The sequence below is a fragment of the Pleuronectes platessa genome, chromosome 6 (assembly GCF_947347685.1).
Source record: "Pleuronectes platessa chromosome 6, fPlePla1.1, whole genome shotgun sequence".
Taxonomy (NCBI): domain Eukaryota; kingdom Metazoa; phylum Chordata; class Actinopteri; order Pleuronectiformes; family Pleuronectidae; genus Pleuronectes; species Pleuronectes platessa.
Window position 1 is genome coordinate 8,793,645 of NC_070631.1, and position 236,611 is coordinate 9,030,255.

The 236,611-nt window shown below is 41.4% G+C and overlaps 20 protein-coding genes and 1 long non-coding RNA gene across 37 annotated transcripts; 11 read left to right on the forward strand and 10 right to left on the reverse strand.

Annotated features, from left to right (window-relative positions):
* Positions 1-6,810: 6,810 nt before the first annotated feature.
* Positions 6,811-11,867, forward strand: ren (renin). The gene is made up of 9 exons (XM_053425783.1): positions 6,811-7,105; positions 7,491-7,641; positions 8,094-8,217; positions 8,978-9,096; positions 9,206-9,402; positions 9,646-9,768; positions 9,870-10,011; positions 10,096-10,194; positions 10,755-11,867. The coding sequence occupies exons 1-9, from the start codon at positions 7,032-7,034 to the stop codon at positions 10,914-10,916; spliced, it is 1,191 nt and encodes a 396-aa protein (XP_053281758.1). The 5' UTR covers positions 6,811-7,031; the 3' UTR covers positions 10,917-11,867.
* Positions 11,868-16,894: 5,027 nt separating this feature from the next.
* Positions 16,895-25,700, forward strand: csf1b (colony stimulating factor 1b (macrophage)). 6 transcript variants are annotated; one of them, XM_053425789.1, is made up of 9 exons: positions 16,895-17,144; positions 20,976-21,095; positions 21,182-21,244; positions 21,346-21,516; positions 21,696-21,894; positions 21,986-22,122; positions 25,014-25,054; positions 25,146-25,183; positions 25,315-25,700. In XM_053425789.1, the coding sequence occupies exons 2-8, from the start codon at positions 21,003-21,005 to the stop codon at positions 25,180-25,182; spliced, it is 741 nt and encodes a 246-aa protein (XP_053281764.1). In that variant the 5' UTR covers positions 16,895-17,144; positions 20,976-21,002; the 3' UTR covers position 25,183; positions 25,315-25,700. The 6 variants fall into 6 exon arrangements, with proteins under 6 accessions (XP_053281764.1, XP_053281761.1, XP_053281762.1 ...); XM_053425786.1 differs by having other exon boundaries at positions 16,899-17,140; XM_053425787.1 differs by having other exon boundaries at positions 16,899-17,140; positions 25,149-25,183.
* A 1,528-nt stretch (positions 25,701-27,228) lies between these two features.
* On the reverse strand, positions 27,229-30,180 carry LOC128443069 (fibromodulin). Its single transcript, XM_053425785.1, has 2 exons — positions 29,292-30,180; positions 27,229-27,960 (listed from the first exon to the last, which is right to left on the reverse strand). The coding sequence occupies exons 1-2, from the start codon at positions 30,178-30,180 to the stop codon at positions 27,809-27,811; spliced, it is 1,041 nt and encodes a 346-aa protein (XP_053281760.1). The 3' UTR covers positions 27,229-27,808.
* A 5,755-nt stretch (positions 30,181-35,935) lies between these two features.
* eif2d (eukaryotic translation initiation factor 2D) lies at positions 35,936-46,778 on the forward strand. The gene is made up of 15 exons (XM_053425482.1): positions 35,936-36,171; positions 37,440-37,630; positions 37,719-37,802; positions 37,897-37,987; positions 38,067-38,174; positions 39,332-39,609; positions 39,909-40,026; positions 40,380-40,425; positions 40,517-40,623; positions 40,727-40,885; positions 42,399-42,488; positions 43,979-44,074; positions 45,068-45,188; positions 46,351-46,525; positions 46,612-46,778. Exons 1-15 carry the CDS (start codon positions 36,116-36,118, stop codon positions 46,680-46,682), a joined length of 1,791 nt encoding a protein of 596 aa, XP_053281457.1. The 5' UTR covers positions 35,936-36,115; the 3' UTR covers positions 46,683-46,778.
* Positions 46,779-60,124: 13,346 nt separating this feature from the next.
* slc12a5b (solute carrier family 12 member 5b) lies at positions 60,125-90,341 on the forward strand. Its single transcript, XM_053425614.1, has 26 exons — positions 60,125-60,179; positions 77,243-77,346; positions 77,446-77,586; positions 78,860-79,006; positions 80,347-80,401; positions 80,581-80,711; positions 81,034-81,281; positions 81,460-81,671; positions 81,755-81,922; positions 82,273-82,371; positions 82,489-82,546; positions 82,879-83,053; positions 83,552-83,670; positions 83,803-83,901; positions 84,325-84,444; positions 84,621-84,725; positions 85,090-85,258; positions 85,379-85,574; positions 86,310-86,479; positions 86,627-86,758; positions 86,932-87,039; positions 87,227-87,343; positions 88,190-88,401; positions 88,630-88,644; positions 88,728-88,861; positions 89,644-90,341. Exons 1-26 carry the CDS (start codon positions 60,125-60,127, stop codon positions 89,733-89,735), a joined length of 3,381 nt encoding a protein of 1,126 aa, XP_053281589.1. The 3' UTR covers positions 89,736-90,341.
* A 2,281-nt stretch (positions 90,342-92,622) lies between these two features.
* On the forward strand, positions 92,623-94,731 carry rh50 (Rh50-like protein). The gene has a single exon (XM_053425613.1). It carries the CDS (start codon positions 92,811-92,813, stop codon positions 94,233-94,235), a length of 1,425 nt encoding a protein of 474 aa, XP_053281588.1. The 5' UTR covers positions 92,623-92,810; the 3' UTR covers positions 94,236-94,731.
* A 213-nt stretch (positions 94,732-94,944) lies between these two features.
* Positions 94,945-104,575, forward strand: rbm39b (RNA binding motif protein 39b). 9 transcript variants are annotated; one of them, XM_053424162.1, is made up of 17 exons: positions 94,964-95,184; positions 95,828-95,895; positions 96,510-96,567; positions 98,101-98,150; positions 98,243-98,434; positions 99,272-99,325; positions 101,205-101,270; positions 101,368-101,485; positions 101,574-101,726; positions 102,077-102,214; positions 102,304-102,369; positions 102,451-102,655; positions 102,969-103,055; positions 103,127-103,223; positions 103,617-103,722; positions 103,876-103,954; positions 104,050-104,575. In XM_053424162.1, exons 3-17 carry the CDS (start codon positions 96,517-96,519, stop codon positions 104,148-104,150), a joined length of 1,563 nt encoding a protein of 520 aa, XP_053280137.1. In that variant the 5' UTR covers positions 94,964-95,184; positions 95,828-95,895; positions 96,510-96,516; the 3' UTR covers positions 104,151-104,575. The 9 variants fall into 9 exon arrangements, with proteins under 9 accessions (XP_053280135.1, XP_053280140.1, XP_053280141.1 ...); XM_053424163.1 differs by having other exon boundaries at positions 94,973-95,045; XM_053424164.1 differs by having other exon boundaries at positions 94,996-95,045; positions 95,828-95,868.
* A 956-nt stretch (positions 104,576-105,531) lies between these two features.
* Positions 105,532-113,664, reverse strand: LOC128442642 (embryonic polyadenylate-binding protein). Of its 2 annotated transcripts, none has more exons than XM_053425200.1 (14): positions 113,472-113,664; positions 111,644-111,837; positions 111,218-111,333; positions 110,513-110,652; positions 110,333-110,427; positions 109,667-109,804; positions 109,082-109,177; positions 108,327-108,587; positions 107,752-107,839; positions 107,541-107,660; positions 107,315-107,451; positions 106,538-106,646; positions 106,309-106,439; positions 105,532-106,059 (listed from the first exon to the last, which is right to left on the reverse strand). In XM_053425200.1, exons 1-14 carry the CDS (start codon positions 113,662-113,664, stop codon positions 105,997-105,999), a joined length of 1,881 nt encoding a protein of 626 aa, XP_053281175.1. In that variant the 3' UTR covers positions 105,532-105,996. The 2 variants fall into 2 exon arrangements, with proteins under 2 accessions (XP_053281175.1, XP_053281176.1); XM_053425201.1 differs by having other exon boundaries at positions 106,538-106,630; positions 107,308-107,451; positions 107,752-107,831; positions 108,325-108,587.
* A 1,643-nt stretch (positions 113,665-115,307) lies between these two features.
* Positions 115,308-119,638, reverse strand: LOC128442118 (14-3-3 protein beta/alpha-1). Its single transcript, XM_053424366.1, has 6 exons — positions 119,470-119,638; positions 118,059-118,360; positions 117,811-117,934; positions 117,465-117,628; positions 117,218-117,313; positions 115,308-117,125 (listed from the first exon to the last, which is right to left on the reverse strand). Exons 2-6 carry the CDS (start codon positions 118,350-118,352, stop codon positions 117,069-117,071), a joined length of 735 nt encoding a protein of 244 aa, XP_053280341.1. The 5' UTR covers positions 118,353-118,360; positions 119,470-119,638; the 3' UTR covers positions 115,308-117,068.
* Positions 119,639-121,455: 1,817 nt separating this feature from the next.
* On the forward strand, positions 121,456-123,687 carry ognb (osteoglycin, paralog b). Its single transcript, XM_053424367.1, has 6 exons — positions 121,456-121,725; positions 121,813-121,888; positions 122,164-122,328; positions 122,418-122,620; positions 122,727-122,819; positions 122,918-123,687. The coding sequence occupies exons 1-6, from the start codon at positions 121,627-121,629 to the stop codon at positions 123,083-123,085; spliced, it is 804 nt and encodes a 267-aa protein (XP_053280342.1). The 5' UTR covers positions 121,456-121,626; the 3' UTR covers positions 123,086-123,687.
* On the reverse strand, positions 123,192-126,341 carry LOC128442120 (small integral membrane protein 4). The gene is made up of 2 exons (XM_053424368.1): positions 126,036-126,341; positions 123,192-123,817 (listed from the first exon to the last, which is right to left on the reverse strand). The coding sequence occupies exons 1-2, from the start codon at positions 126,187-126,189 to the stop codon at positions 123,726-123,728; spliced, it is 246 nt and encodes an 81-aa protein (XP_053280343.1). The 5' UTR covers positions 126,190-126,341; the 3' UTR covers positions 123,192-123,725.
* An 850-nt stretch (positions 126,342-127,191) lies between these two features.
* kctd6b (potassium channel tetramerization domain containing 6b) lies at positions 127,192-130,828 on the reverse strand. 3 transcript variants are annotated; one of them, XM_053424672.1, is made up of 3 exons: positions 130,715-130,828; positions 129,305-129,406; positions 127,192-128,635 (listed from the first exon to the last, which is right to left on the reverse strand). In XM_053424672.1, exons 2-3 carry the CDS (start codon positions 129,329-129,331, stop codon positions 127,949-127,951), a joined length of 714 nt encoding a protein of 237 aa, XP_053280647.1. In that variant the 5' UTR covers positions 129,332-129,406; positions 130,715-130,828; the 3' UTR covers positions 127,192-127,948. The 3 variants fall into 3 exon arrangements, with proteins under 3 accessions (XP_053280647.1, XP_053280646.1, XP_053280645.1); XM_053424671.1 differs by having other exon boundaries at positions 130,730-130,816; XM_053424670.1 differs by lacking the exon at positions 130,715-130,828 and adding an exon at positions 130,594-130,706.
* A 125-nt stretch (positions 130,829-130,953) lies between these two features.
* Positions 130,954-136,552, reverse strand: abhd6b (abhydrolase domain containing 6, acylglycerol lipase b). Its single transcript, XM_053425171.1, has 9 exons — positions 136,340-136,552; positions 135,934-136,060; positions 135,417-135,573; positions 134,754-134,867; positions 134,513-134,645; positions 132,853-133,010; positions 132,641-132,695; positions 132,445-132,545; positions 130,954-131,327 (listed from the first exon to the last, which is right to left on the reverse strand). The coding sequence occupies exons 2-9, from the start codon at positions 136,056-136,058 to the stop codon at positions 131,148-131,150; spliced, it is 1,023 nt and encodes a 340-aa protein (XP_053281146.1). The 5' UTR covers positions 136,059-136,060; positions 136,340-136,552; the 3' UTR covers positions 130,954-131,147.
* Positions 136,553-139,063: 2,511 nt separating this feature from the next.
* On the reverse strand, positions 139,064-142,353 carry LOC128442940 (uncharacterized). The gene is made up of 3 exons (XR_008338921.1): positions 141,996-142,353; positions 140,464-140,596; positions 139,064-139,575 (listed from the first exon to the last, which is right to left on the reverse strand). It is a non-coding gene; the product is annotated as an uncharacterized LOC128442940 (long non-coding RNA).
* A 3,458-nt stretch (positions 142,354-145,811) lies between these two features.
* Positions 145,812-155,145, forward strand: LOC128442764 (ceramide synthase 5). The gene is made up of 10 exons (XM_053425339.1): positions 145,812-146,287; positions 148,484-148,586; positions 148,805-148,935; positions 149,068-149,125; positions 150,570-150,620; positions 150,778-150,870; positions 151,383-151,511; positions 152,361-152,467; positions 152,934-153,090; positions 153,640-155,145. Exons 1-10 carry the CDS (start codon positions 146,112-146,114, stop codon positions 153,781-153,783), a joined length of 1,149 nt encoding a protein of 382 aa, XP_053281314.1. The 5' UTR covers positions 145,812-146,111; the 3' UTR covers positions 153,784-155,145.
* On the reverse strand, positions 154,001-159,693 carry si:ch73-233m11.2 (NACHT, LRR and PYD domains-containing protein 12). The gene is made up of 9 exons (XM_053425336.1): positions 159,442-159,693; positions 157,156-158,739; positions 156,909-157,070; positions 156,638-156,811; positions 156,351-156,524; positions 155,753-155,926; positions 155,474-155,647; positions 155,222-155,389; positions 154,001-154,769 (listed from the first exon to the last, which is right to left on the reverse strand). The coding sequence occupies exons 2-9, from the start codon at positions 158,730-158,732 to the stop codon at positions 154,700-154,702; spliced, it is 2,673 nt and encodes an 890-aa protein (XP_053281311.1). The 5' UTR covers positions 158,733-158,739; positions 159,442-159,693; the 3' UTR covers positions 154,001-154,699.
* A 486-nt stretch (positions 159,694-160,179) lies between these two features.
* si:dkey-222n6.2 (keratin, type II cytoskeletal 8) lies at positions 160,180-163,979 on the reverse strand. The gene is given in 10 exon segments (XM_053425338.1): positions 160,180-160,425; positions 160,520-160,566; positions 161,384-161,604; positions 162,284-162,409; positions 162,610-162,774; positions 162,903-162,998; positions 163,169-163,229; positions 163,314-163,522; positions 163,633-163,902; positions 163,905-163,979. Coding segments are annotated over 10 exon segments (1,359 nt in total). The 5' UTR covers positions 163,965-163,979; the 3' UTR covers positions 160,180-160,321.
* A 1,395-nt stretch (positions 163,980-165,374) lies between these two features.
* LOC128442765 (deoxyribonuclease-1-like 2) lies at positions 165,375-169,368 on the forward strand. Its single transcript, XM_053425340.1, has 10 exons — positions 165,375-165,525; positions 165,618-165,699; positions 165,977-166,065; positions 166,165-166,251; positions 166,334-166,446; positions 166,691-166,803; positions 167,374-167,531; positions 167,670-167,766; positions 167,862-167,988; positions 169,174-169,368. The coding sequence occupies exons 2-10, from the start codon at positions 165,619-165,621 to the stop codon at positions 169,293-169,295; spliced, it is 987 nt and encodes a 328-aa protein (XP_053281315.1). The 5' UTR covers positions 165,375-165,525; position 165,618; the 3' UTR covers positions 169,296-169,368.
* A 1,305-nt stretch (positions 169,369-170,673) lies between these two features.
* On the forward strand, positions 170,674-177,297 carry abtb1 (ankyrin repeat and BTB (POZ) domain containing 1). Its single transcript, XM_053425337.1, has 12 exons — positions 170,674-171,314; positions 172,486-172,548; positions 172,633-172,688; positions 172,798-172,942; positions 173,124-173,283; positions 173,407-173,452; positions 173,895-174,011; positions 174,180-174,292; positions 174,378-174,476; positions 174,564-174,731; positions 175,335-175,535; positions 175,951-177,297. The coding sequence occupies exons 1-12, from the start codon at positions 171,259-171,261 to the stop codon at positions 176,155-176,157; spliced, it is 1,431 nt and encodes a 476-aa protein (XP_053281312.1). The 5' UTR covers positions 170,674-171,258; the 3' UTR covers positions 176,158-177,297.
* Positions 177,298-187,266: 9,969 nt separating this feature from the next.
* Positions 187,267-203,454, forward strand: slc6a6b (solute carrier family 6 member 6b). The gene is made up of 14 exons (XM_053424392.1): positions 187,267-187,498; positions 189,676-189,905; positions 190,010-190,144; positions 192,249-192,483; positions 193,047-193,179; positions 193,839-193,973; positions 194,886-194,989; positions 195,130-195,254; positions 196,752-196,864; positions 197,827-197,964; positions 198,410-198,512; positions 200,153-200,253; positions 200,387-200,557; positions 201,709-203,454. Exons 1-14 carry the CDS (start codon positions 187,488-187,490, stop codon positions 201,859-201,861), a joined length of 1,887 nt encoding a protein of 628 aa, XP_053280367.1. The 5' UTR covers positions 187,267-187,487; the 3' UTR covers positions 201,862-203,454.
* Positions 203,455-205,892: 2,438 nt separating this feature from the next.
* On the reverse strand, positions 205,893-232,690 carry LOC128442850 (glutamate receptor-interacting protein 2). The gene is made up of 24 exons (XM_053425451.1): positions 232,651-232,690; positions 229,040-229,120; positions 228,181-228,316; positions 225,679-225,824; positions 224,028-224,111; positions 223,854-223,929; positions 222,723-222,868; positions 221,640-221,787; positions 221,396-221,565; positions 217,922-218,050; positions 217,561-217,722; positions 216,671-216,857; positions 214,604-214,749; positions 214,423-214,503; positions 214,004-214,067; positions 213,456-213,601; positions 212,647-212,791; positions 212,252-212,391; positions 211,546-211,728; positions 211,294-211,453; positions 209,042-209,156; positions 208,501-208,728; positions 207,519-207,665; positions 205,893-206,411 (listed from the first exon to the last, which is right to left on the reverse strand). The coding sequence occupies exons 1-24, from the start codon at positions 232,688-232,690 to the stop codon at positions 206,214-206,216; spliced, it is 3,258 nt and encodes a 1,085-aa protein (XP_053281426.1). The 3' UTR covers positions 205,893-206,213.
* Between the last annotated feature and the right edge of the window lie 3,921 nt (positions 232,691-236,611).

Below are 236,611 nucleotides of genomic sequence, written 5' to 3' on the forward strand. Positions count from 1 at the left end.
GAGTGAACAGACTCAGTCCAAAAGACTTTGGATTTCCTCACACTTTCCTCACACATGATGTTTGTGTTGAACAGCTTATAACGGAACAACTGCCTTCAATAAAATCCAGGATCCAACTTGTCAACTATTATTGTTTATGTCAGACAGCCATAAAGTAAAAGTAGTAGTGTTACAAACAAACAAAACTCTATGTGATTAGAAATGCATATAGGAAAATAATCTCTTGTTGACGGTGCAGAGAAATTTTGCAGCCAGGCGACTGTGGGTGCAAGGCAGTCAGACTGGCCATCGGGTAAACTGTGACAAATCTCAGCGGACACCATGTCAAATAAGAAAACCCCTCAAGTCTTTCTGGCAAAAAGATTTAAATTTCTCTCTGTAAGTTTCTCCAATTTTATTATAATGAACATTTCCTATGCAGATTTAAGCTGTTATAATCAGCATAAGCACTCCATCTGCGCTCCAGCTAGGAACAAAACCAGTATGGAGGTAAAAACAGGCTACTTGGGACAAATTATGTGATTTTTATTTCTAAAAACATTCATTCATTTAGGAGAGGGAGAAAGAGAATCTGAAAAATACCAATAAAAAGCTGAATTGCATCAACAGAAGTCCGAGAAGAGAAAAAAATTATAATAATAATCAGCAAACCTGGTTGAAAGCAAAGTTACAGTCTTTGAGCTAAAAGTAGACCAAACATTTTATAGGATGAAAAGCTCTCAAAAGATGTGAGGAGCAGAACTGATATGAATCATTTCTTTTCAACTGATCTTGAGGGTTTGCTCTCAGCTAATGTGAGAGTCTTCTTCATAATGCTGTAATCATGTCTGTATTCATACAAGAGCTTACACAACATACAGAACTTATTCCACCTTTATATTGTCCCCCATAACAAACAATGTTTGTTATTGACGAGGAAATATTCAAATTAGCTTTGTTGAGTTGGATAAGGTAAAATGAATTGTGTATAATGTATTTATTTATCTGTCTGTTTATTTATAGGCTACATGTTAGACCGACTCAGAATTATCTTTTTATTTATCTTTATCATTTTCCAATCTCTTTTAATTGTATCTTTATCGCTTCATCTTTCTTTCTCCACCAGCCATCCTGGTCCATCACAAATTAACACTTGAACAAACAAGCCATCTAAAATATCAGAAACCATCTTTGAGAAAAATGTATATGACTTGCTTTTTTACTTTTTAGATTTGGTCTATTTCCAATCCATTAACATGGAGGAGGGCTCATTTATGACCTATACAGCATCCAGACACCAGGTGGCAGGCTTTGGCATCACTGTTTATTTATTTATATTTTCCCCTGACTTAGGATCTAAATCTAACAAAGTTATGTTTGTATTTCATTCATCCAGCAGTTATTTTTTTGAATGTTATGAACAAAAAAATCCTCACAGAGATGCTGTTGTTGCTTCAGGCCTTTCAGAACATGCTTGGTTGAGGCTTTGGGAAAGACAATGGGTAATGCAATACAGAGCACAAGTGCTTATTAAAAAACAAAGCAAACAAAGAATAACACGACAAAAGAGATCACAACAATACAAGTTGAAGTATAAATCTCCATTGTTTTCCTTCAGAGATCAATCAGCCAATAATTGTGTTCACCACAAAGAGGATGTTTGGTGGGTGTGTGTTATCCAGGAAGTCACAAAACTCGGCAATTAGAGGAGGATGCATTTTTTTAATGAGGATATCCTGTGCGCACAATCCTGTCATGTGATCGAGGTTGACACAACAAGTTTGAGGACTCTTTAAATGGAGTCGAGATTTCTGATTTGAAAGAATAAGATTAGAAAACGGAAAGAAACCGAAGCTTCCTGCAAACTGTGTCCAATTTGTTCCTTAAATTTCAACTGGGAATGTTATCTTCAGACTCACACACACCTCTCAATAACAATCCATGGTATGGAAGGAGTTAAAATACCCCCACCCGCTTGAATCAAACCCATCAGAGCTAGTTAATAGTAGATGACCCACACGTTCATTAACGAGTGACTGCGAGGCTTTCGCTGTTAAATATGCATGGGTCCAGGTGATGGATTGGCACACGTTACTGTGTGGCAGACGCTGAGCAGAAAAACAAGTGCAGTGGCCATGGTTTCTCGTGTGTTCGCCAGATGTTTTTTGTCTGAAAACAGGGAACTCCCTGAGAATCAAAGTGCATCTTCACAGGACTCTAACCACAGACTTTCACATTGTTATCTCTCCCAGATAAGACACAGGCCGCAGATACACTCACCATGAAACGGAACTGGAAAACATATGGCTGAGTCAGGTTTTTGACACATTCACAAGTTGACCTTAATTCGTTGCACATAGAGTGTTCACGTGTTTTCTTTCGATTTGTTCTGACCTCCTGACCCAACCTGAGCAAGCCCCCCCCTTCAGGCCGGTCCCCGCAGTGAAGTCCAGGGCTGAATTACACCACACAAATTTGTACCTCCACACTTCCTTGATTTGTTCTTACTGTGCCCAATTACCTGTTTGAAAATATGTCAGTATTAAACAGGCCCTTTTGACAGAAGACATTTGAACACACAACAGAAAAGTCTTAGTCTCAGGATCCTGGTCATGTGCATAAAGGTTCAGTTTAATGTTATTACCCTGAGCTTTAATATAGCAACAGAAAGGTTCTGCAGTGCAAAACACCTATTTATTCATTAAATCTTGAGTCTTAATGTACTTTTTTTTTTATTGATCTAATTCTAATTATGGGCTTAATGCTGACAGTAAAATGACTCAGGAAAACCTTTTATGCTTCTACATATTTGATTTCACATTCTATCCCTGAGCAGTGAATTAGGTCCACTTTACTAATAGTGAGTTTGCTCTCATTACAGCCTCAATTCCTCGTGGCATGAATCCCAAGAGGTGTTGGAGCCTGGTGCATTTTAACATGAATACATATATGTCAGTTTTACATTTATGCTGTGATACTCCTATTGTAACCATTCTTACAGAAAAGCATAGGCAACAGTTTTTTATTGAACATTTAATGGACACTTATGATACTGGAAATGTGCATAAGATGGTCTGTTACTTTTAATATCTCCCAGGCTTAATATTTCAACTAAGCAGGATTTATTTCTGTGCCACTTTCTATTCTGACTCTTCAGATAGATATGACGTCCTCTCTCTTTCTCTCTCTCTCTCTCTCTCTCTCTCTCTCTCTCTCTCTCTCTCTCTCACACACACACAGACTCTCATACAGACACTCACACAGACTGACCGACCGACCGACACACAAACACACACGTTTGTAATTCTATCTTAGTGAGGACACTCATTGGCATAATGCATCACCTGGCCCCTTACCCTAATTTTAACCATCCAAACTAAATGCCGAATGCTAACTCTTACCCCTACCCCAACCCTAATCTAAAATTAATCCTAATCCTAACCCTAAAACCAAGTCTTAACCCCAGCCCATTGAAAAGGTGAGGATATGCCCTCACTTTCCTAAAATGTCCTCACTTTGTAAGCGCTGTGCTTTGAACGGTCCTCACAAAGTGATGAGTACAGGAAACAAAAAAACACACACACACATTGTGTTTTTTAGTCCAATGCTGCAACCTGCTGGCCATAAGTTATACAGCATGTTTACTCCCCAACAGGGAACCAGAGGCGAAACAAAGAGGAAAATAAGGAAAAGGGAAAAACTAAATAAATGATAATAATAAAACCAAACATTCCTATTGAAACAATTACAATACTGTTTAAATCAAACATATTTCACTGCCTTGTTTGGTCTCAAATTCCTGGTTTTACCTCTTGAGAAGACTGTCCCACGTTTTTGCATACATATTGCCTGCAGATGGAATCACAGTCCCGTGCTTCCTAATTGGAAGCTCATTGGCTTCACATTCTTAAACATGACTGAGCATAAAATTAGTGAAAACAAATAACTGTTCTCTGCTTTTCAAGCATTTCATTGTAAGAAGCAACTGTCTGGAGAATGAAAGTAAGCGAACAGAAAGCCAAACATTTCAGGCTCATCTCAGGTCAGGTTTTAAAGAGTTGAGTTGAGTTTTTGGAGTCACACTTGATTGTTTGCCTGAGTGATGACTTCCCTTGTCTCTCATTTCCTGCAAACATCCACTGCTCTGCCAGATATCTTTCTTATCATGATAGATAGCTGACAAGATCCTCTTACTTGAATTCTGCCTCTGATATGTGTCTGTCAGCAGAACATCTGTTACATCTTTTACAACAACCTCATCGTTCATAAATACATGTTTCTTGGCTGTAATTTGTTTTCTGCTTAAGAAAGTTTCATAGTGGCCGATGACCATTAACTTGACGAGTGGGCCTTCAAGGCAATATGAATGACACTGAAAAACATTAAAGTTCAAACAAATCATCTTCCAGGGGACCGTTTAACATTTCCCAGGCCAGCCATTGGAATGGACAAGCAGAAGAGGTGGGAGGCCAGTCAGGAGTGACGCATGTGTCTCACAAGACAGTGTGGGAAAGAGACTTGTGGGTATCCATTAAGCCAAGCAGGTCAAGGGTCAGATGTCTGTGAGATTGTCCCTTAAAGGTCTTGTCAAAAGAGAAGAGCTAATTGAAGAACAGATAAGACAGGTATAAACGCCTCATAATCATCAGATTGCAAAATGACTCATCATGAATCAAATAACTGTGTAATGGGAGTCGCGCTTACTGATTAATCCTCATATGAAAATGTATTTCTAAGGGCTGTTGAGCAACCTTCAGGCAGCTCACTGTTTGATTTGCTTGTCTCGTCTCATTTCCAGCAGCAGCAGGACGCTGCTTTGAGTGAAAACACACTAACCTGTCCACAACCTGCAGAACCAGTTAGAAAAATGATTTAATAGTGGCACCAATGAGAGCGCATACCCCCACTAAGGTCATACTGCCCCTATATGAAACCACGTGTAAATTCCCTGGAATCCGTATTTTTATTTATTTTTTATGTCTCCTAAACCTGCCAGATTTTTTTTCATCAAGATCTGAAAAATCTATTAAAATATTTTTAAAAGCCGAATCTCGGTGTTAAAGAAATAAAAATTCCTTGGTACATATCCGTGTCAAAGATTGATGTATTTTTCCTTAGCCCATGACCCATCCTTCTACTAAGTTTAATAGAGATCCGTTCTGCTGTTCTTTTGTAATCTTGATCAAACAGACGGGGGTGTCCTTCTGCTGTTTGGAGACGTGCTCGAGTGGATAGTTTGTTGACAACAGCTAGAGCTTGTGACTTTAAGAGGATTAGAGGAACCAGAACAATAACATTGTTGTTTAATGAGCTGTAACTTGCTTTTACGGTTCATCACTATGAGCGATGCCTTTTCATATAATCAAACTGTCATTTGATACACTCTTTAAATACTGATTAACTCCACATTAAAGGAAAGTGTAGTTAAAAAACAATTAGAAGAAGCTAGTCAATGTGAAAAGTTCCACACAATAAAAAAAACATAACTACCACATCTAAATCATAAAGACCTTAAATTACCTGTCTTACTTGCTGCAACACAGTATTGTTGTAAGTCATCACTGCCTTTATAAGCTGTGTGGAACCACGCTATTATTTTTTTGGAACCCCTGCCCACAGGGGGTATCTCAGTGTTTGACCTCTGACCTCTGCCATGGTTGTCTGAGGTTGTGCCTGATGTAGACCCCCACATATTTCCTGGCTCGACTGGGTGGTCGGTACAGTTATGACGCAATTAAGTACGATCCCAGTCTGACAGGTCAGATACTGGGGCAATACTCCCTGCAGTTTGAAAAGCGGTGAGAACTAACCGAGGACGATTGGATGTTCGGCCTCGTCGATTCGGAGCGTTGCAGCGAGAGATAGAATGTGGAAATACAAACGGCCAATCTCCTGTGTCCAGGGCCCCCGTCTCCCTCCAAAGATCTCCAAGACCTTGAACTGAGCCTACAGATGTGTATTTTTCTTCCCTCTATGCCTGTTTATATGAAAATGAATCCTAAAGTGATGCAGGAGCTGCTGTGAATTTCACATGAGGAGTCTTCAGACAAAGTAGAGTAAACAGAGAGTTGTAAAAACCTGTATGTTCTACAGGAAAAGTAAAGGGACGCTCACAGGGTGCACATACCTCGCAGAGAGACCTAAAACAAACATTTTCTGATCCTTGTTTTTATCCGCATCTGCTGCAAAATTTTATGGGTTCCTTCTTGGGTCACACCCCACATCTTCCTGGAAAGATGGAAAGCGATTCAGTAGACAGACAGACAGACAGACAGACAGACAGACAGACAGAGAGACAGACAGACAGAAAAAAAGGAAGGAGGCAAGTAAGGCAAACAGACAGACAGCAATGAAAACATAACCTCCTTGATGGGAAGGTAATTATTGACTGTGGGAAAAAGAGATAAGAAACGATAAACTGAATGTTATCAACAGTAAAATCGGTAAAAAATCGGTAACAACCGTCAACATTTGAAAATGTTTTTCATTTTATGTATAAAAAGAAATGAAGTCTTAAAGTACATGTTTGTGAGGCAGGACCCGCACCAGCAGCCGGGCTCTGAAATGACGTGTAACTGAGTTCAGTAAACATCCAGCTAATCTTCCCAGACAGCTCAGAGCATCTTTCATTCCCCAGCTCCAAAGGTTCTCACAGCACCGTGGACAAGGTGTCCCGCCTACCAACGTCAGCAATCTCAGGAGCCCTGCACCCCTGCTTTCTGTCACCTCGGTGTTCCAGGGGTCAAAGTTCAGACCTCTCACTGGGCTCTGTTTATCACAGTAGGGGTTGTGTGACCAAGGCAGAGGGTTAGAGGGGTGGGTGGGTGGCGGGGAGCCGAGGTTGTTTTCAAGTGATCACCTCCAGGCTTGCTCCCAGCCAGAGTCAGTGGCCCATGGGGACAGCATGGTGAAGAGGACATGATATAAAAAAGGGTGGAGGGGCCAGGCAGCACAGACAGAAAGTAGCAGCTTTCATTAACTACCATTAAATAATCAACGGAGCATATACAGCGTTTATCTCTGAGCTGTAATCTTGAGCCTACACCGATACCATGGCACTGCTGAATTACTGGATGTGTTTGGTTGCTGTATCATTGACCGTGACCACAAGCCGAGCTTTAAGAAGGTAAGAAATGCTTTTACCTTTACCTTAAAGACAGAACACATATATACCTGGAAGGATTTACTGTTTAATTGCATTTGCTCAGGAGAAAACATGCTACAGCAATGTAGTAAAAGCAAACAGCAAAACAATTGTGGACTGGAAAGTGTGTTTTATTGGTTCATTATAAAGCTAATGTTTTCAGTGTTGGCAAAACATGTGTCTTGGTTTATTTTTCCGTCCAGGCACTGACAGAAAAGCACTATGTGCTTTATTAAATGCTTTACTGAGACGATGACCAGACATACTGTATAAATCCGACTTAGCATTTCTTCAGTAATCAGCTCCTCCTTGGGATGGAATTTGTTAAAGTTGCCTGAGATGTGTTCTGCTGCTCACCCGTCTCCAGAGTCACCCTGAAGAAGCTGCCGTCCATCAGAGAGACTCTGTGGGAGATGGGTATCTCTGCAGAGCAGGTGTTGACTGAGCTGACCCAGAAGAGCGCAGTAGACAGCGACAACAACGGGACTGTTCCCACACCTCTAACCAACTACTTGGACGTGAGACACTTTTGGGTGTTTTAAATCGTGCTGCATGTCTTATTTAAAACTTATTGTGAATGTTTTTGAACTTAGAAGATTCTGAGGCTCGCAGATAATAGGAAATCTAGTTGTGCCTAGTCAAAAACAGCTGGATTTGAGGTTTTACTCTTGAAGACAAAAACAGACTTTGTTTTTGAAGGTTGAAGTGGCGACTCATCCAAGAGGATTCATCAGCTCTCTTGGATTGGACTCAAAACTTCTCAAAGAGTAAAGCAGCAGAACCGGCTGCCTTTGAATTAGTGCTTCAAACTATTCAGTTACTCCCTCAGTGACTTATTACACACCCTCAAGCTACACATGTGCATTATCGCAGAGTGAAAAGAGGTTTTGAAGAAACAGCATTAAGAGTTCATTGGTTTAGGAAAGTCAGAAATGATATCATACTATTTTTTTCTGTTTATTCCCAACAGACACAATACTTTGGGGAAATCAGTATCGGCTCACCGGCCCAGCTGTTCAACGTAGTATTTGACACAGGCTCAGCCAACCTGTGGGTGCCATCGCACAGCTGCTCGCCTTTCTCCACTGCCTGTTGTAAGTGTCTATTTGAACACACAAGCAGGAAAAATCACCTGAAGTTGGAATATATATATAAATATAAATATTTTGTTGTTGTTTTGTTATCATAATGTTGATGTTACTCTCACGGGTTCCTGTCTCTGCTGCTCACTGCTGCTCACAGATTAAGTTTCAGCCACAGCAGGCAGCTGTTTTCAGCTCAAAACCCACTGGACACTGATGTTTCCCTCAGGATTTAGTAGAGAACAAAAACAGCAACAAAAAAAAAAGAGGGAAAATTTGACTTATATTTGTTAACGAGCCAAAGACATGACTCCAGCTGAATGATTGTGCTTCTTCCAAAATGCTGGTGTATCAATACATCTACTTCTGGTCCTCTATAATCAAGATATTATAGCACAGGCCCCCAAACTCTGGAATAACTTATCAGTCAATAAATTGTAATCATAATTACTTTTACTTTGTTTTGATTTTTGATTTGTGTTTTATCCTTCGGTAAAGCACTTTGTAATTTTGTTAAAACATATCTTTACAAATAAATCCTATTATTATTATAATCAATATGCAAGTTAGGTTACTAGTGTTAAGTTACAGCATTGTTGTGTTCACAATTTGTTTCTGCTGCCCTCAAGTGGTCAATGCATCTGTTAATGCAGGTATAAAAAAGTAAACAAGATTTTATTTTCATGTAAATGTGATGTTGAAGAAGACATTGGTCAATAAAGTTTCCATATATATGGTGGTTTTATGACTAAAATGAATTTTGAACTATTAGTTACTCACAACCAGTACGATGCCTCCAAGTCCTGGACCTATGTTGAGAATGGAACCGGATTTTCCATCCAGTATGCCGCAGGAAATATCAGGGGATTCCTGAGCGAGGACGTGGTTGTGGTGAGTTTGAAATCGATGACTTGTGAAACAGAGGCGGGTCCTCTTCAGATATGATTGAACTTTTCTTGATCGTTAAACTTTTGAACCCCAGCTGCTTTCTCTCCTGTAGGTCGGAGGGATTCCTGTGGTGCAGGTGTTTGCTGAGGCCACCTCTCTGTCTGCCATGCCCTTCATCTTCGCCAAGTTCGACGGAGTCCTGGGGATGGGTTACCCCAACACGGCCATCGATGGCATCACGCCCGTGTTTGATCGCATCATGTCTCAGCATGTCCTCAAGGAGGAGGTCTTCTCTGTCTACTACAGCAGGTGGGCTGAACTGAGGCAACTCTGCTCCTCTAGTTTCTGTTTTGTATGGAATCCCAGATGAGAGAAGAGGGTTTTCGTTTAAGAAATAATAGACATAAAAAGTTATTGGTGAGAAAACATAGACTTTAGGGGGAGTAGGGGAGTTGTCTGAGCCTTTGTTTGAAAGTCACAGCTTTAGAATCAACAGTGAGCATGAGCAAAAGTAAAAGTGGGCTTGAAGGGTGATTTATTGAATGTTTTCAGGGACCCAAAACACTCCCCCGGTGGAGAGCTTGTCCTCGGCGGCACAGACCCAGACTACTACACAGGAAACTTCAACTACATGCACACTAGGGAGATGGGCAAATGGGAAATCACCATGAAAGGGTAAGATCTTCACTTAGTGTGTGTGTGTGTGTGTGTGCGTGAGTTTGTCGGAAATGCCTGTTTTATTGTTTTACTTTCGACATCTCCTCTCATCCTGTCAGTGTGTCTGTGGGGACGGAGATGATGTTTTGTGCAGAGGGCTGCACAGCTGTAATCGACACTGGCTCCTCCTACATCACGGGCCCGGCCTCCTCTGTGTCTGTGCTGATGAAAACCATCGGAGCACAGCTGGATGAAAGTGGGGTAAGTTTTTACACATGCAACATGGTTCCCAGCAAAAGCAAAATCAGTACCCGTCATTTTCAATTGCTCTGTGTTGTTCATCAGTACAAAATCGACTGTGACATTGTCAAGACGCTGCCCAGTGTCACTTTCCATCTGGGAGGTCAGGAGTACTCACTCACTCAGGAGGATTACATCTTGTGGGTAAGCATGACCAATACTGAATCATTTTTATTGAACGATGCAGTGGTGAAATGTTACAAAACTCTGTAGCATTTTCACGTTCTTCACATTAGATATTGCCACTTTATTTTTTCTTGACACTCTTCTACATTCAATACGGACAAATTTACCTTTTACTGCATATTCATAGGATAGCTACAATTGATGGGTTCTTTAAAAAAAAAACAAAAAAAAACATATGATCACCTTAAAAGAATATGAGCCTTAGATGCTCTGCACCTCGCACAGATGTTTTCAGTTATGTGGCTCATTAGACCTGGTGAATGGCGCAAGATAAAAATCTAATATAAGTATCCTGGGCTCCACAATTAAACTCAGTGAAAGGGGACATGTGTACTTAGCAAGTATTTTCATTTTTAATATTTTCAGCACATTTTCCTGATAAATCGTCTGTACCTGCTCAAGCCCAATGTTTGCTGTGAAAGTGTTTTGTTATCGCAGTTTTTATTTACCTGGATATTTCTTTCAGGTCTGTGAATGTTAATCCTGTTTTTGCTAATCATATTATAATTGTTCACCAGCAATCACAGATAGAGGGGGACGTCTGCACCGTCACATTCAGGGGCTTGGATGTGCCGCCCCCTACAGGTCCCATCTGGATCCTGGGGGCCAACTTCATTGCCCGCTACTACACTGAGTTTGACCGTCACAACAATCGGATAGGCTTTGCTACCGCAGTCTGACAGGAAGTTAAACATCAGTAGTGCCTGTTTTTCTTCTCCCCAATTTTTTCTGCTATCTCCCGATGTTTTATTGATACTTCCAGTTTTCTCTTCCTCTGCATTGCCATAATCAAAATAAATCTGTTTTATGAAAATGGAAAAGCGTGCACACAAAGGAAATCATTATCCTCACTTTTCTTGCAAGCCCTGCTCTCCTTCTACACAGTCATTTGTTGCACTGAACACCTTCTGTCTTTATTTATAAGCGTTTAACCAGCAAATGTGTGTGAATCTGCTGATTATCAACACACAGCGAAGGTAGAAATGCATATCTGTATTGTACTGACGTGACAAGACTAAACTTGTTTATTTGGATCTCAAATCAATTCACATCTGACTCCATTAAAGACTGCATTGTTTCCTTCCAAGTCTGTCGAATGCAATTGTGACCATGTGAAAGTCCAGGCTGAAGTTGAAAGCAGATTGCTCCAGCAGGATTAAGCTGCCGCACCAGAGCATTCATATAAACATTTGTCATTGTTGGTGAATGACGGTGCATAAACATTTATACTTTCAGTTAAAAAGGTAAAACAATTGGAAAAAACCTTTGCACAGAGTCGGAGTCACGTGTGTTGCACAGTGTAACGTGAAACCTCACCTTTCTACAACCAAAGCTACTTCTACCCAGCGTAGCTTTATCGTCAGGAACCAACAGTAACATCGGGAGCGAGTGGCTGATAAAATGCCACAATTACATTTCCCTGATTAAATCACCCCTTTTCATGTTTTATGTGCAGCTTGTGATCTCTGACACATGATATTTTCAGTTTCCGTGACAGAAAGAGTTATTTCTAGTGAATCTCGACGGAAAAGTCTCTGAACACCGAACCTCGTCAGGAGTAAACAACAAAGATGTGATCTGCTTACTAAGCTGGAAACAGAGATAACAAAACAATAAAAGCATATTCATCAGACGTTATTGTCAGATCCTTTTTGTCTCTTCTTCACAGGAAAGCCATCTCGTGCTGCAGTGAAATGATGGTGGGGATTTCATGGTTCCTCGCTCGCACTTCCATGAATTGTCTGCTTTGGATTTTATCTATCTTGCTGGTCGTTAATACACTGACCTGATGCAGATGTCTCATAAGATATATTACTTATGTTTTCTGACAAGCAGAATTCGTATTTTGACTCTGGAACAGTCGCACCCGGTTGCTTAACAAAACCACAAACTAAAACTGGCAGTTGTTTTAACATACCGCTACAAAAAAGGGCTTTTATGTTTATATCGTTGATGTACTTATTTATCATTTCAAGCTTGGGGACTCTGTGTAGTTTACTATATTCTTTATTAAAGAAATCAGTCAGTAAAGAAAATGAGAGCTTTTCCTCTTCGGTACTTCTACAAGGCTACAGTTTCAAAATGTCAGCAGAGGAGAGGTTGGGATCTCGAAAGACTGAAAGACTTATCTTTCACCCGGTAATTCCGGCATTTTTATCTTAAAGTATTTGCCCTAAAATTAATATAAGATATGAGTCACCCTGTGGTAGCAAAATGTTTAATTAATCAAGATCCATGAATTATTCCTTTGGTGAAATATTATGCTTCCATCAAGTTTTGTGAAAATCCCTTCGGTAGTTTTTGTGCCATCCTGCTGACAAACAACAAACAGCGGTGACGTTGATGAATCAGTCATATGCTGGATTGCATGTCCCCAATTCAGATTTGAACAGTTACCAACACTGCACGGTCTCTTAGCTTCTGCTTCATTTGTGCATGCGCCTGTGTCAGGGGCTCATTTTCAGCTGTGATACATTTGAACAAAAACAAAGTGTGTTGACTCCGTGTCTGTTCTGTTTTATCTCCTACCCTCCTCCTCCTCACCTCTCCAGAAGCACTTATCTATATGTATTGCGCTTTAGTTTATCCTGGAATCAGTCAGCTATGGATATTTAGACACAGCAGCTATAATCATATTTATGTTGCCATCTAATATTTCTCTTGTAGTGGGCTTTGTATGCTCTCATAATACGACAAGATAGGGGTCCCGGTTCTCTCAAAGCTCTGTATGGAACCTTTCAGAGTTTATCTAATCCATCTGCTATAATCATATTTGAAGGTTTACATTGGTAATCTTTAAAAGTAGCTTTGATGAGTATCTTGTGACAAAAATGTCCCAGAGCCACTGAGTCAGACAAACTGGCTGAAGATGCTTCTTCTTCAATGGTTTACTCTCCTGACTCATCTAAAACAACAGGAGATGACTCTTCCCCCTTTTCCTGCGCCTCATTAACTTCATCTTTTATTATTTAACAAAAAAGCTTAAATTCATGGTTTCAGGTGTTGCCTCAGTGAATTAGCTGGCTAGCTACCACCATGCCTAAAATTACAAAACTCACGTTCTCTTTCATGCTGACATAAAATGCCCCCATGTGCCAAGTATCGTGATGCAGAGCAGACTCAAAACATACTTGCACTTTTGATCAATGGTCGATTATATTCACAGGCTTTAAATGCAAGATCAGAGTGAGAGATGAATACACCCAGAGCTTTTTTATGTACATTCAAGTGCTGTAGCCTCAGATGCCCAGGCCTAGTGATGACACTACCAATCATACAGTGCATATTACATATTTCATTTTCATACATTTGTGCATTTTGGGAAATACCCTACTGTATATTTATTCACTTTCTTGTCCTGAGTTCGATGAGAACATCAATGCCACCCTTTGTCCGAATCAAAATGAATCTGGAACTAGCAGATTGTTAAAGCGTCTCACTCATGTCCAAAACTACAGAGATCAGCCAAACAGTATCTCCATTATGAACATCTTACATCCGACACAGGCTCCCTCCCAATTTATCACAATAGGTCACGTAGGTCCAGACCATAGATAGTTTATAAAGACAGACCACGCGTCTCCTCTTCCTCCGGTTTTACAAAAATGAAAGCAAAACATCCTGGCTACAGACGCCACCATTCTGAGTCTCCGAAGTAGTTATTGTGGTGTGGAGCTGCGGTATCAAGGTATCATCATTACAAGCAACCAATCACAAGTGAGTCTCAGGTGTCAATCTTGATGTTTCACCCAGTGACTACTTAAAACCAATCACTGGACATACATGTACTACCTAGTACCTAAAACCATCCTTCAGAAAGAAATCATTCAATCACATACTCGCATGTCCCATATAATAACATGGTGGAGCAGAATTCATGACCTATACTGCAGCCAGCCACAAGGGGGTGATAAAGGATGATTCGGCTTCCCTTTTGGGAAGCTGTAATGTCCTTCATTTTTATCTTCAGTCTTTGATCAACAGGCTTTAATTTGCATTTTCACGGGTTGGATTCCCCTTAAGCATCATTTAGTAACATTTTTAATAAAAAATGAAGCGTTAGTTTTATTAGTGGCCACAGAGTCACAGTGGTTAATGGAGGGCATAGAAAGTGCACAAGAGGCTGGGGTTTGCATCACAAGTCCTGTCTGCAGTTCAAACTGCACCTAAGGCGGCTGCAGTGTGTGAACCTTTATTTATCATTCTTCACATTGTTTTATAATCCGGAAACCTGTTTGCGCTTTTATAGGATGTGTGCATGTATTACAAGTTTTGGTCAGGTTCAGGCGACAGAAAGATTGCGGTGTGATTTAATACAGGAACTTTCACTGCAGCTTCAAGACCATCATGAGGTCATGCCCCATATACATCAACAGGCACTAAGCGGCACTTTGCTTTACTCGTGTATGATGCTAAAGGGCTATCTATAGGTATGATCAAATGGAATATCTGGTTTGTTTAGTTTGTTCAATATTGTAGAGTGTAGAATTACATGTAAGGGTTTTACGAGCAGGTATGTGCAGGATTGTGCTGTTTCTTTATGCTACACTTAACCAATCTGGCTGCAGCTTTTTCATCTGAATCCCTCTGAGAAAGCAAATTAGATCTTTTCCAAATATTATTGCAATTGGAATTCAGTGTACAGATGCACTGAGATTTAGAGTTACTACACAAGCATTTTATTGCAGTGTTAATTATCTGCAGTATCTTGGGAGTTCCAGGGATAATTCCAGAAATGTCAGCAATGATACAAGTAGCAGGGGTAGAAATACTATAACAGCTAATGTGAAACAGATGGACAGTGACTGTTGAAATGTTCCAGTACAGATTTCTACTGTACTACTGGCTTTTGTCATTTTCAGCCATGAGCTGAAATACTCTGCTCCCACACCTTTTGGCAAAGGCAGTAAATGGAGCCACAGAAGAAAATCAACAGACCTTTTTAACTGAAAAATGGAGCCACACAAAATGTTGGATATACTTCCCTCGAATTGATTATTAATAATTAATGAATGAAAAGCAGCTGTCAATAAGTATCATAAATGTGATGATTTTCTGATTTTCTGATTTACCTCTGTTTGTGGAATATTACCCCACTTGAATATTTCAGAATAAAACGATACATATGTATATATATGTGGAGATCTATATATATCTGCAAATGTTTATTTCTCAATGGCCCAGATTATGTCCTAAAAGCAACTCTGCAATAATTGTGCATTGGTATAGGACTATTTTTTTTGCAGAGGATTAATACACATTTTATGCTCTAATGAGTAGCAGGTGGTGAACAACGTGATATATCAGACTCTGGGCAGACAACGCTTGTAAGCGGGATGTATTCATTATTGTCTTTGTATTCATTAAAGACTCATCCTGATTATAGCAGTACCACAGTGCAAAAAAAACTCCCTCATTCTAGGACAGATGTGGCAAAAGTATTATCAGCAAAATATATTTATAAAAAAGACATGATAGTATATTAGTGTAACATTTCAGTTAATGGCAACTTCAGGTCTTTTTACAGTTTGTGCCTCTTTTATTCCAGCTTTTAAATTGGTAAAAGTGTATCTATAGATACGTGAATGCATTTCTGCAAATATCAAATCATTTCTAATAAATACATTTTGTAAAGTGTAAATAAATAATATATAAATAGAATAAATATATTATATATAGTTATCGTTGAGGTTGTAACATGTGAGCAGCATTGGAGTGTTTCTGCAAATTGAGATTGAGCTCATTGTTTGTTGCCCTTAATGTTATTTGATGAACTAATTTCCAGCAACGCATTACATATTATTAGATCATCAATATGTTTTGAGGATCGGGTCAGTACTGTACTTGAATGCATGTGCCCAGTTTCAATTTCCTACCACTGATTCAATTCCAAAGTGAAAAAAACCTACATTCCACAGTATGACACCAATTAATGATTACGATTCATGAGTTAGTGATGTCAAGAGTAGGAATGTGTTCAGAATACAAAGGGTAAGAAGTCGCTTCCTGTCTTAATTGATGCCAGGCCTGATGGGAGTCCGCACATCTATTACGAGAAGAATTCCCCATCAAAAATAACTCACAAAGACATTTATATGACTGTTTGTGTCTATCCCCTTTTATGTTGGGTTAGGTCAGTTCTTAGAAATACTAGTGCACGACCCCTGTCCCAATAGACCCAGCTTTCAGGGAATAAATCGAGGAGCATGCGTCCGACAAAACATCGTATCCTTGAGGGTTCCGTGCATCTTATTTTTCTTGCTCGCCTTGACTCAAGTCGATCCAGTCAATCACAGCAGTTATTATTCAGAATAAAGGGAAAGTGCATGGCCCCTAATCACAATAGTTTTTCTGAGAGCTCATGTGAGGAATCGCATTTCAAAAGGACGTGGCTTCAAGTCATAGAGATTCAAGAATAACAACAGATGTTACCACCACTATATTCAAGCTCTAATAAATCATTTTATTCAAATGTCCTTTTTTCGAAAAAAAAAAAGAACTCTTTGTTGTGTCTCTTGCCCGACATGTTAAACAAAAAATGTATTATCCCGTTAATCTTTTGCCTAAACAACTTTTTGTTATAACACATTTGCAGAGACCAGGACAGCGTATCTTGTCAAACAGAGGACAGAAGGGAGGTCTTTAAAAAGGGCTGTCCGTCAGCTGAGACAGTTAGTCTTGGTTTGAACTCACTCTGTGCTGGAGGAGCACATCAGGCAATGCTTTGAAGAACGGAGCCACATGACGAAGTGTCAAATTTACTTCTTTCTGTGGAGCGGAATTGAATATATGACAAGGATCTCTTTGCTTCAATGTGTGTGACAGAGGAGTCTGGTGTTTTCCATTGTCAAACACGTACCAGATGACCATCTTTGTGTCAACCCTGATTCAGAGCAAAGCGAAGGTAGGTGAGACATTTTTTAAACTAATGCGGTAAAAAGTCAAAGTTCGCTGCCTGACAAGTAAAGGTCATGCAAGTGTTGGTCGGAGTTTGAAGTTTGATGCACGATCCTGCAGATGGCTGACCTACATAGATATCATAGCAGCATAGAGAAAGCAACTCATGTGATAGGTGACATTTGCATCATGTGCTCCTGCATTTGCCACATACCAGTCACATCAATAGTTTTATTAGGTTACATTAACTTGATTATGTGTCATCTTTAGTCATTAAATAAAACTTGTGGCTGGCATGATAGTCTTTCAGTTCACCCATATAGCATCTTTTTTTATTTTGAAATCTCGTTTTATTTTTATAATGTTGTTTTCTATTTGCTTGAATAGTGAGTTAAAACACATAATGGCACAAGATGTTTTTCCTCTCCTTCGGATCTTGGCAATCAGCCTGCATGCACAGACTGAACAACTTAGATTCATGGTAAATCCTGACACACAAACTACGGGGAACGTAGAGTAAAGACAAAATATGAAAATAGTTCTTCTCGTCTCTAGTGGCTTTGAACTGTCCTTTTTGTCTTTATATATCGCCAAGGTCGACCAGGCAGCAGATAAATCTTTTTTGAACGCTTCAACTTAGTGTTTCACTGGCATCTGTCTGGGCTGTTAGCTGTAAAAGCTGCCTCGAACTCAGGTTAAGTGATTCAAGGAGTTAATTATGAAGGAATAACATCCAGTGCAGACATATTGCCCGCAGTGTGAGGAACATGTGCTTGTCACCATGTTTTAAATCCTGAGTAGAAGGATTAGGTTTCATCAGGAGCCATTTTACTGTTACAGATGCCAAAAGGTGCTTGGTAGCAGGCATCGTTGGCTACAGGAGGAGTCTATGAATGTTGCTCTCTCTGGCCGAATTTCCATGGTAGAGGGCACTATTTGACCATAAGTGGAATTGATCTAATACCAGGCTGGGTTCCACTGAGGTCAGGCACATTTAAACATCTGTCACTGGTAAAAAGGCGCTGTACACGTTAGACTAAATCTGAAATCCGATACTTTGTAAGGACCCGGGGTTGAGAAACAGAAATGTTATGCACATTTGATGTGCAGGGGTGGAGAGAGAGCATTGTTTCTATCTTTTCCCATGACATGGACCATTAGAATCTTGGACGGAAATGCACAAATTGCTCAAATGCCTTCTGTTACGGAGCGAAACAAGAGGAAACTCTACTCCGGTTTACTTTGAACTTGTTTTTCCTTTTAAAATAACTTATAAGAGGAAAGAAAGGAAGAAAGCTCTCCTACAAAGGGAATATATCACAGTTTGGAAGGGATTGCTGAATCCGAGCGACACTGCTATGTGGATTACTTTCATGTTGACATGGTTGAGGTCAGGATGCCAATATCGTCTCTAAACATTGCCTTGGTTGAATTGATGCTTGAGACTATCTTTGTCTATTTTGTGTGTCACAATCTTCCCTTTGAGTGACTTCATGGCTGGATTCTGTTTTTATTTCCCCTTTTATTTTGAAATTACTTTCCTTGCACATCTGTTGTTATTTACTTCCTGTCTTTGTTATTTTTACCCGCCTCTGTGATGATCTGCCCCGCCCTAATTAGTTTCACCTGTGTCCTATTGTCTTCCCCTAGGGTATTTAAAGCTCTGGATTCCCCTCACTCCCTGTCAGTTTGTCTCTTTGGTTTCCTGCATTTGTTCCTGTCTTCTTCCCCATGTGTTTTGCGAACTGAGTTTTTGATAGCCAGAGATTGGACGTCCTGACTTTTTGCATGCCTGCTTGTTCTTCTGTTGTTTTCATAGTCACGTGAACCACTTTTCTCATATTAATAGTATTGTCACTGCATGTTGTCTGCCATCACGTGTGTGGGGACTGCACTTGGGTCAAGACCTCAAATCTTCACACTAGCAGGCGCTTTGTTTTATAGAGCTTAAAGATTTGTGTTACACTCTACAAACCACATCATGGTGAAGGGAGGAGGGGGCTGAGTAAGGAGGACAGTGAAATAGCACTGACATTGGCATGCAACGTGTCCAGAAAGCTGTGAATTCATTGTCTGAATGGCTTAAGGAACATCCCTGAGTCTCAGCTGTCTTGATTTCAGCATGCCAGTCTCGTGTTTGCCAGCCGCGCCTCGTTCTTCCACCTGACAAGCCACCAGCCTGCTTCCAATCATGTATCCTACAGCTAGACTTCCGTCTGTTAGTCGTTAGCCTGTTCCATTGTCTGCTGACCTGCTAACAGCTTTTGAGCCATCTAACGTGCAGCCTGGATCCTATCGGCTAGTCCCAGGCCCCCAAGACTCAATCCTATTTCCAAACCTGGATATAACTCAGTAAGATGCTAGTATCCACTTTTCATTCCAGTTGGCTAGCCACAGGTCTGCTTGCCTTCAGGATGATAACCAACAGCATGCCGGCCTTATGTCTTCACCTCAACCTGCTAGCCTTCATCCTGTTAGCCATCAGCATACTGGCCTTCCATTCAACTAGCCTCCAATCTTTACAGAAGTTGGCTAGCATATGACCTAGTTCTTCTTCTGGGCAAGTTATCCACCTGTCTGTCCCTGCTACCAAGATGTCCAACTTCCTGACCCTGAAGATCTTCTTCCCAAGACATCTGGGGATCAGAGCTCCTAAAAAGTACGATCCTGTATAAGCGAAAACTAAGCTTGATCCTGATCCCAGTTGACAACAACTCCCGATCACCAGTTGATGGTATGGTTTACACCAGCCTCTGGTTTCCAGTTAATGGTTCTTACTTAACCTAATCCTTGTTCCCGAAAGTAGCCGAGTCAACACCTGCGCCAGATCTTCAGCTACCAGCTCCTGATCTCAAGTGGACAGTCCCTGCTGACAAGCAGCCAGACATCTGGGCATCAGATGCATATCCATTTAACCCCACCAAGCTCTGCAATCCAGCCTGCACCAACCTGGGGATGAATCCTCTAGTGCCAGCTGCCTTTCCGGACCACCAGTCTCATTGGTGTTCACACTGTTCTTTAGTGAGGCAGAACTAGACTCCTGCTGGTCCTTGATGGAGTATCTTTGTTACCTGTCAGCCTCATGTTTAACCTTCAGGGAGGTCCTGCCTTCATCGGTCTGAGAAGTTCATCCTGTTTTCCTGGCCTCTGGGCCATCCACTGACGGCCCTCTGCTCTGTACCCTCATCTTGCAACCTGAGGTCTCTTATTCCATCCCTGCCCTCTGTGGGGCGTCAACGAAAGGTTCCCCACTTTGCCCTTGCACAGTCCTCCCGCTCTTCCACTGAATTCCCCGACATATTTCTTTTTTCTCCCTGTTCACTGGCCCCTGTTTATTATTTCCAGCTTTATTTAAACTTTTCTGTCCTTGTGTGGCTTCTGTGCCCCCCCCCCCCCCGCTCTATGATTGTCTGCCTGCCCAACTCCTTGTCACCTAAATCCTATTATCTTCCCATTACTAGAGAATAGAGGCCCCTGAGTTCCCTTTCACTCTTTGTCTGTTTTTTTTTTAAGTTTCCTGCATTTGTTCATGAAATATTGACATGTCTTCTTATATTGTAGCAGCAAGAATTCAAACTATCAGTTGTTTGCCCACCTGCTTGTTCTTCTATGTGTTCTAGCCACCTTCACGAAGAACTGGTTTTATTTTATTAAAAGCACCTGCCTTCCTTCACATGTGTCTGCACTTGGATCTTAAAATCATTGACTCTTGACATTATGATTCATTATCTACTTGATTGATGTCTGAGTACTTCTAATGGGATATTTGGTATTGAATGTACACATTTTTGTCAAACCCCCCTTGGACAGTTCAATGTAAAGATAATGTATGATTGTTTCAGTTGCAGGTAAAGTGTCTGTGTGTGCTTATGTTCCTGAGCTTCCCTCTGAATATGGCTGAGGTCCCTGGTCCATGCAGACACTCCATCACTAGGGAGCACCTGCTTACAGTCAGGAACCTGGTATGTGTTGAAACAACATCAGAAACAGCTGTTGAAACAAAAGCAGAAACGTCAATCCCACTATAAAATCTTTGTTGTTTCTGCAGATGGATAACCAGTTGAGAAGTGGTTGTTCGATAACCTATACATTCATAGAAAGGAGAAGTTTGGTAAGGTAACATTTGTTTATTATGGTTTCCCTACAATTTAAACTTTCCAATAATTGCTGTGTGGTTTTATGTTAATTACCTTGTGGTGTGATTTTATACAGAGCAAATGTTGCTTTGTAAAAGCTGCTTTACCATGGATCCTGGAGCTTCTCACCACCCACTTCAAATATAACCGGGGGTCAGTCAATGATGGCTACGTTCAGTCCCTGAGAGCGCTCATCCTCAACATCTATTCTCAGAAATGTGTGCCACAGATTAATGAAGAGGTCGAAGTGAGTATATGTTTTTTTTGTTGTACTTGTAGCCCATTTCATTTGGGCGAAGGAATACATTTTCATAAATATAAAACATTAAAAACAAATATGTGATAAGAGAAACTACCCAGCATGAGATGATAAATCTGCAATACTTGTGAAAATATTTTAGGTATGTTTCTTGGAATTTACCACAGGATAAGCCAGAGAGTTTTGAGACGCTGTACAGAGGGTCTCCTTCAGAGGCACTGCAGAGGGCTTCGGAGGTGCTGTCTGTTTACTGGGAGCTGATCACAACCAGCAACGCACCAGTGGACTGGAGATGCCAGCACGAATACACAGAAACCTTTGGCTCTACCACAGAGCTATTCACAGAGTCACCCGCACATTTTACAGGTGGGAATCTCAATCTACTGGAAAGTCCTGTGATGAATTATGCAGATGTCTGGAGCTATTGAGATCACAGATTTCCTGTTCTTTTCTACAGACAGTTATGGTAGGAAGTCAGTGAAGGCCTCTCAGAGAAGACCGATCAAAGACCTGTACAAGCTTTGCTTCATCATTGCCTCCATTTGCGGAGGACTGCTATTCATACTCACGCTCTATTGTCTCATCTCACAAAAGGTACTGGTGATTCTGATTTGTTAATTCTCCACATCACATGTGCCCTAATAAAGTTAAGCATTCCAGTCATACTGCGAAAAAGTAGGTCTTGGCAGCCATGTACCAGCTCCCCCTATTTGTCTTTATTTATAAACCCATAGTAATGACTTCAACCTTATTGGAGATTAAACAACTGTAATTTATTTCATAAATGACTGATGCTGCAACCAGTGCTTTTATATTGCATTAAAACAAGAAAACAGACAAAAAGGTGTAATAACAGCTAAACTACCCCATAAAATGAAGGCAATGAAACAGTTGTAGATGCAGTAATCCTGGTAAAAACATAGCATATCTGGAGAGCAATAGCAGGTCTGCCAAAGCAAATGTGTTTCGAAGGGGGAGCAAAAGCAGACAACAAAAATTTCTTTAATTACAACCAAGCCTTGGTTATGGCAAGCTCCCTTTACATTTTATCTGAGGGACTTATCAAATGTGGCCACATAGGAAAGAGCTCCGTCTTCATGGCTAATGAAAGTTGTAAAGAAATGTGAATGATTTAGTTTTTTGGAGGAGAAATCTAAGAGTCTGGTGTGATAGTAAACAATGTTGTTCTGTGGCTTTACTGTTCAATGAGCTGCATTTGATCCTTTAATCCTCGTTTGGAAATCATGTTCTGCATCTGACCTAGATATATATTGAGCATTGATATGTCGCAGAAAAAGGCTCGCAGACTGAGTAAATCTGAGGTCACCGCTTTGATGGAGCAAAGTATTGCTAATGCCTAATATTCACGTCATGCATGTGTTAACTCCGGTACGTAACTATGGTACCGTCGAGAATGTACACAGAGCTCGCAGTAACAGCTCCTGCAGTTTGGGGCTGAGTGAGTCAGAATGTTGCAATGTTTGTTCTTTCGCAAATGTGCATTATCTTGAATGGCAGGATGATTTTGATCACATGGGAGCCAGGGTTCTCATTTATCACATTACTCTAGAACTGAAAGAGCATCAGCATGTAATCACATTAGAGCCTCACACAAGTGGTGGGTTAATTTCAAACAAATTCTTCTGTCTGAGTGGCTCTTTTAAGTCAGTATTGGATGATTTCTCACAGTGAAGTTACTGTTTAGGGGTTTGTTTTTCGTCCTAATCCACTGCAGGATCACAGGGAATGGGGATGTAGTGCCGCTAAATGCATGAATCCATAGTCAATCTGGAGCTGGCTTCTTAAAGACTTTTAGTTTTGATTGAATCAGACTTCAGACAGACATTTACATTTTTTGGCAGACGAACCGATTTTGGCAAAACCTAACGAAGGTAATCAGTGACAAACGAGAAATGTTCAGATGAAAAAGAAATTTGTTGGACTAACTTGCTGCACCAAAGGTTGTTTAAGGTTATATTACAAATAATCTAATCAATATTTCAACATTGGTAAACAGTTATACAGGGTAAACATTTTAGACAGGAACATTGGAAATCAATGATTTTTGGGGCTATTGATGCCAAATCTTGCATTTGATTTATGTAAATGACATTGGAGAAATGCGTTGCTCCCTGCCATAAATTGATCCTGTCTTGTTCAGAGTTGACTGAGCAGCTTGTGAGTGCAGCTGGAACTGGCCTCTCCTTTGGGAGGTCTTGGTTCCTTGTATTCCTGTTTAACTGATTCCATTCGGTGACACAACAGAGCAAAGCTTTAGTCTACCTCCTGCCTCTCCCGCGTTTTGCCACAGCGTGCGTGTGGCTTAACGTTGCCCCTCGAAGCCACGGCACTAAACCTTTTCTGACTTTAATGAACATCTGTGTGCGCAGTGAGAATGTGTGACTAAAGAGAGGTGCATGGGCTTCAAATGCGGTGTGAGGGAACAGACTTCATTAGAAATTACATGTTGGTTACTTGCATCAGAGCCATGTCTGTGAATAATCTCAGAGCCTACAAAATCTGTGTTTGTGTCGACTGTTGTATTTGCTCTGGGACCATGAGGCCTACGTTAGCAAAAAATAATTAATGTCCATGCAGGTCTATTACAGTTTCTGACATGAAAGAAGGAGTTGGGCTTAGGCAAACTAATTAGGCAAAGGCAGATGTTCAAACAGTGACATAACATATAGGTTGGCTGCACTGACAGTGTTGGTAAAATAACTTCTGTAAATTCTCCGTCATATGTAAGCTCCTTCAATCTGCGGATCTTTTGGACAGTATACCAGTGTTGATATCTTGAATAACCTTTACTGATGAACGTTGACGGACGCGAGGCTGTAACTTCATGAAGGTCAAAACAGGGTTAAATTTACAGCTCTTTCTTAATCTCCAGAGCCAAACAATCCGTTTCTTTCTGCTCAGTTTGCCTCCAGCAAAAAGCTGTGAGTCAGAATCCTTAAGTGCAACCCTGTAAATGTCTAGCTCTGCTTTTTCTATACAGGGCTGGGGCAAAGTAACGTGAACATCACAATGCCAAGCGCTTACATTTTTTTTAAAATAATCTATCCTTTGGCTGCGAAATGCTTAACTGTCTTTAATTTGAAAGGTGGCTGTAAAAAGTTGTGGTTTACTCAGTCAAGTATAAAACAGGCTGTGGAGCAGCCTGGACTCGATGGATTCCAGAAGTCATTATAAAAAAAGTTGTAATGGTAGAGGAAAAAAAACATTGAATTAGCCCACTGCAACCTTTCTACTTTGTGCAGCAGTACTGTGCACTGCCCTGTCCAGTTATGTGCTCAATATCTTCAAACTCAATTATGATTAAAATAGATCTTTTTGTCTCAATCTTTGCACACAACCCTCTGTCAGTCGCATTCCTCCAGAACTGCAAATGATTCCGTCTGTTAGTTCAAATTTCAATTTCTTTTGTTACTCACCCTATGTGTCCATTGCTTTCATTGGATTTGATTTTCTTTCCAAAACAGAGAACCCACAACCCTCACAGATCAAGATACACAAACCAAAGGTAGGAGCACCGGGCTCATTACAATTAAAAATGACTGGTCTGCCCATGTTTATTATCGTCCTAATGCATGTGTTTGTCATCTGGGTTCAAGCAGAGACCTGCAGGACATAGAGATGGAGCCACAATAATGTGAGTATCCTTCTCACCCACATCAAAATGCTCTGGTCAGTTAAACAGCCGGAGTTGGCACAGCACACATCATCTGTCTTCGCCTCGACGTGGAGCATTCACTCTATTTCAATGTTTTTCTCCCTCCTCAGGTGACACACGGCACATCACTGCAGCGGCAGACGGAAAACTTGTGAAGCTGTACATTTTATCCATCACAAACAAGTTGTCATATCAGTATTGTGTGTAATATATCACGCTCACCTATTTAATCTGAGGCTTCGCTTTGACTGAAAGCAAAGATGGACCTTATTTGGATTAATATGCTATGTATATTATGTTTATGCGTTATCTTTTGCAGTTCACAAAAAAGTTTTTATTTTTACACTAGTCATGAATGTTGAATAATGTCTCAATTTGCTGCCACTTAACCAACTGTTTGTAATGTTATTTGCCAAACATTTCCACAAGTTATTTATTAGTTTGACTCTATTCCATGACCATATTGATAATAAAAACTTACCATCCAGATCCTAAATGCATTGCCGGCCAGCTACCAGTGTATTCATTATCCATGACTTTGAAACCAGTTAAAGTGTATGGTTGATTGGTGGCTGACCTGAGGACACAAACACAGGGAACTCACATGTAAGGCGCAGGTAATGGCTTCCTTCACGGTTTCATTTAATAGCCTACACCCTGTTCGTCTTAATACTTTATGAGGTGTCATAAATGCTTTATCATCCCTTTCTCGCCGCTTCGGAAAGCACGACAGTTCCCCCTTGTTGTCAGCCCACCCTGTTAGTCATCACCAAGTCGCCAAGTAGTAAATGTTAAGGCTAAAGATTTGTAAATCCTGTGTTATTATAACACAATCCGAGTAGTTTCAAAACAAGAATATTGTGTTATTAGTAAAACACACTGAGCTGTTGTTACTGGCAGAGAGGTAGAGAAACGATTTGATAGCTACACACCAGTGCACACTGGGGATGATGTGACTTGGTGGGAATAACATGCTACCACAGTTTTACCCATATGCATGCATTACATGTATTCGTTGCCACATGGAAGTGGTAAATAACAAGATAACACAGACAGAGAGAAGGAGATGTAGTATGCATATTCCGTAATGCTGTCGTGTCTTCCACTCATGTTTATTCAACGATGATCCATCCTTAATGTTTTATAATAATAAATTGCATAATGTCTGACTTTGAAGAAAATTGGACAAATTCCCACAGAACGAAACATTTGTACTTGTCTCAGAATGGGCCACATCAGTAAATCCTGTCAAAATATTCCCACATGTAATCAAGTACATATGTGCTGGCCCCTATTTTGTTTTTGAAGAATCCGCGTAAAGCAGAAGAGAAAAAACAAGCGGACAGCCCTGCCCCCCCAACCTCTGCAGAACCATGTGCAGCCTGCAATATAACATGATCTACAGTATAACACACTTAATTTCACAGGCTACTGCTTATCAGCATGCAAAAAAACAGTGTTTCACTGGCAGCAATCCATTATTCATGCCAAGTCAGGGCTCCATTACAAAACAAGGAAAGTATTTCTATAATTCAATTTAGTGCCTTTCTGCAGAGGATTAAAGGCAGCTGATGAAGATGAAAAGGCAAGTTGTCCTCAACAATAAATATGTGGGAACTGCCCAAGACCAGTTAGGACTGTCAAGAGGGCTGCTCCCTCTCTCCCGCTCTCTCTCTCTCCCACCTCTCTGCCTCTTTTATCTTTAAATCAGAGGAAAAACATGTCTTAAATTCTAAAAACGTGTGGTGTCAAACGTTACGGTAACAGATGGAAACTTTTTTCCCCTCAGATTAAAGAATCGCATTACACACCGAACTTTTTAATAATTCATGGCTTTGTCAGTGGATATACACTGAATCATGTCAGTTAGAAGGTTATAATTGTATATTTACTGGCTTCAACTCAGATTCTGAAAACCTTAGATACACAACTTTAGATAACAATCTATCTAGTGATCTAACATCTTGAACAGATTAGTTTGGAACCCATGAGAAGCAGTTAAAGACACACGTCATATGGAAAATGTTATCGAACAGTAGAATCATTAAGTGTACACTTATTGTAAATTAAAGAATATGACCTTGCCCAATAAAATACTGTTTTATCACCTCGTGCCACATGGTGGAGGCAAAGATCAAAACTGAATCTCACGCTTAATGCTGTTGACGTTTAATTTTATACAAGTTACTCTTTACTCGATATGACGCAAGCATAATTAGTCCTCAGCTACAACTTATTTATACTAATTTATATATACTGTAATATTTAGCCAGAATACTGGTTGCGATAATATGATTAGTTTGTTGAAAGGATGTTAGTCATCTCTCTCTCTCTCTCTCTCTCTCTCTCTCTCTCTCTCTCTCATCCATATGCCTGTCATCTGGATACATGATTATACAACTGTGGTATTTCCTGTTGACTAATACTTGAACTATTTAATCATTTCGAATATTAACAGAATCTCTCATAACAATTTCACAACGCGTTATTCCAAGAATGTTTTGACGTAGGTGGAGAGTGGGTAACCATGGTGGCAGGTGACAGGACGTCAGAGTGTGACGGGAGGACCAACACCCCTGACCAAGGGAAAGACATCGGGAAGCTCTACACGTCAATAGAGGCGACGCGCCGCAAACAGTAGGCCGCTTCAGCAGGAATGTCTCTGGCACTGATCTCATTGGCATCAAGGCGCAGCACTCTCAGCCTGGAGAAGGTTGTCATGTCGATTGCACTGCAGAAGCTGCGAAGGGAGAACTCTGGAAGACACACAAAGGAGAGAAATAAAAAAGGGAGGCTACGTGCTGTCTCACAGTGTGTCATTCCGTGAATCACGTCGAGAGGGTTATCAAAGCGAGCCAACTTTAACAAAGATGAGCAGCCCATTGAATTCCTCCTGGGACTTCTGAGTATGTCTGGGCCAAAAGGCAAGCCGCGACTCTCACACTGCTTTATTACAACTTTTCTAGAGGACGTGGAGCAGCACTAATAAAAAAACTCTCTTGTTGTACTTTGATTTATGATCTGCATTATTTATTGTCCCTCATTTTGTTTTACTGTGAACATTTGGTTTTTGAGTTTGCATTGTGTATGAGAAGAAAAGTGTGTGTCGAGAAGTTCTAGTTCAGAGTAAAGGGCGACAAGATTTATGTTTTCTCAAAATCCTGCTGTCGTTGTCGCCTAACTTTTTCCACTTCGCTGCATGTTCAGCCAAGACCCCGGAAGTAATGTGCGGTGTTACATCACCGTCGGGGCGTGGCCCTTGCTGCACCAAATCCAACTTTTCAAAAAAAGGAGAGGACAGAAAACACATGAAGTTTTAGGAAGTTGAAAACGACCAGATAGGGTTTGAAGCTGGAGGACATTACAAACGCAATTAAATGGTGCTGTTGAACCGAGGCAGAACGAAACAATGTGGGTAAACTGCCTGACCGTGTGTTTCAGTTCAAAATCAGACGAGCAACTGGAGTGCATTAAACCAGTGGAGGGTGGGCATGTTGGGCTAACTTAGGTTTGACGATCTGTCAGAGAGGCAGAGGAGGAAACGACTGCAGCTCCTGCTAAATCAAACACTAACTCTCCCACTAACTACGTTTTGGTGACAGTGGCGGATTTAGGATTTTTCAGGGGCCATTAAGGGGCCCCAATTTAAACAGAGGGGCTATTTATATGGCCGGCATTCATGTACATTTCCTCATTCAGCACGGTGCACATTTAAGCTATTCAGTGTTTTTGATACTATTTTGTTCATTGTTAAAGCACATTTTTATACTAAAAAATTCCTAAAAAATGTGGACCAATCAGATTACAGCTTTTTCCAGCCCCTCCTGCCCCCACCCCTGGATCTGCCGCTGATTTGTATATGAATCAAAATTTCTCTTACTTTTTGTGTCAACATGCTGCAACGCATTAAAGCTACAGTACAACACATTTTAACCCTGACACCGCAATAAAAATAAAAAAGAATTCATTTAGATTTTTAAAAAGCAGTAGTAAAAACACTGCAGTTATCACATCTAAAAGTGTATTTCCCATATACTGTTACATGTCAAATATGTGAACATACTGTGTGACTGAGATGTGTCCATACCTTTGATTTTATTGGCTTGCAGATAAAGGTTCTCTAGGTTCCTGCTGACAACAGGGATCTTCTCCAGTTTATTGAAGGACAGGTCGAGCTCAGTCAGCCTGCTGATGTTGAAGACATTGGATGGAAGTCCTTTATCGGTCAGCTTGTTATGAGCCAACCGGACATACTGCAGTGCGGGACACAGGGTCAAGAAGCCTTCAGGCACACTCTCTATGCTGTTAAACTCCAGGTAGAGCTGTTGCAGCCTCTCAGGGAGATTGTCAGGGATTTTCCTCAGTTTGTTTTTCCTCATGTCCAGCAAAGTCAGTGACTTCAGCCCCTTGAACACACCTCGAACGTCCTCTATGACATTTGCTTGCAGCTGAAGGGAGGTGAGGTTGGCCATCCCCTCAAACGATTTGGGAAGGATTTTTGAGATCTTGTTATGACCGAGCCGCAGGTCTGTGATGGACTTGGGCAAGTTGGGTGGCACATGGGTGAGCTCATTGTGATCCAGGAGCAACCGGTCCAGGTTCTTGAGCTTGCTGAAGACGTTGTTGCCAATCTTGTCTGAGTTGAGCTGGTTGTTAAACAGCACGACCCAGACCAAGTTGGTAGCGTTGTCAAACACCCCATCCTGGATGCCAGTGATCCGGTTGTGCTGCAGGTAGACATATTTTATGCGTGAGGGTACGTAGGGAACATGCTGTAGGTTACGGTTGTGACAGTACATAGCAGTGAAATAGGTTGTGGGGCAGTCGCACTCCAGGGGGCAGTCCACCTGGTCGGCCTGCCAGCTGGCGTGCCGACGCCGCCCTCGCAGATGAGACAGCCAGTGGAACTGGCTGTTATGCTGGCACATGGTCAGATCCACGATTCCGATCAGGAGGAGGAGCACCACTCTCTGCATGATCACTAATGGATACAATAGACAAAAATTGAATGTATAGTATTGAATGTAGGTATTTCCTGAGTACCCATTCCCTTATCTGTAACCGCTGATAAATACTGATAAATATTTTTTGCAACTAAGGCTGCAGTACACTACATGAATAAGCGAACCCTTCAAAGGTAAAGTCGCCACAGCATACCTACCGTGTGGATGATCAGAGACGATGCTTCCTTCCTTGCTCACGTCCGTCTCAGACTGAACAGAATATGTTGTAAATATTCCCTCCTCCCCCCACAGTAGCAGTCCCCGAAACCCTGTCTCATTAGGGCACATACATTTTTCCCTTGCATGTCGAATGTACACAACAACGTATCACCTCCAGCCATGGCAATATCAGTCCCATCTGTGAGCTAGTACAGACATCTGCTTTTTAACGACCTTGGTTTCCCCTCCCTATGTCGGGCCTTATCATTAACACAGCCACTCGGAGTCTGGCATGCTGTTTGTTGTGGTGGTGAGGATGTTATGCTGCAGGTGGGGATTATGATATAGAAAATTTAACAAACCAGGTAAGACATTGTAATTAGCGCTGTGTTGGCGCTTGGTTTTAATGGGAAATTTAGCGCTTATGTTGCAGCATGATTTTGGACAACAACCAACAGTATCAAGCGCTGTATGTTTCGACATGTAAAAGTATGTCAAACCCTGTTATTTGTTCACAGTCATTCGTCTTACACATGCCATGTTTTTCTCTGCTCTCTCTGTTCCTGCTCACTCCAGGTAGTCACTTCTTTTGTCAATTACAGTGTTCAAGCTGTGGAGAAAGTTAACATGTGTTTGTGCTGGCGCCTGTAGACAGACGAGAGCCATTATCGTTCTGCGGATTGACCTCAACGGGGCCTTGACATTTATGACCGCCAGCATAGCAGCAAAATTGGAGGGAGAGCTACAGGGATTATGATCGTTCTTACCAAGTCGACTCCCTGACTTTGTGGAGGCACAAGTCAGTGGATAATGCACCTTAATCATAGATACACCAAACATTACTCATTTGAGAGGAGGAACCTGAGCATAGACAGACGCGACTCCTTGCTTCCTTGGTTCATGGCTGGAATTTGTTTCATCCCTCCGACATCCAAGTTTCCCCATCCTCACAGTGCAACTGATACTAACTAATACAATCCAAAACTCCCCAGAGCCTTTCAAACAAGATCTTGGGAAGGAAGTCAACACACTCTATAACTTTTGAAGACTGCACTATTTGCCAACACACCACTCAGTCACAATGAGAGGCCATTTCCTCTCTTAGTAATACAAATCTTTGCTGGGGACAATGTGGGAACAAGGTGATTCCCTCCTGTGGATCTCCACCCTCTCATCTGACCTATGGATGCAGCGTCTGAGATGTGGGTAGAGAAAAATAACAGCAACAGAAAGCATGATGGGATTTCAATTCCAAATGAGGCAGTTAAAGCCGCTCGATATAAACTTATGTTTGTCTTAATTGAGATAAATGTTAATGTATTACATAGTGGTTTCTCTAGTCTAAACACTCTCAGTGCTTTACACTGCAACTCCCATTCACACGCACAGTTACACACCACAGTGTATAGAGTACACACTTAGCAGTTGTTAAAAAAATTTAATGAACCCAACTGGGACTATTAAAGTATTTTGAATTCCTTCACCTCTTACACCTGTGACCCCACAGAACCTAATGCTAACTTCCACATTAATATTAACAATCATTTGACTTTAGTCTTTGTGTAAATTTGCTTCTTACAACTTAAATAATTTGACAATAATATTCCTTCACATAAATCTTAAAAAGGACGTTCAGGGGGAAGATGACATCTGGTTTACAGATAAATCTTAACGTCATTACATGAAGTATTTTTTTCACTATTCCGCTTTGCACTAATCTTTTGCCATGACCGCACACTATGTTGTAGAATGAACTATGTTTTCAGTAATTATAATGTTGCATATATAGGGTTTGTCTACCTTTATGTTTGCATTGAGGATCAGAGACAAACAGTATTTCAATCCCGTCTATGTTTGTTAGATATTTGTGTCTTTTTTTACTGATTTCCCAATAATGCATGGATCTTGATGAAAGCATATTCAGCAAACAGATATCTGTGATTGTGAGAAATTTGGTGAGGCTTGTTTGAAGTTAAAGGGATGGTTGGGCCTTGGGGGAGGTGCTCACTCCTCTGATTGCCATTCTAGTAGCTTTGTTTGTTTTCAGCAAGATTATGCAAAAACTTTTTCACAAAGTACAGTGATGGGATGTGTTTTGTTTGTTGTGTTGAGGTTAACATTGTTATCCCAGGCATTCAATCATGGATCTTGATGGGCATATGTAAGGAACTTATATCTGAGTGCGTGCAGTTTATTCTGGCTTTATTGAATTTATCAGGACTGTTGTGCCTGGGAAGCAGTTTGTACTCTACTTTTATTATGAATGTATTTCCCAGTTGCTATATCATCTGTGAGATAAGGCAGGAAGGGGTTTTATGGATAGAGTCATGCCAGACAGTGGTCCAGAGCAATTTACAGTCGACACTTTCACTGGAAACACGTGAACAATGCTGGAAAATGTATAGTTTACAAAGCCTGGAGCAGAAATCTAACCTCTGCTGCGTATGAATGTGACTTCATCCTCAGCACATGTCCCCTTCTCTGAACTCTGGAAGTTCTCAGCTCTGACTGGGATGAGCGGCCTTCACTCCAGATGCACGGAGCAGAACAGTTGCTTCGGATACACATCAAAGACGCTTTAGGAGTGACTGATCAATTCCAGAGGAATGCAGCGGAGTGATACAGTATATTTATTTATTTTTAACTACTGGCTGAAACTCAGAATAAGAGGAAGACGCAGACTGTCCAGAGACGAGAAAGAGAAACCAGAGTCTATGACAAGCAGATTTTCTAAATTTAAAGATAAGAGACAGCCATCTGTTAACCTTCAGCTCAGCTTGATGCATTCTGAGCTTTTTCACTGATTTCTTTGTCAGCCTTTGAGAATGTGACAAAAAGCAGACAAGCTTACTGCACAAAGGTTTTAATCAGCAGCAGACAGACTGAAATCCTGTTTACTGCACAATATCTTGAAAACCGAGGTTTCAAAGGCTTTAAGGAAAATCTTTTTCATATTACCAACATGTACATGGAGTGAGGGGAACAGTTCACCCAGAAAAATCTACACACAGACAGAGAAACTATGATGTGCCAAGATTTGGTCAATCAAATTATTATTTTATCATTTTAAGCAAAAATACCAAACATTGAGGTGTCAGACAAAGAAACTTAAAATTATTCTAAGCTACTTGTTTTGAGTTTCAATCATGGCGAAACTAAAAGTTAACAGCTGAACATGCAACCGTGTGTCCCAGAGCAGACTGTGAACTCTGACAGAATTTGGAAAGACACAGTGACAGCTGAGCTCCCGGTGCTGTCAGTGCAGGATGTTAATAATCCGGAGAGGACAACATAAAACTTTTACAATGTTCATAGACTTTAAGAAGTTTTTGATTGTAATGAATTTGGCTTCATATGTAAAAAATTCAGCCACATATAGGAGCGTACAGTCTTAGGCTGAGAAGTTTCAGGAAAGTTTCTGACTTAGTGAAAAGACATACCGTAAGTGGAAACCATGATAGCTAGAAGGAGAATGTATCACATAACAATGGAAAAGTTCTTCCATACTTCTTGTCCCATTTAGCATGAAATCCACTGGCCAATCATTTACAAGAGATGACGCCATCCCACACTGCATGTGGCAGCAACATTTAAATCAATGCAGCAGTGTGAGTTTAACCAATGTCGATGCAACAAATGTAAAAATTGAAACAAAGAAGCTGAGCGGCTGTTTTATGCTCATGACATGAGCCACTACTGGAAAATCTGACATGATTGGTTGAGTTCCGAATCCATAAAATACCGAATTATTCTCTTTCAAATCTTTCCAATTAGGAATATTGTTGAAGAAAACACACTGGACTCATTATGCTTTACACTTTGCTCAATTTAAACAAGAACATCAAATGCACACATGCCAGGAACATTTATATAGGCTTCTTACTCTGGCCTCTCGCTGAATTCCTAATTTGTAACCTTCTTGCTTTCATTTAAACCTGCATATATACATTAAATCTTGGTGTAAAAAAAAGGTGTCTGCTTTTACTTAAATGCTGAGAGGTTGACCCTCTAGAAACTGTAAAGCAACGTTTGGAAATCCAACCCTGTTCTTGGTGCAGTTTTAAAATGTTTGGTGTTTGAGCAGCGATTGAGGCACTATTCTGGTACTGTACTCAAATACAACTACGATTGTTGCACTGTATAAATTCTCACAAAGTGCCCCTGTGAATATTTTACCCTGAAGTATCATGAAATCTATCATTTAAATGTCAATTTTGTAGTGCTTCTACTGGTTAATTTGGGTATCTGGCATGTCTACCATCCCAAAAACTCTGGAAAAAAACAACTCCCGCGATTTGTTGTGGTTCCTCTATGTCAGAAACAATACGCTAGAGTGCGTCGAATGGGATTACGACCGAAATAAACGTCATATGCCCATGTAGGGAGTCTCGCTACGTGGAGCTCGCAAGCTAACGCTAGCCGGGCTCCTACAGACCGGTAGCTCGCGAGCTAACGCTAGCCGGGCTCCACCGGCCCTAGGGGCTCCCCCCGGCTTGCGTTAGCTCGCTGCTGCTACCCGTCAGACATTTTAGTGGCCACATAAACAAGGGACCCCCGGGACATATCTAAACGTTGACTCAACAGTGTGGAAGGATGCTGCTGCTGCGCCAGCTCAGGCTCCCACTGCTCCCACTGCTGGGCTGCGCTGGGGAGCTGGGGCTCTCGCAGCCAGGATCACCGGGGCTGAGGGGGGCGGGACAATCAAAACAGGTCAATCTGAGGAGGTCTGTTTTAGACAGGGTAAAAACGGTGCTGTTTTAAATTATCCTTGTGATATTTTGACCAAAATATGTTACAGACATTTCATTAAGACCCCACGGAACCATATCAACTGTGGTAAAATGGGCATAATGTGTCCCCTTTAAGACAAATAGAGTCTTCACTTTCTTTGTCTTGATAATAGTCCAAGACAAGGAAACGCAGCAAAACCTCATATTTTTTCAAGCTGGAATAATTCAATTTTTTTCTTTTAGTAAGACTGAAATGATGATCAGAAAAGTTTTTATTAGTTTAACATGAATAAAAATAATTAATTGATAAATCACTTCAGTGTAGATCGATTTGTATCCGGGCATCATCTTTTTTATAAGCTCTGATTGTGATTTGCAAGTAAATGTCTTAAGTCAACTATCAATTAAATGGAGTAGAGTAACAAGCACATTATTGCCCAGTGTAGTGGAGTGTAGTGGAGTATTGTATGAGACAAAGTTCTCAAGTGTAGTTTAACTGGTGAGAAATTTGTACTGAAAAACTGAGTAAATGTTACTGTGGCCCTGAGGTACAAATCACAACCCACAATACAACTCCCTACAGCAACTTAGAAAACACAACGACAGATAAGCAAACACAATGACGAATAAACATAACAACGACGAATGATAAACACAAGAGCAGTTAGGAAAATGCAACAGCAAAATCACAAATCTTTTCCCTCTAGTTTAAAAAAACGTTCAGTGCATTTGTGCCGGTGTCAATACGTAGAAATAAACGATCACAGTTATCTGTGTGCTTCAATTGTCCCGCGGAACTGACGTTGCGTCTTGCTGCCGTGGTGCAGTTTCACATCGGACATAAATACGCGTCGGACCGTCTCCCTCAGCGAGGAGCCGCTGATTAGTAAACAGTCAGAATTATAAATTTGCCAGTAGGTGTTTCTTGACTAGAGACGTCGTATCAGGTCACGTGTTCTGGTGCGTTGACAACAGATCACAGGTCATCAGAGAGGCGGACATGTGTAATTCATGAGAGGATGTTTTCCAAACCGCTCCGAGTCAAGTCCAACACCGTCATTAAAGGATCGGACAGGTGAAAGAGACTCCAGAACAAACACACGTTCACTTCCCACTCTCACCCATTCACTCCCTCGTGTTGTTGTTTGTGGCCGTTTCATTAAAAACTGCCTTAAATCAAAATGCTGCTGGAATATATGAAGTGACGTTTCCAGAGACCTGCTTATGTTAGACCTTATGTTGGTCCTATGTGATTTCAGCTCTGTGTGTGTCTTGTTGGCTGGTTGACTGCTTTGAATTACCTGTTAGTTTCAGCATCTGGAATGAAAGAATTGATCCTGGTCAGTGTCTTCAGCTCAGGACTGTTTATCTTTGTAGTTTGGGGATTCAGGTCATGCTTTAATGAAATACAGTGATTTTACTCTTCTACATCAAAACCACAAAGTCACCATCGGTCAATAGCTTCTCACAGAAGGATCTTCCGTTGCGGCAAATTCTTGTATTTTATTATTAATAAATCTGTTGAATATATTTACAATTATTTGTCCGAGAGCAGCATGTTCTGACTTTAAATATGTTATTTATGACTTCAAACTAATCACTTTAATATTGTGTAACAAAGGTCTGGGTAATAAAACACTATTAATGATGTTCATTTATAGTTTTATAAGTCCAATATATGTTGATATAATGCTAATGCATGGTGGGAGCAAAGTGAGGAGATAATGTGCACCACTGATCGACTAATCAAGACGATTTTAAAATCAAAAACATCAGTCTTTAATCTTAAAATAAATAATAATGTGACATTTATCATAATAATGATTGATCTCAACTGATTGAAAATATAAATCTTGATGCAATTGACGATTGAGAACCTGGAGCCATTAAATAATTGGGTTTCTCTGCTTGAAAACAAATATTCAAACTATCATTTGATCATCATTTTATTTGATAATGAGGTAATTGATTAGTTACTTGTTTTTGTTGCAGGATGAAAAACAGGTTTTGGCTAAAATATCACTCTTGTTGACTGTAGTTACATGATGGATTTGTCTCAGCGAAGTTGGGCAGCTGCTTCACAAACTCTTCAAGATTTATAGAAGGCAGGAGAAGATAACTCAAAAAATTTCACAGGCTCATACATAATATATTATAAGAAATATGCAATTGTGAGCTTTACATTGTAATTAACGCAAACCTCAGCACATGCACTCTAATAAAAATTAGAGTGTAACATAAAACATAACATAAAAATATGTATAATATGCTTAATAATATTTGGAGCAGTAGACATTACTAATGTGACTGAATGAGATTTGTTTTTATTGTCTCTGTCTTTAGGCGGAAGCTGAAAGCCGACATATCTGCATCCTTCCCTTCACTCTCTGCTGATGAGCTGTCAGAGCTGGTCCCCAACAAAGAGGAATTAAATGTAGTGAAAGTTTATGCACATAAAGGAGATGCTGTGACACTTTATGTTCTTCACAAAAATCCACTGTTCTTTGAAGTGGAGAAACGACTTTATCCTACAGGTGCCAAAGCTATTTAGTTACACTGACCTGACTGAGTTCCTACAAAGTGACTTACATTGATAACCATATTGTAACTAATATTTTTCAGTGTATGTTCTCTGGCGCTACCCTGCTCTCCTGCCAACGTTCAAGACATGGTCTCCTGTAATTCAGAAGTTGATTGGAGGGGCAGGTACGCTTCTTTTTCTGAGATCAAGAGCTCAACATATGTTTGAAGCTGCACAGTTTGATTCACCTAAGTAACAAATACTTTGTTTCCCCAAAAGATCTCATGCTGCCAGGCGTAGTGGTGCCTTCAAGTGGACTCCCAAATGTCAAACGGGGTGACTGCTGTGCTGTCGCATCAGTGAACAATATGTAAGTGATAGTAAAAGATTCATAAACACTTGTGCCTCAAAGAAGTTAAGTGTGACCCTGTTCTCCCGGCTGATTGTAGAGCTCCTGTTGCAGTCGGCACAGCTGCATTGTCCAGTGCAGATATGCACGGCTCAGGTATGAAGGGAAGAGGAGTGTGTGTTATCCACACATACATGGATAATCTCTGGTGAGTAGCTTCTATCTGCCAAACTGAACGTTTCCAGAATCATTTGACATTTTGGGAAATATTCTTATTTTATTTTATTTAGTTTTCTATGTGAGATATGCATGTCTATGTCAATACATCATGTAGATTTCTTTCATATCATTGGTCTTTGGTTTGTATTTCTTTTATATGCTCCCCTCATTTTGTAACTGATTTGTTTATGTGACTACATCCATGACAGTGTGTGAGCTGCTAGAAGAAATATCAGACAACGATGATATCTTAGCCAGATGTATTTATTGATGCTACTCTACTGAGGAGAAGAGATTAGCAATAGTAGCAGGAAGGAATCCTTCCTGGTGCATTTAACCCAAATCCCTGTCATACCTTATACATGTCAAAATTACAGCTGTTGCTCATGGTAACGCACCTTGTCCGTGCATGTGTGAAGATTCGGTTAGGCCTGTAATCCTCAACACAAACTCAGGTTCCCCTAACTCGTGTTGTAGATCCCATGTACCTCTCTCCCAGTAAGAGAGACCATGAGATACAGAAACATAGGATATTTGTTATGGTCGTCATTCTTATCAGTATCTTCACAGCTATCTCAGACAGAGACAGTGAACTGTCTGTTTGTAGTGAAGGACTTGTGTGACCTGTGAACAGACATTCCCTGAATAACTGAATACAGTCTAAACTAAATCGGCACTCAGTGGAGCCATATCACCACCAACGGTCAGAAGTCCCTTTTGAAAGATTTAGCAAGCTCCTTGAATTATTCCCTGGGAAAACTGTGAAAGTGTAAAAAAAAATCTCCCACTCGTAAAGAAAAAAAATCCTGGATCTGACCCCTTTGTCCGGATCTGCGCCAAAATAAATGAGATAAAAAATCTAATATCCCTCCAGTGAGTTAATATTCCTTCCCCAGATTATATTCCCCAACAGTATATCATCGCTCATAAAAAAAATTCCCAGAGAGTTGGAATATTGCTTTTATATTAATACCAAAAGAGTTTGACATCAATATTAAGAATCATTTTTCATTTTGTCAGTCTTTCTCTAAATTGATATGATCTTAAATGTAAAATAAAAAATCATGATCACATTACCAGGATTGATTGTGCAGCCCTACATTGGAGTAAACTTTGCACATGATGTCGGTTGAAATCCTTTTCTAGGGCTTTTGGAGACAAGTCAGGTCCACCTTCTTTACCGGATACCGAGAGCAAAGGACATGGGCAGAATGGAGAAGAATGTACGTCGGAGGACGAAGAGGAGGAGGAAGAGGAGGAGGGTGAGAAATGTGTGGAGGAGGAAGAGAATCCTGGCGAATCAATCAAAGTTCAAATCTGCTCTGCTACCGAGGAGCTGAGCCTGGCTGAGCAGGAGGAAGAAAAGGGTGAAAGGGGTAATGAAGAAGAGGAGGAGAATCACGATGACCAGAGAACGCCACAAGGTACAAGATTCAGCCACATCTCCCATCACATGAATTATCATGCCATTTAAAAGTGTTTCACGGTTTGGTTTTTGGTTTCTAAGCACTTGACACATCTAAAGTCCCGTTATCCCAGATTCAAATCAAAGTTTCACACATTCACCACTAGGTGGTTGCAGGGCAGGCTTGAGGGCTCCAAATGTGACCATATGGTTTTGATTTGTTGATTCAACTGGAGAATAGGATTTTCTGATGTGGAAAAATTGGATCTTGTTGATAGAGAAGAAGGATTTGACCCAGATCATACACTGATTTCACAGAGATAATGGACGCAATGCTGGTGCAGTGTTTTCTGCATGCACTGAAGAGCAAGGTGAAGAAGTCAGACCTCCCTTTGCTGACCAGTACATTTCTCCGCAACCACATGTTCTCCTGCTGGTAAAGTACAGACAGGCCATGGGCTTGAAAGCACCTCCCAACAAACCTGTGGATTTATAGGCTCTGGATATGCAGAATATCAAACCTAAATATTTAGGATGGCATTCCCTACTGATTCCTCATGAATAGAGGTGCCCTAAAAAAACACCACGTCAAGAGGCTCCCAAAATGTCCAGTGTTAACGTTCAGATTCTGCACATCCAGACCCCTTTAAACAGCATAATGTTGTTGACATGGGGGAAACATGGTAGCCCAATCTATCCAATGTTATGCTAAAGAGTGACATAATATCTTCAATAACAAGTGTTCAGGAGGAATACAATTTAGTACTAAAATATCTTGTATTATTTCAGCCCAAGAGGAAAACAACTTGATATCAAGAAATCCAGCTATAAAAAGGTATACTCATATGTCTAGAATCTGACATTTATATATATAGATTCATTTATCCCTTCTTCAGAAATTAGCTTTTCATTGTTTCTTCCCACAGTTGTCCAAGTTTCTTCAGGCCATGCAGCAGCAGCACAAACTTGTGCGAGTGAAAGAACTGTCTAAGGGCGTGGAGAGCATTGTCGAGGTGGACTGGAAAAATCCAGAGTGAGTCGAGTCTTGCCTCAGCTTTGACATTTTTGGTTCAGATTCAAACTCACCACCTCTCAAATTCAGATTGAGCAGGCCTGAGCTTTGCCTTTTGTGTTAGGCTGCGTTTCTTCAGGGTCCCCGTGGAGACAGATGAGGGTGAAGCGGCTCCAGCGCAGCATGAAGGGGAAGGAGAAACTCCATACCATCCTCCTGAGATTACAACCCTGTACTCTGTGTCTGCCCGGCTGGAGCCTCTCTTTCTGGATGTAAACAAGAGGTGTGTGTCTGTCTGTGCGGGTGTGTAAGGTATATAGCAGTGTCAAGTTTTATTGCACAAGACACTACATTCTAAAAGCTCGAGGAGGCTGTAGCTGACCTCGACCTCTGACCTTCCTGTGAGGAGGTTAATTACGCACATCCTGAACTTTGTCCAAAATCTGGTCATGGTTCACATATTAGTCATTTCATATTTAGCTCCCCCATGGAGTTTGTGTTTTGACTTCATCTGTCTGCCAGTCAGTGTTTGTTTATATGTCTGCCTGTCAGCAGGATAACGAAAAAACTACACAACCGATTTCCATGATTTTTTGTGGAGGGGTGGGGCATGACCTAGGGAAGAACCCATCACATTTTGGAGTGGATCCAAATAAATGGGCGGATCCACGTTGTTTTTTTTCTTCACTTTCTGTTGACATGGTGAGAAAGGGCGTTAGCCTTGGCGGAGGTTTGCAGTCTCAGAGCTCCTGGAAGGCATTTTACAGCACGACTGACAGCTGCAGTGTCATGAGACTAAATTCTTCATATATGGAGCGACGCCTGCGAGCTCGTTCAGGCAGCCAGCTCGAGCTGCGCTGCTCCAATAATGTGACGCACATCATGTGACATACCTAACTCTCCACAATCATCTATAATACACACCCACCTTATTAGGCCGTCTATTTAAGCAGAGGACATTTCCCATCCAACCCTTTGCTTGCTGCGTCAAGCTAACACAATACAAACCTAAAAGCTCATCAAAACTAATCATAACCATCCTGTTTACCAAGCTGGTAACATATGTTTTGAGAGAGAGAGAGTCCATTTACATTTTTTGTGTTGGTTGTGTGTTATCAATTATGCTTTATTTATATATTTTAATATTTTTAATTCTAATTGAAAAGTCAAACTTAATATCCTTAAGAATTTCATTGAAAGTTCCTTGCTCTTTGAAAGGGTGTACTTCCATGATCATGCTGTAATATCACTTTATCAGTGGTAATAATAATAAATTATAACAATAATATTATTTATATCAATAAGTTCTGGGACAATATGTCATGCAATGGAAATTTGTTATTGTATCAGGCTTACCTTAGTATTTTTAATTATGCATCAAGTTTGAGTTTTCCTAGCACAGTTTACACCTTTATTCATCTGATAATTGATTTCATATCCATGCAGAACTGGTATTGTTCTGTTGGTGGTGTCCTTAAAAATATTATTGTTTTTTGAACATAATATCTCAAGTCTGCCTGAAGAGGATTTCTTCGAATTTTGACGAGTTGTCATTTGAACTCAAAGATGAACTGATCAGATGGCAGTCAAAGCTCAAAGGTCACGGTGACCTCATGCAAGAAAATGTATGTTAAGTGAAACTGGGCACTGATAAATAAATAAATAAAGGTATCTTTTCTAATTAAACCTTTATTTTTCAGGTGGTGTAGAATTCAGTTGCTTTACAAACATACTTAAAAACTTGAAAATATCTTCATAGATTCCTCATATTTATTCTTTTTACCAATTCCCAATAGGAAAGGAACAATCCTGCAGCCTGCTGAAGTGAGAGGTTTTATCACAGAGTACGTGAAGAAGAATGAACTGGTGGATGAAGTTAATCAAAAGTGAGTACATTCTTTTGTTTGAAAAACAGTATGACAGTTTGGTAGAGCTCATGCTTTAGTTGTATCTCTTATTTGCCCATAAGGGTGTTTTTTAACAATGATTTAATGGTTTGCCATCTCTTAATCAACCTCTTTGTGTCTATCAGCTGACAGACTCTATTTTCAGCGTAATCGAACAACACTCTAAATATATCCACCCTGACAGTTTTTCCATGACTGGATGCAGTGGTAGAAGGGCAGAGATGACCCTGGGCCATGTGATGTTGTTATAACTGGCTTAAATGCTTACATGTGACTCTGAGATGGGGCAGACAACAAGTTTTTCTAAATAATGCAGACAGCCGTGGGAAAAACTGATTAAAGGCACCCAGTATCCAGACGAAACAATAGGAATTTATTCCTCAACTGTGCAGGACAACGCATATCAGCTGTAGGTCTTTATCAGGATCACATGATTATATTAACACAGATTTTGTCTGTCAGACTGCAATGAAGCCACAAAGCTGATAAGAAACAATTAAATCTAAAGTCACTCATTATCTAACTGTTCAGGAATTTTTGACCATCCTAAATATAACTGTATAGGCCACTTGATATTATCTCTCCAAGTTATACCCAAGGTCAGGTTATAGATACATGGCAAACCAATAGTACAGTGTAGTGTACTGTCTACGCTTAGGGGCTTTCATATCTAATTCAGATGCCCCAGACAGAGAGGCACCAATTCTAACTCTTATGCGTATTTCACCAGTGGCCAGACGCAAGGACACGATGTGATTTATTATCCATTCTTTCGGCTTAACTATCCAATAGAATGCAAACACCTACATGTAAGATATAGAGTGACAGCAATCCTAGCCTTTCATGGATGTGCTGTTGGAATGGTTGAAGTAGAGGGAGATATACTTGGATGCTGTGGGAGACATCTTCAGACTTGGGGCTGACTATTGCTCATTTTACTCTGTTGGACGTTTGTATATTATTACACCTTCTTGTCTCCATCAAGTCTTCATTAAATTCTTCTGCATAAGACATCAGCTGCTGCCTGTGTTCTCCAACATTCAACTTCGACTCAAAATTACATCATTAAAACCATGTTTTTCTCCTCCTAGTTACTGCTGCATTAAGATTAAGAAGATGAAGGAGTTATTGCATGAACTGTGCCTTTAAGAAATGTTTTGTCCTACTTTACTATTGTACTAATTCAGTAAAGAACTCCAGTCGGATGAGTCTGAAACATGCAGCGCTCCCTGCCTCCTCTTAAGCTCATGTTTCCTTTTTAGATGATAAAAGTTTATGCATCATCTAATGCGAAACGATGTGATAATAAGTGGTGGGGGAAATTAAGTAACCAATGTCATGGACCTGGCAAAGCTTAACAAGGCAGTATGTTTCCTTTTGAGTGCCATCCATCAACTTCATGCTGTGTTTTGTGTGTTTTTGTTTTTTTCCAGAACAAATAGCTTCAATACTCTTCTCCCCTCTTACAGTTACGTGACCATAAACCCGATTCTGTGTGACTGCCTGCTGGAGAAATCAGAGTACCAGGAGGTAGATTCTCTCAAGTGGGACGACCTTTTTAGCAGGTTAATACTTATTTGATTTCTTACATGATTTCTCAATAGACCATGTATAATACAATCTTTTTTTGCCAATACCATCATCCATTATACCAACTTGAGTCTTCATGCTGATAAACTTTGAAGGGGGCAGGTGGAGGCAGCTGCTGATTCTGAATGACCCAATCTGTTTAAGTGAAAACACATTATGGACCAGAACATACATGGAGACATGAGACCTGAGATTGGCTTGGCCAGGACAGATTGTTTATAACAAAGACTAGAGAGCCAATTTAGGAAAGCCTCATATTTGTATTATGTGATCTAGTAAAGCTGTTTTCAGGGAAGTCCTAGTTAGTCCAATGCTCAGTAATCATCTCAACCACAAACCATATTGCCTCACACTTTATGAATGCGGATGAAAGAAATATGAAATTCAGTTTAAATTTACATGATATGTTTCTTGGGTACCGGACACAACCCCCTCACTCATTCAAAGGCAGTGTGCATATATGGAATTTGAAACTATAGCCTAAGTAGTTGTCTATTTTTGTATAGTGTAACCGGGACCAGAACTGCTAGCAAACTTAACTTCACTAATATTTGTTGTCTAGTCGTCATGATGAAACTGCTTTTAGGGTTCGGGTCGCAGAACATCTAAGGTTTACATTTCTGTGCCCATGTTATCAGGTTAGAGCTCCTACACAGACTTGTGTTAGTGTTACATTAAACACGCTTCGTCCTAAATCTTGGCATCTCGCCTGATTTGCACGAGTGACTCATACGAACTACAGCAATGGAAAAGATCTGTTCATAGTCATATTGACAGCAACATTACGTATAACGGACCCCCGTCCTCCCCTTTCAAACAAGAGTAAACCAAAACCGTGCGGATGCTTTCTGGTTAATAGTTTGATGTTTGGTTTTAATAATGGCCATTTTCAAAGGCAAACTCAATGTGAAAAAAACGGGCCTGCCCCATTTGTTGCTGATTAAAAGAATCTAATCTCATTTTCACAGGACGATGGGAAGAATGCAGGAGTGCTATGAGGTTGTGTTCCCTGGACAAAGGCCCATTGTGAAGAAGGGCCACATTGAGCCCATAGACATCTCTGTGGCATCTCGAGGCTCCAATAAGAAGGTGACAATTTGAGATATTTATCTATCTGTAGTAATCTAACATTCTCATAGTGACCATATTGACCTGATGTTGACGTCAGATGACAAGATAAGGGATTCCCAAAGATATTACAATTGATCATTTAGGGGACATGAATTTATTTAATATCTTACATGTCTATCACACGGCTTGTTGCAAAGATATTTCAGGTCAACCTTCAGAAGTCAGGAGGTCACCAAAATCATTAGGGTTCAACCTCTGGGGACAATGAATGTCTGTTAAAGATGTCTAGTCAATCCATCCAATAGTTGTTGAGTTAAAATCTGTTTTTTTTGTGACAGACGTTGTCATCCTTACAGAAATCTTAAAAAAATATATATATATTAAATCCATTAGACATTTCCCTCGAAGGCTTTAACTTGACAGCTGAGTGGCACCACTTTACCACCAGCCACAGCCAGAATACCCGACAGCATAAAGCTGTTTCCACATACTTACTGAGGACGTAGTTGTGGATGATGATCAACTGAAATCCAGACATCTCAATGCAAAAAAACAAACAGTGGCAGCCGTTTTCACCATGTTTCCAAAACTGCATGGAATCTGGAGACGCCCCTTCTATGGCTGTTAAACACATAATATAGCAAAGCGTCAAACCATGACCTGTGATCTTGCTTAGTCGAAACACTTGATAATAAGCAGTTGTTTTTTCTTCTTTCTACCTCTACTTGTCAAAATCAGTTGGATAAAACTTTAAGAGCAGTTTGCTGAAGTCTGTAGAAGTGCTCATAGTCTTGAAGGGTTTGTTTTCAGTCTTTGTTCAGAGATTTTGTCTCAAAATAAGCTATGAATGAAAAGGATGGGATTGATTGAATTTGCTGGAAACTAACAGAAACAACTATTTACAAGAATAGGAGTTTCTTGGAAGTTCAACCTAATTCTGTGAAAAACAAGGAATTTATTGAAGCTTAGAGAACACACAGAGAATAACAAATTCTCATTTTTGGAGCGGAACTATAGGATTTGGCAAGGTACCACTAATTTAACTAATTGGGAACCTCCACATCACGAAGTAGGAGGTCCTAGGTATGTTGGGGTAAAATGACTATTACAAGCTGAGCGGTCAGTTCTCTGTGGCTTATTTATTGTTCTAGCTGTAATTGTTCTCACATGCTATCTCTAGGTGACTCTAATAAAGAACCTGGAAGTGTACCAGTTGGATCCTGCAGCTGTGGCCACTGCTTTGCAGCGCAGAGTCCAGGCCAGCTCCGTCTTACAGCCCATTCCCGGGGCCAAAGATAAAGTCCTCGTCCAGATCCAAGGCAACCAGATTCACAAAGTTGGCAGTTTGCTCTTAGGTTTGAAACTTAATTATACTTAAATATCTTTAACACTGGATTGTTTTAATTGCTTTAGTTTGTCTAATCTAATATTCCAATTCCAGATCACTATCAAATTCCTCGCAAGTACATCCAAGGACTAGACAAAGCTGTGAAAGGCGGACAGAAGAAGTAACATCTCCCCTGTCTTTAAAGCTTTTTGTATGTAACCACAATAACACCAAAATGCTAAATGTAATAAATTACCTGTTGCCTTCTTAGGGTTGGTAAACGAAGTTGTTACTGTTTCATACTTTTGATTTGGCCCCAAGAGGATTTCAGAGTAAAGTGACAGTTTAACCAAACCAGATCAATACTGTGTAAGAAGGTCCATCTCTGATGGTGAGAGGAGAAAACACTCTTAGATTTACATTTAAACTTTAAATCTGTTAAGACATCAAACACTGATATCATAGATATTATTAGATACTTATTATCAGATAACACAATTTATTAATCCCAATGTAAATCCAGTTCTTCTCAGTACAGAAAGTACTAACCACTGTAAACTACAGTGAGGTTATAACAACTAAACTCATAAAAGGTAAAAATAACAACTAATAAGAGTCATATGAGACTAAAATAAGTGATGATGACCAATAACAAGCAATGGCCAAACGAGTTAACAACAACAAGCAGATCATTGGAAAAAACGAACCAATCATAGGCAGAGGAGTGATGAAAAACAAATCACTAGGATTTAATAAATATATGGGAACTCCATGTGAAACATTCCTTCTGCTGTGCCAAACACAGTTTTGTATTTTCAATTATAAATACATATGAGAGGAGGGGTGGGACAAAATATTGATGCTGCAATATGTCGTCGTCCTGATTCATGAGATCTGGTTATCGATATGCCGGTGCAAAATATTGATATTTTATTCTACAAATATGGCGCGCTTAACAGGTTCCCCCTCTCAATTTGACCTTGACCAGCGTTACTACCTCATGGCTTCTCACAGTGGCGTTTATCACGGAAATGCAAATCCTTCACTTTACCACTCAAAGGGCATTTTGTATTCTTCAGTTAGACAAATAGCGCAAGGTATCGTTATATGATTGTCTTGCAATATGTCAATTATGTTTAGAATCATTTATAATAAGAATCGCTGTATCGTGATATTGTTATCGTGAGCTGTGATACTGTATTGTGAGTTATTTCCACCCCTATTTGAGGGGATGGTCTGAAATATAGATAAAAAAGTTTCATCAGCACAGGTAAGTTAAATAAAAAGAAAAGGAAATTCACAATATTTTATAAATTTCAAACATTTCCATAATTCCATATTCATTTATTACATTCAGAAAGTATTTTGGGGGCTTTTCAGGCCTCTTTTAAATACTTAACAGTAGAGAGAGCAAGGAAATGAACGGCATCAAAGTTGCCCTGCAGGGAAACAGAGGGTAACGGTCAGTGCATTAACCCGAGACCCAGAGTGGTGCCTCAGTTCTGCGTCAGTTTTTCCATGTTCGCAGGAGGAAGTGAAGCAGTTGAGGGTCTTAGCCCTGGTACAAGAGCTCCACTGTGTTCGTGAATAGGTCACAAGGTCGGGGAAAGTGTTCCCACCAAGCAACTTCCAGGTCATGTTCACCACCAGTCAGCGGGGAACTGACAGCCCGGTTTCATGGTTCTAAGTCAACTTATAAACCAGCACATTTAAGAATATTTAGTTTTTATGTGTGAAAAGCACGGAACTAAACACAAAGAAATGTGGATACAATAAAAGAAAAGAAACAAAGCTGGCCAGTATTCTCTGCGTTGTTCCTTAAGACTTTAAAACTCCAGTGTTCCACCACAACAAAGGCCATTTTATAATTCTCTTGTGGTAAATTCTTTCATGCTCCTCACAGAATTTGTTCTCAATCCTCACTTGATTTTGGTTGTTTTTGTCAGGTTTGTGCTCAGTTTTTTCTAAGTGATTGACTCAACTTTTAAGTAAAGCTGCAATTATACAGCCTCAGCTATGTTGTGGCGAGCGATGTAGTTTTCCATCTGCAAATTTGCTTTCAAAGTCTTTATCATGTTTGAAGTGTTTGTGAGGATGTTTCTCTGGTGGTAGAAGAGGCAATTTTTGCCAATCTGCTGTTTTCCTAAGGCAACAGAAATGTATATATAGTTCCTTCGGGACACATGGGTGGATGAATGTCCCCTCACTTCAGTTTTTGTCACTTTAATCTTTAGCCTGTGCTTTCAGTTCAAGTCAACTGTATCTGCTTTATTTGTATGGACTCAGATCTCTTCTCATGTTACCACATGAGAGAAGATCTGAATCGAAACAAATATCAATATTGGGCATGACGAAAGGAAAAAACCCTTCAAGTTTTTGTGAAGGGATCCACTATTTACATTTTTTCTTCATTTAGTTAGGGTTTGTTTGGGTTTATTCTAGTTCTCTTCTTGTATCTCTTCCAATTTTAAATTAGTTTCGGGGTAAATACCTATGGCCCTGAAGGGTTACTCAGTTATTGTCCTAAATCAATGTATTTGCAATAGGCAACTGGTTCTGACTGAAATGAAATAATTCACTCTTCTCTCCGACACCAAGAGAGTGAACCTTTAGAAAAATTCCTCAAGGAACAACACAAACTCAGGCTGCACCGCGGTTATATTAACACAATTTATCAGTTATCAGATAGTCAAGTCACTTGGCATAAAATTAGCCGACAGCTCTGCCTGTCCCACTGAGTTGGGATTAATTTATGGGGGATCCCTATGATACCTTGTGATATCACAAGACTCACAGACAGTTTATGCTGCAATGGTCCATGAGCACATGAAAGAGGCCCCTGACCCCTAAGAAACAGAGACTGCAGGGACACACATCAACCACAAACTACACATCGGTGTCATTCACATTCCTTTGTGTCTCTTGCATCTCTTACGTAGACGTTTTGCACGCCTTTGTGGCTGTTTTGCAACTTTTGAGTAGGTTTTTGCATGACTTTGTAGATGTTATGCATATTTTTTGCGGTTCTTTCTATTCCTATGAAATAATACTGACTTTTGATTATTTAACAGTTGAGGGTTTCACAGCAGAGAGTATGAGCGCGAGGCAACAGGACAAAAAAGAAAGAAAAAAGCGCTGAAAGAACAGAGAGCAAACACCTTCAGACATGTGGTCTGGTTGCCAATGTTAGACTTGATGCCCTGTTGCCATGGAAACCAGGATTCCATGATGAGCTGTCAGAAGAATTTGGCGGCTCATCTGGATTTCATGTCTGTGGCTGCACGGAGGGTCATCTTATAACTCACATTGACTGGCTCCTTCCCAGGCTGCCCACAGCGATCTGGCCCCGTCAGCTCAGCGTGCAGCGGGGGGGTTCCACTGAGGACGCATCTTAGTTTTCTGATACTCTGACAGCAACACTGCAAAGAAATATGACTGTGATTACAGAGGGGTGCAGGGGTTGCGTAAGACTGTAAGCCAGTCATTAGGAAAGATGTTTATAAACATTTCTGAAATCTGTATTTGGCACTCGCCCAGCTGTCAGTGAGGGATGTTGGTGTTTATGGCGTCATTTTGTCGTGGGAGATAATCTCTCGTTCAACTTTTCTGTTACAGTAAAGCCTGCAGTCCATTCCTGATTCACATGCGCTCTCGCACACATTATTTTGCAATCTTTTCAATTTCAATTATGTGGAAATTTGTTTAATTGGCTCACCATTTGCTTCCTGTAATTAAAAGCCACTCGCCATGTATTTAAAACCCTCAAAAAAACTAAATATCCCTTGAAATAACGAGGCTCTTATTTTGAATTGACTGTTGCATGTTAAACACGAGATTATGTTTTTATGGGCTTTTTTTACCCACTTGCATCAGTTTCAATTTAGACTTGACCCGATTGCATAACCAGCGTGTGGCAATGCTTCTTATGCTTCACTGAGGTCGTCACTGCCAGACCAGTTTACAGCTGAGAGGATGAGAAGAGCAAAATGCTTTAGATATATTTACAGAAAATATTAATCTGCCTCATCTGTGTTTTTTTTGCTAATGTCAGATAATCCACCAGCAGAACTAATGTGGTTCATAGAAATGAACACCAGTATCCTTCTTAAAATTAAAGATATGCATTAAATTATTACCTTTTGGAGATGACATTTTTGTCGCACAACTTGTCTTTGCGGGTCTTTCTAGTTTGTAATGAAACAACACAGATCTTTTATTTCTTATTTTACCAACAAACAGCTTACTAGGGTCAAACGATTCTAAAATCACATTCATCTTCCCAGACGATTGAGTGTCTAAATATAAATTCCAGCACAACAATGAAAACCTCAAGGCAGAAATTCACAGGAGGCAGATTTCAAACGGGACCAAAAAAAACAACACAAAACACTAAAACCCTGAATAGTGAACACAAAAAGACACAGAATTATAATATGTACCACATATATGCAATGTGCTGACATATAAGAAAATCTAAAGGTGCAAATAATAAGCCATCATTAGCCTGGGAAATAGTGGACACACAGTCTGTGTCACCCTCTGTTGGTCACCAGTTAGCACAGCAAGAACAAATCAAAAAAGAGAACTGGTGTAACTCCAGGGGTTACTTTCATAAGGCCTAAACAGAAATGAAACCGATGAGAACTGCAGTCAAGTTTGTTTGGAAGCCATAAAAGACAAAAAAGAGATCACAGGAGGAATATCCGAGGCCGTTGTTAACCATGAGGTCAAAGGGATCTTCTTTGAGCTTTTAGGTGAAAGAACCAAAGCCCCACAAAATCAAAAATACTCATAAATCCTGCATTGAAAATGTTACCTAAGTAATGGAATAATAAGAACAGTTACAAATGTTTTAAAAGTAAAAGTAGTAATGAAAAAAAAGAGGCTTTCAATATCATATATTACTCTACTGTTTACTAGCATATAATGTCAGGTTTTTTGTTTATAAAGTAACGAAAGCCGTCAGATAAATGTTGTGGAGTAAGAGAGTCCCTCATACATACTGTTATTATTGGTATTAAAAGACAAAAGTCAAGAGCAGGACTTTATAAAATGTATGGTTAGATATAAGTTTGTACTATAATGTATGCTTGTCTATTCTGCTGTTGAGGATAAATTAATCTAAACTAAAAAAACTAACTTTAAATGACTTGCTATGGAAAATATTTTCATTCAGCAAATGTCACTCAAAATGTTGTGAACGCAGTAAATTGAGATTGTATACAAATATAACTTAAAGGAAAAGGATAAAGGAGATTGAAATTGCATTTCCTCTTTGCTGAGAGTTAGATGAGAAGATTTATTCCATTCTGATAAAGAAGAAGCTAAAATGCAGCATGAGAGACAGGGAAGCAATTAGCCTGGCAGTATGAGTATGGTATAAGTATAAGAAAAAGTTAAGTATAACTTTAAGTAAGGCTTTAAAGCTCACTTTATATCACGTTTGTCTAATAAAGGGTAAATATGACAGGTGCTACAACCTTTGAACAGTCAGGCTAGCAGTTTCCATCTGTATCCAGTCTTTGTGCTAAGCTAATTTTATAGTTGTATCTTAATATTTACTTTTCTATAAAATCAGTGTCACCATCTAAAGGGTCGTATAAAATTGTCATCCTAAAACGTAGCTGTATAACTGAACATGTTATTTAATTAATTCACAGCGACAAATGACTCCAACGGCTAATTAATGTTATTGAACCACGGCACAAATCAGGCTGAGCCCTCTGAGTTTTAGTCGGGAGAAGCTGCTGCCAGTCGCTGATCCATCAGACAGGCCACAGCACATCATCATGCTGAGAGGATTGCGCTGCTTGAAAGGATTACACCATTTGACATTTTCCCCGACCAAAGTGCTTAACCACTTTGATTAGAGACCCAAAAATATCAAGTAAGATAAATTCATGACGAAGGCGCATCAGTGTGGGATAGTTTTAGGGCCTGATAATCTTCTCGTGGGGGCCGATGTGGCTCAATCTGGGATCAATGTAAGATTGTTTGAGGACATGTAGCACCATCCACCCACTGCGTTAGACAATGTAATACAATGTAATGTAAATATTATCTCCCGTGTTGCCCTGAAGTCCCTCTGATGTGGAGCCGTGGGCCAAACACAACAGTTCCCTCAAGGCTGCCTTGTGTTGTCTGTTTCTACTTAAACTGTAAAAACAGAGATGAAAAACTGCAGGAGTCCTTTTCACTGAAGGGAAAGAGACAAACGGAACATAAATCCTGCCATGTAACCGCAGATAGGCCATTTTTCTTTCACTGTAGACATGCCACACTTTGTTTGAGTTCAAAGGTGAAGTCGAATTTCTCTGCCACGGAAAAAATAAAGGGATGAGAAAAAAACTCTTTACACAGTTCCTTGAATACTAATTGTATCCATATTAATATCCACCAGCTAACTACCTATCTGGCGCTCTACAGCATACGAGTGGATTTATTGATTGGTTCCAGATGTGGCCTGTGTTCGGTCTTCTCTCAACAGTTGTTTCCCATCCAAGTCCTATTCAGTAAGTTAGATCTAATTCAAGATAGAGGTGCATTGGATTCCTTTATCATCCCATAATTGCTGTGCGGATAAATCTTGTATTTATATGTGGAAATCCTGTGATTGTTTTTTCTAATAGCAGTCATCCATCATATACGAAATGTAAAATATTTTCACATGCTTTTCCTGGACAGCTGGGATTACACAATGAACAGGTCTGCTATCATTTAAATGTAAACCTGCCAGAAGCCAAATCAGGTCACATACATGAATGAGAAAGAGAACAGTGCCCTCCATGTCACAGGATTCATTTACAAACTATTGGAAAGAATTATTCATTATTATTTGTCCTATCATAATTTTTTCACTTACACAAATATATTTGCCACTTTAGAGCTTCAGACTCTAATTTCATCCAATAGCTATGTCTAAATGAGGTTGAATTCATTAAACGCTGCTCTCTTACTTGTGCAGCACCTTTTCAAAAGCCCCTACTCCAATGTGAAATCCATACTGTTCAATACACTGACCTCAACCTTTACTGAGCCCATCTTCTAAAATCTTCTAGGACCTCAATGGCAAATATTTAACTGGGGTCAGTCGGACGACAACACCATAAAACCATAAAGGCTGCAGCCATGGGAGCAGAGAAGATTAAGAACACATGGAATCTGGAGGATACTCCAGACTCCATGTTGGAATGAAGACCATGTGGAAATGAAGATCTCATCCCTTGATGAGGTTGAGGGGGGACGAGGGGGGACGTATGTGCATCCTGTCCAGACAGAGGGAGTATAAAACACTATTGTCTAGGTGCAATCGGAAATGCATAGTGACTGCGTCAATGTTTTAGTTTCTTTTTCGGGTTTATTCGTGTGTTATAAGTGACACAGCGAGAATCAGCTCTGCAGTGAGAAGCAGTGTACTGAGGGTTAATCTCCATGACCAGTGAGGCAGCCAAGTTTTCATCTGATCTGAGGCAACTTGACCTTTGTCTTCTCACTAACTGTGTCTGAAACCTTCTCTGTATGCAGACATGCTTTTTCCACGACCATGACTAAACATAAAACAAGGAGGTTTCACACTGAAAATTATTTCAAAAACCCTGTTTTACTGTTGTTACCTTCATGCGCTCCTCATGCTCCAATTCGGTCCAGATGGGAAATTCCTCTGTCTTCTGCTTTTGAAATGCAATAGGAAAATATGGATGCTTGACAAAAAGACATTTCTGAAATGTTTTCACTTTGAGAATTTAAACAAGTAGATATTGAAGAAATATTGATAACTGAATAATTTTTTAACTGACCTAACTTAGGGATTTTTCTAAAAAACAACTTTTCAAAACCAATCTACATAAGTAGAAACATACCGTGAAAACACAATACAATATAATAAATTGAGTTTTGGCAATATTTATTTTTGAATGACATATTCCAACAACTCTGTTATTCGTTCACCAAAACCACTCAACTTCCCAAGTTATTCCAGTTTTGTTCTAAATCACTTAATCAAACTTTATTTATACATCACATACAAATCCAATCCAATTCAAAATGCGCTTTAAAGGTGATTGACAGGACATAGGAGATTAAACAAGACTTAAACATTTGGATTTAGAGAACAATGTTTACCAAAGCAATCAATAGTAAGGGAATACAATAATACAATAAAGTTATTATAAGAAAGGATCAATAAATACAAAAAATAAAAGGAAGCACTAAAGACAGAATAACAATATATCAGTTAATACGGAAAAATTCCAACGCCACACGAATACATCATCAATCATTAGCCCTCTGAAGAAAGCATGACCGAGCCTCTTCTGACAGCCGCTGTGCCTCAAGAGCTTTAGAGTTTGTATGGGAGGACGTATGGAGGGCCGTACACTGGTCATAACTCTCTCCCCCTGTAGTCGAATGTGGGCGACGACAGACAGATGGTTTGGCAGACAGGACCACAGATCATTTCGGCCTTTTGGGTTTCCTGGCTGAGTCCAGCTTGAGGACAAATTCCGAGCCTAATATCATCCCTCCCACCGACTGCTCCCAGAGCCCCCTATCACTCGTAAATCTTAAATCTCCCAGGACGGCGTTGCCAATAATGACGAAGTGGTCCCTGTAGATATTAAGGGAATTTTGCATTTTGCAGCCCGGGGTGACTTTGGGCTATACAGTGATGGACAAAGGCATATGGGTTTGAAAAGATGTCTTGATATAAAATAGTACTTTGTATGAGCAAATTCTTTTTGACACGAGATAAGATAAGATTATTTCCTACTTAACGTCTTGTCTATATTAGTCATCATTTACAAATACCCCCCACACACACACACACACACACTCCATTACGCAGGATAAAAGACAATATTGCAAACAAATATGAAACAAAAATAAAACCTGAGGAGGACATTTTAAAAATAAAACTGTCACAAACCAATATTCCCATCACAACTGATTACTGAACCTGATCAGTTTTTTTATTTCTTTGTGTGAAGTTGGTGTGACAGGGGTTCGACGTCAGCGTGGTGCTCAGCCGCTGCAGGACCTGAATAAAGGGCGGTGAGCAGCAGGCCCTGTGCTTGATCATGAAAAAGGAAATGTGGATTTCAGCCCATCGCTCCATGGCCTTAATCTGCAGGATTAGAGCATCAGAAAGTTCCCTGTGCCGTGTGTTTGCGTCTGGGCCCATGCAAGTGCATTCTGCGCTTTCTTAGTCGAAGGCGTAATGTACAGGTGTGTGTGTAGCATGTGATGTGGAATGCTGTCTTCACGCCAACATACTGTCGGTGTGACTGAGTTTGTTGATTCAAGTATCCAGAGCCACAAGTGCAGCAGCAGCAGGCAGACAGGCGGGGTGGAGGGAGGGAGGGAGGGAGGTGTTCGTGGGTTAAGAGCTAAAGCCGCTTGGCCCAGATGAAGATGGATCTCAGGCCCTCTGCCAATCAGAACCCAGCCAACAGCCCACTCTCACTGACAGGGCAGGGAAATGGTGAGTTAGGCCACACGCATACCACATGTTCATGCTATAGAGTATATGATGCAGACATTGTACGGTGCATAACAGAGCTTTGTAGGGACAGAGAGAAAAAGTGAGCGCCCTGCTTCAACTTTTGTCAATAGATATTTTGCTACTTGGGGGAAGCGACAACATTAACACATTACGACCTTTCCGTCACTTGTAGAAATTAGGAATTGATTATTATTTATAGTGTACCTTCTCTTTTTCAGCAACATCAACAGATATACTCACAAATGAAATGACCAGGGGTGGAATATAACAAAGACCATTTACTTTGTAACTATACTAAGCGATTAAGGCACTAGAGGCATTCTTTAATAATATAGTAACAACAAAGATGTAGTAGGCTGTGGCATTTTGGAATATACACTAGGTTACAATCCGTAAGTGCTTTTACTTTTAATACTTCAAGTACCTTTTAAAGCAAATACTTTTTACTCAAGTAGAAAGGTTCATATGGTGCTTTTACTTTTAGTTAAATACATTCTTGTCTTTTTATTTGTAATTTTATTCAAGTTAACTGGAAACAACACACTTAAACTTAAATTATAAACAACAAAGATCACTCTGAACTCAGGTGTAATTTCTAGTGTATTGTCTGGTTAAAGGTGTTATGGCTATGGAGTTACAAATAAAAACCCATGTAATGATAGTTCAGTGACATTGTTATGTTTCAAAGTAGTATTTTTATACAACTTCCTGAAGCCTGTCTTAAGAGTTGAGACTGTGAGAATTTAGGGACTTTCTCATGAGGAGCTGGGGGCATGTACAAAAACAAAATGTGAATGTGTGTATTTTCTTAATAACTATAGTTGTTGCAGGTTGGAATCCTCAGACCCTCATTCCTGGAAATGTGTCCTTTCTTTCCACACAGTTAAACCTGCTTCATACCTCCGTGAAGGATCGACACAGAACCTGAGGCATCACCTTTGCAAGGGGCCTACAACATTGTGAGCATTTATACTAATGCTCGGTTGCGTATGTGTCTGTCTATATGTTGGAGTCTGCGTTGACAGAAGTCAACCATAGATGTCGCAATGGTTGATCCAGTATTGCGGATTCTATATCGTGTGGGCTGATCATAGTGGTAATGGCGGATCCTGTGCCGTGTTGGCATCAGATACGGGCGGTGGACCAGGACCGCGACAGCGGTTCATGATGGATCCTAATAAGGGGACGTGGACAATGACTGTGGACTAAAGTGGCATCTGATCTGGATGGCGGATCATGATCCTGCTGGTTGCTGACCATAGACTATGATTGCAGCTGGACTGCTTGACATATCATATTGAAGTTATCCTTCAAAATGTTTACCCTCATCAATGCTGCTAAAAACTTAAATCTGGATGATGTTTTCCTACAAGTGGCATCTATTGCACTTCTGTCCGTCCTGAGAGAGGGATCCCTCACATGTGGCTCTCTCTGAGGTTTCTACGTATTTTTACCCTGTTAAGGGTTTTTAGTAGTTTTTCCTGACTCTTGCTGAGGGTTAAGGAGAGAGGAGGTCACACCATGTTAAAGCCCTATGAGACAAATTATGATTTGTGAATATGGGCTATACAAATAACATTTGATTGATTGATGTACAAAACATATGAAGTGACTGAGGCCGAGGGAGGGTGAGATTTGTGAGCTTGTCCGAGCACTGAAAGGAATAAACGATGCACGCGTTGTTGAAGCTTTACTTTGCGGTGACGATAATCCTGATCTTCGCCTTTATCCACCTCATGAAAATCATTTATTTCATGTTTAGCGGGCTGTTTATCTTCCTCGTGTGTCGTCTGTTGAATCTGCCTCTGTCAGTAGTATTAAATGATAGATTATAGTCTGAAATCCTCCCATGATAATAAAATAGCATCACTCCCTCTGTAACCATCTGCCAGATTCAAACTATTGACACATCTGCACAATTCTCCTTGTCTATGTTCGACTTATTTAACTTTTGGACTCTTTGTTGGGTCTTTGGACCCTTTACTGGGACTTTGGACTCTTTGTTGGGTCTTTGGACCCTTTACTGGGACTTTGGACTCTTGTTGGGACTTTGGAAACTTTCTTGGGACTTTGGACTCTCTATTAACATAAGTCTACAGCATTTAATAGAAGGGTATCTGCATCCAAATATTTCACCTACAGCCAGCACGTCCATCTTTCACAGATGTTTTTATGATTAACATGCGTTTATTTGAAATTGCTGCCTATCCCCCCTGATAATTTTTCTTCTCTCCTCATTTCATGTTAATATTGGAGAGACATGTCACGGTCTTCAAACCGTCAAAACCCATAATTTATTAACAGCATCAGTGTTTTTACCCCCCACATTCCGACTTCAAAGCACATGAACACACTGGAGTTGGAACCACTTCACATCTCAGGAAACGGGACCTTCCGAGGAGCGTGTGAACGCACGATCAGTCTCTGTGCTCCCCTTCCTCTTGGTCAGTTTCACGTGTTTGTCTCCTCAGTCTGACCTCGTGCCTCTGTTGCCCAATGTTCCAATGTTTCCAGCTCTGCTCCTCAGCCTATGAGTTTTTTTTCTGCCTGGCTTCCTGCCTACCTCATGACTGGAGAAGAATATATATCCTTCAGTGCACCTGGGTCGGGAACTCCTTAACCCTGCAACTCACTCAAACATCGTGACTACGCTCTCCTGTGAATTGGCGTAATTACAGTGGAGCTGCACTAACGACAAAGTTAAAAATATCAGCTGGGCCCGAGCATCACAATATGAGCCTCATGCAGTCTGTGGCTGGTTTCAGTCAGCGAGGATAAAGTCTCTCTTAACATCTGCCAAAACCCAGAGATCATCTAACCAGACATGGACACACAGATCACTGTGACATTCAAATACTGATGGTTTGGGGAGAAAAAAAGCCTTTTTTCCCCTTCTCTTCTTTCATCCATTAAATGCCAGTTGTTATTTGGCCATGCCATTTTATCAGTAGGCAGGTGGTGTGGATTAGTGATGCTCTCTAAACTTCAGTATGGGATTGATACACGCAACACACAAGAATGTAAGACGCATTGGCCCAATGTTTTCCTGTCTTTTAAAGCCACCTGAACGTCTCTTTATGTAACTTTTTCATGATCACCTCATCATTTCGCCTCTTCTCCCTCTACTAATTTGTCCCCTTTTCCCAATTAACCAGCTCTACCTCACTCTATTTACTCTCATTCATCTTTTTCTCTCGCAATCTATCTTTTCCATTCAGTCAACCATCCCTTCTCGAGCAAGTGACACTGTCTTCCTCAGAACCCGTGACCTCTCTGTGACCTCCCGTTGTTCAGAGATATGTCCCCTGTAGTCAGAGAGGTTAAGTCTCGGTTAAACAATGTGATGTTTAATCAGAAGTGGCACAGCTACGACAGGCTAAAACATTCACTCAAAGTGGAGGCCAAGCACTTTTCTTTCGGTCATTTCATTTGAATTAAAAGAAGAGTGTGTGTGTGCGCTTGCTTGCAAGTTATACAAGCGCAGCCTGCAGGCCTTTCACAGATAATGGGCCATGGCCATGCAGGAAAAATATAAAAGAAAAAAGCATCGCAGGGGGAAAACAACAAAAGAGGGATGAATACACTGTAATGAAATGGAATCTCATCTTCTGTCTGAAAAGAACATCAAAAGAGATGTTTATTCTCAGGAGGCAGCATTTTTTCATCTGTCTCTCAATCCCTCTCCATCCATCCCTCTCTCATTATGAGATGGATGATGAAGATGAACATGCGTGAGGGAGGGAGGGAGGGAGGGAGGAGGAGAGGGATAATACCTTCTGAATACATGATGAATATAGTCATCGGGCTTAAACTGACAGGGGGGTGAGTGGTGCACAGGGACTGAGACCGTGCATGTGAGTGTCAGCGAGCACCATCATCCGCTCTCCCCTGCAGCCGCTCTCTGTCTCTCCATCCTCCTCCCGCAGAGAGACGGAGGGAATCACACAGCAGACAAATAGAAAAGAGGATTCTGCTTTTTTTTTTGATTGGGAAAGGAAGAGGAAAGAGGCATCAGGAAGCAAAAGCAAAGTCTGTCTGGTTGCTGGCTCCAGCCCAACAGGAGCTTTTCTCTTTTTTTTCTCTGCGAAAGAGCCGTGCTCCGTGTGCACTGCCCGAGGAGGAGAGAGGATGCTGAACAACATAACAGACTGCGAGGAGGGAGAGGGGGGACCCAACAGCCAGGGTGAGTGACGATACCTGCCATGGGCTGATGAGAGAGGAGCGTGAGGACTCACTTCGCAGAGGAAGTGAAAGCATGTGAGCGCACAAGTAGGAGTATGGGAAAGTTAGGGAAACAAGATTATGTCATATTATTGATGTAGAGACAAGTGATTCATCCTTGAAAAATTGCATCTGCATTTGCAAGGCAGAGATAAGCGGAGGAAACTCTTGGATCTGAAAACTCTTTCAGGGTTAGGGTTTGGGTTACACTCAAATATGAATGCTCCTTATGTTGTGAGATTGGAAACAGGTGGATGGTCTGTTTGATCCACATCACCACTGCTTCAGCTCTCACACACTGCAGCTCCCAGATATCTGTATTTCACCCTCCAGTTCAGAGATGTCACTGCTGGTTTTGACAAAATGAGGTAGTTGTTCAAGAGATGGAGGAGTTTGGCTTTTCCAGTAGGTGCGTTGGTCTGTCAGTGGTTCATCCTGTGCCGGATGATTCATATACCCCATGTCACCAACACTTTCTGCATTCAACAAAAAGGTTAAACAGCGGAGTGAGTGCAGCCCAGACAAAGCATTCTAAAACTCATTCATGTCCCTCCCCCCATTAAAAGAAAATCTTACCCAGGGGTAAAATCTACATCTTATAATGTTTCATAATGTTCAGGGAACTTGGCTCTGAGCAGAAAAAGTAATTTTATGATTATAGTTAATAGTCCTGTAGTTTTTGACTATAAATAACAAATGGTAACATGAGTTTTTTATTCAGTTGTCAAGGAAAATGCAAAGGTTTCTGATACTTTTGAAATGTGTTTTTCTGAACAAGCACATTTTAATATGGCATAAAAATGCAAAAAGCTACAATAAATTGGACTAGAGGGTTTGTTAATGTAACTTATTATTTTTTACAAATTTTATAATGATTACATGATCTCAAAATTCAAAACCTAAAAAGAGAAAAAAAGAAAGATGGGACCTCTTGCCCAAGTTCGTGTCTTTTTTTCCGCATCAGTTTGCTCGCTTGCAACTATTTCTACCTGCACACTGAATAATCATGTGATTATACACTGACCAATGACTGGTCACCTCATTATTATGAAGTTGGATAATAGGCAGATTGCACACAAACAGAGAAAAGGTTATTATGCTCACAAAAACACACACACTTAACAAATAATTATTTAATAAAGAAAATAACCTACAGGAAAAAAAGTTGCAGTTGTGATCATTGTTGTTGTACGACTCCAGGGATTACATTGAAAGATGGTGGAAGGATGTGGTATCGGTCAGGAAAGAAACCATAACATTGTTAAATGTGGCTCTGGTAGGAGGGATAAGCAGTTTGGTGCTGAACCAAATAAAAAATTCTGGATCTAGTGAACCCATATGGATCACACACGACTGTTGGGCCTTACCGTAAGTCTGTGATCTCTGAGTGTCATTCTGGTAACAATGTAAGAATTCCATCTGTGAACACAAATGAAAATTCGGATATCCGCATAATCGTAAGTTGATTATGTGGATTTTTTTGGGGGTTACATAGCTCAGAATATGATCCATTTGGAAATCCACACATGTACAGCCAAGTCTAATGTGTAACTGCAGGACAAAACTTCTGTCGCCGGAGGACTTTCCTCTTCTCTGTTGTATTGTATTGGCATTCCTCCCTCGGCCTGTTGTTTAAAGGGATTAGGGCAGAAAATTGGATCATGAGAACAGTAACATTATAGTGAGGAGAAAATTCAGGCTGCAGCGACCCTCCCCTATTCTCCTCGAGCTGTTCGTCATTCAACCAGAGCAGTGACACATTCACATCTTCTCAGGGGGAAGTAATCAGTGATTGGGGGGAATGCAAAGGCAGAAATAATAGGGTGTGTGTACATATCAGTGCTGTGTGGTCTTAATGATGATGAGGAAGGAATGAAGCTGTGGTGTTTCCATGAGTAGGGTCCAGAAACCAATAATGTACTGATGCGCTCTGGTGGGATTGAGCAATAAAAGAAGGTAACCTGGAATAACCTGTTGGAAGAAAGCTTTTAAGAAGGATTTATCATATTTTAATGTTGATTAAATAAATAATTTTTGTATTTATCCCCCCCGTCCATCTTTCTGTTGGTTATGTTTGTTTTCTTGTAAGCAAGACTTCACAAGAAAAATTCAACGGATGTCAACCAAAAGGTTGTAGTATGGGTCTGGGGAGAACCCATTCAATTTTGGTCCATTTTCTTTTTTCACATGCTTTAACAATGTGAGAAATTTAGGGAACTGATATTTATGAGTTTGTGAAATTGGTTGAAGCTTGATTGAATTGTAGAGGCAGGTTGGGCCTTGGCATTCTAGTGTGGCTGTGGCTCTCTCCCCATTCATTTAGATTGGGGCCTGGGCTTACTTACAGGGACTTCGACATCCCCAGGTCTGACTTACCTGTAGGTGCGTGGTAAATGTGAGCTTAAAGAGCACTTTCATAAGAACACCTGTTTACCTACAGGTTAACCAATCATGGGGCAGCAGTGCATTTCAACAAATGATGCAGATACAGGTCAGTTATTGTTCATGTCAAACATCAAAATGGGGAAAAAATGTGACGTTGGATAAACGGTTGTTGGAGCCAGACAGCTGGTTTGAGAATTTCTGAAACTGTTTCACATTTTCACACGTCTCTAAGGTTTTTAACGCAGAATGGTGTGCAAACAACACGCAGGAGTTTGGGGGATGATGGAGTCCAGAGGAGGATTGTCAGACTGATTGGAGGTGACAGAGAGGTTGTGATAACTCCGAAAACCAGAAAACCATTTCAGAAACCTTGACATGCCAATACTTGAGGCAGTTGGACAACACCCCTGTCTCAGGAGAACAGAAATGTGAGGCTGCAGCTGATACAGGCTTAGGCTGGAAAAAAACACACACTTAATACTGACCAATGGGGTTAATCAGTAAAAGCTACTCCATGTTTTACAGAGTTTACATTTGAGCTGTAGCTGGTAATTGCCGATTTTTGGCTCGCAATTCTATAAAAGCACATGATCTATTAAAGAATGTATGCTAATGACACCGCATGTGAATAAAGCAGAGTCAGAGGTGAGGATGAATGAAGACAAATGTACATAAAAAAAACTAATTTTCACCACTGTTTATTTTAGAGGGTTGTTCACAGAGCAACAGATGCTTCTAATTGTAACCTGTCCTTGATTTGATCGGTTGATGCCTTGGGGTGGACGGTCTACTACAATGATACTGTTCTAACTTGCAAAATGACTTAAAGTGACACAGTAAGAGCATAACAAAAAAAAAAAGAAGCCAAATGACATATATAAACAAAAGAAAATTGACAACTGAAGCAAAATTGCCATTGTCGCATATTCCAAACATACTGAGATGCTTAAGCTTTAAATATCTTCTGCAGTTTCCCTGATAGGTTTTCTATCGTTTTGACAGTCAGACAAATACATTCAGATTCAAACATCATGAGGATGAGCGGGCCTCATCTGGCCAGCAGATTAGATCCAGCTCAGCCCGCTGCAGTTGTGTTACAAAGGGCCGGAGGGGCATCCTATATCTGACGGACTTAGAGGAATAGTTGAACATTTTAGGAAAAATGCTCACTGGGCTCTGGATGGAAAGATTGTTATATAACACACTGTCTGTTACACATGGAGCTGCAGGGGAAGGTTAGTATTATGACTCTGTCTGGAGCCTTCGCTGGTCCTCTGTTGGACTCCTTGTCAACTTTGACTATGACGTTTTCCTTGTGTTTGGTTTTTTTACATCTTTTTTTTACATCTTTGCACTTTGTGTTCATTACTTCCTACATTTTACGTTTATTTTTAAACTTGTCTCCTTGTGTGTTTCTCTTACTTTACGTCCTGTCTTTGTCCTGTTTCCCTTTGTTGATTACCTTCCTTCTTTAATAGACCTCAACAGCATCGTTGCAGATTTAAATTTTCTGATATTAAATAATAACAGTTTGAATTTATATAGCGTCTTTCAAGAGACCCAAGGAGGCTTAACCTATGTCCTGGGGGAAAAAAGAGGAAAAAAAGATATGAAAGTAATTTGCACAGAACAGGATAGATATAAACAGCACTAATAGCAGGGTGGAGCGTTGACTGAGGCCCAAGGCCTCAGTGAGCAGGTGGTGTTTGAGGAGAGTAATCCAGGCGGGAAGTGATGAAGGCATGAATGAGGGTTTCTGCCACAGAGTCGGCGAGTGTAGGCCGGAGTCTGGAAATGTTTTGAGATGAAAGAAGGCAGATTTCGTGACAGATTGGCTGTGGGATTGGAAAGGGTCGAGAATGATAGCCAGGTTGCGTACTTCTGGGGATAGAATGATGGAGCAGCTGTTGATGTCGAGGAGGTGATCTACAACCTTCTGGAGCTATAACATTTGAACCATCCGCCGTAGGTATCCCACGAGCTACGAGGCTGTACATGCTCCTGTAGAAGTTGCAAATAATATGATATGATATCAACCTGCGTTTAATAAAAATCATGTTTTATCCCTTATGTCAAGGAGAAATGCTCCCCACAATCCTGAGGTGTAAAAGCAACATCTGTGATTGGTGGAGCTTGCTATCAGGTTATGTTTATTGCAACAGTGAAAATAGTGTCGGATCCGTACGTTACTTTTACCACGGAGCAACAATGATTTCCCTTTTCTATTTCCTACCGAAGAAGATAGCTAGAAGAAGATAGTCCAAAGGGGAGGAAAATCCCTTTGAGGTCAGATTCAAGATTAAGCAGCTGGATATCATTGGAAAAGGATAATTTCCAATGGTTTATGGGACGTGTAGTTTCTTCTCTCTTGTAATAATTATGTTCACATTGTACCTTCCGTTTTCCAATATTTTTTGTCTTCTAAATCAAACGTTTAATGGTTATGAGTCATCTCTTACCTGGCTGGCCTGGTTCTATATTTCTTTACTTTTAGGTAGTTCATTTCCAAGTGATGTTTGTTAAAGTGTCCATTTTACTTAAGATTGGTTTAAATTTTTTTTTTTTTAAATGGGTGAGACAACTGAGACTGACTTGTGATTGTGTATTGGTGAGACCTTGCTATGGCCGATCCATTCCTTGATCACTACTGTGCATAGTCTAGCTCCAAATGAGCAGGTAGGCAGTTTATAACCAGGATATTGGGTCCTTCTTCCTGGTTAGTGGCAGGAAGTGTTTATCCAGTTGGTGGTTTGTCTTTTATAGGTTTGTCTGAGCTGTAGTTGACCTGAGCAGTCATATATCTGTGTATCAGGTATTATCTCATTGCAGCGCTGCATTATGCAAAGCTGCCCCTATAAAGGATTTTTGAATATTACTGCTTCCTAGTAATTTCATTGATGTATCCTCAGCTGATGCACAGCTTTAATAAACTGGCTCAGAGCAGCCAAACCATGTCAGTGATTGTCAGTAATCCTCTGACGTATTGTCCCTGGCTCTTCAATTACTGAGCATTGAAGGAAGAGTGTGTGACAACACTGACTTTAATCCATAGAGGGTGAGAAGGTCAAAGTGGGGAAGTTGGATTAGGTCTTGACATCTTGTGCACATTTTAACAGATTGATCAAATTCAATGTGGTTAATGCATGTATGTTATCGTGAAGTACAACCACCTCCCTCACATCTCTTCAGCACTTCAGATAAACTCTGTTAATAACCTGCTGGACATGATGTAACAACGAGGCCAGGAACATAAGGAAAGGACCTGAATGTAAAGACAGGATGATGTGGTTCAGGGGATTTAATGTGAAACAGGATTACAAGCAGGAACAAAAACACACTAAAGCTGCTTTCAGACATGCACTGAACTCTGGAGATCCTCTGGACATTCTCTGGAGGGGCTGTAGCTGTGTCTTTGCGGGCTGCATCCTTAGGAGGCTGCATTGGAAGACCGATTGCATCACAGCAGTGTGACAAGGCTAACCAAATTCGAAGAGTGCTCCAAATTTGTCCTTCCTCCGCTACATAAGATGATGACATACAGAGTTAGCTCAATTGTTTCAAGCATCAGTATATCAAGACCCTCCAAAAAAAACTTTCCACACATTTTTCTTGAATTTCAACATAAGCTACAACCATCTATCAGTGCATTTATTGCTTTTTGCTGACAGTGCACGTCCCTGGGAGATGTGATGATGTAAATTGGAACATTGCTATGAGAGCGGGTCACGCCTGATTTGTTCATTCTAAGAGGGATGTGAAAGATTTCCTGCCTGCTATATTTTTGTTGGTCACTAGGAAATATCCCAGTGGTCCTGACAAAAATAAATATCACACAAATCTGTAATTTCCCCTCAGCATTACTGAGCTCATATCAAGTTTCTGGTCCCTGTTTAGCTTTCTGGCTGACATACCTACTGCTTTGGTTCCCTTCGCCTGGTTGGAAATGTCTAAAGAGAACGTTGTACAGCAGCTGCTCAGTTTAAGATGACAGACAGACACAGCTGGTGAATATAGTTCGAGCATATATCAGTCAAATTATATTTCTCTCTAAAGGCCGGCGCAGGCTTCTGCGTTTTCAGAGACACGCAAGGACATGCAAGCGCAAGAGCCCCTCGCGTGCCCCTTGCGTGCGTCGCCCAATTTTTGTAACCAACGACATAGCTATGCAAGCCTCACGCAGCCCGCAAGGCTGTGATTGGTCCGCTAACTACATCCTTTCCGGAGTCACATTTACGGTTTCATGCCCCATAGTACCGGCAGAAACCAAGGAAGATTTAGAAGAACGAATATGGTCCAAATAGAAGAGCGTTTGGCAGAAGAGATCCGAAAGTATGACCACTTGTATAACACGTCATTGACGGAATACAAGGACGCGCAGATTGCCTGCAAATCCCTGGAAGGAGATCTCTCGGCTAACGTCGGTTTGTAGGTCGACCAGTGTACGAAGCCGTAGAGGAACATCAGGGACAAATTAGTCTGCCAGAAAAAGGTTATGAGGAGCAGCAGTGGCGATTCAAATAAACAGTCGACGACGACTGCCACACACAGAGAAGGCGTCTCTGAGGTCGTCTTCGACAAGATACGTTACTCCACCTAGTGTTCTGGCGGTGAATTGCTTTGCAACACGTGCAATCCTTTGAGAACCATAAATTAAAACGAGTCCGTCGACACAACTGCGTGAAAAGCTGCAGCCGTAGTTGCAGAACCATGCGCCGGCCTTAAGAGACCATGATGATTGGATTTATATTGTTTATATTGTTTAGGTTGACAGAAACCGGACTCTAAATCAATACTGCTGAACCTGTAAAAATACAAATGCTTGCGAACAAGTACACCATATTCAATAAAAGAGATTTTGTTCATAAGTTTTTTCTGCTGCCCCAAGAGACCAAAAAGTCGTAATTATGGGTTTAATTCTTAGACATGTTTATAAAGATGGGAAATGCCACCTTCTTCTTCCCACTATCCAGAAATGAACCTGCCAATTGATTTTTAAACTTGGACAACATATGATCACTAACATTGAGGAGGCAGGTTTTATGAACAGTACTGCAGCCAGCCACCAGGTTTTGATCGAGGCATTTTGGCTTCACTTTAGGGCAGCAGTCTTGCAGTGCATCTTTACATATACAATCTACGGTTCACGGGTTGTTTCTACTGACACCAGGTGGCCAAAGAATTTTATTACATATTTAAATAAACAGTTTTTACCGCCTTGGCCACACCACCCCACTATATTCTTTAGTGGGTGTGACTCTACTGCAGCATCAGGAAGTTTTTCTCCCGGCTATGGGAAACGCTGCAGTGGATCCAACAATCAGATTACAAAATAATTCTGTTTAATTAAGCCGTGGCAAAGTGACCCTCTGTGTTTACACACCACCTGCACTGAGTTTGGGCTATTTTGAGTTGGATGTTGTGTTGATTGTTTATCACATTGCACCTCCTCAACACATCCAGCCTCTGCTCGTTTACAAACATGTTAACTAACAGGAACAGAGTGGTTTCATTAGCTGCCTGGAATTTCCGGCAGTAACTGAAAGCTGTTCTCTTTGGTAATCGCGCTCGTATTTGTTGGGGCAGCAGATGTGTGAATTGATGCTTTTATTTAGTTTCGTTTAACACGGAAAAGTCTCACATCTGGAATTGCTGAGGCTGGTATGGCTTTTCTGCGGCAGCTTTTTTATACTTGAATAATCTGTTGACAAGTTTATACATAGACCCACGTTTACATACATGTGGACATTAGTCATGTGTTGTTGGTGATAATATTATATATAGCCATCACACACACACACACACACACATAATGACTTTGAGCAAATGAACGATTTTATCGTTAGTTTTATTTACTGCATGTAATCAATCATTTAAGCTTGGGATTCATCTTCTGGGGAATAAGACTGTCTTTAAAAAATGTCATTGCAACCCCACTGAATAGTTGTTGAGAAACTTTGGTCTTGACCAAAAGTGGGGCAATGACTAACAGACCGACATTCTCATCCACCGTCGGCCGGCAAATGGAGCAGATACTTTTATGTCTGGCTGCTTTAGAAAATAAAGCTTCCTGTTTTTTACAAATACTGAGGAGGCTGCAGATTGTTTTTAAATTCCTTCCACAGATTATTGTGGAAAGGGGAGAGCAGTTAGATACAACTTTCATTGCATCTATCTTTGTACTTTCTGCATAAAGATACCTGTATATCTGTGACGATTCTCAGTCGTCCAGGTCATGGTATCTTTAGGAGTTGCAGAAAGGAAAAACATGCAAGTACAGTTATCTAGATACATGTATAACCGTATGAAAATAGTTTTTTTTACATTTGAAGAATCTGTCACCATTTACTTCAATTGTGTTGGATCTGGCTGCAACGCTCCCCTGAAACTGTAAAAGTGGTTTGTGGACTCAAACGATTCACACACCCCTCCATCTTCCCAGTGGTGGGTAGAATCTATTAGATGGACTATTCAAAGTTATCTTTTTCTGTTCTATAGTTGATACATTTTAGTCTTTGGACTCAAGCAATGAGCAATGAGTGGATATGGCAGGTGATGAGCCTGAGGCGCAGGCAGACAGGAACCCGTACGTGTGTGGTCGTAACCTCACAGGAGTGCCGGCGGGGGGGCAGGTATGACAGATGTTCAAGTGACAAATGGCAAACAAGTGTTAAGGGGAAACACAGGAGCACAAGGTGAAGAAAGGGTGGAAATGCCTCTAAATTACAAAATATATCAGGGGATTCTTACGGGAGGTCCAGCTGCAGATAGAGCCGTTTTAAAAACAGGAGACATTATTTTTTAGGTTCATCTTAGTTTAAAATCTGAGCAATGAACCAAATGGGAACTAAACGTATAAAGGGTGAACACTGGTGCCAGGCACAACATCCCTACTTTAAATCAAAGCATTGAGTCAGTGTCTATGTGAATCAGCCCCACACATCTCAGCTGAGTACATGTCAGACCTATCAGCAGCCTGTGACTCCTTGACTCCCTCAGAGTCTGGCATTAGCTGTAATCAGTCTGTCAATAGCATCTTGTCAGATTAAAGCGGCGGTTCTTTCATAGATAAAGTTTATACAGATAGATACAGGTAAAGTTTACCCGCTGCCCCCCCCCCGCTCCCATCCATCCTCCTTATCTTATCACTGACAGCACGAGTGAATAGAATTAAAGCCCTGAAGTATCTGAAGGCATAGTGACCCGCTTAACCCCTGAGTTTAACCATGAAGGAGAGGGACTGGTGCGTGTTATTTCACTTATTGAGCGCAGGGCTGGGGCCGTGGTCAGGGAGGCGATGTGCTTTCTTTAAGAGACTGTTCTTTAAGAGGAACATTCATCAACTTCAAAAAAGACAAATTACACATTTTTATTGCCTATGGAAAAGCTATGGTTGGTTGTTCAGTTCCCTTCTTTTGTCCTGGCTTAACTGTTCTAACAACTATCCGCTGGATTGTCAAGTAACAATTTACAACCTCTTTCCAGGCTCTGAATGTAAAATGACCCTTGTACGCTGTCGGAGGTCATCCAATAATTCTCTGGGAAATGTGAATGTCTCCATCCAGTAGTTATTGAGATATTTTTTTCTTGGCGGATTCACAGACGGATCCACATCCCCAGAGCCGTGCAGCCAGTGGCTAGATGTGACTGCTCTGTTTCAAATTCATAACCACTCGTATTTACACACTGGATATTTATGACTTTACCGTTCCATGTGACAACATAATTCGCCATTTAATGTTTCCCCTGCTGGACAAAATACAATATCCTTCCTTAATTCATCATTCAATCATTCTCTGTCTTAACGGAAAGTTAAACATCGGAATTTTATGTATGTTTTGGCCGGAGGCGTCACATTTCACAGTCAGAGCCAGAGAGACAGAGACGCAGCCAGGCAGACTGCAGGCGGAGAGAGGAGACAGATTTAAATTAGACAAACGACTTCATGGAATTAGCTTTAATTCCTCATTTGCAGCAGGCGAGGTGAAAAATGAATGAGGTATGTGGTGGATGTAATTATGAGTTTGCTGTGCCACTGATTGGGGCAGCGCTCTCACTTGCTAGAGTTAATTTCTGCCTGTTTTTGTGGCCTCCAGCAGCTGCTGCATAATCCCCTTGAGCCCACGTTCTATTAAGCTTTTAAAAGCCGGTATAAACTGTCCATTTTGTAAAAGCCATGTCACATCAAGGGTACAAATCTGCACTGCCCTCTGCCTTTCACAGGTCTGCCTGCTGCGGCGGCATCAGTACAAACAAGATCCGATCTCCATCCTTCTGGGTCCATTGCCTCTTATAAAAGGGTCAAAACTGTCGATCAAGGCTCAAACAGTGACAGAGAGAAATATTATCTGTTGTAAAAAAATGATTTGCGTCCAGGGACCAGTGGGGGTACATTTGGAACATTTCTTCTTTCTGAGATATTTGCATGTGTTTGTTTGTTTTCTGGGTCGGACTAACGCGACACAGAGATCTCCCAAAAATATTATCAGCCAACGAGGTATGTGTATGTTTGGTTGTTTGGGGATATTTAGCAGTATTACACAAAAACTACTTGACGAATTTTCACGATACTAGGTGGTATGGATCAGGGAAGAACAAACTCAACTTGGGTGTGGCTCCCGATTTAGGTGGGGATCACAATACTATTTAACTCTTTCTTTAACATTGACATTTTTCATCATTTTTTACTGATTTACTAGGGAATAATTCATGGATTCATGCAGAATTTAGGTATATGAGGGAACTTATTTCTGTGTGTGTACAATTTGGTGCAGCGTGATTGAATTTAAGGGGACTGTTGGGTCTTGGTGAATGTATGCACTCAACTGAGAGCCATTGTGGTTTGTCTGTTAGCAGAATAACAGACAAATATTTTCATGAAATTTGGTGTGAGGATGAAACCTCGGCCAATAAAAGAACCCATTCAGTTTTGGCACTGATCTGCTTCTGATCCAGGATTTTATTAAATTATTTCACTAATCTCTCAGGAAATGATTCGTGGATCTTGATAAAGAAAACAAAAAAACAGGCACATATAGTGGCCTGATATTGATGAGTTTGTGTTATTTGGTGCAGCTTTATTGAATCAAGGGGACTGTTCGGCCTTAGCAGAGGTGTTAGCTCTACTTAGCTTGACTCTTTGCCTCAAAAATTCCAAATTGTAAGAGTGAGGCAACCGCAAGCATCATGACTCGAGGTGGAGGCGTTTTCCTTAATCGCTGATTGAACAACCTTTAACATCCCAGACACAGTTGAAGGGGTTGTAGATAATTTGTCTTCAGCATGCTTTAAATGCCATTGGTGCCTTATTTTACCTTTTAAAGGCTATAGGATTAACATTGTGTCATATGGGACTGATTACCTCTGCCACTGTTTTCATTGCCATTTATGTGTTGGTTTGTCTGTCTGTCAGCAGGATTACTCAAAAGCTACTAAACCGATTTCAATGATGGAACATGACGCAAAGAAGAAACCTTGAAATGTTTTAGCAGATCTGGGTCCAGGATCTTTATTTAACCTGGACAGAGCCATGGCGAACACTATTTAAACTCTCTTTTAACTTGTAAATATGTTTTTATAAGATGTAGAGGGCCCTGTTGTATCATTTCAACCAATTACTGGCAAATGTACAGTTGGTTTCGGTTTGTGTATTTGACATTCTGAATTTAGTTTATTTGTGTGCACTGAAATGAGCCTGTTGCTGACAGCATCTGACAGGTGTTTTTTCCAGGTGAACTTCACCTGGTGAAGGTCTGCAGACTCTACATATGTTGCTGTTTGTCTTTTTTGCCGTATGAAGGTCTGACGATCTTAGATTGCACAAATATGACAAATATTTGAATCGATTTAGTTCTATGAGGCCTCTTATCACACCAGTTTTGTGTATATTCACATTTGTCTGAAGCTTTTATACCTGAATATAAACCAATAAACCGATAACATTTGAGGCTGCCCCCTGCTGGCTGCTGGGTTCCTCTGCTGCTCTAGCTTGGTTTGTGCAGCTTGTGATTAACTAACGTTGTCCATAAAAGAAAATCTTTAATATCCTTCAAGGGCAATTTGATGTACAACCAGCAATCAGTGCACGACAAAAATAAACCAATATATAAAAACCCTATAGACTAAGTAGCAGGGGAAATTAGCTTTAATAAATGAATTGATAAGTCGACCAACAGAAAATTACCCGTCAACTATTTAGATATTCTCAAAACATTTCTACTTTTAATTTCCTGTTGTGTTTCTAATAATTATTAATGTTGGTGACATTTCCTTGATAAATGGGGGGAGGTTTTATTACCTCTGTTAAGGAGGTTATGTTTTCATCTCTGATTTGTCAGTCAACAGGTTCATGTAATAAACTACTGGACCAATAACCACACAACTTGGTAGAAGGAAGCTTCATGGATAAGAGATGAACCTATACGGCTCTGTTGAGCTCTACTGAGTGCAAGTCTAGTGAATGAATCTGGAATCTTCCCTCAAAAAACATTCCCCCCCCCCCCCCCCCCCCATAGGGTTTGTAGTTTGAAGCTAATGAGGTGTTTTATAAAGATGTGTTCGAAAACGTCAGACCAAGTGAATTCACTTTATTCAGCATGAACAGAAAAAAAAGAAGTGAGTGTCATTTCACTTCACAACAGTTCCGCATAGCAGCATGATGCATACAAAGAGATGTATAAAAACCTACTCATTTCGGCAGCATAGTAGGGACATTTGCTGATGTCACCACCCGTGGCTCCGTGGACAGGCAAGCCAGCATCTAAAACCTCCTCCTGGATGGCTCCCTGTGTGAACAGTCGGCTGCAGCTCGCACAGAATTTGCGCTTCCGCCTCAGGTGTGTCCCTGACGTACACGCTGCGGTGATAGACTGCGGTAAGAGTCAAAGATGAATCAAAAAAATATTAAATTATCAGGTGCACAATTCAGAAAGCACCGCAAAGTAGAGGAGGAGAAGAAAGAACAATATACAGCTAAGAATCACCCCGATTGTGGACATCATTAATGTTTATTTGTGTCGACATGATTGGAATACGTTGCTTGTTTGGTCTGCATATGTGTGCCATGAGTGATGGGTAATGTAGTGCGAAGTCGATATGAGCAACGACATGGTGCAAGCATTCGATTAAAACAGCGTCTCTCCTGAGGAGAAAGTATTGAAATGTCCTGAGGGTCAGTGAACAGGTAGGGGTGGGGCACGTGACAGTTCTAGGCCAATGGCTGTAGGGTTTTGTGGGATGGCAGCTGTCATTGGCTGATGAGTTGGCGTATCAAGGGTGAATGAGGAAGGGGAGTGAAGAATACAGTGGCGGATGATGATAGGAGTGTCGGAGTTACGAACAAGAAGTGTGTCGTGTTCGCTGGACTTTAATAAAGTTACACATAAAGAGAGAAGTTTCCTGTCGTCTATACGCGAGGACGCTACAATATGAAAGTGTTCACCGTTCAAATTCATTATTTGTCATTGACTTCAGTTCATCGTTCTCATAAAAGTGAACGTGTTCAATGAGCGCGTTCTTTTGCGTTCGTTCATGCACAACACTGGAGGTTGGGGAGGGTAACACCCAGGCCTGTTCTATATGTGTTAGCTTTGGAAAGTTATTAGAATATACAGTGTGATGCACAAGGTTTGGTGACTGTAATTTGTGGTCAAAACACAACATTCCCAGGAAGTTTAAGAGATGCAGCACAGCGGTGTGATTTTTGGACCTGGAATGTCCCTCAATACAATGCATACATCCCCTCAGGACAGGAGGATTTACAAAGAGAGCAGTAAAGAGCTGGTTTAATTGGATGAAAGTGACACTAGACAGTTGTTTACTTATGCACGATCACTACTGTGCAGCAAGTTGTGCGTTTCCACATGTTCTCCGCCAGAAGGCCTCTCTTCCTGGAAGAGTAATATCATCCCTTTGCATGTGGTCACTTTATGGTAGCACAAGAACCACTTAGCCTATGGCTTCTGGACAGTTGGTTGTTTGGGTGTAAAAAAAAAGATTCTTGTTTTGCAGAGAACTGAACCTCATCATGTTTCTCTGTCAATGGGAAAGCAATGGAAACCTTGTTTTCCTCACTCCTCTCCTCTGGTGAAACTTTTTTCTCCTATATTGAATTGAGTTCATTTTAATCTTGAAATGATGTGTTTTGTGTGTAGAAATGTTGTTGATTTTGACGCCTCAATCAGCAAGAGATCACCAACTGTCTGTGTCGTCCAAAAAAGTGTATCCTGGTTGTATGATGTGTCGACACTGGGGTTATTGTTTGGTTGAGGGTTAAACAGAAAAAGTTATGTTTTGGGAAACATGGTGGTTTGTGTTAAAATGAATACTTCATTGTTGTTTGCATCGTGGTTACAATAATAAACACTGTCAAGGTCAGGAAAAGATTGTTGTATCTGTAAATTCAACTGTACTTGAGTAATCATCTCTGTTATAGTCGTATGGTTTCACGTCCAGCCTCCTTTCTCTGCAGACCATGGCTTTATAACATCACCTGACTTCCAGCTTTGCTCCAGATGTTCATAATTCATGCCGTTCTTTCTTTGAACATAAGAATATGTAGGATATTTTTGACCACTTGCTGTCAACAAAGATCTCAGCTGAAACCATGGGCACAGTGGTGAAAATACTGAAATTAGACCTAATGTAATACTGACAGACTTCATACTGAGGTTAGAAAATCGTGAGGACAAAAGGGCAGCCCCGACACAGACATGCTAAAGGCCCCCACCGTTCCTACAAAGAAGCAAAAAAGCGTCATAACACACTTCAATGTGTGTAGCCGTTTTATGCTGGGGTTTTTTGTTGGTATTTTGTATCTTAACTTTAAACAACTCTGCCCTTCGTGGTTATCTTTTGAGTGAGGGCTCTGGCTGGTTCCACCTGGAGTCTACACTGAAGGCAGATGAGGGAGGTGTGGTTTCCAGGACAGAAACACACAACTGATGTTTCTTATAGTCCAGCCTGTAAATGGTTGATTACTCTGTTAACAGTACGGGGGGGGGGCGGGACGACATGATCTCATATAGGAACTCCTAATTCCGCTTAACGTGAAATGGACACCTGTAATCATCTCCAGTCTGTTGTAAATATGGTTCAGATTATGGGGGGGGGGGGGGGCGGGGGGGGGGCTTGTACGTCCCATGAGACAATATGAACTTCTTGTACAGAAAATATGTTTGACATGCAATGCCGGAAACTTGCACAGAGGGAAACACACACACACAGCTTTTAGTGTAACATGGTGAAATTGCAATTTTTTTAAAAGCTGATTTCCCTCTAAGCCAAGAGCAGAAATGAGCTTTAAATGCAGATGTTAAAACCAGGATGGATTACAGAACACTCAGGTGGTGCTTCGTCATAATCTGAATCATATCTCAGAGTAGAAATAAAAGACCTGCTGTCGGTCTCAATGTTAAAGTTGACTCATCAACAACAGGTATAAGACAGCGATGTCCATTACTGTCAGTTCTCCTGTCTGGGATTAATCTAACTGCTTAACTGATGCAATCGTACACTGCAGCTGTGAAAACTGCAACTCAACTAGGACTACTAGTGTTTTCTTTAATAAAATGAATGAACTTTGGTCTTGAAGAATTTCCAAAAGTCCAATGCAAACACAAAACGACATAAAAATGAAAGGTTTTCTAATCCAATTTGACAGGCAACGTATCTTTTGGAGGCCAGTCAGTCGTTTAAAGGATTATCTTCTGTGTGAAAGCGGTTTAGCTGCCATTTGACTCCCCACTTTGCTTTAAAGATTATTGTGTAATAGTTCTGCAGCTGGTGGGAATTGGAATCTTCAACTAAATTGTACTGCTTTGAACCAGCAGGAGCAACAGGTCGCCACCTCATGTGTCCTTTTTCCATAACAGGCTAAATGTTACTGCACTCCGAGATATTAGAGGAGACACATTTATGCATTCATTATTCTGCAGGGCTCTTGTTGTTTCTGAGGTAAAGGGATTTCTCACAGTGATGAAATAGTTCCAAAATGCTCAGAATTTTGTCAGACTTGTATTAAAGTTGAGCTGCTCACTGCCCAAAGTTGTTCCAAAGGATTGTTGGTTGTTTGGTGTTTGGTTGGTAACCCTTTGCTCAGGCTGGCAAGTGTCCTTTACGCACTTCAGTTGGCTTTTTAGAAAATCTTCTGCTGCAGCCGGAGGAAAGTCTCTCCTGGGACTCATGTGGAGAGTCCATCGTCCATCTCCGCTGTTACTAAGTGACACATTATTAATCATTACTGAGTGTGCACAGCAGGGAGCACATCCAGGGATCATTCAATTCAAAACACAGACAGGCCACAGACAGCACCTTGAGATTTCTCTTTTGAAAAATGTGATTGGGTCAAAAGATTTGGAACAAAAGCGTATTTTTTTAAGTCCCTCAATAAATCTCCTGGTTAAAGCACAAACTCAGAGTAAATCAGTCAATCGTCTGCTACCAATGAATTATTCAGCCCCAAAAAAGACCAAATGTACAACATGATATACTAACAGCTGTAAACCTATAAAGAAAGTGTTTTTTCCTCTCCACAGTCACCATAGTGTGTGCATGTGTGTGTTTGTGTGTGTTTTTTTTTGTGAATTGCTGTGAGGGAAGAAGAGTCAGCTCTAAATCTGCTGGTTGGTGTCTTTGGTGTTTCAGGTGATGGTAACCCCAAAGAGAGCAGTCCTTTCATCAACAGCAGCGCAGCCAGCGACGCGGAGAAGAGCCAGCAGTATGACGGCAAGAACATGGCTCTGTTTGAGGTGGGTGCAGTGACAAATACACAAATATGCTGGCGTACCAGTGTGACACCACCTCCTACTGTTGTCATCACTGTGTTTCTCTGCATATGTGTGTTACAGGAGGAGATGGATACCAGTCCAATGGTCTCCTCTCTGCTGAGCAGTCTGGCCAATTACTCCAATCTGCCAACAGGAAGCAAAGAGCATGAGGAGGAAGAGAATAATGAGGAGGGGGCACGGCCGTCCAAAAAACCTGTCAAGGTAAAGTATTGTGTGAAACAGTGTGACACTCAAACTGCAGTGGTTTGACCCAGAGGTTACATGTGATATTTATTAGGAGAGGAGACTGATCAGTTTTCATCAAATCAATTATCTTATTAAGACAAAAGCAGGAAGCAAAATCACGCAGAAAGATCACAAGGGGAATAGATAATGACAAATCTGCATTATTGATCAAGTTGAGGCTGTATGGAGTTGGAATGCAGACACTACTGAGGTCTGAAAGACGTTCTTCCTCCTCCTCTGCATGTTTAGGTTAAATATACACTCTATTCTAAGGAACCTCTTACTTTAATATATATTATTAATACTTAAATAGAATCAGTAAAATCATGAATTTGCTCAGAGTGAGAGTAACAAACTTAATTGGGATAAATTTAAAATCTAACTAATTGATCAATATTACATTTCAAATAATAACCAACAGATGAATCATGCATAGCATCAAGATTAGTTTTGTGTATTTGCACACAAATGAGACCTCAGTGACTGGGTTAAGACAACCTGTCAGTCAGAGGACACTTGTCTTGCAGAGTGAGGGACAGACCGAGTCACCTGACAGATTCTACAGAGTGGGCAGTCGGGGCTTCACTCACCAGTCTGTTCATCTTTCACTTCCTTCCCATCAAACACAACTCCTCATAAAGAGCAATGCCGGAATTTCAATGGCAACCCCTCAATGTGTCTGAAGGACAAACAGGGACTTGATGGTTTCTTCATGTCACCTTCACTTTTTGTTATTGATACAAACAGTTTATGACTAAATATCCTGGCTTTCACCAAGTGCAGCGATGAATGAATTATTAAAAGAGGCGTTCATCTTTTTCAAAATCAGATGCCAGGCTTTATCTTTTATTGTTGGTAGATCATTTTTTTAAAGTGCGTAATAAATTAACCGATGTGTGTAGATATTTAATACCAGAGAAAGTTTGAGTTTGCTGCTGCCAGTCACACACAAACCTTTATTAACTGATCCAGCACCTCAAAGCAAATCATTTCCATTTTAAAGCTACAGGCAAATTTACTGAGAGACACAGAGACAATTAAGGAAAGTACATACTTTTATCACAGAGATCACTCAAAGAACACTCTTTGTGTTTTAAAATGATAAAACTGTTTGTACCTAATGAAAGGCTTGAACGGAATGTCATGAATTTTAACAACAAAGTCGAAATGAACCGAGTTGACCCCTTTATTTTAATGAGCTCAATGGGAAACTCATTATTTCCCAGGTTTGACGTGTTGTGTTTTCCAGGCTCCACAGCTTGGCACTCTGATGGGGGTGTACTTGCCGTGCATCCAGAACATCTTTGGGGTGATCCTTTTCCTACGGATGACCTGGATGGTCGGGGTCGGAGGCGTCTTCGGCTCCTTCATAATCGTCTTTATGTGTTGCTCCACAGTGAGTAAAAGTGCACACTTCCCTACTGTCGTCCGTTGCTTGTGCAACTCAACCCCTGTTCGCTCCGAAAACAGATGTTAGATTTCAAATTTCTTAAACACAAATATTCCATCTGCAAGATTATTTCAATGTAAAGTGGTGCCCCAGCACATGGGGGCAGTGCTTGATTAAACCACAGGCTGTTGAACTGTACTGTTGAACAGGTGGTACACTCATAATTAGAATTGCACATGCTGAAGGTGACATAGTAAATCCCGGCATGAGGCAGATTGCCAGTAAACCCACTAACACTGCACCACTGCTTTATTTCCCATCATGGAATATGTCACATGCTGCTCAGTCCGCATCCATGTGTAAACATTTTTCAAAGGAATATCAATCGTTCATGATATATAAGATTGATGTGACCTCGTTATTCTTTTATTATGGTGCGAGATGAAAAGTCAGGGGTTTTACTTATCCCAGTTCAGCCAGACAGAAATAGTGTAATGGGTCCATCCAGCTGTCGATGGTGACTTCAGAAATGTGAGACTTGGGGCAGCTGAGGAAACTTCTGCAAAAATGTTCAATCCATCCAATAGTTTTAAAGATTTTTCAGTGGTCGACCATCTGGCAAAAATCAAACCCCTTTGAAAACTAATGTATTTGAGTATATGGAAGTACTTGAGTGCAGGTAGTAATGGGATGAACCAAATTGTGTTTACTTTGTTACTGTACTGAAGTACACTGGTCAAGTATCTGTACTGTACTTAAGTAGGTTTCTTTTCAGGTATCGCTTTTGTTACATTTGTCAGTATATATATGTACTTTCTACTCCGACACATTTTTAACACTGCCTGGTTTTACATGTTCATATTATTTCTAATAATATCAAAATAGACAAAAGGGAATTTGATCAGTGATCCAATCAGAGCTGGTAGGTGACATTAGAATGCATAATACATTAACCAAGATTTACTCAATAATAAAAGTTAATGTTGTACTTTTACTTTTCCATTTTTCTATTTATTTGTACTTTTACTTCTAGTAGTAAAATGATGGAGTACTTCCTCCTCCACTCTGTGCAGAGTACAGAAATAAGCCAGTAAAAGTAATCAGTTCCTTTTTACCTCCGGCTGCAGCAGACAGTATAACATGTAGTGACAGAATGTGTCTAACCAGCCTTACTCATCACCGTGATGAAGAGTTCGTGGTGATCAGCTGAGTCAGACTCTGGAGCGGCTGGATGTTTACTCTCCGCTCACTCCCTCAGTTCATCGAGGTCTCGCCGTCAGCCATGTTGGATTTTAGTTAACGTCCACCTGTAGCATCTTACGCTCCTTTAACCCTTGTTTTCTCAGACCATGCTCACAGCCATCTCCATGAGTGCCATCGCCACAAATGGAGTTGTACCAGGTCAGTGGACGTCTGAGTATGTGTGTGTATGTGTGTATGTGTGTGTGTGTGTGTGTGTGTGTGTGTGTGTGCGTGTGTGTGTGTGTGTGTGTGTGTGTGTGTGTGTGTGTGTGTGTGTGTGTGTGTGTGACAGAACAGTTCAGAACGGTGACTCCCGTGTGTCTGTGTGTGTCTCATAGCTGGAGGTTCATATTACATGATCTCTCGCTCACTGGGGCCTGAGTTCGGTGGAGCCGTTGGGATCTGCTTCTACTTGGGGACGACTTTCGCAGGTGCCATGTACATCCTTGGCTGCATCGAAATTCTGCTGGTAAGTCGCCCTAATCATCAAATAACACAAGTTTACTGTTCTGGGCTTGATGGGTATCTTTTTTTTTAACAGAACATTACTTACATGACCAATTCATTTCTCACTGTGACGGAATATATCAACCTACTGGACTCAAGACTCCAAACTTGACAGTTTCACTTTTGAGACCAAACATAAAACCATTCAATTGCACCAGTTTACGGTGTTTTAATATTCTATCATTATAATTTCCACTCTTTTCGACCATGCTCCACACCATCTCGTCTTTTTCCCTCTACATCTCCTCCTTCCACCTTCATCCCTCCATTTTCCATCCTCTCAGATTTATATCATTCCTCAGGCAGCCATCTTCCAGATTGAGGGTCTGGAGGGGGCGGAGGCGGAGGCGGCGCTCCTCAACAACATGCGGGTGTACGGCACCATCGTCCTGAGCTTAATGTCGCTGGTGGTGTTTGTGGGGGTGAAATATGTGAACAAGTTGGCACTGGTCTTCCTGGCCTGTGTCATCCTCTCCATCCTGTCTGTTTACGCTGGAGTCATCAAGACCGCCATCGACCCCCCGGTCTTCCCGTAAGTGACTTGATGCACTGGTCAAGATTTTTGGCTTTTCTTGGTTATGTCCATTTGCTCGATGTATGTCATCACTGACGAAGATAAAGGCGTACTAAACGCTGTACTAATGGAAACCTTCTCCATCATCTACGTAACAGCGTTATGTCAAAGATGCTTTTGTTGACCGTCTTTGCAGCGTCTGCCTGCTGGGGAATCGAACCCTTCTCTCTAAAGTATACGACGTGTGTGCAAAGGTCATTGAAATTGACAATGAAACTGTCACCACCAAACTGTGGAGGTCCTTCTGTGATTCCGAGTCCCTCAATGCCACGTGTGATGAATACTTCCTCAACAACAACGTCACCGAGATACAGGGCATCCCGGGGGTCACGAGTGGCATCCTGGCTGGTAAGAGATCAACACAAATGACAGTTAACCATGATCCTCGTCAATGTGGCAAAGGGATCAGATGTTCTCTTTCTCCCTTTCAGAAAACCTGTTTGGTAACTACCTAGAAAAAGGGGTTTTCCTGGAAAAGCGCGGACTTGTGTCAGATGTGGATCCGGACAGTCCCGCCACCACCTCCAGCCGCTACGTCCTGGCTGACATCAGCAGCTTCTTCACCCTGCTGGTGGGGATATACTTCCCATCTGTCACAGGTTAGCATCACACAGGCCCTCTGAAAGGACTATCATGTAGGATTTAGTGACATCTGCAGGTAAAGTTGAAGATTGCAGCTTCCTTTCCCCCTAAATCTAAAGTTTGACAGTTGTTAAATTCCAGAGCGGCCTCGCTCCATCATAAACGACCGACCCTCTCACCTCTGACACCTCATCGTTCTTTTTTAACTGTTGAGCAGCTGTTGCTCTGAGTCCCCAGAGCAAAGCATGAAACCGAACGTTAGGGCTCTCAACGGTGATATTAAGACTCCATCAGGGTTTATTCTTCAAAGACCAAAATAAATCAAAAGCTAAGTGCCTCCTGATGATTCATGTCCCTCCGCTCTCAGGTATCATGGCTGGCTCCAACCGCTCCGGCGACCTGCGTGATGCTCAGAAGTCGATTCCCATCGGCACCATCGCAGCCATCACCACCACTTCTACTGTGTGTATCCTTTACCGAGCCCAGGACCTTAGAAAGAAACTGTGAGCCTCAGAAAGCGCTGGTTGAGCACTTTGACTTTTTCATGTTATCACAACGTATTCCTTAACAGTTTTAATGCCAGACATATCCAGTGTGGTGCTGTTTGGTGCCTGTATAGAAGGAGTTGTCCTCAGGGATAAGTAAGTATTCAATTGTTTAACAAGTTTGTTAAATATATTGAAGTATAGTATATGCCAATACGTGACTTCTTGTACTTGAGTTTTTACATTGTACATTACTTCAGATGCACTTTACTTATATTTCACTACATTTCAGAAGTAAATATTGTACTTTTTACTCCTCTGTTTTTTATTGAGAGTTTAATTTAGCCTTTATTGTGATGAATGATTATGCGTTAAGCTACCTGGTTATGAATTTAGCCCCAGTTTTAATAGCAACATTTAAAAAATATTGTTGATGTAGATTAACAGTAAATCACTGTCAGTTCTTTACTCTTAATTTCACTTCACAGGTTTGGTGAAGGGGTCAGCGGTAACCTGGTGATTGGTACGCTGGCGTGGCCATCTCCGTGGGTCATTGTGATTGGCTCCTTCTTTTCCACATGCGGAGCTGGACTCCAGAGTCTGACAGGAGCTCCACGTCTGCTGCAGGCCATCTCCAGGGACGGCATCATCCCATTTCTCAGAGTGAGTAGAGTTCAGATTCATCTATAAAAGCAGAAATTTGTTGCCTTGAGCTGCAGAAACAAACATTAATATTAAACGGCAGAGAATAGATATGTTTATAAAGAGTAGATCATGCATGACTCAATGGACTGTAGAGTTTCATTTGATTTTTAGGGTGGATAATACATTTTGTGAATTAACAGGAATGATTTATTTTCTTAAAACTAAGCTTTTATTCAGGTTTAAGGAAGAATGGTTCGGTAACATTAAAAACATGTCTGCCTATAAAACAGAAGTATATTTCTCAATCATATGTTGCATCAGCCTTAGCTAGAAGCCAAAGATCTTTATTTGTTCACTTGAGGTTACGTTGAGCTTAGAAAAAAACAGTCTCCAGTATATTTAACAAAACAATGACATTCTGTGTTTGTCCATGTGTTCTGCCACATTATATGCATGGCCCAAATCAAAAATGTAAATAATACCAATAAATCTGAATTCGATTGGATGTTGTTGCAGGTGTTTGGCCACGGCAAAGAGAATGGAGAGCCCACCTGGGCCCTCCTGCTCACAGCCAGCATCTGTGAGATTGGCATCATCATCGCCTCCCTGGATTCAGTCGCACCCATCCTCTCCATGTAAGTTCATTACTATACAATCATTCCTGAACACACACACACACACACACACCACACACACTGTAGATCAGCCATCTGACTTTGTTACTTCTATCTTTTTTCTCGTCATCCTTTCTCCCTCTCTTCCTATAGGTTCTTCTTGATGTGCTACATGTTCGTCAACCTGGCCTGTGCGCTGCAGACGTTGCTGAGGACGCCAAACTGGAGGCCGCGCTTCAAGTTCTACCACTGGTGAGTGTGTGTCAGTGTTTAACGACACTCGATACACGCAGTGAAAACGTCGGAGGAGCTCACACATATGATGATGCATTTTCCAAATATTAACAGAGCAATTTTTTGCAGAGTTCAATTTCAGGCTTTAACTTTGCCAGAAGACAAACCACCCTGCTTGCATTTTATACAAATTTCAACAGGTTAAAATTTGCAGCATCAGTTTTTAGGAACAGCAGTAAGGTTAGATTTGCTGATGATGCTTGTGCTGCACGTGAATCACCGTCGGCAGCTGAAGGCTAGCTGGACTTTCATGAACTGCTGTTCACATCTCATAAAATCCCTGTCTACAAGCTGGTGTCATCGATGTGCTGCAGCCAGCAAAATGAAGCTGACAGAAACTCACAGTTTGACTGGACGTGTGACATACTGTCCCCCCCACAGGGCTCTGTCTTTCCTGGGTATGAGTTTGTGCCTGTCGCTGATGTTCATCTGCTCCTGGTTTTATGCCATTATTGCCATGGTCATCGCCTCCTGCATCTACAAATACATTGAGTTCCGCGGGTAAGTCATCATCACGACAGCATCGGACGTACGATTGTAAAAGATACATTTTAACCCTTTTTTTCAGTTTTTGACCTAACTACAATTTTTCTGTTGTTTTACTTTTAATAATATTAATTTATTTTTAGTTTTCATATGGTATATCACACACTAACCCTGATTGTGTTGTGTATCAGAGCTGAGAAGGAGTGGGGTGATGGGATACGTGGCATCTCGCTGAGCGCCGCTCGCTTCGCTCTCATGAGGCTGGAGGAAGGACCACCACACACCAAGAACTGGAGGTGGGTCAGCTCCATTTTCTACAATTTAACACTCACACCTTAAGTCCAACTCAATTCATCTTATCATCTTATAAACACCTGACGATCGCTTGTCTTCAGTTCTACTTTGGGGGGAAAACTCCAAGAGGGAGAATTTGTGTTCTTTATTTTTCTTGCTGTTTGGTGATGTGCCCTGTTACTTTGCATCATTTCTACTAAATTTGTTTCGGATGCAGCCTAACAAACTTTGCATGAAATGACATCACACTGAGCCAGACAGCCACTGCTGTGATTGTGGTTTCAATTCGGCTTTAAAGTCATATTTTGAGATTTTTTTTAATCTCTTGTTTCACTGACCTGCTGCTCTATTATTTTTTATTGTCAGACCTCAGATCCTGGTTCTGTTGAGTGTTGATGCCGAGCAGAACGTAGAGCAGCCTCGTCTGCTGTCTCTGGCCAATCAGCTGAAAGCGGGAAAAGGTCTGACGATCGTTGGTACCTCAGTTCATGGGACCTTCCTCGACAACTACACTGAGTCTCAGAGGGCCGACCAGGTTCGAACACCTTTCCTTCATCCTCAACACACACACACACTACCCCTTGTTCACCACACAGCACGTTTCCATAATGACCAGTGTTTTCATCACACGCTCACTCACCCTGTGTCTCTACAGTCTCTGCGTAAGCTGATGGAGACGGAGAAAGTGAAGGGTTTCTCCCAGGTGGTCATCTCCTCCAACCTGCGAGACGGGACGTCCCACCTGATCCAGGTCGGAGGACTGGGAGGCCTGAAGCACAACACAGTGATGGTCAGCTGGCCCCGCTACTGGAAGCAGCCCGAGTACCACCAGCAATTCAGGAACTTTATTGGTAAATCTGTTGGTTGTTGAGCGATTGCTCTCCTCCGGTCAATATCTGATTTTGATATTAGGAGAAGTGAATCACTAATCTGAACGATTATTGAGCATGTGCCTGACGCTCTATTGAAAATATTTGTAAGATTCTTTCAGTTTTGATCATAATATTCTTTTAACTAAACTTTCTCTTTAACCCTTGGTGAGAGTTTAAAAAACTGCAGGAGGTATTTTTCCCAGATGCGATTGTCATGGGAATTTCTCAATAGTCGAGCACAAGTCATTACAATGTCTTTCTGGAAGTTTATTCTACATCTGCAGATGGGCATCAAAGTACAAGACCATGGAATAGATTTCATACAATGAGCAATGACATACAAGAAAAGCAGCACTTTATACATCTCCAAGCCCCTCCTAGAGAGGAAACAAATTTCAACCTCTTTCATGTTAAGCAATAGGTGACCAATATCCTGTCACCTACTCTTTCCCAGACCCTTGGAATGTAACATCTGTTTTCAAGATCCCTTTACCAATGTTTACAACCACAAAATCCCCTGTGCTGTTAAGTCTTTATTAGGTGACCCTGTCAGTGAGGAAGTCATATAACAGGTTTGAGTGCAACCCTGGCTTCTCAGGGATCATTTGTTATCTTTCGAAACATCAAAGTAGTTCCTCATATCAATCATTGCCCTAATAGTAACATTTCTATCACACTATTTTTCCACAAATCAATTGTCGTGTCCTGTTTCAGAGGTGGTCAGAGAGACAACTGTAGCCAGTCTGGCCTTGTTGGTTCCTAAGAACATCTCCAGCTACCCGTCCAACGGAGAGCGCTTCACCGAGGGCCACATCGATGTGTGGTGGATCGTCCACGACGGAGGCATGCTCATGCTGCTGCCCTTCCTGCTGCGCCAACACAAGGTGGGAATCAAGACTCAAAAATCATTTTCTGTCTGAAAAGATTTCACATGACTGAGGAAACTTTTTTGCAAATTATCTACACGAGTTCAGAAAGACACAGAGGGTAAAAGAGAGCAGTGAGAACATTTTGTCCGTTTTGTGTCGAAGGTGTGGAGGAAGTGCAAGATGCGCATTTTCACAGTCGCTCAGATGGATGATAACAGTATCCAGATGAAGAAAGACCTCATAACCTTCCTGTATCACCTGCGTATCGAGGCTGAGGTGGAGGTGGTGGAGATGGTGAGACACTCGTCTGACACATTGTCTGCCATCACAAAGACAGGAGAGGATTCTACCACATTTTTGATTTAATACTTTTTAATTTATATAAAAAATCTACTTTCATCTGTAGAACCATGTTTTCTTTTTTTTCCAACACCTGATATGTTTGAACACGTTTTTCCACTTTAAAGCTTGAGGGCGACATCTCGGCCTACACCTATGAGAAGACACTGGTGATGGAGCAACGGTCACAGATCCTCAAACAAATGCATCTGACCAAGAATGAGAAGGAGAGAGAGGTAAGCAGGAATTTATCATTAGTTAACAACATGATGTTATTTTAGACACGTTCATTATCACTGTCTCTGCTCTGGAACTGGGAATCCCCTTCACAATAAGGTGGTTGTGTCTGGACTTGTTTTCCACAGGGAAATTACTAATTAAATCTCCTCCGCTTCTTTCTTCTTTTTTTTCTCACAACTTTAGATCCAGAGCATAACGGATTCATCCCGTGGCTCCATCCGACGTAAAAACCCGTCGAAGTTACGTTCCCAGCACAGCACTGAGGAGGGAACCAGTCTGGCAGAGAAACCTGAAGAGGAGGTAACGCTGCCTTCTTGTGGGATGAATATCATGTCCCAATTTAAAACCGAAAAAAGGGCTGAAACTATGTTTGAAACATTCACCGTATACAAACAGGGACAACATGACGGCTCCACAACACTGGAGCCAAATTGTCTCATCGCCTCCGGGTGGCTGGCTGTAGAATAGGTCATATGTCATATTGGTTCCACTTCCTCCATGTTAATTGTGGGAGATGAACCAAAGTCAAAGTAAATGTTAAACATATTTTCCTCAAAGGTGGCCTCTGTTATTGTATGTAGATGCTGAGACTCTTGATTAGTCGAGCGTGTGCATCAACAGAACCTCAGCCAGAGAGGAAGTGAAGATGTTACGTCCGTCTTTTTTTTTATCTCTTGTTTCCCCCCCCAAAAAAAAAGAAGGTTTTGCATGTTTTGAACTTAGTTTTGAAAGTGTTTGCAATGTTTGGAGAGGCTGAACTAGAATTTAAAATCTCTGTAAACATCATTTTTATATTTGAGAGGTTTTTTTTCATCTTGCGAAACCTTATTTATTTGATTTTAAGCTTTTAGTTTTTTCAGTTTGAAATATTACATGATATTTATCCCATTATTCATCCTTATATTAGGGCATTTAGCTGATGTTTCTCTGTGCTCCAGCTTGGGCAGAAACTTTTAAATTTTTTTGAGATGTGACATGGTTTGTCTCATCACAAAATGGCCATCACAGCAATGCTTCACTCTTCCCAGTGGCCTCTCTGTGATTTCCCACTGCCGACCGCCTTCCACACTTCCATCTTTACTGACAGGTGTCTCTTTCCTCTCTCTCACCCTGTCACGCTGTCATGTCATGGTGTCTTTGTCTCAGTCTGTGGCTGTCTCCAACTCAAAACAGGTCCAGCTGATCCACAGTAGGAACGCCTCAACGCCAACCAGCCCCACAAGCCCAACAAGCCCCACAAGCCCCATGTCACCTGCAGGGGGGGCTGCCCCTTGGACCGACAACAAGGCTGCGGACAAGGGGAGGAACCTTCCAGCAGCAAACCCAGAGTCAGGAAGGGACCTCTTCAACATGAAGCCGTAAGTCAAACTGCTGCACAGAGAGCACACAAGACACATGACCTACACACAAGGACAAGGGTCAGTGGTAAATATTTGTGCCTATCGACCCATGTTCCAAAGTTAGAGGGGATATGTTGTGTTCCTGTGCATGTGACAAACAAAACTTTGAACCTGAACCACAAACAACTGCAGCTTCCTACCCATATGTAATACTATTGTTATTCTCCACCAAACATGCTGCTTCAGGGAATGGGAGCACCTGTAAGTATTCACATTTTTTGTGACTTCAGTAGCAGACACACTGATTTATAAAACAAAGGGTGACCTGATGTTTCTTCCATCAGGAACCAGACCGATGTGAGACGCATGCACACGGCGATGCGGCTCAATGAGGTCATCACGAAGAAGTCCAAGGAGGCGAAACTCGTCCTGCTCAACATGCCCGGGCCACCGAAGAACCGTGTGGGCAACGAGAACTGTATCCTGCAACCTGCTCTCTTTCATTTACCTTTGTGTCGTCAGATCCGGAAATTTTTGATGCATAAAAAACTCACAACACGAACACAATAAAAACAACAAAAACAATATCGGTATAAGTCGGAGAAAAACTGGTATTATAAAGATGAGGACAGAACAGGTTTTTGTATATTAACATTAAAGCACTTCAGTAGCATGAGAGTCAACAAATGCAGACTTCTTCCTTTACTAACCTTGCCTGAACAAACAAGTATTTCAACAACCTCCACCTATATACTTGATAGTGTCAAAGGTTCATTTTGTGGAATTTAGTGACATCTAGTGATGAAGTTGCATGTAGCAGCTGAATATTCCTCACCCCCCCCTCCAACCATGACAGAGAACCTGTGGGATACTGTAAAAGAAACATGGCGGCCTCTGTAAAGAGGACCTGCTCCCGAAGTGAAAATGAAGTACTTGAATATAAAGGACCCGTTCCAGGGTAAAGAAATATAGTCTAGATGAAACACTAGTGAAAACATGTTTATTTCATATTCAATTTCATGCAATAAATCCCGTTCACCCAAATCTTTCAAACTCAACCGCTTAAATAAATAGCGTTGAACTTATTATCAGTTCAATTGAACCCAGTTGATCATATGATGTGTCAGGTTACTTTGGGTCATCCGACAGGACTGTGATGTACTTCAGAGTAAAAGGTTTGGGAAACACTATTGTTGAAACTCCACGTTGTAATAACATATTGTGTGCAAGTTAAAATGATTCCTTCACTATGTCTCTCAGACATGGAGTTCCTGGAGGTTCTTACTGAGGGTCTCAATCGGGTCCTCCTTGTGCGTGGAGGTGGACGTGAGGTCATCACCATCTACTCCTAGAGGGCTTTTACAAACCCCTGCTCGGACTCTGCCCGCTCCTCCGTCTCCATCGTTCCAGGAAAACTCTCCACACTCGTCCAGTCTGCTGCCACATATTGTTTTCCTCACACTTCAGTGTTTACATCTACTCATGTGGACTGAGCTGTGTTCATTTTTATCAGGATACACAGATAATAGTTTTTCCTGTTCTTGGCTCACCAGCTTGAAAACAGCAGTTAATTCTGATGCTTTTAGAATGGAAAATTCACACAGTTGAAATGTTTATTTGATTGGGATATATGGGACCAACATACATACAAGCATTTCAAATAATAATCTATTTCCTCAAATTAAAATGTTAATATGAAACAGAGTAATTTCATAAAGTAAAGCTAATGAGCAGTAGACAAATATAAGCAACTACTAAGTATTAATATAAATAAAAAACTTTAGTCTTGGAAAACAAAATGCAGAAAATTTATGGTTTATAAACATTCTGACATGTTTTAATTATTGTTCCGTCCTCTTGCTTTTGTTTCCCGGCCATTTGTAAATGAGGAATGTTTTTTCTTTGTATTTCTTTGTTGTTATTTATTATTGATGTTATTTATGTAATTGTTCATCTAACCACGTCTGTCTTTGTCCTGGTCTGTTTTTGTATTTAATTGTATTGTTCGAAGCACACAAGTAATCATAGTGTTAAAAAGGATGCTAATTCATTGCGGAAAAATGTCAGATGAGTTTTTTCATCTGTTCATGTAATATATTCACGTTAAGTAATTGTATAGGGTCCAGTGTTTAGGATTATGAGATATCTATCTGTTTATTTATTTGTCAGCATCACTCTCTTGTTGCAGAGACAGAAAAAAACAAAACGACTAGAGATTAAAATGATCCCATGTTGGACTTCTTTATGAACTGCACATTCCCTTATTTGTTGTGTATTACCTTCAGAGTTGCACAGTTGTGTAGCCATGTTTCCTAGTGTGTCCAGAGATATGCATTTAATGTCACATGAGATCAGCATTTAATCACAAAAGTCTTTAAATCCCTTATAATTCCTTATTGGGCTCAGGGGGAATAATTATCTTAATTAAGCTTTGTGATTATTTTCAAACAAAATGTGCCAATATATAATGCGACAATATTTTTGATAAAAACTTTGAAATGAAATATAAACAGATTTTAGATCAATGTTAAAGAGATCAAACTATATATAAAGACGTAATTTATTTTATGAACCTGTTGTAAGAAATCCATAGGCTTCACTGTCGCTAAAATATTATTTATTGTGTTTTACACATCTTCTATATGTCTCTAAGGGTTAAAGGTATGGATAAGATAAACTTTTATTTATTTTTATTATTAAAAAAATATTGTGAAAGAGTTCTCAAGAAAATACAACGATGTCTACTAATAGAATCTTAGAGGAATCCCTTATTGTGTGTATTTGAGTGTGATATACAATGAATGTTAAGTGTCTATCTTTAACTTTAGAACATTAATTCATGCACATGTAAGTTGACTCACTGTACTTTAGAAAATATGATATCCATTGGGAGACAAAGTGTTGACTTTTGTATGATGGAAGTTTTAATCCAAACATGCACTAATACTGTTGTGTTATATATTTTTGGATCTTCTCCTTGGCCTGTTGCTGCATTAAAGGCTCACTTTCTGGCAGAAATGTAATAATTTGCCTTCACTATGTTTTACAGCACATTTAATGTCTATGTGTTGTTTTTTTATGCTGTAGCTTATATATACAGGGCCTGACCAGGTTCACAAAAGGTACCTGAAAACCAAGAATCCCAAATTCTATTTTTGTTTCATAGGACAATGTTTAATTCTGCAGGAACATTAATCTGCAGAAGTCACCATTTTTAAACCAGCTCCAACAGGGAGTTGTGACTACATGCCCCAGATGACATGCTGTGTGTGTATGTTTGCATGTGTGTGTGTGAACCTGACTTTATGGGCACACTTGTTGAGGAGAGGACACTGTACAGCTGAATATCAAGTAAAGACGGGACCTTTGTAAATAGATGTGTGATTGTAGGTCTAGAGTTTATGTGTATTATGTGAGTCTATCTTTTATAGAGATAAAATAGGCACTTTGTCTTTGAAATTGTAAAGTTGGTTTTATGTTCCACCATGTCTTATGCAATCATGCACAAGTAATGGTTTAACAAAAAGCCATTTTATAAGTCAGCACCAAAATGCAATAAATCATTTTAATACAACAATATCGTGTGTTGTCTTTTCTTTTAGTGTCTGATTATAGATTCACTGGTAATGTTTCACAGGTCCTGTGGTTTCGAGATTTCCTGGAAGATGAATGGACATTTCCTAAACCCAAACACAAACTAAAATTTGTTCCGAAATAAAACTAGTTTAACACGCCATAAATAACTCTTTTACCTTTAAGACATAATATAATTGCTCATCAGTGTCACAGGGCTAACAACATGCAGCCCCTGATATAAGAAGCTGCTGATATTTATTAAAAGAGACCAGCTGTGGTATCCTACTTGTTTTTCAGGTTTTCAGTCAAAGTGATCGATCTGGACAAAACGTGCTGCACTGACTGAGAGAATCAAAGGTCTTTTTGCTGCTCAACAATTTTCTTGCACAATGAATTCCTCACAGGCACACAATGTCATCAGGTTTAAAACCAGTGCAGAAATTCACATGATACATAAATCCTTATAATACCTGTTTTTAATGTATGTGCATTGAACTTCGTTAGAAGACACTTGTTGTGGTGAATGCATCGTTTGGGTTATCACTATCTCAACATTATTGATTCTACAGTCTTCTGTACTTTGTGTCACATGAAACGAGTTTTATAGATGTATTGTACTTGCTGTATTGTGCTGTTACATAATCAGAAACCGCTGATGTGTCCAAACTGCTGCATGTCTTACTACAGCGGTCAAAGTCCATGCAGAAGTGGTTGTCTCTGAGAGGAAGAGTGCTTGTGTTTGTTTAAGAGAGGGAGCAGGCTTGACCGCTGCCTTTTACCTGTCTTATCTAATCAGAGAGTATCCAGACTAAGAGGGAAATTTGTGTCATTTGTTCCACAGAGCCGTCAGGATGAAGACACGGTCGACCAACCTCCGTGTGAAGCTACCTGCCTTTGTCTTTGTCATGGAGGTGGTCATTGTTGTCTTGTACGCTGCCTTTGTCACCTATGATGAACATGCAGATGCCAGGTTTCAGAACAACCAGACTAACCCCATGGACAACGCAGTGTACAAGGACTACCCTCTCTTTACGGACATCCAGGTCATGATATTCCTCGGCTTCGGGTGCCTGATGGCGTTTTTCCGCCTGTATGGCTTCGGAGGGTTGGTTTTCAACTTCCTCACGGCCACTTTTGCCATCCAGTGGGCCATCCTGGTGCAGGGGTACTTCCAGTTCAGCCACGATGGCAAGATACACCTCGGAGTGATCAACCTGATATATGCAGAGTTTGCCTGTGCCGTGGTGTTGATATCTTTCGGGGCAGTGCTGGGTAAGACCAGTCCTTTGCAGTTGCTGGTCATGGCTCTGCTGGAAGTGCCAGTGTTTGCAGCCACAGAATGGGCCGTGCTGAAGTACATCAGGATTAATGATGCGGGAGGATCTATTCTCATTCACCTCTTTGCCTGTTATTTTGGCCTGGGTGTCACCTTTGCTCTGTACAGGCCTCAACTGAACGAAGGCCATGCGAAGGAGAACACCAGCTATCAGTCTGACATCCTGTCTGTGATGGGGACCTTGTTCCTCTGGGTGTTCTGGCCCTCCTTCAACTCAGCGTTGACCCTGAAAGGAGACGACCAGCACAGAGCCATCCTCCACACCTTCATCGGCCTCAGCGCCTCCACGCTCACGGCCTTCGCTCTCTCTGCGATGCTGAACAAAAATGGTAAGATCACCATGGCTGATGTTCAGAACGTCACGCTGGCCGGAGGTGTGACAGTCGGGGCGACTGTGGATATGATGATTTCACCTGCAGCTGCATATGCTCTGGGTATACTGGGCTGCACTGCATGCATGCTGGGCTACAAGTACTTGAGCCCCTTCCTTGCACAGCGCTTCAGGATCCAGGATCAATGTGGAATACACAACTTGCACGGTCTAACAGGACTCATATCCTGTGCTGCAGGGATATGCGCTATACTGGCGGCTAATGAGGAAGTCTACGGCCCCAGTTTTTATGAAATCTTCACCCACAGAGCACCAGTGGAGGGCGACCCCAAACTGCAAGAGCTGCAGATGTTGATCCCCGGTTTGCGGCCCGGTCTGGGGAGGACTGCCCGGGAACAGGCTCTGTTCCAGGTCGCAGCTGTGTTCTCCACCATAGGACTGTCAGCACTGGGAGGCATCCTCACAGGCTTCATCTTAAAACTGCCGCTCCTCGCTCCTCCATCGGATGATCTGTGCTTCGATGATAAGCTGTTCTTTGATGTTCCTCCTGACTACGATGCGCCGCTTAGACTCAAACACAAAACCATCACTGAGGATTCTACTGCCTGAGTGTCATCAATGAATCTGTGTATTATAGTGACTATTAATCAAATGTTTACATCCATTGCATTGTACATAAGTTACACTAGTGATCATGGACAATAATGATAAAATGCAATGACACTGTTTCATACTGAAGGTGCTATTTATTGTCCTGCATGCAATTATGAAAGGAAATTGAGTGTCATAGTCGTAAATTCCCAAGTAGCTGTGTGAAATGAATGGTAGGTGTTCCCTAGTGAAAACATACTGTTTGGGTCATGTTTGACCCATGTGTGTGAAAGTGATGTAGAAATACTAAATGTATGTTGGTTTATAAAGTAAGAAAGGAAAAAGGAAAATGATTACTGCAAAGATTTTTTTCCCTAACCATGTTTCTATTGAATTTTCGAGTTTATGTCAAAACGTATACAGCAATGAACCAAAAATGTAATAATAAACTACTTCATGCACGGACCCAAAACACAGCGATTGGAGCAAAGTACAGAAAAGACACAGATACTAATCAATGGAGAATAATCAATTAAGGAATATAAAATAAAAACTTCATCATCAAAACTGAACATGACAAGAAAAGAAAATTTCAGACGGTCTTATTTCTCTCCTCAGTGTGATGGAGTAAAAGTGTGAAAACGGGTAAATATGGAAATATTCAAGTGCATTCCTTCTCAGATCCACCAGGGGGCGGTGCGGCAAGGCCAAGCACAGTAGCTGCGTCAAACCACCTCCCAGAAGAAGAAGAAGTGGACTAGGAAAGGAGGAAGCAGACGAGGAGAGAAAACGATCTGATCCCAGGCCGCGACCTGCCTCCGACAAAAGGTTACATAACTCCGAATAAATCACATTTCATCCGCGCTCTGTGCGACCTGCCGACACGGAGCCGTCGAGACGAGTCTCTTCCGCTGCGCCACACCTGCGACATTTTGACTGTGGGACCTCAGTTCGTCCATTTCAAACGGTAACGTCGATGTTTGCTAACTCAGCTAGCTCGTTGCCGCCATATTGGACAGCCTAACAAGTTCCGTTGTCCCCCAAGTGAGCGTCAAAATGTTTGACTGCGGACATGTTGGAGTGGTTCTGATCGGACACGCGTGGCCCACGTATTCACTATTATTCACATGTGTCCTTCCACCCGAGTCAAACGCGCCCGCAAAGTCACGATCAGGATCCTAAAATTGAGCTAACGCTGAAGCGAGCGATGTGGCTAGTTAGCATTTAGCTATGTGTCGACTGTAACGCATGTTTATCTTCTCGGATTCCTCCCACCACTCGCGGCTCTGTGAGATTTGTTGACACTGAAATGTTCAATTGGGACACAGAGTCGAGTTGATCCGACATCTGCTGATGTGTGTGATTAGTATTGAACAGCTTGAACCACGTCGTTTTATTTCCTGTGTTGGCTTTTTTTAATCTAATGCTGATCTTCATCTGTCCTGCGACGACACGACATGCTCTTGAACTCGATTAATCATTGATTTAAGTACCAGTTGGAGCTACATGTTGACACTGCAAGTTTCCTACATTTAAACACCGAAATGATTTCTCATGATTATTATTTGTTATATATACCTGTAAATTGAATATTTTTTTGTTTTTGGTAGACAAAATATTGTCTGCAGAGGTCAAATCTGTCTGAGAAACGGTGAGATGTGGGTATTTCTCTGACACGGTACGAACTTAACTATTCATCCACAGAATATGTTTTAGATTTATCAACTTTGAAATCAGTTATATCAGTTTCAGCCCTAAATTGTGATGAGGCCATAGAGTCTACAGTCTCCCAATCTATCAATGGAGTTATTGGTTTCAGCTCCTGGGTAACATCTGATTTGCTTTTTAAAAACAAATCTAGGAACATTTTAAATTCTAGCTTTTAAGTGCATGTTGGTTTTGGTTGGTTAAACTTATATACTAGTGTTAATTGCCAGAAGGAAAGTATTAGAGATATCAGCTGTTTAGCATATAGGGTTGCAAATTTAATCTACGTTAATCATTAGTTTTATTCCCTGAAAAGTGATATAAAAGACTGATAAAGTTTCCTGTTGTGTAAGGCAGGGTCCTCAACCCGCCTGCTTTGTTTTAACCATTGAAAAAACAACCTTCTATTACATGAGTTTAAATAAATTAAACAGTTACGATTGCAAATGAATTCTATGGTGAATTATCCAAATAGTGGCCTGTTATTCTGTTGGGAAGAAAACTTGTGACCAACTGTAACAAAACCATTTTTGCGTCAGCGTGATCACTCGTTAATAGAAGCTTTTTGTTGCTTCCCTTCCACAGGCTCATCATGGCTGATGATTTTGACGTTGAGGCCATGCTCGAGGCTCCATACAGAAAGGTGGGTACAGGACTGCAGAGATAAGGCCTGTTTCACTGTTATGTTTAATTCTAGAGTCCTTTTTATATCTGCTACTGTGACAAAGTTTACTTGACTGTTGTGTGGTGTGTGATTGAGTATTTAAAACGCAATACAGAATATAAATAAATCCACATCTATCTCTCTTTATAGACTTCCCTAATGATATCTCACCTCTACTCCCATGAATTCATCTTTGATTCCACTGTGAACTGTGAAAAAAAGGAAGGTAGTTATTGTGCATATACTGATGTACTGTGGTTCACCTTAGGACTAAAAGAGATTCAACCTAGAACATCCAATCCCTATTCGGTTTCAACAAGGTGAATGCCAATGGTTGATAAGCCCATCTTTACCTTACACGCTATGGAGGCAGTATTCAGGTTTATCTGCATTCGAACACTGGCTCTGGATGTACAGGCATTTACAGTCAGATTTAAATTATTATCCCGAAGAGGGGGGAAAAAGTCCTGCGGTGTACGGCAACAACAAGAAAAGGTAATTCAACTGTCACCAAAAAGTCTTAAACAAGAATCATAAAATGTGTTAGATCAGGTTTTATTATTACAACTTTGTTTCAAACTGTACATTTTATATTTTAATACATGTGGTTTGACAACAGTATGTTTGAAAATGAGGATATTGCTCTTTTCACTGTACAAAGTAACCATGTCATAATTACACAGCGAAGCAACATGCATCACTTCCTCTTGCTTGTAAATATGAATACTGCCTCCTTGCCTTAGTCAACTGTATTGTGAATAAGCATCTTGATTTCTTTTTTTTGCATGCTACACTACATCACAGATATTGATATATTACTAGAATGATTATTCTATTTAGCATCATTTTATTATGAACTGAGTTACTTTTACTTACTTGATAATTCCTTAAGTCACAAGGTTATGAGTATTATTTCTTAATTCAAATACATTGGTAGTGTAACACGTGGCTGAATTGATGGTTTTTAATATACTTTTTTTTTCATTAATTTATTTTCTTGGGCGTCAATATTACTAAGAAGTGTGAATCCCTGTTTGCTTCAGGGCAAGATGTGTGACAGAGGTGGCATCGAGCTCTTACAGTCCAAGAACGAAAATGGGTGAAGATCACTGGACTGACATCAACCACACAGGATCTCTTTTAGTGGCCCGTGGGCCATTTGTGGTCACTTGATTAGGCACAAATTGTGGCACTGGTACGACCTAATAGAAAGGGAATGTTGGAGATGACCTGACAACTTCCTGAACTCAACTAATATGTTGGACACCCTCCCCTTATCTCCTGCTTAGTTGCATTAAGTACTAAGCAGCCTTGTTTAGAGAAACTGGTGGGATGGGAAGCTATTGGGGTGGTGGAGGGACACTGTCTAGATATGACAGTAGGAAGTTTTTTGTATTATTATTAATTGAATATATTCTGCATTTTCTCTTGTCCCACCCCATCCCCTTTACCTTGACGACTTGAAATGTTGCATCTACGTCCTCATGATCTTCTTCTATCAACCTTGCTTAGGATGAGATCAAGTCCTCTCATGCAAATGGCCATGACGACCAGAATAAAAAGTAAGTTTTATTTCACAGAACTACACAAGCTCAGTTTGATTCATACCTGTTGTTGCACCTCAGTAGAGTGGGTTTAACGGGTCCTCTCACAGGAAACGGAGGAGCAGAAGTAAGAGCCGGAGCCCAGGCACTAAGAAAAGAAGAAGCAGAAGCAAAGACAAAAAGAAGGGTAAGAAGAGGAGCCGGAGCCGAGAAAGAAAACCAAGCCGCAGCAGAGAGCGACATCGCAGCGGCTCCCGGAGCAAGGAACGATCTGGGCGTTACAGAGCACGAAAGAGCCCCATGTATGTGATACTTTAAATATACTGATGTATACACCCATTTGCCACTTTACTGAGTACATGTGTTAAATATAACAAAAGGCCCATAATACATTTTAATTAATTTCTTCATAGTCTTAACTACATAGATTCTGAATCTGGCTGATGTGGATGTAAATTGCAAGTATTCCTGGCATGTGCAAAAGCAAGGGCACCCCTACTAAGTTAGACATAGTAAATACCCCACCCCGTCCTCCCCTGCCAGCTGTTAAGCATGTTGGTCGAATTGTTCTGCTTTGGGGTGTGTGGCTGCCAGTAGCACTGGAAACATGGAACAGGCAGAGGGAAGAATAAATACCTTTTTTAAATACCATCAATGCAGGAGGCCGATGTCAAGCAGTCAGTCAACAACAATAATCAATGAAACGGAAGAGGCTGGCTTCGACAACTAAACTGACAAGGCAGACCTCTGAATCCTCTATTAACTACTGTAACCAACACAAGAGGAAGCTTTGGAACAGTCGGTGGTCCAGATAAACATCACTGTAAATCTGTATATAGATGGAAGTGACCTGGGGGAAGGTCAGGTCCTAAGATTCTTAATTAAGACTCCAGACCTGAAAGAAAGTTTACTTACTCTGATACCAAAAGAAGATTATTAGAAGAGAACCATAACTTTTGCACAGTTCACTGCTTTGAAAATCGTGTATATTTATAAAATGGGCCAAATTAACTCCTTCAGCTGGATCAAGAAATTACCTGAATGTCAGTTTCCCAGTTAGTCTGCAGCAGTTGTCAGTTTTTGAATACTTTTGTTACAATTTGCCCACAGACTTACTTATTCTAATCTTTTTATTACAGTCGCAAACGTTCCAAAAGTCGGAGCCCGTTCAAAAAGGAAAAGAGTCCCATCAGGTAAGATGAATATTCACATTTTATATAATTATGTAGATTATTTAGGTGATACACACTTTACATAAGGATTTTTTGTAAGATTTCTGCCAATAGATCCCTTTCACTCAAGTTTTACACACTGGCTACCTACTCTCGCTAGCATAACTTCACCTTCCTTTGCCTCGTAGCCAAGCTAACAAACATCATGCAATCTGTGACTTGCGACTGTGCCTCATTTCAGAAAGCAAATAAAAAGTTTGCTGACCTTAATGAGGAAATCCTGCGGCTTTCGAATGAACTGCGGAACAGAGACTCTATCTTAAGCTGCACAAAATACTCAAGGCAAACATCCCTGACACAGTTCTCTGAGACCCTGCCACCTGTCCTCGGCTTTAATCCTGCTCTACTCCAAACCACCAGTCCTCTTAGGCTGAGGTCTCGTAGTCCGCGGGTGGGAGGGGCTCGTGTTGAGGCTACTTCACCACCTTAACTTAATCTTTCCTACAGCTTCACCGACTTGTCTGATGACTCTGGTACATCCGGCCACCTCTTCCCTCTCTAGATCATTCATTTAAAACAGCGCCTGTTGGCCCAGATCTGGATCTCCTCCCTGCCCTGAACTGGGAGAGAATCCTTCATCCAAGTCTGAGGTTGCTCCCTCGTCACATTGTCCCCTTCAGTCACCACAGTCTGTCAATGACTTCCACAAACAGCAGGGAATCAGATCAGCTCTTCTGAATACTTACATCTACTCTCTCCACTTCTGCCTAAATATGACAGGATCTGCAATATTGGTGATTATAATATTTATGTTATGCAAATTATTCTCTTGCAGGGGAATTTCTTTACCTCTTCAAATCGCTTGAATTTGTTTAACACCCCAAAACATAACCGGACCCCATTTGCGCTTGCATTATTAATTCAACAGCTGGCAAATTTGTATATGCGTTCTCCTCCCCCTCGACATACCTGACGCTGAACATCTTGGGAGCTCCTTTAAATGACCTCTGCCTGGTAGCATTGGATTCAGTTGCCCCAATCCGAACCAATTTCAGACTGATCTTAACCCCAAACCCTCCATCACCTCAAACCTTTTGGTATGGTGTCCCACAAGGTTCAATCCCAGGTCCTATTCTATTTTCCATCTATATGCGCCCCCATGGCAACATCATCAGCAAACATAAGGTCCACATTCACTGCTATGCTGATGAGACACAGCTCCACATTCCAATCAGTCCTAATGGACTCTCAAACATTGAATGAAATAAAACACTGGATAGCAAGATAGATAACAACTTTCTCTAAGTAAACCATTAAATCCAGTGCAGTTGTCTTTGGTCCCACCTCCAGCAGGGATGATAGCACGGCAAACCTTGGTGCACGAGCACTATTTACTAAGTCTGCGGCAAGAAATCTGGTTGAGGTCTTTGACTAAATCCTGAGCTTCGACCCTCACATTAAGGAGGCTGTACAATCGTGTTTTGCAGGAAGGTTGTCTTTTTTGCGACGGCCCCTTCACTTTGGAACAGTCTGCCAGAGAAGATTAGAATCAGTTACCTGTTTTATCTCTCCTCCTAAGACTAACATTAACAATCTTTTAGAGCATGTGTTTGACTTCTTAACCTTCTCTTTATAATTATTATTACAAATGATACAATTTTACAAAATACTCTGTGACTGTTACTGTTTGTTGTAAAGCACTTTTTTTTTTACTTGTACTGAAAAGTGCTATATAAATTATTATTTCACCCATTACCTCTAGATCTTTGCCCACCAAGCTGGGCTGTGACATTTGATGTCACCAAGTGTCCTGTTAAAGTGTTGTCTTAAAATATAGTTGCCATAGAAACAAGTGTAGTTAACAGTTCATGGTTGATCCTGCATCTACTTTGGTCCTCAGCAATACCACCAGCAAGTTTGATGTAGCTCAGATGCGTGATTATCAAGAAAATCAAAAGACTCACAGGTTTGTTATTTAAAAGTTGGATGGATTGAGAATATTCCTGAAGAGTTAGTCTGTTTCCTTCATGTTTTTAACAAGTTTCATGATTTTGTCCTTTCAGGCAACCAATTGACAATCTAACACCTGAGGAGCGGGATGCACGCACAGTTTTCTGTATGCAGCTCGCTGCCAGAATCAGAGCTCGGGACCTGGAAGACTTTTTCTCAGCTGTCGGAAAAGTCTGTCTATTTTCTTGTTTTTGTGAATATATCCAGAAAGTCACTCTGTAGAAATATATCTTAAACCAATCTCTGTTTCTCTCTGTAGGTCAGAGACGTGAGAATGATCTCAGACAGAAACTCCAGGAGGTCAAAGGGCATCGCGTACATCGAGTTTGTGGACACCTCTTCTGTGCCTCTGGCCATCGGACTGACTGGCCAGAGGCTTTTAGGAGTTCCCATCATCGTCCAGGCCTCTCAGGTGGGTGTCCTGACCTCACTGCAATCCCTTCATCCAGTGGGACTATCCACGGAGGGCTCTACATTAGAAAAAGACTCCCTCTGATAAATAGACCAGTTTTAATGTCAGCACACGAAAGATCTCAGGGGGACAAGAATTGTTTGTAAATTGCTAGAAATGCAGTGAAGAGCTTTTATACAAGTATTTTGTTCACCAGCCTCCATTTAATCAGACTTAAGATCGTAATTAATTCAGCTCAATTTACATTCATTTGGAATAAATTGGGTACTTCTAAATTGCAGCTCCTTTTATATATTAATACATATATTGAATTCACAGACTCATGCTTCACTTTCCATGTGTAATTACAGGCAGAGAAAAACAGAGCTGCAGCGGCTGCTAACAATTTACAGAAGGGCAGTTCAGGTCCGATGCGGCTGTACGTGGGCTCGCTGCATTTCAACATCACCGAAGAAATGCTCCGAGGGATCTTTGAGCCCTTTGGAAAGGTCAAAAACTAATTTCTTTTATAAATTAGAATCTCCAAATTTCTGTGCAGATTCCTTTGTTTCAATCTTGTGTTTTTTTGTTTTCACAGATTGAAGGAATCCAGCTCATGATGGACAGTGAGACTGGACGATCCAAAGGCTATGGCTTCATATCGGTAAACAAGGCCTCTGTGTTTTGTTTACAGTGCTGTAGAGTCTGTAGCAGATGTTTACACTCACCACTTTGTCTTCTGAAGTTTGCAGATGCAGAATGTGCAAAAAAGGCCCTGGAGCAGCTGAACGGCTTTGAACTGGCCGGGCGTCCGATGAAGGTGGGGCATGTGACGGAGCGCTCGGACTCCTCTACGGCCAGTTCCTTCCTGGACAACGACGAACTGGAGAGGACCGGCATCGACCTGGGCACCACCGGGCGTTTACAGCTAATGGCTCGACTAGCCGAAGGTTTGTTTTAAGGAGCACGAAATAAGCAATTCTTATTTAAAGTTGCAATACAAACAATTCCTTTTAACCTTAGTGAAGGGTGGGGAATTGAATTTTTTACTTGGGTGAAAAGAACAATAGTCAACTTTGTTTTCAAATTCTTTTTGGAGGGGGTCTCCAGTAAGAAAACAGCAGAGGAAATTAATATTGATTTTGTCGTCTAACTTGTGCCAGTTTCCCAAAATGCCACCGACTGTCAGTATTATGAAGCAAGTGTCTGATTTAATCTTCGAATTTACACTTATGCAAAAACAAATGTATTTTTCTCCCTCAGGAACTGGTCTAAAGATCCCCCCCGCTGCTCAGCAGGCTCTGCAGATGACTGGGTCCATACCGTTTGGAAACATGTCTTCTCAACAATGTAAGACGTTAGAGGATTGACCATTCTTAGGTATCAATAGACTTGTTTCAAATAATTGTTAATCGTTGTAGCTGTCCCAACTCCAGCTCAGAGCCAGGCCATGAACCTCCCCTCCCAGCCGCTGGCCACACACTGCCTCCAGCTGTCCAACCTGTTCAACCCACAAGCGTAAGCATTTTGTCTTGTTAGATCGGCTCATGTTTTTTGTCATGATAATCATGCGTGTCCTCCAGTGGCCTGAATGTGGGTCTTTGTGTATTAGTGCAGGCCATACCAACAACTTACAATCACACTCCTAGGGAAAAAAACTGCTTCCTTAGTATTGACCCTGTACTACAGCTTGGCTGCTTGTGGGGAAAAAGGGGGATTTCACACTTTGCTTGACACAAACAAAAAAGCCTCATTATCTTCAGGTGAACTTTAGTAATAGTTGTTACACAGAATGAGAGCTGGACCATCTTTCCTGGTCAGTATTAATAGTAGTAATGAACTCTTTCAATCGTTGACATGTCAAGATCATTTTAAGATTTGCTTGATATTAACATCTGACTTGTTTTCCAGGGAAAACGATCCCACCTGGGCCACTGAGATCCAAGACGATGTGATCGAGGAGTGCAACAAACACGGAGGAATAGTTCACATTTATGTGGATAAGAACTCGACTCAAGTAAGTTGAAGCACACAAAATGTCACATCGTCCAAATAGAAGATTTGACTCATGTCCGTACTTGGGTGTGTATATAGAGGATAGTGTTACGTCTTCGATTTCAAATCTGCTATGCAAAGGGTTGTTGTAGGAATCTATTTTCTGTTCACACAGGGTAATGTGTATGTGAAGTGTCCCTCGATACCAGCAGCGATGGCAACCGTAAATGCACTTCATGGACGCTGGTTTGCAGGTATGTCTTGAATCCTTAACTATATAGTTCACTTAACACAAAAAAATTTGATGTTTTCTTTAGATTGTAACCACTTCTTTTTCTTTCCCTTCCAGGCAAAATGATAACGGCTGCCTACGTCCCCTTACCCACCTACCACAACCTTTTCCCTGATTCTGTAACGGCGAAGCAGCTTCTAATGCCGACTCGTCGATAGTCAGAGACGTGCTTCTGAAGGGCAGTGTAAATACATTTGTTTGCATTCATGGAGCTGTCATTGAAACAGACGCATCGAAGTTAGTTGGCTGTGCGTAATAAAAGTTGCCTCAAGTTCAACATTGAAAACTAGGTTTTGTTTTTTTTAGTTGCTTTTCAAAGTTTTTGTGGGTTTGTGTTGTAACTATCACTGAGAAGTAATCTGCAGGTATCTATTGGTCTGTATGTTTTTAAATATTACCGTCTTATCTGCTTGTTTAAATCCAGTTTTAGATTTAAAATTGCAGAGTCACAAAATGTGTTGGGTTAATAGGCCTTAAATGCCAAAAGTATATTAATGTCAACAATAATCCTTTGTACCTTTTTACAGCCATAATTTCATTTTTTGTATGAAGGCTCCCAATAAACTTGGCAAATTTGACTTTTCCATTCGTCTCCTTTTTGGGAGTCAATTCCAGGATCAAATATAAATCTTTCTAAAGGACCCACTGTTTCCCTGAATTTTTTTTTTCAGCAATAAATTTAATTTACCATAAAACGTCTTGAGATTTTTGTCTAAGTTAAGAGTTCTGTTTTACACCTTTAACCGGTCAGAAACTTTTTGGGTCGTTTCAGCTCTTTGCTACTGAAGTGAGCCTTGTTCCTACCAAGCGCATGTCCTGTGATCTGAATAATAGCGATGAAAAACTTATTTCAATACAGATTCTATCAAGTCTGGATTTATGTCCTGTAGAGTTCAAACAAGACTTAGTAGGCGACCCCAAACATCAGCACAAGCCGGTAATTTAACTCCAAGTTCATGATTTACATTTTCTTTGCTGCAGGGACTTTATAAAGTTATTCGCCAAGTTGATCCAGCTCTTGTGGTTTATCAGGTGTGTATTTGCCAAACCAGTTAATCTTCATTTGGAAACAACACTTCCAACAAAGCCAAACAGTCAACCTCTGGTTTGTGCTAGACTGATTTCACTTGTGGCTGGAAAACCAAACTGGTTCTCAGTATTCATGTAACAATGGATATACTGGCCACACCCAACTAATGTCCTATTTCAATCTCATCGATGTCATGGCCTTCTGACCCCATCCTAACAGACGTGACAATTCAGCAACCGGCTTCAAGGGGGAAGTAATGAGCCCATTACCGCTTCACAGCACTACAAAACTAATATGGACAAGTGGCACAAAGTTTTGCAATAGGAAGACTCGCAAATGTACATACCTGAAGTGGACCATCAAGCTTTTGTGTTAAATAAATGACACAAGACGGGTGTAATGCATATTCTGTAAACTTTATCTTACAACAAAAGATATAGCAACAACCAAATTGCTCTTTAGTCTTATAACAATTTCTTTTTTTTTTAACAATTATACTGATTCTGTTTCCTCCTCAGAGTCGTTGAAATCTGGAAAAAATGACATGGTTAAGACTTTTCAGATAATAATGTCCAACACTAAGAGAGCGGTGCGGGATTCTCCGAACTATCAAACTGAACCATACAAGTACAGCTGAAGTCTTGGCCAGTGTTGGGAGCATTACATTTTAAAGACATTTCACCACAGATCAATGGCTGAACATTTTAATACTGCTCCCCTGAATACAAGCATAATGGATCAAGATGAAAATAAAAGCTTATCCAAGGTACAGGTGCTGCCATTTTGCAGTAGTGATCGTGGTACGGAGCCACAGAATTGAGATAATACACACGCTCAACCAACCATGAGTTGGTCTCAGCTGTCAGTCATGATGTTTAACCCTTTTTTTATTACATCAATTAAATAAACAAAACTTACTAGGAAAAAAATTAACATCTCGTGCAGCTGAAAAGTCGCTGACCTGTACGGGCTCTTCACTTCTTTGGAGAACATTCTTTAGCCTGGTGAGCCTGAAGGACTGCAATCGCCTCATCCACCTGCACGAAAGAGAGGAGAAAAAACAATGGGACATACGGTTGAGGTCCAATCATGGTCCTCCGCTCCATTTCTCTCTGGTCTGGCCACTGAGCAACTCCTGCAATTGGCATCAATTTGAGAGCCGTTTGTCGATGCTTCATGTGTAGATTGTTTAAATTACACCATTTGTTTTATCATGTTCAATGATTCACTACACTAACTGGTATAACGGGACATCAACTAGACTGCAGAAATGACCACGGTCGTACCTTGGAGTGCAAAGACTCGGGCGACTCCAGCATGTGCAGCAGCTCTGAGTTGTCGATCTCCAGTAGCATCCCTGTAATCTTCCCAGCCAAGCTGGAGTGAAGGGCATGGATCATTGGATACAATCGCTCACCTGTGTGTCACAGCAAAGAGGAGCAGCAACCTCAATGCATCAATCGCTTCAATCTACATAAAACATTTTGAAAGACGTAGAACTGAATGATGGCAGACCAAGGAGCTGTTTCTGGTCCATTGGTTGAGCTGAAGCCAGCATGGAGGCGGTGAGCGGATCATGGCCTGGAACATGCACCAGTGGCTCCATCACTGGGGCAGAAATCACCTGGAACAAACACACTTTCTGTAAATGCAGGTTCTTTGTTCCATTTAGGTCAGCATATGAGGATAATTCGTTTTTCAGTTTGAATACATACAGTGCAACAGAATTATTTAATTTGGCATTAAGTTTCAAAATTTTAGGTATGCTATTTTTGTGAGGGATAATTTAAAATCTTTATGATATGCATCATTTTCAAACAGAAATTTCCAAGTGAAGGAGATTTCAGCAGGACTTCGTACGACCTCTTTTACACTCTTAACGGGACTGATAAAAAAAAAGTTAAAATTTGGTTCAGTTGCTGTTAAAGTGGAAGAAGACTCCTGTAATTGCCCAGTGTATGGTTTTACACACACACACTGAAAATTAGGAGCATTTAAACCATCAAAGTAGTGGACACATACGAGCCCAGATGTCCTTGTTAGAACACTGCAATGAACTCCATTCATTGTAGACCTTAACCAGGACCTCACAAAAGATGTTTTTCGCCTCATGAGGACATTCGGTCCCCATCAGGTCTACTGGTCCTGAACAGGTCAGTGTTTTTACTGCAAAAGGTCCTGAAGCCGCAGCAGCAGTAACATGTAAGAAGACTGCCAACTAGCGGACATGCATGCAACCCAATGCTGAGCATGTATGTGACTAGTGACAAGAGTGTAGTTCATACTACTGACCTGAAGTCTTGTCATTGAGGCAGGTACAGTGATGACCTGCTGAGGGCTCCTCACAACAGACGAATACTTGTACTGATTGTTTCTGATCACACCGGCCGTGTCTGTGCGTCCTCCTCCAGTCTGGGTCCCAATGTTATCTTAAGAGACATTACATGGGTCACAAACCACCAGCGACATGACACATTTTAATAGAGCAGCCCTCATCATGTTTGATCCAGGTACGTACTTGTCTTCTGTGAAGAACTGACAACACGTGGAGCCTGGGTGGAAGCCTGTCTGACTGTAGCAATGGTTGGCGATCCACGCCGGGGAACCGAATTACCAACAAACTGGGTTGAGTATGGGCCTAAAAGCATGGGCAATATTTATATATACCTACCGACTTCATACACACATTTATCTATGTTATGTGAGCACAACACAAAGCGTCCACTCACCCTGTGGTCTTGGTGGTTGTCCTGTCCAGCGAGGTACCGGCCTCATGTTGCTGACGACGTTGTGGTTATAGAAGGAGCGAGTAGGAGGCTACGAGATAAGAATCAGTTTAGAATGCATGGCATCAACATCCAGCTCAATCTCCAAACCACAATGAATATTTGTGTCTTTCGACAAAACTGAACAAATTTAACTGAAAATACAACTGCATGCTAACAGAAAGAAGATGATGCCAAGTGGCTTTAAAGGAGTGTGGGCGAGTTCAAAAGGTTTTGTGAAAAAGGAAATTATACAAGAGGAGACACATTTTCTCCCTTGTGGTTACAACTCTTGCCAGTAGGGGATGCTGCAGGCCCCTCAACTCCCCTACTGTCACAGTCCTTGTTTATTTTGATTCTATTTTGTCGGCAAAAATGTAAATTGAGACATTGCATTTATCACTCTAAAGAAATATTCACATTTTTGCAGTATAAATCAACGAGATGAGATTTAGTCGACAAACATGTTCAAACACTGAATAGGAATGGCCATTTACAATAAAACTCCCTCTCCTTTGTCACTGCTGTAACAAACATACCTGTGGTACAGTCATGTAGTATCCGGTCTGGTGGTATGAGTCGATAATGGGACTTGGCATGGTCCTCAGGGTGGCGAGTCTCTGCATGTATTTGTTGGTAAGGATTGCTTTACGCTCCTCTCTCCGCTGAGCCAGAGCCACATACAGCGGCTTGGTTGAAACAATTCTCCCGTTCATTTCTGTCACAGCTTTGGTTGCTTCCTCAGGTGAAGAGAAACAGACGAAACCAAAGCCCTTGCTCTGCGAACCGTCAGTCATCACCTGCAAGAAGCAAAGAAGCTGAAGTTCAGAGATAATTGGCACTGAAGAACCGGATCTAAACCTACTTCGGATGTGTTATCATAATCATTTCTATTTTTAAAAACCCAGACGGATCTGCGGTCAAGCATTGTCATTTAATTATAATGTTGGAGTGGTTAAATGTTAGTTTGTTTTGCAATGATGATACAAAAGTGAGTTCTCATACAGAGGGCAAATAACAACTTCCAATAGTAAGGTTTTTACTTCAGGATATAATTAATTGGAGACCCTTAATTGCCCGTAGGTGTGAACACAAGTGTAAATTTGTCTCAATGCGTCAGCCCTCTGATGGACTAGTGACCTGACCAGGGGTCAGCTGGGGTTGGCTCCATCCACCCGCAACCCTCAAAGGACAAGTGGTATAGACAATTGATTGGTGGATATTTTAAGGCCCTTATTGTGCAGGCTTTTGATTGATTGATTCATGCAACACCACACCCACACTATTACAATACCTTGGCACTGGTGATGGTGCCGTAAGGGGCAAACTCCTTACGCAGTCTCTCATCATCTATGGTGTCATTCAGGTTCTTCACATACAGATTCACCCCCTGGAGACAGAAAGCATGACAAGTATAACATTTGTTCTTCCCGAAAATGTTGTTTGTCAAGCTGATTAACATTAAAAGGGCAGAGCATCAAATCCAAACTTATCGAGCATTTTTGGAAGACAAAATTGTGTTGATTAATTGATGTGATGTGTACTGGAATCTTAAGTGTTTAGCAGAGAAATCCCTGATTGCTGGTTGGATCTGTGCCTAAAGAAAGTTATGTTACAATTTGTACTCAATTTATTAGTGATTAGATGTTTTAGTAGCCACCAAATTGTTACTGTTAACAGGGCCTTGTGGTAAAAGAACATCTGTAGTCAGCTGAACTTGCCTTGTTTATATAAAACAAAGTGAGGCCTCCATTGTAAACATAACTGAAACTTTAAATTCCTTCTAATATCAAACTCATGAGTTGTAAGAACATTAACAATGAAAGTCATCAAGGAGTCATCCAATGACAATTTCAATTTTTAAAGAATTCAGCAGTACCTGGTAGCGCTGGATGCGGTCCTGCTTGATCTGGTCAAACTTGCGCTTGAGCTCTCCCTGGCGTTCCAGACGCTTCTGAGCCCGCCCCACATAGATGTTCTTTCCATTGAGCTCCTTTCCATTCATATCATCAACTGCCTGTGAGACCGAGAAGAGCATCAATGTTACATTTACCTTTGCTGCAATTTAAAGATCACACATTTTATGACAATACTTTAAACTGCATTTATTGAATTTAAAAAGAGACTTAGCTCGGCTCCCTAGTATGCATCTATGTAGTATCAGCACAAAACAAATGGCCAGGAGATAAATCAGGACAGTCAACATCAAAGGTTTTGGCAGAAGAAGTAATCAAGTCAAGATAGAATGAATCCAATCATGAGTACTGGGCCACAGAAATGGTTCAGAAAAAAACAAACAATTGGGGAGTACAACTTCACATTCAAGTGTTGAAAAACAAAATGTATTTTGTAGCATTTCATAGAGCTGTAGGAAGTGATGTTATTTTTGCACATAGTTCTTTGCCAATGCAGTGAAATAAAGCAATGAGCATATAAAGCTGTTAAATAATAAACAAATGCTGCAGGTCAAGTATAAACATCTCTATAATTGACAGGTACCGTTTGTAGGTATCTACTTCAGATGGACGCACACATGGCACACTACCTTCCGAGCATCATCGTGGTTTGCAAAGTTAACAAAACCAAATCCTCGTGAACGCCCCCTCTCGTCCTTCATCACCCTCACACTCAGAGTCCTCCCTACGAAAAAGAAATGTATGGAAATTCACTATTAGTTGATCGAGACAATGCATCTTAATAGGAAAAACTAAATAGGATTTCATACCAAATGCAGAGAAGACTCCCTTGAGTTTCTCCTCACTATAGTCTTCACCAAAGTTTTTGATGTAGACATTGGTGAACTTCATAGCTTTGGTGCCAAACTCAACCTCTCTTTCCTTACGAGACTTGAAGTGGCCAACAAACCTGTGGACCGAATCAATCCCATGAACCATGGGACAATAAATGAATAAGAAGTTAATCAGTTAAAAACCTGATTGTTCACAGTATGGAAATTTGTCTTTGCTTTAGCACACAGCATCACAATCACACTGGACAGTCAGTTATCAGCAACACAGCATCAACACAACTAAGAAATAAGTTACAAATAAATATTGTTGGCACACTAACATTTAAGGATAAAAAAGCTTTGTTTCTCTTTCAATCATGAATGAAATTATGAAGAGAATCTGTATCTATATTTCTGATGATTATGCTACGTGCAATGTTTGGCATAGATCCTACGCATTCACTGACCTAGTCAACTGACTTTTTTCTCCCAGGAAATTGACCGTTGGAATCACAAAGCCAGCTTCCAACTGAAGACTACCTTTCTTTTGACTGAGCAAAACACACAGAAAAATTCTGAGATGTGATAAGCATTCATATCAGTTCATATAGTTATATACACATGTTCTGTGCTGCTCTTTGCCTGAACTTACTTGAGAAGCCACTGAAAAACAGGTAAAATCAAAGTATTTTGTTCACTCACACTTTCCTATCATTCAGCAACATCCCATTCATGGTGTCGATGGCCCTGTGTGCAGCCTCGTGAGTTTCAAAGTGAACAAAGCCGTAGCCTTTTGATCCATTTTCATCACAAACAACCTACAAAGACAAAAAAATAGTCACAGCTTTAAAAAAAACAAATGATACTTGCGTTTGAGTTTTGGACCAATAGTTGTTTATACAACTGGGTGATAAGCCAGTGGTGTTGCTTTTATCAGAAATAAATTCAAATTGTAATGACATTGGTAAGATATTCTTTCTGAAAAAAGGCTCACTGCACATGGATTACTGATCAACATAAATGTAAATGTCCTAACAGACTAAAGCCACACAGACCCTACCCTAATATACACATTTCATTGTTACATCACTGCACACAGAAGACGGCCAAGCAACAATAGCCACTTACCTTGCAGGACAAAATATTGCCAAAGGCTGAGAAGGTGTCATACAGTGCCTTGTTGTCAATAGACTCATCCATGTTCTTGATAAAGATGTTGCCCACACCGGACTTCCTGAGTCCTGGGTCACGCTGAGACCACATTATCCGGATTGGCCGCCCCTTGATGACGTCATAGTTCATTGTATCGAGGGCACACTCCGCTAAAAAGAAAATTTGTTAAACATCTTATTACCATAGACACCTTTTAATGACAAAATATATATTATAAACATGTTTTTTTTCTTGTCGGATTGAACTCCTGCTTCAAATGAGGTAGAAGTTCATTAAGTAGTAAGTATGTGTGGAAATTGCTGGTTCGATTTAAAAACTGTCCAATGTAATGATCAGAAACCAAGCAAGTCTTTTTTTCTGGAATACTCAGATAGTTACAGGTGCACTGTCACTATTTGTGTATATGTTTTATCATGTATGAAAAATTTGGAGTTTGAACTAAACAATCAAATATTGTTATTGAATGCTGCTTAAACTTTAATGACCCCCCCATAGGGACATGCGTAGTTTCACATTGCACAGTCATAGAGGGTTTACCCAAAGCTTAATGAGAACTGAGGCCTCTTCCGTTTGCAATATCTCTGTAAAACAACATTCATGAAGTCATTCTGTTTCCTATTTACTACAGCAAACGTTTTGGAAACATGGATGAACTAGTTCATCCATGTTATTTTCCTTCATCCCACGTAAGACATGATGACATGAGGGAGATACACCCTTCTTCATCAGTCTCTCTGGTCTCAAATGGTGCTCCTGTACAACAGTAGCGAAGCTTTACGATTGTATTGAGAAAGGCGTCTGGATGAAAAGAAAGAGCACCTGCAACTGGCTGCATGTACATCAGTTTATATTCAACCAAAAAAAGAAGAAATCTTGTGATCAGCAGTTCCGTGGGCAGAAAGGCCTTGTTGACGAGGGCAGAGGAGAAAACCAGACTGGTTTGATATAAAGATAAAGTATCTCAGTGAACTACTCTTTAAAAACATCTCAGACAGCCAAACATGTTGGACCTTAAGGCGGATGGGCAGCAGAATACAGATCTGAGGCTGCAGTGGCCACAGGGTGACCAAAACTGGATGGTTAACTTGGAAAAACATACCCTGGGGTCTGATAGTTCTCGCTTTCTGCTGATGAATACTGATGATATGGGTCAAGGGAATTTGGCGTCAATGGTAAAAGTCCATGGACCCCTGCTGTGTAAACAGTCCAGGCTGGTGCTAGTGGCAACAGTGTGGGGAATGTTATCTTAGTAACAATCTATAATGTTTCAAATCCTGCAATCTATTTGAGAATTGTTGCTCCCCGTGTACATAACTTAATTATTATGATTTACCGTCTTCTAATATTAACATGATGGTGCTCCAAGTCTCAACTGTTTTTTGGAACATGAAAATTTGTTTTCGCCCCAGTCAACCCAATCTAAATCCAAAAGAAAACCTTTGGGAGGTGGTAGACCAGGAAATTGGCAGCATGGATGTGCAACTGACAAATCTATACGAATTATATGAGATTAAGTCAACATGGACCAGAATCTCAAAAGGAATGCTTCCAGCAATTGGTGGATTGAAGAATATAGGATATTTGAAAGCTAAAAGTGAGGTCCTACTTGGTAATAGTTACGTTTCAAATTAGGTGCTCATTGAGTAAATATTAGGCCAGAGAAAACACAATGACCAGTACCCAAAGAGTGTATTAGTGCAACAGTGAAGTTCCACCTTTCTAGTGATAAAATGGCATGAAGTTGAACTGATTAAAGTGGATTTGGATTAAACAGCTACTTTACCATCAGCTGGCTGCTGGAAGTTTATGTAGGAATATCCCAGAGATCTGCGGGTGATGATGTCTCGGCACACACGAATGGACATGATGGGTCCAGCCGGAGAAAATTTCTGGTAGAGCATCGCCTCTGTAACATCAGGATGCAAGTCCCCTACATACAAAGAGGCGAGGGGATACGCTGGTCCACTGCCGTTCATCTTGGGTAACAGCTAAACAATAGATAAGAAAAACAGTTATAGGCATAGTTTTTACCCTTAAGAGCACATCGTGGCTTTTACACTTTAATTTTATTTGTTGTTGACAGAACAGTTTTCCCTTCATGGTTGTTTCTGAAGCGACAGTGAAACTAAAAACGTGCTTCAGCATAGGAGCAGCAACTTAAACGTTTTAACTACAGGAAGATGGCGTAACTGTAACTCCAGACTAAAAATATGCAGATCACCTTTTGGTACCACACATTATACATATAAAATTGAGTCCCTGACGGACTTAAATTTTGTCAAAGATTTTTTTTTAATGTAGATTAGATTTAACTATTTACTCAATCAGTTCACTTAATCCAGCCCATTTATATTAATGGGCGTACATCTCTGCGTAAGAGTAATAGTTAAACAGCATCACAAGCTACATTCACCAAAATGTCCATTGAATTACATCAGCCCCTCTCTAAAAAATATTAATCTTGGTATTACAAAATTAGTTTAAGCAAGGTTAACCAAATAAACTGCACTGTGTGTATGTTTTGTTAAGGAGGATCTTCATGTAATAAAAAAACCTAATAATAGGTTAATTAAATGCCAAAATAAATTGTCCAGTTTCTGGTCCACTTACTGTTGTGAAAGAGTTTTATACATCCCTGTTTCCTTCTTTCAAATCTGTGAAACTTACTTTAGTGATAACTTAAATATACACACTTTGTTGACACTCGTATCTCGAATCCAATAATAAAGAGACTCAACACAATCTCAAAGTAGTGAAACTTTTTGCCATATAGTACACTACTGTGAAATTAAACCATATATTGTATAATATACTCATATTATACCATAACTGGCAATGTACTGATGTCGGTCTATATGCAGATACATTTATGTCTTTAGATACAATGTACAAATACTGTATACAAATCATCCTGTGATATTGCATTTCACTGAAGTACTTCCTTATTTGATTTATATGGCCTGTTTTATTCTAATATTTTGAGTCATCTGGTCAATCACATTTTGACAATCTACTGCTGAAACAAGTGAATTTCCCCATCAATAAAGTCCATCTCAAATGATGTTAACTGGTCTCATAGCTTTAACAGTTAATAATAATTCGCATCTGGCTAGTGCGAGCTAGCTCAAAACTCGAAACGGGCTAATTTGCTCGTTTCCCGCAACAGCTAACGAGCGCTAGCTGAAGTTGGTTTAAATCCCATCTCGGGTCAAGAGCTCGTGGAGAATCACGTGAAGCGGGGGAATTCCAGACCCAGTGGATCTTCAGAGTCTGAGCGTGAATGTGGAGAAACGTTACTTACGTCTTTTAAAGTAATGGAGAGAAATGTCTTTGGAGCAGTTCGAGTCTCAGAGCCGCAGCTTCACCTCCAACAGGTGCCGGACGTTTGTCAATTATGACCGTGGAACACCTGCGGCCGCGCTCCTCCGCGCATCCTCGTTTCAATTCAACTGTGACCGGGCAGAGATTCTCTCGCGAGTCAATCCGCGATGAAAACTAGTCCTTGCAGGGCCAGAACTACCACGTTATTCATGTGGCTTTCTTTGCGGGTTTAATTATCTTGTCGTCTCTTTAAATCAAATGTTCCTCGTGAATAAAAATGCAGACGTAATTTCCCCCGTTATCTTAAACGAAACTTTATTTCACTGAATGGTCTTTGACACTTTTCCTATTTCTTACATGTATAGTGAAACTAGAATGGTTTTAAAGATACATAAACACAAAGCTAGAATTACACCAACCATTGTTTATCTCCATGTCATCATTGCTTTTCAGCTAATCTAAAAATGTTCACAACCACGTGTGTGCACTGGGTAATAGACTGTTACAGAAGCAAATTTTTAGCCATAAGACTTGTCAGTAAAAACAAAGCAAGTAGATACCTGATATACAGACAGGCTTCGTTCCACATTCACTAACTGCATTTTCGTCAAGCATAATAATAAATTGACTTTTTTTTTCCCCAACAGAAGATTATTTCAATTAATTGGAGCATTGCCAGAGTAAAGAGACTGTCAGCTATAAGGTGGAATGGTGTCTTCAACTACAATATGTGGAATGTAGTGGTGATAAAATGGTATTGTGACACTGAGCTTCTTTCCAAATCGCACCATCAAAATGTGAAACCTGATTTCTGAGGTGATTGTTCACACTGACTACCTTTAACAGCAGAGTGATGCACCTGGTTTTAAAAAAAAAAATGAGGTTGACGTCAACCAGTTTAAAAGCTAGTCTAGCTCATTCTCTTTTGTGATTTCTTAAAAACATCAAGCAGATGCTGATACCTAATAAAAATAGAGGCTGCAAGAGAAAGCCAGGCACAACAATTTTTTGGGGGATAAAGCAAACGCTTTAAGAGGAATATTTTGCAAGCAGGGTTGATACAGTGTGGCAAGACATTTTCAATTAACATCAATAAAAAGGTTACTTTAGGTTTTACATACAGATGATAGTCAATCCTGCAAAATACATGGAACCACGTTTACGCACAAACATCTTTCATTGTACTGAGATCAAGCAGCACCTGAACAGTGAAACTACAATGACAATCCGTACTTAGTTAATAAAAATAAAATAAAAAAACATAAAAAGGATCACTGCCTTTTTAAAAGCCTAATTATGTGGAATGTCTTATGTCTGAACGGATCTAACAATGACAATTTAAGGGCCCTTGGAACTTTGAAACTGTGACATTTTTGAACAAGATCAAGAAGCATTACACCAAGATGTCAGTGTCACAATACAGCCTGTCTCCTTTCTGTATGAGCCCACAGCAGAATTGCAGTTATTGAATACAGGATTGTAGCTGTGTCTGGAAATTCAAACACAAAACCGTCTTTTAGGGGGTTGAGAAGCAAATGGAAACGCCTACCATCACAGTGTTTGGTGGAAATCAACTGCCAGTTCAATTACCATACAATAAAACCTGTAAATATCATAAGGAATCACCAATAAGAAAAGTAACACACAAAAAAAAAAAGGGATGAGAAATGCACAACAAACTAGTTGGGACAAAGGAATTTGGAAGGACGATTAGAATTCACAACACCCCCCTCCCCCCTAGATCATACGCACAGTCGTTCGCATCCTTTCACACTCGCTCATTCACAACATACAGACTTACACACAAAGCCGACAAAAACAACAGCAACATGGACTCACTAATCAATACGACATGTTTCCACAAAGTGACTGAATCTGCTAACAACTGAAAATTACCCTGTCACCTCACAGTGAACTGAGAGGGGTAAACTAGTTGGTCAGGAGCAATTCAGGCTGCTTGTCATACAGAAGTGGGAGGGGCTGATGGAGTGGAGGGGGGATGTATATAAGCTGTCTGTGTTTAAGATAAGAGTGTAGGTGGATTAACAGTGCAATTCCATTAGTTTTCCCCATCTCCAGTCTCTCCCTCATCTGCCTGGTTTTCTGATGTCCACAGCTAGAAAAGGAGAGAGGACAATGTTACGATTTGCTTTGAATAAACACATCAGGATAGAGAGGTTTAAAAAAAGCATGAGGTTTAAAACTCACGGTCAGGTTGTCCCTTAGTAGTTGCATGATCAGGGTACTGTCTTTGTAGGAATCCTCGTTCAAAGTGTCAAGTTCAGCGATGGCTTCATCAAATGCCTGAAATATAGAGATTCCACTTATTAATTAAACTTGTATCGTCTGGAAACATTCTTTTAACCCTGTTCGACAATACACGCTCAAAATAAGCTTCCATTGTGGCCAAGTAATGGAATTCTTTTGCAATTTGCGATGCTTTACTGCTTCATACCGTCTTAGCCAAGCTGCAGGCCTTGTCCGGGTTGTTGAGGATTTCATAGTAGAAGACTGAGAAGTTAAGGGCCAGACCAAGCCTAATAGGGTGTGTTGGCTGCATCTCCCCCTTGCTAATGTCAAAAGCTTGCTGGTAGGCCTGTTGGGAATTGTCCACTGTATCTGTGGGCAGAAAAACATCAACAAAAAAAATCAATGTCATAATTTCCAATACATTCTATATTGGTATCTTATTGTTTTCTCTGGTTTCAAAATACAAAAAAGATGCAAAGAAAAAACTGAAAGAAGAAGACGGCACACATAATTGTTAACACAAACATCAAATAGATTCTGTCTTCACTTACCCTTCTTAGCATCGCCGGATGCAACCTCAGACAGGTATCTGTAATAGTCGCCTTTCATTTTCAGGTAGAACACCTTGCTTTCAGCAGATTGGGCGTTGGCAATAAGGAAGTTGTCAAGCAGGCCCTGAAAACAACATAGACATGTTTTCTAGTTTAGTGATATTCAGGCTTAAGATCACAGGTGTACTGTCATCACAAATATAAGAATTAGACTGTTTTCGAACACCGAAGAAATCAGAAACCCTTACGAGCACATCGTGGCAGATTTCTTGCAGCTCAGCTTCAATCTTCTCCCGGTATTCGCGTGCCATCTGCTGTTTTTTGTCATTGCCCTCAGTCTTCTGCTCGATGCTGGAGATGACGCGCCAGGATGAGCGGCGTGCTCCTACCACATTCTTGTAGGCAACCGAGAGAAGGTTGCGATCCTCGTTTGACAGATCCCCACCTTGCTCCGTCACCGACTTCATGGCTGCGGCCATGTCATCATAGCGCTCAGCCTGCTCAGCAAGCTTGGCCTTCTGCACCAGGTCACTCTTATCCATCTTCTAGACTGGATAAAAGAAAACACAGCATTAGAAGTCATGTATGTATGCATGCATATAATCAACAGACAAGGATGCATGTATCACAATGTCCTTTAAATTATACATTAATTACACCTTTACAAATACTCTGAAGTGTGTTATAAACTGATTTGATTTCGGCTTTAAATCACATCTTTAAATGGAAGAAACCCTAGGATTCAATGGAAAGTGAGGTACTGCGAATGGGGCCCATTGGCAAGTGGGTCAACCATAGACATCACAAGCTAAGGTTAGCATCTAGCTAGTCATGGCTCTCAAATCCTGTCTCCTGAATATCATTATTTATCGAAATATTTGATCGTCATGTGGAAGAATCCAGTTCACCGATCACTGGTTCCACCTGTTATCCTGTATTATTGAGTGCGGGCTCTTCCAGCGCCGTCTCAGGCGACACTTGCTGCACCAGACCTAGCCTTTCCCGGGTCAGAATGTAATGCCCTCCCCTGATGCTGGGGTGACATTTAGCTCAGCGATGCTAGCGTCGGTTTCATTAACTACAACCGATGTGATGCATCGCTGGTTTTATTCCCATTATATCTCACCGTCTTAACAGGGCTGGACATTGTTACCGGAGCTAATCTGTCGTGTTCGTGATAACGTAGCGGCTAGCAGTGACTCGAGCCACCGTCGTCTTCTGTGTGGTTGCCGCTATCTAACGGTAACGGTGGTTAGCTAGGCCAGCACCAGCTACCGCGGCCTTTCCACCGGACAGAAGCACGGTTGGGACGCAGGCAACGAGCGCAGCTTGCTGTTAATAACCACACGAGGGGGGAATATGGCGCCGAGGTGCATTAATGTGGTGTTTAATTCATTTTCGGGAGCTGCGCCACGGCCCACCCAGGCTCTCGAGCCTGTCGGAACAAAGTGTCACGGAATCCCAGCTCTAATCTAGCAGCGAATGCTACCGCGAACCAGCGGGCTAGCACGGCCAGGCTTTCACAAATCAAGCTAGCACCGCTCTGTTAGCGCGATGGCTTCGCGTTCGGGATTCAACCGGACGCGATGAAATGGCTCCTCAGCCGCGGAGCCACGGGTGAAGAATCGCTATTCGTGCCCGCGGGGTCGTTATACTCACAATATTGACGACTTTTTCTTTTTTTTAAGCTCCTGCTTTTATTCTCCTCTCTGTGGACGATTCAGCCTCCGTCCTCCGTTAGGTCAGCGTCTCGTTCAGGGCAGTACCACTTCCGTTACACTGGCACTTCTGTTTCCTCTTCTCTCACCGCACATCTGCCCTCAGCTCGCATCTGAAACTACACGACGATCACAGCTCCACACAAACACCGTGCATCTACACACCCAGTCTGATTTAACAGGGACACACCAGCACGTTTATAATAGCCCCCTTTTTTTTTAATGTCTCCCCTCGGCTGCTCAGCAACAGAGTATGAATGAAGATCCTCACTTGATGTATCCAACTCCGATGGGTTATATCACAGTCAGATGCTAAAATCATAGATATATAGATTTAAACAGATTGAGGTCTGTTGATTCTCCTAAAGCGAAATAACACAAATGAAGGGATGTGTTCATTCATCATCCAGATGTTTTGAAAAGACAGCTGTGGGTTAAACATCTTCTAGTATTTCCGCTTTCACACTGGGAACATTTGCACGTGTTTTAAACATATTGGGAGACTTACAAGGGTTCATTTGTATTAATACATAGCTATTTAATCGCAGTTTTATTTATTTTCTTATTACAGCTTATTAATTATACTGTATTAATGCACAATGCTGTATCCATGTTTAAGTTTAAACCTGGATTGGCTTTCCATCCTGCACATCACAGTTAAAGGTCAACGTGAACAGCACCTCTGGAGCTTGCACAGGGACACTGCTGCATTCTTTTACCAGTTGCCCTCTGTATATTAACAATAAGTTGGGGAAAAAATAACTTCACTGGAGTGCTGTCATACTTGTACAATTGAGCATCAATATTTTTGATTATAAACACACACAGCTGGATCTCACACGCAGGACAAAACACAATGCAGTTGATGCTTACTTGTCAAGCAAATGCCCGTAGGCCCATCTTAACATGAGATGTGGTCAGAAGTATTACTAGTGCATCTCTATCTTGAGGAGGTGGAAAGCGATTGCACTTTTGAACAAAGAAAACGGGCCTGAAGTCAACAGCGCTGTATTTTACTGTTATTTTAAGGTTGTGTTATCAAGACAGCAACATGAGGCTAACTGCTTATTACACACACTTGCGTGCTTTCACTTTGCACACGAGCAGATCCATTTCCTCTGCAGGAAAGTTCTCTCTTTAGCTGGCAAATCCACCATTGTGATAACAATCTGTCATCTGGTTGTAAAGGGGATGCGAGATTGGCCATCTGATTGGTTTATTTTTATGCAAAAGTCTGCGATGATCTCAGTGAGTGGCCTTAACCGGCCTTTCCCTGCATGCAGTGTAGCTTTAATGGTCTGCTTTAAAGCCAGGTGAGACGTGTGGACACCTCCCATATAATGTTAACTCATGCCTGCAATAGGAAAAAGTAACTTTGCACATTTGGTAGTTTAACTAACAAAACTGTGTTAGATGATTTTTTTGTTTAAGAGAACATCTGTCCAGCTGCTTGAAGTTTAAAATAACCATCTTATTTCAGAAATTAAAAATATTCTTCATATACAGTATAGTTAGAAATGACACAGTGGAATAATAATTAATATACAAGCTAAATAAAAAAACTCCAGCAGCCTTTATATGTGTGTTTCTTCATGGGAAGGTGAGCGATCTCCTGAAAGGACAGAGCGTATTGACCTAATAAGTTGTTATGTGACATGAAGTTTTAAGTTGAAAAACAGACAAATTCTAAATAGTTTCTCTGCAGTTCAGTGCTTGCTTTGGCAATTCATTTTATACCAGTAACTTGAACCTGCGCCCTCTGTTTTCCAGTAAAACATTCTTTTGTCACTGACTGTAAAATTTGAAAACAGCTTTCTTTAAGTTTACTTGATGATTTCCCTCTACAAAAATTTTAATAATAGCTTTGTGCTCCATGCGATTTACTGTGTTTGCTGCGAAAGAAAAAAAAATTAAAGCATTATAGTCTTAAGTGTCATTACAAACACTGAGAGGGAGACAAACGCAGCATGTATTGAGTTAAAGTCTGTTTCCTTTTCTCACTGGCAGCTGAATAAAAGCTGGATGGAAACTTTTCCTGCTCACATGTACCTCAGAACTCAGTCTAGCAGACAGCGCTCTCTTCTCCCTCCAGGACACCATGATGCAATTAAGGACTTTAATTTTCACATCTGTTATGATCCCATGGATACTGTCCGCTGCAGCACAACAGGAATACATGGAAGCGAGAAAACCTGAGGTAAAAAACAAAAATTCTTGCATATGGAAATGCATAAGTGTCGTGAGTTGAGAGAAGCGGGTATGAGGAAGAATTCTTCTTTTGCAGCGAGACATTATGAAGTATCCTGACTATGCCTTACCTCAGGACTCAGACACTGACCAAGCAGGTCCAAAAGCTGATGGTAAGTTTTATTTCAACTGATTAATAGTTTTCAACAACAGTTTCAAAGAAGCTTATGCAACACTAACTGAGACATTCTCCCACATTTGTGTGGATGTAGCTATTATGTAATAATGGGGCCGATCAAGTGTCCTCTGCTAAAGTGAATGTGGAGCGTTTTCAGCTGCCCAGTCACATGGCTGGGACCAATTAGTCAACTTGTTCAAAGAACAAATAGAAAGAAATCGTGAAAAATAAAGACAATGTGATTTGAAATAAGAAATGTGATCTTTTCAGAGTTGCCAACGTGTCTACTGTGCGTTTGCCTGACTGGATCTGTTTACTGTGAGGATGTGTCTCCTGAAATGTCATCTGTCCCAGCACTGCCCAAGGAAACAACCTATCTCTACGCACGCTTCAACAAAATCACAAAACTTCGCAATCGAGACTTTGCAGACATGGGTGAATAAAATTGCTTAAAATATTCTACAGATTTTCCCAGTGTGAATATCATCTTGCAAGCTCTCTGTCCTTTGTTTTGTCTGTTTCAGCCACATTAAAAGTAATTGATCTAACTGGGAATCTCATCGCTGACATAGAAGATGGAGCTTTTTCCAAACTTCTCAATCTTGAGGAGCTCACTCTCACAGACAATAAACTCACCAAACTTCCAATACTTCCCAACAAGCTAGTGTCATTTAATGCCAACTTCAACAAGCTTAAAACCCAGGGTGTAAAGGCAACAGCTTTTAAAGTGAGTGAGCGATTTAAATCATCTCATGCTAAAGTAAGACATTTTGCGTTTTGGATAATTGTTCAAATGGCCTGATCTAAAACACTGGATCTGTTTGTTGTTGCAGAAACTCACCAGATTGACATATCTTTACCTTGGAAACAATGAACTGACGGCAGTGCCCCAACTTCCAGAGTCTCTTCATGTCGCGCACCTGCACGTAAGTCCATCTGCAATTCAGTGAAATAACAGCAAATCCTAATTCTTTGGGGAGTCAGTGGAGCCATAACTTTGTGTCCTTGGGTTGATCTCCTGCAGAACAACAAGATCTCAACAATAACAGATGAAACATTCTGCAAAGGTAACACCAGTCACTACATCCGCCGCAACTTGGACCAGGTGAGACTGGACGGGAACCCGCTGAAGCTGTCGAAGCACCCCAACAGCTTCATCTGTCTGCAGCACCTCCCTGTCGGATGGAACTGAAATGACCAAAGCATGATTTGTTTTAAACTTAAGAGGGGGTGAGGGAGGTTGATCTATATAAGGTGATGCAGACAGACGCTTAGTAAGAATACCATGAACAAATTACTGTTCTTAAGTTACATTTTATTTACTCAAATTTACAATACAGCTCAAGATGATGCAACTTTTTTGTAGAATACGACAGAAATGACAAAAGTATTGAACAGACGGGAAGACAGAGTTTGTATCTGTTTCTTATCAGTGTTTTCTGCCAGTGTAAGACACATTCGTGCAAAATCATTCCAAGATGGCAATACACACATTATTAGCTTTTCATTCTGTTACAATTGGGCTGAGACTTTGCTGTCTTGGCAGGTGTTAAGCAACATTTTTACAGATTCACTGACAAACCAATACTGAGATCTGGTTGTGGTTGTTATGAATAAATGAGACGTTTGTTGTGATTATGTTGTTGTTTTTTTCAGCTTTTGTGTGTTGCTGTTTCTTAAACCAAAGATATAAACAATAAAAGCTGCATGTTGGAAGAGATCATCAGCGTCTTTCTGACAGCTTCTAACTGTGATACGGTTGTTGTAATAAACCAGAGTCCAAGTTTATTTCCTTTACGACACGTTTAGTCCACTTCAAATCCGACTGATGTTCACTTGGTTCCAGGCTCATCGACAACAATCAGTCCATCTGTTACCTTCTGCTGGTACCCCCGCTCGGATTGTTTTCTTCGGTAGACATCGTCTGGCAAGAGAAAAATACATTTAAGAGGCCGAGTTGAAGATGTCTGTATTATAGATCTAAAAAAGCTACATTGGACTACACTTAATGGCTGATGTGTGACATCCGGGCCTTAATCATAATAGCAGCAGGTTGACATATCAAACTAATAAACGTGTTGAATAGCAACTAAGCACATTTACTCAAGTACAATTTACAGTTTTGGCATGCTGGTACCTTAGAATTTCCATTTTATGTTACTTTAAACCTCCACTAAATTTCAGAGACAAATACTCTCTCTGATAATTGTACGTTCTCCTCTGACAGTTTCAGTTACTATTTACTTTTAAGATTAAAATTGCTAGTTTTTAATTTCAGTTTTTTTTAGTGATTTTTCCATCTGTTTTATAACATTTGCTCAAGCTATCCAATATCCCATCAAAAAGCAAAGAGTTAAGAAAGGTCTGAAAATTCAAAACAGTATTTGTACTCAAGTAAAGGATCCAACTATTTATCCCATTACTCAAAAAAACAGATGTTAATAATAAAATGAAAAGTGGTTCTGTTCTTTTAGTTTTGTTCAGGTGCCCTGAATAAGCCAAAACAGAACAATTTTTCCCACCGCAGCTGTTCTGGCTTCTCACAATAGATAAAAAAACGTAATTAAAACACTATGACTGTAATAATGACTGTATTTCGATTAGATCCTCTAGTTCCAGGTTGCTTTTATCTCTGTCAAGGCGTATTCCAACAGCCCTGAGCCATCATCAGTTAAATTTGTTCAACATATGACAATTCAAACTGCAATGTAACAAACGTCAGTACCAAATTCCATTTAAAGTGTTTTTTTTTCTGTTCCATTTGTGCTTTCTCCTACTGTCACATGTCTGCTTTCTGCAGAGGAAAACATCTCTCTGTATCCCTACATGACCTAAAACAGGAGAAAATGTGCAGGCTTGTTTTTCTTCTCGTTTTATAACAGAGGAGAACTGTGAGCGCTCTCAGTTCTGCAGAAATGGCAGGTTTGAGCACATCTGGAAAAATGCAATATGGGTTCGGTCAGTGAGAGAAGAGAAAAACAAGGCTTCTTTTTCCTTTTCAGTCTTTTGAGTCACTCTGGTAAACTGCAGACATATGTCAACAAAGTGATAAAGAGGACATACAGGTCCATTTACTCAATAGCTGCTCTTAAATACTCCATTTGAGTTACATATATTTGAGCATTTTGATACTGATATATTGTTTAATTCTCACTGACCTGTTCGACATAGCAGATTTTCTGCACATTGACCTGGTTGACTTCAATACTCCTTAAGACTTTCTAATACCACAAAGATTTACAACAAGGAAATGTTATTAACCTGTTTCACAGTCATAAAACAACAAATCTAGTGCAGGCTAGTAAATATATTAAAATAACCTAAATATACAACATAGATCTACACACAAGGCTGGACTTCCAACTAACCTGTCAGAATCTGGTCTTGTGTTGTTGTAATATTGATTTAATAAAACTCCTCCAATTTGTCACGTTTGGTATAAAATAACTAAAAAATTTTTACAAGTGTGTAGTTATAATAACAATGAATACACAGGCAGTTTGCTGTTAGAGACCATTGGGAGCAGTATTCAGTCAGAGGTGAACTGTCAGGCTACCTCCAACATTTATTTTCTTTACTAAATCGCTCAATTGCTCGTTGAATGAAACGTCACCAAATTGTATGAACACAAGAACATATTAAAGTTCCTTGTTGTGACGCTCAAAGAGACACAGATGTTGGGTTTACTCAGACAGAAGACTGAGCAACTCTGTGTGAGTCATTTATCAAATGGAGAGTAGGGGTTACCAATTAATTTAATGGTTTATATGAATCTATTCTAATAATTTAACATGAACTGGGGAGGGGGGCGTTAGGGGCCCAAGGACAGGTGTTAGCCCCAAGGCAGCCACGGAGGTCAATCAGTCCATGGTTACATCTTCACTGTAGAACATGGCGACATTAGCTTAAACATGTGAAGTGAAGATGATCAGGTTGTCAGACATGTAACATTTGACCCAACATGGCGGGGCAAGACGTGTAAGATGCTGATCAGGTGACAACTTGACACGTTCTGGTGTACTCATGTGTTTGTATTGCACAGACACAGGTAAACACAGAGGCTAACATGCTAACAACACGCTAGCCGGATACCTGGATAAAGGGACTTCACCACTGAAAAGTTCGCCTCATGTTTCACTCACAGAACGTTTCTCTTCCGATCCGCACGTTGATCATGATCCACTCCATGACTCCTCCGATGCAGAAGAAGACGGGGAGGAACCTGTACGTCCCGAGGCGACGTTTACCCGGAACCAGGCTGAGGAAGTACTTGAGTGTTTGACTCTTACGAAGCATCCTGGCCAAGGGACATGCTACATGTGGGTAAACAGATCAGACTCGTTGATCAAACATGTGAGTTAGTGACAGGACAGCGTGGACCCTCTGTTTGTCCTTCACGTGTGTTATGAGAGACGGACGTGACGGGGAGCGCTCGCCGAGGCATCCGGCGTAAAGCGGATGAGCGGAGTGAACTGGAGTGTGGAGCAGAACCTATGAGCAGAAGTGATGGCAGCGCCGAATTCGAAGGTTAAACGAACGCACCACTCGCAATGCTGCGTTCACGCCGCATCGTGTAAACTACTGTCATGGGATATGTGTAATATATGGGTGTATAGGGCCGGGCAAAAAAACATAGAACAATGTCCAAAAATATGTATAGAGTTTAAAACCACAACTTTTTCTGAGCAGCAGAAATCAGTCCTTCAACTTAAAATAAATATGTTATATTGACATTGAGAATTAGTGATGAATGGTATTATATTTGTATCAGCATATAATGTTGGGCCATATCGTCCAGTCCTAACCCTGCATCTCTCCAGGTGGTGGATGTCTCTGGTAAATGCGGCATATTAATAGTAAAGAGTTATACTTTTCCCAAATTTTTCTGCAGTATTCCATGTATTTCAATCTAATTAACACAATAATGAATGAATGGAAAACTCACCTCTCTTCTACTGCCTTCGCTTCTTCAATTCAATAAATAATCTATAAAGTAGGTCACTGGGTGGAAATCAAATATTGCCCTAGGGATGCACTGGCATACAAAACACACACACACAAAGTCAGAGTTATAATAAGTGCTTCCACAAAGAGATTATTCTCACCCAGTTAAATATTCAACCCCCAATTACAAAGATTTTCTTTAGTCCAGCATGTTTTTTAAGACATTCACTGCCACCTTTGACTCAAGCATCGCCCAACGGGAGCCACAGGTTATATAAGACCAAAGCTCTTGAGCAAAATTCTACAGAAACACAGTGAAATGTTCAACCACAAGACAAAAATGTAATAACTGACAAATATACAAATGGTTTTATTTTCAAAAGATGGCCAAACATATCAGTGTTGACTTGAACTCTAAAGTGTAACAACAGACATTGTACTGCAAAGCACACACAACAAATACAAGACACACATGCAACAACTGCTGGGGTCTTCAGAAACAGTACCGTACTCCAGAGAATAAAGAGCTAAGGGACTAAGATCTATTGTCAACTGTCCAGAAAGACACTGGGCTAAAGATAATTATACTTTATTATTATCAAGTTAAAAAAGTAAACACGTGACAGGACTTAACTTATGACTGACAGATTTAACATCTTTTCTTTTGGACTTAATCTGCTCCAAGATCGCGGTATAAATTTACATTCATGGCTACATGATGACAATTACTTTATTACACTTTAATAAACAGACGCAGGTTTTGTAGTCACTTTAAAACAAAAAATTACCCCTAGAAAATAAAACAAAAGTAGCCAATTTTTTTTGGCATGATTGGGGTATAATGCATAGTATCTAAATTAATACAATTATGATGGCATTGCTTTATACATTTTTTTCGTAACCTCAAGAAATGTATGTTGCAAGGAATTTCATACATGTCTCGGTAACACATTATTTCACAGATTGGCTGTTTCTTGTTCTCAATGTCTGGAGTTTGAAGTGTGTGCACTGTAGAACTAAATAGTTTTAAATTAGTATTAGTTATACTGAAACTTGTTTTGTCTATGATTTATGCAGTATAAAAAAAGACAAGTGCTTTATGTGCTTTAACTCAGTCTTCAACTTTTTGAGCTGGTCTACAGAAAGTCCAGTGATGCTCCACTGTGTTCTCGTTTGCACGCTCGCTCATGTGATGCACACGCGTGTTCCTGATGGTGAAGCCTTGTTTCATAATGTAGTCCATGAGGAGAACCCGTAATGACACCTCTTGATGATAGTCACATGGTCCGAAAGTGAACGACACCTGACAGTCTCGGGTGTCCATCATGTGTTTGTTCCACTTGGTGAAGTTGTTGACAATGCCTTCGAGCAAGGCATGAACCTTCGTTGTAATCGTTAACTGCGTGATGATAACAGCCACAGGGTTCGAGTATTTTGACAGTTTCCGAGTGCTGGAGAGCTCTACAACCTGCTCGAAGATGTCGGGAGGGTACAGCGGCTTGGGATCGCTAAGGCACTGAATCAAGGGTTCGATCTGGTAGAAGTCCGCCTCCTTCCTCAAGAGGTCTGTCTCTGCGAAATCCACCGGGAGGGTGAGCTCGGACGTCCGCAGGAAGTTCAGGATGTATCGGAATAGTGTTCCATCCCGATCAATGAAATAGTTCCCTTTGGAATCGCGAGTGGTGGGGAAATCTCCCCTGAACATGGCGCCCAGCATGGAGTCTGGATAGCGCTGCAGGGTGGATAGACTGGTGGTGTAGAGGCAGCCTCCCACATTCAGAGTAACAGGAGAAGTCATCTGGGACAAAAAAGAGCAGAGGACAAGTTGAGGATCATGTTTTTGTTTAACTGGATCGACATTTGCACACAATTTGAATAATTGTTATTACTAAATGTTAAAGTCGCTGTTAATATCATAGGTGTCAAGTATTACCCTTCAGTCCAAAATGTACATTTAATGTGTGATGAGCTTTTCCACATTTTGTGAGGAAATGGTTCCAGACACCAACAATAATGATTCGAGAGAGAGCCTCTTTTCAGGGAGTGAGCGGCAGCGTCAGGACAATTTTACGCAGTTTCAAAGAATGTCAAATATATGATATGCAATACTTTTATAAATGTATTGATGTGGGTGATGAAGGATAAGCCCATTGAGGATGATGAGGATATCCTATATTGTCCCTTTATTTCTGCCGTCATTCTTAATAAACGCCCCATCCTGGAATTTCTGTTTGAGTGGGTTGTACTTTAGTAGTTCTGGATCAGCCATGTATTTTTTCCCCAAAATAAATTAAAAAAAATTAAGTCAAAGCCAATTCAAACTAAATCTGAGCATTTACTGCTGCATCATTGTATTGGACTGCATTAGTTAGGGCTAGTTTAGCATTAAACCAGATTGAACTTCTTCATCAGAAACATCTGAAATGGCTCCTGACCTAGACAGACTTCCCTTCTATCCATCTCTTACCCTATGGCCCCAGTCTCCATTATCCATTTGTAGAACAATACCCACTTGGTCAGAGCCAAAATAGAGAGGGAACGGATATGGTTTGGGTAACTTCAATTTTTCCTGTGGGAAAAACAAAATCACATTAACATGAGCTGTAACAAAGTTATTCAGTTAGTGAGGGACACGGTCACATCTCATGTTCTGCAGTGCCGATAAGAGCATGCAGCAGCTCTCTGTGTGTGTGTTTGTACAGCTATCTTTGTGAGGACCAGTTTATGTTTACAACCAACGGATTGAGGGCATTTTGGTCGGCCCTCACTTTGTGACCCCCCTTTAAGAGACTGTTTGGGGTTTAAGACTTGGTTTTAGGGTTAGGTTAAGGGCTGGGGTTAGGCATTCCGTTTGGATGGTTAGGGTTAGGGGCTAGGGAATCGATCATACCATGAGTGTTCTGACTAAGATAGCTGTAGAAACGTGTGTGTGTGTGGAACTATAATTGTTGTTTGTTCTTTATTTACCATGAGTACACACACTAGTTTCTATACAGGAATTTGACATACAAACAAAATAGCAAGATAAGCATGACCAATATGGGCAATAGAGTTCGACCATGCATGACAGCATTTAAGTAGCAACTACTTATTATGACCTGAGGACGATAGTGCAGTGGTGCAAAGACGCTCACACAAATATTGGTCGATAACCTAGAGGTTACTTATACGAGGGCAGCCGATCCCTATTGAGCAGAGTCCAAAGTTGCTGGTTCAAGTATGGATCCTTATGTACATGATGCATGTATAGACACAAGGTACGTGGACCTTATGACAGGTGTGCATTTATAATAGGACAATATATACAGACCGGTTGGTTTTATTTTGTAGGAAAGGTGTACGTGTAGAACAGAATGATGCAACTGACTCAAATGATCCATTATCCCTGTTCCGGTCAACTTTAGATTCCTTGGGTGAAAATGAAAACTTTGACTTTTGAACGTGACCGAGTTTACTGATCGAGACTGAAATCATAAACTCTTCTGAGGAAGTGAAAGCGAACTCACAAGTATCCGGTGTGACTGACCTGTCCAATGAAGGCAGCTAATTTGTGTGTGACAGCTAACGGTGATCAGTATCCGGGGTTGGTGTATTTGTATCTATTTAGCGAACAAACGAGCTGTTAAAACAAAAGCAACCCAATGCATTTGATGCATGTGTTCCGCCTGTGTGCACTGAGGTTAGCAGCTTTTCACACAACGTTAGCACCACACTCCAAATGCTTATCTTACGCCTGCTAGCTCGATGGCTACTTACTCTGCTAGCTAGCATGCTAGAGTGGCTAACATTAGCTGCTGCTGCTTCTCCAGGTTAACGCCGGGTTGTTCATTAGACTAACTGGAAGAGAAGCAGGCGTTAAACTAAGACCGAGCCTCACCTGACTTCTCCTTACCCGGCAGCAGCGACCCTCGGTGCGTGTAACGCTGCGGTTCAGGGAAGGGATGTTCACCGGTGGTCGCACCGGGCAGATGTGCTCGACTCCGGGCTGCAGCAAGAGTGCGCACACCAGGAGGAGGGGGATGAAGAGGAGAAAGAGGAGGAGGAGGTCCTGCTGCAGCCACACATCCCCCCCCCCCCCCCCCCGCATGAACACATCCATTCACACACTGCAACATGCATGAGCTCTTTATTGTCATTGTCAGGTTTTCATAACACACAAAAAGCGATTTATTTCAGCATCTGAGAAACTGTGGAGCTGGTTAACTGCTTTAGTGTGTTTGTTATCAAAGTGTCCAGGCATGTGTGTGCATGCACGTCACGTATGAGGAGCACACGGTGCGGCAGGAGGTGAATGATTTAAAGTCTTTAGTTCAGGTGGATTTCTTCGTGCCCGCCTTGGCCCCCTGCTGCAGGATGATGAACTCCAGGAGGAGCTTGGCGGTCCTACACGGCCTCTCCATCACCACCGAGTGGCCACAGTTCTCCAGCAGGTCCACCCTGCACCCAGGCAGCACGTCGGCGATGACCGCAGCCCCAGAGACATCCACCACCTGGAGAGATGCAGGGTTAGGACTGGACGATATGGCCCAACATTATATCAGGATACAAATATTACACCATTCATCAGTTATTCTCACTGTCAATATAACATTATATTAAGTTGAAAGACTGATTTCTGCTCCTTAGAAAAAAGCTGTGGTTTAAACTCTATACATATTTTTTGACATTGTTCTATGTTTTATCGCCCGGCCCTAATAACTATCATATTTGTGCACTGAAAGCATGAGACTTCTCTCGTGTGACATTAACTGAGCAGATAGAGAAAATTGAGCCACCGCCCTCAGTTTACAAGTTGATACACATCCATGTGATTCTTGAGATTAGTTCAGAAACTAAAGCATGTAGGTAATCAACTCTGTATGTGTATAAGCTTAGCTGAGTCACTCTATCAGTGGAACAGCGTCAAGGGTGTGTAGTAGGAAGGAAAAAAGTAGGTATCAGTACCCAGGAAGAAAAAAAACTTAATTTGCCTCATTTGTTTTTGTTATAGAAATCATCATCATCCACAAATCTAAGTGAGGATTTATCTTGAAATGACTATCAAGCAGTACATTGGACAGTAACATATGACAAACATTACGTCAAGTCAGTTTGAGAATGTAGCTGGGCCAAACCTTTGTTTCAGTTGCGTTTGGATTGTGTTTTCAAATTGAGTTATGCTCCTTCTATGTTGCAGCAGGCATGTGTAACAGTGGTTTGACACAAATGTAGCTCAGTGGTTCAAAAGATAGGGTGAAAGATCAGTATAATCTTATTAGGCTGTGTTTTGACATGAAGTGCTGTAAGCCTCTCTCAGAATATGGGCCAGGGTGAGATGACTTCTGTCTCGTGGCCTGGAAGTAATGGAGACCTCAAAGCTGTGATGTTCTTCAGAGTAAAAACTTGAGAAAAGAGGCTGAAATAAATAGATTTCAGATTTTGCAGACTTTCTAAAAAATGTCCCTGAAACGTCTTCAGTGATGAGGTGGAACCTGAACCACTGATAAATGTCTGACCGTGCTGATTCAGTATATCTACAGGTACAGATGTATTAAAAGGTCAAACCAACACTGAGGCTACAAATGTACACAGCCCACATGCATCTCCTGCACCACTTGACATAATTACCTGGTCTTTTTTGCCCCATATCACTTGTAAAGGTGCAGCGATCAGATGTAGGTGATCGTGTAAGGCGTATCTCGACTCCTCACCAACAATCTCCATAAATACTGATGACAAAAAAGAAGAAAAAAAATGACCGGGAAGTCACATGGATGCTTAAACATTGGACATCTTAAAATGTCTAATTGCAAAGTGAACTAACCATCCTGGTAAAATGTGTTGTGAGGCTGCCGAACATCTACCAACCCTTGAAGAATCTAAACAATAAAAACAAATTTAAAACAACCACAAGATGCAATCACATTTAAAAAGTTAGGGTGAATATTACTCCGACAGCTTTTTGCTGATCCTAAACACGGTTTGATTATCAAATATGATGAATGTGCTTCTGCCAGCTACAAGTCTGGACCTGACCTGCTGAGGGATTTTAAAGCGAACATGGGAGCAGAGTCTGAACATGTCCTCCATCTCTTCGGGTGTAGTGGGGATCAGCGGGATATTTAATGTGTAATTGCTGTGCTCCAGGTCCTGCAGGTGATTGTCAAACTTGGTCTCACACGGATGTCTGATACCTGCAGGAAAACAAGAACAGTTTACACACAGATAAAGAAACATGAAACAAAGATGAAAGCTCCGAAAGAAAAGTTAGATAAATGTGAAGTATGTGTACAAGTATATGGAGTGAGTTAATGCTGCAATGCAATAAAACTATGGACGTATACTCAAAGCTAACTTACAAGGCCTGTCTTTAGATGAGCCAGCAATATGATAAAGGTACAATAATATAAAATAAAAACTCCATTCACGACGACATGACTAATCCCTCTTTCGACACTATTTTGGAGTTTGAAATGACCTCAGCACTTAACAATTCTATGGGCCAAAAACCCCAAATAGGCCAACAACCCTGAGAGGAAATACCTGGGGAATAAACACAATCTTAAAGGAATTTAAAATGATCAAATTTAATGAAATGATCAAAACCCTTTAAAACACATTATACACTCAGTTAGCAGTTTATTAGGTACAGCTAGCTAAAACTGCTAATGAATCCTCCTATGTAATGATTCGTATTTCAGATGATTAATGTTTTTGTGGTATTGTTGTTGTTTTGCATTAAACAAAGAGATGCTCCTTCAGCTGCCATTATACTGTAGCCTACATTGACTTCTCTTTGTATCACCGGGGGGGGGGGGGGGGGGGGGTGTTCTCTGACAACATGGTATTTCCTCATACCAGTGCAGACGGCTCACCTGGACATTTATATATTATATCACATGTGACATCTGTTATATTTCAGACTCAAATGATCTTTCTCATAGTGTCTGACTGTGTCTTTACACAAACGTGATAACATCTGTGACCTACTTCACTTTTTTACGAATAATGTTAATAATAAAAATTCTCTTTGGGATTAAATTGTACTCTCTCTCTCTCTCTCTATTTTCTCTCCATCCAAGCATCCGTCCATCTGTCTGTCTACTACAAAGCATTATGTTAATGCTATTTAAACTCTTAAGCAGATCTAGCTTACAAAAAGGGACACACAACACATCTGACATGAACTTTGCAATTGGACACTCCGCAGACAGGAAGGGTCTGGTGAAAGTTGTTATCTAGTTGAACGATGGGAAAGATAAGGTCCGACATTTCAAATTATCGTTTCTTGACACGTGCTACAAACTCAAAGTTGGGATCTATCTTGAGTTTAGACCTTGATTCACCTTCAATGCCTCCAGCTTTTAATTAACTTTTTATAAATATACATTTTGGGACTCCAAGCCCAATCCGAGATAAACCATTAAACATCACACACACACACACACACACACACACACACACACACACACACACACACACACACACACACACACACACACACACACACACACACACACACACACACACACACACACACACACACACACACACACACACACACACACACACACACACACACACAACACACAAACACACAAACAAAACCTTGGGGCTTGTCATACAGTGAACATGCAGTCCTTACACACTTGCATACACTTTCTACACATAACATCACACACAAACTGTGACTGACCGTCTGGGCAAATGAGAGTCATGCTACAGATTTCTGAGGGGTAGCAAGCTGCGTAAACCCCAGCTACGTTTCCCCCCATGGACGTCCCCACCAGATGGAAAGGTTTTCTGCTCAAGCGAATAGTTTCCACGAACTGAGAAGAATGAGGGACAGAAACACATTTACAGTGAAATGATTTAGTGACCGGATGAATACATATACACAGTATTTGACTCAGTAGGTATACGTTTTATAAATGTACCTGATGGATCCTTCTGACCTGGCCCTGGATCGAGTAATCCTCTGAGTTGGTGCGTGATGTTCCCTCATGGCCAGGCATGTCCACACACACAATGTGCAGATGTTTTGGAAGATACTAGAGCAGTAGAAGAAACCATGTGGTAAATACTCTATAATAATTTAAATATCATTAGCAACTGAATATGTATTCCTGAAATTTAAACCTGTAATGAACTTATCCTTTTATCCACCTGGAGAGCAATAGCATATCATCAGGTTTTAAGTTTATATGGTTGGGATCCTGTTCATGGCCACGTGGTGAATGTTGAGTGAAATATTCACTTCCTATTAGCTCGGTTTTTGGTCCCCGCCAACTCCTTAGCTGCTAAATGTTCTAGTGCATTATAGTCTCTGACTGTGTCTGTCTGCCTGCTCTGGTCAAAAACAGCTCTATAGCAGTGAGAGTGAATATAAATGGACCAGACAGCTAAATAATGAGCTAAGACTCTGAAGAGCCGAGGGGAGCATCACATTTCAGTAACGATCAGGGTTTATTCCTAGGTGCATCTTTCACATAGTTTCCACCTCCTCAAAATGGCAGAACTATAATAATGATGCACAGGGTAAATCAGGCGAGTAGTAGCATCATGAATCCATAGCTGCAAATGCTGAGTATTTCCCTGACCTTGACCAGAGTGAGCCACGTGTCTTTGTGAGCAGAGAAGCCATGCAGCATCAAAATGGAAGGTCTCATCCCAGGCTTCCCTCTGCATGAGAAACAGAAGCGATACCCCCCACAGTCTGCGTAGCGAACCTGCAGGCCAAGCGTCCTCCTCCAGTACCTGCGGAGGAGCAGAGACATCTGAGCCGACACGCAGAGGCACAACTTCACTGCAATTCAAATCTGGGCCAAATGATGACGGGTTCGGATGTAATTTTTTTGGTTGCAGTTATACGTTTCATGGTGAGGCGAATTCATGATTTCTCTGCTCTTAATAATAAAACTGACCTGACATTTAGATTCTCACACCATACGCTCACAAAGGTCACAATAACCTTTTCAAATGACAGGCTCACATTTTTACTAGTCAGTCCTCATGCAATGAAATCATTTCCCGGTATACAAATGTAACCCATTCTCAAGAGAATGATCGTTTCTTGCAACACAAGACGGGACGGGACAACACAATCATTTACATTACCAGTAATAGACTTTGATGAGAGCCGAGGGCCAGAGAAGGAAGGAGGCGATGAAGGCCAGAATGGGAATCGCCAGTGTTGCCCCACCAATGACGAACAGGTTTGCCACATCTAGATCAGCTGCCATGGCTGCCTCAAGTAGAAAGAGCATGAGCACATGCAACACACAGCATGAAGAGGAAATGTCAGGGGAGGAGAAAAGTCAGCAGCCAACATCCAGACAATGTTTGGTTGAGAATTAAAAGAATAACTCACAGATTATTGACAGAAAGGAGACATTTTTTAATAATGAGTACACACAGTACATTAAATCATTTTACAAATAATAACAGATGCATATTTGTGCACATTTTAATATAACTAAAACTTATTTATTTTATCCACAACATGCCGTACAAATTTACTTACCTGATTATCTTGTCCTCCTCCTCTGTGGTTCAACTGGGATTCGGATTAGATTAACAGCCGGCAGATACATATGATTGCAGGTATCCCTGAAGTACAGATAGTGTTATTAGTCCATTTATCTTTCAGAAATTTTTAAATAAAACTCACCCTTGGGAGTGCAGTTAGCCCCGACACATTATGTTTGCTCTGGATAAACCCATTGATTTTTACTCATCATCAGGGGAAACTGGGCCACTAGAGAACTCGATCAATCTTTTAAAGTGAACGTACAGCCCAGGCTCTGCTTCTGACCGGGCGCTATGCGGTCAAACCTGTCAGGAATCATCTTTACATTTGATAAATCGATGCAGTATAGAAAATAAATTCTTTGAACTTATAAAAACAAGAGAGGAGAATATCTTGTGCAAATATATTATTAGACCTAATAATGAATCATCTATTTGGATAAATAACCATGAGATTAGGTGATAATGAGTTGCAGTCCTAGTCTATAGCAGCACAATCTCAAAAGTTTTTACATCAGTTTGTCTTTATGAACTTGGAGTTTTTGATCTTGGTAAATGTTGCTTCCAACTCTTTGTGACAAAGGCAGTGTTGGTTTCTGAATAGTTCTGTATATGTATGATGTGTAAAGAAGAGCTCATATTTAGGGAAAACTGTATTTCAGACAAGAATATTACTAGTGTGTGACTATAATGACGATAATGCTGTAATGTTGACGTACCACTGAAAGAATCTCAAAAGATCTGCCGGTTTTTCAAATCTTACACCCTTAAATTAAAGAATCGGCCTGATCTATAAATACAGCTCTGTATAAGTAGATGAAAGAGCACGGTTTAACTTTGAGTCTCACTGAACTCTTTCTCACCGCCATGTATCACCCTCTGACTTTAAGATCCCTGTCTCACTCTCTCCTCCACATCTGTTCTCCAAGTCAAGCTTGAGGTCAAAACTTACCACTGGGTGTCATGATGGAGGCAGGCTGTGAGTGAGTGTCCCAGGCTTGTTGCAGTCAGTAGTGAGGATCAGAGGGCTTCTGGCAGAGACCCCTGGTTGCCATGACATGTGCAGGCAGTGGGATTTCATCCCAGCTTCCTCAGTTGATGATGGAGGTTTGAAGCAGGTGTTGCCAATTGACACCTTGAGGAGGTTTCCTTGACTGAGGGGAAGAAACCTTGCTGAGGCAACTGTGGAGCCTCACATGAACACACTGCCCTCCAGAGGTGATATTATCTCAGCTGATCCTTTGGATGTTGTTGTGTTATGAAATATCAAAATGACTGGTAATGTACAAACCAGTGTTTTTTGCAAGTGGAGACCAATTCATTTGATACATGAAGATAGATACTCCTGAAAAGCTGTAGTGTAACTCTGAACAGAAAAACAAATGAAATAATAATTTATCATTCGCTATACAGCTGTTTCAAAAGAAGCCTAATTTCATTTTTTTATATACGAAACAAAAAATAGAAAGACAGAGTTAAGTCTTTTCAACATTTGAGCTACATATTTCTATTTAATGACTTAGAGGTCTGCTGAAAGCATTGTAAGCTTCTCCTCATGTCGTGATGTAGGAAATTCGCTGAACTATTCTCAGTATGACATTGTACGACTTCAGCATTAGTCAGAATGTATATTAGAGCTATATGAAGCTCAGGATTACACAGTATGTAAATTCCTTCTAATGCAGTGCATGGCTGCCATTCTGCTGCATCTCTGGTCCACTACCAATGACCTACATACACACTAGAGCAGAACAAAGGGACACGACAACCCTGCAGAGAGCCTCGCCTTTCATAGGAACGATTCTCATCCTTATATAGGGGCAGCCCTCGATCCGCTCGCAGGCCACACGCACAGTGAATCCCCTGGGTTGTCTGATCAAGAATCCCAAGTCACTTTGGTCTCTGTCATGATGATGGGTACGATGACACAGCAAACACAGCAAAGCAGAAGTGATCGAGCCAATAAAGCAACACACAAATGTGGATCAGGTGGTGACTGCTCATCCCTACAGACACAGCAATTTCTTCTAAAGCTATGACCTTGAGGATATTGCACAATTGTAAATTTTGCAACATCTCATCCTGTTGGGAAATAAAAGTGCATCCTCCTCCAGAGCTTTAGTATCAGTGTGGTGGTCGGCCCGCTTAAAGGGTGGAACTGCTCTCACTGTTTAACCCTGTAATCTTCCAGTAGAGTTAAAGGCCACCACAGCAGTCACATTAAATTAGAGGGTCAAGCTGTGCTTGTGTGATACTACGTGTCACAACTCCACTCACTTACAGAGATACTCCATTAATTTACTGTAGCACTTATATAGAGTTGAGGTCTCACAAGAGACAGATTTATAAAAAGGGACAGTCGAAATTGAAGCAGCAGAGGAAAAGATACATCCCTATTAGTCCCTTATATCCTACAATTCTCATCACACTACTTAGAAGCACAATTCATTAAATCTATGAAGCATCATGCTGACAAATGGTGCAGAAACACATAAGTGTCCTAAGTAAAGGAAGTTTCATCGTGTATTTAAAATAAAATATTTCTACAATTTGTAAAAAGCATAAGGTAGATGTCAGTCCTGAACTGACTCCATGAAGGAAGTTAATATTAATTCCTTGCTTCTCCAGTCCCCTCATAATGGTATACCTATCAGACCAATCTTAGAATAAAACAAATTCTAAATTCACATACATTGTGCACCAAAAAACATCCAATTAAATATTCTTATGTGCAGTAACCAGGGCAGTCATCATGCACTCAATTAGGGGCTGCGTTATTGTGATTATATTTATTATTCTGACAACTGCAGTGATGTGTTACTTTTAGGGAGGTTCAGACTCCAAAAATATCATCATGTGTAATCAGAATAAATTAATTGTGTAGAGTCTCTAAACATTCATTAAAGGATCAAACAGTGTTGCGTAGGAGCCCTCCTAATTAATAATGCAGATAAGATGAGGGGCAAGTTTTTCTGTTTTGGTGCAGACAAGATTTGATGACTGTGGCAGTGGTGCTTGCCACGGGGCTCTCCAACACACAGACAGAGACGGAATTCAAGACGGAATTCGACCACCGGAGGGCCTCGTGGGGGGGTGGGCTGGCTCCCTCTCCTGGTTCCGAAGGGAAGGGGGGGGGGCTCGAGCGAGTTGCCCTCAGGTTCTGAAGAGTGCAGCAGCAGTCACTGCCGTTACAGCCACAGCGACCGCCAGCTCCCAGGTCATCCACGCTCTCTGAAACAAGCGGTGACACAGAAATGGAAACATGAGCCTCACCACATGAAACCGCCCATCCGAGGATTGCCAAAGCTTTGACAGAGGGAGCTTGCAATTGAGATCAATGCAGTGCACAGAGGACGTGAGTTATAAACGGCTCTTTCAGATAAAGATAAGCCCATTCAAGAGAGAAACAGTTGTTAAGCGTTAAGGCATCCAGACAAGACAAACAGATGTCAGATGTTGGAACTGTATGATCAGAGAGGTTAGATATCTGAGACATTAATTTCCCCAGAGGAAGGCATTCTGGGAAACGAGGAAAACCTGATTAATTCATGCAATGAGCTAAAAGACACTGATGAGAATGAAAGATGTAGGCCGACTTGACAGGAGTGTACCTTACTACCACAATGCACCGAAGCACCAATACAGCAAAGCCAGGAAAAGGCAGATGACTATGGCTTATGCAGGCAGCAATAGGGATGTCTACAGAAGGAAAGGGATATTATAGTAATCAACTGAAATGGGACATACTTTAGTTGGGCGTTGTAGCTTTATTAATAAACCCTGAGTCAGTAGTCTGTGTCTGTGGTGTTTATATAAATCTTTCTGTCTAAAAGCAGTCATCGACAGTGAATGAGTAGAAGGGAGCAGGTGTACTGAGGTTAAAACAACATATTGTGAATCTAATAAACCTGAAGACATTTTAACAAAAAGAAAATTTGTTCAGTTTACTGTGGTTGCTAAATTAGTAACAAAGCTCATGCTCCCAAAACCAATACAACTAGAGATGTTCACATATTTCTACGATTTGTAAACTCTTCATACGTTTAAAAGTAATGTGTTTTTTTGTTATGAGAAAAAGACGGCCTTCTTCTTTCTGCTGAGTGTTAGATAGTCACTCACCTTTGATCTTTTCTCCTGAAGCTTCTTCATGTTGGCTTTGCATGACTTAAGTATCTGTAAGCGACTGAGTCTCCTGATCAGTGTTCACATAGTTTTCTGTCAGGTCCGACAGCTCAGTTTTAGTCTCATCGAGCTGTACAAAGAAAAACACCAAAAGTATTACTAATTATAGTCGTAGTAGAGTTTTATTAAAACCAAAAACTAAACAAGTTTAACTAAAAAACAACAGCAAATCACTTTATTTTATTCTAGCAATATAACCAGCAGAAGAACTCTGGTGTGGGTAACTACATCAGTGAGAAACTGCGTTTGTATTTATCAGTTGTTTCTAATAGGAAATCAGCCCTAACTGGCCCAAAATACCCAGTGACACAAAATTAGAAAATCTTTTAGGCATATGAATTTCAAAACTGAATTTCATGGTCAGTAAAAAAAGAGAACAAAATGTCAGGATTAAATGCTACTACCGAGATCTCCTGTCTTTCTTATAGTCATGCGAGCGTAGAGGAAAATAACCTAAAGCCTGAATTGTCTACCATTTGGAACTTAACGTTGAAAGTACTGAGACACTGAAACCGGTGTAAGCTCAACTAGAATATTCATTAATGTATACAGGTAAATAAATTACAAGAGCAACATTGAGGCTCTGCAGTAAAACAGTAGCCGGTGGCCTAGATGGACTTTAAGAAGAAAGTCTTAAAGGGTCCAAAATGCTTTGGATTTCACATGGGGCTGTTTCATACTACGTAAAGGCTTTTGAGCAAAGGTATGATATGGTATAATGTGTTCTGGCTGAGCCGATTCAGCAGTGATTAAACACCTATACAAAAGACAAAAAGAGAAAAGTAACAGTTTAAAGTGTCAGTTTAAAATGATTTTCTGGAGAATAAATATATTCATTTAATCTTGGGGCAAACGTCAAAGAAAAAACATAAAATTTCTTTATCAGCCTGTTCGTATTTCACTATGGTGAACCAGAAACTCAAATTGTAAAAAAAAGTACACAATTTAACTTCATTGTATGGTTCCGTGTCGGTAGAGTCCAACTTCATTTCCTCTCAAAGGATAAACTTACACCCCTTAACTGAGAGTGCGTGTGGGAGGTTTCATAAATACTTTAACACCTTGTCAACATTGGTAGCGTTCTTTGTAAAAAAGCCTGGTCAGCAGAAGCTGCAGTCCTCGGGCAGTGTATAAGCCGCCACAATGCTACTGTGTGCTCAGGATTGTTTTGACCTAGCTCACAGATCTATACACAATCATGTGCTTGCATGTTTAAATGGAATAAAGTAAGACTCAAGGCCTAAAACCTCTCTTGGGGCTGCATTTAAGTGCAGGTGAAGTGTGAGTCATTCTGTCTCCAGTAAGTGGCACGATTGAAACATGATAGTGAAAGGCATCCAGTCACGGACAGCGGCAACAGTGAGGGTCAGGTTCGAGGCGGAGATAATCTCCAGCCTAACCAATATGATTCTTGGACGTTATTCTGAGATGCTCACTCAGGTGGATGTCTTTATATTTTGAGAGCATACCTCTCTCTGCAGAGCCATGTTGCGACTGTCTGTCTCATCCAGTTGGGTTTGCCACTTGGTGCTATCCTGCTGGTGCTGGAGCTGCAGGGCTGCCAGCCTCTTCTCCAACTCCTGCTGGGGTCTCTCTAGGGCTTTGAGGCTGTTGCTCAGCTCAGCATTCTGAGCACGGGAACTGAGAGAAACAAAACAACACCGAGTTCAATAGGTGGAGGATGAAAAACAGCCAAGTGTTTGATATACTGTACAGCAAAGGGGCAGAGTTAAGCAAATGATACACAAATGTGGAGGGTGCAGCTGAATATGTGGTTATGCTGCTAACTGAACTGGCAAGTTCCTTCTCCAACTGCGGCTGGTCGGTCTTGTCTTTCAGGCTAGACTTGGAGAGTTCCTCCTTCTCAGCCCAGAGTGAAGCACATTTTGTCTGCTGCTCATTACACCTTCCCTGAGCGGCCGCATGTTCACCGGCTGTGAAAAAAAGAAGTTTTTTTTAATGGTGCATTCTTTGAGCAGATGCTCTTTTGTTAATTTTAACTTGTATATATCATTTGAGCTGTATATTGTTGAGCAGCCAAGAGCAGTTCATCAAAGTTTAAAAACATGTCACTTCCTGTAGCCAGCAGGTGGCCCTGTAATGATGACTCAATATTGATATGGTTATGATTAGGGCAGGCATGTGAATGTGTGAATGAGTTTTGAAGCTGAAAGAACAATACACAGAAGAGTTTTAATAAATCCCTCTTTTTTGGTGAATCATCAAAATGTCACACCACGCCATAGTCACACCGTGTGATGAAATAATATATACCGAAGTAGTTTATATCTCAATCTTGTTGAGATGTCATTCATAGAAGTTGAAGTTTTACTTTTTATATCTTTTATCTTTATATATTTTTATTTTATATATTGTTTTTTTTTCTTATGTGTGTAGTATTTATTGTTTTTATGTTTTATGTTCATTGTATGCAGAAACAACCAGAGCAAATTCCAGGTAGGTGTTAACCTACTTGGCAATAAATACATTCTGATTCTGATTCTGATGAAAGCTCAAGGACAAGTTCATCAGTTATCTTTTGTCATAAAAATACAAATGTCCCTAGTGATTTGTGTACATGTCGGCCAGCTTCACTTTAGGGGACGCTAGTCAGTTAGTTTGTCATACATTCCTAAAAACCATATAAATATCTTCGGGGGGGGGGGGGGCTGTTGTTACAAGAATGTATTTTGAGGGAGACTGAACCATGAACACTGAAGTTACAGAAACGTTTGTGTTAAACGTCGAATTGATGAACTTTGACGCCACTAATATGGCGTTTGACCCATAGTCACAGTAATCTTATGCCATTATCAATGTCTTGAGACAATTTTGACACAGTTTGACATGGTTGCAGTCAGTGATGAGGAGGAATACTTCCAAGTGTAAGATGTTCCAAAAACAAGACATTTCCTGTTGCCACCAGGGGGGGCTGTGATTTTAATTCATAATTTCTGTGTAGATGTCTTCAGGCCGGGATTATTGTCTTACATGTTTAGTTTGGAGTCGATTGCACCATGTATGTCTGAGATACAGAACATCGTGTTTTGATGGCGTGTAATCAAACTTTTACGCCATGCCACGATCACACCGTGTGATGAAAACTCGAAATTCAAGGTAGTTTATATCTGCATTTTGTTGTGATGACACTTATGTCCATATGACGTTGATCTGATGAAAACCCTGGGACAAGTAAATCAAAGACATATTTTTGAAAACTTCCAAAATGGAAGTAAATCCAAAATGGCGGGCTTCCTGTTGCATTTTTACCATTGCACTGTTGGACTTTTTTTTTGTCTAGTCATGATACACCTGGGCTACGACTTTTATGAAGATCGGTGAAAGCTAACTGAGGGGCTTTTCCTTAGATGGCGCTGTTGAGCCATTTTGCCACGCCCATTTCAAATTACTACAGAATACAATTACTTTTTGGGATTTTGAATTTCCTGCAAACTTTGGTGAGAATTGGAGCTTTACTAGGCCCTGAAAAAACCCAAAAGGGCAATACAAATCCTTTGAAATACAATACACTCTCACGCTATTGAAACAGATTTCACAGTCTCATGCCTTTTCTTATGCTAGCTTGATTTGCTCTACTCTAATGTTAAGTTAATGATTTGAGTGCACAAATACAAATCATCGTGATGCATGTTCTGGTGAAACAGCCAATGACTTCTATGGTTGAATAACTATCTCATGAAATATACAATTCCTCAACATTGCCATTTTTTATTTGGGGAAAGAAAAAAAAAACTCATGCTAAAGAAGTTACCTCAGGACTAGAAGTGTGAAATTTAACATTCAGGAACATATTGATATGAGTCTGGATTTTTCTGTGTGGCCACCATAGACTTCTGAAGCCTGACACTTTAACCTTAGTTGGCAAGTTAATAATGGAGCAAAGGTTTAAGATCTTAAGTTGCAAATCATTAACATTTTCAGGCAATAACAAACCCTTTACTCTTTTTCCTGAAAAATACGATCTTTGTAAAGCCCCACAACAAAGGTTATTGTAGTATTTCAAAAACCCAGCAGCAGTTAAGGTTACTAAGATTATTTACAGGTCTTCTCTAAAAAGTGCAAACCTATTAAATATCGGCGGGTTTAAATCTACATGAAAACAAATGCAATCTAATGCAACATGCTATAGATCTTCCCTTCAGGAAGGTTATAATTAACCTGTTTTTTGTTTTAGCAGAATTTGTTTTACTTTATGATCATTTTGGTGTATCCAGCCTTGAACGAAGAATAGGGTTAATGGCAGAAAATGCAAATATGTATTTTAAGAAAGGCTTATTTTAATATCTTGTTTGCTCAAAAGGTTTGTCTCGCTCGAAAGGGCTCAACATACACAACTCATATTTAAAACAAAATGAAAACCAGATGGTACAGACAGTTTAGAAAGACTGTTAAAGAACACATACATTTGTCTTTTGTTGATGTAAGGATGGTCATTATGAATGGAATGAATGGTTTTATTATTCCAGACCCAAATTCAGACAAAACCTTGAGTAAAACCAGACTTACTTGACTTTACATCGTGTAAGTTCCACCAGAAACTAGTGTTAGATCGCTTAAGTTAGCTTAAGTTAAGTGTTTTTATAGAATTTGGTTGTTTATGGCAAGCTGACATTGGTCGTTACCTGAAATCACGTTAGATGCAATTAATGGCGAGTTTCAGAGTTAAGTGTGATTTATCTGTTAGAAAAAATCTTCTGTATGCTGTAACCACCAAACACTGAAATGAGTTTGCGCTAACATTAATTGGCTAGCAGGGCTAACTAATCGTGAATCGGAGGTGTAATTGTCATGTTAGCTAAAGTTGTCTTCTAGGAAAAGTTATTTTTATTGGGTTTGGTTATTTATAGCAAACTGAAAATAGTTAACTCTTACCTGAAATCAAGTTAAGGTGCATTTAATGGTGAGTTAAAAGTTATTGTATTAATTGGCTGTAGCGGCTTACTATCCCCGGCTAATGGTTAATTGGAAGTGTGGTTCATATAAGCTAAAGATAGCTTATTAGAGAAGTGTTATTATTGATTTGGGTTATTGTAGCGAACTGACAGGAGTTAACGTTGAGTTGCATTTAGTGATGAGTCTCAAGTGATAAGAGTTACAGCGTTAATTGGCTGTAGCAGCTAACTAGCCCTGGCTAATTGTGAATAGGAGGGTGTGGCTGTCACTTTAGCCGAAGTTAGCTCCACTTCCTCAAGGTGCCGTCTACACACACCGCGCACACCCGCGGCCCTGCAGCGTGTCTGTGGGAGACAGCAACCCGTCAGTGTGTGGGAGGCTCGAATGGAAAAACTTCATTGAAAGTTGCCTAATCAGTGCGGTGGGTGTCGCCATTCAGTCCTACGTAGGAGGCGAGTGATCCGGCCAGTTTAGTTCACCAGAGGCGATGCTCGGTTCCTGTCGTGTCGCAGCGAGGAGGTGGGGACGCCGCTGCCAAAGTTTAATATCAGTGAAGTCAACACAGCAGATGTGCGACAGTTAAATCGGTCCGCTTTGCGCTACCCCGCTGGTTGTGTGTTTTTTTTGTTACACGCTTCTGCTGCTGCTGCCGGTGCTCTCCTGTTCCCCCGATGACTTCCTCTTTCTCGGCCTGGTTTTGGAGCGATAGATTCTGGCTTCCCGAAAATGTTACATGGGCGGACCTGGAACATCCCCCACCTGGTGAGGAGTATCCCCGGGCGGGAGACGTCCTGTACGCCCTGCCTCTGTCCGCCGGGGTGTTTCTCCTGAGGCTGCTGTTCGAGAGGTAAAACACCGCCGGGACGAAATGTTACGGAAGTTTTTTCCTCCGCGGGTCCCCCGACTGTGCGAGCGGCTCATGTTGCATCTGTTGATCATAAAGGAAAAAGACGCTAAAACAGCATGAACACAGCGGGTCTGAAGTTGACCCTAGCCGGTTCCTTTACGAGGATAAACACTGATATAGTTTTAATAAACATGATCTTTGATAGATCGGTCACATTTTGAAATGTACCTGGACGCGACAGGCAACAAACTGCGTGAGAGCACAGGTGAGAGGTTCAAGCCCTATGGGAAACTGGTGAACAAGTCAAATGTTGTTAATTGCAGCTAATCAGTTCTATATGCGGATTTATATTGTCGTAGTTTAAATAAACACACGATCTTTGATAGATCAGTCAAATGTAATACTAATTTAATACTATCTGGACACGAGAGTCCACAAACTGCGTGTGTGAGAGCCACAGGTGAGAGGTTCAGGCTCATGTGGACAATGTGGATCGTACAGGAAAAGAGAGAACACCCCTTTAACAATATAAATAAAGTGTTTGATAATATAATATCTAGTATTTTATCTTGTATGTTTTCTTTTTATTCTATTTTAATGGGCATCTACAGGATGGCTTCGAACAGAATGTCACTGTACCAGTGCAGGGACAATAAAATGATCTTCTCTTATCTGAAGATAGCAGCTCTAATGTTGACCCCTTGCAGGTTCCTATGTGAGCACAGGTAGTGTCGTAGTTTAAATCAACACAATCTTTGATAGATCAGACAAATTCAAAACCATCTGGATGCTAGAAAGAACAAACTCTGTGTGAGTGCACAGGTGAGAGGCTCTCTTTCTCTTTGGGAAACTATCAAATAAAACAAAACAAAGGGTAGCAAGTCAAAGGTTCTTAAGTACAGTTAATCATTTCTATATGAGGTTATACAATGTCATGATTTAAATCAACATGTGAAGAACAAGCTCTGTGTGAGAGCACAGGTGAGAGGTTCAGGCTCTCGTGGAAACTGTTGATCATAAAGAAAATGTATGTATATATATATATATATATATATATATATATATATGAATATAACAACTCTAATGTTATTCATCGCAGGTAATCATGTCTATATGAGGATATATACTTTAAAATATAAAACTATCTGAACACCAGAACGAACAATATCTCCGTGGTCTTGTTATGCATCTTTATCTAAAATCCTTCAGTTGCTATTTTTGCAAATATAGTTGAAATGAAATAAATCCCTTTTAAACAAATTGTTGTGGATAGTTCAGCTTTGTCTCCTCGCATAACCTGTTTCTGTCTCTTATAAGATGAGAAAATAATTCATAGATCATTCCTGGTTTTGTCTCAGCCTCTTATTTAACACTGTTCTCATTCCTGCGAGGTGATGACATGAAAACAACTCCTGTGGCTTATGGCGCATGTTTACCTTCCCCAGCAATGACAGTTTTTTCATAAATAGCTAAAGAGGAAAAGACAGAAGCTGCATATAATAATTGCACAGTCAAAATCCTTGTGTTACTTTATGGATTTAAAAAAAATGGTCTGTGCTGCAACGGCAACTGAGCCAACACCAGTCGTGTAAAGAGCAGCTTCATTTCAGCAGGAAAATCACCGCTGCTGGGGGAAGGCCCTGAGCGCAGTGTGTGCCTCTATTCATTCAGCGGGTTTCCATGTTGTGGAAGCTCCTCCAGATAAGTGGGGGGTTGTTAGATTGAGAGGTAATAAATGGCTCAGAGATGGAGCTTGAACACTGGTTAACTCAGCCAGATGATCTTGTGACACACATCACTATTTTAGTTAGAGGCAGAACTCCCATCTCTGCTGTTTAGTCTAGGTGCTACATTCCCCAGGATTCCTGCTTTCTTGCGCTGGCCTGTCTCCTAGCTGTAGCCTCTATTGCGCTAGCTTTCCCTCCCATTAGGACACACACATTCACAGATATACTCACACACACACGTCAAACATAACTTTGTAGGTTCAACTGCGAAAGCTCAACGCATCATGTCTGTTGGCAAATCTTGTTTTATCGTCCATCTGTTTCTGAAAGTATTTAACTTCTCTCTCTGACTCTCTCCTTCCCCAAATGTCTCACTCCCGCAACATCTCTGTCCCCTCCCTGCCCCCACCCTCTCTCTCTTTTCTCCCTTTCCTTTTTCTTTTTTTTGCCTCTGTCTGTGTGTTTACAGGCTGGTGGCCAAGCCCTGTGCCCACATACTTCAGATTCAGGCGGGAGTGCCTCGACAAGCTCTGCCCAACGCTGCCCTGGAGAGGCTGTATCTGTCCAAAACGGTACATAAGGCCCACGTTTGTCCTGTAGTCCATTCAAAGTTCCTCTGCACACTGCAACACTGGTGTTACTGCTTAGGATCACAGCACCACAGGCATGATGATGTGTTCATTAAATACCTCGTAGTTGTGGGACAGGAATATCTACTGCTATTGTGGTGTTACAAGTAGAGGCTCCGGAAAGCAAGTAATTTGTAATTTCCCTGTGTTGTTCCCCTTAGAATCCAGACACAAGGCAACTGGAGGGTCTGGCCAAGCAGCTGGACTGGGATGTACGGAAAATACAGCGATGGTTTCGCATCCGCCGGAGCCAAGACAGGCCCAGTACGCAGACAAAGTTCTGTGAGAGCATGTAGGTTCTTCCAAAGGTTCCCACTAAACTGCTGAGTCGTACGAATGGAGTTTATGAGTGAACAAAGTATTTATGAAAGGTTAATATATTACTGGTGTGTTTAACCAGTTCGTCTCTTTTCTTTAATGACAGGTGGAGATTTACATTTTACTTGGGAATTTTTATCTATTCCATTCGCCATTTGTGGGTGGTGAGTTGAGAATTTGCATATTATTAGTTTTTTTTGTACCATATGACATTATATTGAAAGGTGCACATGTACTAAGCACACTGTATGTGAGACAGGCTTGAAGGAGAGCTTCACAATTTTTCAAGTCAATTCTAAAACAATTATCAGGCGTTCTAAAGCACCTACAGTTATTGTTTCCATCCACCTGCATTTATGTGTGTTTTTTAAATTGGGGTATTGACCTCAGGAAAAACTGACTGTCCTCCTTGCGGTTGTATACCTTAGCCAACCAGTGCAGTTTCATTCTACATACCATTAAGGTTATGGTGACTTTTGACCAAGGAAATCTTATCTGTTAATCTTGAAATTCAGGTGACAACTGGTCAAAGGTTGAGGAGGTTCTCTCAGGGCAGACTTGAGATCCTGTTCCGTGAGTCTAAGTGAATATTTGTGCCAAATTTGATAGGCTTCTTATGAGGGCGTTATTAAGATAATGCTTTCAAGCGGCAACAAATGGGTGTGAAAGGTCACAGTGACGTTAACCTCTGACCTCCAACAACCTAAAAACATAAAGGTCTCAGGATACTGGCAGGCGCAGGCACAGAGGCAAACAAATCTCAAATATCATGAAAACATTTGTACCCGTAGCTGAAGTGGAAGTATTGGCTTACCCCAAAATGCAACAAAGTGCAGTGGAACCAGCCTCAGTGAAAAAAATCCTGACTTGCATGCAACTTATTTTGAACTCAAGCTTGTACCGAGCAGAAGAAAAGCAGCAAAGTGTGTTGAGCAAAGAGGAATCTGTTTCATTGATAGATGAAACAAACAGAAGAGCGTTTTTTTTGTTGCCAGTTTTCCGCAGTAGAGAAACTTGAAATAGCGCTCTCTAGTACTAGGTCCTCTTCTTCTGCAGTGGTTTAATGGCACACAACTAGAGAAACGGTACTTTCACCTGTTCATCTGGATGGGCTTTATTCCATTTGAATCGCATAACAGTGGTGGATGGAAACACATTAGTTTGCCTTATCTTTTGCTGATTAAAATTTCTTTAGGTAAAAATTTTTGGCCTTTGAAAGTGAAAATCCAAAGTCCGCTTTCTGTGCAAAAACTTTAGCTTAAGCAAAAACAAGCTTTCAGCAGACAAAGTTCTTTGTTTTTAAGTTGGTCAATACTGTCTGTTTATCATGTAGAGTTTCATTGAGGGATTGTAACATAGAGGGAATTTGGTGCTTAAACATTAAACTCAGTCAGTACATCCAGATAAACAGAATGTTACATTTTAACAAAAAACAAGGACTGTCATCCCTTACACAGGAAGGACAGCTGGAATAGAGTTCAGTAGAGCCAGAATGAAATTAAGGAATTATAATATCATGTATCCTATATTAATATGAGCACCTGATCATTGTTGTGCTATTTGTAACTTCTCCTTAAATCTCACATATTTATCTATTTTTTTTCCCAGTCGCCGTGGATGTGGAATACCAGAATATGCTGGCACAAGTTTCCTTTTCAGGTTTGTTTCTTTTCTTTAATCAACTCAACAATCATTATATTCATCTGTCTATACTATCACCAACCAGTTCAATGCCATGATGTGTGCAGATCAGCACAAATAAATATTTGTTTAAGCTGTATTTTCTCTTTTTTTCCGACCCCCCCCTCCCCTGTAGGCGCTGAGCCCTGGACAGTACACCCACTATATAGCTGAGCTGGCTTTCTATTGGTCGCTGATGTTTTCCCAGTTCACAGACATAAAACGCAAGGTGAGGCAACATCGGCTAAACACAACTCTATTGTGCGGCCTTACAGGAGCTCGGCTGAATGCTTGATGCACCCCCTTTCAGAGCGGATTCGCCGGTTTTTCTTGTTACCTTTGTTTCGCTTACCCTTTTTTTTAAGTTTCTTTGACAGAGTATTTACAAACTGTCAGACCAGTTCCTGCTCCCGGCTTAATGCACGAGAATAGAGCCGTGATCGTGTGCTCTGACAGAACAGGTTAGACGATGAAATGCTGCAGTGCCGTAAAGATACGACACTCCTTACACATGGTTTAACAGCGATGTGTCGTACCAGTATCGACACAATGTCTTTCAGTTGTGATATTCTTATTGAAAGAACAAAGACCAACGAGTGAGGAGGATTCTGCAACCAGCCTCGTCTCATTGCTCATTTAGCTGCAGGTGTTTTTATGAGTTTGCACATCTCCAGTGGCTGAATGCGTCCCTTTAACATCCTTTTTCCTTTCTGTCATCCCCCTTCACTTCATCGATGACAGGATTTCATGATCATGCTTGTCCACCACATGGCCACCATAATCCTCATCACCTTCTCCTATGCCAACAACATGCTAAGAGCTGGTACTTTGGTCATGTGTGTGCACGATGCATCTGACGTCTTCCTTGAGGTAAAGCACTCAGTACAGGATATTTTTGTGTGATTTTTTTTTTTTTTCTTTTTCTTTTTCTTTTCTGTTTCTTAGTTTGTAAGCAGGATTACACAAAACCTACACAACCAATTGCCATTACATTTTGCAGAGGGGTGGGGCATGACGTGAGGAGGAATCTGTTCATGTTTGAGGCGGATTCAGGATTTTCCGTGAGAGATGAGGGCGTTTCTCAACATTTTCCTTGGTTACTCACAGAATGATTCATGGCCCTCGATGAAACCAAAAAAATCAGGCATGATTAGTTTAGGGGACTTATAATTAAGATTGTTTATTTTATTTTAGAAATTCAGATCTAGTTCCTTTAAATGTGGTTTCATAAAGGGAGTGTTGGCGTGGTTACGCACTCTACTGAATGCCATTTCAGTTTTTCTTTTAGTTGCTCCATGAGGCAAATTTGAGAGGGTTCTGAGTTGTTTGACAAAATGTATGTGTATACAGTTGTGAGCATGTAAATTATATAATTGTGTATTGAGCTACTTCTGGTTCCAGTCTGACAAGATAGCACATCCATAACTAGAAGGGCACTAAGAGAGAGCATGGCTCTGCAGAGCTGACGCCCTATCTTGCAATGTTAAAGAAAATCCTGAATCCGCCCCCATAATTGAATCAACACTAAAACATGATGGGTTCTTTCTTTGGCCCACAGCCCACCCTTCAACCAAGTCAGTAACAACCAACGAACAAACAGCAATGAATATAGCACGAGTTTGAATATATAGTGTATATGAATACTGTTTACTGCAACTTGGAGATATTGGTTTGATATTCTATCAGTGTGATTCATTAAAGCCTTCTTTATTTCCCAAGGCAGCCAAGCTGGCTAACTATGCCAAGTACCAGAGGCTATGTGATGGCCTGTTTGTGATATTCAGCATAGTTTTCTTCATCACTCGACTTGTCATCTATCCTTTCTGGTGAGACACACACAAAAGCATACCAGATAACCGGCCTTGTTACAGTTGGTTAGTTTCAGAATCTGTTACCACTCCCATTATTCTGTGCAAGCCCAAAAAGAATTAACCAAAATAAAAAAGATTGATAACTCATTATCCAGGTGCCCTTTGAAGGCTACTACTTAAAATGTACAACCAAAAGAATGACTGTTTTTTTGCATAAGAAGTGAATATTACATTTATAAAATAAAACAAATGTTTAAATGTTTAAAACAAGTTTAAACAACTTGAGGTGATATTAATATCCTGAAATAGATTGCACAGAAAGAAGCTGAGAATTAAAACTATTTATAACTTAATTAAGGTTCTGCTATCAAGATCAAGGTTTCCGATGGGAGGGATGATGTATTTTAAACCATAATAATAATAATAATAATAATATATTGAAGGCTCTAGTAACCCGTTTGTTTGTCTGTATTTGTTGTAGGATTGTTAACAGTGTTCTGTTTGAGAGCTGGGAGATCGGCGGGCCCTACCAGGCCTGGTGGCTGTTCAACGGGTTGCTGTTGGTCCTGCAGGCTCTTCACATCATCTGGTTCTACCTCATTGCTCGTATTGCCATCAAAGCCATATTCAAGGGAAAGGTTAGTCTGAGATTCTTGATCTTGATGGCTACAGGGCGGCATTGTGGTCTGTCAGGGGCTCCTTTTACTTTGGGCCAGCCTGAACTGGATTGACAAATAAATCATCGTCCTGAGAGAATGAATAACTGTAGTAACCTGTTTCATAACAGTATCCTCAGGTTGAAACTTTTTTTTTTTTTTTTTTTAAAGATTATTTTTTGGCATTTTTATGCTTTATTGATAGTTTTTAGAGACAGAGTTGAAATGGGGCAGAGAGGGGAGTGACATGCAGAGAACGACCGCGGGCTGGAATCGAACCCGGGTCCGCTGCTGGCCGAGGCCCATGGGGGGGACGCCCTACCAACCGAGCTAAGGGCGCCCCCATCAGGTTGAAACTTTGAGTGCAAATGCTCACTACCTCACTAAAGCTATTTTCAGGCAAGAACTGCATGAAAAGCAAAGTCCAGAAATCTGCAATCTCAAAGTTGTGATCGTAGACATTTTAGTTGTATTGTAACTTTCCTCACAAATCCGATTGTCAGTAAGACGCTTGCATGTTTTATTTTACAGGTGTCAAAAGATGACCGCAGTGACGTCGACAGCAGCTCAGAAGAAGAGATGAATTCCAGTTGCAGTAAAAGTCCGGCAGAGACCCTGAATACAAAGGACAGCAGTCACACTGGGAACCTTAATGGAGAAGCTTATGACCACTGAGCACCAGGAGGAGGATATTTACTTCCAGTGTGGCTTTCACTCAGGCTCTGTGTGCCGGTGAGGCCCACCCTCCTCACTTGACCACCTTCTTTTTTTTTTCAAATGGAGAGGACTGGATACAGATCGGATTTTGCACGGTGTCCCTGTGTCAGGTTTACACTGTGTGAGGTTTACTCCTGCTTTGTGGTGACAGAGGCAGACGGAGACATCTGTGTGGTCTGTCTGCACCTCGCTGTGTGTGTGTGTGTTTGTGTGTGTGTTCTCAAAGTTAGAAACTGCAGCAAGCGTGTGACACTTTGTTTTATACAGAGACGGATTTCATTTATGAATTTGGTCAAATATATTTTATAGCTGTAAATCAAAATCACGCAATAGTGTGTCTGTCTTAATGAAGCCAAGAAATATCTCTTTAAAATGCCAAAGTTGTCTTAATAAACTTCACTGCATCAAATGAATGTGTTGAAGGACTTCGCTCGACGCTGAAATGACTACAACAATGTTTAATGTTAACTATTAATTAGTGCGTTGTGATTAAATGTCATTATTGTCTCGACTAATCAATTGGGCTATAAAATGTCAGAAAAGCAACCACAACGTCAGAAAATAAAGATATTAACTTTCAAACACGCCACAGAGAGGGGTTGCCTCACAGCATCCTGGTTCGAATTCCGGTTCGACCAGTCCTGTGTGTCTTCCTTTGTCTGTGTGGGGTTTCTCCCACTTCCCCCCCTCAGTCAGAAGACATGCAGATTATGAGTATAGATAATTGATGGATGGACGGATAAGATAATATAAGACACAGACAAGCAACCGATTCTCAGCCCCAGTGCTTCAGCTGTAATAATATCATCATTCAGCATTACAATATGTGACCCTGTAGCATCGTGTGGAGAATAGATGGAATAGTCCGTCTTCTTCAGTATCTTATTCTATCGCACTCATCCATCATCTCGAAAACGTCCTCTGAAAAGTCATTGTACTTCAGGCTGAAAGAGTCAGAAAACAAAATGAGGTTGTTAGATTCTTGTTTAAAGATTTTTTTTCTGGGCTTAAAGACTGTATTTAACTTGCTGGCAGTAGTGACTTCTTGTGGTTATGTCTTGTTTTGTCTGCATTTGTTTGTTTGTGGTAGAAGGGTCAGGGATGAATCCATTAAATTGTGGTGTTGGTTCGGATCATGAGGAGAATCCAGGACTTTTTTTTATCAATATAACATTGTGAGATTGGACGTTAAATATTTCCTTTGATTTCTCTGAATAATTCATGGATCTTGATGGAAAAAAAATCACATGTTTATGGGACTGATATTTATGAGTGTTTGAAATTTGCTAAGGATTCAAATAAAAATCCAGTGAATTTAAATGTGGTTTCATTAGGGGACTGTTGAGGTACACGCTCTCTTTTAGTTTCTAATAAAGCTGAAGAAAATCTGACTTACTTCATCTCCTGCATGTTGCAGCTGTCCTCCATGACTTGGACGAGGGCCGGGACGGACACATCAGTCAGGGAGTTGTTTCTCAGCTCCAGGGTCTTCAGAGTCTTACTGGCTCTTACAGCGGCACACAGGTCTTCAACACAGGCGTCCGTCAAATCTGTCATTTCAACACTGACAGAAGAGGAGGATTCTCATGCAGTGCACACTGCAATGTGGTGTTCAAAAGTGATCTAAGGAGAGTGTCTGTGTACTCACTCCAGCTCCTCCAGCAGACATTCTGGATGTGCAACAGCATCCCAAAGATGTTTAACCCCTTGATCTCCGACTTTATTTAAACCCACATTCAGGGACTTGAGTCGAGAAGTTCCACTTCTCAGCAACAAGCCCAGTTCCTTAAAGACCTGCTGTGTTAACTCGCAGCGTGTCAACCTGCAGGGTGAAGCACATAGTATGAATGTTATCTGAATTTCACCTGATATTTGTGAAAGGTGGTTCTTTGATTTGTGGCACTGAAAATCAAGATTGTGACTCAACCCAAGTTTCTCCACTGGACATCCAGGACGACTGAGGGCTTGGCAGAGCAACAGCGCCCCCTCATGGCCCAAATCATTCACCGACAGATCCAGCTCTAACAGAGAGCAGTGCTCTGACATCAAGGTCTCCATCAAATGAGGACAGCACGCACCGGTCAGCTCGGTATCAAACAAACTGGACAGGGAAATGAAAGATTTATTCAAAGTCAGAGAGCATATTAAATTATTATATTAAATATTAAATTAATGATCTCATCCCAGAATAAGGTCAGGGTCTCACTCTCTGTTTAGCAGAGAAAACTAGTGGCTGATCAGTAGATTTGGCGATGAAGGCGAAGGTAACAATGGCCTCATAAAACATGCTTTAGGCTGCTTGAACATGATATCTTAAAGCTGCCTGAACCTCTCCTAGTGTTAACCGGTTGTCACTTGGACTTGAAGATGAACTGATTTGATTTCAAAGGTCACGGTGAACTCAAGGTGAGGAATGCAGACTGAAACTGTTCGGGTTAGCGAGGCGCACAATCAACAGGCAGTGATGCAAAACATCCCAGGAGACACACTGACGGCAGATTTATCATCTGGAAGCACAGACTCACTTGAGGCTCTGGAGTTTACAATGTGGGTGCTGCAGCGACTTGCACAAAGCCTCCACTCCACCGTCACCGATTGTGTTCGTTGTCAGGTCCACTTTCCTCAGCTCGGATGTTCCAGAGCACAAAGCTGCCGATAAAGCCTCCATGGATACTGCAGTCAACTCGCAGCTTCGCAGCCTTTTAATAAAAAACAATAAAGTTGTTTCTCAGATCAATGGTTTGGATATAAATAGACGGTGCTGACAAAATATTACAATTTGATTATAATACAACACTTTGAAAGCACCTACTGGAGCTGCTGCAGTTTGCATTGAGGACTGTGCAGCGCTTTGCACAGTTTCATGAAGCCCAGGTCACCGATCTTATTAAACATCATGTCTAACACACGCAGCTGAGAGGAGCCTGAGGTCAGCGCACACATCAGATCTTCACAGCTCGCCTCAGTCAGTTCGCATCCCAGAAGTCTGGGCAAAAGAAGGAGCAAAATTGTTTTCATTTGTTGAAGAGATTTTGGGCCGTTGAGAAACCTTTGTTATTAGAGAAGCTTACTCTAAACCTTACGTTAAAGTGTGCAGTTTGCAGTCTCGGAGTCCCGCACAGAGCACTTTGAACTTTTCACCTGCGAGGCTGGTGTGATTGAGATCCAGCTCCTCGGTGCGTCCTCTGCTGAGAGCTGACGCCAGGTGAGAGACGGCCCCGGTACTCAAGGTGCTGTTTGACAACCTGAGGGACCCAAGAGCCTCATGTCACATATGATGACATGTGAATTAAATGATGCCAGAATATAGGAGTTTTTACCATGACTTACTGTATCTTATGTGATAAGCTCATAGCTGGAGCCAGGACTTCTTCCTTCTCATCTGTCAAGTCCCTCGTCCTGTACAGATTCAACAGCTTCATCTCACCGAGACAAGACCAGACGTAGTTCAGGGCGACACAGTCCTGGAGGCTTAAGTCGCCATAGCTGATGCCTGTACGTTCTGACGGGGAGATGATCTCTTTCACCAAACTCAGATTTTGGGCTTGATGAAGTAGATGGAAGCATCGATGGTGCCTGTCCTTGTAACATCCCTTCAGTGTTTCCTCTGAGCTGCTTTTAAACCAACTCTTAAAATCCAAGATACGATCCGAGTTAAACTCTCCCAGCAGGATCTCCAGGGGTCTGTGCTGATCTGGCTCCGAGAGCCCTGACAAGAAGAGATCTAGAAACTTTGCGTGACCTTTGTGCTTCTCCAACAGCTTCGCCACACCCTCAGACGCCGACGTGTCCAAAAAGAAAGACATGGCCATGAGGAACTCCTGCATCAGCTGGGAGGGGAAAGAGAAAACACATGCATCTGACTCCAGGTCACCATCTACGTGCAGGAAAGCACCAACAGAGCGGAGTAATGACTGAAAACCAAAGGAGTGGAGTTCCTCTTTGGTGCAGCTTGAATTCTGACTGACGGAGCAATGAGAGGCCATGACACCGAGGGCCTGCACCAGCTCTCTGTTGCAGGCCTCCTTCAGCGAGAGCGCCTGCATCAGGTGAACCAGGATATCTACATACAGCTGAGTCAATGTGTCGGGCAGTTTTTCTCCAGCATCCATCAGAGTTTTGTAAATAGAACAAACTGTCCAACAGAATCTAGGGGAAGTGCAGAAATCATAAAAACCCAGCGTCCGCTCCATGTGCAGCAGTGCTTTGTTAGCAGAAGCCGGGTCAGTGAAGAACCCTTTGAAGTAAGTCTCTCTTTGGGGCTTTGAAAACCCAGGAACCTTCAACCTGGTGCCACTCAGAAACTCCAGGTGTCCTGTCGGCCGGGTCGCCACCACAAAGGCGGCTCCTCTCAGCAGTGATCCATGAAGCAGACTGGATATCAGGCAGGACACTGACACTGCCTGGCTGAGGTCAGAGCAGAGGGTGTGGACGGAGGCGTCCAGGGAAAGTTTGTATTGATCCAGATCATCGAAAACAAACAGCACATCCTCAGGCTTCTGCAGAGCGAGCTGCGTGGACTCAGAGGGAACGGGACTGTGATGGTGCTGCAGTAAAGTCTCCAGGGACAGCTCGTCTTTAAGAGACCTGATCTCCCTCAGCCCGAAGTATAAAACACAGGTAAAGTTCTGAAGGTGTTCTCCTTTGGCCCAGTCCACAACCAGCTTCTCCAGAGCAGTGGTTTTGCCGGATCCTTCTCCACCCACCAGGAGCACGGTCTTGACTTCACCAGACAGAGCGGTGAGGATGGCGTGATCGAGGGAGGCCAGCTGGTCCTCCACCTCTCGGTCTGTCCTCTGGGACACGTACCTGCTGCTGCTCACCACACTGACTGTTTGCTCTCCTCCAAGAAGTGACGGAGTTCTTCTCTGCTTCAGGACATGAGCCAGCACGGCATCTTTGTCCATCGTGTCACTAGGAAGAAACGAGACAACATATAATACGATATGATAGATAGATAGATAGATAGATAGATAGATAGAGTAAGTAAAACAGACATGGCGCTCTATGGACAGAGCGACAAACAGAAAGAGAGAGAGACAAACGGGCGAACAGATGGACAGGAAGAAAGAGACAGACAGACAGACACACAGACAGACACACACACACAGGAAGATAGAGACAGACAGTCAGAGCCATACAGTCAGAGAGACTGTGCGCGAGAGAGACAGACCAAAGAGAGAGAGAGAGAGAGAGAGAGAGAGAGAGAGAGAGAGAGAGAGAGAGAGAGAGAGAGAGAGAGGGAGAGAGAGACAGGCGGGCAGCGAGAGCATGTGAGAGAGAGACAGACACAGAGAGTGAGCGAGAGGGACAGACCAAAGAGAGAGAGAGAGAGAGAGAGACAGGCGGGGAGCGAGAGCATGCGACAGAGACAGACAGAGAGAGTGAGCGAGAGAGAGAGAGAGAGAAAGACAGACAGACAGACAGACAGAGAGAGAGAGAGACAGACAAACAGACAGAACAAGTGACTGTGGGTGAGACAGACAACATGTCCGCAGGTAGATTATTAATGCCGAGTAATAAACTTCCCTCTTTTTAAAGCGGGTTCTTCTCGTGTCTTAAAACACAGATACGATGCTCAACTTGTTTTAACAGTGAAGTTAAATGTAAAGTTACCTTGAACGAAGCGTCGCTGGATGACGATGGAAACGGGTTTGAACACAGACGGTTTATAAAGAGTTTTAAATGGTGGAGATATGATGATCTGCAGCTTCCTGAACATTAAACCACGACTGAGTCAGAACAGGAAGTAAAGTGTGGTTGACATCCGCAGGAGCTTGGTCCCAACCCTTAATGAACAGTCCATGGTTCAAACAACACGGACCTCAGAGTCAACCGCAGTTTGATGAATAAAGTTATAGCAGAAAAAACTGTGGGAAACGCCCCAGTGCATATATTCATTTTTTACTCTTTCAAAAAACTTTATTCAACATTGAATCGCTTACAAACGTCACAAAGTCACACTATGATTATAAACAATAATAATAACAATATACAAATAATGAATAGAATAGTTGTTTTTATCATATTAGTACATTTTGGTCATACACATCTGCCATAGTAATAATCCAATAATCAGTGTTTTATTCGTTTTATATTCTTTGAAAATGATAATGTTACCTCACTTCAGTAGATGAGTAAATTGTTTTGCTCCACTATATTTATCTGACAACTTTATTTACATAGTATGATCCAGATTGGTAATAATAAGAAGATATAATTACAATTAACCCCACACCCTCCAAGCTTATTCATCATAATAATAATAATAATAAATATAAATATAAATATAAACATAAAACAATACCAATACCTCTAAACTACGAAGGAAAAAAAGAGAAAAGGACACAAACGTAGAGCTGAACACATCTTTATTTCAAACACAACATGTGACATCAAACATGACAAGGAACAGACACATTGGAATCATATGTGCAGTGGGATTATCGCAGGTTAATGTAAAGGGGGAGTTATGTTGCCACGGTGGTTCAGCAGGTTAATAATCTTCGTTTTCTTTATTATATATTCTGTCATGGGTCTCCACTGTCTTGATGAGGACGGGACTTGACCTTCGCCGCGGCTGGCTGTAAACCTGGGAGGCTGGACAAGGCAAATACAAACAGGATATGAGGTCATTCTGATCTGATTATTTGTGATAATGGAGTGAGCTGCAGCTGTAAAGCACTGTACTTACATTGGCTTGGCACTTGTTGGATTTTGACAATAGAATCCTGTCCAAGTCTGTTAGTGAGAGAGGAAGAAATACACTGTGAGCGAAAGTCTTTCCAAGGTCAAGTTCACCAATTTAATACATATACGTGTTATTATTCAAGAGTATCTCCCAGGGCCGGGTCTAGACAGGCATGTATGAGGGGGCAGCCACAAATCTTGAGGGGGCATTGTGCCTAACCCTAACCCTAACCCTATTTAGTTTGAGGGGGCACAACATTTATTTGAGGGGGCCAGGCCCCCTCTTGCCCCTGCCTAGACCCGGCCCTGGTATCTCCGTCATTAAGGCTGAAGGATGTGACCACATGTAAGCAGATGTCAATTTCAATTTAATGCTTTGGTAAAACTGTCATTTGATTTCTGTCTCCAAACTCAAAGTGAATCAATGTCAAATACAATACAGAAGCACAATCTGAGCGGAAGATTCTGACTGTATAATAATAATGATAATTCAAATAGTTGTTTATTTATGTCTGTAGCACCATCTAAACAAGGTTACAAAGTGCTTTCCAAAATACATGGAAGTAAAACAGGACAGGATGAAACAATTCAAAACATGAAATGAAAGGTTTTTCAATCAAACATGTTTTGAGCAATGATTTCAAAGACAGTTCAAGTGCTGGCAAGTCAAATCTCCTCAGACAAAGAATTCCAAAGCCTCTGGGACCTTGCTGGCAAAATCCTTGGAAGATCGTAGTTTAAAGCTTGGAGCAAAGGAAGTTATTATCGCCGTAATATAACAGGGAGCAAGACCATGCTAAGCTTGAGCCGAACACATCCAGAAACAAATGCGTTAGACTGTGATCTGAGATCTACCCGAGCCACCCACCTGTCCTCCTCTCCCTCCAGCAGCTTCCTGTAGGTGGAGATCTCTATGTCCAGGCCCAGCTTGACATTCATGAGCTCCTGGTAATCTCTCAGCTGGCGAGCCATGTCCTGTTTGGCCCTCTGCAGAGCCAGCTCCAGGTCCCTGATGCGAGCCTTGGCATCCAGCACGGCGTCCTCCCCGCGCTGCTCTGCCTCAGAGATCTGGCCCTCCAGATTGACACACTGAAAAATAACGTACAGGGATAGACGGTGATTACTCTGTCAATCATTCCTTTCAAAACAGATGACAGGAAATTCTTTCAAAGACCATTCCACTGTGTCATGCACCTTTGTTAATGTGGATTGTGACATAGACCGAAACATTTAGAGGCTTCAAGAAAGCCATATACGATTTCATAATGTAAGGAGTAAACTTAAGTATTTAAACAGCATGCCAGTCAGACAAATTACAACAGAACAACTATAATAATAGATCCTGTGTGTCTCATACTTTTTTGGATAATTGTTTTCTGCCCTCCTACGACAAGCAGACTGGGACAGACTGAAGGGATGGAGTACTGGTCAGGGACAAACCCAATACATTTGGTTTTCAACATTTTCACATTTTTCCCAGGGAATAATTTGTTGATCTTGAACTCAAAAAATCTGTCGGATTTAAGGAAATGATATCTTTCTTTTTTTTTATTATAGAGCAATTAACTTAGTATTTCTTAAAGTGTGGGATTTTTGGAGAATTCTGCTTTTGCTCCATGTCATAGTTCTTTGCTGATTATCAGCTTGATGCCGCGTGCAGCTGAACGCATCAAGAAAATATTTACAACATTGATCAGAAGAAACTGTTTTAACATGTGGAGAAGTGTGTGTTTTTTCAGCTGCCTTTGACTTTCGACATTTCACTCACCTGTGCCTTCACATTCTGGATCTCATTCTGCAGGCGGCTGATCATTCGGGTGAGTCCAGATATTTCTCCTTTGCTGCTTTGCTTTTCATTGTTATACTTATCCGACTCGGCAGTCATCTGGTCAAACTGGTACCAAACAGGAAGAAAGATGTTAATCCAGTAATTATTACGTTTGACAAGAGAGTCCCTTGTGAAGCAGATTTATGAGCTTGACTTAAGTACTGACGCCCCTCATTTATTTAAATTTTTCAAGAGAAAGCCACAAAATTGCCTGGCATTAGCAGCAGTGAATAATTGTTCTGGGGTCGTATGCTTTAGTTCTTCACCTTGTTCTTGTACCAGCTTTCAGCCTCCTCACGACTGCGGGCGGCCATTTCCTCATACTGAGCCCTAACATCAGCCACTATCTGATCCATGTTCAGGCCGCGGGAGTTGTCCATCTGCACCACCACAGAGGTTGTCCTCAGGCTCTCCTGCAGCTCACTCAGCTCCTTTTATCAAACAACACACATGGCAGCAATGAGGAGACATACTCCAGAGTACAACACATGAAGTTTACACGTTTTCCTTTTGAATGCTGTATGAAATTTTGAAAGCATTTTCAATGAATGGTGTGTACCGTATCATACAGCGCCCTGAGGAAGACGTGCTCATCCTGGATAGAAGACAACCTGTCGCTCAGATCCACCTGAGACATATAACTTGAATCCACATCCTGCAGGCAGTCAGTGAAAAACATACAACCTCTGCTTTAGTGCATGACTTTATGAAAGACACAGCTCCATTTCATGCATTAGAGATGAATGAATCTTTGAATATTCATCAGGATTAAACATGCACACATTGAGTAAACATCAATCATAGCCACCATGTTGCATTCTTTACCTTTTTGATCATGACAAACTCGTTCTCAGCATCATTCCTCTTGTTGATTTCCTCCTCGTACCTGAAACACGCCACAGGTTATATCTCCCCTGCACGTCTTCACACTTCGTGTTTACTCACTAAACAATAAGTGCATCTGTCCTACCTCGTCTTATAGTCATCGACACTTTTGTGCATGACAAGGTTATCCATGTCAAGCCTTAGTTTTTCATTGCTGATGCCCTCCAGCTGTCTCTCCAGGGAGCTGATGAAGGACCTCAGCATGGGCTCGATGTTGGAGGAGGCGGTCGTCTGTTTCTGCAGCATCTGCCACTTGGTTTCCAGCATCTTGTTCTGCTGCTCAAGGAATCTCACCTGTGACACGGGGAGTAAGGACCCACAACATAAAACTGGCCCTCAAATTTATTGGGACAACACAAACCAAAATCTCTCTGTGATCATTGATCTGCAAACCTGATTCTCACCTTGTCAATGAATGAGACGAAGCGGTTGTTGAGGGTCTTGATCTGCTCTTTCTCCTGGGTGCGGACAACCTGGATGGTGGGGTCGATTTCCAGGTTCAGTGGGGCGAGCAGGCTCCTGTTGACAGTCACAGCTGTGATCGGGGCCCTCTGATCGGTGCCGGTGCTCATCCTGTTGAAGGAGTAGGACCCCATGGACATGCTGCTGAAGCCCTTGGAGTGCCCTCCTTGGCGGTTGGTGGGGTTTCTCCTCAGACTCATGGTGGGGCTTCTGTGCAGATCTCTCTGATGGGGAAGATAAAGATGTCGGGCAGTGGTCGATCTCGGTTGTGCATCTCTTATCTTTTGGGAGTTACTTTATAGGCAGGACTAGGTGTGGCTTGATAGGGAAGTTATGTGGCTCCCCCAATGTGGTTCAACCTGTCGGACGCATACCTGTTCTCCCACCTACCCGTCTCTGGAGGATGCTTTGTTTGTACTCTCATGCTGGATTCCAGGCCTTCTCCGTGACACGAGCTACTACATTAGAAAGAAAAGTCTGCATTTGATTATATCAACAAGCGGCAAAAATTATTACCGTTAATTACTTAAATATTTATTTTGGCTTTATGTCGAAATGAGATTTCAGTTTGGTGTACAGTGGTGCTGGATGAGATGTAAAGGAAGTGTTGTTGCGTGTTCGTTTATCATAAATATGAGAAGAGCCAGTCTTGGTTTGGTTCAACTAAGTATTTATTAAGAAGCAATGAAAAGGTATGAAAAGTTACAGCAAAGCTATGGGCACCCAACACACTACCCGGCCCTCTGGCGGCACCAAGCAGTCACGAGTCGCCTCAAACAGACGGCGTCCGTAATATTTTATAACAGAAGGTATACTTTGATTGGTCCATAATGAAGGGGAGTCAAGACTTGGTTCTTCCTCGATGTTGCTCATACCTAGTCCACCTTCTTGGCATCGGAATCAGGAAGTGATGAGCAGCTCCGTTTCGCTCCTCCTCTGATGGCTGCTGGGCAAAATGTTCACTTCATGACAAGCCTTGCCACAGCTGACGCCTTGTGGGTCAATGTTGTTGTTCATTGGAGTAAAGAATATTGTGTTCCTGCTCTATAGGCTGTATGTTCTGTTTGTGTAATAGTTCGCATTCTCCAAACCAAAACAACGCCACTCTGTCTGTCCCCCAGAACTTATCAGACCTTTTATCAAGACAGGTGTGAGACTGACCAGCGTTGTGACGCACACACATTTCTAACTAACATCAAGATTAACACCAAGCAGCAAAGGTTATTATAAATCATTTGTGTGAAGGCCTAATATCTGCCCCAAACTGCTCCTGCCCCCCCCCCCCCTCCTGCTTTATTGTTTAGAGTACAGTTCCATAAACATCTAAAATTAACATCTAAAATTAAAAATCCCAACAGAAGCAGGAAAAACAAGAAGATTGAGATGATTTAAATTGCAGGCGGATCACAGGTCCTCCCTGAAAACTAAGCCCACAAAAGATGATTCACCTTAACTACAAGGATACACTAGATATCCAACAAAATGTGTCCAGACATAAAAAAAATCCTATATAATATAAGAATACTTTGTGTTTTGTGAAATGTTGTAGATTAGTTTTTTTTCCGGATGATATAACAACAATTAAGATCATATAAGAGGAAGTAGAGTCGTAGAGTAATTCTATGTTAAGTGCAATGTCAAGAGTCACGGTTGTCAACATAAAACTGGTCCGTCCTCTCTTTGCTTTCTTTAGAAACTGACTCTCTCCCCTTTTCCGACCGTTGACGCAATCATCACCCTCCTTTAGAATAACAACTACACATGAATACGTTTCTCACTCGGTCCATTCTGGAGTTGGTGTGCCACTGACGAACAGCATCAATACATTATTGGAGGTGGGTAAAAAGTACATTTATGTAAAGCCATAATTAATGTAAATGTTTTTCCTTTGACTATGTTTTAAATGGAGTTTTTATTCTGTGTCAAGCATGAAGATAGCTTCATTCAACGTGCAGCGGTTTGGACAGGCGAAGGTCTCCGATCCAGATGTGCTGTCGACTCTGGTTAAGGTAAAACTGGTTTTCATTGGTTGTGGCACAGCTATTTGTGAGGAGGTGATTTATTGGGCAATAAAACGTACTAATAATAGTAACAAGGGTTTAGTTTTGGAAGACAGCCAAAGAGCTTTAATGAGGAAGTGTGACGAACAAAGAACAAAGTTAATTTATTAGCTGTTATTGGTGTGACAGGTTGTGCTACAGAATAATAAAAAAAAATATCCCCAATGTGTCAGTTGCTTCCTCATAACTTCAGACTTCTACTTACCTCTGGCATTGTTTGTTTTAGATTGTGTCTCGATATGACATCATCCTCATTCTGGAGGTTGTGGACGTGAGCGGAGATTCTGTCAAACTGCTCCTGAACGAACTGAACAGGTGAGTTGATTTCTTTATTTATCTTTTTAATCTCTGAATGACGCAAACACGGTTGATGTTGGTGTTCACTGTGTGTGCTGTATGTTTATCTGACGTCAGGGTCAACACAAGCCATCACTACTCCCATCAGCTCAGCACCCGCCTGGGACGGACCCGATACAAGGAGCAATTTTTGTTTCTCTTCAGGTGAGTTCAAATCTTTTTACTCTACGATAAGAGTCCCTAAGTGTAACCATTTAAACAAAAACAAATCTTCTACCACTGGAAGGGATGATGTGGTCAACTTGATTGACTGCTATCAATATGAAGACAACCAGGTCAACGACATGGATGCCTTTGCCAGGGAGCCGTACATTCTCCACTTCAAACTACACAACACAGGTCGGTTAACAGGGAGTCGCTCTATCCGTGTTCAAGTGTTGAGTTGCTGTAGACAGATTGCTGCTGTGACGTCTGCGGTATGTCTGAGTCACGTTTGTGTTTGTGATGGGATCTAGTTTGACATGAGAATAAAAGCCAGCAGCAAGTTGATCAAGTTTAGACAGTTAGAGTTAAGTCAGAGTTTTTGTCATGATGGGACATGTCGGTGGAGACAAACATTTGTCCTGTGCATTATGTCCTCCAGTGCTAGAGGACATAGTGCTGATCCCGGTCCACACCAAACCCCTGGACTCGGAGAAAGAGCTGGATGAGCTGTACGAGGTCGTCCTGGCGGTTAAAGACAAGTGGAAAACTGATGTGAGTTACAACGTAGCATCGTTGATCCTCCTCAAAGCAGTGCATTAATGAGTTCAGGGTACACACTAAAACTATATTCATAAATAAATGTACTTCTATTCTCTATTATATCAGATGATCATACTAGTTACGTGACATGAATAAACTATAAAGATGTCCTCACTTCTGATGGGATTTCTGTATGTCACAACTGAAGGATACAGGAAGTTTTAATACCTAATATCTGATGTTGGCACAGATCACGAAAAAAGGAGCAATTAGTAAATCTTTGATCATACATGGTGTTTTTTTCTTTACAATCACACCTTTTTTCCCCAGGCTTATTGGTTAAATTTAAGACAAATGTTGAGCTTTGGCAGAGGGATGCTCTCCACTGAATGCCCTTCTAGTTATACTGAAATGATTGGGGGCCGCGGTGGCTCAGGAGAGACAGCGGCCATCCTCTTAGTAGGCGGTTCGATCCCAGTCTTCCGCATGGGGAAATTGCCCCTTCACATAGAGAAAATACTGCACATGAATGCAAATGCAAATTTATACCATTTACCATTTACTGTTGTTGATTTCCTTTAGAACATAATGATCCTGGGGGACTTCAATGCAGATGGTGCGTATGTCACACGTAAAGAAATGAAGGAGATCCGCATTCGCAGTGACAAGAACTTCCACTGGCTGATCGGCGATGACGTTGACACCACTGCGAATATGTCAAATGATCACACCTACGACAGGCAGGTGGACATTGTAAAGCTTTTAAGAAAAGATGTTGGATTTATAGAGTAGTGCAATAATTATCTCAGAATGGAAGAAAAATGTACGTACTGTGTATTGTCAGAATTAATTATATTATATTTATATTTCTCTAACAGGATTGTAGTGTATGGTGAAGACATGCTGGCTGCAATTGTGCCGAATTCCGCCAAGCCGTTCAATTTCCACACAGAGTTTGATATGACAGAGGAAAAGGTAAGTTTATGTTTTCATAACCAACAAGTTATGCACCTCTATTACCTTCCTGTTTCTTGGTGATATCACTAATTCCGGATATGTATCATCCTCAGGCCCTGAGAGTGAGCGATCACTACCCTGTTGAGGTAGATCTACATATCGCTTTACCTCTCTCGATGACTGGCTACAGAGGTGACCTAGTCGATACCCAGAATGCATCTCTCAACAAACCCGTCATAGGTAACAAGCAACACTGTAATTTACTCATTCTGACATTCTTTCCGAAGTGGTGTGAAGTGAGACGAGGGTTGAGCTACATGTACTTGACATCTGTAGTGAGGTGTTGCCTCTGTGAAAGGCGGTGGGCTAAATTTTTAGATGGAATGCTTGGAATTGAGGAATGTCCCTCTCATGCTTTAAAGATGAGACTTTCCACTTATGTGAGGGGTGTCACCTTGGGGGTAGTAATCTTTTTTTGTTATGACAGGGCCCACAGGTTTTCTTTGTTATATCTTTCCGTGTGGAATTATCATTAAAAGGCAAAAAATATTTATAACTTGACCATACTAATGTACTTTGTCAATGCTAGAGAACACATAACTCCGACTAGGCCTGACCGTCCCCTTTGAAACCACATCTTAATTCACCGGATCGAGATTTTCATTTGGATCTGCACCCAATTTCACACTCACAGATTTCAGTCCGCTAACAATTTTTTTTAAGATTCACAAATTATTCTCTGAGAAATCAACAAAACGGTTGAATTATACTATGTCAAAGAAAGAGGCAAAAAATGATGGGTTCTCACCTTGTACCACATTCTTCCGCAGCAATTTCAAGTTAACTTTTTGTGTAAACCTTTCAACCTAACAGATAAACAAAGAGGTAAACATAAACTTTTTGGCAGAAGGGGCTTTTTGGGTAACATGTGTTTCTTCTTGCAGAATAAATTACATTGTTAGAAGTTACTTCTAGCATCGATTCTGGAGCATGTAGAGAAAATCCTCATGACTGTCACCCTGAATCAGCTCACATGTGGAGCCCTCATATTGACTCATAATTGAATCTAATCCATCATAATAAAGTCACGAGATTTACCACATTGTGGTTGTATGCTTCCGCCAGCCAGTGCAGTTTCAGTTTTTTTACATTCTATCTTAAATGAATGGGGAAATGATAAAGAATAGTAAAAGAAATTCGGTGAATTCTTCACCGACGTCATATTGTCAACCTTTGAAGGTTCAGTGTGTAGAGTTAGTGACATCTAGTGGTGAAGTTGCGCATGCGCATTGACCCTGCCACGCTGCCAGTGTATGTTTAACCTCCCGTTCCACACTTATTTAAGTAGAGAATTATGTCCAGTGACATTGTTGTGTCTGTGAAATCATCAGTTGTGTGTTTTTGTGTGTGTTTTTCTCCTCGCAGAGACGTTGCAGGTCGACGTGCTGAGACTGCAGAAGGAAAACCTCCTGCTGGAACGAATAAAACTTCAACTTCAGATCTCCATATTAAAAAAGAAATTTTCCAAAATGGGATCAGAGGAATGAATAAGAGATCTGAAATGCTTCGAGTTACCATTTTTTCATTTTAAAATAAATTAATAATGTTTTGTTTCACATATCTTTGCCTTTAATGGTTTTTAATGAGTTAAATTACTGGTAGGAAACTGGTCTGGTTTGTATACAACGCATTTTCTGGTCATGTGGTATTTGGTCATTTTGTGTGATCCCTTTGTGTGTCTGGGTAATCTCTCATCTTGCCTTTTTTTTTAGAAGGAAGTGAAGTTTTAACGACAAACAGCATGGTCCGAATTATCAATGAAGTACACAGTAGCTTGTGAGATGCAAGATGAACCTTTGTTACTAATAGTTTGTAGACCTGTGTGATAACATGGTATGACACAAATATTATAGCATATTGGGAACAACTTCAAATACTTTAAGGTTAGTCGTAGAATCTCAAGGCCGGTCATTCACAGTCTTCCTGCAAGAACATTCATAAATAAAAAATGCAACACAGGAATACAAAAAATTCTCATGAGAGAGACCACATTCAGACAAGTTTTGTAATGATCGATGTAATAGAGGCTGAGACCTCATACAGAATAAGTTGTGAAACAGTGTCTTGTGACTATTCTGTGCAAGCACTGAATTTTCCCTATTCTGCAAAACCTGAATGGCGAAACATGCTAGTGATTTTGAAAAAACATCCTCAAGCGTTAAGTGACAGGTCAAAACAAGAGTAGCAAAAGGAACTGAAGTTGTTTAACGAGGAGCTGGCTGATGGGCCTGAAAAGCCACAACACAGAATCCTTTTCTTTTTCATCAACTCTTTTTGCTTGTATGTTTTTATATTCTTTAATTTTACTTTCTTGTTTTATACTTTTTCCTTATGTATATTACAAAAAGTCAGTTATGTTTTTATTATGACACATTTGTGGTAATTTGTGTTGTGTGTGTGCTATTTTCAATTGAAAAATCTGATTAAGATCAAAAACATTAACTTCCATATTTCAACGAAATATAATGAAGTTTGCCAACACGTCCCTTTAAGTGTTTTAAGATTCAACACAAAGACCTGACGATGAATTACACTTATTTATTTATCTATTTTATTTGAAAGGGTCCTTGTTTCGCTCAAAACATTAACATCACTGTACCAGATTATACTTTAAAGACAGTTAAAATCTGCAGCCGCTTGGCAGGTCAGAACAGAAACACACAAGGCTAAGCATGATATAACACAAACACAACAGCACAACACAAGCGTGTGCTTGTCCAAAGACTATCATCAAATGAAAAGGGCCGAGCTCCGGGCCAGTGCTGAGCAGCTTTCAACATACTCTTTGATTTGGTTTTTAATAGTCATGACAGAGCTGCAGCTTCTCACCCCGTCAGGCAGGATGTTTACACTGCTCACATGCACTGCAGCAGAATGTCACATTACAGTCGTGTACACAGGGAAACCACTGAGAGGAGGATTTACTGAGCAAGAATAGACAGGGTCACTTAATGGAGTAGCTTCTCGAGCAGTGTCTCGTTCCAGTGACATGTTGTGGGCGGGAGTGATGGTGATAGATAATTCAGGGTTTATTGTTGTATGTTTCAGGGAAGTCGACAGAACCAATTTACAAATCGAAGGGAATTGCAGCAACAAGACCTGCCCCTTTCCTACCTCTGATTGGCTTAACCAGACGCGGATGTGCTCTCCTTAACCAATCACCGCTCTTCTTGAACCCAAACACGGATGTCAACGGGCACTGGCCAATCAGACGAAGCGCAGGAGCGGGCCCTCGCCCACCAGTGGACGGGAGAGAGAAAAACAAAACACCTCCATGACACCGAGGATCCGAGCAGCTTGTAAACAACAGTGCAGGTAGGTGTGACATCTCAGACAACTCCACCAGCGTCGAGCCTGCAAACCCGGAGGCTTCCAGCAACCCGTCGCTCCCCTGTCCGGTAGACAGGCCGTTTCAATGCATCACAGAGCCGCCAAAACACCGAGGAGACCATGGATGTGTACGATCTGTTTAGCAGCTGCAGAAAGGGCGACATTTTTAGAGTCAGGTAAGCAGACGATGTTGTTGTTGTGAGTGTATGTGCGTGTGTGTCTGTGTGTGTGGGTGTGTTAGCTAAATGCTAAATGGATTTACATGACGTGTCTTTGCTGCTAGCTTGTTCAGATATAGTTCCCTCAGCTGCATGAATCTGATGTAAACAAGGAGCTGAGTCCAGCCTGCTAACATTAGCTTTGATGACCCAGCTGGTAACTCAAGCCAACGTTTGTAGGTCAGCTCCTCAGGTTCCTGGTGCAAATCGGGTTCTGGCTGTCAGGTTGGTCACAATATCAAGAACAAGAACAACTACTACAATAATTAATGTTTAAGGAAATCGGAGGATGTGCAGGATTAAGTGTCAGAGGGGCAGGTTGTGAGATTTATTAGACTGCTATACAACTGGGGGTCATCTGCATAAAAAAATGAATTGTTGATGGCCTAGCCAATACACAGCATGTATATAGAAAACAAAAGGGGGAAAGGACAGAGCCCTGAGGAACACCACATCTCAGCTGAGCTGGTGAGGAGGCGACGATGAGCCGAGTGACTGAGAAAGTTCTGATGGAGGGTTAGGACCATAGTAAGGTTAAAGCAGTGCCCTTGATTCCTAGCCACTTGTCTTGAAGGTGTACAAGATCAACAACATCACAGGCAGAACTTGAGCTATTAGAACTAAAGTCGAGCACTCATCTCTTTCTGGATTTAGTAGTTGCTCATTAGCGACCTTAACAAGCGCTTATTATTATCATTAATATTAGAGATGATTTTTACCCGACCCCATAGATAATAAAGACAGTACGAAGTTGGTCTGTGTTTAGTTAAAGAAAGAGGGTCCAAGAGACTCTAACTCTGCTCGGGGACACACTGGTATGTCCTGCTAAATACCAGGAGACCAGTAATTAGTCGGTTCAAGCAAGTGGAATGCAAGGCTAGTAAATGTGGGGCATTTCTCAAGCATTTCTCAAGGTCTAGGATATTTTGAATATCCATGCAAAATATCATATTCAGTGAATGTATTCTACGTGTATGTTGACAAACATAATGTGTGCAGTTATACAGATATTTTAATGATATCATGTATGTAAAACAAAATAAAAAAAATATTAATAACGTAAAACATACATTCTGAAACCACTGTAACTTCCACCACTACGTACTTCTCCTTTTCTTCTCTCTTTCAGATACCTCGTTGAACAAAGAGACGTGGAGCTCAATGTAAGAGATAAATGGGACAGTACCCCGCTGTAAGTACAAATGTCGGCAAGTAGTCAAATCCAAACATGGCATCATTATCCTATGTTGAAATGTGGACATGTTTTATTCTCCAGGTATTACGCCTGCCTCTGTGGTCATGAGGAGCTGGTCGAGTACCTGTTGGCTAGTGGTGAGGCTTCTTAAACACACAAGACTGAAACTACTTTCCCGCAATTTTTTTGCTGATTCTTACAATTACACCGAGATTGTTTTGTAGTGTCATCAGATTTTTTTTTCAGGTGCCAAGTGTGAAGCCAACACATTTGATGGAGAGAGGTGCATGTACGGCTCCCTGAGTGACTCAGTTCGACGCCAGCTCAAAGATTACAAGTGTGTCAGTGCCCGCACTATGCAGCGGGACGATTTCAACTACTTCCTGCACATGTAAGCGTCAAGTGTCTGAGCATGGAAATGATCCACCTTCTCTACAGAGCTGTTCATTATCCTCAGTTGTATCAGAAGCACATAATACTACCTTTTATAGCTTGTACTTACTCCTGCAGGCCCACACAGAGTGCATTGATGTAATCCAAACATTTGTATGTTTTTTGCTTTTTGCTCTCAGGTTACTGGAGCAGGGCCAACACAGTGATGTCAAGTTCCTGGTTCATGGTCAGACATTTCAGGCCCACCGCTGTGTCCTCAGCGCACGCTCCGAGTACTTCACTGAAATGTTTGAGAGCAAATGGAGAGATAAGAACTTGATAACTCTCAAACACCCTTTGGTAGTTAAATATATTTTCTCTTTGATTCCCTCTGTGCAGCTGTTACAGTTTCATGTCTATTACACTTTGCAATATTGTCATATTGTCTTTATCAAAATGCATGAAGGCTGTTTTTGATTCCAGATCAACCCTGCAGCCTTTGGAGCCATCCTGCAGTATTTCTACACAGGTTAGTTTGTTTAAGAGCAGAAAATGTTCAGGCGTCACCGTTTTGTTTGAAAATTTAGCCTGTCCTATTTTGCATGTGTGAAAAACAAAGTGTAACCATGCCAAGTTAGTGAGAAAGTCCTTTTGGAATTTTGCCTAAATGACGTAGATTCCTCAGTTTCTTTTTCAACACCAGTTAAAACTATAGTGGCTGCAACAGGCTTCAAGCTACAGATGGAAGCACTCACTGTTTTCAAAGGTGACCTATAGAGCTTCTGACCATTAGTGTCTGTGTGGAGCGTTTTTTAATGAGTTGGTTCCCATTTTACACCATCGCACTGTCACCTTTAAAAAGCAAATACGGCCAAATGCACAAATGACAACAAACAGAGCCAGACAAGTTCCTGCTGCCATTTTGAACTTGTAAAAAGTGTTGTTGTTTTTTTTGTTTCTCTATGTTACAGGAGGAATGGATATCGATATAAGCCTCGTGGAGGAGTGCAGACGAATTGCTAAACAGTGCAAGATGACAGATTTCATAGAGGAGCTGGAGAGTCAATGTAAACACGTGTATGACTTTGGTAAGACAGTACTCGCTTTACTCGTTGTGTGTTATCACTGTGACACATCTCAAGCTATTTCAAATAGCTTCAGTGTACCCGGACACTTTATAAACTAATGACCATTTGTTTCAGCAGCATGAAATAATCTTCTCTGCATGCATGATGTGTGTCTGTGTTTTTTTCCAGTGTCCAACAAGCCAGGAATCTGTGTGAAAGTCCTGACTGTGGAGTCTCAGAGCTGTCAGCTCGCGGAGGAGATGGCTCAGTTAGCAGACTGTGCTCTGCCCACTGAACTAAATGTAAGGACACTTTAGCAAAGTATAAGAATATGGTCACATTATATTTGAGTGTCTGAACAAGCTTTGTGTTGTTGATCCTCTCCAGGTTGGATTTGGAGAACTTCCATTCAACAGAGTCGACCTCTTCCCTACTTATCCCGACGTTTGCTTCAGAGTGGATGGTTACGATTTCTTGTGTCATAAGGTACAAAATCAAAACAACCACTTTCTCACTTAAAACAAAAGAAGAACATTATAGATTTATTGTGTGTGTTTGTTTTTTTGTCACTAGGTGTTTTTCTCCGGGCGTAGCGACTACTTTAAAGCCTTACTGCAGGATCACTTCAGTGAGGGAGGGCAGTTGCAGTCGCTGCCCAGCACTCCAGTGATCACTTTACACAACATCTCCCATGAAGTCTTCATCCATGTCATGTATTACATCTACAGTAATACCACAGAGGTAGGTGAACAGCTTCAGTCTGACAGTTGTAATCGTTAGTTTGTGTAATCACTTGTTTCTGAGGCTACAAGCCCAGGAGTCATAAAAACATGGGAAACCAGAAACGCTGCTTTTACGGATCAATTGGTGCTTCAGACCTCTGAAAGCAAAGTTAACAACTTCTGCCCTGACACGGGCAACAATATTACTTATAAAATGTTATTCTTGGTAATTTCTTTACTAAAACAATTTTTCCGAGACCTGTGACATAATGTAGAATTCATGTAAATTAAATGATGAATTCATGTAAATTAAACGATGAATCATCAATCTTTTACATCTTGTCCAGTGTTATTAGGAATTTTTGTTGTATATGTTTTGGGAAATTCTGTTGAAAATGTTATATATATATATATATTTGTAAATTCACGCATATGGTTAAGGGGAATTATTTAGTGCATAACATTGGCCAATCCTTTAGAGGGGGCATCATACGTCTAATAACATCTCTATGTTTAATCAATGACATGACAGAGTTTTTTTTCTCTCCTCCTTACACAACTTTCCTTACATTATTTCTAATGCACATCATTGATTGACCCCTGATCTGTTCTCCGTGTCCAGCTGACCACGGAGAACGTGTTGGACGTGCTGTTTGTGGCTGACATGTATCTGCTGACGGGGCTGAAGCGTCTGTGTGGGAAGACGCTCGGTATGACCATATGTGAAGACAACGTCCTGTACGTGTTGAGGACAGCCAAGCTTTTCCGTCTCTCCCGGCTGGAGGATCAATGCACTGTGTTCATGGCCAAGATCATTGAGCGGGTAGGTGTTGGTCTCTGCGTCTCCGATCAATATGAAGCCAAAGCCTGTAGGTTATTAACTTGGTACTAAGGCTTGATGCAGGGTAGAAGTTACTATGTCTGGTCAAGAATGCTTAGTTCAGTTCATATCTCCCTGTGAAACAAATGGTCATTTTAACAGGAAATACTGTGTGGAAATGTGAGCTTTAGTAGAAGTATTTCTCTTTGGATTTTGTATGTTCTTGTACGTGCATGGGTTTTCTCTGGGTACTGCGACTTCCTCTCACAGTCCAAATACATGCAGACCGGGGTTTGGGTATTCCGGGACTGTAGCTGTGAGCATGAGGAGTTGTTTGTGAGATCCCAGTTTTCAAACTCAAACAGCTCCAGGTTGAGTTTGAGGATAAACTCACACTTGTCGTACTGGTCTTTTGCAGCTGGTGGAGCAGCCTGAGTTCGCGGAGATCATCAAAGAGGACGCAGCATCACTTGCCGAGCGTCACGAGACCGACTCCGTCCCCCTGGTGGATGAAATCCGCTACCACATTACAAGCAACGTGCAGACATACAGCGCCATCGAGGAGGCCAACCAGAAGCTGGAGGCCTTAGAGGAGCTGCTGTCCAGCATTAACATTGACTGTTGAACTGTTTGAGGTTCTCGAGGTGCATGCTTCGGTTGGGGGCTTACAGTGGGCGTATCTGAAGCCAGGAACCAAAACAAAGAGACGAAAAGAAAACATATGTTTCTGTATGTTTGTAGGTTTTATTTCATTTACAGTATATTTTACAGAGCATATATTTAGGTGGGAGCTGGTTGTGATGAGTAGCGGCAGATTTGTATGTTGACTGTTTTCAGTTTGTCTAAACGATATACCATGTGGGGGTGGGGAATACATTCGGTATAGAGTATCGTATTAACCTGTTCGTTTGCAAGTTTTGAGGAAGTGGTTTATTATGTTTTTACAGCGGATTGTCATTGTATAGCAAATGCATGAATTTACTTTACACATCATTTGTAGCTGCCCGAATAGCAGCTTATTTAGCGTTTTTAAAAATTGTGGTTTGGCCCCATTGAAGTTCAGCATCGGCGCTTGTAATGAAGTCTGTAATTTTACTTTGATAGCAACTGAAAGCAGATTGAGTCCATGACCTGCACTGTCTTACACTTGAGGTCTATTGGTGACTAGGTCAAAACCTAGTACATGGCTGGACTCTGTGTAGTAGGTTGAGGACGTTGTTGAAAACTGAGCTGGCAGGCTGAAGTCTGTTCACAGACATTCTGGGATGTTGTGTTGGACTGTGGTCGAGTAACCGTTGACTTCATTTATCCTGAAAATATGTTTTATTTCAGCTTTTATGTTCAAGTTGCAGAGAATATGGTTTTATGATATTTTACTTCCTGCACAGCAGCAGTGAAGATGAACTGCAGCTTTTTTTTTCTGTTTGACTGGATTTAGTGGCTTTAGTTCACCTCACTATTCAGACGATGACATTCCTCAAGTGTGAACACTTACATTAACCCCTCCCCTTTGACACACTCTTGCACTTTGTGTACATTTAAAACGTTGAATCTATTTCCCGCAGCTCTGTATCACAGCATACCTTTCTTACCCAGTGTGTCCAGGAGAAAATGAAGCTGTTGCTCTACTGTTTGGACGTTAGATTTACCATCGACGCAGTGAAAATATTTAAAGGTTTGTTTTGAAAACTTCCTGATGTGCCTGCTGTTAGAAAAATGGATAGATAACAGCTTTTGATTTTTGAAATTAAACGTGGTACAGTGAGCACGACTTGTGTGTTATTCAATATATCTCCATGAATTTTGAAGTATGTCACTGTGACTTAATTTGAATTCATCGTGTCGTTCTTTTTCAAGCCAGACGTATCTTAACAACTATTAGTATGTGATGTCCATGAATTTTGGTGCACATGTTAGTATCCCTTGAAGGAATAGTAATCCCCCGTTCATTTGTCATCTAGTTTCATCTTCAGTTCAAATCTCTTTCTTTTCCATCACTTGGTGACCAAATACCTGCAAAACAAATGATATCCTCATCAACCTCAGCAACACTGACAACCCCACCTAATAACAGTAATAAGCCCTATATTGTACAAACATTAAATTAAACATTTGTTCGTCACTATAATGAAGTCTTAAGCAGGTATAAAGACATTTCCTATGTTCATTTATGTACTTGTGCGACCACAAAAGCAGCTCATCACAGGGAGGTTGACCATAAAATAAGAGTCAGAGAGAAAGGGTCCAAAAGAACATGAATTTACAACTAACTAACAAACACATTCAACTTTAAGACAAGATAAACAGTGGCCTGATTGTTTGGCCAAAACAGAAAAAGAAAGAAAACCCAACACACCAACATGGGCATCCCCCTCTACCGTAAACCAACAACTAAAACTAAACCTAACAGAAATATAACTGGGCCACTGCAGCCACCAGAGACGAAAAATAAGTCAGCGCTAACTGGATCCCTGTGAGGTGATTTTCTCTGCTGCCGCCACCAGGACCGAAGAGAAAGAGAGAGAGAGAGAAACGTCCTGCCCCCTCGTACAAATGTTGATCTGCACCAGCCAAACTGTACTCCTGATATTAGACAAGTGAGGGAATGTGACAGCTCAACCAGCAGGGGGCAGTGAATACAACGCCTCTTCTGAAGACACCGTTCATATATGTTATAAATGTTTTTTTTTCTCCATAGTGTCATTAATTATTACAGACCAGCCACATATGACAGTCCCAACGAGGAGTTGTGAGCTTTCACAAACACACCTAAATGTGCAGACTGCTTGTTATATTGTTTGTATAAGCTGTTTATTAAACTGCATACAAATACTAGATAGATGAGTTAGACTGTTACTGTAGGTGTACTCAACAGTTTCATATTTTACAAAGAAAAGGTCCTACAGCTGAGAGGGTGTGTAAATACACACCATCTAACCACATGTACAGATATCTTGTGAGAACCGTTTTGAGCCTACAAACCACAGGGTGAGGACATTAAGGGAAATTGAGGACATTTTGACTGGTTCTCAATTTTTCAGTGGACTGTTTGAGGGTTAAGACTTGGTTTTAGGTTAGGGTTAGGCATTTAGTTAGGGTAAGGGGTTAGGGAATGTATGATGTCTCTTATTTATCTTTTTTCTATTACATTACATTACATTTAGCTGATGCTTTTATCCAAAGCGACTTACAATAAGTGCAATCAACCCCGAGGGTACAAACCCAGAACAACAAGAATCACGAAAGTACATTTCTTCAAAAAATAAAGCAAAACTACAAAGTGCTACTAAATTGTTATTTTAAAAAATTGTTAGTACTTTATTTATTTATTTTTATACAAGGTATAGTCGGAAGAGGTGTGTTTTTATTTCTTCAATCGAAATAAAATACAGATACAGCTGTGTGATCCACTGTCTAGGAGGAAGCCACCTAAAGATGGCGCCACTTCTCAGTTTATGGTCAGTGGGGGGCCTGTCACACAGCAGCTGCCTCATGGAGGAACCACATCTTTTTATGCCTTGTGGAAAACAACTAAATCCTTCATCTTGAGCTCTGAACTCATGGGAACAGTTCCTGAAAGGGGCCGTTTGACTGTTATCCGTTTTTCACATCACACGTCCATCACGGGTTCACAAGGTCAGTACATGGCGAGGCACTGTCACTGCGGTGATTTAAACAAGTGTATACGTTACTGAGTCACTGTGCTCGCTGTACACTTTATAACTGGCCTCCCTTTGGACTCTATCACTCCCATTTCAAAGAGTCTCTGAGGCAAAGACAAAGCTGTATGTCCCCTTAATGGTGCCCTGAGGTTTCTGAATAGCACGTAAGCTCAAATCCCAGCGGGAACCCACTGTGTTGCAGAGCTGCTGTTAGAACACATTAAAGAGCAGAAACACTGAGGCCATCCGTTAGACAACAACAAAACCCCTGGCCTCCAGCCTAACTTCTTGAAGGCCTACATGTAGAAAAAGACAAGAGTAAACAGCACAATTAGTTATTACCCCAGCAAGCTCCCTTTACAAATGTTTTACGGTTGTTGCTGGGTAACTCAGAAAGGTTTTGGTCTTGGCTGGGAAACTCCAGTTTATTGGGTTTCAGACGAGACAAATGATTATTTACGCCGTGCGCAGGAAGATCTTATATTTCTTGTCATTTTATTCAATTCCCATGGAGACGGTGTTTGCACGTGGAACCGACACCAGTTAGTTCCTGTTTATCGCCTCCACACTGGCTCCATGTCCGAGCAGGCGAGGGTGAGACCTGACGACTGGGAGTGTGGAGATTGTCGAAAGCAGCATTTTGTCAGTGAAATCCAACTTTAAAGGGCCTTCCAGTTAAAAAGCCTGACAAGAATTTGATGGATTTCTTTTAATTTTGCTGCAATCATTGGATGTTTTGTTCTTGCTTTGGTGATCCCCGCATCTAGTGCCACCATCGGGTCAAATGTTCCACTTAGTCTTGGGATAATCCGGTAGCTCATCTGGTGCAGCACGTATCATGTACCACGCTGGAGTCCTTCCTCTGTCATGATATCTTCCAACAGGAGGGCGGTTGGTCAATGGTTAGCACTGGGGTTTTATTGCGATTCCCGGGTTCATCAAGAGTGGAGGATAGATGTTGTCCCTGTTTGGGAAGATGTTGTTTTTCTCACAGTAATTCGACACAGATTGGTTCTTGGTTAATAAGACTTTAAACTGACCCTGGTGACCTTTCGACCTGTCCAGGTTGACCCCCGTCTCCTGCTCAGTGTCAGGTGGGATTAGCCCCAACGCCGCCCACGACCGTCAGCAGTACATTATAGGCTGAACGTTTTGGTTTTCACTAATAAAAGTTCTCACATGACCTACCAGTTGTTGTTTTTGATGTTAATGGTCATCGTCAGCTGATTTGACACAGTTTATCTGATTAAGGCGAATCAGATGTTATATGGAATGAAACTGTGTAAAAACCATCTCATCAGTGACATCAGAAAATCAAACAATCATGTGACTTGTGTCTGAAAACTTATTTTGATACTTTTGATTAGGTTTCAAATAATTTCCCTTTCAGAGTAATGGCATCATATTTTGGCATCAACAATATCCTCAAATCAGCCTGAAGCCCAATAAAAACACTGACTAGTACTACAGCTAATATATATTTGAATTTCTCTGTCCCAGTTATGACTCATATTACTGGTCATGTGTCCAGTAAAGTCAGCAAAAAAAAAGATTTTCCGATGACAATTTCCAGGGCGGAAAAGGTTATGATCCCTTGACTCACAGTCAGTTCTGTCTGACTCACCAAGACTTCACGGTGACATCCGTCCCTTCATACAGGGTTGACATACCAGACAAATGGAGGTAGAGCTGTTTTCTGCACATTCCCTCAACCAGTTAAAATCTGTAAAGCTATTATTAGCCTGGGTGTTGGTTAGACCCAGCAATAAAGATCAGCAGGATTCTTTCACAATAAAAGTGTAAGTATAGTCCCAGATTCTCTTCCCACAGTCTCTTTTTTCTCCGGTCAACTCTAAAGTCCTCTCGCTGAATTATTTTGGTGGTTTCTAAAATTGCATCATAACTCACCTTAGGTGGTCTATGGCTGACCAGTATGTTCACATGTAGGATTCAGTATGTTTGGAGCAGTTGAGGAAGCTGCAGCTAATGGACAGGAAGCGTTGTTATTGTAAAGTTTGTTTTTATTCAATTTTTTCAACTTGAGTTTCTCTGTTTTATAGTGGAGGAAATTGGCATTGGTTCAAGTTGAGCAACAAGCCAAACACAATGCATCTATAAGATCTGAAGGATTCTGAGTACAAAGCTTTTGTTTGACTTGCAAGTAACTTGATTTGCAATTTGCTCAGTTACACAGTAAAAGAACACCAGATTGTTCTTGATCATTTGAATGAGAAAGCTGTCTTGTGTAGCAAGAATCGGAGCAACTGGGAAATAAAAAAGGAAGGGGACAAAGAAGTACAGAGAACCGAGTACAGAGAACAGAGAAAGAAACATGTCTTTCACACCAGAGTGACGCAAATTATCTAATGCTTAGCATATCTTTCAGTGTACTTCTACCACACAGTCTACAGTTTCACCTCTGACATCTGTGTTTAAGGTGTTGGCCATTACTGCGTTGTATTCTGTGAGGGACAGACGTGCACATTGACGACGTGATGGCGCGGACAACTGCTGCGTCCTTCCAGGCGACGGAAGACATAACCCACTGCTGCTGTCACTGCCAATATCCTAATTTGCAATTAGTTGGGGATTACCACCAAAGAGAGAGAGAGAGAAAGAGAGAGGTAAGCCCATGCTTAGCCAGAGACTGACCTGAAAAGTGTTGTCTCTCCCTCCCACTCTATTGTATTCCCCACTTTATATTTCCATAAATGAACACCTTCAAAATAACAATATTACAATACTAACTTTCTATATTAGTGCTACATGACATATCGATGTAGCGCATCTTAGTTTTATTTCGGCACCACAGAAAGCCTGTGCTTAAATTTCATCAGTCGTAGGACTTGGAGTCGGTGCAGTCGTGTCCCAGCCAGAGATTACGTAAGAATGGCTGGCTGGGAAATGGCACAGTTAAGACTATACACACGCAATAAATTAAACAACAGGTTCAGGCCAAGAAGATCTGTTTACAGGGTTGTCTTGAAACCAGAAGGGTCTCAGCAGCCAGACGCTTTGCCCCCAGCATTTCCATGTCCTGTCATGTAAATACCAGGCCGGGTATGCCTACACAGTTTGCTGAAGCTTATCAACCACGATTGGGTTTATCTCCCTTCACTGCATAGAGGCTCCTCTTTCCTCTTGGACGTGTGTGAGAGTTAGATGCTTACACTTAACATAGGCACGGTAATATGGGATTAAGCCTTATACGCTCCCTTGAAGTATTAGCGGCCGGGACGCAGACAAGCGAGTGAGCAGTGGTCTTATTAGTCAGCTTTGACAAAGACAGCCGGCCCTCTGAGAAAGCTGAGTAAATATATCCGGCCCGTGCTTACACAGATCATGGCGGCATCCCAAGCTGCAGCACAGGTAATCTTAGTGGTTTTATTTATCATGTAAATGTCTGAGTTTTTCTATCATCCTTCATCGTGTGTCTTATCTTCTTTGATTGTTTGTGTAGAGCAAAATTTAATGCTCCGCTCAAGGTGAGTCACAAGGTTGCCAGTAGAGAACACAGCCAGCTCTGCAGAGATATACAAACAGCGTCTGCTTGTGAGACAGGATTACAGTGTCACCATGTGACTGGTCTGTCCTTAGACAGACCTCTAACAAAAGAACGGCTAAATCCATCCAGGACAACAATCACTGGTCCAGAACTCTTCAGTAGAAATAATCAGACGGACGTCTGAGGGTGTGGATTCATTAAAGCTGCTGTGAGGATGACACGTCATGACCTTGGAGTTTAGTGTCTGCTGAGGCTCTGTTTAAAAAAACAAAAACAAGCTAACAAATCTAAGTGAGTGGAGTTCTAATATCATATGTATTCTGTTTCTGCAAAAATGTTATTGATTTAATATCTTTCATATATTATATAGAGTATATTACCAACACAGATCCAAACAATGACAAAGAAACATATAAAAAAATTTCTCTGTTGAATTGATGATGTTTATGTTTCCTTGTTACCTCCAGAGCAGGTTAGATGTTTGCTCCTCTCCTTTGTTTGTTTGTTAGCAGATTCAAAACCTGGTGGATTGAGACCGAAAAAGATCCAGGACAAAAGAGCAGATCCAGGTTTTTTTTGTCCACTTCCTTTAATATTAAGAGATAGTTTTTTTTTTTTTTTTTTTTTAAGGGGAGTAGTTGTTTTTCAGTTGCTATCCAGTAACAACGGCTAGAAACCTGTAACCACCAACAATGTGCAGCTGGGATAACATAATGTGTCCTTGAATTTAAGGGGACTATTGGGTCTTGGTGGAGGTATGTTCTCAATGTAAGATGGGTGGGGTGGGGGGGGGGTTCAAGCTTCTGCTGTTCTTAATTTTTTTCATTGGCTGCAGCCTCAGTAGGTTTAATACATCCCATTGTCAGGCCTGCACAGAGACATGGATCATCAAGATGCATCAAACACAGCAGGATGTACTCCTCGTTTCTCTACATGATGGGTCAAGGTTTCATTTCAAGGTTTTACAACAGTGTTATGTCTGAGTTGTGGAACCATAATAAAAACACATGAATAAGTCTCCTCTTAAGAGTTGTAAAGAGGAATGGTAAATCCACAGTAACAGTTAGAAACATGACTTTGCTTCTATGTTTTTCTTTCCTGCTAATATAACTCGATACAAAGCTCTCTTTCCTCTGTGTGTGCTCAGCTACTTTAGATTCAAGGATGTTTTTTGCACAGTTACAAACAGTGAGCGTCCAAACTTGCGATTTCTTTCACTCACTTTCCTGCTTCCTGGCCATTTCACCTCAGGCATCAGGAAAGCACTTGACAGAGCTTTTGTTCTCTGCAGAAGAACCCATCACGGAACCGGGTAAACCCCATGCACAGCATAAAAATAAGGAGCAAAAAACACTCAACTTGTTCCTGGACTCCCTATTTGAGTTTATTTCTGAAACAAAATTGTACAATGAAATGCTTCATTTCTATTTCAGTATAAAAACAGCTCCCTTGGTTTGATCATTTTAAAGATTACCTGCTTTCTCTTCCCAGCTTTGAATCAATAATAAAGTTCATCTTATCTAACTAATCAGAGGTCATGAGGATTTATTTAGAATATTTAAAAAAGAACATAATAATTTGTCTTAATTGAAGAGACACTTTTCCTGCAATAGACAAACATGTGGTGGTGCCATCTGCTTGGCTGATGCTCTGGATTAAGACGCTAGAGTGAACTGCAGTCTCGTCTACTCCAGTGGCATACACGATAAATATTTTATGTTAAATGTATTTGTGTTTTACGCTATTATTAGAAACTAAAAACCACTTTGACTGGTTAGACCTTTTTGACATTTTATTTCAGCAGCTTGAATCTACCTCTGTGTATGACAGATGCTTTATTATTCAAATCCCCTGGCCTTATCTTACAGCGATGCTAGCAGCTCAGTGAGGCAAAAAACAGAATAGAGTTTTTAGCTACATGCTAAAGTCTGCTAACCTGAAATGTCAGATGGTTTGTTACACAGACTTATATGGATGACTTCCTTGGAAACTGGTTGTAGAATGGAAGGCGCTATAGAAAAAAGTACTTAGCAAGTGATTGGATGAACCATCTGTCCATCACAATTTCTGAAACCAGTCAGAAGAAGGGCAACATTGTTTCCATTTCTTTTCTAGGGAGAAAAGCCTCCGGGGCTGTTTCTTGCTCTTCTGTCAATGAAGAAATACTCTGCAGTACTAAATTTACTGATGCAGAATCTATGTTAACTTGTTAAGTTGTTTCTCTCTGTTTTTACACCTGTGACAAGTCAGTTTAAACGTTACTCTGCATTTACTTCGCCGAAATGTTAGTGGCTGTAGAGTTTCTATGCTATTTTCTTGGTTTTCTTCCGCTTAATTACAAATTTTCTGGCGCCTCTGTTTACTTCAGAACAATGGCAAGTGCTATCATGTTGGAGTTGGAGCTGATAGATGTTGAAGAGCAATAACTTTTGATAAAAGAACTTCAATGAAGAAAAGAAAGACGTCATAGGAAATGGTTTGTATGACCAATAAACCGAAGTGGGACAAAGCAGGAGATTCCGGAAATGCAACCAAGCGTACCCATCACAGCTCTTGTAATATGTGTCACTCGTGACGAGTGGTCAAATTTTAAGGGAGGTGCACTTCAGGTTTGAATTATATGGGTTCTGTGTAGAGTTCATGTTTACACAAAGCTATGCCGGAGCTACCGCGTAGATTCAAGGCAAAAGCATGAATTGGGTTTAACAGTCTGTGGTCTGAACCACTGCGCTTGTTGTTGTTATTGGAGTGATCCAAGAAATATTAGTAAATGATTTATTGGCGAATAATGAGGCCATTGAATAATCCAATAAGGTTTAGAATGTGTAATTGATTGAGTTATTAATGATAAAAGATCAATGCTCTGGAGATCATATTAATAGTAACAACTTAAAACTTAACAAGTAATAATACAGTTATCAACGATTATAAATCATCAATTAAGAACCTAAGGGTTGGTATTTTGTTTTGTTTTCTCCACAATCTGGCACCAAAGAAGTAATATTTACCAAATATTCATCTAAATGTATTAACCATTAATAAATCTACTAGTAACACCTCATAAAGCCATTATAAACTGTGCCTCAGAAATAATGAATGTTTAAAAAATATTATTCTAATCGAACAACCTTTGTACATCAAACATCAAATGTTGCAGGTGAACATAAATCAACATATAAATCAATCAGATCACACGTGTTATTTATTTTAATTTTTCTGCGATAGATAAAGCTGATTCATGAGTTTTAAGTTCGCTTTAAAAAATGCTGTTAGGTTATAAAAAGAAAAAGCAGTTTGGTCTTTGAACCCTGTTTCCTGTGTTTATAACTGATAAGAACATGTTCCTTGATTCTGTTTGTTCATTTTTGGAGGGCTGCTGTGATGCGTTCAGGTACATCTCGTACTTTGCAGTGATATACAAGGTTTGGGGCAAAAAGTGTGTTTACTTTTCTCTAGTATGCTCTAGGTGCACCTTCACTGTCACATATCTGCAAGTCACCCACTGGATGAATGAGTGGATGAGTGGATGAGTCAATGAATGTGTGTTATGCACTTTATAGAAGAGAGTCTGCTGAAGTAGGTCTGATGGACTAAGACGTTTGCAGCTTATACCATTTGCTTACTGGCACATACTTAACCTACTTTTCCTGTCACTGCCCCATCCAGTGTATGATTAATTGACATGTGTCCTTTCATAACCCCAATCCGCCCTCTCAGCAGGATAAAAACCTGAGGTGTAGCTGCGCCTGTTTAGCTGCTGGTGCTGAAAACAACGTTCCCAAACTGTGGACCTGGAATCTTCAGGGATCAAACTGAAGAATTGTTTATCACTTTTACACAATTTTTAATCTACAACTGATTGAAGAAGAATAAGAAAGAATAAGAAAAGATCCACTTTCCCGCTTAATGTTTTGGTGTGTGAGAAATGAGCTTATAATATAAAAAAAAAACATTGAAAAACTGTATTGCATTCAAACTGAAAGAATGGTTTCACACATACATTACTTAATCTATAAGTATTCTATACCTTTTTACATGTATTGTTTTTGACTTTTTATTAATTGGTTTAAGTTTTTGGGTCTTGAGGTACAACACAGTCACAAACACACACATCTGCTCCTCACAACATGTGTGTGTGGGCGCGTCTCATCATCAGCTGATGTTTAACATTATAAACCCTATGAGGGGTAACCAAACAGACTGCAGACGAAGGACACAGAGGAGACATATTCCCTTATTAGGCCTTGTTATACGCTTATAGTGTACTGGTTTACATTTCCCAGATAACAAACCAGAGCGGAGGACAGTCATTCAGCCTGACCGCAGCACACACATGCTTTTTATTCAATGCATTTGCAGCAGATCATTATTCAGGACCAAGCACAGCTCTGCTTTTCTCTTCCCCTGACTTGTCCTCTGTGTCTCCAACATGAATAAAGAGTGTGACACAATCGTCCCCCACCACCACTGGGCTGTGTGCGTGTGTGTGTGTGTGTGTGTGTGTGTGTGTGTGTGTGTGTGTCTGTGTGTGTGTGTGTGTGTGTGTGTGTGTGTGTGTGTGTGTGTGCAGTAGTTGGAAGTGGAAATTTACAGTCTCCCACGTTGGTACCTGAGTTGTCAGTCACTGCGAGGCTGCGTCCAATCTCCACTTTGGATTTAATTGTCTTACAGTCAGGGGGCGGGTCCTGCTGTCAGCTCCACTCCTGGTGACCCGTGTCTGCATAAAGACTTTCAGTACAGTGGAATGGTGACAGCTGAGCGAGAGGAACATTACACACAGACGCAGCCATGAAGGAAATGTAAGTTTACTCTCATTTGCTTTGCTGGAAAAAGAAACTTGATTCGTTATTACCCTTTAGTTTGGATGCGCTTTTTTTGTTGGGGTCTGTTTTCATTTTACATTGATTTTTTGTTGCATTCGTTTGCTTAAGAATAACCCGTTAGTTGGTCAGTTTCAGTTTGCTCGTTGAAAAGGTTGAATGAGAAGAGGAAGCCCAGCGAGTGTGTTATCAGAGCGATCCGGGTTTAAACCGATTTCAGTCGCGCATTTTGCGTTATATGTTTTTATTATGAGGGAGTTTCTGGTGAAGTGCGCGTCTGGGATTATTCTCAGGGACAGTTTGCGTTTTGGTGTTATCTGACGGGCTCGTGACAGCAGGCGACCAGGTGAGAGAGAGAGGAGTGCACGGAAAGGGGGATAAAGAGAGAGAGAGAGAGAGAGAGAGAGAGAGAGAGAGAGAGAGAGAGAGAGAGAGAGAGAGAGAGAGAGAGAGAGAGAGAGAGAGAGAGATTGAAACAGGATGAGAAACCGAGTGGGCAACTACTGATCCAGTTACGTAAGTAGGTTTGGGAATGGAAAGCGGTTCATGTTGACTTGTCAAGCATAACAGGAAGAGAAAAAAAATCCTACAAAACGATGGGACACACACACACACACAAACACAAACACACACACACACACACACACACACACACACACATACACGCACACACACATATACTCACACTCTGTCTCTCTCTCTCTCTCTCTCTCTCTCTCTCTCTCTCTCTCTCTCTCTCTCTCTCTCTCTCTCTCCCTCTCTCTCTCTCTAATGGGGATGCAGGGCTTGTTGTTGAAGCGTTAATTAAGTGAGGAAACGCACAGTTCCCAGTAGGAATGCTGGAGGTTTCTTCGTGTACCAGGCCGCTCCTGAGAGGTGGATGTTATTATGATCATCATCACTCTTTTAATGTAAAGTCTCAAGTTGCCATCCTGAAGTTCATTCACCGCCTTCTGCTTCTTGCACGTTCCACAGTTTTCCCACTGTGTTTTCAGCAAAGGTTGTAATATTTTTCAGGGTCGAAACTTTTCCGTACAAAATGTTCTTTCATCTGAGCTTCAATGAACAAGGCCGTCTGAGTTTTCTTCTTCTTCCATTGGCCCACAAGAGTTGAGGGGGAGTATTTGAAGTCGCTCTGCCGACTTCTCTTTTAAAAAATAGATCTTTTCCTCTTGTATTATTACTAATCTTAGAGCGTATGATTCATTTGAGCCTTCTCATTGTCCCCTGTGTTCCATATGGTGTCCCAGCCTGGGAGCTTAAATCACAGTCTCTCCTGAGACATAGTTTATCCCGTCCTATTAGGGTTTCTTTTTGGCTCGAGCGGGGGATACAGGACACCTCAGCCGGTAATAAGAAATCCTGTCTTTCTTGGAAAGACAGTTTACAGTGTAAACACTCCGGGAACTTAAAGCTGTTGCGTCTTCCTGTGTGGGGCCAGTGCTTAGGGAATGCAAAGGGGATATGTATACCTTCCCCCTCTAAATTTGGATTACGGAGGGCTGACCTGTTGCTGATACAGTAGCATAAGAGAAAGCGAAAAGAAAAACGTTGCCCCAGGTTCAGGCGAGGTCTCGGCAGTGTGTCCAAACATTCCCTTCCTCTTCCTCCAGTGACAATATGCCCCCCTCTGAGCAGAAAAATCCACCCTGAGAGTGAAGTGTCACACTACTCGCTGTGCCGCATGAATACAAAATAAAACACATAATACATAGTATATGGAAGTTTTTACTTATCGAGAAACGGAATGGTTGATTGAGGCTGATAGATAAACACATTGGTTTTTTTCTCCTTGTCTGTTTGCCCCTGGAAAACTGTGAAATGCAAAACCTGGGTGTGACTGGGCTTGTCTTTTATCACGAGTCCCCATTGCATACATTTGCATATATTTTTCATTTTCTAACTTCATTTTGCTCCATGTTTCCATCGATCATCGCTCCAATCTGAATGACCTCAATGCAGCAATGTTTCAGATTAGCAAGATTAGCTGCATAGTGCTGTATATCATGTACGCAAGCTGTAACGCAATCAGGAGACAGCATTATCTCCCTAATGCTCCTCTCTATCTGCGTCGTATCCCTCTCACCTCTGTCTCATCTCTCTCTCTCTCTCTCTCTCTCCATCAATGTGTCCCTTTTCCCACCCGCCATCTACAGCATGGCACAAAAAGAGAAGCTCCAATGCTTGAAGGACTTCCATAAGGACACCCTGAAACCTTCGCCGGGGAAGAGCCCGGGCACGCGGCCCGAGGACGAGGCAGAGGGCAAGGTTCCTCAGAGGGAGAAGTGGTCCAGTAAGCTCGACTTTGTCCTGTCTGTGGCCGGAGGCTTCGTCGGATTGGGAAACGTCTGGCGGTTCCCTTACCTTTGCTATAAAAATGGTGGAGGTAAGCAAAAGATTGACGACAAACGTCAGAGCTAAAAACGTGTTGCGATGAAATCCCTGCAGCTCTAGGAGGACTCAGAGCTGATTCCTGTTTCCCTTCTCCAGGTGCGTTTCTCATTCCTTACACCATCTTCCTGTTTGGGGGCGGCCTGCCTGTCTTCTTCCTGGAGGTCGCACTGGGCCAGTACACTTCTGAGGGAGGCATCACCTGCTGGGGCAAGATCTGCCCCATCTTCACTGGTCAGTCCAAACACATAAACACTGTATAGATTCACACAGAGGAATAGAGGCTGTTTATCGCAGTATAAATATCCCCTGACAAGATCATCTAATATTCATTGCTGAGTAAAAGCCGCATTTGCTTTAACAAGAGTTCAGCCCTGGTTGTCTTCCTGTTTCAGTCCAGTATTCAACCGTCAGATTTTGTGTTGTTCTAAGGCCAACACCCCAGGTAATAAGAACAGTTTTACTTCCTTCGGTTGGTTTATTTTGTGTAAACAACGTTTAACAGCAAAATGAAGCAGGAGCTGAACAATGAAAGCACAGCAACACGGACAATCAGGGAGAATGAATGTTATAAGTACTTTTTAACTGCAGAGGTCAGCCTCACGTAGAGGGTTTACATACTGTACATACCTGCACACACATGTACATTTATATAAATAAGTTTAAATACATAGATTTAATACAACCTTATTACATTAAATATCAAAAAAATACAAAGAGCACATGCAGTCATCTTTGGATGGAAGAACTGGTGCGTAATGGTTTTGTTGAGGTCTTTGTTACCACGGAAACCCAGAGCAATAAATAAACACATAAATAAGTCAAGTTGCCGAGCAATGGGGACAGTGTCATGCAACATGTCTGCATGACGTTTCTGTGATGGTCTTTGTTGACATGGAGCTGCAGTGTGGATCCACTCGTTTTCTTTTATATTCTAAATGTCCTCTGTGGCCGATTTGTCAGGGTGGGGTTCTCTCACCATAAGATTCCTCTGAGACACCCCAGGGCCCGTCATTCCTCCGAGGTGCAGCCCCAACAGCTGTCGCACTGAGCAAGCTCTGCAGCTGCCGTGACGCCTTTACTCATGTTCACATGGGCAGCGTTACATGAAAAGGGAGGAAACTGTGCGGCACCGGATCTCCAGCAGCTGCAGATGGGCTCTCCGCTATTCAAGAAACGCTGAGGCTGCTGCCCGTCCATCTGGCGTCTGACACGGGAGTGAAAGTCCACAAGTGGCCACAAAACGGGCGACTCACAAGGCCCCCATTGTTCCTCCCACCTCCTTGAGTTTTTATCACATTGTGAATTCATGACTTTACCCGGCACACACAAACACACTGTGGACTTCACGCACACACGCGCACACACGCAAGTCATAGAAATGAGTTGTTTATCTGTTTGCATTCGGTATGTGGGAATGAGGAGGTGGGGGCGATAGAGATGATGAGTGTATAAATACTCTGAAGCCTGTGGAAGAGTACCGGGGATTTCTGCGTCCAGATTCATGGCAAAGTCATCTAAAAATAGCCCAACACTAAGAACATAACAACAGTAAGTTCATTATGAGTTAGTTGTATGGAGTTTGCTCAGCAGCCTTATCCCCCCATTCGAAGTCAAATGAATTTAAAGAGTAACTTAATAATGTGCTGCATCATAGAGAGAGAGTGCTCTGTATTACACATGCAACCACACCCATCAGTGATGTCCTACTGCACTGACCCGCCCAGGAGTGTAAGTCTTCTTCATTGCAGCAAGATGAGGGGTTACATTTTTACAACAATGCATCACATTACATTTCAAATATGAATAATGAGCGTTTGGAGTCTTGTGCCGCTTGAAGGGACAGTTTAAAAACCAGAGAAAATGTTGTAGGCCCGTCCCCTGGAGACATTTTCTGACATTAACCCTGGGCAGATCATGTGAGGCAGGACTTAATGTATAAATCCTGCTTTGGAGATCATGTGTTTTTGTTTACAGCACATTGACCCCTTATTGCCAAAAGCTTATATTTTTTTTTCAGTCCTGCGTCTGTTGCTAGAAACATCATCAATGTGCTCAACTTACCGTGAATTGGAAATGGACTTAATCCTGGTTTTCATGAGAGGGCTGGCCGGAACAACTCCAGAGCCTCTGACTCTGTGATTTACGTTCTCACTTACACCCTCTTAGGATAATGTCAGGAGAATAAAGTTCAGCGCATGCATGAAAGCAGCTTATGTCATGACACAAACAAAAGCTCATTTGTAAAATGTCTTTTTAAAAGAGCAGAAATAAAAATGCTCAGCTGAGTTGATGGATATAGAGCTAATGTGGATTTCCAACCTCTCTTTCTTCCCAGGTATTGGCTACGCCTCTGTTGTCATCGTATCCCTCCTGAACATCTACTACATTGTGATCTTGGCCTGGGGTCTCTACTACCTGTTTCACTGCTTTCAGCCGGAGCTTCCCTGGGCAAAATGCAATCAGCCCTGGAACACAGAGTTCTGTGTGGAGGACACGGTCCGCAAGAACAAGACCCTTTGGTTGGCAGCCAACATCACCAACTTCACCTCCCCCGTCACAGAGTTCTGGGAGTGAGTATTCACGGACGGCACGCCTAACCCACACATGCACACATGAGAACATGCACGTAACCCTCTGTCGTCTCATCTCACTTGCACAGTTTACTTTAGAATATTAAAAGTCTGCCAGTTTTTTATAAACTTTGTCTGTACTGCACCTTTCATGTGCTACATGTAAATCAGAGTTTGTCAGACTAAACTTTAGTGCAATGGTTTTCATGGCCCTTTTTACCCATTTGAATTTGAAGGTAATTCATCACAACAATTAGCACTAAGTTAGAAGTGTTCATGGTGCATCAAGGCTTCGGCTACAAAGTTTTTCAGATAATCTTCTAAACATTGAAGTGTCCTCAGACTCTGGACAAGTAGCAGAACCCCAATGAAAGGCCAAGTCATGCGCCTGTTTCATTTCACCGAACTCTACTCCCTATCCTCTTAATCATACTCTTGTGCTCATGGTTTAGAGTTATTACATGACTTCTGTCTTTGAGAGTGTTTAAAAATGTGCAAGATAACTTTTTTATGTTTAAAATCCCACAAACTACATTTAACTGTCGCCTCTCTGTCGTCTGTAGACGCAATGTCCTGAGCATCTCCTCGGGGATCGAGGACATTGGAAACGTAAAGTGGGACCTGGCCCTGTGTCTCCTGGCAGTTTGGATTATCTGCTTCTTCTGCATCTGGAAAGGAGTCAAGTCCACTGGGAAAGTGAGTGATGAAGTGTATACTTTACTTATTGTGTTGCCTGGAAGCTGTTTGGCCTTTTACTTTTCTACCCCAACGAGTCAGTGACAAAACCCCGTTGTCGGAGAACAGCCACAGTTTTAGAAACAAGCTTGATTTAGTTAATGTAGAGACACAAGTCTCAGCGCTGCCCTGGAGGTCGTTTCTTGGCCAGACTTCGTGTCGCTCCTCAGCCCTAAGTGTGTTTCTGTTAGCTGGACAGAAAGCGCTGCTGCGTCTCAGTTTGTGTTCTTCTGTACTCATTATTGCTAATGAGCACAAGTACTTTCACACTGAAACATATGATAATTTAAAGGACAATGCAATGCTCAACGCGCAATAAAGGTGAATGGGAAATAGTTGACTTTAGAGGTTTTTTGGCTGATTGGATCGCAACCCACCCCCAGTGCATCTTGGGTGCATTTACACTTTCATGTGGTCAAACTCCTTCTCATTGTAATTTGATCACCAGAAATGCATTGTTCTATTTAAAAAAAATATGAGTAAGAGTCGAGGAAAAAAACTTAGGGAAGTCGTGTTTATTTTAGAGGTAGAGCTTATTCCATTGTATCTCAAGGTTGATGAGTCCTAAGTCTATATCTGTTCTCCAGCACTGTCAGTAATAATTCCTGTGTCCTGTCTAGGTGGTGTACATAACAGCGACTTTCCCATTCGTGATGTTAATTGTGCTGTTGATCCGTGGTGTGACTCTGCCTGGGGCAAGTGAAGGAATCAAATTTTACCTTTACCCCAACTTGACCCGACTCCAAGATCCAGAGGTACAATTTAAAACCCAATTTTTTTATTAACACTTCTTTCCACAGGTGATGAAGGGAAATTTAAACATCTTGAAAAACACGTTTACTCAAGGCCGGCGCATGCTTCAGCGTTTTCAGGGACACGCAAGCGCAATAGCCCCTTGCGTGCTTCTGTGCGTCGCCCAATTTTTGTAACTATACGACAAAGCTCCGCAAGCCTCACGCAGCCCGCAAGGCTGTGATTGGTCTGCTAACTACATCCTTTCCGGAGTCACATTTCCGGTTTCATGCCACATAATACCGGCGGAAACCAAGGAAGATTTAGAAGAAGGAATATGGACCAAATAAAAGAACGTTTGGCAGAAGAGATCGGATATGACCACTTGTATAACCCGTCATTGACGGAATACAAGGACGCGCAAATGGCCTGCAATTCCTTGAAGGAGATCTCGGCTTACGTCGGTTTGCAGGTCGACGAGTGTACGAAGCTGTGGAGAAAGATCAGGGACAAATTTGTCCGCCAGAAAAAGGTTATGAGGACTGCCCCACACGAAGAAGGCGTCTCTAAGGTTCGTCTTTGACAAAAAACGTTACTCCACCTAGTGTTCTGGTGGTGAATTGCTTTGCAACACACGCAACCCTTGGAGAACCATAAATTAAAACGAGTCCAACGACACAACTGCGTTAAAAGCCGCAGACGCAGTTGCAGAACCATGCGCCTGCCTTTAGTGCGTTGCTGAGACCTAGATGGAACTTTCATGCTAAATATGAAGCTATAACCTGCAGCCAGCTAGATTATCTTAGCATAAAGACAGAAAGCAACCAACAACATCCACCATCTTCATGAGAGTGATACCAGTCGTCTCAAAACCAAGTCCACACCTGTTATAATAACAGATTAAAGTCGGTGCACCTCTTCCTCTGTCTCCTCAGGTGTGGATTGATGCAGGAACCCAGATTTTCTTCTCCTACGCCATTTGCCTGGGAGCCATGACGTCACTGGGGAGCTACAACAAATACAGATACAACTGCTACAGGTGAGCTGCGTTTCCGCTGGGATGACTGGGAGTGTAGTAGTGACAGCAACTCGTGTCAGAGATGGTTGCGTGAAAAGAAAATGGGAACTTCGGTTCCACCTGTGTTCATTAACAACCTCCTCGACATATGTGTGACATAGGGACTGTTTGCTGCTGGGAGGCCTCAACAGCGGAACCAGTTTTGTGTCTGGCTTCGCAATATTTTCCGTCCTGGGCTTCATGGCACAAGAACAAGGGGTGGACATTGCCGATGTGGCAGAGTCAGGTACGAGGGTCGAAGGTGACAGTAGCAGTAACGGTGGGTGCTGCTGCTGCTGCGGAAAAAAGAAAGACAGACAATTGGAAACCTTACAATGAGCAACATTTTTTAAATGATAGAAAAAATATAAAGAATTAAGTCGCAGGAAATCCTGATGCTGAAATGTAGAGGTATCGGCCACTGCACACTCCTTGAAAAAGATAAAAAAAGCCTTCAAAGAAACAGAATTGTTAATTCAGTGGGAAATACAGTTTGTTCTCCCCTTTGGAGGCCAGATTACATCGAATTGGTCAAGTGCTGCGTGTTTAAGCCACAGAACGAACTGTGGTTCTGCTCCATCATCGTTATCTACAGGCGCTCAAGTGCACCCGGTGTCCTCACGTGCCACATCCAACCTGCTTACGTCATGTAGATTACTTTACGTCTTTCGACCAGGGGACATTGCTGAGACGATTGGCACCCTCCTCTATGTTCTCTACTGTGTGTGCTCTGTTCCTTTAACAAGCTGTGGATATCCTGAGCGAGGTGGACGCCACCGGTTCTGCTTCTGCTTCTCATGTGGACTTTGAAGGCGATATGTCTTATTTCAGCATGCCTGCTCTCTTCTTTTAAAATCAAACCTTTGCTATCTGTAAGACTGAATATTTCAACTGATTGAATATAAGGATGTGAAACCAATGACAATGACGGTGACTCTGTGATGGACATAGACATACATGTGTGTAGACTCTATGTGTGACATAAACACATAGATTGTGCATACCTATTCCTTAGTATATGAAATCCCAGAAACTATTTATTTGAATTTTATTGCTAAACTCCTCAATTGAGGGATTAGTCTATGTGATTGTTGACTTTGTGTCTCTTGCTTTAATATAACCAGTTGAACCAGTTCATTGTTTTGCTAAAATCCTCAACTGCATTATTTAGATTAGATTATTTCAGAATCCCCTTGATTGCAGACAGTTAGCACCAGTAGTAGAGAATACAGTTTAACATCTTACAGATAGTAGTAATTTCTATATATATATATATATATAAAGATGATCTAATGTAAAGAATTGATGATTCACCAGCTCAGGAAATAAATGATGTAGCTGGGCAGAACAATACATAAAATGTAAAGCATCAAAAGAGCCTAATAAATAGTGATCTGCTTATTTCATAGACAATACTGTTGGCAGGTATCTAGTATGTCCTGAGTAAAAGAGTAGACAGTGTAGTTGTTTATATTTATCCTGCAGCTCATTACACACAAGACAACTGTAGAGTCAGAAAACCCTGCAACCAAAGAATCACAACACTCAATCCCGTTAAATTTATCTTACCTCAACTAAGGGCCAACTTGGATCGCATTTCCTTGTCAGCGTCTCTAGCTCAGCTGAGCCTTTACATTATTTTTTCAGATCCCCTTACCGTCTGTCGTCCAACCTGAAATCAGATAGAAATGTTAATTCTGTCCTCTGCCCCCTTCTCCCCATCCCCACTCTGTTCTGCTTCCAGGTCCTGGCTTGGCCTTCATCGCCTACCCCAAAGCTGTGTCAATGATGCCGATGCCAACCCTCTGGGCCATCCTCTTCTTTATCATGCTGCTGCTGCTGGGCCTTGACAGCCAGGTCGGTATGTTCACAATCAATCTGCTGTCAGGCTAAATGCAGAGTAGCTGTTTGGTATAGGTTAGATGGCCCCTGGCAAACCCTCAATGTGTAAAACACATTTAGTGTCTCTCTGATCCATATCTAATGTCTTGAAGAGATCAGATATCTGACAGCCAAGTAATGCAGCCACAAAGACTTTTTACGACCATGCTCTGTGTAAGGTCTAAGGCCCCTTCTCATGCTCTGTAAAGCCACACATTACGGTTTTAGAATCTACCTGGCTATGATAGGAGGCAGAGCTTTGATTGAGACAAGATAATCTAAGTAGACAAAACCCAAGCGTGCACCAGAGTGATTATTTAGCTGGATCACATTTCCTGCATCCATGTGTAATTCTAGTCTTGTGCTATCTCAGTCCTGCAAATGGCCAGCTACTCATCTCAGCCAAATGCAAGATCAGGTCAATGCTCTAAATTTGAGCACATGTAAATTGTCATGCAAGTGCAGCTATTTAGAAATGTGGCCAGTGACGGCATGCGAGCGTGCATGCATGTGTGTGCGTGTGTGGGTGCTCCACCATACATTTCATGCAGATTTGTAGCCCTGAATGCTACATATTGTTAACATGGCTCACACACACACATGCCACTGTTATGTAAGGGGGTTTTGTTCGGTCCTCATGCAAAAAAAGGAGGGCCTGCCCTCGGAGCATAAAGCCACTGCACATTGATAAATGGGAGCAAATTCATAATGTTATGACATTATGTAGCTTATGAGGAGGCACAGCAGAGACACAGACGTTGATTCACTGTTATTTTGTTTCTGATGTAACTTGGTTTATAAATAACAGTAAACCAGTGTTACAGAAATAAGACTTATTTAAAACATCTCATTTATAGAGCTCTGCATAAAAAGAGACACTGTTTTTTTTTGTTATTCTTTGTCCTCTGAGAAGTAACCTGTTGCTTTTGCCTCCCCAGTTTGTCGAAGTGGAAGGACAGATCACCTCTATTGTGGATCTGTATCCATCCCTCCTCAGGAAGGGTTACCGACGGGAGATCTTTATAGCTGTGATGTGTTTCATTAGCTATCTCCTGGGACTCGCCATGGTAACGAAAGTAAGTTCACTGGCAGGCTCCTCGCTGAGCTTCCTCTGCTGCTCCACCGTGTTTAGAAAAGGAAAAGAGACCCTGTGCATTCGGCTCTACAGCAGAGATAACAGACTTTCCACTTGCTCGCCGGCCGCTGCGCTTTTGCGACCAAATATGGCTCCCTGCGGCGGTCACCACCCGGTCCTGTGTGTCTGAATGGAGCGAGCTGGAATGCCGTTTTCCATTTAGCAGTTAACCGTGCTTCAATGACGTCGCAGCACCTGTTGATCTCTGCCTCTATTGGTCAAGTGCCAGCATCCTTGTACACTGCTTTCAACACCCCCCCGCCCCCCCCCCCCCCCCCCCCTGCCTGCCCCCTCTGCTTCAATGTCCCCATCTATCTCTGTGATTCTCTTTCTCTCCATACACATCAGAAGGATAATTGATGTTTTCTGTCTTTTCCTTTTCCCAGGGTGGCATGTATGTGTTTCAACTCTTTGATTACTATGCAGCCAGTGGTGTGTGCCTTTTGTGGGTTGCATTCTTTGAATGCATTGCTGTAGCCTGGGTTTATGGTAAGTGGAAACAACTCTATGTGATAGATTTCTGTCGTGTGTGTCGTTTTTTTTGAAGTAATTACAGTGAGTTGAAGTAAAGCACAAATGAGTTCTATGGGGGTAATTAAAGGTGTCCATTGGGGTTCAGCACTAAATAAGTTTAACTGCCATCAGGGGTGTGGCGAGTGGGGTGGTAATCCTGGGGGGTGATTGGATAGCCGTGGTTCTCTCCCCTCACATTACACCTATCATCATGAAGGAAGAACATTCAGTCTAATAAGAAGAACCCTTATTTAAACTAAATCAAGCCCTCCAGTAATAAACAACTAAGATCAACATGTTACTATTTTGCGAGAAGCCATCTAATTCATCGAATAACAATGAATCATCATCCGACATCATTCAGCAACCACAGTATTTATAGGGTACACACTGAAAGGCCCTATTATTCCAAATGTTTTCCACTGACTGCCTGTGTTAATGACACTGTGGTTAAATCATGCACAACAGTAGCCCCTCTCACTTTTTGGTTGGGTGTGTTCTACACCATTAGTTCCCCACTTCAGGGTTGGGATCCCTCAAGGGAGCGTAAGATAAGGAAGGAAGTGAAAGATTTCTTACTGTGAGAGTACTACTACATGCACATTTTCTGCCAAAGTGAGAGTAGCTCTGGATATTTTTACATATCAAGTTCATGTATTTTGGTTACTCTCTCTGGTCTTCTCACTTGTTTGAACATATTTGTCTTTATTTCCACATCCTTGTCAATCAAATCTGCTTGATTTGAGTTTAAATCTAAGTTAGTGCATATACACAATTTTAGGCTAAACAAAATAGAGGATTTTCTCTTTTAAAGACAATAAAGCACATTCCTCTGCCACGGCCCCTACATCCAAATCCAAAGCGACTTACAATAAGTGCATTCAACCATGAGGGTACAAACCCAGAACAATTAAGCCTCACTAATTTACACACACGTAGAAATCTGTTCCCTAAATTTGGCTGATTTCTTTTATCAGGATAAAAAAAGGATTCACTTGTAAATCAGGTAAAATGTCAGAAAACATTGAGTTAAAGAAAATGATAACATTTCCTGGATCCAACCCTTTGTCCGGATCCATTCCAAAATGTAACGGGTCGTACCCTTGCCCATTCTTCCTTTTAAGTTTCAAGAAAATCGGCTGAGTATTTTTCTGGCTGAAAGACAGACAAACAGACCAACAATGAAAACATTGTCTCATCGGTATTGATAACAACATATTGTTAACATGTACGAACAGGCTTTATCAGGGACATCAGCCACGTGTAAACCACAGCACACTCCCCAGTAAACAAAGCAATAAAACACATTATCGCAATCAACACAGGAAGCATCAATATTGACCTAGTATGACTAGTTTTAACTGATAAAGCTCAGACAGTTTATCTTGTAGTGGGACATGACCCAGGTGGAATATATGCTGCAATTTATGGCAGACAATAGAGATAAAGTGTTCATGAACTTTCTAATTTCCATAGGTAGTTATAAAAGGTTGTTCTGTGACAGCAAACAATAACACGAGTAAAGTGCATTGATGATAACCTATCTACAATATTCATTACACTGACACACTTTGATTCTGTGAGCTCTCATGTTTTTGTGTCTTTGTGTCTGACAGGAGCTGATAACTTCTATGATGCAGTTGAGGATATGATTGGCTACAGACCAAACCCATGGATGAAGTGGAGCTGGACCGTAATCACTCCTGTCCTGTGCATGGTGAGAGATCAGAGTCGGTCGGTCACAGATACTGTTGATGATGAAAAGTGACAAATGTCGACGGTGCCTTCAAGGTCACAGGGAGTTGTGCGACCGAAGAACTAAAAGCATTGTGTGTGTTTGATTCCTATAGGGCTGCTTTGTCTTCTCCCTGGTGAAGTACAAGCCCTTGAAGTATAACAAGGTGTATGAGTACCCTGACTGGGCCATCGGTGTGGGCTGGTTCTTGGCCCTGTCCTCCATGATCTGCATCCCATTGGTGATGGTCATCAAGATCTTGCAGTCTGAGGGATCCCTGATCGAGGTTAGCCGACACAACCCTTTTTTGGAAAATATTCTCTTTATGTTTGCTTTGTTGTCTGAAATTAGATGAGATGCAAATAGCGAAAACGACAGTGTTTCCAGGAGAACCAAAAAATAGATGAACCTGGCTGTAGTTCAATGCTTTGAAGTTATTGAGGTCTGCTACTCGTCATTGGCGATGGAACTTCACAAAGCATTTAACTACAGGCAGGTTCATCACTTGTTTGGGTCCCCTGGAAACATTTCCCCTGGACAATTTCCTAATTTGCAGTGCTATTCTTTATTGGCACGCGTTGTATGTGTTTTCTTAATTTGCAGTGCGTTGCGCTCTCTCTGCACCTTAGAATTCCCTTTAACTTTAACCAGCACTGTAATGAGTGTAACCGCAGCACTCCCAAAAGCAAAGAGAGGCTGCTTTGATGTCAGACGTTAATTTGGGATAACGTTACTCAACATCTAGTGTGCCCGGAAATATCATTTAACGAAGGGGACATAGCTCAGTGAGAGGAAACAGTTGGCAGGGAGTCAGGTCAACCTGTCTTCTATGCAAACAGATAAGAAAATTATTTTGAGCTGAAACATTCGGTGATTCATAGACTTGCCAACACAGACGGGACTGTACAAAGTAGCAGGTCAATGTTGTCAGTCTGCATGCTAATAAGTCGCTATGCTAACAACAGGGGTCAACTGTCATGAGGTTGCCAGGCAGCCAGGCTAACTTTTACTCCCAGTGCGTCTTTTTATGCTAAGCTAATCTGCTGCTAGCTGTAGCTTCCCATTTAGCATACTAACAAGTGTAGTACAGATTTTCTCGTATTACTTGGCAATACATGCTACTTTAGCATCTAGCAACCAAGCTAGCTGGCTACTCTTGCTTCTCATTTCTATGCTAAGCTATGCTAATCTGCATGTGGCTACAGATAGGAAAAGTGGGATCAAGCGACGTCTTGGCGAAAGACAGATGAACATATTCTCTCATTCAACTATTCTTTCAATAAAATGCTCACGTGACGTTGGTTATGAATCGTTGACACAGAATTGATATATGTTCAATTACGATGTCGGACATTTAAAATGGCTTTGAGCCCTAAGCCGGCTCTTGTGTAACACTGGGTACTGATGCCTGTCTAACCTGTGATCTCCTTCCCTCAGAGGATAAAAGCAGTGGCAGCCCCGAAGTCCGGTGTGAGCTCTCGCCCAAAAGAGTACAACCTGAAGGGCAGCGAGCTGACACAGCCCCTGGACCCCAACGGGAACAATGGCTTGATCAAGCCCACCCACACCATTGTAGAAACAATGATGTGAGCGCTCTCTGTGAGAGGAACACGATTGTTGTGCTTTCCGCGTTATCATATTTGCTAACTTTGATCATGGAAGGTTTACATTGTCCATATATTCACTTTAGAGAAACTCCGGATTGATTTCTATGAGGAGTTATTATTGTTTTTATTTTTATTTTTTACTATATCAATATTGTTGATGTTACACTTGTTGTCGCTGTAGTTGGCACTGATCTCAGTTTAGGCAGTATTTTGAGGTAGAACATATTCAGTGTTTACCACCTTTCTGTTGATTTCTAGAGAGATGAGGGATTTTATTTTATTTTTGTATAAGAAGAAATTATGGAATTCTCTCTTCTCATAAATTAACTAACCTAAACAAGTTATTAACCATGTAAATGTAAGAAAATGTTTTAACACTCTGACTTGATCGTGGCAGCCCTCGCTGCCCAAGCTAACTTCTAATCTATTACTGTTGTTGTGTATCCCACAGTGAAAATGAATGTACCTCTGCTTACAGCAGAAGCAAACCAGCCACAGCTCTTAGAGTATATATCCATAACATGTTCAATGGAAACATGCGTGGCATAGATTGAATTTTTGCTTGACATCCTTCAAGTTCAACAAGGCCTTTGCCAAATACTGTGAGAAATGCATTCATAAGAAGATACATCCTCAAAAATTACCAAGACAAAAATAATAAATAAGGAAAAATCGGATAAGGAAGAAAAAAAGAGAAATGGAAAGTGGCATTTTTAGAGTATTTGTACACTGCCTGTGTGACTATTATAGTCAGTCCCAGTGCATTTATTGAAACCTCTCTTTGCACTTTATATGTCGTTTCACCTTTAATGTAGTATTTGTTGTTTTGTTGCAAGGTATTGCAGATGCCTTTGCAGCACATTACAGGAGGATATATTTTTAACTTCTAACTTTTTGATATTGTAAACTTTGATATACAGTATCTAGTTGTCCCAATGATAAGACAATGACAAAATAGAGTAGAAATCTAAAGTCAAATTTTCTGACTCATCATTAGTAGTAGGGCCTGTGAGAACAGCACTTAAATTAATAACATTTATTTTCTAAACAGACTGATTCTCCCTCTTGCTCATGTCAATATCAGAACTACCACTGGATTAGTGTCTAATGTTCACTGTAGACTGTTTGTTTGTAGAAGTTGAATTGTTTGTAATTCACATATGCCTTTTTGTAACAATTTTATACTGTACATCATATTACACCATCAATGAGCCTACTTAAAACTCAGCAATCTCACTTTCAAATATTGATTACAGTGTGAGCCAAGAATTTTTTTTTCAGTGTCCAATATTCTATGAAGCAAGTACATTCTCTGCTCCTTCAAAATGCATCAAATTCAAAGTAAATGTTATGCTCATCACTGAAACAGCCTAAACAGTTATATGTAAAGTCCGAATGAGTTGTTATCCTTAAGCATGTGCAAGAGTCTTCACAGTACTGTGCTGCTTTGTCCATGGAAATCTTGTGCTTGGAAATTCATGTGTACCAAAGTAATTTTGTCTCACAGTTGTCCCCTTTGAGATGCATATTGCATCATTCTATAGAGATTACAAATAAACGTCTTTTTTTCTTTGGATCTAATTGTCTGATTGATTCTTTCTTTTTAGCTAAATATGTCTGAAGCATTTTCTCATAAATTCACCTGCGAATTGAATAACTGACTGTTTTCTGTTCTTTTCTGTGTTTGTAAAATGGAAATCTTACACGTGCATGTACAGATAATTGAAGAGACTGAATTTCAGTGCAGTTTCACCTTACCGTTCTTCAGACATCCGGCTCAATGTCACTCCTGCAGGGCATATCACTGCAATGCTTAAATTCAAATTCACAGCCACAGAGGCTGCAGTTGTTTAATAAGTTGTTGCATAATTTGTTCACTGCCATGAATCATTTTAATGAGTCTTGGACTGCAAACTGTTCATTAGACCTTGATGCCACTTACAACCTTCATCAATCTATTTTCAGGAAGTTCCACTTGTGCGAATCACAGCACGTTTCGATTCCACTCCTGAAATAGAGCCCTTAAATATTTATTTCCTTTGAAGGCCACCCATTCCCCCCCCCCCCCCCCCCCCTCCCTCCCTCCATTCCCCTTTGACAACTCGTTGACACTTGTCCTAAATTTCATGGTGTCCGTCCCACCATTAGTCTTACACCCCCACTAGCAGGTGGGAACTGCATTGACGTCTCACTCACAAAAGGGGGAGACTGGTTTATTTGGGGTTCACCGAACCCCCAAAGACTTAAATTTACGCATTTAAAGAACAAATCAGACGCCTAATGTGATCCTCCTTGGGAGAAAGAGTCTAAATAATATTTCATTACAATCCTTCCAGTATGCGAGATTTATTAGTCTGGACAGTTCAGTTGAGCAGTCAAATTAAAATAACCCGAAAAAACTTGGCAATTGGCATTCCACCTGTTAAGTGTTGACACACTTAACTGGTTCAGTCTGAATCATCGCTGTGATTAAATCAAATTAAATTAAAACACACTGTTGAGACAGCTGACAAAAAAAATTATCAATGGTTTCATAATTTTATTTCCATAAAAAGAAATACATTTCCTAGTTTATAATAAATTAAATAACAAAAATAAAATATTATCCAATTAATCTTTCAAGTTCTTTCGAACAGATTCCTGACGGATGAGGATGTGGAATCAACCCGAAGAAATGTGCAGCCACATTCAGTATCACAGCTTAAATGAAGACACTACACCGTATGTGCATGTACGATCAATACAAATATAGCACTGCATACATCATACATTACACAGTAAAAATAAAAGGTACAATACATTAAATTAATATAAAATCTCAAAAATCGACCTCAGTAATATTTAATAAAAGACGTGATTCCGAAATAAGATTTGGAAAAGGATGAACCAGTCTCCAATGATCTCACAAGTTCACATCAGGCAAGACAGGATACTGAAATTAGTATTAATTTCCAGAGAGGCAGCTTGATCGACACGCCAGATTTTCTACACCTATGCTTTATAAAAACACAATTTCATGATAATAAAAAAGGGGGAAGCACTCGCACAGAAATCCAGTTGGTGCAGAGATTAATCCAGTGTTTGTTTTTTTATGTTAGGAGGAAGAGCTACTTATGCATGCTTAACATGCTTATAGATACTGGTATGGCACAAACAAATCCCACTGAGGATAAACCCAGTCAGATGTAGGGTGAAATCATTAATCACTGAAAATGTAAAAGGCATTTCATCCTCTGTTCCGGTAAAGGATGTGATTCATCTAAGGAAAACTCTGTGATAGACCACGAACTGATGAAAAAAAAATATTCCGGTGCCACAAACAGAAACTCAAACTCACAGTGAAACATGAAAAAGTGAAAGTGAACTTTTGGATGTAAACGTGGGCTGTGTATGCAAATGCAGTGTTGAAAAGAAACTTGCAGAACGTGCAAAACGATCTTCATAAACATGGTGTATGGATTAAAAAATAAAGTAACCAAAAAAATTTATAAATACAATTAATTATTTGTCAAGGGATATCTCACTTCAAAACAGGAAAGTGAGAGTGTAAAAGAATTTGTGGCATTATGGGGTGTAAATTATAGTTCATGATACTTGGAAAGTATCTGGTAGCTTTCTGTCTATTTGGAGCTACTGTCCCTTCTGTGTGTGTGTGTGTGTGTGTGTGTGTTTGTGGGGGGGGGGGGGGGGCAGTGTGGAGTAGAGACTGGAAACAGGGGCAGTGAGCCAAGACATGGCTGAAATAACTCAGTCCACCCCCACCGCCCATCTATGTTTGTGTGCATGTGTGTGCTCTGTGCATATAGAGCATTGCATGGGAGGCTTTTGTGTACAACATAAAGAAAGAAAATAAAAATCTGCTTTGCACAACTGGATTGTTGTTCTTTGAATCAGAACATGAATCCCATTACAGGAAAGTTAGGTACATTTATGCTGTGGTTACGTGCGTGCAGCCTTTGACTCTCTCTCAAGACCGGAGGTGTGTGTGTGTGTGTGTGTGTGTGTGTGTGTGATGAAGCCATGAGACCCCTGTTATGTAACTTTACATGTGGCTTTGCCTCTGGTGTTGTGGGGGAGGAAGGGAGGTGGGGAGATTCAGAGCCTCCAAGGAACGGTGCATAAAACTGAGGACAGTGAACAACGTGCACTTGTAGCTGTGCGAGCGACAAATGCTTTCAGGGGCTGGAGAGTGGCGGTTTGTGTTTGTGCGTGTGAGAGGATGCTCTGAGAGAGGAACACGAGTGTGAAGGTCTCTCTGAGAGGTACAATGTGACAAACTAAACTGCGTGACGCGTTTGGTGTGCGTGTCCCAGGGCTGGTGTCTTTTCTCTGCGATCACAGGGCGATGCTGCTGGTCATGTGTTCGTGAAAGCAGAACAGTGAGTTTGAGGGTTCGTCACAGTCGTCAGTCAGCCCGGTGTCGGCGGCTGCCAGGGGATTCCTGCTAATGACCAAATCCAGACTGTCTCCAGCCTCCATAATTAGGGGCACAGTCAGACAACAGTCCAAGTCCCTGGTTCTCACACGGTTCACCTGGAAGATCAGAACCAATGAAAACTCAACGTTGAACGAGCTCTTACATTCTGTTGAATCCAAAAACTGAGGTGAGTAGATTCTTGTTGTGTCTCAGATTATTCCTTTTCCATCTGCTGTTTGCTTGGAAATATCACAATAATCTCATAAGAAGTCCTCATGCTAAAACGGACATTTTTATCTAGCTGTCACCTCAGCTTCCACTTTGTACTCTAGACAAAGCTAACCAGCTGGTGCCTTTTATTCAGCACATATTGAGCATTCATGAGATAAGCTGAGTAGTGAGATTTAGAAGTGCACAGAACCTATAGTTGTAGGTATATATGCTAAACCAAGATAACCAGCTGGCCCCTTTAATTTAGCATTTATAGACTATTTATAGAGCTAATTATTGAGTGCTACAAGTGCACAGAACCAAACTAGCCATTGTGCCAATTTCAGTCTTTATGCTAAACTAACGACATCCAGCTTCAGACTGACAAACACTTATGTGAGTGGTAATGATCCTCTCATCTGTCTTAGCAAGTAGCATACAGACCATTTTCCCAATATGTCAAACTATTGTTTAAAGATTAAGTCTATGAGCAAAAAACATCGAATGTATATAAAGATGGACGACACATGTCCACATTCTCCCACTTTCCAGAAATGTGCTAGGGTCTAACCCTAACCCTTAAAACCAAACTAACCCCAAAAATCAATAATTAAAAACCCATTAGTGCTAACAGAACCCTTTTTTTTTTTAGAACTATTTTTAGTTTTTGCAAAATTCCTAGAGAGGACCCACTCCCTTTGTAAAATACAGAATTTAAATATATAAGGCCCATTCAAGGGTAAAGAAAACATCAATTTGTAAAATTTAGATGAAACACACTAATGAAAACATCACAAGGATTATTTATATTCAATTTCTGCCAATAGATCCCTTTCACCTAAATCTTACACATTGAACCTCAGTACTTTGATTAATGTCCCAGCCACTAACATGGAGGAAGCAGGGTTTATGAGTTAGCCAGCCACCCGAGGGCGATCGAGATGCTTTAGTTTCACTTCTGGGGTACTTTCATGCTGTCCATCGTTATATACGGTCTAAGGCGAGAACAGTACCTGAAGAATGCGGTCGAAAGGCTTGACCCCCGCCTGATCAGCTGGGCCTTCAGGACGGATCATGTTGACGAACACCCCTTTCTCCAGGAGCCCGTCAGACACACTGAAACCAAAGTCATGGCTCTCCAGGTCTTTCCGTACGGTCACCTGCAAACACACAGGACCTTAGAGTTACTCAGAGATTACATCGCATAGCACATATTCATAAATATCTAGAGGCTTCAACACACATATGAGGGAATGGGCAAACATGGACGTCTGTAGATATCATGTAAAAGTCAAGGCTAATGGATGCACAAACTTCACATATGTGCATCTCACCTTGTGCATGTCACAGGGTGAGATATAGTAATGGGTGTTGCATGCTTTTGTCATACACACGGTGCAGGTCCTGACTGGCCAGGTATCCACTGGGTCCAGTTATAATGAACTGAAAGCAGGAGTGAGTCAAGGGGAGGAAGCACGCAGGTCTAAACTTTATAATGGGCAGATTCCCTCGGGACGCTGTTGTTTGTACCTTGTTCATCAAGCTGTGAGAGCAGATGCGTGATCAGTCAATAATGATATGGATGTTTTGATCACGCCTCGGATCACATCTTGCAGATTACATTAGCAGTATATTGTACATAGAGTATGAGGTTTCAATCGAATGCATACGTTAGCTACATGCAAGTACAAGGGAATAGGAAAAGAGGGCAACAGCCAATGTTTTAGGGTTTCCGGTGTAGACAGCAGATATACAGGCCAAGATACTGTTTATAGTGAGATGCTTCTATCACGGACAACTGAAGTCTGCTCAAATTTTATTGGTCAAACTAAAGAATGGAAACCGGAAGATTTTCACATCACACTACACAAACCCATGTGTAGTGTGTTTATAGAGATAAGGTGATAAGGTGTAAAACCTTCATGTTGAAGAGGAACACGTTACACTTATTCAAGCTTGTTCGGATGAGAGATGTTTAGAGTGAACACAAACTACCTTGTGCAGTGCCAGAGTCGTACTGGACAAACCGTCACAGAGGTCCCCTCTGCCCCTGGCTGCTGCATCTCTGGCTCCAGTCGATGTGTTCAGGCTACTTTTAGTCTTTGACTCCGTGTGGTTGATTCCCTCCCTTTTAATGGGGCTAAACTCAGTCTGAAACATCAAGTCTTCATTGGTCTTGGTCTCCTCTAGGTATAGGCTAAGTGCACTACCTGTCATGGATGCCTGAAAGAGCACAAAATGAAACAGATTATTATATCATCATGCACTAAAAAGACAACAACAAAAATAAGTACACACACAAGCATAATCTCCACTATGCTGCACACAATGTGATTAGAGGCAGACGCTTTGCACAAACCCTTCCTCGGTCAGTATAGCAGCGAGTGCCTGGCCTGTCTTGTCAGATTTAATAACAGATTACACTCTGGTGATTATTATAATGCTTCATCTGGCATGATCATTTAGGTCGACACTGGTCATGAGGACGAAGCAGATGGAGGAGGAGAGGAAGCAGGAGAAGGAGGGGTGAGCGTACCTCCAGCTCCCTGAGAATCTCCGATTGGCCGCAGGTCTCGAGGTCCTGCAGAGCCTGGGACCAGAAGCTGTCCTCATGGTTTAGGGTGCCATGGAAACGAGGAGGGCTGACGAATCTATATGACAATGCAGGAACCAGAAGGTGAGAGCAGCCCTGCAGTCTGGAGGCCGGTACTGCGTACAAAGGCAGCATGGGAGACGCCGTTTTTCGGGGCGCACGCTGAAGAGTCCCTTTGAAAATCTCACAGGACCAACAGTGAGGGTTTATGTAAATTCTCCCCCTTGGAGTCCGCTAGATTAGATAAAGCTCTTAAAAGAGTTCAGGTTTACAAAAGTTCCCCCCCCCCAAAAAAAAATATACAGAACTGAGAACATGTGACAGAAGAGTTCATGGGGAGAAAAATTATTGAAATGGGGAGAAACATAAGCCTGATGTATCCGTGGACGGTTTGAGGGGTTTTGGTTGTGGACAAGGGGGTGACAGAAAAAGATGTGTCTATGTGAAAACACCAAAGAGCTCGTGGGCAGTTAGTAAAGCAGATGAGAGAGAGAATACCTGAGAAAACAGAAAAGAGGACAGTTTGGAAGAGCACAAATATGAAAGCATACAATACAAAATGAAGAGAAAGTGGCTCAGACAAGTGCAGTTTGCTTTTATGTCACTGAATTGGAAAAGTAAAAGGTGAAGAAAAGAAGCTTTTACTCGTGCACAGTGGAGGAAATAGTACTCAGATCTTCAGAATAATAGCAATGATACACTGCATAAAAATAAGCTATTGGAGTAAGTACTGCATTCAACGTTAAGGTGCAGAAGTATTAACAGCTAAATACACTTGAATCCAAAATAAAAGTACTCATTCTGCAGTGAAATGACCCCTGTGACAAATCCAATTTTTTTAATATACAGTATGTACCCGGATTTCTGTATTAACACAATGTTCTTAAGACTATAACACACAAACAATTATAGTCTTATTATGGAACACTCTCAATCATCTAAAGTGCTGGTGGAAAAAATAAGTGACTCCTTAAAATTGAATAAGTGGTTGAACCTACTTCGGCTGCAATGATCTCAGACAAGTATTTCTGGGAGCTGTAGATCAGAGCTGCACAAATGCTCAGGGGGAATTCTTCTTGAAGTCATTCCTCAGAAGCCTTGCTGGGTTAGAATCTGAGCTCGGACATCAGGAGGGGGAAATCATTTCTTTTAAATGACTTTACTGTAAAATATTTACTTCATTGGTCCCAGAAGGGCTGCAAAGTGTCAAGCTGTGCTTTGGCGAACTTCAAGTCACGTCCTCTTCTGTTCTTTTTGAAAGGAGCAGCATGTTTCCTCTCCCGCTGTCAAGGCCATGCTTCATGCAACAAAGCGCCGTGATTAGCACAGGTTGGACTCAAACTGTGACGTCAAACCGCTCCCATGATTCCCCCGTCTTTACCTCACTGAGCATCTGGGTTTTGTTGTCGGAGCCATCTTAGCTGGGTGCCCGCCTCAAGGGAGAGTAACAAGTCGTCTCTATTTAAAGACACTCTGCCACCTCCGCTGCACAAGATCATGCTTTCACCCCTCTCTACAGGTTTACACACAACCTACAACAGATTCCCAGGAAAGATGGGAAATGGGCTAAGAAAGAACTGATGGCGCAAAGGGACATCCTCTACTGCCATTCTAATTGAACCATGAATATCTAAACCCTTTGACATTGCTTTTCAACCCTTTCCAGTTTTATGAAGATTAAGAGTTCTTAATCAAAGGTCTCCTGAGATAATTGGTTCACGTCAGCAGATTAATCTCAGAATATTTAAATGTTATAGATTAAAGAGTGTGTAACCCACAATCTGGATTTATTGGATGGACTCAAACTTCAAACCACCTCCTGACTCCAAGGGGTTCACATATTTTTTCCAACCTACACTGTGAAATGCTTGAATGATATATTCAATATGGACAAAGACACTACATCTATAATGAATCCTCATTTAGTCTTATTAGTTCATATTAATGAATACGAAAAGCAATGACTGGCACTCGGATAAGTAGAGTTGAGTAAAATGTACAATATTTCCTTCTGAAATGTGGAATATAAGTCTTGAGTTGCGTAAACTGAAAATACGTAAGCCAAATCTTTACCAAAGTACAGTTTTCCACCACTGTTCATACACAATGATTTAAATTAAACATGTTTTTTTGCCGTGAAATAAAAACTGCACTGACATCAGACAAGTTATTGACAGGAATGAAACTGCACTCACCCTGGTATCTTGTCCCACTCATCCTCACTGAACCTCCCGTCATACAGCGCAGAGTGGTGGACTAACCCCGCAGAGCTTGAACTCGTGTGGCTCCTGAGCTGAGTGCGTCTCCAGTCATTGGGATTGAGCAATATATCAGAGGCTTTGTGAAGATATGTACCTGGAAATGTGAACACAAGAAAACGCCACCGATCTAAATTGATGAAGGGAAATGGGTCATTTTTAAGCAGCGACCATCCAAGTGGGCCTCACCTTGGCTGCTGTACCCCGCATCGAACCCAGAGCTGTCCCAGGAGCTCATGGCAGAGTCTATACTGGGAACAGTGGCAGAATAGACCTCGGAGTGTTTACTCATCTTATGGGAGTCCATCAGTTCGTCCTCTGGATCACTGAGAAACCCAGCTTCTCTGTCAAGAGGCTGTCGACCATCAGACTCTGAGAACAAACACTGTCTCAGGTCACAATGACACAAGGACGAAATGACACTGTCTGACATAAATACAACTTTATAAAAGCATAATAAATATATGGTTTATAGCATATTTTCTAATTTACAATCTTTTTTTCCTGATTTACATTTGTGTCTACATTGTCTTCTGTCTCATTTGATAACTCTTCCTCTTTCCCCTCCCCTTTGTGACTAAAAGAGCTTTTTAAAATCAAGTTTATTTTGTGCTAGGAAATGTTTGATCAGTAAAGGGAAGGTATAGAATATAAGAAGGGAATTAAATTATTTAAAAGAGTTTAAGCAATGGACTTTTTCATTGCAAATGGCACCCGGCCATTGAAATAATGTTTTTGCCCATGGAGCACATAACATGAAAAAGAAAAGTGAATATTAGTTTGTCATGTGTCACTATTATCAATCTATCTGCACTTTTTAATCCAATGTTGTTTTTCAAAATGTCTCGTTTTTATCCCAATACTTTTGTAATTTGAAATAAAACACAAAACATACTGTCTGCTTGTTTCTTGATCTTGAGGGTGACGGACTCCCCGGCCATCTGCAGGTGGTGGATGGCCTCGCTCAGTGGCTTTCCCTTCAGACTGACCCCATTGATGGCCAGGACTCGGTCCCCTATATGGATGGCCCCGGTCCTGCAGGAGGAGACAGAGATTCCAGAGTTTACCAGACGGTACCGACAGGCTGGGCCAGGAGACCTGTCAGGCTGCCAATGTGCTGACTGAGACGGACACAAAGAGGCTTCTTGTCACAGGCAAAGACCAGACAGCCATTGTTTACTGTCTCGCTTACGTTAAAGAAAGTGGTTCCAAAGTGAGTCACTACAGATTTGACAAGCCTCTGTCTAATGTAAGTGTCAACATCTTTATCCTCCACCCCCCCCCTCTCACCTCTCTGCCAGGCCTTTCTTAGTGAGGCCAGAAATGACGATGGGGTCGAAGGGCTCCTCTGTGCCAGAAATCGTGATGCCCAGTGGTCCATTGTACCTCTTCAGCTCGACTGTGTAGATTATAGAGCCGGACATCTCCAACTCATCTGCAGCACACGGAGAAACACTTAAAAATCATCCATAAGAGTCAAGATTATATCAAACACAAAGAACACTGAGAAGAAACAAATGGTTAATGGAGGTAGTGGACAAATACAGTTGGTACTTAAGTCCAAAACATTCTCTCCATTATTATTTTAGTGTCACTGAACAGTTTTAAATGTTTTATGACAAATATACTTATAGTGGCAGGACTCTGTGCACTCCTGTAAGTGAAAGTACCACAAAAATGATTAAGATTTACTTAAGTATACGTAAGGGTAATACATATTAAATTTGAATGAATGTAATTTAGAAAAATATACCTAAATGAATCAAAATAATATGAAGAGAAAAACGGTTATTAAAACTGATGCATTGATGCATAAACATCATTTTACTGTGGTAGCTGGTCACGATGGAGCTAATTTTAACTATAGTTATTTAGTGTAAAGCTGAAACCAATAGTTAGTGATAAAATGATTAGTGAGTTGACAGAATCTTAATATGTTGTACGATATTGGTCAATGAAGTATTTTTGTTTTAAGAAAAAAAGACTAAATGGATGTGGATATTTGTTGGATTTATTACTTTCCTATGATGTCTAACGTTTTCTAAATGTTGAAATGAACCCTAAAATACCATCATGTGTGTTTTAGGTGATTAATGTACCAATGTTGTCCTCGTCCTTCTGGATCCGCAGCTTGACCATGTCCTCGGCCTGCTGGAGGACGTGCATGGCGTCCTCCATGGTGCAGTTCTCCAGCCGCACGCTGTCGATGGCCAGCAGCCTGTCCCCGGGCTCCAGGGTGCCTGTTCTGCCAGACACAAGAGCGAGAGGATCACAACTATTAACTGGGACCAGAGAGCTGCAGCTCCTGACTCACGGTGGGAATCCTATTAGCCTGGTGTCTCGGTGGGATCCTTGGGGGTGACCCTAACCTCACCCTCAACCTAATCAACACTGAGCCCTGCTGAAATTCTGCTGCTCTGCCCTACTGATCCAGTTATGATTGCTCAATCCAATTAGGCTAGTATTACACAATGGATTCACAAAACTATTTTATTTCACCCATGAATAACCCCTCATGGGCCTTGTTCACCCTGAAGCGTTCAGAAAATAACAGCTGCCTTCTGTGACCAGCATCTGAACCGAAGGCCACTGACTGTTTTTGTATTTACAAGATTATGCAATTGACTTCTTTGTGGACAGGACTTACCTGTGTGCTATACTTCCTTTTCTGATGTCGGAGATGATGAGGGGTTTGCCAGGTTTCTTACTCGCTGGAAAAACAGAGGAAAGAAAAATGTCACATCTCATGTGATGATAAAAAACACAGTGACTGTGAGCAAATACTTTAAATGAATCAACTTCTTTTTCTCTTTGCTGCTCTGCTCATTCTTGGCCTCCTGTTTGTGTCTTTCTCCTGAGCTAGTTAGTGCATAAAGGGTCACGATGAATGCTGGTACAGGCCATTATTATTCGGAGTTAATGAGCTATGCGCCCTCATGCTTTTGCAACCCTGAGTTTTATGGATCACAGCACATTGATTCAACGGAAGTTTACAGTACGCAGGTCCGTGTGGCATTGTTGAGCAACACTGCCCCCTGGTGTACACTTTCTTGCCAACAAACTCACCACTGATGGTGATGCCCAGCTCCACACCTCTCCTCTTGGGTAGTTTCACATGGAAAGTGCCACTGCTGGGAACCACCGACTCTATGGGAGATACAGGGTAAAGATTTTGTCAGGAACGCACAAATAAACAAGAGTCCACGAAATTAACCAGGTTTAAAGGAGGAGACCGGCTGGAGGATACCTGCTACATCAAACTCAACATCCACTGTGACCTTATTGGCTAGAGCCGAGTCTCTGAGCAGCTGATGAGCTTCCTCCAAAGTGCCGTCTTCAGTTGGGATCCCGTTGATGCACAAGAGTCTGTCTCCAACCTGCAGCAGCCCACACCTTCACACAGACACACAAAACAATAGAAAGGGTTTAATTGTTGGATAACCTACTGTAGGACGACAGATTTTCAGTGAGTCTATGTACACCCTGTGTCAGAAGAAGGTTTTGATTTGACACTGTATAGTTAAATTTAACACTGCATCATGAATACCTTCTATAAAACAGAGTACAGCCTCTGGGCTTGAATTACACACTTTTCAAACTGACCTCATGTGAACCTGCAACACAACCTCAGACAGACACAAAGAGTCACACACACATCACACGTTTGATCAGACCCCTGTTTGTAAGGGCAAACGCAGAAGCACTGTCAAATGATATTAATTCACCGACGACCGCTGCTCATTAACCTTGCGTGGAGGCTGAGACGCCAGCATCACGGTCGGATGCTGTACTTGACTCACTCCTGTCCAACCCGCCGCTGGACTCATCATGTTACCAGACCCCGGGGAGAAGGCCCAGTGCTGCCGGCACAGACGCCGTCATTAAATCGTACCAGACAAGGACAGATACTACGCGCTGGCCTGATCAGAGCTGTGTGGTAATTGGACTGAAACACGTAGAGTCGATCGATATACAACACACCGATACAAACACATGGATCTACTACTGCTGATCTTAATTAATAATAATAATTAATTAATTAATAATCCTGATGATTTTCTGTTGATGTGTCGAGATGAAAAGAATCAATATCTACCTCCAGAATTAGTACGACTCTGATTCATAGATCAGCTGTGTTGACATGAAACAATAGGTGGAGGCTGATTTGTTTTGTTAGTTATTTAGCTGCATTGCACAAACACTTGGAGATGGATTAGCATTAAACTTGGTGGAAGGAGGTTTAATGGGTCAGTGAAGAGCCCGTGTCATTTTGTTGTTTATCCGGATCAGGGAGCACTTACAGCATTTGTCTTTCTTTCTTGAACATTTTGTGATTGTGAAGCCATTCGTTTTAATATTTTTGAGAATCTCTCGAGTTAAAATGCAGAGATCTTACTGAAAAAAAGAAAATCAGGCAACCATGATATTTATTTGGTTACTGTACAGTAAAAAAAATATTCTTCTCAACTATCTCATAGAATGAGTGATGTTTGATGTGAACAGATTGCAGAAAACATCGGCCCACATATATGTATCTGATATCTATAAAGTCAGCAGCCGCCCTCAGACCCTCCGAGGCCCCACAAGCCTCAGGTTTACCCTCCTCGCTCGCTCTCTCTCTGTCTGTGTCTGTCTCTCTCTCTCTAGATGATTTAATTTGTCACAAAACACTGAAGTAGATTATGAACCATGTTGTTTCCCCGAGGCTCTGATCATTGAGAGGGAACATGTGTCAAAATGACTGAGTTCATGTTGAGCTCATTAAGTCAAGCTCATTGTCGAGTTGTGTTTTTATCAAACTGCTTTATATATTTCTGAGGGTCATATATTATAATATATTTCAAGGATTATATCGATCGATCAGGGTCAATAGGCTGCAACAGCGGTAACTCTCAGGTCATATTCAACTATAATTGTAGTGGAGCTAGATTAAAGTCAGCGAATCACCAAACTTGCTTCATTCTCTGGGGACCATGAATGTCTGTAAACATGAATGACAATAAATTCAGGGTGAAACAAATTGTTGTACAGAGCCAGTACAGCTAAATTAAAATAAAGCAAGTACTGTATGGAACATTATATATATGAAGAATATAGCCGTGATATAGCTTTGTGTAAGTATGACCCCTAACATCTGATTTGCGACCCGCTATGTGGGTCCAGACCCAACATGAGATAAATGCATCTCTCCTGCACCCGGCTATAATCAGACTTTCTTTAAACACATGTTTGATTGCAGAGCTGAATGATCAGCAGTCCTCTGGTTCAAGGTGACTCTCTGTGTGTTTACTGGTTAGGTGTTAAGGCTTGCTACCTCTCGGCTGGGCTGTCGGGCTCAATAAAGCGGATGACTGGGGGAGCGGACAGGGTCTCTGTGGCAAAGACACCCCCCTGCAGCTGGAGCCCGAAACCTGTGAGCGGATCCCCCCTCAGGAAGACCTCGCCCGTTTCCACGTGGAAAATCTGCCCCCCCGGGCCGACAGAGCTGGACGCCAGAGACACTGAGGGAGAGGCAGAGAGAGGAGGGGGGGGGGGGGCACATCAGACAGAGATAGTGGTGGAGACGTGGCAGATAAATGGAGCACGAGAAGGATTGTCAGCCACAGAGGAAAAAGTCAGGAGGGTTAGGGGAAGAGACGTTCACCCAGAGAGACAACATGGGAATGAGTCACGGATCAGAGTGTACGTCAGTCATGTTCTACGTCAGTGATCAGTCACATGTGTTCACGCAGTGTGGTGGAGAAGCAGGAGGCAGAAAAAGGTGTTTCAACAGCTCTGCAGCAACACTTGACGGGTCAGCACACTCAAATCACAGAAAACATTTTAACACTCAAAGACTGATATAGATTCTAAACCTATAGGCTGCATTTTAAAGTCTGAGATTTGAGGTAGGTTGCATTCCTGCAGTAAATCTCACCGCCATGGAGGATATAATGTTTTTATCTAAACTGTTCTGGAGGACCCACTTTGTGGCTGAGGTGTTTCTGTTATTCAGTCTATGTTCTTTGATATAAACTAGGCAGCCAAAATTACAGAGACAATAGAAACATCAGGTTTGGTTTGATGTAAATATGTCAAACTTGAGGAGATAAAATCCAAACTGTGCAGTAAATTGCCATTTAATAACATTTTTATTTGTTTCTTTGTCATTTGCTTGAACTGACCCTTTAATGTGGAATAAAAGAAAAGGTGGTTTTGTCATACGTGAGCTCTTGTGGTCCTTCTTCCTGTTCCGCCTCTTGCTGGTGGTGCTGCGGGGGCTGTTGGGCGCCATCGGGGGGATGGAGCAGGGCAGTGTGTTGCTGCCCTGGCTGCTGAAGCCTGAGGTGGCAGTGGAGGACGGGGAGAAGCCCCCACTCACCAGAGCTGCGAGGAGACATTGGTACAGTGAGCTTACACCACATGACAGCTTTAATCACAGCAGCAGCATACAGTCCTGGGAACATGCAACAAAAGAGATGAGGTAACAGTGTTGGAGGGATAAGATGGAACAAACGTGCAGGAGAGAAAAGCCTCCTGCTTTGGTGTCTCGCCAGCAGCACTGCTGTCACAAGTGATAACTTACATTTGCAGTGGTCTTGCTGGTTGTGTGGGTGGCTGGGGCTGCTCCATGTCTTGCTGTGGCTGGCGTGTGGGGGATGGCAGTAGTTGCTGCTTTGGTCCCAGTGGTGATGGTTGCTCTTCTGCACTTTGACTGCAGCGGCAAAAGAAATCCATTTAGTAAGACCAGATCCCCTCGTCTAGATCCAGCCGCACACATTTTTCTAAATACTACCCATGAAATCCCGCTTTCATTCGCCACGTCTAAATTTGCACCACACCACACAGAGCCTGGAGGCTGATTGGGAGCAGAGTAATTGATATTTAATGTTGTCGTCACGGTGCACTAGATGTAATCCTGTTGTTTAAATGTATTTTGATGAGCATCTGAGAATCAGTTAGACACTCGGAGCTGAATGGGAAGAAGAAGAAGAAGAAGAAAAGAACAAGTCTTACTTTTTCTAGCAAGCTTCCACAAAGCCGAGTGCAGATTGGAGATCATTTTTACCATTTCATTTTCCAAAGAGCCCAAAGGTGCGAAAACAGTGTGAGAGAGTTGATCTCTGGGCATGATGACAGAGAGAGGAACTCTGCTCCGACGCATGTGCCTGCACCTTGATTGGTCACAGCTGAATGCTTGATGGTTGATGATGCAGGGTCAGTGTCTGCAGCAGGGCCAATCAAAAAGATTTGCTCTAAATGTGCTGAGATTGTGTCTTTTACTTGATTCATATGAATGTGGGGGTTATTTTTCTCCTTTTAGCATTTCTGCGGATGTTTCCTGCTTTGAACCAAAGACAGATCAGAGATTGTTGTTAAAGTGATAGTTCACCCAAAAATGAATATTCACTCATTATCTACTCACCACTAGTCCGATGGAGTGGGGGGTAAACAGCGTGCCAGCCAAATTCAATACAATTAAAATAGCTGGCGACAACGTCTTCAAATGTAAAAAACAATCAATATTAAAAAAAACATAAAGTGGCTCCATACTGCTCCTGTGTTGTCATCCAAGTGTCCGCAAGCCCCGACATTCAAATTTGACTTGAAACTAAATGTCCTCAGATATCTTCCTCTGGAACCACCTCACATGTGGATCACTTAGGCTTAAAAATGGTGTAAATTACACAGTTTCAAGTCAAATCTGAATGTCGGGGCTTACAGACACTTGGATGACACCACAGGAGCAGTATGGACGTTTGAAGAATCTGTCACCGTTTACTTCAACTGTTTTGGATTTGGCTGCAACGCTGTCTACCACTGAGACTTCTTAAGTGTTTGATCGAATCAAACACTTCACCCACTCCTTCCATTGGCATAGTTGGTGAGTAGATATTGGTTGAATTTTCTTTTTCGGGTGAACTATCCCTTTAATTCTAGACGGCATCTCATCCCTCATGTCAAATCCTGTGCATTCACTCAAACAGCATCTATGAAGTATGCGAAGGGAAGCTGACCTACTGCGAGACACACACCTCAATAATTAACTCCCCTTTGCGGATTCACGCAGCTAAATTTGTCACTGAGTGTTGCATGTGACAGTAATCCTTGCTGCTTCATTTGCGGGGGTCTAATCGCTGACAACTCGCACACGCAGACTGGGTGGGGGGGGATTTGCTTGGGACTACAGTAGGGCCTGGGATGTTTGCCACATTCAGGGGACCTGGTTAAATCGAAATGTATATACTCAGAAGGGCCCTTCTCCAGAGAACCGGTTTCCATTGGACTCAGTCAAACCTGTAAAGCTGTGGCTCTGCCGGCTTACGCTAAGCCCACCTAGGGGAAGCTCTCCAAGAAATGGTGTTTTCAGTCTGTGCTGGTGGTAGGAAACATTAACTCTTAATCTCTCAGTGGCCATATCAGTCTTATTAAATCCCCTGAGGAGATTAGACAAATTGCATCTTATAATCGCGTCTTGTCCCCAGGGGGAAAGTGTAAAAAAAAAGATCGTCTCATCGTGACGATTTAATTTCAATTTCTAAAGACAAGATTCACGACTGAACTGTTATAGAGGAATGACGCATGTGCTGCTTTGAATGGAGACGGTTCAATAGTCAACATGAGCCCATACAGTTGAAGTATTTCACCGAGATGTCCTGAAGAGCATTTATATATCTTTAAATTTATCTCTGGGCATGGAGGAAACATAGCACAAATTTTAATCAATCACTTAAAATGTTATATTACTTATAAATGTCAAAATATCGTAAAAAAATATGTACAGATTAAAAAATCCATCTAAAGGCCAGTCCAGAGGATTTGAATGTCAGTGGATGTTTATTAGTTCTGATTTGATTTTCTAATAGTACACACTTTAAGAGTAAGTGTTGTCCATTGGAATTGACAAATAAAAGTAGTTTCTTGATTGCTACTGATTTATGAGTGCAATTTACAGCCTTACAATATTATTTTATCTTAGCAGAATTATTCTAATCTAAATGAGTACATTTTCACTGTGGTCTTAGCACTCCCTCCAACACTGGAGGATTTCACTCTTTGCTAATCTCAGAAACTGATTAGGCACATATGGAAAATAAGTGTCAAAGGCAGTTGGAAGAGTGGCCTTCAGGCTGGACCAGGCAAATACACGAAGACGGGGATAAAGAAAGATATTAGAGAGGAGGATTCCGTCATCCCATTAAACTGCAGCTTATTTCCCTTTGTCATGTCGTATGATTCCTCCCATGCTTGCATGTTAAGTAGCTCCTGCAGCTGCTGACCCACAAATAGGTCTGCAGAACATGGCACGAACATGATATCCGAATGGGGAACGTATGCGTGTTTGTGTGTATCTGCATGTGTGGGAATCTTCTTGGTATGCATAAGAGGTCAAGTGCGTCGGCAGGGGGATTGTGGCTGGCAGCATGCACACACATACGCACACACAGTGGCTGATTCACATGGAAGAGGGCATGTGGGAGGCCGTGGCTCTTTATGCTTGTAGGTCACACAGCTACACAACTACGTCAAAAGATATAAATGATGTAGTGGTAAAACAATAAATTCCAACAATTAGTCAACTTTGTGCTCTGTAGGTCATTTGCATTGTCCTGCAAAATTGTATATTTATAAAACAGACACTGCATTTTAAGATTTTCAAGATGTGTGGTATGTTTTTTGTTTCAAATGTGAATTGTGTGAATTTTTTTGTCTTGCTGTTAAATATGTATCGTGTGTTTTCAAATGTGAAATGTATTGTTGAGCCCTGTCACTTTGGGACAGACAATAAAGTTTAACATCTGTCTGTCTGTCTGTCTGTCTGTCTGTCTGTCTATCTTTGGTAGATAATTAAAATAGCCGTACTTTAAAGTAATAAATCTAAATGTAGTGGGGATTTTTTTGTATGTGGTCAGACAGAAGCTGGTCATGTGAAGTTGTCATCCTGAGCTCTGGAAATGATGCCTCCACAAAATGGAACTGGCACTCTCTGTGACAGCTTGTGTCACATGATGTAATGTCTCACACTGTGTTTCGGTGTCGGCTGCAGGACACCCAGTACCTGTGTCTTGTGGCCTGACAGGAAGTCTGCTCTGACTCGCCGGGAGAATCTCTAGTTTGACGACATCTGAGGTGCTGGCGAGAAGCTGCGTGGCCTCCATCAGGTGGCAGTGCTCCGTGCTGGTCCCATCGATGGACAGGAGGATGTCCCCGGCATGCAGCGCTCCGCACCTGACAGTGAGACATTGGTCAGACTGAGCCAGGAGAGGCCTGTGGAACAGTACCACACATGGGGCTGGCTTCACCTCTCCACCACGCTCGCTGCCTTGATCTTGTCAATGATAATAACTTGTTTGCTCCTGTATATCGTGGTGGTGAGGCTGATCCCCAGGCTGGCAGAGGGACCCTTCACTATCTCCACCAGCAGAGGGCCCGAGGCCTGCTGCACCGCCTCTGAAAGGGATAATACACACAGAGGTGATAGAAGCCGTGATAGAAGCCATGATTGTGTCTGAGAGTCACACAATCATCACAACACTGTGGTCAGATTCACATTTCCATTGCATTACGAATAAATTCAATTCTCAAATCCTGAATAATTTCCTCACATTCAGAATATTACATCCAACCATCACAGCCTCTCAATGGTTTCACATTTTCAATAATCTGGTATATCATGGATGGATTACTAAACATTTTCTGTTTGTATGACTTAACATTCTTTCTTTGTACATTACCATAAATAATGTAATATACATATAAAACACATTTCTAAACAGAAAGCCTGTGTAAGAAACTGGGGATGTGGGAGTTTCCCTGGTTAATAAAAAAGACAGTGACAAGCAGCATTATGGGAACTGTATTAAACCCGAGGAACTAAAACTTAATGACTATCTCCACCAATGCTGCTTAAATGTTTAATAACTATTTAGAATGAATCTCCCAACTTTACAACTTCACAACCCAACTTCTTTGCAAGTGCAACAATAAATCACTGAAGTGTCACTTTAATGTGCAAAGATTTAATACACAGTTTATTTTATCTCCTAAAAAACACACATGTAAACGAATGTTCCTGGAAGTTGTCTGCCTGAAAATATAATAGTCAAGCACTGCAATGACAGAAAATAAATATTTACTTTCTGGAACAAACAGAGATTAAACCTGCTGTAATTCAGGAGAGGAGAGAGACATTATAATAAAGCCCTGGATCTCACCCATACCCTTTCTCTGCTGAAGTGTGCTCACGGGGCCAGAGTGACTCCCCTGGTGGCGTCTCCAGCACCGACACTCCCCCGCATCCACACAGCCAAACGGCCACATTATTTACCCTCAGAGCAACGCTGCCCTACGATGCCTCCACATACTCCCTGTGTTTGTGTGCTCACCCATGACAGAGACGTCATACTCAATCAGGAACAGAGCTTCCTGGCCGCTCTGCATCAGCATGGTCAAAGCGTCAGCGTGCTTCTCTCTGTTTAAAGGCATCCCGTCTATGCTCAATACTCGGTCCCCGGCCTTCAACGTGGCCTCTCTGGAGAAACACACAGAGGGAGAAAGAGAGAGAAGCACAGAACACGGTTGACCATACAGCCGTTTGAAGCACCGGTCACAGTGAATCATTCAAGAGTTCCACATGAGAGTGTTTCCTCCCAGGTGAGATGAAGGATAAACAAGATAAACGGCCATAAAAGTCTTTGATGTTGAATTATGTCTGCTCCACTGTTTTGATCCTCGCACTTTTTATGGGGACGTGCAGCTCTGCGGTAGCCTCAGGATGAGCACTGCCCTTTCTGCTTGGAAGATAACATACACTATATGTGTCGCAGCCACAATTTCATGCAGGGGCCCGAGAACACACTAATACACAGGCCACATTAATGTGCCTACGTAAATATATTGTTGTTTAAAGCTGAAGTAATTCTTAAATATAAGGCAATTAGCGAAAAGCATATACATTCATCTATACATCCAAATACACACAATCCGGAAACACACATGCATGCACAGAGACTATAAGTTGAATAGGCTCATTCATGCATGATCAAGAGATAAAATGGATACAAGCCATATAAATAGCCTAAATTGCCACACTTGTGCAGGCACACACTGACACACACACACACACACACACACACACACACACACACACTCACTCTATTCCAGTGAGCTAGTTCAAGCAGCTCACTCTCCACAATCCTCTCTCATACACACCCTCCAAATCTGGTCTATTTAAGCTGCAAAGATTTCCCATCTCTCCCTTTGCCTGTCAATGCCTCTGCTGCCCGACTCAGTCCCCCCAACCCCCCTCCCCCTCCCCCATCCACCTCTAGGTTCTGACATTGAGTTCGAAGATAGTTGCTCATCACTTAAGTCGGAGCCCAGATGCCCGACTCTCTGTGTGACTCTGTTCTGCTGCTGCAGGAGACATTTCAATCGCTAGTTGTGTGTATATATATATATATATATATATATATATATATACATCTCTGTGTATGTAAATGTATATACGTCCTTACCTGTCAGCAGGACCCCCTGGTCTGACGTAGGTGCACACCAGTGGACGAGACCTGCGCCAGTCTTCATGGAAGCCTCCTGAAAATCCAGAACTCAAATGAATAAGTCATTGCAAAGATAAAAAGGTTACTGTTCTGACTGAGTTGTTCATAACAACTATTTCACCACGCACGTACCTCTCATGACAAACCCAAAGCTGTTTCCCTCCTTGTGTAAACACACCTCTATGGATTTGGTTAAGACTCCTGCAGGGGACTGGACTGAGAGTAAAGAGGAAAATAAACAAGTATTACTACAAAGCTTGTAAAGTTGGAGCGTTGGTGTTCTCTGTGTTGTTGAATCAAGAGAGTGAACGAAACCTCGAGAAAATGTGTTTAATTGATCTCAGTGGAGAAATGAATTCTCAGCATTTGCTCCATGTTATTGACGCAGAGAGCAGTGGACACTGTGCGGCCCCTGGGGAGCAGCCCTGCGTCTGAGGCCAATGCCCTGATCTGGGAAACACGATAAGTATCGACTTGGTGATCTGCATCTTAAAAGAAGTCGAGATGTGGCGGTTAAAATGAGACTAAATAAAATAAAGGAACAAAAATATCAAAGATGATTACAGGTTACAACTGAGGGTCAAAACATGCAAATGCTAAAAACGAAATTCCATGTGACCTAGATGTCTTTAATTGAAAGTCTGTGTTCAACTGTGATTCTCATCTCTGCAAAACACTTGAGCTGCTTTACATATGTTGTTAATAAATGTGCTCTGTGAATAAATTGACGTGACTTAGATGCATGTGTTTTGCTGATGGAGGATTTTACATCAGCTGAGCAACACATGAATACAGAAAAAAATTAAAACATGTTGACATCAGTGCTTCTTGAGAGGCAGTGGCCTTGTTCATCTAGATGTCCAGGTGTGAATTTATATATTTTTTTACAATTTGGTCCCTTATCTAAATATTATAGTCCTTTATTTTCATTGGATAAATCCATTGAGATGTATCATCTTGTTTTCAAGGGGGTAAATAATATGGAACACAACCGAAAAATCAAAAGAACAAAGTTTCGTATTTCAGTGGCATGTTCATAGTTCTTGTGAAGAGGACCCTCTTCAGCTGCCATGAATAGACTTTCTCATCTTCCTGGTGTCCATTAATCAACACATGTAATTTGAGCCAAGCTCTATTCATTAACAGACGCCGTTAGATGTTATTACAACACAGCACTGTATTTAAATAGAGCTTTTAAATAATGTGTTTCAGTTCCTGGATGACAATTGACCCTTCATACCAGTTCTAGCAAAACATTTTAGGTGGCGTATTCACTTAAGAAGATGTTTTTTTCTAATAAACACCAGGATTCTAAGTGAAGTCTGGTTTTCCTAGACAGATAAGACTGTCTGGAAAGCTGTTTTATTAATGCTAGAGAGATAAGAACAGTTTAAAGCAAGTCCAGCAGCTCTTTTTGCATCTTTTCTGCCTCCCTCCTTCCAGCTGCAGCTAAAAAAACAGAATAATATTCAATGTGGGTTACAACCAGTGATGATATAACTATGTTCACCATATCTGGAGGGATGTAGAGAGAACACTGTCCTGCTGATGCTTCTGTCTCTCCCAGTTTTTATTTTATTATCAGAGCGCTGGAGAGACGCGGGTGCCATCTTTAACTTTGCTCCAAGGGGGAGAACTTACTATCAGTTTGCGTCATCTGAAGGTTAAATGTTAAATGCAGATTATATACCAAAGTTATATAGTCTTGTTGATTAGGAACCTTAATCTTATCTTTGTGCATTTCAAAATCCAATATAATGTTTCCGGCACTGACTGCACCCACCGAACGGGGGCAGCTCGTACTCCACCTCCAGCACGACTCGCTCCCCGATGTTCTTCAGCAGGCTGATGATCTCATCGTGGCGGAGCTTTGACAGGTTGATGCCGTTCACTGACTTGATGTAGTCTCCTACGTTCAGCTGGTCGCTCCTGTGGAAAGAGACGGACACACTCACACATTCACTCTGATGGTTTCTTTCCTTGCAGGCTTGTTGGTGATTTAAATACGTTAAATACAATTTGAAGTATCAGCTCAATTCTGAATTAGTACCTGCTATTATAGTCAGGTTTAACATCTTAAAACTGCAAACATCTGTAAAATGACAGATGTGGCTTGTAATGATGAACCCACTCATAACTATCAAGGATTTTTGTTTTTGCATCAATAAATTGACCAATTATTGAAGCAGGAACTTGCTCTGCTGTTTGAGAGGAATAAGAGCAGCGATGAAGAATCTGCTGATATTCACATATTCTGCTAATCTCCATATTAATGATCACATATATGAAGATAATGATGTTCAGTAGAGCACACACCTCCACTAAGGCCCAAAGGTCCCCTTGTGTTTAATCAATATGCACACACACACACAAACTAGATATTAGTCCTCTAAATGTGCCGGATTTTTTCATTGAGAATTATCATTCTTTAGGAAATTGAAGAAGATGGCAAAAATGTGCCTTCTTGCATTGTTACTGAAAGTGAAAAACGAACTTCCTGGATTCGCCCCCTGGTCTGGATCTGACTTATCTGTCAAGAAGCAAACACACAAACCGACCTAGAAACAACCGGGAAGGGGTGAAGACAACCTTGAGGTTTGCCTGGTGGAGGAAGATGTTGCAGAAAACGTCACCGGCTCCAGCGTCGCCATGTGAGTAAACATCTCAAATTGTGCAGTTGAATGAATGTCGTTGTGAAACATGTCGAAAACAGCTAGTGCCAATCATTTTCTACAGGCACCACTTCAGCCTTCTTCCACCGCACTAACTTTACGCTTCCTATTTCAGCTCATTGTTTTGGTCTTTAGTCTTTATAAGCCACTTGTTTGTCACAGTCAGGCCCAACTATATCAGCCCAACAGCTCATTTTGGCAACAAATGTCCTCTTTACTTGATCTAATCATGATGTGATGAGATGAAGCCATTAAATCTGATTACAAGCTGGTTTTTTTACTGCACAATCTCAAGGGGGGGGGTGGGAGAAGCAGAAATAAAAAACTGATTCCGAAATAACGATACGTTGAATGTCAACAGAGGCAATCATGATTTGTTGCGTTAATCTGTTGCGGTAGTGTAATTATAAACCGTTTTGTGGTATGTGGACCGACACGCAGAGGCAGCTGTGTCGAGCGGTGTGTGTGTGCGACAGCTGAAAGCCTCCCGTCTTCAGAGATGAGTGTACATGGTGTCTCACATCTGACATTCTGAGTCAACACACTGCTCATTGGAGAGCTAATTAATTAAATGGATGTTCTACCCGGCTCAGCCCGCTCACCTTTGGGCTACTGCTGCCAATCAGCACTGACAACAGACAGACAGACAGGCGTCTCGTCCAGCAGGGCCGGAGCGGGATGACAGGCCCGCTCCGGCCTCATCACACAACGTCTCTGCCCGTCCCCCTCTCTCCTGTCCCTCCACCCAGTAAATTAGCGAGCACTTCCACACAAGCAGGAAGTCGGCTGTGTGAAGACAAGCTGCTGGGAAGAATTAGCACAGTGTCTGTTTTTAAACCTCCGTGGACCTGACAGGCGATGGCATACTTGGCCAGGAAATCTTCAGAGGGTGTGTGTCATTCTTAAAATGTGTGTGTGTGTGTGTGTGTGTGTGTTTTCACGCTGCTTAATCATCATGAAACGCTAATAATGAAGACTTGTTTGGTGACATTCAGAAGCTTCGTGGGATCATGGGGGTCGTTGTGTTCACGACCATCGGCGATGACAATCTACCTGATCCATTACGAGAGGCCGATACAAACAGTGGGCGGAAAGAACTGGCTTACTGGCTAACTGGCTTACTGGCTAACTGGCTATCTGGCTAACTGGCCAACTGGCTAACTGGCTATCTGGCTGACTGGCTAGCAGTGTGTGTTTTCCTTCTTCATACGCTGTTCGCCCCAGAAGCTGAGACAAGGAAACAAAAATGAAACGTCCCGTAACCTTGAATACAAATTGGGAATTTCTCTGGTTTGAACATTGTTGGAAACATTTGGATAACGTAAGAACACAATTCAAAAACAGTTTTTAGACTTTTCACTGAAGAATTGTTTAGTATTATATATTAAAGAAAAGATACCCCCTCAAAAAACATTGTTTCTTGGAGACCTTATTTAAAACCAAGCCCCTGTTGGGATTATACTCTGCAGGTTGGAGTCAACGGCTACAGTTCTGCAAGGGGGGGGGGGGGGGGGGGAGGACTTCGTAACACGTGCTAGTTTGTGACAGCAGACGTGTGACACAGCTCGGTGTGGTTGCCAGGTTTAGATCACATCACAGGGCAGAGATCTCACCTGGCAGCTAGCCCACCTGGCCGCAGGTTTGACACTCTGGGCTTGCCGTCCTTATCAGACCCTCCGGAGATGGTGAGGCCGAGGCTGCTGCCTTCCCTTTTCATCAGGTCCACCGTGGTCACTCCTCGGTACTCCTCTGCTGACAGACACAGGCACAGATCCGCAGTCGGCATTAGCATCTGCTTGAGCGAATCACCCCGTCTCAGAGGCAGGGAAAGACTCTTCATCATCTTTCCCTCCTGAATCTCCCACCGAAACGCTCGCTGACACACAACCGCAGACTTTATTCTCTCACTTTGCTGTCTTTTCCTTGTCCCTTCAAATCTCTCAGTGTGAGTGATTCTGTGTGACTGCTTCAGCAGCAGGAGGACGAGGACGAGGGAGATGAGTCCTATTGTGGTGTTTTACTAAATACTGAAATCAGTGCATTTTTACAAACAGTACGTAATTACTCATTAGGTCATACATTGAAGGCCAATTGTTTTTTTCGTAAGTGATTGAAAATTCCTCATGTGCTCTGGTGAATATGTGGTTATATGTTGTCATCAGAGGACTCATTCTGTCTTGTCGTCCACATTGTGCTGAGCTCTCAGATCCCTCTACGTGAAGTCTACCAAGTGTGGTTTAGTACCAGTGACAGGTGTGCCACACCAGCGGTTTTTTTCACCTTACGTAAGCATTCAAAACAATGCAACATCAAACAAAATGCAGCAGACGCACAACTCTGCGTGCACAAAGTCAAAAATCCCAGTCAGACTCTTTCTCTTTGTGAGGACACAGGTGAATTAGGTGCAGTAGCATGAATCAGACAAAAGACAGAAAACAACATGATGTGAAGTCCGGTTTGACTGGATCGTACCTGAAAGGCTGCGCCTCCTGGACAAATGTGATTGGTCAGGTCCCCCGGACTCCTTGCTCCCCTTTGAGTATGGTCCTTCATCTGAGGAGACAGCAGTGAGGTATAGAGGAGCTGTTGGGAAACTGTAGTTACACTGTATAGAGAAACTCTGCAGCAGAAGACTGAATGAACACGACCGTGCTTTGCACATCGTGACAAGTTAATGCCTTGAACTGCACCCTGGGTAGCGTGGGGGCTCTGGGAGCGAAACATCCCTAAGCCAGCAACCACATTTGTCTGCCAGGAAGATGAGACTATATCAGCCTGAAATCAGGAACTTGCAGCTCCACTTTGTTTCCACCAAAATCCCCCTAGAAAAGGGTCAAGGGTTTCTAATAGCTCCTCTCCGTCTGCAGCAAAGACCCTTGAAAACCATTAATTTAACACAAGAACATAATTTCAGGGAGCTCGATGTATGCAGCACTAAAGCATGGAAACTCTCCTGAAGGAACAGCATGCGGCTAATGGACTGTTTGTGCACAGAGAGAAAATTATCATTTTCATGTCATTTACAGCAGCTGCTACAGAAAGCTGGGAATGTTCAATCTGCTGTTCGGGGGGGAAATGTGTGTGTGTTTTTTATTTCATTTCTGACGCAGCACTGGGCTGGCCACAGATTAGCAGAGCCGCTGCACGGCCATCTGAACATGAATGCAGCCGCAGTGATGAGAAAACTGACTTGGCACTTCTCTAATCCTGTCCACTGTGGATTACCTTTTCAGCTCTCCAGCACCGACTGATCGGTATATTGCAAACTTAAGGAAGAACTGGCAAGTCCTATTTTTTAAGAGCGGAGGGTGCATGTTAGTGCCGAACACTTCGGGGCTCGAGCTCCTCTGCCAAGGAGGTTATGTTATCATCTGCGTTTGTTTGTTTGTTTGATAGCTAGCTAGTTAACTGGCAAGATTAAGCAAAAACGTGGTATTTTGGAGTGGATACAGAGGAACGGACAGATTCAGGACATTTTTCATCATGTTTGTAGTTTTTTCAGAGAACTATACATGGTTCTGTAAGAAAAAAAATCTGGCTTGTTTAGGGGAATGATATTGAGTTTGCAGTTTGGTGCAGATCCAAATAAAAATGCGGAATTTGTGAATTTAAGTGTTGTTTTGTTTGGGGACTGATGGACTTGGGGGAGGTATGAGACCTGAGTGCCAATCAAATGATTTCACTGCCGTTTATTTGTTTTTAGCAGGATTACTCAAAAACTACTACACCGATGCCTATGCCATTTTGTGAACAGGTGGGATAGGACCCAAGGAAGAACCAATTTAATGTATATTGGTAAACTGGCAGGAACTGGAATTCATTTTTTTACTTTCTCCAACAAGGTGAGATAAGGCGTTAGCCGTGGTGGAGGTATGCACTCTCTGAGTTCCCTTCTTCCTTCTGGTGTCCAGTTACTGTGTCAATAGTGCAGACACTAAAATCTTGGTTTCTTAACAGCTCTTTCAGAAATAGTGTAACCTTTGAACCAGAGGTATTCAAACTATGAGCCAGGCCTCCATACTCATTCTCAAACAATGGAAAGCCTGAAACACACAGCAGCAGCGACTGTGACACACAGCTCACAGAGGCTATTGAGATACTTCAGTACCACTAGAGCCCAAGTATTTCAGTTTGTGTCAAATAATCGTATTACTTCTCACAGCTCAGTCAAATCTGACCACACAGGCATGCTATATATACATTGATTTATATATATTATATAAATATATATTGGATATTTAAGATTGAGTGTAATTGACTTCAACCAACGATATCATGAACTCTGACGTTCATCCGAATAAACGTCTGATCAGGAATTAGTGAAGAAGATGCTCCAGACGTAGATATGAGAGTTAGATTTGATTGAGAGTCATTGTGTTAGTTTTCTTATATTAAAATAATCCAGTCTGTACATCCATGGGTTGATTGGAAACAGGAATTACTACTAGCACATTCTGCAAACTTTTTTATTGCTAATTTGCAGAAATGTAAAGAAATAGTGACTTAAGTGGTCTCAAGTTAACGTCCACATTACATTACACTTCCTTTGTATACTCCACCAAGATAAGACTAAATATAAATAATAATAATATCTGTTAATTTCGTGTTTCCTTGTATACTTAAGGCCTATATAATATATTAAATGGGGGATCGGAGTCTGTAATTGTTTTCAAGGTGACGTCTCAGAACGTTTTTCCATTTGACATGAAAAACCTCATTTCAGTTACTCAAACATGTCCTTGTCTTTCTCTTTGACCTGAGCTGATCTATAAAGACGGGACTGGGGGAGGACAGTCACCCCCCTGTCTCCTCTCTGTCCACATCAACTCGCCATGTGTGTCCAGCGGAAGAAGAAGACACCTTCCGACAGCTCAGAGGCAGATCTTACGTCAAACCTTCCCTGACCTGAAACCTTTGGGCAAACTCTGGATATGAGGCGTAATGAAGAAAATCCAGCCTTCTCTTGCACGCGGCTGCATGAGTCAGACCTCCGCTGCAGAAATATCTTCACTGGACTTGCATATTTTAGTGATACATACAGTACATATGCGTAATACGGTATTTCACACTAATTTACGCACACATCCTTGCACAAATATTCCTGTCCAGTAGCTGTGAGGCACAAACGCACACACACAAAGCGAGTGACACATCACAAACACGTTGGGCTGAGCAAAAGCCTCGTACCCACGCGGGCCCCTGAGGGCCCTGACAGTCCAGCAGCTGTCATTGCAGTCAAAAGGCAACATTAGCTCTGGGTTACACAGAGCCGATGCAGTGCACGTGACTGAACACTACTGTACCATCAGGCAATCCCCCAGCCACCTTCCTCCAGTTAACGACAGCCAATTCACCCTGGTGCCCTGGGTAATGATCAGGATGGAGCTGATTAATAAACAGCCCAAAAATTCATCCAGCAACTGAAATGAAAAAGCCCTTTGTCTTTGTAGAGGAAGTTAGTTTTTGGCTTGAGGACGTGATTAACCAGCTAAAATAAAGGACACAAATTAAATCCTACACCCTCGCATGAATATGTGGTGAGTTAATTGACTCCTGACTTAATTCCAGGGCAGTGTGCGCCATCCCTGTCATATCCAATCAGAATGTAGGTTAAATATAGGGGGCAGCGCTGACAATGACATTGAAATCATAATGCTATTTTGGGAAAGTAAAACTTTATTTATAAACCGGGGCCTGCCAGACCCAGTTTGTGTTGCTATATCTGCCCCGAATACACATGACCGAGCGCTGGTGGCTGAGGTCAGTGACATTTAAATCTCCTATGATCCATCACTGCCATTATGCTAAAATTGAAACAACTGAACAGTTTAATAGATTACCAACATAAACAAATCCCCCCAAATCTAGTTAATAAGAATAATTTAACATATTGGAATTAAATTAACCTGTTTTGTCTGAGGGAGCATCAGATGAATTCATTTCAGACACAAGCAGCTGCTTACAGGTGAGGAAATGATCCAGGTGATCACTCGCCCCCTCCGGCGATAAAATCCTCCCCTACACCGCACCAGCTGACACCTCACTCACTCTGCACCGCAAGGACCAACGTGCGCTGCTCTTACCAGTGCTGTTCTTGGAGTCCCTCCTCAGACCACACAGCATGGCTGCGGTTCAGTCAGCACAGTCACCCCCAGGAAGTAACCCTGCTGATCTTCAGTGGTGCACAGAGAGCCCAAGATCCACTAGAGGAAGAACCAGGCGACCCGAGAGACCCACGAGTCTCAGCCGCTCGGATAAAACAGAGAGACCTTCTCCATTCTCGTCATTCCTTCTGTCTCCAGTCCAGCATTGGTTTGACCCTTGTCCCTGTGTGAAAGCCCGGTGAAGTCTGGAGCTCCAGAGGGCAAATTGTGATCCTCAGATGGTCTCTAGTCCCCTTCCCTATTTAAAGTTGCCAGCAAAAAAGATTGGATAATTCCTCTCAGTGCTGAAAAATATGCATCTGCTTAAACTCTGTCTACGAAATCCAAAGCATGGAGAGAAATGGTCTTGCCATCTTGCTGGGGTTCTGCTTTTGAGCTATTCAGACTAATCACTCGTCCTTTTTCCAGAGCATTTATCATCCCTCGCTCATACACACATGAGCTCACACATAACCCTGCTCTCTCATACAGAGCTGGAGTGAGTGTGTTTGCTCGTTTCCTCTCTCTCTCTCTCTCTCTCCCTCCCTCACTCCGCCAGAGGGGTTCAGTGAGGCAGGCGCACACGATAGTGACTCCCTCCCCCAGCGTGCACACACACGCACACACACAAACACACACACACACACACACACTTTATCCATTTGCCACGAAGTCAAACACATCATCAAACCCACCCATCCACCGATCGAACCATACACTCCCATACACTTGTCTCTCTATAGTTTTGAGGACTCTCATTGGAATAATACAGTCCCTAGCACCTTACCCTAACCTTAACCCTCACAAAGAAATGCCTAGCCCTATACCTAATTCTGACCCTAACCCTAAAACCAAAACTTAACCTTCAAACTGCCCTTTGAATTTGTGAGGACAAGCCAAAAAGTCCAAAAGTCCTCATAATGGTGGGATTAAACCATAATTGGCCCTCATAACTATAGATAGACATGTGCACACACACACACAAATACACTGAGATTAGACTTGAAAAAACTGAACACACTCAACTCTCGGCACAATTAACACCACATGCATTGTCAGACTGAGCCTTTCAGGGTGTCACGTTTTCTCACACACAGGCTGCACCAGTATCACAGAGCGTGTATCCATACTTTGCTTGTATCTCTCACTCACTCTCTCTCTCTCTCTCACTCTCTCACTCTCTCTCTCGTCTTTCTCACACCCCCCTCCACACACACACACACACACTCGACAGCAAATGAAAATTCCCATGCAGCTGTTTGAGAACACGTCTAACAGCTGAAATACATTCACAATGCTGTGCAGTTGAGGGCTGTGGTTTCAGATTGTCCTTATGTGAAAAAAAAAATTATGAATGATATGCATGATTATATAAATATATAAAAAGCAATGAGGAGAATTGTGGCAACTGTGTGAAAATCCAATGTACGTCATCCAAGGCTCGACTTCTCTTGTTTCCCCATCAGGAGGTTGAAACGACCCACTGCTAATCCTAGGGCCCTTTGAGACACCTCCACCCAAACACAGACGGACTAATGGCTGTGCCGACTGACCCATGGCCACACCTGTCTGAACATGTGTCTTGCACAAGCGCCTCGACGCCTGCCACTTCCTGGCCTCCCACTGCAGCCAATACCCACAACAACAAATGGCTTCCTCCAGCCTCACTGGCCAATCCTTCATCTGCATTGTTTGTGAAGAAAATGTGAGGCAAGACTACGATGGTCCGAGCTGTGGAAGCAGGGAAATCAATACCAGCAAAACCAAACAGCACTCCAAAATACAACCAATATACAATACAAAAAAATTCAGGGATTCTCAATGGGAAATTAGAGGCTGTATTCTACAATTGACAATATTATAGTATGTGTAAAGTAATTTCAAAACAAACATTCCCATGTTTCTACCTGCTGTTGCATGAAGCCTAATTAGTCAGTGGACACAATGCACCTCGGTGTGGATAATTTCCTCAGAGACTTTTGTCCTTAATACTCCATTTACAATGTGAGTGAGTGTAGTCTTTCAGAGCGAGACTAATTAATTTCCAGCAGAATAGAGAGCTCCGGGAGACGGAGCAGTGTGCTGGACTGATAAAAACCTCAGGGAACAGGGTGGCAAGTGTTGGGCTGTAATAAAAATCGACTCTCCTGCACTTCCTCTAGACTGGAAATCCACATTATTGATGCAGAGGGGGGGATAATGTGATCATTTAATCAGGAAAGTAGAATCGTTGCAGTAAGACAGAGATTCTGGGAAAAAAAGCATGAAGTTCAGAACTCCCAAGAAGAGAAAAATGTGTTTTACAGAATTTGATTGCAATTGATTGCGGATTTTTCATTAATTATGATTATTTAAGAAATCGTGTTTTACATGGTAAATGGTTTTATATTTATATAGTGCTTTTCTAGTCTTGATGACCACTCAAAGCGGTTTACAGTACAGTTTTACGTTCACCCATTCACACACACATTCATCTATTAGCAGCACTTTGCTGTTCTATGAAGGGGAATTCAGGGTTCAGCATCTTGCGCAAGGACACTTCGGCTTGCAGATGGGGAAGACTGGGGATCGAACTGCCGACCTTCAGGTTGGACGACGACCGCTCTACCCCTCAGACATACATGTATACATGGCAGGTATTATATCGTCCGTGATACAAACTACAACCTCATCCATCAAACTGACCACACTGCCACCTAGAGGTGATCAGCTCTAGTTGCATTTCAAAAATCTGAAAAAGCAAAACGACTAACTCGGTTGTCAGCCAGCACAGACCAGTGTGTGTCCACAAAAAACAAACAGCCTGAGGACACGGCTGTGTGACACATCCTCGCACTTTATTTTTAACCTTAAAGGTCAGATTTCAGTAAAAGTAGGTCTGCTGCAAACATACACACACGTTTACTCTTTTTAAAAATGACATCAGATAATTTCTGTCATCTGGCGACTCTTTATTATTTTATTTTTTATTTATTAATTAATGTATAAAGTTGTTGAAGTCAAGTAATTTTATTTTCGACATATTCTTATTGGTGAAATTGTAATATTCCCCCAATTTAGCATTTATAAGCAACAAAAAAACATAACATACACATAACACAGTGTAATAAAGTTGTACTCACATATTTAAGTGTTTATTGATACTTTCAAATTTTATATTATTACACAAATTATTACAACTGGATTTTAATATATTGCCATTCGTAAACTGGAGTTATATGACAAATGCATTACTAAACACTTGTGCTGCTTTTATCTATAGTTAGTGCATTATAAACATTTTGAAAAACTGTTTACACCTGTATATTTATTGCTGGATTTAAATTTGCTTATGTTTGTATTGCCCTTATTTTTCAGATTTGCCTTGTATTCATATTGCATCTTCCATTTTGGAATTCCCTTTGCTGCTGTAACACGCAGAATTCCCCCACCAACAGTAATAAACAGATATGTTATCTTCAAGTTTGACACTTCTTTCTCCACAAAATTTAAGGCTTTACCATTTCTGAAAACTGGGGCTTGAATTCCATAAGGTTTTATCTTACCTCGTCCTCTGATGATGCCCAGGCGACATCTGAGAGAAAAGGAGAACATCCTCTTCTTTCCCCCAGAGGACCGGCTGCCTTTCCTCAGGGAATCAGTCTGAGGGAAGACAAAGGAGAGCTGCTTGGGAGAGAGGTGTCCCTTTCCAAACACTAGCCGTGCTGACATGTTCATTTTATGACCAGTGACAAGGAAATAAATGGATTCTGTCCTCTCACCCTCTCTCAGACTCTGCAGCCTCTGCCTGTCCTGCTGTTCTCATGTTCTCCTCCCTCTCTGGAGAACTTCCAGTCCTCTCAGGTGAGTCCTCTGAACTCACTCCACCAACAGAGGAAACACTCAGATCCAACAATGCCTC

Coding starts and splice junctions, on each gene's coding strand:
- csf1b (XM_053425786.1), top strand. CDS start 17,099: ATGACCATCTTTGTGTCAACCCTGATTCAGAGCAAAGCGAAG. Junction 21,096..21,181: donor TGCTTACAGTCAGGAACCTG/GTATGTGTTGAA, acceptor TTGTTTCTGCAG/ATGGATAACCAGTTGAGAAG. Junction 21,895..21,985: donor GTCACCCGCACATTTTACAG/GTGGGAATCTCA, acceptor TCTTTTCTACAG/ACAGTTATGGTAGGAAGTCA.
- LOC128442118 (XM_053424366.1), bottom strand. CDS start 118,352: ATGGATAAGAGTGACCTGGTGCAGAAGGCCAAGCTTGCTGAGCAGGCT. Junction 117,314..117,464: donor CCTGCAGCTTGGCTAAGACG/GTATGAAGCAGT, acceptor TCTATATTTCAG/GCATTTGATGAAGCCATCGC. Junction 117,126..117,217: donor TACTAAGGGACAACCTGACC/GTGAGTTTTAAA, acceptor CTCCTTTTCTAG/CTGTGGACATCAGAAAACCA.
- si:ch73-233m11.2 (XM_053425336.1), bottom strand. CDS start 158,732: ATGGACAAAGATGCCGTGCTGGCTCATGTCCTGAAGCAGAGAAGAACT. Junction 155,927..156,350: donor TGTAAACTCCAGAGCCTCAA/GTGAGTCTGTGC, acceptor TTCCCTGTCCAG/TTTGTTTGATACCGAGCTGA. Junction 154,770..155,221: donor TGCAACATGCAGGAGATGAA/GTAAGTCAGATT, acceptor TGACTCTTTCAG/CCTGAAGTACAATGACTTTT.
- LOC128443069 (XM_053425785.1), bottom strand. CDS start 30,180: ATGCAGAGAGTGGTGCTCCTCCTCCTGATCGGAATCGTGGATCTGACC. Junction 27,961..29,291: donor GCAAGCCAATAAAATCAAAG/GTATGGACACAT, acceptor TGTGTCTTCCAG/AGTTCTCCCTTCGCAGCTTC.
- LOC128442120 (XM_053424368.1), bottom strand. CDS start 126,189: ATGCTTCGTAAGAGTCAAACACTCAAGTACTTCCTCAGCCTGGTTCCG. Junction 123,818..126,035: donor GATCGGAAGAGAAACGTTCT/GTGAGTGAAACA, acceptor TTCTCTTGCCAG/ACGATGTCTACCGAAGAAAA.
- LOC128442642 (XM_053425200.1), bottom strand. CDS start 113,664: ATGAACGGCAGTGGACCAGCGTATCCCCTCGCCTCTTTGTATGTAGGG. Junction 110,428..110,512: donor GGGAGTCTTCTCTGCATTTG/GTATGAAATCCT, acceptor TCTTTTTCGTAG/GGAGGACTCTGAGTGTGAGG. Junction 109,178..109,666: donor ACCGCATCCAGCGCTACCAG/GTACTGCTGAAT, acceptor TTCTGTCTCCAG/GGGGTGAATCTGTATGTGAA.
- ren (XM_053425783.1), top strand. CDS start 7,032: ATGGCACTGCTGAATTACTGGATGTGTTTGGTTGCTGTATCATTGACC. Junction 8,218..8,977: donor GCCTTTCTCCACTGCCTGTT/GTAAGTGTCTAT, acceptor TTGAACTATTAG/TTACTCACAACCAGTACGAT. Junction 10,195..10,754: donor AGGAGGATTACATCTTGTGG/GTAAGCATGACC, acceptor ATTGTTCACCAG/CAATCACAGATAGAGGGGGA.
- rh50 (XM_053425613.1), top strand. CDS start 92,811: ATGAAGACACGGTCGACCAACCTCCGTGTGAAGCTACCTGCCTTTGTC.
- rbm39b (XM_053424160.1), top strand. CDS start 96,517: ATGGCTGATGATTTTGACGTTGAGGCCATGCTCGAGGCTCCATACAGA. Junction 101,271..101,367: donor GAAAATCAAAAGACTCACAG/GTTTGTTATTTA, acceptor TTGTCCTTTCAG/GCAACCAATTGACAATCTAA. Junction 102,656..102,968: donor AATGGCTCGACTAGCCGAAG/GTTTGTTTTAAG, acceptor TTTCTCCCTCAG/GAACTGGTCTAAAGATCCCC.
- eif2d (XM_053425482.1), top strand. CDS start 36,116: ATGTTTTCCAAACCGCTCCGAGTCAAGTCCAACACCGTCATTAAAGGA. Junction 37,803..37,896: donor GAAGTTGATTGGAGGGGCAG/GTACGCTTCTTT, acceptor TTTCCCCAAAAG/ATCTCATGCTGCCAGGCGTA. Junction 46,526..46,611: donor AGTTGGCAGTTTGCTCTTAG/GTTTGAAACTTA, acceptor TTCCAATTCCAG/ATCACTATCAAATTCCTCGC.
- slc12a5b (XM_053425614.1), top strand. CDS start 60,125: ATGCTGAACAACATAACAGACTGCGAGGAGGGAGAGGGGGGACCCAAC. Junction 81,923..82,272: donor ATACTTCCCATCTGTCACAG/GTTAGCATCACA, acceptor CTCCGCTCTCAG/GTATCATGGCTGGCTCCAAC. Junction 86,759..86,931: donor AGGTGGAGGTGGTGGAGATG/GTGAGACACTCG, acceptor TCCACTTTAAAG/CTTGAGGGCGACATCTCGGC.
- ognb (XM_053424367.1), top strand. CDS start 121,627: ATGATGCAATTAAGGACTTTAATTTTCACATCTGTTATGATCCCATGG. Junction 121,889..122,163: donor AGCAGGTCCAAAAGCTGATG/GTAAGTTTTATT, acceptor TGATCTTTTCAG/AGTTGCCAACGTGTCTACTG. Junction 122,820..122,917: donor TTCATGTCGCGCACCTGCAC/GTAAGTCCATCT, acceptor GATCTCCTGCAG/AACAACAAGATCTCAACAAT.
- abtb1 (XM_053425337.1), top strand. CDS start 171,259: ATGGATGTGTACGATCTGTTTAGCAGCTGCAGAAAGGGCGACATTTTT. Junction 172,549..172,632: donor AAATGGGACAGTACCCCGCT/GTAAGTACAAAT, acceptor TTTATTCTCCAG/GTATTACGCCTGCCTCTGTG. Junction 174,293..174,377: donor CTCTGCCCACTGAACTAAAT/GTAAGGACACTT, acceptor GATCCTCTCCAG/GTTGGATTTGGAGAACTTCC.
- slc6a6b (XM_053424392.1), top strand. Junction 189,906..190,009: donor TTGCTATAAAAATGGTGGAG/GTAAGCAAAAGA, acceptor TCCCTTCTCCAG/GTGCGTTTCTCATTCCTTAC. Junction 200,254..200,386: donor TCACTCCTGTCCTGTGCATG/GTGAGAGATCAG, acceptor TGATTCCTATAG/GGCTGCTTTGTCTTCTCCCT.
- abhd6b (XM_053425171.1), bottom strand. CDS start 136,058: ATGGCAGCTGATCTAGATGTGGCAAACCTGTTCGTCATTGGTGGGGCA. Junction 134,868..135,416: donor CGTGGCTCACTCTGGTCAAG/GTCAGGGAAATA, acceptor CTACTGCTCTAG/TATCTTCCAAAACATCTGCA. Junction 131,328..132,444: donor TATGGGGCAAAAAAGACCAG/GTAATTATGTCA, acceptor GCATCTCTCCAG/GTGGTGGATGTCTCTGGGGC.
- LOC128442765 (XM_053425340.1), top strand. CDS start 165,619: ATGAAGATAGCTTCATTCAACGTGCAGCGGTTTGGACAGGCGAAGGTC. Junction 165,700..165,976: donor TGCTGTCGACTCTGGTTAAG/GTAAAACTGGTT, acceptor TGTTTGTTTTAG/ATTGTGTCTCGATATGACAT. Junction 166,447..166,690: donor CTTCAAACTACACAACACAG/GTCGGTTAACAG, acceptor TATGTCCTCCAG/TGCTAGAGGACATAGTGCTG.
- LOC128442764 (XM_053425339.1), top strand. CDS start 146,112: ATGACTTCCTCTTTCTCGGCCTGGTTTTGGAGCGATAGATTCTGGCTT. Junction 148,587..148,804: donor GGCTGTATCTGTCCAAAACG/GTACATAAGGCC, acceptor TGTTCCCCTTAG/AATCCAGACACAAGGCAACT. Junction 148,936..149,067: donor ACAAAGTTCTGTGAGAGCAT/GTAGGTTCTTCC, acceptor CTTTAATGACAG/GTGGAGATTTACATTTTACT.
- LOC128442850 (XM_053425451.1), bottom strand. CDS start 232,690: ATGCTGTGTGGTCTGAGGAGGGACTCCAAGAACAGCACTG. Junction 225,825..228,180: donor CCAGGTGGGCTAGCTGCCAG/GTGAGATCTCTG, acceptor CTCTTTCCACAG/GAGCGACCAGCTGAACGTAG. Junction 217,723..217,921: donor CCAGCAAGACCACTGCAAAT/GTAAGTTATCAC, acceptor GTCTCCTCGCAG/CTCTGGTGAGTGGGGGCTTC.
- kctd6b (XM_053424670.1), bottom strand. Junction 128,636..129,304: donor ATGGAGACTGGGGCCATAGG/GTAAGAGATGGA, acceptor TTTTTGTCCCAG/ATGACTTCTCCTGTTACTCT.